Source organism: Poecilia reticulata, chromosome 2, assembly GCF_904066995.2.
Source record: "Poecilia reticulata chromosome 2, P_reticulata-male-v2, whole genome shotgun sequence".
Lineage (NCBI taxonomy): Eukaryota > Metazoa > Chordata > Actinopteri > Cyprinodontiformes > Poeciliidae > Poecilia > Poecilia reticulata.
Genome location: NC_088831.1, coordinates 7,698,858 through 7,987,215, shown reverse-complemented (window position 1 = coordinate 7,987,215; position 288,358 = coordinate 7,698,858). Strand labels below are relative to the sequence as shown.

Genomic DNA, 288,358 nt, shown 5'->3' with positions numbered 1-288,358 from the left:
TTTTTTTAAACAACCATTAGCATGAACGTTCAGATCACACATTATGGTAGCAGCAAGACTTTGCCCTCAGTTGCCTGCAAAGACGAGATTTAATTTTATGAAGCATGGCATGCTGTGGCACAACTCTCCATTATAATGGAAAATCTTTGCTTTCCTGTCAACAAGGAAAAGCAAAGTGACTAGTTGTATACAAGATTCATTTTTGCTCATATTGTTGCTATTACACACAAATTGGTGGTGAGTTTACAGACGGTGGGAAAAAAATAAAACTACTGCGTGGATCTTCCCTTGAAACTCCTCAGTTGGCGACCGAATTCACCTGCAGAGCAGTTTAGGCACGCATTGTTTCACACAGACAGTCGGTGGAATAATCTCGTCCAGTTTACAGTCACTCATTTAAGAGGCTCGTACGGGTTAATCACTTTAACCACGGTAGAACACTTTGATTGGCTTTTTCCAGTAACAAGTCTGTGTTTGAGACTCTGTGAGGTCTAGACGTTGACAAGCAGTGTTACAGATTCAGATACATGTACGATCTCAACTGGAGCGTCAGGTAAAGCTGGCCTGGAGCCGTCCAGAACCAACAAAGCGGTGAATCTGTAAATACATGCTTGTCAGAGAGTGAAAGCTTGTGCTTTTAATGTACTAATTTTGATTTGTACACACTTTGAACATTGATTTGTTGTCTTGATGATCGCAGTGCTGTCAGAGTTAAGTTTGTTTTTTTTGCGTTCACAACATTTCTTCGCTTAGCTTTCCGCTGCCTGACAATCAGGGAAATCCTCACTCAGCAACCCTTAAGCGAGCAAACATGACTCTAATCCTTAATGACTACTGTCTTGTTTCCTTACCAACCCGGTCTGTTTATGTAGCAGCAGCCATGGCAGAAGCCTTTTCATTAACCGTCTTTCCCGGGGCAGAAGGACTATTAACAATATCCCATTGTCCAGTCACAGCATAAGCAGAACAGGCGAAAAGACACCATGAGCTCGGGACTTCCAGTACAATGGTGGTACTATCACTCCAGGAGTGTGTAACTGTCATGGCATTTTTAAGGAGGAGAAAACACCATAAATGAAACTATATATCAGACTGTATAACTGCGCTCTGAGTCAATCTTCTGAACAAACTGTTTATATTGGGCTCTAAACTCTTAAGAACTTACTTAGAGTTTTTTTTTTTTTTTGCTTTTTTTTTGTTTAGAGCAAATTTATTGGTTATGACGCACGGCCTAGCACTAGTTGTGAAGTCATGCAGCTTCTTCGGAGCAGTGCACAACCCAGATTTATGTTACCACTTCGAACTGTACATTCTGTATGTTCTTCCCTGAGCAACAGAGAGGGTCTCTTTAAGGCGTCTCTAGAGCCTCTAGACTTGTCAGGACACACTTCAAAAGAAGGGGCTTTGAAGTTGTCCAGCATATGGGATGCTGGGATGAATGTTTTAATGTATTAGCTTCACGGCAAGCCAAACTGTCAGATTAGTTCCAGAAGCACCATATTTTGATGAACTATTTGGCTGTGCAATACAGAAGTTATAAAGACTTTGTTGTGGCAGACGAGCCATTTCAAGGCAAATGCTGACAGTGTGTTTTTTGCTGTCAGCACCGCCATTGTTAACTTTTCTTTAGATTTCTCTTCCAAGAATAAAACCTTCTCAGCTGTTAGAAGACAATAAGACAACAAAAATCTATTTATGGCCTTAAAGCATTTAATGCAATGAGGAAAAAAAAACAACCTGTCCAGCTAAAGTGATCATAAAGAGAGAGAAACTCTTTCAGTTTTAGAGTTGTTATACTTCAGGACATAATTAAAATTTAGTCTTTACCAGTTTTTAAAAGAAAATATTTGTTCCTTCTTCCAATTTGAAGAAATTTTGGAAAAACTTAAACCCACCTTCAGCAATTCTTTGACCACCCCTTACAATCTGTACTGATCTGACCTTGGGATGATTTAACGAAAATATCCACTACTGGAAAAATTTGTATTTGCTTTAAATTGTAATAGAATGATAGCGTTAAAATTGTTTGTAAAATGGCCTCATAACTCTTCTCATATTTACTGTGCAGCATCAATTGCTTCCATTTAGGCTGCTAATGTCTTAACTCTTTCCTCGTAAAAGGCGTTACACTTTCATTTGCAGCATCGAGGTCAAGAATGCACCTACTTTATTCTGCCAAATATTTAGAAATATTTTTGATATCATGTTGTATAAGATATAAGACATAGGGTGAACTTTCTGTTTTCCATCACCGTAGTTGGACTGAATCATAAAAATATTATCACTTAAAATTTGTCTCTGGTGAAAAGCCTGGCCTGACTGCTTATTTTAGCAACTACGAAGTGCTCTACACGATGGTACCGGTTTACTCTCCTTTCATTCAACACATCATATGTTCCAGTATCAGGTCCCCCGTCAATCAAGACATTTCCCGGTAATCAAAGCTTCAGTGTAACAGCTTCAAATCTCTAATAATTGACATGTGAGCCAGCGGCACTCCATTAAAAACAAGCCGAGGAGTCGATTCAGCTGCGCCTCCCCTCCCCACAAAAACCGCAAAATATAAAACAAGGCCTTAATACGAAGCACATGGAAGAGTGACATAAAACTTGAGCTGGCCGCGACACGGCTTCTCTCCTCATTCATACGTACACCACATCATAATCAAATCCCTGCTGAAAGTAACAATGCCTGCTTCCAAGTTCAACACTTGCTTACAAAGCACATGTTGACTCTGGCAGCAGAACTTTGTGGGTCAACTAGTGGCTCCGGTTAGTGGTGCACACACACATTCGTTGTGTTTTATCGGTAATTTATGAGCTGTTATGTAACGTCCCCTTTGTGTGTTTGGACCCACCTGTGGTGAGAAATCATACCTGGATCCATATAGATTCTCCCATTATGCACACACACAAATTCATCTGCAGGAATTCACTGACACATTCCTCACCCCTCATGTATTTTATTGTATTTTTGCTGAGATCTCCAGAGGCTAATATATCTGAAATTAAATTCCACTGGTTGATCTATCTAACAGCACCAACCTCCTTGTAAAGCCTCAGCCAAAAGGAGAATTTTTTTTTCGTTCTTTGCCATACATTTGTGGGTCTACAGGTGCCGACAATCCTCAGGCGTCCCTTGGCACTCGGAACAGCCGGGAAACGATTTTAAACCATGAGGCAGCGGAGATGGGCTTGACGTCTCCCTCAGTGACTGTTTGATATTACAGGTGAACTGGGACACCCAGTGGAGTTGAATGTCCACTTCTGACTCCAAAGGTCTGCCAGAGACTGTGACGTTATGAGTCACAAGAGACGTTTGCAAAAGGAAATAAAATCGGGATTTGTGGCATACATATCCAGGTGTACGAAAATGTCATTTCAGCTCCATAATTTCCACTCAAATTTGTACATTTGTCCCAATTTCCATCTCATTTTCCTTCTAATCATAAATATAATAGATTAAATTAAAACAGATTAAGATAACAAGGTGTAATGATGTCTGCGCCTGAGGATGGGAATGATCTCCGGAAATATAGGAAAACTGTGGTACCATATTGGTAAATGTTTACTGGGTTTCAACTACTTTTAAAAAAATTTCTAGGTTGGTTTTGCTGCAACCATAAATAACTGAAACGAAAACAAAGATATAAACTTTTGATGATTACAGCCTGACAGAGCAGCAAAACTTCCAGTTCAGCTTTTAACGCAAATCACAAACTACATTAGCATCAGAATCATCTTGATTGGTCAAGATTGTGTACACATAAAAGGAATTTGACTTCAATTTCAAACGCTTTCAAGTGTAGACAGTAAGTGTAAATATATAAACGTTAGAAGACGTAAACTAAAGGATGAAGAATTATTGATTTATATGACGAAAAACAGAAAGACAGGTTGCCGTAGTGCAAACATTCTTATCTTGTTTAACAACAGAGTAACATGTTCATTGTGTTAATCACCAAACCAGCAACATTTTTAACTTGTTGTTTGATGTATTGCATTACAAAAAGTTGATGGAAATGGCAAAATTGGGAATACCTTTCTCAGTTTTGAAAAACAAAAATTTTATGCTTGCTTGAAGTGGTTTTTGGCTTTGATTTAATCACTTGTGGTGTCTTTATTTGGTTCATCTAGTTTTGGGATTCCTAAAGTTGCATTCTGTTCTTCCAGCATCTTTAGTTGACTCTTTAAGACCAAGGTTACTGTCTAAATCATAATTATCTGACCTGTTTATTTACCATTTCCCTGCTCTTGCTGCTGGGATGTGTTTCTGTGTTCTTTAGATCTTATGTAGATTTTCTGTTTATTTTTCACTTTCCCTCAGCTTTTCCCCGTTTGGCTCACCACCCATTCGTGTTCAGTCCACTGATCAACCTGCCAGCATCATTTAGTTTCCATCATTGTTTGCTGATGTGTTGTGTGTTGTATGTCATATTCTGACAACTCTGCCACTGGTTGGTTAGAATTTCTGTGTAGTCTGGTAGCGTGAGAGCATCGTTTTCCTTAGATACCGTCTTTTCTTATGCCACCTCGTCATAATGGCTGCAAGCAGGCAGAGCAAGAAGGCTGCATTTGGTGAAAATGTATTTCCCGTGATTACAGACTTGACTTGGAACAAGAGAAACAATAAGATTATGATGTTTGTTCCCCAAAAGGTCATCTCACTGAAACAAAATGTACTTTTCCACAATTCAACAAAAACACTGCAACACAGGGTCAGAATTCAACAAATGGAGAACATTTTCAAAACATGCCTATCAACGTTTTCAGGCATGTGGTAAGACGCAAAAGCCTGTCAACATTTTTCAGTCTGAGGGATGAGCAAAGGCAGGAAACAAACACTGGTTAAGAAAATATAGTCCATTGGAAATGTTTTTAGCCAAAATAGGCTCTCTTTTTGTTGTTGTAGTTTTAAACTAGAGGTTAAGGTCAATATGTCCTCATACTCGACTGCTTAAAAGCTGTATGTCATTATTCTTGATTGGTATCATCTGTGAGGAGGCATTATAGGTTGTGTGGACCCTGCTAAAATGTCTTCTTCCTTCTGACATTGAATGCCAAAGCCAAACCTATCGTTGACCAAGCAAGTTGCGTAACAGAGGTATGCGAGCACATGTGCGTGCTTGTGCATGTGCGTGTGCGTGCGTGTGAATGGGGTAAGGCGGAGGCAGAAGCACACAATGTTCAGACCTGACTTGTGTGCTGCACAAATTTCGTGCAGCACACAAGTTTTGATGTTCATACCTTTTTCTCTCTCTCCATCTGAACTTGGCTGTCTCAGGTGCTTATTACTGGCATGGAAACAAACCAGATCTGATAGTATTTGCAGGTGGAGAGAGTAATCATCTGCACAATTTATGTGCTTGAGCAACAGTGTCTCATTGAGCCAGTGATAATCATCAAAACGTGCCTCATTGATTTTGAAGACCATGGTTAATGTGAAAAAGAAAAAAACAAAAAGACGTCGGGGTATTTGGAAATTGCCGTGGCGGACATTAAATTAATTCTGTCCGACATTAGGCCATTAGGTCAGCCTTAGTTTGTTGCCTCAGACATCATCAAGAATAAAAATCATTGAAAGGTTAGAGCTTTTCATGGACGATTTAATCCAAAGCTCTCAACACAATCTGGTCCAGAACTGGTTATGTGTTCAGTCTAAATGATCTCAGGAAAAGAGAACCACTTTCATGACAGTAAAAACCATGATTATAGGCTCAATATACCTTGCAAATACACCCAATCTCCCGAATACATCATGTCACTTCAGCTAACTGGAGAGCATCCTTCATTTTCCTCCTTTTGCTTCATTTATTTTGGAAAATGCAATATGTTTTCACTATAGATGTTTGGGACTTATTCTGGGTCACTGATCCAAACACTGTCGCTGGTCCAGAAAAGAAATTTACCCTGGTTTTGGATTCAATAAAGACAGTCTTGCATATTTCTAGGACAGAGATAAGAATCTGTCCTACAGAATGAGCTTACTGTGGCGTCTCTTGACTCTGATCTTTCTGGTTTGACCTACATTTTTGTTGCTTCTGCATGCATGGCAAAATGTAGCTCCAACACAGTGGCGCAACTACACATTATTTAGGTGTATGTGAAAACATAGATCGGTGTGCCCCCGTCAGAGTGGAACGTCAGGGTGAAGGAGCGACGCTCACTCCTCGCTCCCCCCCGAGGCGAAGATACATGAAGGGTAAAACTCGCTACATTAACCTCGTTATGTGCGCGAGGTTTAGGAACATAAGGCGCGCTGAAGTGTATGGGAAAACATCGGCGCGCCGCCCCCTCCAGACGGGGTTTTGGCGCCCCTTCTGGTGCTGCGCCCCTATGCGTTGCATACCCTGCATACCCACTTTTTGCGCCACTGCTCCAACATCAGACCCAATGAGGTTCTGATTTTGGATGAGCAGTTCAACCTGTGTTTGAGTCAGAAACCCACAAATCAAATGTTTTGAAATGCTCAAAACAATGTCCGAATTAGCAGCGCAGAGTGTGTAGCTCAACAGAAAAATAATTAAAGGAATAATTAAAGGTGTGTTTGTGTGCAGTGTAAACTCTGACAGAAGAAAATAGTTTTCTACATTTTGCTAAATAATCTCAAACCTCTCTGGGATTATGTGATAAGCCAACACAAAGAAGGGCAAACAAATTTTTTATGCATAAAAACGCCATGTGTACCCCGCCTCTCGCCCGGAACGTTAGCTGGAGATAGGCACCAGCAACCCTCGAGACCCCACTAAGGGACAAGGGTGTAAGAAAATGGATGGATGGATGGATGGAAAAACGGCATGTTAGATTTGTACTTTTAAAGCAGTTGCGATTGTTTCGTGATCTTTTTGCTAATTTAAATCAGCCTGCATGTGTAGGCTCCAGGATTTTCTTTCCTCCATTGACGTCCTTCTGATGTCATCAACCTGCCTCCGACTGTCCGTCTCCGCAGTCGTAGATATGATTATGTACCTTGGCAGGAATGGACCTCCTCGCATCATTGTGTTTATGAGCGCATGTGCATTTATGCATGGCAGCGTCTCCTGGTCGGAGGAGAGAACCGACTCATGGAACAGTTGACAGAAGACGTATATACCTTTTCCATAGAGAAAGGAAACAAAGGCAAACTCCAAATGACACACAGTTTCTTTTTTTTTTATGGTCCTTTTAATGTGACAGAAATCTCTCACAGCCAGTTGCTTTGATAGCTCCCAACATGTGCTGACTTGATTTGCATCTATCTCTCCTCTAGTTTCTCTCAATTACTCCTTTGCCAGTTGGGCAGAACTTTCTCTTCTTTTTCTTTTCTTCAGTTCTTACCTCGCCTAATTGCATTTCCTACAGCCTCTCCTTCCTCCCTCTTTCTCTCCGTCCAGGTAGGCTATGGAGGCCAGATGGAGGAGCAGAACGTTCCTTTGTCATTTCCAGAGATTGACTCCAAAAAAAGCATCTGCCTTGTTCAGCAACACAATTTCACTTCTTGTCTAGCAACAAGACAGGAACAGGCTAAAAGATCTCTAAAAGGCAGGACATAAGGCTGTGATCTACAGGAATTTCAGAAGAGACGAACAATAAAATCACTGACACCCCACCAGTCTGGAAAGGGTTACCATTTTTAAAGCTTTTAGGATTTCAGTGAACCAAGGCGAGAACTTTTCTTTTTGCTAATGGAAATAATACAACATAGCAATACACCCTTCCAGCAGTGATCAGCCATCTAAAGGCTCTCCACAGACACATTGGTGAGTTACTTAAATCATCATTTTATAAACTTTTTTTCAGCTTTATTTGAGTCTATTCTGTAGACTTTAAAGCAATCAGATGCCTTCTCTCTTCCCCTACATTTTAAAAGTAAAGGTTATCTACAATGTGCAATAAAACAGCATGTGTTAACTTTTGAACATGCTTATTCTGTTTTCTTCCATTTAGGCCTGGCAGGTTGAAGCATTACCAGCTGGTCCGCCTCCACTCGGCCCCTCCCCGCCCCCTGACAACTGGAGTCCACTGCCACAACTGGACCCCATCACCGGAGCGGGCTGACAGCCAGCCCGCCAGATGTGAGGCCCTCTCTGCGCTGTCTGTAATCCAAGCAGAAACAGAAATCTCAGGTACGCCGGCTTACACAGATAACAAAATACGTAGACGTATCGTTTATCACCAACGTACACTTAGCTGCCGTGTACTCTTCTTCTGGAGTGCACTGTAGCACACAGGAGGCGTGTTATGAGATGGTATGCAGACCTCTACGTCTTCCCTCCAAGCCAAAAAGTGACCTTGTTGTGGCCACAGATTCCCCTTGTGTAAAACAGCCTCCTTCAAGACCCTGCTATTAGCGGCTTTGTGGGCCAGAGTGGCGACATCTTAATGGCAGACAGACACAGAAGGGGCTACAGGACCGCTGCGCCCCCGTGCACTGAGAACACAGCTGACTGCAGGGCACGTAGATTCTTAAAGACGTACTCTGCCAGCAACCACCAACTTTGAGTGTTAGATGTTTTTACAGGAGGCTGTGCAAGGTTTTCTGACATGCATTGAGTAGAGCATGCCCACATTAATTATAAACACAAACCATGACTGTAACTCATGGATGTAATGAGGATCCAAAACAGGAAGACTTACAAAGAGAAGAATCTGTTCTGAATTAGAAATTTAAGGACATACTTTTCATTCTTTTCCTTTGGCGAGAAAACGAGAGCTCATATAAACACAAACCCTTGAGATTTTACAGTAATCGGCCAAAATCCAACAGAAAACGGGAGAATAAGTCCAGGACAAACTGTTTCTTCAGTTAAGTACGTCTCTATTATGATCAAAAAGTTCAATTGCTGTTCTTCAAACATGGGATATAGAGCGCATGCACCTTATGTCATAGAGCCTCTGGATTTATCTTTGCCTTCACAATGTTATATCATTGCCTTGTCTGGCATTTATGGTCCAGTTGTGCTTTAAGCTAGCTTTACTTACAACCATTGGTGGTTGTAGCCAGGAGCCACTGATACTTAGGACACTTACTGGTGCTAACACCCTTCATGCCGCTAAAGCTACATTCAGTTGCTACTGCCACTTTTCTTTTACCTCTATGTGCTCAAAAAATAGACCAATTTACTAATGACATCTATAATTACAATTATTTTCTTCACAAGGTATAAATGAGCATAAAAATAAATATATATAGCCTCTAAAACAGACTGTAAAGGCTTTAGTATTATTTGTGAATGCATTTATTTTATTAGACCTTGGCTCCAATTTAGCTACTGTGGATTCGCAAAATGGGGAATAAAATATTTCTTCCCTTGTACAATTGACAGCAGCCTGGACTTGGTTTTGTGAGGGGGCTCTTCTAAACTACTTTAGCAGGAATAGCAATAACTTCTGTGGCATTCAAGGTCAATCTGTTAAAACTGTAACAAGTAAAACAGATTCCTGAGGCCCTAAGAGGTTGATTTGTTGAACCAAAAGTCACAATTTCTATTATTTTTGAGAGCACTACCATCTCACTTTACGAGGTTGTCGAGCAGATTAAGTGAAAATGTTTAATGAAAATCAGTCATATGTCAACAAGCACAGAAATATCAGAATCTTAGCAAATGTGGGGCCAGTGCAACAGGTTAGCAGTCATTTGTATGAAGTTCGACTCATCATAAGTTTAAGTAATTTTTAGTATATTTCAAATGTCCTAACTTATTACTCAATATATATTAAACTGGTGAATCTAGTTAAAATTCTCATCACACATTTAGATGGATTTTTAATAACTTAAAATGCTGTTATGTCTCATTAATTACTAAAGATTTTAAGATAAAACAACATTTTGACGCATGAAGATCCAGTTTAATTAAGACTTTTGAAATTATCTATGTATGCTGCTATCCAAATTGTAAATATGGGCTTATTTGACACTACTTCAATGACAGTTTAGAAAAAAAAACTATAAAAGGTTTTTTGTGACTGTGAAATTATATTTATGTTTGTCTCCACCAACAGGCCAGTTTTGAAAACAATATTCCTGACCATAATGGGGTATATGCCACGGACTTCCGTTTTAGCACTTCCGCATTTTTATGCCACATAGAATGGTTCCGGTGCACAGGCAACAGTATGTTAACAGTGGCTCCTCAGTCGCTGCAAGACTATTAATGATGGTTATATAATTATTCAGACGTCCTGAAAAGCTCCAACAACAACAAAGGATTTAAGCTGGATGTGTCAAAACTTCACAATAACTTTGAAGGTAAGTTAATAAATCGTTTGTATTCATCATAATGCCTCACATGTCTGACGTAGCTAACAGGGACAAGCTTACAAAGGTGCTATGTAAATGTTAAGTGTTTTGATTATCTGTGCAGTGTGCAATCTACATATCTATGCTTTATAGATAGATATAGATTTATATCTATATAAACATATATAGATCTGTCTATATTGTGCCCAAGCTATCAGTCGAAGCTGAAGTTAGCTTTCAAATGTAGCATCTAATTTGGAAAATAGCTAAAGGGCAATTACTCTTAATTTTTCACTATCTTGAGCTTTTTGTATGTGTTGTACTTTAAAAACGACAACACCTAGACATTTCAAACCTAACTAGATTATTCTGTACTAACAGCAGAATAAATAAAACATTTGTGAAACCTTCTAATTGATTTGTGAAATTTGTAAAATGTCAATAGATTCCAGAACACATTAGATCCGAATTATTAATTTGGCATTATTATTTTAACTTTCCGTTTTCTTTCTTTTTTTTAATCTTTATTATAGTTGGAGCTGGACAGGAGTTCTGTTTGATGGCTTCCTGGAGGGAGAGATTGGCTGAGCTATTGTTGCCAACTTTTCTCCTGCTATTAATGTTTTTGCTTTTCTTTATATAAAGTATTTCTATCAGTTGCTCTTTTTCCGTTTTGTATACAGTATCTGTTTATACAGTGTTTTTTTATTTTTACCTTAATGCTTACCTGGTCAGTTGAGGTGGAAATGTACATCCTCTTGATTACTGACAAATGTCAGAACCACATGGACTGAGCTGGTTACATCAGATCAATCTGAATCTTTATTTCTCATTAAAATTACTTATTGTAATTTTAAGACATTGTTATAAAATTGCATCTTTATTCTGCTGTAACGATGACTTCATTCTTGCAATTAAAATTTCCTGTATCCTGACCGTAATGCTCCCTTATACAAATCACAGAACAGATGACTGAAATAAGGACATTTTTTGAAAGCATTTTCTGTGATTTTATTATAGAACTTGAGGGCGGGAGGAATCGATTAAAATCAAATCTGGTATGAAAAAAAATCTTGTAAATCATATCATCCAGCCTTATTCAGCATATTAAATTATATGACTAACTACATATTACTTAATATTCACATTTCTTTGCTGTTATAACCTAAATCTGTTACATTTTAACATCTCACTTGAATTCCTGATCTACATGCAAATACTTGATATAACGTAAACACTGAGAAAAGGGGAAAAAGTTTGTGAAATGTAGAGAATTACAAATGAGATTACATTTTATTGTAGGTACAAACAGGATAGCAAAATTAACAGTGAATATATAATATACTTCCTAGCAGCTAATCAGACATCAGACTTGTTTGCCTTTACTGGTTTTGAAAACTCGTCACTCTGGAGGAGATAAAGTCCGGCTCAGCCCCGTCCAGGATGACTGCAGTGTCAAGGTAGCCAACAAAGTCTGCAGGTAGATTTTTGCATATCTGGTGCTCCGGTTTCAAGATCATAGTTTAACCAAGTACTGTAAATAAAAAGTTAGTCCACGTTGTGATGATCCGGCAGACCGTGGACTGATGGATGCCGTCAGCTGGTCCAGGTGCTGGGATCCAATGGAAAGGTAATCGGCACAACAATCATGGCTCAGAAACACATCACGCGGTGTTACGATGCAAACCTGAAAAATTAAAAAAATTAAAAAAAACTAATAAGTGTCCATATTTAGCTGCACAACGAAATCAAAACTAATAAACCCTCAGCTCTTTTTGAGAGTTTTGCTAGAAAATAAATTGACAATATCTCAGGAGATTAAATGTTTAAGTGAAATAGTTCTGGTATCACAAAGAAACTGCAAAAAATGTTTCAGAGGTGTAACAACCCTAAAGTTACTGAGTAAGAGTGAACTGAAATATTTACTACTTAGAAAATGCATGTTAAAAAATCTGAATACTCTTTTGAAAGTGTGGAGCTGAAATTAATTTAAACTACTATCAGGCAAAGCACCGTGTTCGCCTAATATTTGTACCAACAGTAATACAAAAAATTATGCATATAAGAGGCATTAGTTTATAAAAGTTGAGGTAAACCTAAATTTACCATTTTATAAACAAAAGGCAGCAGGAGGATGTAACTTCATAGCCTCATTTTCTAAGCAGAATCTCAAAAAAAAAAAGAAGAGAAATTACGTTGTGTAATGCAAGAATAGATTATAGCAGCCAAGTCGAAAAATTCACTCTAACGTGGATTATAATTATGAAACAGTAAAAGTAGATATCATATTTTCGGGATTCGGGAAATACGTGATTTGTACCATTTGTTCTGTGGGATTCTTATGTGGCTCGGTGCCACTTAAACGGCTGTAAAGCTAAGGTTTTGGACCTTAATCTGACTGACTACTTGTGTGGTTGGATCGGGCTGAAGCGTTGCCGCTCTCGGCTGTTCTTAAATTACCGTGCTCGGTATCGGAGGGGCTCGTCGCTCCGACTGCATGTTAAATGTATTTTATATAATTGTCATATAAACAAAAGCTAAGGAGTTGCCTAAAAATAATTTCATACTCTGTATAACACAAACGCATCCACACACGTATTGAACCGAATCGCTGCTGCTGTTCTCAGCCTGTTCCCGTAGCAGTGGATTTTTGCATTATTTTCCTCCAAAAAATTATTACACTGAACGAAGCATGTACAGCTCCCTTTTAACCCCCTTCTTCGCATTTCTGACGCTGGATCTTCAATATCCTCAAGCTTTGAAATAGCAGGCAGCTACAAACCGGGTTTTAGCTGTAGTGGCTAAGTCTTGGCTACAGTCCGCGGTCGCCTTGATATCAGCAGGAAAATGAAAAAAACTAATCACTGGATGGTACCGGCTAATTACTGGACACAACGACACACCACAAAACTCGATTGTTGTACCAGTAGCTCACAGATATTTTAAGTTTTCCGTCTCAGATCTTGCAGCTTTGGCTAAAAACAATAGAAGCAAGCAGGACCCGGAACCAATCTATGTGGCATCAATTCAAACGGAAATACGTCACCACCTCTCGTGGCATATACCCCATTTGATCATGTGAGGGCCTCCCTCCACCACGAGTCCAGAACAACAGACCCGGTTGTCCAGATCTATAACGGTGACCATCCATCATTGAACCAAAGGCACTTCAATGTAAGTGGGCACTATCAGATAAACTTGCTAATAAGACTTATCTGAAGTGGTCTCTGGCTGGCAGCCAAACGCACTGCAGGAAGCAACAGACACTGAGGGGAGAGTTCAAGAACGCAAACAGATGCTCCGCCAAAAAAATCTCCTCCAACACACCAACGTTCTCCTCCATGCAAATCACATGAGAGCCACCGTTGACCCCAAATCTACACACTTACTTGACCTTCTGTGAAATCCCACACCCCTGTACATCTCCCATTTTCCTCATTTTCCACAGACCTTTTGTGTTCAGTCACAGGCCGCGAGTTTAAAATGTAAACAGTGTGGGCCATGGTGAGTCACAGAGCGCTCCACTGTGGGAGTAATTTGCCAACGTAGCAGCAGGATTCCACCAAGCGGTAGAGGGAAAGATAATGGCAATTTTGCAGCGAAACGTTTCTCTCAGAAATTCCAACTCTGGGATTTTCTTTATTTATTTGATTCAAATTAATGGCTTTGGATCTAAGGTAACCAGGGAGTCTGATATATAGTAATGTACAAGTTTCCATTGATGTGTTTATAGGAACACTAAATTTACTGAGAAGCCCAACAAACTATGTCAATAAGTCATAGTCGGTATATTCCAATAATTTCAAGGATGGTTGGTGGCAAACTTAACAGATGGATGCATTCAAATGTTTGATTAACGTCAAATATGTTAGATGGAAAAGTAGAAACAAAAGAGCATCTTGAACTGGGTGGCCTTTTGCTTTAACATCACCCTCCATTAGAAACAAGTCGGAGGACGTTGTGACTGTGTCACCAGGCCAACATCTCAAAGTCAGCTGGTGTTTGGCTCGGCACTCCCCAACACTGGCAAACCAAGCTCCAATGATGTCCAACTCACTGCAAGGAGCTAGAAGCTCCGCAGAAAATCAGAGATCGGGATGCTCTCATAATCAGAACTCCGTTACACTCTTTCAGTCCTCGCTAACTTCAGGGTTTTTTTTCTGTTTGTCTCCCCTCCTCTGTAGGCCAGAGACGGCACATTTAAAACCCATTAGCAGACCGTCTGCCAGCTGTACATCAGCAGAAAAACCATAAATTGTTTTATTGGATGAAGTTTCTGCAAAATGATGAGCTCAGCGTTACCGATTCCCGGTAGACCGCTCACTCATTGTGCGAGGGAAAAGCGTGCCTCTTGTCAAATATTCCCCAAAAAGTGCGTTATTTCCAATACTTTTGAAGTTTGCAGAATGTCACTCGTGAACTGGTATGCATGTCTCCAGATCTGTGTCAGTTGGCTTGAAGCTTTGAGAACATATGTGTTGATTCTGCTGTGCAAATATTTGGACTTCTTCTTAAAGGTTTTGCCACAAGGAATTGAATATTTCTCAACATAAATGTAACACTTTAAAAAAAAAGTTTGTCAATGCCACGTCTTGCCTTCTGTGCAGCAAATTGGTGATTTAGGGGATTTTAGCTGGACTTCTGTTGCACCATGTGGTCACACAGTGTCTATATCACAGTGACTCTTCATGAAGGGACTGCTTGTCTGACGTTGTTGACTCTGGTGCCCATCTTCAGCCCCCTGTAAATCTGCCCACTCCACCACCCGGTACACACCACCAACTCCAGGTCGCACGATCATGTGCTGTGCAAACACTTCCACCCCCCTCCAGTGAAGTTGCTAGGGTAACAAAGACCACAACCAGGTATCTGTCAGTCATTGACTCCTTTGGGTGTAAGGATCTCCACTTTTCTTTATTTTTTTAATTCAATAATGGATGAGCTATGGAAAGGGGAGACAGGGTTTCACAAACTCAAGATCGGAGGAATATGTGGGAGGAGGGGATTTTGGGAACGGGGCTCTCTTTGGAAAAAAAAACCCTCCCAGGTCTCACAGTTTCGTTGCTGATGTTTTCCCCCTCGTTGCCAGGGAAACGGGGATTCGAAAAAATAGGGAATCCCCCTACCTCTGTACGCCACCCTGCCATCACATATCCACTCCAAGATGGAGAAGGAGGGCTGTCAGACGATTGTGCAGGCTGCTGATATATACTGGAAGCATTTCTTCTGTTTTTCTCTTCCCAATGAAATTAGCAACGCTGTTATTTAAAAAGGCCCATTATAGAACGACTTAAGATGCCTAAAATCTACTAAACAAATTAGAGACAGAGTTTTTGGTCTCAACTTCCTCATTTCATTTGATCACTTTCAGTATTTTGTTGCATTCCACGAAATAAATAAGAGGAATGTCTTTGTTTTACTACTTTGCCATATCATCTCTGAAGAACTTGATGTTGTGGCAGTAAAAAAACGATTAATATCTGTAAGAGTTCACTGCTAAGTGCAGTGAGAATATGTTATTTATTTATATTTTATAGACGTGATTAATCGAAGAGTGGAAGAGAGAATCCAGAACCCTTGATAATCTTGTTAGATTATACAAGCAGGAACTGACAAAGATTATCAAAAGGCCAGCAAGTCTGGTGGGAGTCGTACCTTCACCATGTCTACTCTGCGCTGCAGCAATTCATCTAAAACCTACATGCTAAGCTGCCCTTATAAGGGGACGTGAAACATGTTTTTCATCAAGGATGATGGGTTCTTTTTAGAGCACATTCATACAACGCGATGGCTGTGGAAGCTTTTAGTGTATTTGCTAATATCTGAAGCAATGCTAGACGGTCTTATGTAGCGTAAATGGCCATCAGTGTAAGATTTAGGTGATCTCTTAAATCAAACTCTTTGGAGTAGTGTATCTAACTAATCTCACCCTTTTATAAGAGCCCATTTAAAAGTGAAGGGCTCCCTCTGCAAGACGAAGGCATCCTTTTAAGGTGTGTGGCTCCTTGAAAATAAAAACATTTCTGACAACGAGGTAACATGAATCAGCTGAGGTTTATGAGCCACTAACGTACAGTTTAAAGGAGAGCAGTTCGAAGAGATAAATAAGGATGTTATTCATCAATAAAGGACTTCATATCCTGCCCCATGTGTCCCCTCCACATTTCATAACTGTCCCGTACACACATAAACACACACACTGTCCTCACACTGCAGTCGCTTATATGACCTGGATGGATCGCCAGAGGACTGCGGCGGGGCCCGACGGATACCTGGGAGTGATAACACGACTATTGCATTCAGAACAAGATTCAAACTGTACTTGACAAAAGAGACACTGGAGAACGTGGTAATGGCTGGGAAAGGCTCTTCAAAGACTCTCATTACTGAGTTTAGGAGGGGAAAGAAGAGAAATGAGGAAAAAAAAATTCGCTAAGAGAAACCAGAAGCCAGGCAGATGGAGAGGCAAACACACGGATTGTGTCGCAATCTTACATAAGACGCCTAATACACAGCCGCTGAATTCAGACGACACGTAACGACTGAACGCTTGGTGCCAGAACGCAAAAGTAGACACACGAATGCAACCACATGTTTGAATCAGCTGGGGATCGCAGTGAGGCGCTGGACGTGTTGCCGGGGTCACTCGAGCAGAGGTCAACCGCAAGCCTACCAGCCTTCATGTCTGATTTGTCACACAGTTAGTCATAATCTCAGATGCTTAAAAGATTAATAAAAAGGCATCTGGGGACGTCAGAGAGATCATTTGGTGACGTGGAGCTGCGAGGCTGCAGTCAGTCAGTCAAAGCCTAATAGCAAACTGCTGGGGAGAAGGTTGATTTATAATTATGTTTTCTTAGTCTATGTTCCTAAGTCTGGCCTCAGTTAAAGCAAGTTTCCTGTTTGTGAGTGAACAAATTAAGCATTTAAACATAATTGTTTTGTTGTCTCGTTAGTGGCGTTTTTGCTGATTGCGCATACGAGAATAACATCGTACAGTTCACAAGGATGACAGGAAAACAGCCACAAGAGGACAGTGTGTAAAAGAACAAATGACTAATACAAAGTCGAGAACAGGCATCAGAAGTTTCATCCAAATCCACAGAGAGTCCAGATTAGCTTCTCGCATAAACACAAGGCTCTGCTCCAGAGAGGCCTTTTCCTAAACAGTGTGACGTTTCAAAAGCTCAGCTCTGCTAGTTGTCAATGGACGCGTCTAATAAAAAGCCTCATGATTACGTGGTGGAAATATGTTTCAACTTCCCCTCAATCTATACATTCATCTCAAGCTTTAGTCTGGCACAGGTTAGTAGTCTGGCAATATTGTTGTAATGTTCTTCATGCGGATAAAGAATGTGTCACTCTAGCTAAGGTCAGAGCACATACAGGTAGGTATTTCTTCAGGATCTTCTGTGTGATTCTGTTTAGTTTGCTTTTCCATTCCTGTTTAAAGAATGGATTGTGGGGTTCCCCAAGGTTTGTTGTTAGGTCCTTGTCCTTTTTATTTTACATCTTCCTTTTTAAGATGCAGTATTTCTTTTTAAAATACTTGTTGCTCATGTAATATTAAATTACACCAGCTTGATGGTTTTTCCACCTGTCTTTGTGTCTAAAACACTCCTGAATGGTCTCTCGGTTACAAAAAGAGGAGCATCTTTGAGTCTGTCCGCTTTTCCTAGAACAGCCATGGCTATAGAACAGGAAAGTGAGTAAAAACATGTGAGGCTCTTTGCTTTCCTGGCTTAAGCTTTTGGTGCACCCAATTAGCATAGAGAAAAATAAATAGTGCTCACTTTTTACTCACCTAACACTTGATCTGTATTCATTCATCACTAAACGCATGGTCGGTGTGGCTTAATTCAAGTGTTTGTTCATATTTTAGATTTCTTTCACTGGCGATTTGCTATGGTGTGCTTCAAACTGACTCCAAATCTGGTTTCTGGAATGTTGTTTTCTTGGTTCCCTTCAGTGCAGACATGGAAAAGGAGCCTTTCTCCCAAGTAATTACAATAGATTTAAATAAACCCCAGGATCTCAAAATCACCACAAAAACAAAACAGCATGAGATAAAAGCATCATTTACCAAATCATGGGAACATTTCAAACTAACTTTTATCATATTTGGGAATTGTAGTGATGACTGCTTCTGGCATCCCCCTGAGAACACACCATGAGAAATGACGCATCTTGGCGAACATTGAGGTAAATCACATCTCATATTGCACTTCAGCCTGTTCCCTCTAAACCTTCCTCTCACCGTCAGCTGGCTTGCGTCATCCCTATTATCTGAAATAGCCCAAGTGCTGAGGTTCTATGCGAAAGACTGGCAATAGCTGTTCTCTGAGGAACAGAGAGCCAAGGCACGCACAGAAACACTCAAAACTTTGAGTAATCTTTATGAGCACCGAGGCCGTTAATGCCAAAATAAGCAAATTACGCATCCCGCTAAGAGTCAGCTACGAGACACACACTGTACGCTACGTTATGCAATCTAGCAAAGACAGGAGGACGCTGTCACTCAAAATTAATGACTTAAATTTAATAAAGCTTTGTTTTTGCTACTAATGTATATCATTTGAAACAATAGCATCCCAGATTATTCACATCTATTTGTGAAGAAGCCAGTTGCTGTGAAGACTTTCACAGAAGGAAAAAAGAAAAGGAGTCTCATTTCTACTTAGCATGGCTGCTATGTTTTTCCACATTTACCTAAAAGTGTTTGACTTTTAACACCTTGTGTAAAGTATTTTGGTTCATTAAGTCTCTAACAAGCATAAAAGCTATTACCTTTAACAATTATAATGTCTTCCAATGTGTATCATGGAAGACATGATATACATGTCTTCCATGTTTGGTAAACTCTTGATCTTTCTTAAAAAGAAAAATAACCAATGCCTACTAAAAGCTGGATAGCTAGCTGCATACTAAACTTGATTCCGAATCGCAGACTTGATTGCACTAACTCGCAACACATTTTATCTCAAGGAACTTAAGGAGACAAACAGGCTGACTTAATTTCCTAGTAAAAAGAAATGCAATCAAGACCAGATTCTCATGTCATCACAGCATAGCCAGTTTCAAATTTAACACACAGAATCAATTATAATACAAAGCTGTCATTCGGCTGATCATTTAATGTCAGTAGTTAAAAACGTACCCGTCTAAACAAGCTCGACTGTTGACTTAACATAAATCTCTTATCATAAACAATCGTGTGGTGACAGTGGAAAGGAGACGCTCCATTTTAGAAGAAATCTCCAGAATCCGACACAGAAAAAAAAACAGAAGCACTAGGCCACAAGTACTTTCTGTTAGAATGAAAAATAGAGTGTGTATGTCTTAATATCTCCACCAATTGCTTTGTTTAGGAAAACAGAATGATAAAGTCAGGAGCAAATCTTGAATGCATCAATTCAGTGGTACTTTCTGCAAAACCTAACAAAAAGAAAGTTCACTGCAGCAATAGCTCCATCAGTGGTTCTGTTCAGGAAAAAGCAACTTAACTAAAAACAGAATCACAGAGTTAGTACTTTATATGCAAATGGAAAACAAATAGAGGATACTTAACAAAAGCCTTCGTTACATCAATGGATCTATGGTGGGAAGACACTGACACTGAGCCTGTAGTACTTACAATATAAAGCAAAAACTATTACAAACTGAAATGGAAAGTATTAAAATATTTTTCATGAGAATTTTCAACCTTATAACAGCATGACTGTAGGGGTAGCTAAGGATAACCTAAGCTATAATCACAAAAAGTCTTAAAAGTATAGATAGGGTGTCTTCTTCTACCCCCTTCTCACCTGTAATAGTAATAACGACACTGTCGTTAACATTGCCATTATTTTCCAAAAACAAATCATAAAAATCAGCCAGCTGCCTTCTCTCCCTTTTCCGTCCCCTTTGGTTTTCTTCAGCGGTATTTTACAACAGGTCGACGGGACCCGTCTTCAGACGCGGTCAGGCTCCGGCAGAAGGACGTGACAATGTCTATAAAGACTTCCCAGCACTGGAGGAGGCAGGGTGGCGCAGCGTTCAAAGTGCTCGCTTGTCAGTGTGGAATGTTTGGTGGGTGAGGCGAGTCCATTTGAAGTGTGTGAGAGACCAAGTAAAAATAGCTGCTGCCATCCATATAGGCGTGTCTGTTTTGACAGCAACGTGGTCTGGGGGTTTTTACGTGCATTGGCAGGACCTGCGGACCTCTCAGCCAGGTGTGCCAGCCTATCTGCCAGAGAGGAGCATGGGAAACATCTTAGATACAGATGGCACTTCCAGGCACAGATCTCCTGCTGGGCTTATTTATGAGTTTTGCTCACATCTGGCGATTGTCAGTAAAAACTAATGCGCATTTAGCTCGGAGTGATGTGTTTCTTTACTTTTTACCATTTGTTATCGGTTCGGCCTTTTATAGCTTAATGTCATGCAGTTTTGCACAAATATTTAAACACTTTCGTGTGACCATTTTTGCTTAGCACCAACAAATTTCATTGCCGAGTAAAGTTTGGCCTTTCGGGTTTCACGCAGATGCTATAAACTTTAAAGTGATCCAGCCATCCCATCTTCCTAGAAGAAGAGCAGCGCTGTTAGAAAAACAGCATCCTGGTGTTTAGGTAATGCTAAAGCAAAGAGGTCAACAGTTGACGCCGAGCCCCAACTGTTAACGGCTTATTTCAGGTTGAACCTCTTGTTGAAATGAATTGACTTTAGTTCATTCCTTACTAATAACCACACGTATTGTATTTCCACACCGGGTCATCAGTATGAACCTGCTCCGACAAGATCGCAGATAGGAATGCACGAATGATCCAATGAGACAATAAAGAAAAGAAATAAAAAGCTGTAGAAATAGTTAGCCGCTTTGCTTAAAAACAAACGGCTCGATTGGCAAATCTGGATTTACTTTGGACGCCAGCCGTTTGAGCAGCGCCAACTTTAGCACTTTGTCACGAGAATCACCAACATGGCTCTAAAAGAACACAAGCAGAAACTTTCCTCACCTGCTTCTTCTTTGTTTATGCTTAAACAGAGCTGTGTGTGTGCGTGTGCGTGTGCGTGTGCGTGTGCGTGTGCGTGTGCGTGTGTGTGTGTGTGTGTAGGTGTGTGTGTGTGTGTGTGTGTGCGTGCGTGTGGGGGTGTGTGTGTGCGTGCGTGTGTGTGTGTGTGTTTCAGGGAAAAAAGAGTTGAAAAGGTTAATGTATAACATGGCATTTCTGGGAAGACTTGAGCTTGGGGTGTAGTAGCAGAATGTAAAACACATGAACTTTCCATATTTGGTAACATTACAATATGTTGCTATTGATTTTAATATAACCATTCCTTTGTTACTGTGTGTTTAAGGTCATAGTCCAGCTGGGAGGTGAAGTATTTGTATTTGGCTTCAGGAGGCAATAGGTTGCACTATTCAGGGGTGTTGGAGTGAAGGAACATAAAAACAAATAAATGCTGTGAACACACACTCTTTTGCATCATGTCACATAAAATCTCACAAATGTTATCGTACAAAAGAAAATATGCTGGTAGAGGAAACCTGAGCTCCTACCATGAAAACATGGACACTCCTTCCACTTTGTGGAAGAAGACAACAAAGTTTTCTGTGGTTCAAGAGTAAAACTCTAGAGGAAGCGGACACTCGTGCTCCCGTTAGATCGCAGCACTGTGACAATGATGGAGAGATTTTAATCCCGGCAGTAGCTCGAGGCTCTGGGTTCTTATTTTTTACCTTTCCGACAATAAACGGGGATTTCACGCATCGGTGTCCTCCTGTTTTCATGCAGCGATGACTTCATCGTTAAGTCATAATTGTGGCTGCAAATGTACTCAAAGGGTGAGGCTCTGAAAGCTTCCAGTTAGCAGTCTAATCCCTGTGTGATTTGTGTGACCTCGCTCTAAATGGCAACTTTTTTTTTTTTTTATGAATGGCAGCATTTCGGCTTATCCTCATTTTCAAGAACTTGTCCAAGCACATCGCCTGCTTGGATCGTTTTTCGGATGCTCTCATACCTTAAACAGAAAGAGACTGTTTCCTTTAAGATCCCTCTGCCCCAGGCACACGTGTTCATGCACAGTTCTGCACACATGTTCAAAAGCAGAAACACGAATACCTGCAGAGACTGCGATAAGGCATTAAGAGATTATTTTCTGACTTCAGATACGACAGTAACATTGTAGTTTTGATCTGTATTTGTCTCATTATACAATTAAACTCTGCATTTAATATGCCAGCACACTGCACATGTCTGGGGGCTTTGATAATGAATCTCATAAATTGCCTCCTGCCTTTTTCAATAACATTTTGAGGTCTCCATAGTGACACTGTGCTCGCACATAGAGCTTACAGTCACACGTACTTTACAGGTAGCATGTTAAGTGCTGATCTATACCACCAGGAACTACCTCAGCACTTTCTGAGAGCCTCATCTCGATGTGAGATGCTGCCAAAGAAACATTAGCATTTACAAGCGAAGCGTGATGAAACATTCCTGGCGCATTTCGGCTAGATAGAGAAATGACGAAGCAGTGCAAAGGCCCGATGTTTAAAAGCGTCCACTAAAATGCTATCGTAAAACAAGAATGTATTCAAGTAAACTTAAATCTCTTTTAGCCTACACCCTCAAAGCCAAACCTGGAAAGAAGATCGAGCTAAGCCTGTGCGCCTCCTCTTCCATATGTCTAAAACCTCACAAAAAACACACTCCCTTTGCTCCAGAGGGTCAATTTATAGACTGTTACGAAAGTGAGTGTTGTCAGAGAAGAGTGCAGAGGTTAAGGTGTTGCACCCCTGGGGTTAGGAGCTGCTGGGAAATGGGATGGGCTGTACAGGAAACATCCTGCCTGTCGTGAATTGGAGAGGTGTTGCTCTCTCCATGGATACAGCAGTAAGCTGATATTAAAGTACTGAACAACTATGTGCCACATTTTGTCTGGAGACTAATTTGACCTTGGGCATCATGAAAAATCTGTACCATAATCATATTATTCAACCCAACCTTTTAATTTCCACATATTTGCTGATCTCGATCTCTAACTGAGTCAGTTGGTAAAACTGATATTTTAGATTTGAAAATCTAATCTAAAATAGATTAGATAAAACATAAATGATAAAACACGAAATGCTGTAAAACAGATCCCAAAAAAACTAGTGTCTAACCATGACCTCTCTGTCCGTTCTACCTTTTTACATTCAGTGCAACTTGATACTTAAATAACTTTAAACTTTCTGTCAGCTTTACTTTCTCTTTAACTGGACCTGTGAGCTCAGAGACAATCTGGATCAAGTTAGCTCCGACTTGTAGAACCCTTGCGACAAATATTTTTATGTTCTCAAAGTGGTCTGTCAACTTGGATGCATCTGGCAACAAAGTCGACAGGCCACATAAATAGCTTGTATTTATATGACACTTTGGCCATTTGGATTGTGTGTGTTGGATGTGTGTGGGACGAGGGTGATAGGTGTATGTGCAAATGTATCACCTGGTGGTGCAAAATTGTTGGAATGGTGAGAAAGCTTGAAACAAATAGACACGAACAGCGTGGTTATATACATTCGCTTATTGTTTGCCAGAACTTGGGTCAGAAAATGTCGGTGTCATTGTACAAAATGCATTAGTTTGCTGAAATTTTAGCCCATTTCTCAAGATAGAAGTAGAGTGGCTAAGTCAGATTTGAAAGCCACCATGCTCACACACATTTAGTAACTCTACTTTATTTAAAATTAGTTTGACAGTGAAAAAACCTCAAATCCAACTTCTTCATAAGCTGTGGAAAAAGCAAGGGGCTTGAAATACTGTACCTGAGAACAAACTGGTAAAGGGCGTGACTTCTAAACACATTAGGTAAATACATTTACACAGTAATTAACCAGAGCATGTCAAAACATAAGTGTGAAAAATGTCTGGCAATATGCTGTATTAATAAAGAACAAGCAGCTAAGGAGCATCAAGAGACGAGTCAGGAGATGAAAGGTGGAGCGAGGGAGAAAGAGAGGCCACACGTTCATCATTCCCTGCTTGTGTGATCACAGGGCCCCGCAGCAAAACCACAGAACAATGGCCCCTGTGTGTGAGCATAAATGTGTGTGCGTGCTATCTCTGATAAAGCGGCCTATTCTCTGACTCCTCTCTGCTTCTCCTCGTCTCCTCTCTCTTCTCATGCCCCCTTGTTGGTGCTCCTTCTTCCTACTCTTCTGTTCTCTTTGTCTCTGGTCCTCGGAGGCCTCTCCGGAGATGAAAGGGAGGGGAGATAAGGGCAGGTAAAGGAGTGCAGGAAGGGAAAAACTGCAGAGGGGAAAGTGATAAGAAGGGAAACAATAAAGGCTTTGATAGCATGTGAGCTGCTGTGTGCAGGAGTCTGTTGGTATATCTGTGGATGTAACTGTGCCTCATGTCTTATGGAGATGTATAATAGCCGAGGCTTTTTTATGCACAGTTTTGAGATGAAGCAGATTAGAGCTGTTGCCTTGCAGTAAGAAGGTTCTGGGTTCGATTCCCGGCATAGGTCTTTCTGTATGGAGTTTGCATGTTCTCCCTGCGCATGCGTGGGTTTTCTCCGGGTACTCCGGTTTCCTCCCACGGTCCAAAAACATGACTGTCAGGTTAATTGGCCTTTCCAAATTGCCCCTAGGTGTGAGTGTGTGGGCGCATGGTTGTTTGTCCTGTGTGTCTCTGTGTTGCCCTGCGACAGACTGGCGACCTGTCCAGGGTGTATCCTGCCTCTCGCCCCTGAACGTTAGCTGGAGATAGGCACCAGCACCTCCAGACCCCACTAAGGGACAAGGGTGTAAGAGGATGGATGGATGGATGGATGGATGGATGGATGGATGGATGGATGGATGGATGGATGGATGGATGGATGGATGGATGGATGGATGGATGGATGGATGGATGGATGGATGGATGGAGAAGTGAGCTGATTTGCAAACGGAAACTTTTTAGCATTTTTTCTTTCACGTTGCAACCACAAATGGTGAAGTATTTTATTGCGATTTGATTTGACAAACCAATACTTCAACACAAGTAGAGCATTTTTGTGAAGTAAAAGAACAAAATCTAACAGTTTTCTTTATATGTTGCAAATAAAAGTCTGAAAAGTGTGGAGGGCAATCATATTCAATCTTCCAGAACACTTTATTGAAACACATTCTGCTGCAATTCTTTTGGGGTATGTCTCCCAGCTTTACACATGGAAATAATGAAGTCAGTGCTCACACCTTTTTGCAAAGTAATTTAGTGATGTCTTATTATTCAGCCTTTTCACTCCAATATTTCTGTACAAAATACAGTGCAATGTCTTGCCTTAAGAAGCCTCTATTAAGAGACTGCCACAAGCTTTTTTGGGGAGACATTTAGCAGATTTATTTATTTTCCTATATACTAAATACAGTGAGTCTTGGAAAGCTGAACTGAGCATCATGCAATGAAGGTCTGTTTTATCAAGAAAAAAGAAACTTATCTGTGTGGATCTGAAGACGAATGGGGCCAAACCTGGAAGAAAAGTTGCTGGAATCTATAAAAGACTTGCAGCTAGTATAAAGGTTCACCTTTAAGCTGGACAATCCAGGTCTTGATGACCACTAAAAATTCTTTTGGATGTCTTCCAGACCATCGTGGAGTTTGAGATTGACCAGAGAACATAGTTATTCTGCCAGAAAAACAATTTTTGCCCTCTTTTTAGGCCTCTACTGATCTATTCTCTGAACGTTTTCACTATTTCTTTTGACTAAAATATGGTGTTATTTTAGTTAAACCTTTTTTTTTTGTTTATATATTCAATTTGTTTATCGGAAGAACCTGAATAAATTTAAATGTTGCCAATATTGAATGATTTTAGCTTCAATTTAACAAGAAAAGACCTCCAGCTGTAACTGCAGTTAAAGATAGATTTTTGGGGACAGAATAAATGTACCTGCCACACTTTTCAGATGTTTTATTTGAAATCATATATCATTTTCTCTCCACTTCGTAGTAAAAAAAAACTACTTTGTGTTACCCTATTCTGAAATTCCACTGCAAATATGACATGAAAAAATGACCAGTGCAAACTAAAATGAGATTTCTTGTTGACCTGTCATTTTCCTCCTTCTGTTCTTCTTATTAGCACTCTTCCATTGAAGCCAGCGATTACCTTGCTCAAAAAGAATCCCGTTAATACACACACACACACAGTAACTCACCTGTTTCTCCCATTTAAAGCTGAAGAAACCTCTCCTGTCCCTGCTGGGTGTGGTTTTTCAATCTGCCCCTCTTCCCTGGTTTTGTCATTAAAGCCTCACCCATAACTGCCCTCGTTTCAGACCCCCTTTCAAAAACTGAAAAATAAAAAATTCACCTGCCACCTTAGTGTGTTTGTGGACTTCTGTTTGCTTTGGCCTCAGAAGATGTGAGAAGATGCCGGACTTTCCCAGAAGGCTCTTTAAAATTTTATCTGATTCGAATACGAGTGAGAAGGTGTGATTGAGGAAGACAGCCAGGGATTCACAACGCAGCAGCCACTCGCCAAAAGTTTGGGGAAGAAAAAAATGAAGGAATTTTTCAACTAAACAAATGAATAGGGGGTCATAATGGGCTATGTATTCACATGCACACTCATCTAAGTTTTCTTTCACAAGAGAACTTAGATGATTAAAGCAAATGAAATAATATCACATCATTTCTCATATATTTTGAAAAACCTTGCTCTACATTGCCTATGAGTTCTATATAAAATCTCTATACCCTAAATAATGACAGCTGTGACCCAGAACCACAGCAAAGACACAGATGAGACTAAATTTACAAAGTTAAGTAAAGCAAGGCCTCAGGACTAAACCTACACCACCGACTGCCCTACTTTCCACAACAGAGATCCTTTTTGCCCCCTGCTGTTTGAGCAGCTACACAACCGTGTTCGTTTGCAGCATGTTGCAGTTCCGGCTTTGGCCTGCAGGAGGCAGATGACACTCATAGATGCGGTGTGAAGTCGGTGAGTTGTTTATGAAGGCTTCCCAGCAGGTGGCGCTGCAGAACCAGGTGTGAATTTTTTTTTTTGTCTTTCATAATTTAAACACTGAAACATCCTTTCACTCAGTTATCTCTAGAACTTAAATATCATAAAATAATGTCATTTATTTAATCAACACAGCAAAAGTATTACAGCCAAGGCATTAAAAGTTACATATGTGGTAGATATATAATAATTTTTTAACTTTAACTTATTTTTTACCACAGCAAAGCATTTATTACAATGGAAGCAAAAAATATGAGAATTTTTTTTAAAAAGGTATAAGAACTTCCTTTTGCAGACGTGAAAGAAGGTGTTTCGGTCAGATGACACCACAATGTAACGCTTTGCTTGCATGGAACACACTGTGCCATTGAACATCTCTCTGAGCTCACAATTACCACGGGGGACCACTGGTGGCAGCATTATGCAGGGAAGCTGGTTGGAGGTGATTGGAAGATGGTGATGGAGCTAAATACAAGGCAATCTGAGAAGAGCAAAAGTCTGAAACTCCATTCCCAGAAAACCAAGCCTTTTCAACCGAAATCAAACAACTACATCCTTGGTATAACTTAGAAATTGGTTGCACAACTTGTGGCCACAGAGGGCCAGATTAAAGATGGATGAGTAAATCAAGAGTCTTTCTTTTTCTTCCCCACTGCATACCTTAGCATTAGTGCTGATGAAGCCCCATCCATCAATCCATCTGCAGATTCTTCCTACCATCAGTCATGACTCGATACTTTGATACTTGAACTCCTCCGCCTGAGGCAGAGACTGACCTCTGACCTGTAGGGATCAATCTTTCTCTCTCTGGTTCTAAACAGGTAAATCCAAGATAAACAGTTGGCTTCAATGCAAGAGAAGAGGTGCTTCAATTCCTCAAAATCAAAATTAAAGTTTTCTTCATTTTTTGGACTAAAATTGCTCCATTTCTGACCCTTTTTTTTTTTACCATTCAACAAGGTGCAACAAAGGAGAAAAAACCTTTTCTGCTTTCTTCCTTTCTTTCTGTTCCCTGTCAGTCCCATCCTATCTACCGTTCCTGGTCATCGTCAGCCTGGCTAACTCAGACTTCCTGTATCAAGCTCCTCTGGTCCTCTCGTATCTTCTCAGACGTCTCCATTTCCTCCGAACTTGACCGTGCATTCGTTCTGCTTCTGCAAATCGACGCTCTGTTTAATTTCTCATTTTAACAACCACAGAAAGCGACACCCTAAAAGAATCATTTACAGCCGAGCTCAAAATATGAACTGTATTTTATTTATCTTGAAGTGGTAAATGTGATTAGTGACACGAAGGCTGAAAAATAAATCAGCCACTTACACTGAAAAACCTTCATGTCCTGCCATGACCTGTTGTTTGGGCTGCATAAGCAATTCTTGGCAGCAGTTCACATTTCTGTCCCAGTGCCTCATGTTGCTCCTGACAGACATAAATCCACTTGTGAAAAACAAAATAACACTTTCTCGCTCACCCTTGAGCAAGCAAGACAGAAACTTAGTTTTAGAAACAAAAATCCTTTGAAGTCCCAAATAAATTGGTTTATTGAGTGTTCCTTTTTGTTGTGTTGCTTCTCATAAGCCTAAGGACCAAATAAAAACAATAAAGAATAATTTTGGGGCTGATTTCTGTAGATTCAGGTTGCTTTTTTCAATGGGAAAAAGCTCACCAGGCTTTTTGTGAGGATGTTCAGCATAACCGCCATGATTATAAGCACCAGCTTCATTTCGTTTTAGTGGGATTTTATGTGATCAACCATCACAAAATTTTAAGGTGAATACTGAAATGCGAGTATTTTTGTTGAATGCACAAAATGAATGGATTAAAGTTATACCATTGATGTTGGCTGTCTTGAAAAAAAACAACAACTTTATTCTGCATTTGCCCTTCACTGCATTCACTGCAGTTATTGGGGCCTGCCTATAGCAATGTATAGGGAGAGCAGTGACTGCTTGCTAAGCAAGGCAGTCACTGCTCTCCCTATGCATTGCATGGTAGGCACCTATTATTCTACACCCAATAGAAAGTCTCTTTATTATTATTATTGGGGCTTGCCCATAGCATTAAATAGGGAAGAGCAGTGACTGCCTTGCAAAGCAGTTCATGTCAATGAACTGCAGCAAGGCAGTTCATTAACATTAGCACAAACATTAGCATTTCACTGCCCCCCACTAGTGCACTGCCTTGCACAGCAGGGCAGTGCACTAGCATTAGCCTTTTCCCTAAAAAACGTTTTACCTATTTTTCTTGCTTATTAGCCATGTTTAGTATATTGAATGGAATAAGTCAATGACAGACAACATGCTAGTGACAGCATTCACACTAACATTAGCACTTTGGCTAATTTTAGCTCATGGATTGATTTTAACATACTGAATGTTGAAAGTCCATGTTAGTTAAATTTATTGTGATTCTCCACACTTTATCAGGCCCCGGTTAAATTTCTTCAGGAATTTTCTAGTTTTCTAATAATAATCACCTGTTGTGTCATATAACGTTCATGTCATTCTGTAACCCCTTTGTTTCTTTCTTTCTCTTAGTGTAATCACTGACTCCTAGTCACTCAAGATACTGTATAAAAAGTACATATGCTTATGAGATTTGACTGTTTGTACAATAAAGTAGAAACAGCCAGGAGGTTGGAAAGTGAGCTGGCTTTGCTGTTGCATAGCAACATAGCATACATTACATTATTCCACTGAAGGAAAAGGTAGACGATGAAATTACTTTGAAGAGACCTACAGATGTCAGCAAAACTGAAACAAACGATAAACAAGTTCAACCACCGATAGAGAAAAAGAAAGTAAAGTTACCCAAAATGAATTCGATATGTAATCGAAGAATCCTGTATCTTTGTGATGGCAAGTTGGAGCCATCATTTAAAGACGACCTTAAAACACAACCAAAATTAAAACTGAAGCCAATTCTCACAAGCAAAGGGAAGCTTGAAATCCCACATTTTACACCAGCAGGCAGGAAGGTTTGTCCCACGGAAACAAAATTAGTGGGCAACCTGGCGGGAGTGTAGATGACAACGATAAAGCTCCCTTATTAGATGTTAGAGGCAAAAATATATATTATGTGGTGGGTCTGGATGGATGGATGGACAGTTCTAATCATGAAATAATAACGTCCCCATCGACTTTCTTTTGTTTTTCCATAATCATCATTTTCTGTTTTATTCAAATCAACTTTGATAACTCATTGATTAATAACTTGCATCCTTATGTGTACGGAACATTGTGTTTCTTTCGATGATACACTCTTTAAATGGGATGCATAGGTTTTCTCCGGGTGCTCTGGTTTTTCCTACCATTCAGGGAAAAACATTGGCTAATTGGTGTGTTTTAAATTTACCTTTCTCTCTCACTGACTGTTGGAGACGCTCTTTAAATGGACACACTCTAAACTAAATGCATAGGTTTTCTCCGGGTGCTCCGCTTTTTCCTACCTTTCGGGGAAAAAAGGTGATTAGGCGGTAACACTTTATTTTACGGGGTGTGAATGAGACCGTAAACATGAGGAAGTCTTCACGACACTTTAACTGTTGTCATAAAGTGTCATTCGGTAAATCATGACACTTTTAATACAAAGTTGACATTATTCAAAATGTCTTTGTTATGACAACTTGACATTAACCTAGAAATCATGATCAGACATAAATTTGTTATAAAAGTATTACCGATTAAACTTTAAAAATTATGTAGCTTTATGTGGTAATATTTTATTGCTCTGCCATTTTGGTTAGTATTACATTTCTTAATTTAATTGATCCTACAGTTTTACAGCAAGATGTCTACAAAGTATGGAAGCCCATTTCCACCACTCTGTAAAAAATAAAATAAATTATTTCATTATCATGAGATAATATCTCAAAATAATGAGATAGTATCTCATTGTAATGAGATATCTCATTATTTTAATGAGATACTATCTCATTATAGAGATACTATCTCAAAATAATGAGACACTATCTCATTATTTTAATGAGATAGTATCTCATTACTATCTCAATCGTCATTTTTATTTACTCTTTTCACTGATGAGAGTTTGCAAACTTACGTATGACTCTGTAAATTACCTGGAGCATCCAACATGCAAATCCTTCCAATATTCCTACAACGACAATATAGTTTTGAGGCAACTTTGACACTAACAGAGTTGACATTCAGCATTCGACACGTTATTGGACTCTTCTAGATCCTAATCATAGCAGCCTAAAGCAAGCGTCATACTGTAATGCTTTGCTTTTCTATGCCAGGGATGATCCAAGGAGTCAAACAGACTCTTCTTTGTTTGTTGTGAAGATGACCGAGGTGTTTCTATACCAAGCACACCAGTCAGGCCTTCAGCAGTTCATCAACATGACGCAGCGGTGCAGCGATCCACTTAAGGAGGTCAACAGCGTGACATCAGCCTGTGAGTGCCTATTATCTGTTGATGGTGACAGCAACGTCTCTCCCTTCCCAAGTTACCACTGACATAAGGGGAATCCCCATCATGCCGAATGCTGAACGAGCTACAAGCTGACATCAGGTTGAGAGAGGGAACAGAGAAGAAGAGAGACTCCCTTTGCGGTTGTTCACTGTGGCTGGTTTAGCTTTATGCTACAGTAGGGAAGGAGAGATTGCAAATGACCAACAATAGTTTAGAAATAGGTTGGTAACTGGGCAGGGACATATTCAAAGATCTCAATGGGGAATTCTTAGGAATTTGTTGTTCATACTTTGAGCTGACTGAAACAACTGGGGATTTGTCTAGGGTTTGAACCCATGACCTCTGACTAGATAAGCCTTCCCCACAGTTATCAGAACCCCTGTCACAAATGTGTGGAAAGCCTTAAATTAATTTAAATTGTAGATTATGAAAACATTAGAAAACCCAATATTTAATTTGCAGACATTTGTAGTCGAATCAAATTTCACTCAAAAGAAAAGTTCCCTGTGCCACACTCCTGGGCAGCCCTAAAAACTTTGTAACAATCCCCATTGTCTGTAGAGCAGTATTTAACCTTATCCTTTGACATGTTATGAGGTTGGAGCATGCAAAGGCTTTTGGCACATGTTCTTGTGGTGCAGAACCCAAATGCAGGCAGAATCATGGCGTAATTCAGCATTTATTGAAAGAAAGAAAATATTTAGTAAACTTGATAACCAAGCGACTGATTTCTGGGTTAGTATTCTCGTATTTCCTGTTTCAGTGCAGCACCAGCTGTCAGGGTCAGTGTTTTTCCCATTTTATTTTGTTAGTCTTTTTCTTTGTTTTTTGGGTTGAGTTTTATTTTTGTTGGAACACCGCCATTCCTCATGACATCCTTTAGATGTCGCCAGATGCAGAGCCCCTGGGAAGCTGCTGGGGCAAACCCGTTTACACACCTGCAGCTCGTTTGGAGGGCATGGACTGTGGATATAAGCAGCGGATGATCATCTTCTCATCACCTGAGTGTTTGCTTATCTCGGTAACAATCGTTCCAGAGAAAGGCCCTCTGTGATCTACTCTGTTCTAATTCCTTGTTGTCTTCCTCGTCAGATGATCCTGCCGTCTCCTCGTTGTTCCCGTGTGATCAGTCTTCCCCGGGTTCTGAGTGAGTCTGTTTCCCTGCTGTTATGGATTACGTACCTCCTGTGTCCTCCCTCGATGCTGCTGGTGTTACCAGTCAGACGCCACCCCTCGTGTGCTCACCTTTCCACTTCGTCGGTCCCTCTCCGGTGGATTCCCCATTCGGGACGTTCTGGGTCAGAAAACCCAAGCCCGAACCCAACCGGAGAAAGAATACAACTGGGCCAAAGTCGAAAGCTGCCCTTCCTGCCGTTAACAAACCTGTCTGCTCTCCAACAAAACCTAACCACCCAGCACTCTGCTCAAGTTTTTCTCATCTACAAACCAAGTTAGGAGTTTCCTGATTAATTCCTGGAAAGTACTTATCTTCCTATTCTAATCCTGTTTCTCCTGTTGGCAGTAAGACGACCCAGTCATCCATTCAAGTATCCATCCCCTTATCCCTTTCCCTGGCTTCAATAAACTAATCATTGTTCATTTATTCTGTCTCTTCTGGTTGTGTTCTTGCATGTGGGTTCAAAAATTGAATACCATCATGACACCAGCTTTCTGTTTATCACCCACCTACAGCTGGCTCTTGAAACTTTGGTGTTTATGCACCCTTATACACATGTTTTCTTGGCCTTTTGTGTTAAAATGTTTTAAGGTGTTGTGATTCACTTTAGGTGGGACTTATTTTCAAATTAAAAGCCATGCTCCGATCCTGGTTTCTAGGACCTTTACAAGAGAGCAATTCTTTCCAGTTAGCATGAGGCCTTTTTCCACATATTGGGCCTCTGCATCATGGAATATCGAGTGTTTGTTGCGAAAAAGTTCATTTAAGTCTCATTTGATCAACAAATGTTGTGCCATGTGAAGCATTTCCAAACTCTACATGTTTTATTTGATGATGGTAGGGGCAGAAAGCACTTTTCTGGGAAGGCTTCACAAACAACTGGTTGGAAAGAAGATTTAATGGTAGCTTTCTAGACTTGGCTAAAGAAAATGTGCCTCTGTGTCACTTTATATTTATACCCAACGGAAAGATAGTCATGCATTCCTAATTAAAGGTTTTCTAGACACTCTGATTTAAGGCTTCAATAAAACATACATTTAACTTTACATGCTTTTACCAGGGGGGTGTCAAAAAGTACAATGTTCTTCTGCTTCTGGAAAAAACATCAAAATCTGCTAGTCCACCAACGACAGATTTGACATCTCCGCATGCTATAAGTATAGAGGTGAACCACATCTTTTCAAGAGTTTCTGAAACATCCTGGCATGTGTGCGACATATGTGGCCATGCCAACAACTACACTTTCTCATACATGAGGCATGGCCCTCAGACATAAACATCCCCCCTCGTGCATACACACATCAACACATAAGCGGAAGAGGGCAATAGTGTGAGGACTGGGTTGACTTGGCATTGGGAGCAGCAGCTGTGCAAACAGGCCCCAAGTGATGTCAGAGCAGCAAGGGACTCTGGGTAGCAGGAACACTTTGAAGTGTTTGTGCTTTTATTGCCTTTCTGGGTGAAAGCGTCATACTCTAAGTCCATAAGTCCAGTGTGTGCGAGTCAGATGCAGTCCCACTAAATGCAAACATTTCTCGCAGGTTTCTTTGGTGAAAAGGGAGAAACAATGTAAGACAAGGTAAGACGAGATGTTTTCAGGTAAATTCCACAGATTGGGATCTTGCAGGCAGCTCTCGCGCACTGCAGGTGCATCGTTACAACCATCCCTTTCTTCTTTTTCACACTCCGTCATCTCTCCTCTCCAACCCTCCTTGTGCAGAGTGGAGGCTAGCAGGGGCACAATGCCAGAAGTGCCAAGTCATTCCAGCCGACGAGCTCAGAATGAAAGCTCATGAGGTCCAGGAAAGGAAATCTTTCGGCCATGTGAACGTGCGTTCACTGCGGTAAGACAGGTGGGAGACTTGAAGGAAGGAATCCAAACCCAGAGCTTACGTGTTCTCATGCTACTTATTTTACTTCAGGTGTGCAGCTTTCAGCGTATCTCAGACGGCGTTTACAGGAATCCGTCTGTTTCGAGGATAAACATTTCCTCTTAGACATGTGGTGCACTCATTGGATTTTCCACGTCATTGGCCGATATTAAGAAATCTTGGATTATTCCGCACCGAGAGGTTTATTCTGACTCATCTGGAAGCTGGTTGTTTACCCAAACTGGATCTTGTAAGATGTCATGTCTGGCCCAATCAAAACCTAGACACCTGACCGTGAGCCCAGAGAGGGTTCCTTTCAGATTTACATTTAGGTTTTGTGGAATCTTTCACATTTTATTGCATTACAACCACAAACATCAGCATATTCTATAGGAATTATGATTCTTTGTGTCAGGATTTTTTTTTTCAATTTTTTGGGATTTCCTTAAGGCATACAAAAAGGTAGGAAAAACATTTTGTAAAAAAAAAAAAAACTATTTTTAGGTGATTAATTGTAATTTTCTCCAAATTGAAAGTTGATACTTGACAAATACATCAGTAGTATTGTTCTTTAGGGGTTATCTGATGTCACAATATGTTTTTTTTACCTGCAAGAGTCGTCTACAGTAGAAGGAGGGACCGGGTCGGTTGGCATGCGTTTTTTGTCTGTTGGCCATATTGGATTTAACAAAAATAAATTTTTGCATTTGCAGCTGATGGCCAGTAGTTGATATTGTATTTTTTGATGCACTAGTGTCCACTTCAGTGGTTTGTGTGCATTTATAACATGAAAATTCACAAGAAGCACAAGAAAATGGCTTTTAGATTGCTGTCCTCTGTAGTGACCACTATGCATGAAAGTAATGTAAGTCTTTTGTGGTATGTTTCTACCAATTTTGCACATCTGCAGTCTAAGATTTGTGTAAATGTTTTATGTTTGATTGGATGAATCACCGCTGGACTTCAGTTTTCAGGTTTTGGTTTGGACTTTGACTTTTCCCTTCTGTATGTTATGCTCAGCTGTTGTAGAAAGTGAAGCTCTGACCAGGTATAAAAAAATTGCTTCTAACTAGTTTTTTTCTAGGTTTGCCCTGATGCTGCCCCCACCATGCTTCATGATGGGATTGGTGTGGAAAAACAGCAACTATTTGGATCTAAATGTGGGAGAAAGAAAGATATTTTGGGGAAAACAAAGTTAAATCGCGTCACTGAGAAGCACGTGTGGCTCTTTTGATGCGTTCAACTGACAAATTTATATATTGATATCATTTTTCTACACTTTGGTCACATGTTGCATTGCATAAAATCCATCACATCAAAGTTTGAGGCTGTAACATCACTAGAGGAATGTTTAGATGAAACGACATACATTTGAACCCACAAACCCGCAGGTTTGCACAATGTCATGAAAACTGATAGGATCAGTCGGATATTAAGTAGAATCAGTCTGACAGGACAAGATAGTGGAAAGGCGCTTTTTAAACCTAACAGGTTGAAAATAAGAGCCTGCCAAAGGAAGTCAAAGATGAAATATATTAAAATATATCAATGCAGACCACAGGCACAGTGGTTGATTCTGGAAATGGGCAGCATTCTTCCTGTAGACCACACACAGATCCTATTGATGTTTAACAGTGAAGTTTCTGCCTTTTCTAACTCACTCTGCTGACGCATTTTATTTGATAGAACATAATAGTTATCTGTTCCACTGCTTATCTGTCCTCTTGTCCTTCCTGCAAAAAATTCTTCCAACTGTCTTTCAGGACATCTTCCCTGCTCATCCTCCCTCCCTTTCACTCTTGCTTTCACAGTCACCTTTTCGGCTTTCCATCTCGTTTCTTCCTCATCTTCTATAAGTCTTTCACTCTTGAAGCCTTGTGTGTGCATCGGTAATACAGTGTGCTTTTCATGCATTGCAATGGAGTAATGTTCCCGGCAATAAAAAGGAGTAAAAAAAAAAAAAAAAAGAAAGTAAAACAAATTGCTTCTGCTGTGATTGAGTCTGCTGTCATCTCAAACTGTAGCTAGAAACATGTCACCTTAAGAAAACTCAGTTGACAGGTGGCAACAAATAAGTTAAAGTTATTTTGGCAGGATCTTTGGAATACGAATACGGAGAAGAGGCAATGTGGATACAGATTTATTCAAAAACACAAGGTTACACCTGCTTTTTAATAAACAGCCAGAGTAGCATAGCCTTGACACGTTGCATGTAGCAGCAAAACCCATCAGGATACGGTCTTGTTTTCTTATACATATTTGAAGCTTAAAATAAAAAAATATGTCAGTTGTGTCTTCTTAAAAACCAGGTGTCTGACATGACTTCTTAAAACAGTAGGGTCATACCAGGGCACACCTGGAATCTCACTAATATGTATAAAAGAGTAAAAAAAAACACACACAAAAAAAAAACAGAGAATCAGTTAATTGAGGATAAGTGCTGCTTTGTCCTCCACATTGTGCAGACAAAAATAATTAGAGCTCTTATCTCTGCTGGTACACAAAGTTCTCTGCCGGTTGTTCTTGATAAGGGAGAACCCCAAGTGTATTTGTCTGCAAGATTCATGCACCAGTTGACTTACCGGTGTGCCGTTTAAGACGCTCTTTCTAGTCTGAAGACACTTCTCAGACAGTCAGGGTCTCAGAAACTATTGAAAATCTGCTTTATATTCTTGGAAAGAAATGGAAAAGATAATCGTTGAAGATCTGGCAGAAGACACAAAAACATCCCTGTTGAAAAATAATAGAGCTTATCTATGATCGCACATGGTTGCTATTTGTCTCGCTGGTGCCTTGGACAGTAAAACAGTGATTGCAATCTAACCACGACATTTCTCATAGCTCCTCCTGGCCTTTATTGTCTGTCTTGGGTATTGACTCCTAATATAATCCCTTATTGCTTGGTCCTTTAATAACCTTCAGGATGATGTATAGAGGGGAGATAAATCATGACTTGTGTTTCTGTTTTGGGTTGTGGTTACCACAAATGGCTTGACAGTCATGCACAATCAGTTCGTCTGAGTCTCTCAACATTTGAAGTTTCTGCTGCGTAAGTAAGATTTCAAAGACAACGTGCTTGAAGTGGTCAGAGTTGTTTCTTGGTCAGGCTTCTGCAGGGAGTCGTTTATCAGATGCATATGGGGGGGAAAAAAAGAGCCACAGTTCGAGCTCTACATCCGTATTTTTTTGGCTCGTCTTGACTGTTGAGGATTGGTTTGGGAAGCGCAAGGGCAGCTGCGGTTTCAGTTGAAGCACTGCCGCTGTGGCTCGCCAAGAAGTGAGCTTTTAAGCTTTTAAAGTGTTTCATTTTAGTGTTTTGGAAACAGGAAGGGAAATTTTACTTGATTGCTATCTGGACTTAGTTGTTGGACTCGATCAGTAGCTGTGTTTACCCAAGAAGGTAGCTTTCTGCATCGATTCTCTCGTGCTCTGGGATCGTTAACAGCCCCAGTAAGAGGTTTATATGCACTCATTATGGGCATGAATGTGATAATTTTTGGCTTTTAACATATTTGAACTTTTTTTGTCTCAGGGTGGACTCTTTATGTAACAAACAACTTCATTGAAACTTTGAATTTATGGTGAATTTTCTCTAATCCACACAGGGTCAAAATTACATTTACAAGTTCAAGTACATACAACTCAATAAGCTGGAAAGAAACCTCCTGCTTTTTTGTAGTCGCATGAGGACCTGGAGTAAATCTAGCTGGATTCGAGGGCTCTTATTGGTGGAATTGTTAGATTTCATTGAATCTGACTGGTTGCCTGACAAAAAGCCACTTTGTTAGCACAGGGTTGACATTGTTGCTTCAACTGTCTAGCAGTTATTTTAAATAATCAGTTTTATATCTGCTTTGTGCAATGACTAGTACATTGACAACGAAATAGACACCACCACCACCGTGCTCAGCAGTTTTTGTTCTTAGGTTCTACAGCCTCAATCTCTCAAATATCACTGCGTTAGTTTGTGTTAGATTGTCGTTATTTCTACACACTTGGGTGTTTAGCGGTGCAGTAATCTCAGACCTTGAAATAGATGAAGCTGACTGATGTTGAGCTTCTGGGATTGTTTTCTGAGTCTTAGACCTATTAAAATTTTGGGCGGATCAAACAAAATATTAATCAGGAAAATTGAATATGGCTAGAAAATCTATCAAAATAAGTGTCAGGACTTTGTCACTGGTTATAAAAATGGTCTATATTTGCTAAATGACAGTAAATATCTGTACATGTTTACAGCATGATGCATTTATGAACAGAATATGTAAAAGATCTGAGATATTTTATATTTTTCAAAAGGTGATATAAATGCAGTTCCTCCTGCACACTTGCTTGCACATTGCTATAAAAAAAAGTTTTCCTTTTCACACATGTCTGCCAGACCATCATCAGATTCATGGGTCAGACCTGGGTTATGGTTTGTTTTGATGTTCAGCTTTCTGGGAATTCTGTCCTACGTTTTTTTTTTTCTCTCTTTCTCTGTAATTGCCATGTTTACTTGTCCAGGCTGGCTTACACTGCTTTGTGACTTACTGCTGAAATGACTTGCATCTTAGACAGGATTACAAGGTATTTTTGCCACCAAAACAAGCAGGCCGAAATTCCTGGAAGATTCACCTCCCTCCCCCTCTTTGTGAAAACATCTTAAATCATTAACGAATTGAAGGAATGGACTGGTCTTAACCCAATGAGCGCATCCTGATGTTCCAGTACACAGCTAAAAGGATAACATTTAAGGCTTCTGTTTTTGCAGGGTAGTGACAGGAGGAAGACTAATGGGTTGTTGTGAAAAAAAAAACACCTTTGAGTTGGATTATGTCATCAGGAAGTATATGGAAAGTATGCCTGGTGGTGGGTACAACTGGAAAGTCTGGGAGGCACTGTGTAAATGTGTCTGTGTTGGCTTTTTTTTCCTTCTATATAAAGTCAAAGATAAAAAAAAAATGCTCCCTTCAGGTTCTGGCTGTAGGTTGTTTGTCTTACAGAAGTCAAACACAGCAGAAACATAAAGATGTCTGTGTGTTTTCCCAGCTCTCCTCTTGTCCTTTTGTTCTCTGGAAAATAAAACATATTTTCCAGGGATCTTGAAAGTACACCAAAGGGTATTGGTTTTGGAAGCATCCCCTAACAAACGTCAGTCAAATATTTAGAAAGAGTATTTTTCTGCTCTTAAGGTCACAACCCACGTCTGATGCTGCACAAATCTTTCTTTGTTATTGATACTTATTAGAAGTCAAGTTTTGGGTTTCTGTTTGACTATTCCTGGCAAGAAATGAAACGCTTAAATGTTTCCTACAGGGCCGTCTTCAAGTAAAGTATGCTCTGAAGTGGACTTCTTTCAGGAAATAACCAGAGCCTCGCCCTGCCTTGTCTGCTCGCATTCGTTCAGAGATGAAAATACAGTAATAACAATGGAAATAAAGCTAGAAACGATTAAAGTTTAGCTTCAAATGATTACCTGACTGACTGAAACACAAATGAAAGAGGAAAAACCAAGACAGCAGTAACACAATGTAGCATTTGAAGTACAAAACAAGAATCTGTTTTGTTGTGAATTCTGGCATGATTTCCTCAGTCAAACTTATCACAATTAACCAATTAATTACAGTTAAATGTCCGTATTAGTGGTATTTTCCATGAGCTGACGTCAACATGGAGTTTATATTTACCCATCCACTTCCTCTGATGCATTTTAACAAAAGAATGCCAAGAAGATGAACAAGACTGAGACTTAGAGAAACCAGCTGTTGTGTGGATGGACCGGTGGAAAATATTTCCCCACCCCCAAATCTCTGACATGTCAATTAGGGAAAAGGGCACACAGTACTTAGGTTATCCCCTGGGTTTAATTCACATGGAAAAAGCAGTGCAATCTCCTACTACAACAGCAACGGTCCAAAACTACCATAAATCATTGCACTCCTGTCATGTTTTAGCTAAAATTGTTCTTTGTTCACACATTTACCTGTAATGGAGCCATATCGCCCTTAGGAAAACACAGATAACCTCTGGATTGCCACAACCTGGCATTCCAGTTGGTCTATTTAACTTGGCAGACCAAATAATTACAAAACCACATGTGACGGAGAACTCAGCAAGAGGCGGCATGTGCATGTTGAGGTGGCAAACGAGAAACGGGCTCCGGAGACAAACACATTCCGCCGCTTTAACCCTCGGCTCCGTATTTTGTCTACAAAGTGGCATATGTTTTGGTCGGCCCGCAAGCAAGTAAATATGCCAGCTCCAATATTCACCATGTTTCACCAGACCTGCTTTACACAGCGCTTTGGGATGCGAAGGAAGCAGCAGAAATTAGCCCTCGTGTGTATTGAGCTTGGCTGAATGTTAAATCGTGCCTTTAATAGACTTTAAAGTCCAGTTTCCTCTGTGTGTTTGCAGCTTTTTTCGGTCCCCCTCTGCTGCGACAATGGTCTCGGCGTCGATGTGCTGCGTCGTCACATTCCACAGACTCCAAACGCTACAGAGTGGGTTAGTAGGACAATGGTTTGTGAGTGTTTGTCTGGGTTTGTTTTGATCTGGGGCTTCACTGGTGACCTGGTATCCAGCAGGACCTGAGGAATGGATGACTGCACAGTTGGCAGGGCTTTTAATAGGGATCTGCTCATGGTTTGCTGCATGACAGGAAGCAGCAAAAATAGGCTAACGTGATTTAATGTGGCACAATAAAATGCCTGGATCTTACAAAAACCTTAATAAGTTATTTCAGAATGTTTTTTTCACATGATGCGACTTCCTGGAGAATTTAACTGAAACAACAACAAACCTGTTAGGACACAAATAGTGAAAAGGCAACGACCTGGCTGCGTAAGAGAGCAAACCCTTCACCAAATATGCTTTGAGTTAATTTCAGAATCCAGCTCTTTTTGGTTGAAGCTTTTCAGTATCCCACATCTTTTATGGCAAAATTTGGAAAGCTTTTGCTCATGTGACCTCGCTATTTCTCTCTCAATCCTATGCTCTGGTAAAGCAATTCCAAAATCATTATATTGTTGATATCTCTGCTTGGACTCAGAATATAAAATCTTTCTTCATCATTCTCAGCACAAATCCAACATGCTCACACCTTCCCACATTTATTTGGTACATGTTAAATATTTCCAGTTTGCTCAGCAACCTAAAAACAAGCTTTTTAAAATAAAAGTTACCTACTGCAACTTTAAGTGAGATTGCATTTTTCTTTAGTCCTCAGTTTTGCTTTGTATGACTTGAATTGGTCTTTATTGATAAGTTTGATTTAAATTTCCATTTGCCTAAAATTGATGGAAAATCTAAAAGCTTTCGTGCGATGCGCTAATTATTTTCCATGACTCTTATGTCTTGAGTAAGGCTCCTTGGTATTTGATTATCGAGCAGTGAGTCAGAGGATAAACCCACACCAACAACAGGCTGGGTTTTGAGGCTTTTTGGCTCTGGACACACATATTATTTCACAGCTTAAATTTCCACAAGACACATGTAATAAGATGTCATTCAAAAATAGAACAGCTGATGAAATAAGGGTTGAGGAAAATGCAGTTTCTGCCTGTGTAAAAAGGTAGCTTCTTTTTTAATTCAAGTAAATTCGAAATGCATGGTTGTGATGTGACAGAAATCAAAAGCATCCGTGTGCGAGGAACTGTGAATCCACGTTTCTTTTTTGGAAATCTGCAGCAGCAGTAATTTAACAGAAACTTTCATTAAATGGGGGGTAACATCCTGTCTTTTTGGAAACGATCATCCTGCTTTTACAGGGCTCTTCATGCAGCTGTTGACTGGAAAAAGAAAGCTGACATTTGAAAGAACATGACTCACCAATGCAACACATCCAAAATACACTGACAAAAGGAATAAAAAGTGGGACATTCAGAGTTTCAAAATAACTAAATAAAGAGGCACCTTTGTGCAAATCAGAGTATAATCCCATCCCTTCTAAATCTAGGAGCTGATTGGCTGTGAATCATTTGGAGGCAGGTTTCCAGATTTGCATAAAAGGCTTTACCTGAACAGGCAAGACTCCCTAGTAAGTAAAGACACATTTCATTACCAAAATGATTTGCTGCATTCTGTGGTTTGAGGAATCACGGCTCTCTGTCTGGCAATCCATTGGATGAGTTTAGGCTCTTGCTTTGTTTCAGACGTAGTTTAAAACTCCTCCCATAAGCTTTTTGCAGAGACTGCGAGGTGAGTTTTCTCGTCCAGCATCAGTGTCTTACCTCACAAAAGGATCTCCTGAAGGAATAAACAAAAAAATCCTATAAACCAAACACTAAACCTCCTGAAAAACTTTTGCCGGAGAGTTGGATCTGATACAGATGAAAGAGTGGCCTGGCTTCACATTGATTACATATGTTTAAAGGGGGAAAATGACTATAAGATGTATGTACAACATGCAAACCAAGCAGGTTTAGCCACTTGATGTGAACCACTGACCTCAATGAAAAGCCTTTGTTGCTATGCATTGATCTTGGAAGGGTTGAGGCCAAACCCAAACAATCTGAAGTCAATCAAGATTTTTCTTCTTGCCACCATTGGAATCCATCCATCCATCCATTTTATTTACACCCTTGTCCCTTAGTGGGGTCGGGAGGGTTGCTGGTGCCCATCTCCAGCTAACGTTCTGAGCGAGAGGCGGGGTCACCCTGGACAGGTCGCCAGTCTGTCGCAGGGCAACACAGAGACACACAGGACAAACAACCATGTACAAACACACTCACGCGCACACGCACACACACACACACACACACACACACACACACACCTAGAGACAATTTGGAGAGGCCAATTAACCTGACAGTCATATTTTTGGACTGTGGGAGGAAACCGGAGTACCCGGAAAAAACCCACTCATGAATCGAACCCAGAGCCTTCTTGCTGCAAGGCAACAGCTCTACCAACTGCGCCACTGTGCAGCCCCACCATTGGAATGACTTGTTAAATGTTCAAAACTGAAGAAGTATGGAGTGGACTATCTCACCTACCCCCGAGGTTAGGGGTCATTCTCTGACTGAAATGGAAGAGATGAACTACCTTGGTAACTTGATCGTGAGTGATGGTAGGATGGAGCAGGCGATGGATGGACAAATATTTCTGGTGCTGCTCTGGTATGTTGTGGTGAAGAAAGAGCTGACCCAAAAAGTAAATCTCTCAACATATGAGGGGGTATGAATTCACAGTGGCATACACAAATTTGGATTATTATCAGAAACCTTTTGCAAAAACCCCAATCAGGAATATTTTATTTTTCTTCCTGTTTCTTCTTAATCAAACAGCAGAGAAATGACGATCTCCATGGTCAGTAAATGGCGTGACTCATCTTTGCTTACATTTTTTTTAGAAGCTGTGTCAAATATTGTTATACAATCCTGCATCAGCTATTGTTCCAGTCGTGGGGAGCTAATGCTTAGCTAAACAGAGCGGTACAAACAGTAGACCGCTGACTGGCCGAAGACCGTTCTCACAGGAAAGTAACAACAACATTGTCATGGGAGAGCTGAAGCTGCCAGCAGACTAACAGGCTGTATTGTTCTATGAAAACAGAAGTTATAACTAACTATGAATTTGAGAGTGATCAATAAACGACCTATGAATTTGTGCTCTTAGATGTGAACCCTGCGTAAACAGAAGGATCTGTGTTTTGCCAAGGAAGCTTCCCAAGCTGCCACAATTACAAACGACTTATCACGCCAACATTTAGACTTAATTTACCTTAAAACCTTAACACTTGTTGAGTTGTGCAAAAGTATATAGGATGAACACCTGGAAGGAGGCTTTTCATTTGTGGTTTGTGGGATTATTTTACTGCTTCTTCTTACAAACGGTTGTTATTTCATCCAGGAAAGAGTTTCTTCTAACCCCGTTAGGAAATTTCCAGAAACATTGAACTTGACTGAACCACTTCAACTGGAGCAAACCTTACAATGGTCAGGCAGAAAATGTTTTTCCTTGACATGTCTCTCGGAAATAACAAATATCATATAGTGGTTGCTATTGAGTCTGGTAAATTCAGAGTATACTCAAGGGATGGCATGGATTATCCACACTGAAATAACTTTTAGAGATCAAAGTTAGCCAGTAGGTTTAGAGTTGAATCCAAAACAGAGATGCTGTGAATCCAAGCTTGATGTTTGAGATGATTCCCTGATCAGATATGTCTCCCAGAAAGGTTTGGCCTTCACTACTTACACAGATTGCCCTCTCATGTTAGCCAGCGGGAACAGTATTGCTCATTGTGTCTTGTGGTAAACAGATAAACTAAAACATGTCTGTTTATTCAAGTAATCATGCTGTAAACTTTCTGGCATAGCAGAATTTAATGAAGACATTTGATTGGTCTGAAGATTTCTCTTTCTGAACCCTTAATTATTCTTTCTTTACAATATAGTTCAATAAACCAAACCACAAAACAAACAATCCAGACAGCTAATGAGAGGGAAATGAACAAATGTGGCTCAGAGATACTGGATATATTCCCTACTCACTTTATTGCATCAAATTGTAGTAAAATACATTCCTGTCTGTAGTTGCAATAAGACTTGAAAAAGTACTTTTAGTGTGAATAACTTAGTGAGATTCATCCTGCTGCCTTCGATTTCTGTCTTTGGTCTTCTTCTTTATCTGTACCTAACATTTCATCCAGTGGGCAATTGCTTCATTAAATTTATTTTCACCGTCTCAGGATTGTATTGCCTTGTGCAAAGGGGGTAATAGGCAGCTAAACTTTTAAAAAATTGGAGATATTAGTCGATATGATTTATTCCCTCTGCCGACCAGTTAACAAAACAAGATTTTCAAATAAAACTTTGACTTTACTGCTTAATTATATTAAACGGTTTCTCGTGCCAGGCTAGTTTGCTGAACTCTGCTTTAGAATTGCTCTCCTGCTCCTCTTTTACTGGTCTGTTCTGGTCATCAGTAGGTCGGCCAAAACGCACGAGGAGAAAGACATTAAAACCTCCATCCAAGAACAGCTGGAGAACTGCAGACAAAACCTGAAAAAGCAGCGCATAAATGGAAAGACACACCTTGCAGCTGATATTTTAACAAGTACTTAATCTCCAATTTAGTTTTCTTTAAATCAAGAGGAAGGGCGACGATGAAGTGAGATAGTTGTGCTTAGTTCCAGTACAAATCATGTCAGAACCATTTTAGTTTTCCTTTCTATGATCCACATAATTTTGGTATCACCACTTGTTTTCACGGGTTTGTTTTTCAAGATGGAAACTTTCTGGTGAAGCAGAAACATAATGAATCTGAGCTTTTTTGAATCCTTGTCTCTCCAGAGTGGTCCTCTGCCCTCTTTCCCTCCTGGTTTAGATTTTATTTTTTCTTATTTCCCTCAATTTCAAAAATATTCATTTCCAGGAGCTTTGTAGCTGTTTAGAGGTCAGAGACTTGAAGGAATGCAAGTGGCTGGAAAATATGTGCACTTTGGAGATTCTTGGGCAACTTCCTCTCGTTGCTAAACTGCATCCTGCGAAATATGGGAAAAAATGATTTAGTGTTGCCAAAAATATACTGCATCATCTGCATTTTTAAAAATTTCTGATGATAACCATTTTTCAGAAAAAAACATCACATTGTGAAATATTAAAACCTTAAAAAGAAATTAATTTGAACATGAGATTATGGAAATTCAACAGGAAAGAGCTTAAATCAATAAATCTGTATGTTGAAGTAAAAAAAAAAAACGTGAAATTGTCTGAAAAAGTCCTTAAAAACTGAGACAAACAACAATTTAAAAGAGTATATTTCTTCTTCAGGAAGTGCAAAATCATTCATTTCTTGAAGAAAGCCAGAAAATGTCCGATTTGCAGGTTGCCATGGGTACAGTAAACACACAGAACAAAGTCCGATGACACAAAACTTAAACTTGTTGGCAACTAACACTGTATTTCACCCTGAAAATGCCATCTTCATGGTCAAACACAGTAGTGGCAGCATCATAGCATCGGCTAGCTTTTCTTATGCTGAGAACAGGAAACTAGTCCAAGATGCATTAACAAAATTAACTTTCACTTTTTGTCACACACATCCCTAAAACATGGAGATGTTTCTCCTTCTCCAAATTAACTCAGAAAGGCGGAATACAAATGCACACCACACTTTGCAGATTTTTATTTTTTAAGAAATTTCAGAACTTTGTTATTTTGGTCTTTTTTGGTCATCCAATCACATGAGAGGGCTGCACAATCATCCACAGGTTGAAATGCCTTTGAGTTCTTAGATTCTGCAAAAGTAAAAACTAAGAGTTTGTGCGCCACGTTTCCTTTCTGACCCCGACGTTCGTGACTAAACAGGGTTTAACCTTTATCCTTTGTCTTATCAGAAATCTAATCTGTTCTGCAAAAGGCTCACAGGTAAAGAGTTGGCCCCATTTTGGGGAACATTTCGGTCTCTTTCCCTTCAAGGCATGTACTTTGACAGCATTCCAGGGTAATTGGCGCTTACATAAAGCAATGTGTTAAGAAGTGACTGAAGAAATTTAAGCTCCAAATAGGAACTGTCCAATCAGCTTTTTTTTTTTTGAGACAACTTAGTGCAAGGAAAGTTACTTTGTTCAAACTTTCAACAGAAAACGTTTGCTGGAGATAAAGACATCCCCACCCATGCAGACGCTCAGGGTCAGACTTACTAAACACACCCTCAAATTACCACTTGGCTCAATGGGCAGGAAGTAGGTAAACCCACTTAATCTGACCGTTGCCATGGCAACAAACATTATAGCAGGGGTGGGGGGGGATGGGGCGGGGGGGTAATAAGAGAGTCCGAAGCCTGTCTAGTTAAATCGTCAAGCTCCAGGAGGTATGAACTGAATGTGTGTGGTTACAACTGCAAGTGGGCAGTGTGAGAAAACCAAGATCAGGAAAAGAAAAAAAAAAGCAGAAGGGAGGACTGAAGGAAGTAAAAAAACTGGAAAGCACCTGAAGTGTTAGTCAGGAGTGGAAGAAGAAGAGGAGGTGGAGGAGGGTGAGGGCACAGCTGCAATAACAGTCTCGCCGTCTAAGGGGGAGCAGCTAGACACAAACCTCTCAAATGCAAGTGCATGATTCACACGCACATCGTCTATTTGCTCCAAAAACGTCTCTTCTTGTGTCACATGATGCACGCGCTCCTTTATGAACACATGAATCAGCTCACGATTCCCTCCCCCCCTGACACGATGCGTTCAAAACATCCGTACATGTGATCGTACGCGTGTCAACACACATGCAACGGGTCAGCTAGTGCAGCCGGCCACAGGGCCCCACACCCCCCGCACCTGGCAGCCCCCGTGATCCGGCCTTGGCCTCCGTTCGTATCCTCCGGTGGTCTCGGCCTCCTGAAAGCACCTTAAGATCTTGTCTAGAAGTTGTTTTACGAGGCGTAACTGGACTCAGAGTGAAGGTGGCTGCTGAAGAAGCCATCGACAGACCGAGAGGCAGAGGCCAAGCTCGCTGTTTGCTTTGGTCACAGCAGTGCTGCACAAATAAACTGCAGCTTTGCAGCTGGAGTGTCGCTGTAATGTGAGGTTAACATGGTAGCAAGAAGACCAGCATACACATGTCAAACTTTTAATTGATAAAAAGATGTGGCAGATGGACTCTGATGTCTTCAAAGTTGTCCATAAGTTGTTGGGAGGAGTTTATATCTTTTCTTATATTAAAGAGGATCTATTGTGCAAAATTCACATTTTGCACATTTTTGTTCTTCCATTTACATCCTGATAGCTTCTGTTTTTTGGTGCTCGGACAATGAGTCATTCCAAAATCATTCTGCATCTAACGTCACAAACCGGCATGCACTTCCCCTCACCTAGCAACCCCAGCGAAGCCTGGCCCATCACCTAGCAACCCAAGTTGAACTCAGTTGGATTTGCTGCCGTATGTGCCGTACAATGGCTGCTGGAAAAGACAAGTGCTTTGATGTTGGCTTACCATCCAGAAACCACCAGCTGCATTCCTGTTGGTTGTGCTACTTCTGCTTTTCAAAGTTTGTATAATTGAGCATCTGTTTGCAGCCAATTTAATGTGTGAGTGTAAACGTTGAGTTGGGGGAGAAGAACTGAGCAGACTAAAATCTCCCGGTGGGTCCCTTCTTGGAACAGGCATTTGAACTTTTCTGTGGTTTCCTCTCTTTGACTTCAGAACCAAATTACCAGTACAAAACATTACCCAGCTGGTCGAGCTGGGTTTCATCTCCACCGCACTTGTTTGACGGCACAACAAAAATAAACTTGCTGGAACTTTATACATTAGATTTGAAAAGTAAAAACAAATCTCTGTTTCTGGCCTTCCAGTGATCTCCGGGCAGCCTGCATGAGTTATCATTTGTGGGGATCTCCCCAACACAGTAATCTAGAAATATTTACACCTTTCTAAACTGGTTTTGGAGAAAAATCCATTGCTTACTCATGTTCCAAGATGTCTCGTTCTAAAAAGTCATGTTTGCATTCAGACTGAATCCTGGAAAGATGCTCATTTATTGACGCAGTTTCGGGAAGAAAAAAATAGTGTGATTTTTTATTTTATTATTTTTTTGATTGTATTGGTTTGCATTTGTTTAGCACTTCTGATGTCATTCTGCTCAGTTCCTGTAAAACCGCAGCTCGGCATTCTGGGAATTCTCTTACTCACTTTGCAACTCATCATCTGTGCTATAAATATTTGTACATGGCTTACTGTTTGTAGGAAACCAGAGAAGCACCTAGCAACATCGCAGCAATGAGAAAATCCTATTTCTGCTTAAACAAGCTTCTAATAACTGGTTGAAATGTTGTATATCTGCAAGTTTAACTGTCTCCCCAAATTATTCCAGGAAGTTTTTGTTACTTATTAGTAGGGAAATGTTTACGAAAGGCCTGGAAGGACGTCATAAAATGCACTCTGGTTAGAATTAAGCCAATTGTAGCAGTTGTACTCTGGCAATGAGCTAAAAATATATGAAACTTGTCTGTTTTGTCACATTAAACAAACGTGACTGTTAAACACTGTTTGTTTGATAGATAAATTCACTGCATCAATCATCTGATCCACTTGATCCATACCTAATAATTAAGAAAAGTGGAGAAATCTTTGGAAGCATTTTCTGAAAGACCAGTGCACTCATAAAATCTGTTTTTACAAGACTTTAGAAAATTTACAATGATTGGAAGCATAAAACTGCAGAGGAATTAAGCTGAAACTGCTTGCAGACACAGCACTGCAAAAGCATGGTAGAGGAAGTATCATGGTCTGTGATTGCATAATTTTCAATTCAACAAGTTTCATTAAAAACTCTCCAAGAATAACGTTTTAGATGCAAATCAAATCAAAAACAAGCTAATTGGGGGGGGGGGCAGAACCACTAACTCTTCACACACTTGTTGCACCACAGCTGAGAACTCAAGGTGAGCAAAAGAAATAAAAAAATAAAAAAAGAAGAAGGCAGATAAGGATGAAAGAAGATTCAGGCGCTGAAAGGAAAACACTTTGGTGTGGTATGTTTATGAAATGCTGCTCGAGATCATAATCGTGAAAGCAGAATCCCACAGGAAGGGCCGTGTCGGCTGTCGGCAGGAGGAAAAGCTTCCTCTGCTGCCGTAACTCTGACCTCTGCTCCCACTGACTCTGTTCTGCATGTTCAGCAGATGTTTCCCACTGATGACTCACATAGATCTGAGTCCCAGCTGGCCTCAGATCAGTGGTTCAGTGTGGCAAACGGAGATCATACACAGACAAAATGTCAAACACGAAGACCAAGGAACACAGCAGACAAGTCAGAGACGGAGAAGTTTGAAGCAGCGTTATGTTATCAGGAAATACACCAAACTTTGAACATCTGAAGATGGACAAGCTGAGCAAGAATCTATAAAGCAGTTTAGAGGCCGACAATCACTCTGGAGGAGCTGCAAAGATAAACAAATCCAGGAAGTAATGAAAAGAAAGTCATAGTTAAAGGAAAACCTTTCGAGATTCTATCAATCACTGAACACAGCAAACTTTTTTTTCTTTGCCCTGTATGCCATTTTTTTCTGAGAAGGATGCTTGGCATACTTTCTTGCCAACAATTTCATGTGCGATGTTAAGTTCTGGACTATGGAAACTTTTATTATACTTTGTGCATCAGTAGGAAAGCTTCTGTGACCGTCTACTTCCCAGATATGGTCTGAAAACATGCAGAACATCATGGGAGTGAAGTTGATGCATAATCTGAGTGAGAACCACAAAGTAATATTTCACTTTCTTCATCAGTGGAGTCTTTGTTGCATTTTTTGTGCATTACATAAGAAAACCTTCCCCTCCTGTCTGGGTCTTTTTGAAGCTTTCTGTGAGTACTTTTAGGTTCTTGGTTAAACTTTCTGATTGTAACTTTGACTTCGGCTGGTTTATGATGAATTTGTTCTTTTTACCACAGGATTATGACCAAGTGGTTTTTACTGGAACATTCAGAAGTTGAGACACGCAACTGGAACTGTAGCAATTGTTAAGTTTTGCAACAGTAAGACTTCAGGGCTCAGGTCTACTTGCTTTTACCAGTAAGTACTTAATGTTCATTAGTTTGGTAATAAAAAAATAATAATTAATGAGCAAGCTAATATTGTGCAAAAGAGATGGGATCTAAATATTAACAGGTTTCTTGTGTTTTTATGCCTTCTGGTATTCATTACTTCATTTGTGGACTAATTTGCTTTGGTTTCTACATCATATTAAGAAATATGTCTATTGGGAATCATCACTTCCTTATTGTGAAAGATTCTCTGGTCAAATGACAATAAAAGTTGAAGTTTTAACCAGATGTTGGAAAGCTCAAGGGGAGCATAACTGGCTTTTTTATGTTTAGGTGTGTTATGAACAACATGAGTTTCCAACAAAAACAATTTCTGGAAAAAGAAAAAGGTTTAAAATGCTTTACAATTTGATATTTAAGTGGTAAAAAATCAGTGGGTTCACTGTGCAGCCGTGAGAGCACCCACTAATTAGCCGTGACTGATTAGTTTTTCAAGAACAATCTAAAACACGACTTAATCAGTTAATAAATAACTTTTTTTCCCCATTTCATATTGTTTCTGAACTGTTCGTGCTTTGGTAGAGCAGCGGTGCAATATGTGGATCTCAGAAGGTTTGGAGTCGATTTCGGCATCAGTTGACAAACTGAATGCCGCCAGGACGCTGAGACCAGCACGTCGTCCTCTGACTGGCTTAAAACGTTCGTAACTTTATTAAAGAACAACAACAACAAAAATCAACAAAACATGTTCAAATTAATGACCCAACAACAATAATAATCTCAGTAATTAATTGTTTCAACAAAGTGTTGTGCAATTCTGTGCGTTTCGGTTCCATTATCAAAATTACTAACAGAGCAGGAGTTTAAAATTAACTAATCAATCACCGCTGTGTTCATGGAGCGCTTAATAATAATCACAAAATAAATATCAAGCCTGAGAACCTAATATGGTAACGGACTGAATGTCATGTTTTTAATATAATCTCAGGTCGGCTTGTGGAGCACAGGAGGTTGCCATGGCAACGGGTGTGCTTAAATGACAAAGAGACAAAGAGTAAAAAGGTGCAAGTGGTTTAGAGTTGATCACCTGTTCGGGTTGTTTTACCTTTGTTTGCATTTGCTGTGGCTCATCACACCCGCTGTAGTTTCTGAACGTTCAATAAATGACAAACTTTGACTAATTACCTAGTTTTTTGTGAGTATACGTCATTTACAACAAACATCAAACATGGCAAATATGTTTCTTTAAGTATTTAACAAACAAATGGCGTCTACTATATATAATTTCACATATAATTATGTGAAATTAAATTGTCTAATATAAAAAATAGTTTGGTGCTGTCTGGCTCGGAGTCTGAGAGGCTTTTCCTTTATCAAACAATGTTTTTTGCCTCTTATTTAATGGAAATATTGATGTTGATGAGCTTTCTCTAAAATGATAACCTTTTTCAAACTTTATAGCTTCACTGTTGAAAATGAGAAGCTAACATTCACAAATGTTCAACATCTGGTTTGAGGTGATTCCTCTGGAATCTGTTGGAGGAAAAGTATCCCAACTTCAGAAGATGTGCTTTAACCAAACAGAGCTCTGTGGTTCCTCCTATCAGTCTGAGAGTCAGGGTGAGGAGGCGCCATGTTAGGAAGACGAAGTGGAAGCTGCAGGATCTTCAGAACAAACGGGTCATGATGCTAGGCTACTGATTATCCCTCTGTTTAATCAGCACAGAAACTCCAAAGCACACAAAGAAGCAATATGTATGACAAAAAAAATTATTTTATATATATATATATATATATATTATTTTATATATATATATATATATATATATATATATATATATATATATATATATATATATATATATATATATATATATATATATTTGTACTATGACAAAAAAAACAATTTGTCATAGTACCCCCAAGAATTTAAAACTACTTTCACCAATAGGTATATCTCTGATCATTTTACAAACTTGAGCCTGCTTAATTTCCCCCAGGATAAGAATCTCTTCATGAAAACTTCCTGCAACATTTCTGTCACTGTCATTCAGTTCAAACACTGTTTTGTGATCATTCGCCTTCCTCTGGGACAAAACTATATCTGTAGTTCCAATTAGAAGTAATTCCTTCCCTGAAGACATTTTCACATCGTTGTCATTAAGCACAAATGTCCCCACCCCATTCATCCAGTTCGTTTTCTGCCCATTCCTGTTTTAGGTCGCCCCAGCAGCATCTGCACATTAATTGGACAAAACGTAAGAAAGGCAAAGACTTTGAAGAGGAGGCAGATCTATTTGCAGTGGCTTTCCCAGGATAAAAATATTACCTACTTAGCAGACAGCAATTGCCTCCGTGGTGGGTGGGAAGGTTGTTAATTATGGTGTGGTTTACACTCTCTCGCTATGGAAAGATTTTGCAGGAATTTGGAGAGCAACCTAAACCCTCTTAACAAGCTTCTCTTTTAGATGAATAACAGGTGAAGAGGTCTTCCGGTCTTCCTTCCAATCTCTATTTGTCTTTCCTATATTAAATAGCTTTTCTTTGCCTTTCTCCCATGAAACTCCTGTAATAACAACACAGAGACTGGAAATTCAGTTCCTCTCATAAAAGTCTAATTGCTCCTCCTGGTACTTCCGTGGTACTCCACCCCCACCAAGCAGTCGATCACACTCCCATGTGAAACTGTGACACGACTGGGCCAGAAACATGTTCGAGATACTTTGGGCATGGCTGCTGGCACAGATGCTGGAAGCTATGAATTTCCACACAACACTGTTTCCAACTTTTGTGTATTTCTTTCTCACTTACTTTCGAAATACCAAGGTAATAATAATAATAAAAAAAGTCAATTCGCAGAGGTTTACAAGACTTGAAGTAGCAATAATGAACTTTACAGATCCAAAAAGTTGCACCATGTTGGCTTTCCATTCAAATGTGACATTTAGGCTGTCGATCCCAAAGGAATATCACTGACTTTAAAAAAAAATTAAAATTGGTTTGTTCCACATTCCTATGGTGTTAAAAATGCTTCCACTGCCATGGCTCCAAAAAGTAAGGCAAGCTTACAAAGCCGGCCTTATGCTGCGCCAACAACTACTAGAGCAAATTGGAACTTTTTCCACTGCATCAAATGTTGCAAAAACAAATAAGTACTGACTCCATGTGCAATTCATTAGATTCACCTGTTCAAATGCTGAACACAAATACAGAATCAGGCTCAGCAGTAAACTGAGATATTAAATGTTCAGATTTGCCACGTTAAGCTTAAAAAATGCAACTTCGGATTACTAGTTAGTCACAAAACTCAAATCATCTCATGTTGGTTTCTTGAACATGGATATAAGCACCCTGTACTGCAGTGACCTCCAAAGTCACCAGATTAGGTACAGATTAGGTAATTCTGCAGGCGAAAAGGGGGAACGTCTTGATCTAGCTAAACTCACCACTTCTAGAGTGGATAATTTGTGGATTATCACTAGTCATAAGCTCCAGATTGTCTGGAAGCAGCTTTGTAAAACTGCTTTAGACATACCATTGCTGCGCTACACTGGTCCCAGAACATCGTGGGTGTTCTGGGACTGCAAAAGCTCATCCTGTAAGGTCATTAATCCACGACTTGATGATGGAAATTCGAGGGAAAAGTAGTTTGCGTGTTCACGTTGGTTTGATGTATACATTTTTTGCCCACATTTTGTATAAAACTCATATCGAACCCACATTTATCACATTTGTATATATATGCTTACTGAAAAGACACAATTTAATTTAAGAGTTTTCTGTCTTTGTGAAAATGAAAATGGAAATATGTCTCATTGGCAGCAGTAATTCATAATGAACTCATTATTTTTTCTGTACAGTTAGAGAGAACTTAGAGTACCGTTTTTTTTCCCGAGAAACATGAGTGGGGGAAAAACTCAACAAATAACGCCACGGCCAACACCTAGCAGACGAGTTGAAGCCGTGGACCACACAGTTTGCACCCTGAGAAGCTGGGCTACAAGATCTATTAGCATAACAAACCACCGGGTGTAATTTCCCCCTCCGATGAGCCAGATTCGCACTGAATGAGAGAGAGAATGTCCTGTGAACGTCAGAATACTCTGAAAAAAGGTCTGGGACTTTTGCGCAGGTGATGGCTGCGCCGCATCAGAGTGACGGAAAGCAGGAAGCCGTTATCTTTTAATTGGCGAGAACATAAAGACTCAACCTTCATCCAAGAGTATCAGCTGTGTGAGCAGTACAGCGACTCATTCTTATCTCCAAGCCAAAGCTTTTTAAGTCAGATTCAGATTAGATGTCGTTTGGTAAAGTTACAACAATAAAAGAAAAAGGAAACGAAATGAAACAATGTTTTACAAAACAATAACTTAGCAAAAAAGGAATAGGCCAAAGCCATTATATAGCAGGGTGAGTCAAATTAATAAATGTGAAACATCTGACAAAATAGAAAAATCACCACAAGGGAAATATAGGGATAAAGACAAACACTTTTCAAACTTAACAGAGCACAATTTCAGGATGAAGATGACTTCAACACAAAACTGTAACATAAAAGTTGAAGAAAGAGTCATGATAGTACCGTTTGCTTTAGATGGAGGGATCAACACAAAGCAAAAAATTATCCCAGGACTGGGCAGGTGGAGCAGGTGTCAGAAAGACAGACCAGAAAAAATAAAGCGAGGTCAAGCGAGTGGCCTGAAGACGGTCGAGCAACCCAGAGGCTGACACAACGAGGCCCAGGGTTCACCAGGTTGACCCCGAGGTCAGCAGAGTCCCTGAAGGATGACCCTGAGACGAATGCTGACCTGAACACGACTAGAACCCAACTTCTGTCATATGCATTGCATTTTTCTTCTTCATCTGGGTATTATAGCCCAGCAGGAAAGTCAAACAAGATGAAGATGATTTAAAATCCATACTAGCATCTGTCGTGTCTGCTACAGTCATTATTAAGGTCAGCTGATCACCTCAACACACATTCTGCTCTCAAGACTTCCTCTTTACCTTTATACTAAGACTGGCAGGGATATGCACCCTGAACATTCCCACTCTTCCCCCCTCACTCTTCATCTGGTTTGAACCTCACGTTCAGGTCAGATGGTACCAGTGAGTAAATTAATGATGGCTATAAAGTGACCAATGAACTCACCAGGGTTCCTTAAACATACGATTGTTTTGCTATTCTTCTGTTATCGTCCATCATATACCGCTAGTGGGTGATGTGGGGGAAGATTTATTTCACAGAGTCTGGGAATGATTTGAATTTTCATTAGCGATATGGATTGTATGTTTTCAGCACATGTTTGAACGTTGACCGATGGGTGTATTTTTGCAATGCATCATGGGCCGTCAGCGTGCTTCCAACAGAAAAAGGCCCACAGGGCATTGTTCTGTAATTCCTAGAAAGGAAAATGTCTAACACATGGAAAGAACATGAGGCACTCCAGGACTTCCAACTTTATGGGAATATGTAGAAAGTACAGCTGCACTGGACAGAAGTTAGATAAATGAAGAAATAAATAAAAACAGACTGCATAATGTAGAATACCGAAAACAAAAAACTGGATCTGAAACTACTAACCACATTTCTTGTCCATGAAAACTCAACAAGTTAGGAATTTCTGCTCCTGTTTCCAAATTTTCCCCACATTTGGAAATAATGAGGATATTGTGTACTGTCATGTATTTTTTATGTTGTATCCTGTGTGGTGGTGTAATGTTTTGTCCCATGCTGTATGTTATTGTCTACTTGGTTGTTATTGTCTACTTGGTAATACGAGTAGAGAGTCTGGTCAGTGGAAAAGAATTTCTTCTTCTGCCTTCCCACAAAGATGACCTTTAGACATTTCATTCCTAACCTGTAGGGTTTGATTATAACCACCCAGCCTCTACTGCTGTAGCGCTTCAACTCTTTTGAGAAAGCTATTCACACAGATTACGTGTGCATTGATGAATGAATTTAGTTGGCCATTTCCAGAAACACATTGTGGAAGGTCACACACTGATGTTGGACAAGAATATGTTTGAGTTACTGTCATTGTCAATTGTTCCCACTAACAGTTGAATGTGGAATATCTTAATGGCAAAGAAACTTCAAGACAATTTTTACTGCATCACGTTGGAAATGAACCCCCCCGACCCCACTGAGGAACAAGGGTGAAAGAAAATGGATGGATGGATGGACGTTGGAAATGACTAAACCGTTCTTTATTGACAAAAGAATGACTCTCGATTCTGTAATGAGTGTTTGGGTCAGGGTTCTGGTTTTATTGGATCTCTTAGAGAACAGAGAAGTGGTTTGTGTCTTGCTGTTTGATTGGAAAACTAATATTGATGATTAAATAACTTAAAGTTGTTTTAGTGTTTGGGGAAGATTCTGATTCTAGTGTATTTGGAGGTCCATGAAGTGAAAAGAGGCTCTTTGTGAAAGTGACTCGTAAAGGTTAAAGTGCTGAACTTTGGTGACTTGTTGAGGGAACTCCTAGACATCCTTGCAGGCGACTCTAAAAGGATTGCTACTGCCACACAGGGTCAAAGTTCAGGCTGCTTGTATACAGGTTTGATTTGATGGATGTTTGCCAGGTGCTGCCAGGCTCAATGGATAATCCTATAGACAGACAGCAACACCCCATTATCATGACCCATTCTTTCACAAATGTTTTTTGGAAGCAGCCTGCGTATGCACAGGGGATGAAACACCTGTGGCCAGGGGAGTGTTTGGAAAACCCGAATGTAATGATTTGGATGGGTTAAACCAGTGGTCCCCAAACTACCGCCTGCAGGCCGGATCCGACCCACCTCCACATTTGGTCCGGTCCCCTGAACAACACCAGAGAGCATTTAGATTTTTTTTCATATACCGTATTTTCTGGTCTATAAGTCACTACTTTTTTCCTAAGCTTTGAACCATGTGGCTTATATGTGGATTTTTCTTCAACCACCAGGGGGCTCTTTAGCAGGAAGTGAATTATTGGAAGTCAAAATTGGAAAAAAAAAAAGAAGAAAGCGCCAATTAAAACAGAATTATTTTTTAATAGGGAATTGAAATTTGAGAATGTTGTTGATCAGTTAAAAAGCATTGAGGGAAAAAATATTTTTTTTTGTTTTTTTAAATAATACTGGGATCATTATGAGAATATGGGGTATAGATATTAGGATGCAGTAGTGCAACAATAATGGATGCAAGCTGCTGTTGAAATCTGAAGAAGAAAAAGAAAAAGAAGAAGGAAAAGAAGAAGAAAGAAGCGCCCATTTTTATTTAGCACATGTTAGTAACAGACACGAAGGATCAGCACTTTTACTGTTACAGTTACCGTTCGGAAACTACCGTAATCAGTTCAGTTAAATCTAAACTTGGCAACTTTTCTTTTTCAACCATAATAAATGTGATATTCAATTGACCTGTTATGACTCAAATTTTGGGTGTCCGCCCCCCTCTGCTGCTGCTGCATCACTGTGGAAAACCTGGAGCGGCAGAGATATCTGCGGCTTATAGCCCGGTGCGGCTTATATGTATAGGCTTACTGTTTAAAAAAATAATAAAAAAATCTTTGTGGTTGCGGCTAATAGTCCGGTGCGACTTATAGCCCGGAAAATACGGTATTTATTTAATAAATAGTGTTATTTCCTGGATTTTTTCTGTGAAGAACCCAGAGAGGGTTATTTGATTGTCCTTTCTGGAAAACAATACATTTTTACATTTAGGCACTCCTACAATCGTCACACTTTTTCTGTTACAAACTGACTCCGGCCCCCCACCAGAGAAGGGAAAAGTTATGTGACCCTCACAGGAAAAAGTTTGGGGACCCCTGAGTTAAACAAACAACACTGCTGTGAATAACTTCATCGCACCTTTTCATGTGCACAAACTTTGGGACCAGTTCAGTTATCCGCCATATTAGTGAATATCCATGTATTTGTGCAAATGGAAATATAATGAAACATAAAAAAAAAAACCTGCTCACAATTTTCCACATCCCCACCAGTGACGTGCGGTCAGGGGAGGCAGGTGAGGCCTATAAAGTACCTATTTTTCATTTAATTTAACCAAATATGATGTCTTTTTTTCTTCAAAATCTCTGGATTTTTGCATTTTCCCATTCAAATGCTCAGAAGTGAAGCCGGTGAGGCAGCAGCGAGCCGAGCCTCACCTATGATTGCGCAACCTCTCGCTAACTGCACTGGCTGCCACTCTATGAGAGCATGCGCCTCCTGTCTGTACGCCGCCAATGAAATGGCTAAAAAAACATTTAATGTATGAACTGATTTTCCATAATTATGTACAGTGTGCAGTGTTTTTATTGTCACCAACTGTGTGTGTGACGTGTTTCATGTGCTGAGGAGCGATCAGAAACGGCAGAGAACAGACTTGAGGTGAGGCAGGCAGTTCTCGTGCCTCATCACTGGGGGCGCTCATTATCCCAGATATTGTGACTCCATAACAGCAGAGTAAGAGACAGTAACAGCGAGTTAGCCATACAGTAGCTGCGCTGATACAGAGAACGAGAAAGACGTGGTTTTGAGTTGTACTTTAACGGTTTCTCCCTTTGCTGTTAAGCACAGCACAAAATTAATAATATCTGTATGTCTAAATTTGATTGAGATAACGGAATTATTCTGCAGCGGCGGTGCGGCTAAGCATCACATGTTAAAGAATAGTCTTTTTGTCCTCCAGCATTGTACGCATGCGCGAAATTTCCTTATGTGAACAATAACATGCAGGGGTCTAGATTTGTAAATCCAATTATAATTAAGTCTGTGCCTCACCAGCTATGAACCTCACCGCACGTCACTGATCCCCACGATGCTTTAGCACCAGCTCGGCGCTGGGTGTTTCAAAGGCATTCACCGAGCGTGAGATCATCCCAAACTCGCTGCGTTTTAAAGCAGCGGGACAAACTTCTAACACATATGGGGGCCGCAAGATTAATGCTGCGTCTGCAGAGCGTGGGTGCCTCATGGGATATGCAGAAGCAAAGGTCAATATTCCTCACCCACTTGATGTCAGATTCACATGCCAACTCATGCATATGGGTTAATTTTAATGTGCAGCTTCGGTGACCAATAAAGAGCTAAGAAGGAGTTTTTTGGGGGTTTTTCCAGGACAAATGGGCTGAATGCCAAAAGGAAACTCGCCCAATATTTGTTTTACTCAGATTTTCACAATCTGTTTAAAACTCCGTCCAAACCAGTTTGCTTTGTTCTTCTTTGCTTGTTGCTGTTAACTACGGTTGTCTCCTTAAACAAGCAGCCAAAGAAAAATAGTGTCACTCAGTCGGGATGCTGTCTGCTTAGCCCCAGCCGACCTGGAAAGATCAGAGTTCAGGCCTGAACGTCAGACACTGACAGAACCTGGAAGAGCGGACGGCAGGCAGCTTGCAGGCCTGGGTTAAGTCAACATTGGTTTTGACTGAAGCTAAGCTCCGCCTTCATAGCGTGTGTTGGTCGGGATTTATTTCAGCTTCGCTTTGGACCAATTTGTTCCAGCTGCTAAAATGAGGCGTTGCTGCCTGTCGGTGTCAGTTATGGTGGAAGACGAACAGGGATCTGACCTACAGAGCTGTGAAAAGTTATCACCTCCTTACAGATTTCTGGTGATTTTTATTTCTCCAGGACACTTTTCAGATTTTCTAAACAAAATGTGATGTCAGACAGAGATAATCTGATTGAATACAAAAGCCAGTTTAAAAATGATTATGTAAATTATGCAAGGACAAAAAATTACCTAATTAAATGGTTAGGTTTATCCCAGATCTAAAAAGTTGTACCTTTGTTTAGTCAGTCCACAGAATATTCTCCCAAGCATCTTAATTGTTATTAACTCAGGTCATTGTTGTGTGATATTTAAATTAGTTTGATGATAGGATGCTCCATAAAACCAAAACCAGTGGAAATCTAAACCCAGAACTCTACAGCATCTTGGAGCATGATGTACAAAACAATAATTTCTTTCCATCATTAATTGGATCCTTTGAGGATTCAAAATAACTCGGCCGTCAGAATCTAACGAGATAAACATTTCTGTCTTTCTGTCTCACACACCTGCTGGTTTTGGCTTTGTCCTGTGAGAGGCTGCCCATTAAACCAGATTGAATTACACACACTCCACACACACACATACTCACTCCTGCAAATTTCACTCATTACTCACTGTAGTATCATTTTCCGTTCTCACATTGGTCCTGGACGCAGAGACAAAGAGCGCGGAAAGGTTCTGTGCGAGTGCCAGAACTTTGCCTGTGAGAGAAAACTGACGTAATGGCATTAAAAGAACCGGTGTGGAACCAGGAAGTGGCCCGACTCTCGTTCTGATTCGCTGGTTTTAGAAGGATTTGGTTGCAGGGTGGCATCAGGACCAATGACTGAATCCAAGTGGACCATCAAGAAAGACATATAACACAGAAAGTTTGTACTTCTGGCATCACTTAATGGTTTTAGGCATGTTGTTGTAACAGTAGGCCATATTTCATGCCATATACCTTCCATGAGGTTAGCAGCTAGAGAAATGAGGGTAGGTCAGAGAATAAATCAATAAACGTTTGGACGACTTAAACTTTAAGTTGTGAAGTCTTAAAGAAGTCATGTCCTTTGAACCTTTTCGTTTTTTTCATGGAAAACAGGAGCTTGATGTTTTTCTCAAAATAGTGTGTAGCTGTGAAGAGAAAGGAAAATACATGCTAGCAAAAAAAAAACTGAAAAGTTTGGCATCCTTTTGAATTCAGCTTTACCTTCAATTAAAACTAAATCATAGTCTTCAGGAAGACTATGCCGTAATGTAGGGAAGGGAGCTTTTATTGAATCGTTTGTCAAGAAACTTTTTAATGATGCTACATTTCCAGACTCAAAAGGGCAGAACAGGAACCATCAGGTTTTTAATGTCATTCACTACTTTGTGTTTGTCTATTACATAAGGGTGAGGAAATACATCGAAGTTTGATTTTAAGAGGTGCTACATTTACGTTTTTGCAAGCTACGTCATTGTAAACATCGATGTAAACATCGAACAAAAGCAAACAAAACGTCTCGAAACGCATTCGCTTGTTTAGATTTAGACAACTTCTTCTTCTCATATTAAGGTCAGCTGAGTGCAAAGCCGCAGCAGTTCAGCAGGAAACCTGAGCTGTTTGTTTAAGGCTAATGCGATGCGGTTTGCATTTTATTCTGGATTGTGGGTGCAGCTAATGAAGACAGTGACAGCTCGTCCTACGCACGCGAGTGACTCATCCACATGCTGATTAAGGGATCTTCTCACGTAGGAGCCATCAGTGAAACGCAGGATCCTCCCTCCCACTCCACAGACCGCAGCTTGGTGTTTATCCAGCTGCCCGTTTGGGGTCTCGAAGACCTCTGCTCCTGTCCCGTCCACCTGATAGAAGCAGACAAAGAAAGGAGGAGGAAGGCTGTAATTTAATCCTTGCTCTGCCGTGTTGCTAATTTAAGAACACCATGAAAACCGAGGCTTCATCTAATCTCATTTCCAGACATTTGAAATAAGCAACATGTAAAAAAAAAAGAAAAAAGTATTAGGTTTGCATGTTTCTGTTCAGCTCTGCCAGCAAGGAAATAACATACAGTTCAGCGCGCTCTGGGACGCAGCGGGCGTTGAACCTCAGCTCACCCACATCGACGGGGATTCGACGGCCAGCAGACATATGGCTCGGCGGTTTGGAGCCGAAGCGAGCCGGAAACAATTGAGACTGAAATAAATAAATAAATTTAAAAAAACGAGGTCGAACTCAGTGACAGAGGTCACTAAAGAAGCAGGAGAATCACGTTCAGATAACTCTGCCTCCTCTTGACAAGGTTAAACATGCCGAGAGTGAAAAATCTCCCCAAATTAGACAAATCTAGCAAAGAAAAACAAAACGGTAACCAAGAAGATAATGCAAGTTGAGCCTAAGATGATGACTTTGGGGTTTGCGTGTCCACTGGGAGATCAAGTCAGAGTTCAGCTGCAGCAGGCAGGATGTGTGGACGGCTACTTTCCAAAGAATCCCCCAAACTCCTTCATCTGACATGACAGCGAGCGTTCAGCTGGCCGGCAGCCCTCCTATAAGTCTATCATAATGAGCAGGGGGTTAAATAGTTTAACTGGAACCACATAAAGTCCTTAAATGATTTATTTCTGTGGTTCATACAGAGGAGGTTCCCAGAATACAAACATTTAAGAGGGAAATTGTCCAGGTTTGTGACGGTTTTGCTGTTGAAGTTGTTTTCCCTGAGCTGTGAAATTCAACCAAAAACAACAAAATAGTGCCATAAGTATTTGCACCCATTTCACTTTATAAACATAAACCTAAACGAATTTATTAGAATTTATTAGGATTTCAAATCAATTTGTGTGTTTTTATGAAGCAGCAGGGTTGTATTTCTCTTTTTCTGCAACCAAAATTCTGATCTGAAGTCAGCATGATGCTGCCATCGCTGTGTTTATCTACAGGTTTAAGATTCCTTATGTGAGTTCTTTAGCTATTTAGTTCGGTAATACTTTATTTGAAGGGGTGTGCATAAGACTGACATGACACTGTCATAAACATGACATAACATCTGTCATGAACATAAAGAAGTCTTTATGAAGGTTTATGACAGTGGTCATGAAGTGTCATTCAGTAAATAATGACACTTTTAATGCAAAGTTGCTCAAAAAGTTGCATTAAAAGTCCATTAAAAGTGCCAACTTTACATGATTTTGTAAATTATGATAATTTAATGCAAAGTTGACGTTTTTAATGGACTTTCAATGCAACTTTTAGAGCAACTTTGCATTAAAAGTGTCATTATTTACTGAATGACACTTCATGACAGCAGTCATAAACATTCATAAAGACTTCTTTATGTTCATAACAGATGTTATGTCATGTTTATGACAGTGTCATGTCAGTCTTATGCACACCCCTTCAAATAAAGTGTTACCTTTAGTTCTGATTTGGATTGTTCTTCTATGTTCTGAACTTCTTCTGTGCTCTGTTTCTTTTTGGTTTCTATTCATTCTCATGTTCCGTTGGGTTCTGGTTAGTTGTCTGATGGACACTGTGTTCAACAGATCCTCATGTTTTCAGTTTCTTTCTCTCAACATCTCAAATTTGCTCCTCTCGCAGTCGACATTATTCCTGCTAATTACCACACCTGCACTAATTACTCCCCAGTACCTTTCTCTCCATCTATGGCTCCTGGTTTTCCTGAGTTTCTTAACTTTTTTGCATCCAGAGGTTTCTTTTCTTTTCCCCACCGCACACTGTTTTGGTTAGAGGCACCATGTGTACTTTTCTTTCCGCTTCACAATTATCTTCTACCTCCTGAACCAAACGTGAGAGTCGAGGGGATGTGAAGACCGCTGCAGGCCCTGAACTTTGAGAAGTATGCGGTGTATTTGCTTTGTAGGCATCAGAGACAAAAAAAGCCAAAAACATTCTCCTAGTAACACAAGCTAATCTCGGCATCAAACTGGAAACAGGTGAATGCCATTTCATTCCCCCTGAAGCTCATTTCAGAACACATTATGATAAAACAGAGACATGTTTGGACTGGATCTTTGCACGAAGATGTATCTTCACCAAGCTTCTTTTTACAAGTGAAAAACAGCTAAATGTCTGACAGATCTCTTGAAATAAACTTTTCTAAAGGGTAAAAATCTTTAACAAAACCTCTCATATTGGAGAGTTGTGCAAATTGTATGTATACATGTAATTCTATTAGGTATTGATGTCAAATACAATCACATTATACTGATGAAAACAAGATATCTTCTGATTATAACACATTACATCCCTACAGCCGTATGTCATATATCTATAGAGGCGACACGTCTTTGTTTAAGTTCCAGGCTTTTGTTATTGGGGGTGTGAAAGAGAAAGACGACAATAGATCATTTTAAGACTATTTAACTTGTACAATATAAATGAAGACCAAACTAATCTGTGAGGTGAAAAAGAATACTAAACTATAACTTCCTCTGATTCAATTTCAGCATCTTCTATAAATGTTTTGTGTTTTTCGAGGCCAAAACACACTATTTTGCCCTTCTCATGACTCTGGTCACTCATCTGGACTCTAATGCATAAGAATGCTTAATGCTTTTGCTTTTACCTTTTACCTAACGAAACTTAGACTGAACCCTAAAGCAGTGTCAGCAAATTCTCAATTGAGACCTTTCTTGTTTCCTTAGACTCTTTTGACTCCATGGGGCCAGCCAATGGACAGAGACACCCCACACTGAGTCTGAACTCCCTCACAGGCAAGAAAAATAGCCATTTTTTGCACTCTGAACACCAACTCTTTTCCCAGCCCACCGCGGGAATAATGCCTGCCGTCTGACATCACTCATGTAACACATTGAGACTGACAGCTCATCCCACAGGGTTAGTCTGGTGTTTCCACACACACATCATCTGGTGCCAGCCAGAGCCACAATATATAAACTGCATGTGTGTGTGTAAATATTTCTGTCGTCTTGTTTGTATGCGCAGTACGTTTTCTGGGGCCATTTATGCTTTCCATAAAGTAGAGAGTCGGGAAGGCCACCTGTTAGTAGAAAGGTCTTTGGTTCTGTGAGCAACAAGAGAATTAGACAGAAGAACCCAATTTACCGATCTTACACTATGCCACAGAGATCTTTAAGGAAATAATGTCAATTTTCTGCCTTTTATGCAATGCTTTGAGTGAGAATTGTTTGGATTTCTGCTTAAACATGACTAGAAGACATAAACTGAACAGGATGAGAGGCGTAAACAAACACACCAAATGGGAAACGGACTGAACTTGTGTAGCATGCCAGACTAACAAACCGATGTACACCACAAGTCACATGAACCGTTTTTAAGCTAAAACTCTTCAATATTCAAACACCAATGTGCACATCTGGGAAGCTTGAACTGAGTTGGAAACAGCTGTGTTTCCATTGACCATATAATTCGAATTGGGAAAACAAATTTGCTTATTGGAAACATCAATTTAGGCACTTTTTTTCACATCACCCTCATTACGTGATCAACAATCAGATGTTACTACTGCCGGAAAAGACAAAGAAGATGACAGGAAGTGATAGAAGGATGATGGTGCGAGAAATGGAAGACAATGGCTGAATGCTGATTGACTGATCATCCATGATGCATCTCTGGCCACATGTAACTCCCACATCCACCATATGTTCAATGCTGTAATCAGATATGCATGAATTTCAGTCACTGATTCGTGCATTTCCTTCCTTTATATATTTTAGTTCTGCAGAACAGATTAGGGCCAGAAAGTATTGAGGCAGCAGAAACAATCTGACATCTCTGATCTTCTTTTATTCTCATCTGTCTTCTATTTTCCATTTCCAAGCGCTATCACCAGCTCCTGCTGAAGGGAGATACAGTTACTGGCTTCAACTTTTTTTTATGTGTGAGCCAAGCCCCATGACTGTCTGCTCGGCTCAGGTCTCTGTTTTGTTTGGGACCAGGCAGTTGCAACAGACTGAATAAAGAACAAGGAGATATGGACCATATACAATGGATGTAGACACATCTGTGTTCTGCAGCTGAAATGTCAGAGGAATCATAAACGTAGCCGGTTTCACATTTAACTTGGATTTCTATCTAAGAATTTTGAATATCTCCAGCCAGCAAGCATGTAGGCTTCCACTGGATGTGCTGACAGAAATAGTTTTATGTCTACATGCTAAAACGAGTCAAGAAACTTGTAGGAATTAATCAACTTTCGTTAGCAGATGAAGATGTCAAGCCTTAAGGTGGAGTAAAAGAAAATGAAAACCAACAAACAAGGTAGTCCAAGAAACCTAAAATAACTCGACACCAGAAACATGTTGCATCGTGCCTGCAATCATGTTTGTAAATCTCCAGAGAGATTATCTTTCATCACCTCGCAGCTAATCAGAAATACACATTTGTTCAACATAAATCAGTCAAGTCCTGCTGACATGTGGGTACAGTTATGTCAGCCTAAAACTACATGAATGCACAGAAATGTTGCATTTAATATCAATTTGTTGCAGAGTTGTATGCATTGTGTGTCAAGGTTTCTTCTAGGGGTCGCTGCAGGAGTGTGGAGTGTAGAGGATACTTTGAAAGACTTTATGTTTCTTGTACATTCATGTGAAGTTTGTTGTCCAGCAATATCAAACTTGTTGCGAGTGCAAGTTGGACTCTTCCTGAGCTGTTTCTGACCCTGAGGGGTTAATAGACAGGATCTTAAGGTGCAGTTCTGGGGAGGAGGGCGTCTGGTTTTGCAACCTCAGGGTCACATCTTTGCCTTTTACCAGATGATGGAGTTCTGTTGAGGTCTTCAGACCATGACCTTCAGTGAATACTCCAGAGGTTTAAAGCTCTTACTCCCGAGGCAACTGGAAAATTCAATGTGCTCCCTCTAGGTCATGGGATCAGTTTCCACCTCTTGCCGGTGTCTTGTTCACCAGTGTTTGCAGGATGCAGCGGAAGATGGATAGACAAATTGGCGTTGCGCACCCAACTGTACCTACTGCCTTGGCGTAGAAGGCTATATCTGATTAATGATTAATGATAGGCCAACAATGGCAGCCAAGCAACCAGCACCAGAAACTGAGAGACCAGCTCTGGCAAATAAGAAAGACAACTCACTTTCACAGGCATTAACGAGGCTAGTGACTTAGCATGCAGAGGCTGGTCACACACTGTGTTGCCTATTTCCTCTGCCGGCCATTAGTACAGTGAGGCATATCATCAATCAGAACACATATACTGAAATAGCTACAATTGGGTGCGTAGTAGTCTTTATTTTGGCCCTAAAGCTGCACCATAGATTTGTGGCCTAGTTTGCAGTAATGCAGATAATTCTTCAAAAACTACAAAGTACATTCTTAATTAATGGAAACACAAAACACAACTGGTGGGATGAAAGCACTTTCTTTACTTCTATTAGTTCTTAGAATCAAAAAGTTTCAATTTGTACTTTAAACAGACGACAGCAACCATATTTTTTATTTTTTTACAATCTCCATTGTGAATGCTCAGTGTTACCCTCTGTTACACGGAAAATAAATATTGGGTTTCTCCAGCTGCAGGACTTCTGATTTCATGAAATTCCATCAGGTGGAGGTTCGGTATTGTACTGCCAGCCATGACTGAACTTTCACTTTCAACAATCTGTCAGGACACTCCCTGGTTGATGAGATTTCCTGCTGCTCGGGAATATTGTCAGGAATATTGAGATGGAAAAGAGTGGGTCAAAAGGATAAAGGCTGGAAGAACTACTATTGATGGGGGGAAAACATGGAACAACAGAGTTAATTCAAGTATGTGAGGATTTCAGATGCCTTTCCAGTTTTGTAAATAACACACATGTGCTTTGTGAAAGGATGTGGGCTCCAAAAACACATTCCTGACTCAGAACATTCAGACAGACATGGATGTCCCAAAAAAAACAGGAGGAAGGAATAGGAGAGGCGAGCAGGCAGGTCAAGAGTAAGTTGTGAAATAAGATGAGAATGAAACAGTAACTTGTTAATCAGGTTATCTGAAACGTTTACTTGAGCTGGTGTTTCCACAGAAAGGAATGCTATAATCTGGAGGTAAACTGTATCTGAATGTTATGCAATATCCACACCCTTTGGTGATGGATTTACCTCCCTGAAGAATCACATCTTGTTTTCTTCAGTCTTTCCACCTGATAGGATGGAAGAGAGAAAAACAATACTGTCCTCACCATTCCATTTGAAAAGAGTCATATTCAATGAAGTAACTTTCTTGTTTGCTTTTATAGATTTAAAAACAATTGTTATTGTGGTTCACAGTGATGTATTTCTCAGTTTGATGGGTAAAGCTTAACGTGTTTTTTATTATTATTTGAAGGACAGTTGCGCTAATCTTCACTTTGTGGGTCGTTATGGCGCTGAGAAAATCTCACATTTCCTTGTCTTGCTTCATTAAGATGACTGTTGGAATAACACCTCCACGTCATTTAGTAGCTCTAACTGCTGCACATTAAGACCTTTCCTTCCAGGGGGGAGCAGTTTCTAAGTGCTTCTTGTTAATAAAGTCCACAAATGTCTTCTGACATGTGTGAAGGTGGAGGAGACACTCCGCTGAAGTGCTGTGGTGTGTCAGAGCAGATAAAGACATGCGCACAGGGGCTTTACGGACAGAGTAAGACTGCTTGTTGATGTTAGATGTCTTACTGACACGAACCATGCAGCCGCTCACATGTCCTATTTGACCTTCATGTAACAAGACAGCAATTAAAGTTCTGGGTCACCTTTCTTGCTTCCAAGTAAGTTTTTATCCAAACAGCTACTCAGCAATACGACTAAAAAGATAACACTTAATAAAGCTCACGCTGGATATTCGATAAACCAATTGGGAGGGTTCTGTCAGGGTATTCTGGTAATTATGCTGCTATGCTGGCACACTGACGACTGCCACAGGGCGCTGACCCACTTCTCTGTTTACTGACTGCCCCATTTAGCCTTCTGACAATGATTTATCTGTGAGCAGAGTCTTTTTGTTTGGTGTGTCAGTGTGTCAGTGTGTCAGAGGCCACGCCGTGGGGCTGAGCGACACAGTTTGCCGATGGGTAGCAACTTCCTGTCATCAATCCATGGCTAACACAAAACTGGCCTTACGTGAAACGAAGTGACCTCTCCTACTGAGGAGACAGATAATTCAGACAGATTTTGTTCCAGCGGGATGTCGACCTGTAACCCCTTGGATCATTGACTGCAAGACCCAAACCCCAAACTTTTTTATGTTTGGTTTTTTTCCTGCTTCGTCTCAGTCGTTCTGGTGTTTTAAGCCTTCTGATCTCCGGTGGTTCAGAAACTTTGAGTCCTTGCTCCTTTTAAGATAATTGTTGGGTATTAAGTCTAAGCTGTAAAACCCACATAAAATGAACTTCTTTTTTTCAATTGATGGATTCATTTCCAATTTTAGATGTGGTGTGTAGAGTAGGATTAGCATTAGCCTCTGTTTTCAGGATCCTTTGTATGTTTCTTTACTTAATTAAATCATTGGTAAGTCGATATTAGCTTTTTTGACCATACTTACCAGTTCCCTATGATTTTTCCCATGTATTGCTGAGTGTATTAAATAAATTTTAATCCTGAAAGGTCTGTGAAAACCTTTAGATTCTTTTGTTTTTATTGAGATCACTGATTCCATTATCAGATTCACTGGATTAAAAAACATTCATCTAGCTCAACATAGCACATCTACCCAAGAAATGTAACTCAAATCTTGCAGAGTGCATAAAAGTTCAGGATTTAATTACATTTAACAAGCCCCAAAAGCTTTTCTGTCAGCATTGTGCTCAAACCAGAATACGAACGTCAAAGACGCAGAATGGACTTTTGACCCTCGAGTCCCGGAACAATCTTTTTAAGTGGAGAAGTCAAATCCCTTGAAGGAATCCCCTCTTAACACCAAATAAACGGTCAGGAGTGTGATAGGCTGATCCAGGCAAGAGAAATATCCCCTAATGTTTCAAAATATATTGAATTTCAACTGAGAGACAAGGACATAACATTGTGCTTGATTGAATTAGGATGTTTGTGTCTTACTACATGGTGTTTTAACCTTTATCAATAAGGAACCCAAACAGGGTGTGTTTGGTTGTTTCTGCTGTGCATTCAGAGGTATTACCGGGCCGGGAACATGATCCGGGAGACTGCTTTGCATTAGGGGCCATTAAGTTACGGATGATGAAAAACAGAGCCTCTGGACACTATCAGGGGGACTTCAGGGTGAACGAAGTGATAGAGGAATGAAAGGTCCGTGCAGAGTAAAAGAGTCTGCATCCTTAATGATACGCAGAAAAGGACACACTTTGTAGCTGTCAGCGCAAGAGCTTTACAGACTTTGATATTGGTTTAAAAAAAAGGAATTTCGTGACATTCTGAAGTCAATTTGGTGGAGCCCAACCAGTAAACTCTCCTTTCTATATTACTTAACACACCATTAAGAACTTATCCAAGCTCTTCAATGAGAAACAACATTAAAATGAAAAAGATCTCAGCGGATCAGCTAAACATTGGCTAAGCGCTAAGCTGTGAAGTTCAGGGTTCACCCTCAAAGCGAGGTAGAAAACCAGCCCTCGCGGTGAGGTCATGGTTCCTTCAAGGATGAGGACATGCTAACAGCTGCAGCCGCTGACCTTGTCCTCAGGCCCTGGCTCCGGCTGTGCTTACACCAATCCCACTGTGAGAACGTCGGCTTGGCACCTACTGCTGACATTGCCACACGCTATTGCAGTGAAAGAGGGAAAGTACTTGTAGGCTGGAGAACAAGAAAATGTGCTATTAACGGGTTATTGTGTTTGTGCATATACGGTGCTTTGCCAAAGTACTCAAACACCTTGGGTTTTTCAAGTTACAACCACAAAGCTGAAGGTATTATGCTGACATTTTGCTATAGAGGCCAACACAAAGCAGATTGGGGACAGATTTTAAAAAAATAAAAAAGTCTTAATACAAATTATCAATTGGGTTTCTGCCTCAACTCTGATTGGGCCATTGAAGCCTCTGGTTTCTCCATGTGCTACAAGTAGTTCAATAGTATAAATATCTGTTCAAGGCACCAAACCACTCAAGAAGTAGAAGCTACTGTGGAGGAAAAAAATATCAAAATCTCCCGACCTGTTCTTCCCCCAACTAGATTACCCAGAATTAGTCATTGTGGAAAACCCTTTCCCCCTCGCTGTGCATCTCTCCTTTCAACCCTGTCTGCCCTCGTAGGAACCTCCGAGTCAGCATTTCAGGAGATGCAAAAACAGACACAGGAACGCACAGCATCCAGATTGTCTGCAGATGTCCAATTGAAGAGAGACATAAATAGGGTAGCAATGGCAGACATGAGAATCACAGTGGGAAGCAGAGCTGTGTGCGTGGCTTGTTTCTTTCTCTGTAAACCGTGGAATATACACGGGCCCACTCAAATATTCTTTTTGTGCAGTGGAAGGACCACATGTTGCTTTACTACACAATTTTCTTTACTCTTCCGCTTGACAAAGATGAGTGACCCAAAGGAAGCAATGCCACCTTTTCTGAGAGCCATGGCCACAGGCGCAGAGGAGCTGACTTTTATCCTGGCCTCTTCACGCTCTGCTGAGAACCAGCTGGAGGTCATGGTGTGAAGACACAAAAAATAAAGAGGCTCCTAAATCAGATCCCCCACTCCTTTCCGTGACTCAACACAAACAGGATCTGAGATAAATGGCAGCCCTGGTGGATAGATGCTGAAGACCAGGTATAAAAAGTGTGGAGGACCTCCCTCCTAGGTCCTCCCCTATGTGGAGGACCTCCACACCACCAGGTGTGGAGGACCTAGGGGTCCTCCACTAGGTCCTCCTTTATGCCCCCACCCTTTATGCTGTTTGTGAGCATAAAGTTTGGATTCATTTTTGGATGAACTTGGTCTTCCAAAAGGAGTGACTACTCTTAATTCTCTATCTCTTGAATAGACTATCTTTACCTCACTTGGCCGCTCAGGAACTCAGTACCACTGAACTCACACTCACAGTACCAAGATGATATTATTTGGATCCTTGGGAGTTTTGCTATATCTTTCCCCCAACTTCTCTCTCTGTCCATTTCCTGTCTGACCGCTGTGTGTAAGGGTCACAGAAACCTCTAAAATAAAAATTCAACCTTAAATGTATCAAAGCAATTTATAGTTTCCACCTTTTGTCTATTACTATCACATGTGGTGCTTGTTTACAACGAACGCTGTAAAGCCACGGTCCAGAAGGATTCCTTGTTATAGTTGCAAAACAGAGCTTCTGCAGCTGAAAAAGTGAAAATCTAGTGATCTCTTAATCTGTTTTTACACCACATTACACACTCCAGCAGGGTACACTAAGCATCCAACATGTGAAGCAAGACATGATCCAACTAAGTCTTTGCTAGTCATTAAATAGACTTTTGTGTTTTACCTTTAGCCACTCTGATTAAAGAAGATCGTGGTGAAGAAGTATTTTTCTCCTAAACTGATCATTGTAACTTTCCGATTAGGCTGTCTTTCATTTTAAGCCTTTCCATATCAGAACATTTCCCGTTCCTTTAGCTGTAACTTGTCTCCGCAGACATTATATACAAGAAGTCTGTAATTTCTCTGTGGCTCCAGAGTTCACACTGGCTTTGTTCCTAGATAGTGCAGCAATTACTTTTCCTCCGCGGCTCTGTAGTTTAAAGCCAGACACTGAACTCTGGTCTGTGGTTCAGATCGGGATGAATGGGCCGGTGTGACAGGCTATCTCCAAGACCAGCCAGGTAAAATTGCAGGGAGACTCTGACAGATTGTATCTCAACGGGAGACAATGAACTCCACAAAAGCTCCACAGTCGAGTCCAGGATTGTTCTGCTTTGTCTTGCCCGGGTCCTACTAATTTCTAGTAAAAGTTATAGAATGTTTTTTTCTCTCTCTCTCTTAAAGACACACACCTTCAGATTTTGTCTCTGTTTTTAAAAGTTATTTTACAATAGTTCAGCCAGAAAAGGTGGACGAGTTCAAGCAACCGATTTCTTCACATCAGGCAACGTTTCAGTCAGTGGCATTGGCTGATATCCCACCTTTCACCCACATAGCACCTATTATCATGGTGAAACACCCTTTCACCCTTTTCATCCCCCTTAGTGGATTAAGCATTGTCAAACCGGAGAATGACAGATGCTGGCAGCACGTTACCGTGCTGCTTACATTTTCATTCCTCCGCCTGGAATATTTTCCAAAGGATTTGCACGTGAGGTATTCAAGCGAACGCTTAGATCATCTTTTGTTTGCAGAAGGTATCAGGCAGGAGGATTAATTTGCTGTAAGTCTGTTCAGGTTGGTACTTGCAGAAAGAGGAGAGGTTCAGGCCAATGTTTTAATTTGAAACGTGGAAAGCAGAAATCTCTGGTGTAAGAGAGAGACAATTGTTGAGAGGAGTTATCAGCATGCTAAACAGAGCAATCACATATGCAGTTTTATTGCTTGAATCTATATTTATTGTCCATATCTGACTAATATGCTTTGACATAGCTTTCAGCAGCACGCGATCGAGCCAGTAAATGTCAGCAAATCTGCTGGAAAAAAACAGGCGCGGAATCGAAAACCACATGGCGTTTGTTCCAAACGACGGCTGGATGAAGTCCAGAGCAGGAACCCGGTTAATGGGAACCGGATGTTTCCTGACAGCCGACGGAGCGAAAGAAAAGACAGAAGCCGATGAGGAACGATACGGGCTGAAGTCGTCCCTTCGTCTCTGACGAGACAAACAGAGAGGGGGAGACGGACAAGCTGCCAGCTGAGCGTCATATGGAAAGTATTTTGTCCCCTCCTTGACAGATGCAGAGGAGCTCTTGACTCTGATTTGCAGTAATTAAGAAGGAGCGAAATGGGCTTTTATATTGTTTTTATATTGTTTTTTTACATAGTTCAGTCTCATTTATGGCTGGCGGCACAGCTGCAATTGAAAATGATCAACAACTATAGCAAAAATGTGAGCACTCATTAAGTAAAATCTATAGAAAGAAGCCTGTGGGAGCACAGTGGTTTACCTATGGGTCCAAAATAGATCTTAATAACTAGTTGTTTTAGACGGAAACTAGAAATGTGAAAGTTCAACACATTCTTTGCAAGAGATTCCTCAGTTATTATGCGGGGGGGGTTTTTTGTTGTTGTTGGATTTTTCCTCCTTTTGAGTTTGTCACCATTGTTTTGCGATCCCAGCAGTAGTTATGGAGATTTTCAGCAAAGTGTGAAAACCAAAGGCCTCGTTCATGTCAGAGAGCGTTCATGTCCTGCAGCTAATTTGACACATTTTGAGGTGTAGTGTTCAATTTGAGATCATGTCATTTGGATGTTTGTCCCACAGCCAGGCCCGTGTGATTTCATACCAAAAGTGTTTCTGACAGCATCGATTTATAATTGTAAAAGGACAAGAGAAACATGGAAGTTATTATGCAGTTTTAATGAGTTACTTGAGTGTTCATTTGAGAGCCATAGACAATGTCCATTGGGCACAATTTGTGGCTGTTCTGTGAATTTTTTTGGGTAGTTTACAGGTATTTATTTCAAGTGTTTTCAGCATCAAATTGGCAATATGAGACAAATTGAAAGTTTTTCTAAGCATAAAAGTAGTTTTAAAAGCTACGTTTGACCTCTGATGACAGTTCTTTTGAAAGCAGGAAGTTGGATGACTGACCTTTTCACGGTAATGTGATGAACTCAGAAAACCGAAACAAAGATCATCTGTACGTCTCTTCGTTAGCCCCAGGGTTATGAAACAACTGGGTTAAGGCTGGTCAGATAGCTTGAGCATGGAGACAACAGCCAGACCACAGAGGTAGCTGTTTGTGAGCATAAAGTTTGTCAAGTAACACATTGCTTTCTTTTAGTGCACTTTTTACTTTTGTCCTTTACCTTCTGTTTCAGCTGAGGCATTTCTCCCAGAATCCTGCTCCTCACAGGATGATTTGCTAAATAAATATTTCCTTTATGAAATCAAATTTAAGTGGATTCTGCAACACCAGATATAATATTGTTACAACTTTCTGCAACTGTAAAAAAGCAACTCCATCAAATGCATGTATTTGTTTTTTAGTACATTTGAATACTCCTGTATGTAACAGAAATGGTACATAAATGTTATTTCTTACACAAACGTGCAAGCATGAAAACTGCTGACTTGACAATTGATCAGTGAACAGTCATTAAGAAGCGCCTCATTTTTTATCAAACTAGTGACTCATTTATAAAATCATATATTCCACTTCTACATCTGTTCTGTTAAAAACTATTCAGTGGTTGTGATGTACTGAATCCTTGTATCTTTTCGTTAAACATGACCATTAATGTTACAGCTGCTAAAAATCACATCTTTTCAGAAACGGTGAGCGTTTCTGGCTCTGACGGTTCTCTGATCTGTCCTTATGCATCACTCTCTCTGTATTCCCGAATCGCCATGAAAAGGCTGGAGGTTATTTTCCTCCACAGTAACTACTGAAGCCATCTGCACGGCCGTCGTCACTCTCATCATCTCGAACCAGAACAAACATTCTTGGCATGCAGGAGCCGACCAGCAGGCCAAACAAACCAAAGGCTCTGCAAAGTCTGCATTTCAGTGACAGCAGAAAACAAAACCAGAACCACATGGGAGTTTTTTCTGCTTTTTCTTCTTCTTCTGGGAACTTCAAAACACCTCCATTCTTGACTGTCATCTTTGCTGTGGAAAACCTCAGACATGCCTTTGGTAATCGATTGAATTGCCAGCTTGAGAGGGTCTATGGGTTTATTTTATTACAAATACTGTAATGTACATCATGCATGCCGTGTTGATACAAACTGTATTCAATTCTGACATCTGAGTTCACAGTGTCTGCAAAAATATCTACAGTGCCTTTCAAAACTATTTTGCACCTTGAACCTTTCTACATTTTGATGTGTTACAACCAAAAACTGACACAGATTAGTATATAAATGTAAAAGTTAAAAAAAAATTTTTAAATCCATACAAAAATCCACTTAAAATATGTGTCACTTTATGATAGAGTGGCAAGAAGAAAGCAATTGTTGAAAGATAGAAATAAGAAATCTTGTTTATTTTTAAAATATTCTGAATACTTTGGTCTACGTTGAAAGTGCATGTGGTCAAAAATTAACATCCCGAACTCATAGTGAGACATGGTGGTGGCCACATCATGATGAGGGGAATGCTTTTCTTATGCAAGGGCATTGAAGGAAGATGGATGGAGCTAAATCTGTTAGAGGCCACCATCACAAAGTGTATTCTTGTGGTTGAAGGGCCTAGTTGAAGTTCCTGCCAAGAGTCAATTCAGAATCTAATGTAAGTTTGAGATGTTTCCCATTTAGCTGGGTTGAACTTGAGCTATTTTGCACCAAAAAGGTTACAAATTTCAGTGTTTAAGTGTACAAAGGTGGAAAAGAAGAGACCTATCCCAAAATACTCGGAGCTCTAATTGCAGAGAAAGGCGGTTCTACTGATTTAAGGAGTTGAATACAAACATAGCTACACTTTTTATTTGGGGGAGAAAAAGTAAATGATTTATTTTACTTCCACTTCACAACTATCTGTTTCCTTGTGCTTGTGCATCACATCTAGTCCCAATTAGATATGTTAATGTTTTTGGTTGTAGTGTGACAAAACCTAAAGTACAAGGGGTTTGAAAACTATGCGATATATAAGACACTAGAAACAATGTAGTCAGCTCAGGATCTGTGTTCATTTCAAGTAAAAAAGGTAATCTTAGGATTTCTGAATCTGGGACTTGAGGCAGTAATTTCACATAAGATATTACTGCACTAAGCTGCATCTTAACACAGATTAAACACAATGTGGGTGTGTTGATATTGGCTCGGTGCACGAGTATTTGAAAGAGGAAGCCGCTCCTGTCGCCAAGGGTGACGAGTGATGCATACAGTTTGCTCGTTTCCATGCGAGACGCCTGAAGGATATCGCCGTTTGCTCCTAAGAGGACCCTTCAGCAGCTGAGGACCCTCCCTTCCAAGCTTTCCGCTTCCTCCCTCCATCACCCACTGGACCTCCACCCAGGCTTCAATAGGTCTGCCACCCTGGGAGGGGCAGCTCTTCCAGGGCAGGGCTCATTGGCTGTTCCCCTGTGGTTTTCTGTCATGGTTCTTCCTGTGAGAGCCGGCACAGTATCAGAAACGTCTGAGTGAGTTGAGTACATGAACATGTGTTGACATTGTTCACGAGAAAGTGGCAGTGAGGAAAAGAAGTTGATATACAACAGAGAAAACCTTGGATATTTGAGCGACTCTAATTATAAACTATTTTACATTTTTCTTCGGGTCAACCGGAGACCGAAGCATTGAAAGAGACACATTAAAGTTGCTGTGTGTAAACTTAAAACCGCAAATACATTTCCTTCAAGCTGGGGCAAACGTTCTGCACAGCTCGTTTCCTATCTTTGTCAGTTAATCAAGTGCGTCTGTTTTTCAGTAAACCAGCCACTCCGTCCTTTTTTCCATCGGCTTCCAGTCCAGTAATCTGCTGAGATCTACACCCAAAGACAGGCCGAGGTCAAAGTTTAAACACGCAGTCCTCATTTCACACGAAAAACTTCCATGGCCACAGAAACAACAGTAGGTGGTGCAGACTTAAAACAAATCCCGCTAACCAGCTTTGTCACTTGACAAGAGGACTGATGAACACGTGAAGGTTTCCCAATGGAAATCTTTGCATGACGGGAACTTCAAAGTTCTCACCCCCCGTCTAGTGATTGAGAACACTGTGGATCTGCACACGTCAAAAAAAAAATGTAGCTGTAATATCAAAAACATAACTAGGTGCACAATGTTCCTCTAAATCTACAAAAACATTAAAACTCCTTCACTTCTCATAAAATGTCGAGCTTTTCTTCTAAGTTGCTAACATCGATGAGTTAGTCTGATAACGTAGAGTCAGCATTCTGGTTTTATTTGTTTTAGCAACCATTAAATAGACAAACTTTTGCCTCTGACCTCTTCCAGCTGTTTTGAATCTGTTCAAAGGCAGCGCAGTAGAAAATGGTTTCCTAGCTTTGATTTAAAGGAACTCTTTGTTTCAGCAGTTTTGGAGTTTCCTGGAAGTTTATTTCAGATTTGTGGTCTATAATGTATTTTATGGAGTTGATGAGAATATAATGAAATCTCAAAATATGCTCCATATTTATACCGCACCGTATACAAAACCCTCTAAATCAGGGGTGTTGCATGCATTCCTACATTCCTGCTCCGACATACCTCAATGTAAATCTTGGAGCATCACGTGAATAAATCACTCCCACTTTCTCCAGGAGAAATAGTGCTCGGTTAGCATTTATGTTTCAGCGTGAAAATGTATAACTTTTCAAAGAGAGAATATGTGTAGGGATGTAGCTGGTTTTGAAGCTGTGTGATCTTTTCTCGAAAGACTCTAAAATCCAAAGAAACCTTCACTTTTGAACTAGTTTTGGACAAAGAATTGAGTTTATTAAACCCTACTAACCAAAATATTAGCAAAATTTCCTGTTTAGAGCAAGATGCCAAGTTTAATTTGTAGCAGCAAGCCTCTGGGGATGCTTATTCACCACTTCGCTTGAGCCCATTCTGCTTGACTTCAGTGTAAAAGAAGCCAGATCAAAAGCCAAAGAACATAGCCATAGAATATGTTGTTATACGCCTTTGAATCAGGGATTCACACACCGAGGAAGCACATTACAGTGCAGTGGGTCAGGAGCGTGTGTGTGGGCCTGAACTCCCGGCAGCTAAAAAATAAAGTCAACGGGTTGATGTGGTCTGGCCTGTCATGAACGTGCTGGAGGTTTGCACCGTCAGCTGTGCTTTCTCAGGGAACCTCTCATCTTCCTCCCCGGCTCCAGCTCCCCTCCTTCAACATCGTGTTTTCCCCCATGATTCTTAATCTCTTTCTCCTCTGCTTCGAAGTCGAGCTGCTTTCATCTTGGTCGCCTGATGTTTCAGATCTGCTCTTCTGTCGTCGCTCGAGAAATGTCAAGCAGAACAAATCGTTTGGAAACAACCTTCAGTGGTGCCTGACTCGACTTTTTGTACAAACTTCCAGCAAACATTTAATTTTTTTTATGAAAGACGACCCTCTTTTTTTCTCACCATCAGAGCTTAGATCCATCTACGTTGTTTTTCTTTTGGCGTGACTGACTCTTTTACTCTGGATAATGACATTTTTATCTATCTTTTTCTTTGTTCCGCATTTGAGTCACATGTTTCCACCAAACCATGTTCGTCTCTCTTTGGAACTGTATAATAGTCATACGTTAGTCTCATGTTCATTTGAAAGGACCTTCATGTGTCAGGAAACTGTACCTGATGCCTGAACCAGACATGTAGAAGTCCACAGATTTTTTTCTCCAATATTTTGTCAGATTTTAGAAAGGAACAAGTGTGTTTGAGTTGTTGCCTCAAAATACTGCTTTAGATGTGCCTTCATGAATGAATTTGTGAATTAGCATGTTAGAAGCTTACAATGTTTTCCTAAGTTATGAAAGTAATAAATATGGATACGCTCTTTCTTTGTGCATGTAACTTGGAAAAAAAATGGAATCAAAGGTTTGATCTACTACACGGATGTTTCATTGTCGTCATCTCTCAACGGACGGCATTTTCTCATGATGTCTGGACTCCACTGCATGCTGGCAGAGGTTGGTACAGGAAGTGTCTGCCCAGACCTGCCAGAAATTCACACCAGTTACTGTTTCCTGTCGCACATCCTCCCAGAGGAAAACATGGCGATTCGGGTCACAACTAGACTTGTCGACTGTAAAATAAAAGCTTATCAAAGGTTTGCAAACCTTCTGTTTGTCAAGAAAGTATTCAAACTTCAGAGGACGTGTCGCTCTGGATCAGTCTTATCTCTAGCTATTTATTTACTTATAATTAAAGCAGTATTTCTTTTCAGTGTTTCTCTTGGCCTCATATTCTTCATCATGTGACATTATTCCCCACCTGCAGCGCTCCTTAATGCTTTTTCAGCTTTGCAGCCAATTAAGGAGCATTTTTGTGGTGGCGTGCATCAACCGCCTCCTGCCATCGTCTGGCTTCATGTCTCCGTGTCTCACGTTTCGGGTTCAGGCAATGCGAGAGGCAGGGCAGAGTTTGCCTTTGCGGTTTTAGGTCAGGCGTTCATTCACACAACTCGACGGATTTTCTTACATCTCTTCATTTCTGCTTCTAGTCCTCTTAAGTTTCTCTGTCGGAGCGGCTGCGTGCTGCCACAAGTCGCTAAATAGTTTTTCAGCCAATTAAACGTTCAAAAGCAGCGACATGCACACACTTCATAAGAGATTTTTGCCACTTATTGAAGGCCATGATTACAAAATGTTAAGCTGGAATCGAAGGATTGACCAGTTGTCTTTCTGTATCATCTATTTAAGTGGAAAAGTATAACTTTACGACCAGCTAATCATAAACAGTGCTATTCTACTGCTGAAACCTCATCTGTTTTAAGGCAATCTGTAGTCCACAGACATATTTCTTTGTTTCGGTGGTATCCTCTCCAGCAGAAACAGCCGCTGCTGAATTTCATCCAGAAAAACAAAGATGAAAAAAAACTGATGATTCTGGATACCTCTAAGCCCCGTTTAATAGATTTCGGGTCACAGCCTCAAAGGGAGGAGAAGAATCCGGGTAAGATGCTGCCAAATATAAACTAAACTCTGGATTCCCGAAGCATTCCTGTTTTTTGGGGGGGGTTTTCTCCAACCTTGAGGAAGTTCCTTCACTCGTGCAGAAGAAACACTTCAGAGGACAGCTGGACTTTGTTGTGTCTTTGAGGTAGTTTATCACAGGAAGACGGGGTTGGAAACCCAGAGGGGCATTGGGGGCAATTGTTGCAGCAAACCATGAGACAAGTGTCATGTTTTATTTATTATATTGGGAAACGATTTATTCTCACTTCTAAATAGCTAAGAAGTTCATTAGAAATGACACAATGAACAATAAGACTCAAGAATAAGACCAGGAGTCCAAGTCCATTTTTAGGACACAAGTCTAAATCAAGTATGAATGTCCCCAACGTCAAAGGAACTTTAAAAAAAAAGCAATTTTAAATTGCATCAACAGCTAAAAACAAAAGTTTTGCTCAAACACGAAGCTTTCAAAATGTCAAGAAAACTTCCCATCTCATGCAATTTGAAATAGTTTGTTTTTTTCATGGAAGACGCCGTTATAAACTGAATCTTTGTGGAAACAGTGAATTTCAACCTCTGAATCACTGTAATAGCACACATATAAAGATATTTGTAATATTTCCAGTCCCTCCTCTTTACTTTCTCCTCAGCTTGAACCAATTATTGATGCATTACCTCCACACTGACTGATTACATCTCGCGGTTTCTAGGATTTGGTTTTTTAACGATTGGTGCGTTTGCCCCGGTGTTTTTATTGCTCTCTTGAGGTTTCATGGTGTGATTCTTAGCATGACTCGATCCACGGAGAATATGCCTCTTTCCTTTGTGATGCATGACACCATTTTTGCAACAAATAGTTTTCTAATGCAGTCGGCATGCGGAGGCTGACTGTTCTGTTACGTAGCTCTTTGCAGTCCTATTTCTGGCTCAGGTTAAGGTATAAGGGCAGGACCCACACAAAGGTCCTGTAATTACAGTCCCAGCTGAGGGGTTTGAGGTTTGGGGCCTTGATTACACTGAAAGCAGAGAACCCTCCCTTCTGTAAAATGTTTTCACCGGGTCCTGGTAACAACAACAACAACAAAAAATTAATTCTCAGAACTTTTGCAATACAAAGCAAGTAAAATATGCAAGAGATTAAATACACACAAAATCTGAAGAGTCAACTCTGCTCATGCCAAATATCCATAAATACTTGCTGCACTCTCTGACACCGACACCCATCCTTCTCCCCTCGGCTCCTCTTACGAACCTCGTATGTTTCCAGAGGAATGTTGATGCTGTGGAGTCGTGTTCTGGCAGCAAGGTTTGCTGTTGTTTTTTTTTTTTTCGTTTTTTTCACTTGCTTTTGTTTACAGCTCAGGAATCCAAAAGTGTCATTAAAGGAGGAAAACTTGGCAGTTCACAGGGAGCCTGACTTGTCGGATTCCTATCCTCCACCCCACTCTAATAAATAAGTTCTAGTTGAAAGGTGGCAGCTGTGATGAAGAAGTCTGTGTTCCAGCCATCAATAGCTTGTAATTATTTCACCGTTCAGCGAATCGCTACTAAGCCAGTTTACGCTTGTGAACTCATGATGGGGCGTTTACACCGTGTGGAAGCTAACTTGTCATGAAAACATTTTCATTCCAACATAAATTAGTCAAATCTTCTTTCGTAGAGGATGATCTATGTGTTATCATTTTAATCCCAACCAGTTTGCAGGTTTTGCACAGGAAGTGGTCGCAAGCTTCCCCAGTACAGCTGCCGCTGCAGGAAGTTAGTAAAAATAGCTGCTTAAAATGAAGCTATTACTTCAAAAGTTGTGGAATTGTTGGGATTTTATTACTTTTTGTTATGTAGGAATCATTTAGGCAGATCATTATTGTAAGAGTGTGCACAGGAATGGGAGCTTATGAATTATGATAGTGTGTGTTCATTTGTCTTCAGTTTTATTACTGGGTTTAGTAGGTTTATGGTTTTACAGTCCTATCTAGAATAAAATCAATCAGTTGAAAATCTAAAATACCTGTCTGCCATAGAGAGACGTGTAACGTTTTTTTTTTGTTTGTTGTTGATTTTGCTAATTTAATGTGGAACTGTTTGGAGCCTTCTTCCGTCCTGCTTTTGGCATAGAAAGTGTTTGAGCAAAGATTCGTGGAATTCATGTTCCGCTGTCTGTTGTTGGATTGGGCGTGGGTGCAATTACACCACAAATGACCGCATCATACTTTAATATCAGAAAAATTAAAGCTGACAGCCAAATGCCGGGGATTTAATTGTCCTTTTTTTTTATCTGCAGTTGGTTTTAAAAACTGAAAATACAACAGATTTATAGCCACCAGTGACACACTGGAGAGGAACGTCGATGAGTTCATGTCCATCCATCATGCAGTCTGTCATCATCAGCACCAATTACATTTTCATCGTTATACGCGATGGTTTTTAAAAAAAGAACTTTGCTAATAATATATCCCAGTGTCAAAACAAATATGGATTACATCAACTCAGATTTGGCAAGCTGGATTCCTTAAATCCATTGCTCTGAATATAATTAAAACAGGATGGCTCCCATTACGCTCTTTATTAGCAGACCACATGTTTACAGTTCCTTGACAAAAGAAGCTGCTTCATCTGCAAGCGGTTAAAAGCAAAGTCGAGCCAGAGCGGATTAACAAAAAAATATTTGTAAATTCAGGCCACAAAATCTATTTTGGAAATCAATCGGGGTGTTTTGAACAGGCTCCACCGCGGTTGTTGACAGTAAAAGATTTTATAGCTTTCTAATGCATCACGACTACAGTCTAGCTTTGCTCTATTTGCCGTTTTATTGGCCAACCCGAATTCTCCTCCTGACTTCCATCTCATGTCTGGCTCAGTGGCCAAAACCTTGTTCCAGATATGTTGTCTGTTCCTCCTTGTTAAAGCTCTGTGACCCAAAATAACACAGGAGGTGACTGGAGACTGGAACGGAGCAAACGACACAAACCCTGAATAACAGTGGCCCACAAATAGAGTTTTATGTACTTATAAATAATTGCAGGGAGCTCCTAATAAACGAAAATATGGTAATTACAAAATATTTTCTCTATCCATAACCTTGTTAAAAATGCAATTACATTGGCTTTACAGCAATAGCTTTTTATATTGGAATCTAGCGCAAGCACGAGTGTCACTGTGCAAGCAGATTAGAGCAATTATCTACAGCAGGTTATTCCTACAGCAGTACTTTTCGCAATATAGTGTCGTCATGTGAAAAATGTTGCTCAGATAAGAATCTGCATTGCATAAACCCCAACGCTGACCAGGAATGTCCCAACTAACTGGATGTCGAGACAGAATACCCAGACTACACAAGATAACTCTGAGGAAAGGTCACATGATGTGGTCAGACAGGAATGAGACTGAGATATTAGGAGGAGACCGCTGGAGAAAGCAGAGACACTAAAGTACGATTTGTATTTTAGTAGATTTGTTTCGCAGTGAATTTAAGATGGACGATCCGACATTTCACCGGAGTCCTGCTGGTCCACTTTACTGTGGTTTTGGGTCGACAAGTAGAAACCACCCTGCTAATTATGCGAGAAAGGCAGCATGAGAGAGAGGATGATGAGAAAATAAAACCGGGAAAGCATAATCATAGGACCACAACAATATGGGTGGAACTAAATCTGTCATAGTTCAAGTAACACAGAAAACAGAAAAAAAAAGTTTCTCTCGTGAATAAAAGCAAACCCTATTAAATTATATTTCTTTAACAATCGCTTGCTGCCTTAGCGAACAGTTTAGCTTGAGTTTTGCTTCTGTCTTACTAGGAAATCCGCTCAGGTGTAATAAACGACCTAATTCTGATTTGTCACAGCCACTCATCGACACTTGCTTCATTCTAACTAAAGAGTCCAAGAACAGCATGGCTCGTCCTCCCAGTGGGAACGATGATGGCCTTTTTCCAAGTACTTTCTGTTCTTTTGCTCCTTTTGTTTTTACACCTGATATTCCAGACGGGTAATAAACATGTGATGACATGATCACAGGCAATCAGTCAGATTATAAAGCTGCAGGAGGGGTTATCAAATCAACATGCCACAGTAGCATCAAATGAGAGCCTGGTAAATAACAGACATTAAACCATGCAGGCTAATGTGGAATATTACACTCAGATCTCATTAAGTCCAAGGATTAGTCGGCCTTCTAAACAATAGGTTGTAAACTTGGGCCTCATGCTATAACTGCACAAACTACAGCAATGCATAACTTACAACTTAAGTTGCTCAAAGTATCTTAAACAACTTGAGAACATCTTGAAGAATTATATTCCATTTGTCACAGAGAGAAAATTCTCAGCAGCTACTCTGAAGTAGCACTGAAGCTTCACCCAACCTGCTAGCAGCTGCTGAACGAGCCGCTGCCTCATAGCTGGGACCAGACAGACAGTATTTTCTGCTACCGTCCTGGGCAACTGCCCTTGTAGCCTGCCTACCTGACAGAATATGTATTTTAAAAGTAGGTGGTGTATTAAAGTGCTTTATGCACACATGTGTGTTTGCATTGAACCGAGAGTTGTAAAAAGTAACAGCCATAGAGGTCAAAGGCCTCCGCTTAGAATTACAAAGGTGCATTTCATTGAGCAATCGAGGTGATCACTTTCAACAGTTCAAATGCCTCTGAGAACGTCTGAATGACAGATCGGTATTGTCTCATGTCAATGGTAAATGCTGCATATAGAGTTTAAGACAAATAATGACTCGATGTATTTGCTGTAACTGCCTCGTACTTAGCTTAAACAAGGAGTGGAGAGTCTTTGCTTAGTCTCTACTTGAATGTTGTGTCAGGAATGACAATATTCCTGATATTAGGGGAAAGTAGAGTGACGCACCTGAGAACAAAAGGTTCCCAGGTGTGGCCCCATGCATGAGTTCCTGCATAAAGGATACATAGATACACCTGTGACTCAACAGAGACCAGGCTTATGGTGACTGTTTTTTATGCTAAATGTAAAATGTGAATTAATTAAACATCCCGAAGAGCAATTTATGTCTTGGGACTGAGTCGGAGCGTCACCCTCCAACAGAACGCAGTTTATAACAACACGTGCTGGAATGGCCCAAACTTAAATCCAATGGTTCACAGATGCTCTTCATCCTATTTGACGCCGCTTGAGCCATCAGGAAACAATAAGAAAATCAATATCTATATCCGACTGGTCTTCATGTGTAGCTGCAGAAAACGGTGTCTATTAAAAAAAAAAAAACAATCAGATTCTTCTTACTAAAAAATTTATAATTTACATTCGATTTTTTTGGTTGCACTTTTTCAGATCATCAAATATATTATTTTTTTCTCAGTTATGTGAACTTTTTGGTGTGCTTTGGATTATTTTGCTATTGCATAACTCGAGTGCAAAAACTCCTCCACAGGCGTGGATCTTCCCCTGTTAGCTCCGGCCAGATTCGTCTCCATTTGCAATTCCTCCCTGTTTTTTGGGGAGCAATAAGCCGGTTATTGTTACGGTACAATATTCATATTGCAAGTATGACATCGCAGTAATGAAAAGCACTCAGGTGATGTTTTAAGCAACCAAAAGAAAAGGCAATTTAAGATTTGAATTTCTTGGTCATGGATTAAAAAAAGCTTAGTGTCATCAAAGAGTCACCAAATTAGTCATTCTTTCTTTGTAACTAAACTGGAAGCTGCTTGAACTCTCCACTGAGTAATCACAAAAGCACCCCCCATAAAAAAATTAAAAAATTAAAATTAAAAATTAAATAAGTAAAAAAGTTGCGTCATCACACTGATGGTCTGTTTTGCCCCAGCAGCTCACCGGTCTAGAGCTCCTCCCCCACGACTACACCTGTCATGTCCCCGGACCAATTTCAGTCATTTCTCAGAACTTGAGGACAAGGTAAGCAAACACTTCTTTATTATCCAAAAGACAGCTTCAATTTGAACTTTAACCGTGTAGTAAAAGGAGTAGAACAGATGGACATTTGGAGCTTATTTATTCCTCCCACCTGATTTGTGTGGATGTTTTATTGCTGAGTTACCTGTATGTTTCCAGGCGGGGGGAGAGTACAAAGAGGACAGTGTCAGGTTACTGCAGGTGGAGGAAAGACATGTGTGCGCACATGTTTGTGTGTGAATGTGGCTTTTTATTACATACAAAATACTAAATAACGGATTAAATTACAAGATGATGATGCTGTTTTGGCTCTGGGTTGTGTGTGAGACCGGTGTACATATTCATGTAACTTTTGGAATATAATATTTAAAAAACAAAGTATAAAAACTTGCAAAGGTTTAATTAAGAGCACAGATTATGAGTTCCTGATCTAACACTGTAAACTAAAACTAATTATTTTGTAACCTGAGACTTGCATCACAACCCTGCTTATACAAAATGCTGAGTCATGCTAGGCAAGTTTAGGTCATGCCTGACCTAAACCTGTATTTCTACATTTCACACTCCCTTTTGTCTGACCATTAAAAGATAATACGTGTTAATCTGTGATATCTGCACTGATATTTACACATCATCTGCTATTTCTGTGGTTCTCTTTTCCCCATGGCTCCTTCACCACAGGAGGAACAGACCAGATTAGTAGCAGGAAAAAATAATCAATAATACAAGTCTTCAGATTACTTACTTTTTAACTTTTTTCACATTACAGTCAAAAACGAAATGCATTTTAATGTGAAATAGATGAAGAATAAATTAAATATATATGCAACACAGTGTGATTAAAAAACTAGCATTGAAAACTCAATCCTTACATGGACACGGTGGTGGCAGCATTATGCAGTCAGATTTTTTTGTTGTTGTTTTTCAGCAGGGACATTTGGCAGACTGGATAAGAAGATGGATAAGGCAATTAATTCTTAAGGCTTGAGAATCTGAAATAGATCCAAACAAAGTTTTAAAACTGCATAGTCAAAGTCCAAACCTGAATATAATAGAGTTTGTGGGATTTGCGTAATTATTAAGGCCACTTCACAATTACGAACAGCTTTGTGTTTCCATAAAACAACTGATAAAATACAGTAACTTGAGTTTGCATACATTAGGAAATCACTCTTTTGTAAACAGAAGGTTTTTTGAGCTCTACAGTATAACTTGTAATTGCTAAAACACTGTAATTAAAGGTAAAGCAGCCTTTAATTGACCTGCAGGCAGTCCCACTCACATGGCAACCACTGTGTTTTGCCAGCAACACGGCTACGTTCACCTAAAGACCTATTTCTCCCTGTTTGTGCTGCTGCAGACTGATGTCATGTCAGTCGCAGCATGCGTTTTATTTTCAGGCTGTGTTTAGCCGGAGGGACTTTGTAACGTCTGCCAAAGGTGACCACGGATGTTTCCATCGCTCTCAGGCGATTTAACCACATACGCTGAGGCAGCTTCTTGGATTTAGCTTCTTGCGTTCAGGAAGTGCCGCTTTCTGTCATCGCCGTGCGGGGGGACTGGCTCTCATTAAGCAGCCTCCCAGTTTTCCATGGGCCGCTGGCAGAAACATTAGAGAGTTTTGCCGGAGTCGGTGATGTGGGCCTGATGCCGTTTTCTGTGTTTATGAAACTGCTCTGTTTCATAATGTGCAAATGTAGTTGTAGCGGGCTGGCTGGGATGGTCGCATGAGTCACTTCCTCATTACTGAAACACAGTTGGGTTAGTTACCTACTGGAAGGGCTAAGGTCATATTTGTCGCAGTGAGCTGTCAGCATTATTCAAGCCAAGCCATTCATGTGGCTTATCTGCATGACGAGAAGTGTTGTCAACACTTTGGTTATCGACCTGTACAGTCAACACAGACTCAAGCTCATTTATGTGGAAGGGGCAATGCTGGTAGAGGATAACCAATCACAAGGGAAGAACAAGCTAGAGTTATTTCTTCTGCTTTTGCTTCTCAAATATTTCAGATCATCAAATTTTAAATATCAGATAAAGAAAAACAAAAAACTCAAGTTTAAAAAAATATATATATATTTCAATTTGTGAACCAGAAAGGAAGTGGTGAACCTTTCCTAGGAGGTCCAGCCTACCAAAATTACTCCAAGAGCAAACCCACAAATCAAATGTCTTCAGCTAAAATCAATGTGCAATGGGGCTGAATGAAAACAATTCTACAAAGTCATCATGTGTAAATACCAGATCATTAAATCTACAGTAGATCTTATCACTGGGACTCCATCTGCTGTGGCTGCAATGTAGTAATAAGTGAGGTGAGCCACTTTTGTGCCAATAATAGAACTTATGTTAAACTGCAGAAGAGTCACCTAAAGCCTTTTTGGGGATTTCATTATGGTAAAACCACATTTTCTGTGCTATTTCTCAGTCCTTTGTGGAGGTTTTGAACCAAACATAGATTGTTTTTGGTCCTTGGCCTAATGAAATGCATCACACAAACTCATCAAAGCACCACTAGTATCCAGGAGTGTTGTTTTTACTTTCTTTCTTGACAGTTTTTCCCCCTTACTGAATAAAAAATACACTTTGTATTTACTCGGGTTGTCTTTCACTGATCTGAAAACTGTATAATCTTATCCTTTTTGATCACATTTAAGTAAAGAAGTCCAGACCATTTTATCCTCAAGCTACTTTTTTTTCATACCTTTAATTCACTGATAGCAAAAACAGTTTGTTATCAGTGAAAGCAGAAGAAGGGCTCATTAGATGATGTTTTCAGATAATCCCTCCCTGCATTCCTCCTTGGCTCGACTGCAGCCCAGAGTGTGAAGGACTGGGAGCCTCAGGCAGATTAGATGGATTAATTACTGTACAGTTGACCTCCTGGATAAAGGCATGACTTCTACGCTCTCATCCAAACTCTGGTTGACACTGTAAAGCGTCGTTTGATGCATCTTCTACTCCAGCAAATCAAAGATGTGTAGCTTTCACAGTGTATACTGGAGTTTTATTTCCTGCTATTGCAAAGGAGGGAAACTGTTAATGTTGCTTCAGGGTCGAGTCCTCACAAGTCAACCCTCCAGGCTCTCACCAGTCCCATGATGTGATGATTTAGCCCCTTGACTTCAGGCTCAGTGATCAACAGGAATCCGGCTTTGTTTAGATCACTCAGGTCTGCCTGAGAGTCTGGTTTATAACAGGCTGAGGCTGGACGGGCAAAGGGAGAGAGACGGGGTCGGACCCACTTCTCTGTAAAATGATCAGGATGAGCAGGGTTTCAATTAATCCGGCTCATTAAGGCACCATCTCGAGGGTTTAGCGAGAATCCACAAACAGAGGTAAGTTCAACAGGAGGACAAGAGATAGTCTGTCAAATTTCAGCTTGGAACTGGTGTTTCATCGTCTCCAAGTGGCTTTATCTCATTTCAATCAAATTATTTGCTTCCACTTATGCATCTGTCTTCGCATTTTTTCCTAGAATGCTTTAGACTCAAGATTTTTAATTTCTAATCCATTACTTTGATTAGTTTCAGCAATAAGGATAAAGATGTTAGCTGAAATATGTACATACTATACTCACTCTCTTAACCTTGTTTAGTTGACTAGTTTCTGTGTCTTTTCTGTGAAGAAATTGTAATAAGGGGAAATGTTATGGCTTAAATCAAGCTAAGCTAATTGTCTGCTTACTTTAAGCCAGATTTTATCTCTTGTCAGAATGATCTTTGTACTTAATTTAAATCCCCTACTATTACTCTCTAATGTTTGGGACTGTAAAGCAGTCAGTGGTTGATATAATGTATCATAATATCATGTTTTATAAACTTTCAAATTGTCATTGTTTGCACTCTCAAATTTCTTTTCATATTACTTTCTTGCTGTATCAGATGGCCACTCTGCTCAGAAATGTTTTATATGTTCCTACTATGTGTTTCACACAGGAAGATTATTTGTGGCACACCGCCTCCAACCTCAGAAATCAATCAACTTTAATGTTGTTGCTGCCAAAAACATGCCAAAAGTTTATAAGATAGTGTTTGCAGTAACTACTAAGATAAGTTTGAGATGGCAACCATTAGCTTTACCCTGAAATAAACTGGATTTATTCCAAATTAAGAACATAGGAATTGTCTACAGCAGGTAAGACACTCCATGTTTAACCTTTTTTTAAAGTTCATATTCCTTTGACACATCACAACAACCGCTACAAATGGATACTATGGAGTATTTCTATAAATGGCTTGTGTGTAAGCTGCTAAAATGTTTACCTATTGAGGATTTGAGATGCAGACACAGGAAAGTCCAAGGAATTAGAGCTCTTAAGCTAACCACACCAGGAATTGTAAATAAGAGTTTGATTAAATAATCTTGTTAACGTTAGTGTGGTGTGGATTTTTTTCTTTGTGCTCGGTTCAGATCATTAAAAGATGGCAGTATAAGGATTTTATTTCGAAAGCAAATGATTAAATCTTAAAGTTTAGAGAAGCTATCCAACAATAAATCTTCTGCATGTATACAAATAGATTTAGCTTAATGTCAGCAAAGGAAGTAGGTGAGTGTCTCAACTATTGCTCTCAGTAAGAGTTTAATCTTTTGTTTTCAAGTTGTACAATTCCTGAACAAACAGATATTCATGCTGAACAATAGCTGGGAGCAAACACTCCCAACAGCTGCGTTTTCATCGTGAATCAGCAACTTTTACTTAATATGCATAATTAATATTAACATGAGTGAAATATTCAAAGAAAAGTACTGAAAGATTTTATTTGAAATAAAAAAAATACTCTTCTTGCAGCTGAAGGGATGTAGACACCATTCATATCTCAGTAATGGTCACCATTCTAAAATAATCTCACCTTTATTTGAGCCTGAACTCACTTTGCATGCTCGCTTGCGCCACATCCATGTAATTTCCTGTTCCCTGTAATGTTTGGCCATAGTAATCTGTTGCAGAGAGTGTGTTTGCATGGGCCTTGTTAGCTTGCAGCTGGCGGCCTGATTGGGTCACAGTGAGCCAGATGGAAGGTGTTGGGTATCTTGTCTGTAGCTGCTAAACCAGAAGACACAGCAAACTTGACACCTGCCTTTCAAACCATTCTCTGACCTCATACACACACTTTTATATTGCTCAATCACAACTAAAATATACCTTTTTTTATCTATATTATTTAATTTATGCATGTGGATCCTCTTCTGATTTGAACAGTACCTCACTACTGGGATAAATGGTGTGGAATTCAGTATTCTCATATTAAGGCTGTGTATCTTGATTTTGCCGTTATGTAACCATCTCCTTTTAGTCCTTGTTAATATTTAGGAGTCAACTAAATGTCTGGGAATGAAAGGTTAATGCAAAAAGTGCCTCAAAGCTGCCAGATAAATTTTAGCTTGAGCATTCAAAAACAAAGTCAAGTCTTAAGTTTCACTTTCAGGATCCAATCTGCTGAGATGAGTGAATATTTATCTTTTAATGTAGTGTGAGATTAACAGTGTTATTATTGGGACGTTGCTGAAATATTGCATCAATTCTGTTGCAGCAGCACACATCCGGTAGACATGGAACCATGGCAATGTTTCCTCCTATGACACTCAAACAAGCAGCAGTGCTTAACACGCACACTATAATGTATGGTGGAGGCTCTGGTACAGTGGGACCGTTTTCTCTTCCAAAGGCATCATATTTCAGTTTTCAGTGATTATTCTTGGGTTTTTCGGCAAGGTGAAAATCAAAATCCCAAAGAAACGATCAAGTCAGAACAGATTAACAACCGCAACTATTGCAAAACAGGGGAAAAAATACATTGCAGTCTAAATGAGGCTGTGGTCATGCGTATGCTCAATGTCTCTTACATGAACGTGACTTATTCTGCATCACTCTCTAAACCCGGAAGTAACAACGCTTCCTTTTTTACAAAGCGGCAGATTGCGAAGAGCAACAGAGTTTCTCAACACCTCTGACTGTATAACAGTGACCCAATATCCTTAGCACAACGCACCTATAAAACTATCCATAAAGCACTTCCAAAGTGTGCATGGCTGCATTTTGTCTGAGTTACAGGCCATGGCGGGGCCTTTACAGAGGCTTGTCAAGGCAGAACAACAGAGGCTGTATTAAAGGACTCGTGGTGCCAAGGGGTTATTTAACCCCCGGGAATTTAGGCATTTGTGTGTGGAGAGGCTGCATGTGGAGAGCACACTTGTAGTTGAGGAATTCATGTATTGTTGAGACGTTTTACCGCTTCCTGGCTCTTGACCTTTAACATCTTGGCTTCCTTTGTGCAAAGATTCCAACTAATGAACAATCCTGAAATAATCTGACATACATTTGTATTGCTAGTTAATTGCAGACTTGAGCAGTACGTGGAAGTTTCTTTCCACAGTGCAAAAGTCTGTTTTCTTTAGCTCAATTTAGGGCTTTAGTGTTGAAGTTTTTTGCTGTGAAGTTAGATTTTTTGTGGGGGGAATACAGCTTCACATTTGGCTATTTTGAGGTTCTTTCACATCTTAAAGTTTTGTGTGTAGAAGAATTTATATTTTTGTTCTTCTGCCTGTAAATTGTCTGCCTCTTTAAAATGTGGATCAAAATATGAGTTTAAGATCGGACATCCTGGTTTTATTGACCACCTTTGCTTGTACAATGTGACAGTTTTAGCAACATTCAGCTTATCTTTAACAAGTATCACCATAACCATAAAGATAACCTGCAAGCAGACAGAAATGTTTTAACTTTTGGTTTTAATTACTTCCTTAACTTTTCAAGTGGTGGTGTTCATGTCACAACTGATGTCCCTATTCAGTATGTGATACATGGTGTTTATTTGCATGGTGACTTTACCCATTTTGCATGAGCAAAAACAAAGTAAAATTTTTCAAATGCTGCGTTTAATATTATACAATTATTACAAATAAGTTGAAGGGTGTCTATTAATCCACATGAGTGTGGCTGAGTTCTCCATAGTGCAAACTCTTTTGGATAAAAATAGTTTGTGTTGGGTTGGAGACAGACTTGGAAAGTGTAACATCTTCTATTGCACTGCAAAACAATCTAAACACATAAATTATGAGTGCTGTAAGAACCAACAGCTCTTACAGTCAATATTAGCAAGATTATCGGAGCAGTGTCATGCTTTCCGTGTTTATGGATTGATAAAGTGGATTTAAGTCAGCCACCTGACTTAAATCCAATCTTTTAACAATGAAGAGTGATTTAAAAAGCAGAACTTCCTGGTCGCAAGCGCCATAAGGGCTAATAGTTTATCAAGGTTACGGTTCTCAGAAACCATGAAGACTATAATTAATTTCAGATTGCACAAACAAATGGGTTACTCTTTTCTTGAGATTGCTGTATTTTTCTCGAAACTGGAGCCCTGACATGCATGACTGCTCGTACGCACAGGTTACAGTACAAGCTCCTTTATTCTTGCCCGTGATTTATGCCGCAAATAATGTTGCCTAATATGTTCAAGCAATGGAATGTGATTTTCTGAATGAAGTCCATAGAGCAGACTGTTGGCAAGAGACTGCATTGTGTTACTGAAGCTATAAAGGCTCTGCTGATTGGGCACAGGTAATGACACAGTCCATTAAAATGCTTATAGCTGAAGTACACCAGCTCTACAGGATTAGGCCCAACCAAGATGCTGGAAAAACCTTCCAATGGGGCAGAAAACAAAAAATACTCTATCCACAGTGAAACCCTTATTGCCAATAATTTCAAAAGCTTGACAGCAATGTTTGTCACCAAGAGAGGCACAACCAGTTAGGTTGCCTTTACACATAGGGTCACAATAGTTTGAGTAATTTACCATTTAAGTTTTACCTGTTTTTGCTGAGGTGTCTGTTGAGTTTTGTACCCGAGCCATTTAGTCTGTGTTGCTCAAAAATTCAAGTAGAGCAGAACCAAAACCAACTTCAGTGTCTCCCAAATTATGAAAAAGTATTGTTTTTTTGTTTGTGTTTTTTTCAAATATACTAGCTAAGCTTCAGCTCCCTGAAACTGATTGTACGTATCTTTGTTGATTTGAGCTATTTGGTGTAGTGCTAAGCAAGCAATAGGCAGAAGTTGAAGCATTAAGACCCCGTCCCTCCTCGTTTGCATAATGAGCCAGAAATGCACACAGTAAAATAAAAATGGGTGACAAAAAATGTCAAAAGAACAAAAGGAAATAAAACACACTTGTGTTGAAAAATATATGAAAGTTTTAAAATAGAAAAAAAATTAGCATTTTAAAAACAGTACAATTTATATTGTGTACTTTAATATATAATTTGTTAGAACTAAACTGAAAAAATGTGGTAAATTAAATTAAAAACATGAGGCATATTTCTCTTTTTTAATTAATTGGTAGTTTTTAGTGTACTGATTAATTTATCGGACCCTTTATATATTTCTGCTTTTGTTTTTAATCATGTCAGTTTCGGTTCTCCATACAACGCACTGTAGCTATTCGGGAAGCCTTTGCTCGCTCCTGTTTGTTTATTATGCCACAAAATACGTCTTTTATGCGTTTTGCTTTCGTTTTATCACACTCCTGCCTGATTATACACAGAACAGGAAGGAGGACTCATATTAACAAGTAACATAGAGGGAAAATATCCCCTAGGGCAAGTTGCTGCGCAGGAAAGACTAGAGACAATAAAGACTAGAGACAAAGTCGTCGTCAAGGGCGGCATCTCTGAAGTTTTGAAACAATGAGAGGGTAGGGGGGAAAGAGCACTCAATACCCATGATGCCATGCGGTTCATTTTGTAACCTGTTTATATTGCCGGTCTTTCGAATAGACTCTTAAACATAGTCAAGAGTGTAAATTTGGTTCCTAGTCGCTGCTGAAGCCCATGCCCGGAATAGACCATTTCAGCGCGCACGCGGGGGGGTGGTCGAGGTGTGGAGAACCATCGGAAACGCAGAGGTAGGCGCTGTCATGTCCAGTTGTCTACATTTTGTCTTTTCATACCGCTTCCAGAGCGAAAACTAACGTGGAGGCTCTGCTGTCTATAGCGTGAGGCGGGATTTGGAGGAGCATCTCGAGCCTTAAACACGCCTCTGCTGCTCACTCCTGCACCGACACCGTTACATGACGTGTATTACTTATGATTTCATACTGTAGAGGTGGCAGGAACCTCGAATAACGCTCACAACCTCATTATTGTGTGTATTTGAGCGCAGTCCTGTAGATAGTGGAATTGGAGTTATGAAAGGTGGTTTGGACTTGTTACATCAGCGTTATTCGTAACGGAGTGACGAGGATGAAAAACGAACTGAGGTCACCGGAATATATGAAGGAGTTGCGCAAAAATCAGATTCTCAGTCCAGCATCCTTCAACAAACACTTGACTTTACAGATAAAAAGTGCCACAAGCAGTTTGAGAGGCTTTACATCAAATAAAGTGTCAAAAGCATGAAGAGCCCTTCAACTTCTTCACATTTTATGTTAGAAACGTAGCAAAAAGTAGTTCTGTTACAAAGAAAGCTATTGAAAGAAAATCTGTCAGCAGTGATGTAAGGGAATGAAAACGTGCAATAAAAAGCTTAAACTCTTGCTCCTTTGTTAAAAAAGTGAGTAAAAACAAACATAACACAGTAAAAACGCTGATTTATGTTTTCGCATCCACCTGAATAATATGTAGTTGCGCCCCTGTGTACAGTGAATATAGCAGTTACTACCTTAAACATACTGCCAGAGCTGCAATGGTGTGGTTTAGATCCAGGCATATCCATTTAATAAAATGGCCTAGTCAAAGTCCTATAGGCGTAATTCCAATTGAAGATCTGTCAATACTTGAACATTGATTTGACTGAGCTCTTTTGCCCAGAAGAATTGGCAAATATCTTAGTTTCCAAACGTCCAAAACTGCTTCTACAAAACTACAAAAGTATTGACTCACAGGGGACTGAATACAAATGCACACCACACTTTCCAGATTCTTATGTGTTAAAAAAAAAAAAAAAAAAAAAAGTAAACCATGTATGCTTTTCCCTCCGCCTCTGGTCTGCTGTATAAAATCAGAATAAAATAAAGTAGAATTGTGAAAATGTGAAAAGGTTCAACACAGTCTTGCCAATGATTATTTTGGCAAGATTCTGTAAGCTAAAAATTGCAAATGGAAAACCGGAAAAAGATAACAATGGAAGCATTAATAATACTAATGTATCACAATAATAAACAGAAAGAGTCGCAAATATTATTTAAAAAAATAGCTTTTCTTCAATTTAGGATTGAAATATGAGTAAAATGCATAAATAGAAGACTTTCTAAACAAAAATTAACATTCTTAAGCACAATGCTTGAAACATTTTCGTTTACAAAAGCAGCATTTATTCTTTGTAGTGCATGAGGAGCGGACAAATTTAGGCATTTGATGTCCTGCGGACGTCTGATAAAGGACACACACCCACAGCAGTTGTCCTTGGGACTCACGCAGCTCAGATAAGAAAAGCAGCAGAACCAACAGTAAGAAATCCTCCCGGCTTTTACTTTCTCTTGCTCAGTCGCTACAATGTGAGTTCTTCTGGCTCTTCTTGTTCCTTTACGTGTCGAAATGTTTCTTCTGACTGCTTCAGCTGCAAGATGTGCTCGTCTCCTGCTTATTTGTCTTGTTTTCTTCCCGCCACAGGGGTGTGTGTGTGTCCCTGCCAGAACCGGTGATGGCCGACCAGCCTCTCTCGCAGCCGGCCGACCAGCCGCTGACAAAGTTCCCCCACGCCGGCCTCCCCAGGAGGAAAGAAGCCCTGGGAGACGGCCTGCAGGCCCGGGGCCAGTGGGCGAGCAAGGCCGAGTTCCTCCTGGCGGTGGCCGGGCAAATCATCGGGCTGGGCAACGTTTGGAGGTTTCCCTACCTCTGCTATAAAAACGGAGGAGGTGAAGAGAAAAACGATTTTTTTCTTTTGTATTTTCCGGGTTTTTGTTGTTGTTGTTGTTTTCCAGATCTCTGTAACCTCTTGTTTGTGTGCAGGCGTGTTCTTTGTCCCCTACCTGCTGTTCCTGGTGCTGTGTGGCGTCCCCCTGTTCCTCCTGGAGACCTCACTGGGGCAGTTCACCAGCCTGGGAGGGGTCAGCGCCTGGAGGACCATTTGCCCCTTATTTGGAGGTGATCTTATTTTTAAGTCATCAGTAATCTATTTGCATGTACTGTTTGTGTTTGGAATGAAAAGTGTTTTTTTTTTGTTGTTGCATAAATTACTGCATTAATGCAGCGTAGCATGGAGGCGATCAGTCAGGTTGCTTCAATAACAGCTGTCAACTCATCTGCATTTATCTGTTTTGCTTTTGCACCTTTTCCTACCACACTTTTTCCTTCCACTAAGCTTTCAGTTACTGTGGTCAAATACAGCAATCTGTGTAACTTTTGTACAGCAGTCTTCCATCCATCCATCCATCCATCCATTTTCTTGCACCCTTGTCCCTTAGTGGGGTCGGGAGGGTTGCTGGTGCCTATCTCCAGCTATCGTTTCTGGCGAGAGGCAGGGTACACCCTGGACAGGTCGCCAGTCTGTCACAGGGCTACAGCAGTCTTACTAATACCAATTTTTTTATGTTTCTTTTTGGATTTGTTTGATATTCTGCTATCCCGTCAATCAGGATATCGGCCCCTCGCAAGAGTGAAATCAAATAAATCCCTTTTAAGCTATTAAAATGGATTTAAAATCTCATTTAACTCTTCCATGCATTTTATTTTGCTGCTGCAGCTTCTCTTCTTTTGGGCTATCGGTCCCTCAGAAGCTCTAGACGATATAAAACAAACTTATCTGAGCAGGAAATTGGGGGATAAAAAAATAAATCCTCGGCTGTATGGGAACGTCTAGCTCCACTTTGCAAACACAGGGGAGGGAAGAGGATGATAACCTTGACTTTAGGCACAGATTCGGAAGAGTTCAAACACAAAGAGACCTTTTAGAACACTGGACCCTGTTTTTGTGTGTTAGAGAAAAGACAAATACAAATGCATGCTGATCTTTCAGATTTTTATTTGTACAGAACATAAATCCAAGCTATTTTGTGTTGGGTTATTGTTTAAAAATATGTTTGTTTTGTCCTTTGTGTGCTTTTTGCACCTCAGAGAGAAAATTGCAAACTTTGCTTTGCCTTATGCCAATTCCCAGGACAAAGAGATTTGTTCTTGTCCGCGTGCGTTTCTCTCTGGTCCGCACTTTTCAGTAGCAGATTAAAGGACTGAATTTCATTAGCAGACTCAACAAACAAGCTCTTTATCCAGACAAAACAGCCTTCTGTCCGAAACCCACTCAAGACCATCAGATCCATCATTCTTAATGAAGATACACGGGGTGTGGGCTGCAAGCTTGAGAGCTGCAGTAAAAAAAAAAAATTTAAAAAAAGATGCTTTCATCTGAAACCCAAGTGACTTGGAAGTGATGTAAGCTTCCCGTCGTGTCCCTGCAGGTCTCGGCTACGCCAGCCAGGTGATGATCCTACACGGCTGCGTCTACTACATCGTCATCCTGGCCTGGGCCCTCTTCTACCTGTTCTACAGCTTCCAGGCCGAGCTGCCGTGGTCGCACTGCAACAACACGTGGAACACGGGTCGGTGACGGCGTCGCAACCTGCCGGTGAAGCGGTTTTGTAGAAATTTTAAAGGTGGGCGTGTTGGTACTTTTGCAGACGCGTGCTTCTTGTTCGATAAATACAACCAGACTGCCAACATGAGCAGCCTGCCTGTGAATGCCACCTCACCGGTCATGGAGTTCTGGGAGTAAGTGTAGAAAAGCCGGCATGCTGTTTACAGGTATAGTCGGATTAATGTCATCTTCATGCATGTGTTTGTGTGCGTGTGTGTGTGTGTGTGTGTGTGTGTGTGCGTGTGCGTGTGTGTGCGTGTGTGTGCGTGTGTGTATGTGTGTGCGCGCGCGTGCGTGCGTGCGTGTGTGTGTGTGTGTGTTCCAGACGGGAAGTGCTCCGCCTGTCGGGATCTTTAGATGAGCTGGGTCCGGTCAGCTGGAAGCTGGCTCTGTGTCTGGCCGTCGTCTGGCTCGTCTGCTACTTTTGTGTCTGGAAGGGCGTGAAGTCCACCGGAAAGGTCAGCAGTAATCTGATAACATTGTTTTGCACTTACAGCTCTCATAAATGCATTTGTTCATTAAATGATTGCACCGAAGTTGAAATGTAACGGAGTTAAAACCGAAAGGATTCACAGTTCACTACCCCGGTACAAACTGTTTGTTCATTTATCGGCCTCTTATGAAACAAAGTATATCCATTTGAAATCAGATATTTATATCTTCTTTATAAAACAACACATGGTTTTTATTCACACCAGCTGCACTTCTGTTGACCATAAATTTGTGCATATTGGAGTAACGGAAAATAAATTTACCTAATCGAAACACGTCAATTATCAAAATCAGTGTAGTCCATAGAACTGCGATAGAAACACTTTTTCAATTAACAAAAGTGTTGCGTCCACGAGGAAAATGTGAGACCATCAGAAAACAGAAACACTGAAGCAAAAGGCAGAAGCATAACAATAACTCAAAATATAAGAGTAAATCTTCCAGGAAGTGCGTGAGCCGTGACGAATGTTTTGTGGCATCTTTACGCTTTCTGTAAGCTGTTGGTTTTCTCTGCCAAGCCGGAACGCTCACATTTAGTCGGACACAATTACACCTAGTACCCCAACGCTCTCTAATTACTGGGTCAATCATCTTCTACTCCAATTAAGCCTGGGAACCAGCCTCCAAACCCGAACTCAGCCAGCACATTATTTTCAGCACACATTGCTCAGGAGTCCTCTCAAAATGTTGTTTTGCTTTTGTCCTATTGAATACTTTAATTTAATTTTCTATACCTATTCCAGCTGAAGAAGTGAATAAAGACGGGTTTATGTAGCGTTTGCGTGTCTTTCAGGTGGTGTACCTGACGGCCACCTTCCCATACATCATGCTGTTTGTGCTGCTGGTGCGCGGCGCCACGCTGCCTGGAGCCACCCAGGGCATCATTTACTACCTCAAACCCAACATCACCCGCCTGGCTGACCCTCAGGTGCACAAACACCCCTCATATTGTACAGATTTCAAAGAAATTGTATTTAATTCTATCCTTTCATTCCCTCTTCTTCTTTTACTCTCTAGGTATGGATGGATGCTGGTACCCAGATATTTTTCTCTTATGGAATCTGCTTGGGAAGTCTCACAGCCCTGGGCAGCTACAACAAATACAACAATGACTGCTATAAGTGAGACTCACACACACACACGCTCACGCACATACACACACTGAAATGTAAGATGTTAGCTCCCACCGGTCAGATGGCTTCCAGAAGGAATGGCAGGAATGGGCAGAGAAAACACTCCGACACAGCCACACCTCAAAGAAAATCCCTCACTGCCATGTTTCCCACAGTCTCTCGTTCCCACACACACACACACACACTCAGCCCTGAGCGCCTCCACAGTCTCCAAATCCATCTCTTGTTTTGCAAAACTGAATTTTTTCTGTGCTCAATCATGGGGCGTTGCATCATGTTCCTTGTTTGTTTCCAGGGACTCCTTCATGCTGTGCCTCCTGAACAGCAGCACCAGCTTCCTGGCCGGTTTTGCCATCTTCTCGGTTCTGGGCTTCATGGCTGAAGAGCAAGGCGTTGACATAGGCGCCGTGGCTCAGTCAGGTGAACGCCGGCTTTCAGAGGCACCAAGTCTTTTAACATGTCGTCGTCTGATCTTTTTGAACTCTGAAGAATCTCTGCGGACATTTTGCATCGTCATCTTATTTAGTTGAATCCAAATAGGCAGAATTAAGCAAAATGAACTCTTAAAAACTAATGCTTCTTTTTTTTATGCAGTATTTATTTTAATAAAAATAACTAACACTTCATTCAAAGCATGCAGCAAAAGTTAACCCTTTTTGTTTGCTTGTTTTAGGTTTTTTTTTCTTTTTTTTATACATAAAAGCAATGAAATGTGCTGAATTTCAAAGGATTAAAAATCCTAAAATATAAATAATATTTGAATATTTCAAAGTGATGTAGTTTGAAAGGACTGACTTGTTTTATATTGAACAAAATATTAATGTGTAGCAAATTTTGGGAGATTTTCTCTTTTTAGGACGTTATTTGTGAGGATTTATTTTTTAATCTGACAATGCAAAAATAAAGTCAATATTTCTTACAATTAATTATACATTTAAGGGCTTAATAACAATAATCAAATGTTTTTATCGAAATGATTTTAGTAATTTATAGAATGTTGATAAAAAGCGGAGCTGTGTGAAAGTACTCACACTTTAAGGGTTAAAATCCCAAAAATATTATTTATATCGATCAGTATTTAAGAATAGGTTTAGGAAGTTGACTTGTGCTGAAACTGAAAACAATAAATACATTCTTTGGAGCATCATTTGCAAAACTGACATAATTTCCTAATGATTTCAAGTGTGGTTTATTTACCTTCTGATGTTTAAGAAGACTGATGTGTTTCAAGTGGGAAGAAAATCTACATATACACAGCATTATAAACCTATTAATTAGAGGTGTGCCGATTGATAGGTCACCGATCATAATCGGCCGATTTTCGTGAAAAAGTGCATGGTCGATGATCGCCGATCACAGTCTCTCGTTGCCGATCACACAAACCGATCACCTGCATCTCATTTCGCAGCCTGCCTGTGCAGCTGGTCTCCTCTTTCCTTCACACTGCGCAAACGCGCAGCAACAAATCCTTAGCGATGTGGAACTATAACGCGCTGAGTCAATGGGGACGTTTGCGTGTTGCAGCGGAAAATTGAAGCACGTCAAAATGCATCAACACAATGAAGCTAATACAACATAAAAACAATGCCATACTTGACGGAGTTTGGCTACATCGAGGCTCACTGCAGTAAAAAAAGGCATATGGAGGATCAGATAGCAGGTAAAGCAGCGCACAGCTACAAACACTCACCCGGATTAGCATGACGGTCAGAAAGCTAAACAAATAACCCACAAAATTATTTAAGTCTTCGAGCTGCGATGTAAGACGCTGGTTCTGCTCTCGCTGTTGAACCGCTGCTCCGCGCTACAGGTAGTAATATTTCACATACGGAGCGCCGCTTCTGCTCCACCTGGTAGTGACTCTCACACCGAACCTGCTTAAAGCTGCAGCATCTAACTTAAAAAAATAAATGTTACATACGTATTAAAACTTTCGCTGTCCTAACATGAGACAGATAATCTCTAAAAAAATAATCGATGTCCTCCCTGCTCTGTAAAATTACTCTGCTCAGTCAGAAACAGCCTCTCAGAACTAGCAGTAATCAGCTAGCCGCCATGCTACCAGGAAATTTTCATTCAGTAACTCTGGATTGTTTATTGTAATGGATCCTGTATTTGCCTTTGAATGTTAAGTTTTATACTTGAATTTTTTTGGCAATGTTGAGAGGTTTTATTTTGGCTCTTTGCATTATTTAGCCTCTTCAGAGCCTTCATATGTTTTCAGTCAGTTAAAGATAGTATTACAGATAGCAGTGCAATTTGCAGAATGCCTGTTTTGTTTAGTTTTCTTCTTGGAAAAAATTATTAAAAACAAGTTTTTGTCTAAATTAAGGTGAATTCATGGTTCCTTTTTCCACATAATGTAACCAGTAGTGTTTATGATAAAAAAAAAAAATAATTATGTGATCGGTATCGGCAGGAAAAAACCTGATCGGCACATCTCTACTATTAATGGTTAAAATTGCAACAGTGATAATAAAAACAGCTGTGTTGATGCCTTTCTATCGTGTGTTGTGACAGGACCCGGTCTTGCCTTCATCGCCTACCCGAGAGCCGTCGCCTTGATGCCCGTTCCTCAGCTCTGGGCCGTCTGCTTCTTCCTCATGATCATCATGCTGGGTCTCGACACGCAGGTAGGCACTCTCTTCTTTCGTATTGTAATGTGACGTCAGCGGAGTGTGTATCTGTCAGCTCACACACGCAAACATTTTCCTCTCCTCCTGGATCCAGTTTGTGAGCCTGGAGGCTCTCATGACTTCGGTGACGGACCTGTACCCCCACGTGATCCGGCGCGGATACCGCAGAGAACTGCTGCTGCTGTTTGTGTGCATCGTGTGCTTCCTGATTGGGCTGGTCATGGTCACGCCGGTGAGTTTTATGCGACTGCGGTGTCATGTGACCTCAATGAGTTTATTGAAATTCATTCATGATGACTCTGCAAAGTCATTTTCTATAAAAAGTCTGATTTCTGTAAAATGAGAGCTACAAAAACAAGACACCCAGGCTTTTTCTGAGTCGTTTTTTTCCATGACATGGAACTAAGGAGTCTTGTTGTTGTTTTTCTCTCTGTCCTCTCCATATGTTTCCACCTCGGACAGGGTGGTCTCTATGTGTTCCAGATCTATGACCACTTCTCCTGCAGTGGAGCCAGCTTGCTGCTTCTCTCCATCTTCCAGTCTCTGGCCATCGGCTGGGTCTACGGTATGAATCCAGCTCTTCTGCACCACTTGTAACATTCAAGTCACGTAGAAGTCGGTGAGGGTATCAATGTTACCTTTTTGGCCGACATTGTATGATGCAAAATTACCCCATGTCTCCCTGAACACAACATTTTCATGCTGAAGCATGGTGGTGGCGGCATCATGGAGTGAGAGACAGGAAAAAAATTTAAAATACAGCCAGAAATGCTATGAAGTGCTGGTGTCCTAGTCAAAGTCCAAGACTTCTATTGGGAATTCTTGAAAAACTCTGTAGCTGAACTTGGGTAAAAATGCTAGGGTCAGGGTTTTTGCTAAAAAAGTCTTGAATTCATGTATCTAAAATTAAGGCGTCAAAATGTCTTACATATTTAAAAAAAGTGAGTTGGCCTTTAAAATTTTAATCTTAAATTTTGGGGCTATTTCAACTCTATTCTGTGTAGTTAATTTTTTTCGTGGAACTTTTATATCTGGCCAAAGTTTGAAACATCTTCATTGTTTTCTGTTTCTGTTGAGGCTAACGCTAACTAGCTGCTAGCATACACTTGCTAGCTAGCTAGCATTTTTGCATCTATGACGGGTAAGTTTAGATTTATCGCCAGATGACTGGATGACATCCGTCTGTGCCTCTAGCTCGTTTCTGTTGCCAACCCTTTGATGCTACGTTCATTATGTGCAAAAAAGCTGAGCACTGCTTCTATTTAAAATATGCTGATTTTTTTGTAAATTTCTGTCATGATGTAGATGTAAAATTTCAAAAAACCTCAAGTTTGAGTTGGTGAAACCTGCAGAAACTGAGTGTCTAAACATGCAAAGCTGCAGACTCGCATCCAAAATATTTATCCTCCATGTGTACACTACACTTTTCAGGTTTTCATAATGTTGAAAACTGTGTCATTTTCCTTCATCTGCTCCTTTGTGTTGTGTCCCTTAAAATCTCAGGGGTGTAAATACAACCGCAGTGCTCTATAAATAAGGAGTCATTTATTTAATAACTTTTTTCCATACTGAGCTGTTTTTCCTCCTCCACTTCATTTTTTTCTTATCTTATTTAATGCATCTATTCCTCTCTTATTTAACTTTTATAAATTTTCCCCCGTCCCAGTTAAATTTCTGTCAGAATTAGATTAAAATGCTTTCATTGATGAATGTGGTCGGCTCTGATAGAAGCTGTCCACCTCCTCTCCTCCTCCTACATTCCACTTCCAGTCAGGAGTCGGTGTATTAATCTGGCTGCAGTCTTCCTCTGCTGTCAGGAGGCTGGCTCCTGGCCAGATCCCCCCGTCTGTCTGTCTCCTCCGGGTCCTAAATCTGCCCCTGGGCTCCTCTCAGGCTCAAGCCAGCGGCTCAGAGAGCCTCTATCTCGGGCAGAAATTGGCCTGCTAAAGCGGCACGAGACGCCGTCGACTTAAACGAGAGATGGGAGGAAGTTGTATGTTCACAATTAGCTCAGCCCAGTTAATGTTCAGCATTTAACTTTACAGCTGTTGGAGGAAAGCGATGAATTGTTGTTGCGGGGGATCAGAAAAAGGCCGAATCGGTTCACGTTGTGTTTTTCTGTTTGGGTACGAAGCCAGACAGGTTTTATCGCTCTCCCAGCAGTTGAGTCGGCAGTTTTTGGGTAACACAGCGGTCAGGACTCTCAGCTCGTTTACAGCTGTGGGAATCTACTGTTTTTAATTACTCTACTTAACATATAGTCAAGGAGTGCATTGGTTTGAACAGGTGACACCATAGCAAGAATAAAAAGGTTCAACTGCAGAATAAACTCTTTTTTTTCCTCATGTCTTTTTCTTACTTTCTCTGCCGCCACATAAGACAGCAGAATCTAAACTCTTTTTGTCGTTACCTTGTTCTTGTTCGTCAGGAGCCGAGCGTTTCAGTGGCAACATCAGAGATATGACGGGCTACAGCCCCCTGCCTGTCTTCCAGCTGTGCTGGAAGTACCTGACTCCGGCCGTGTGCACTGTGAGTAACCTCTGCCTGTTGGCAAACCGGACCAAAAACCTCAGTCAGAACCTTGAAGGTCCACCAAAATATCTGGACCTCTATGTGGTAGACAAAAAAGGAAAAACTCTCTTTATGCAGAAAATTATGATGAGGAGGCTGAAATAAGGTATGCAACAGCAACAATTTGTGGCTTATTTGTGGCTTGAGCAGTATTCCTCGTCTTTCCAATTTCATTTTTATAGATTTCCAGCCTGGAAAACTGGGGGAATGGAAAGCTTTGTGCATTACCAGACTCTATTTCTCATCTGGCTGTGCAAAATATATAATTTTTCCATCTTTTAAACACTCCTCCTTATGTCCATCAGTCCAATCATCCATTCAAACATTTATCCATACATTCATTGAACCATCCAGTCAACCATTTCTCCCATCAAAACATTCCATTGTCAGTCTGTGTCCAAACATTCATCTAGTCATAGGTTAGGTATTTAAAGTTTTGCCTCTCCAAAAATATCTTCAATAAATTCAGTCTTCTTTAGTATTTCTACTTAAAATGGGGAAATTAATTGAAATTAAAGACTGGAAAACGTTTGAATTTGGACATTAACACCCTGCTTGAAGCCAGGTTGACCCGTTTCCATACGGTTCTCCGTTATCTGGACGGCCTCCACTGCATCGCAGATCAGTGCCAAGTTTACTACATTCCTCCAGTAGTTGCTGTCAGGGGGGAAAAAAAGTCATTATTCAAGGTAGTTGGGCGCAGACTTGTAAAAATGGGAAAAATCCCGCCTGACTGCTGCCGTCTGTTGTTGTGGAAGCGGCTGAGGAGCAGCGCTGCTTTGCATTCCAACGAAGGAATCCATCTGTTGTTGTTGGAGGTTTGTCTGGAGATTGAGCGTGATCTCATTGTCCAACTGCATCATGGAAGGTTTTTTAGCACATTACCAAGGACAGGTACGGGCGTCCTTCAGCCTTTACTGAACGACTCCAATAAGTCTTTATTCCACTTTGAGCATGTTCCACAATCTTTCTACAAGAGTCATACAGTTATTTACCTTCCACATAACTGAATTGTTCTCTGACAATCCACAATGAACAAAGTTTAGTTGTTAAATTTTTTTCCCATTATGTGTCTTCGCAGGCTGCAAGCTGAGCCAGACTTTAGAAAGTGCTTACAGGGGCAGTAGTCCAGGGCGTCAATTTGTTGGGGGGGCGCCACAGATTTTTATTTTTTTTAAATATTTTTTAAATGAATGCATATTTTTATGACATTGTACATTATAGAAGTACAGTTCATACCTAATTAACTTCCCAGATGCTACTCTATCCACCATGAAGAGATCAAAACTAGCATTAGCTGTTAGCATAATGTTAAACCGTTTTAGCTGCAGGGCATATTTACGACTTCTGCTGTGTTTTTCCACCAGATTACAACAGTAATGCCTTTTTAAAACTTTTATCAGCTGTTAGATGTAGCTTAGCATACTAGCTTGACATTTATTGATTCTAACCAGAAAACAAAGCACAAGTTAAAGTGCTTGAGAAACATTTTTTGTTTCCTCGCATGGGCGTGGAATAGTTTGCATTAAGATGCATCTAAAAAATTAAAAAATATCCACAGCTTTTTTTTTTTTGCTACACGCAAGAGCCACATATTGATGTTATTTGATGTAATTTTACATTTTTAGTTCTTATCTTTTAACCCTTTCTTCAACAATTCATCAGAGTCGTGTCCCTCCATCTTCTTTCAGGCTACCTTTATTTTCTCCCTGGTGCGTTGGTCTCCGCTGAGCCTGGGGAAAGGACTGGTGGCTCCGGTCTGGGCCACCACGCTCGGCTGGATCCTGACCCTCTCCTCGGTCTCCCTGCTCCCCATCTGGGCCGTGTATGCGTTGGTCACCACTCCAGGAACCCTGCCGCAGGTGACTTTTCTCGACGGCGACTCAAAACTTCACAGGAAAGATGGAATTTGTATCTTTCTAACCAGAACTTTTCCCCACTCCTTAGCGCTTCCATCGCCTTTGCACCCCCGCCGAGAAGTCGTCTATGGCCTTCCAGCACCTCTCCACCAACGGCTCGGCGCTGACCTACAGCCCCGTGCTGCCTCTCAGCGGGACGCCGAAGCAGCAAATCGTAGAACTCCTCCCAGAAAAGAAGACATGACGATAACGAACGCTTCGTGGCGCTGTACGCTGGCTCAGCCAATCAAGTGTGCCGAAACAGAACAGCTGATCACAACAGAAGACTTTATTTCAAAAAACGTTAAAGGAGAAATGTTATAATTTACCAAAGAAACTTCGGAGTCAACAGTTTGTAAGAATTATCAGAGCGTCTGACCCTAACTGGGATAAAACTTGATTGGCCGTTCAGATCAGCCACGGTTCCTGTTCCTGCCCACCAGAGCTGGACTTTTCCATACAAAAACAGCACACACTCCTGAATCTTAACCGTTTTTGTCTCCGTACTTGCTATTAAACGTTTTCATCTAATTTTACAGTTCAGTCACTGTACTTGAGGACCATGTAACAACAACAACAACCCCTAGAGACGTTCCCTTTGTTTGGCAGCAACACACAGTCCTCAGCTACACTATACTCTCTATGAGAGACTCAGAGAGTGTTAGCATGTCTGCTGAAATGACTCCATGAGTCAGACATGTGATGTCAGATGATTTATCTGGAGATTTCTTAAATTTCTCATCCAAACCAAGTGGAGTTGCGTCCACTAAATGCCACTTTTGCCGCCGAGCTCTTAAGCTTGCTGCGAACACCTGAACGACAACCGATCTGACTGAAACATGCACTAGTTTGCGTTAGTGTTGCGTTTGCAATATTTCTTCAGAAACGCCCACTAAAAGACAATCTTTTAGTGGGCTTCTCCAGAGTAGAAACTTTAGCACATTTGTTTCAACTGTTGTAAGCAATAATTAATAGAACATAAGCTGGGCTATGTAGTCATATTGATTAAAAATGAAAACAAGGATGGCTGAAATGCTTTCCTGATTATTCACTAGATTAAAATGAACAATTAGTCAAACAGGTCAATATTTCAAATTGAAAAGCCGCTAAAAGGATATGTCGTAATAGAGTATGTCTTCTTTGAAGGTCTCTGCAAACCTCGTTTAAATTAGTTTTTAAAAAACTGCTGCTGCTTCAAAGAACAAAAAAAATAACTATACAATATTTTTTAATGTCTTCACCAAATGTTTAAGTTTTTTTTGTTATGATTGTTTCTTTTTGAGATGTTTGCCTGTATTGTTCGGTGTTTCAGTGATATCAGGTAAATAAGGAGACTTAAAATAGTAATTGTAAAGATGAAGGGGGCGAAGGGAAGGAATAAAGTTACAGCTTGAACATGCCTATAATTATTAGCATTAAATTTCCAAGAGTGAAGTTTGCACAGTTTACAATCCTCAAGAGTAAACTTTAAAATGTTTTTTTTATAAGATATTCTCTGGAGCTAAAATATTTGAAGAGATTTGGTTCTTTTATTTTCAGTTTTATGGTTTTTACAAAAATTTCAATTGAAATTTGAAAAAAAAGAAAAAAAACTAATGTTGCGTGAACAGTGCAAAAATTGAAGCTAAGTTCATCTCAAGCTAATCTCAAAAAATTTTATAGTTTTTTATACTTTGCTGAAGTAATAATGAATAATGAATGAAGAATGTTTTCCTGTTAAATTATATTGCATACATTTGTGAGAATGTTCCACTTTCTCTCTTAAAAATTCACACTTAAATTCCTATAAATTCTGAAAACATACTATTGTGTATTTTTTTTAACAGTCATCTTCTAACCCTTCAAAGTCAACATCAGCATAAGACTTTTTATTATTATTAATGGCAGTGTCTCTCAACAGTGTGACAAAAAAAATTAAACCATTAGAAATCATTTTATAACTATGCACACAAACTTCAAATTGATCCTACTCAATTTAACTGGCAAAACAAATCTGGTAAAGGGAAAATACAAAAACTAATATTTTTTTCCACCAGGTTGCATAAGTTGTGCACACTCTGAAAATATTAAAACTTTGTAGAAGCAAATTTTGATTCAGTTTCAGATTCTAAATATATCAAATTATGCTACATACATCTGGACTCTGGTTCAGTTATTCCAAACTGCTAGTATGGTGTTTTTCTCTGGTGATGTGCTTGAGTTTTTTTGTGCCAAACCTTACGTTTAGATTCATGCTTAAAACTTTGATGTCATTTTGACCCTTTGTGATGTTTCTGAAAACAGCTAAAAGGTTGAAAATGTCAGAAACATCTTTTCTACAACTCCTAGAACACAAAAGCTGCTTCAAGAAGGTGCACATTTATCCACCGAGGCTATTTCAGCTTTTATTTTTTATATACGTTTCCCTTCATTAGATTTGTCCCCCTTTAACTGTTCAGGATATATAACACATCATAAATTGAAAATGTTTGAAATACACAGAAATTCAACAGCGTTGTGTACACTTTTGAGAGACACCGTATGTGACAGAATGAGAACATAAACATGAATTACTGAAACTATTTCATATTTCTATTGAAACTCTTTCATATTTTTGTTCTGTACTTTAATGTCTGCCCTGATACAAACAGCAAGTTGGGTTTTTTTGTTGTTGATGTCATTTCTCATGTAAACGTACTGTATGTAGGTTTGCACAGTCAGACGTGCTTTAATAATTCACTATGGGTCTCCAGATCAGCTTCCTGTACTGTAAGTCTGGGACAAATTGTACTGTACACTAGGATCGCTTGTTTACATCTCTGAAATCGAGTGGAGTAGACGCACTTCATGACCGGGTGTGATGTTTTGAACATGTAATCAAACTTAGAAAAAGCTGTTTTTATAACCAAATTTTTATGTGCGTTAAGCCTTTGCATCGACTCATCCACTTGTTATCATCTGTGTTTACAGCTGTGCCTCTTTTCTTTTCTTCTGAATCAATATATGCACTGATTGTGTAGAAAAGGGTCCATTGTGTCTGTTTGTTTCCGGACAAGTGTCAAGCTGCTTTAAAAGTGGATGTGCAGGTGTTGAGGCATGATGTACTTGTGGTCCCAGTCACACCGTCGCCACGGCGACAGATGTAAAAGACGCCTGGAGCGCACCTTGCAAACCGAGACTCTTCATACTGATGGGAATTGTTCATTTGGGCGTCAGCGACGGGATGGAGAGGAAGCAGTGCGTGTGGGCAGAGGAAGCGGAGGGTGTCATGGAGACCAGAGACGAAGCGGACAGCGGCAGCTTCAAGCCGACAGACCCGGCGGTTACATAAACGGCTCAGCCTGTCAATTAGCCGTATTGGATTCCCTCTCTGCTCAGTCGCCGCGGAAGTGGGCCGGTCCCTTTGCGCACGTGGCTCGGCACGTTCACGCACACATACCCAACTTGTTTTGGTTTGCAACATCATAGTGCAGCCAGCTTCCCACGTGTGACTCTGATGATTTTTGTGTGTGTGTGTGGATAAACGGGGGTGGTTTACGTCCATATGGATGCCTTGGCATAGATGCATCTCCCTTTTCAGATGATGGGAGGATTAGCGTGAGATTCAAAGAGGAGAGAGGCGGAGAGAACCAAAGCCGTGTGTTGTGTCAGAGGGGCTTTGAAAAGATGCTCTGGGATAGTCAATTTCTGCTCAAGCTCGGTGCCACTTAGTTTGCAGCTGCATCGTTTTTCATCACAGCTTGAGAAGCACAGCCTGCCTCCTTCCAGAGGTACGACACCTCCAGTGAGCTTAGGGGCGTCTCACCGCCTCAGATGGTGCACTTGGCAGTCTGGTGTAAAGGAGAAGCAGTCTGTGGGAGGGGGAGGGATGTGGTTGAAAGAAAAAGGAGATGGGCAGTGGGGGTGGGAGATACATTGCATAACAGGAGGGTGATATGGGCACCAAGTTCAACTTGATATTGGATCCATCTCAGTGTCTATCATCAGAAGAACAGCAAGGATTTTATAACATAAGGTCATGAACTGAAGTGCCTCCATCACTTGACCCCCCACCCCCTATCTCCATATGAAGTTCTTACGGGAAGGTTCTAAGGGAAAAATAGAGACTGGCTTGTGTTTTACAGAATGTGGATTAATGAGGACAGCCAAGACTTTTCCACCACCCTCCCACTCCCTTCTCCATCCTCACTGCCCACACTGCCGATCAGTCATCCAGAATGCTTCGGATTAAGAGCTTAGAGGACAGCCGACACGGCCTCTCACCCCTTGACGTAGCAACTTTGAAATGTAAGATCACATATCAAATTCCGCATCAAATGATTGATTGGGGAAGGATCGGGGGCTCATAATGCCCGGTTACCTCTGTTGAGGTAACAGTCTGTAAGACGACCCTAATTATAGAGACAAGTGGGCTTTGCACACTTTCAATGTATTTGAAGTATCTGTACTGCTCAAAAACCTTTGACATTTTCTCTTGCATGTCAAAGAAAACGTCTTTGCCATGCAAAGACGTGTCAAAGACGTGTCTGCATGACGTGAATAAACAAGTTGTTTATTGAAACAACTTGTTTATTGTTTCAATAAACAAGTTTCAATAAACTTGTTTAAAACTTGTTTTATTGAAGCTGTACCTTTTTAAACCTTGGTATACCTTAGTAGGGGTACTTTGGTGTGTTCTTGTGCCTTGTTGATCAAGACCAAAAGAAAAGGTTCCCAAAGGAACGTATTTCTCTTTGGGTGGTTGAGCCTTAAGGCCTTGGCATGCCCCTGTCTTTCCTCTTGCACATTAGGGTTCACTGAGTCTTGGAAGACCTTTGGTACAGTGTTATTTGAGTCTCACAGGCTTTGTGATTAAACAAACTGGGATGTATATGTTATGCCTAACAAATGGGGGAGGAGGTTCCTTGAATGAAGCAACCAGAGATGCTGCCAATCCAGTTTTTAAAGAGTTGCTGAAGGAAGGTGTTTTTGGTATCTGAATATTCTTAGGATATGTTTCACTTGAAGAAAAAGCTGAGGCAGATCCAGAACCTGTTGGATAGACCAGTGTTTCCCAACCCTGGTTCTCAAGGCACCCTTCCTACATAATTTAGAGGTTTCCCTGCTTTAATGTTCCTGATTCAGCTGATTGCGGTTCAACAAACGCCTGTTAATCAGTCATCAATTGAAATCAGCTGGGCTGAAGGAAGGAAATACCTAAAACATGCAGGGCAGTGTGCCTTGAGGACCAGGTTTGGGAAACACCGGGATAGACTATACATCCTTTCTGATCTGAAAACATCTTAGCATCCCCCAGAATAAGTTACAGGGTATCACTGGGGAAGTATCTGGGTTTCCTCCCTGGATCCCTGACCCCTGCCACTTGATCTCAGATAAGTGAAAGACAATAGGTGGATAGAAGTTCTGTGCCATCCTTGTGGCGAACACTGAAAAATAAAAACTTTTTTTTTGACTCAGCAGCTGAGCATGAAACTTTAAAAACGCGCCTTCTCTGCCAGCAACCCTCTGGGAGGATGTTTGTGCATGACTTCAACGGTGACTTCAGTTCTGACGAACTTCTGCGCGACGTCCCACGGGGGCAGCTGGGGAACTCCAATAAATAATCACGACAGCTCCAGACCCAGACACACACACCTGCAGAGTCATTTTCTCCCCCAACTAGAGTCATGCAGCACATAGTGTATGCAAACTCACAGCTTTTACACAACCACACAATGAAACGTCTGGCATGGAAATAGTGAACTCCATGACTTTCTTCTTTGGGAATGGCCATAAATAATCTATTTCCCTCGTCATTTGTTGAAACTCTCCAAACTAAGTTGGACTTCAATTATTAAAGGATTCAAAGTGGAAAAGTAGCATGCTGGTGTTTAATGGAGGGATTGCAGAAGTTGATGCAGGTCCTGCTGGTGCTGATGTTTACATCCCAGCTGCAAGAGCAACAATGTGGAATTTAGTGCTTTTGCAAACACAACACTCCAAAGTAGGCATTGTTCAGGTTTCTCTCCTCCACCACTTGATTCTACTCTGATTTGAAGAAGAGAGGGAGACGGAGAGAACAGGAGGTGGGGGTGGAGGAGTGGTGATTGAGCGCAAAAGGGGGCAGGACTTTTCTTCCCCGGGTCCTATTAAGAGCAAACTTTGTGTTTTTGTTCTCCCAAGTTCAGCTCAGTCCTCTTCCAAGCTGCGCAGAGTTCCTTTCCATCGCCCTGTTTCCCTCTCCTTTTCCCACTTCTTCTTCAATGGTTTTGTTTTCTCGCCTATTGGTCACTGCCGTGCGCCTTGTGCACTGGGGATCCGGACACGGAGAGAGGAGGAGGATGCGCTTTACGCATGGACAACAGCAGCCACCTAAAGTTGTCCCTTTCAGCCACGGCAGGGATGTATTAGCGGAGATCTAAATGTTTTTCGGGTTGGAGTGAAAAATGCCGCGGCTCCTTGGCGCTCTGACCGGGAGCATGCTCTGGTTTCGGCTGCTGCTGCAACTGCTGTGCGTCGTGGAGTTTGGAGCCGGGGTGTCTACCTTCCAGGGGTTCTATCTTCCACCTGCGAGCGGCTCGCTGCACACACCTGCCCGGAGGACGGACGGGGTGGTGCGGACCATCGATCGGATTTACAACGGTGGAGGGAAGGTGGGCTACCTGGTGTACCTGGATGGGAGGCGCTTTCAGCTGGACATGGAGCGGGATGAGTCGGTGCTGTCGCATCACTTCAGCCCCCAGTATGCGCTCGCGATGACGGGACAGAGTCCCGCGCCTCTGCAGCGGGAGTGCGCGTACCGCGGGACGGTGAACTCCAACCCGGAGTCTCTCGCCGTCCTCAGCCTCTGCGGCGGAGGTCTGGAGGGTTTCTTCGCCGTCAACCACTCGCGCTACACCGTCACTCCCATCATCCGGGCGAAGGGACACGAGCACGACACGCGCGCCCTGCACGACCGGGATGCGGAGAGCGCGCTCCACGTGTTCACGCGCGAGAGCTTCAGCTTCGAGGCTCTGAGCGAGGGACGCGAGAGCTGCGGCACGCGCGACGGGAAGCGAGGGCGTAGGGATGCGGCACAAAGACGGCGGCACCGAGGTCACGAGAAGGGGAGACGGGACGGAGAAGAGGGGCACGGCGCGCGAGGGAGGACATGGTGGAGCCGCCTCGTCAAAGAGCCCGGCGCGCGGCGCAAGAGGTCGGTGTCCCGTGCCAGGCACGTGGAGCTGCTCCTGGTGGCGGACGACTCCATGACCAAGAAGTACGGCAGAGACTTGAACCACTACTTGCTCACACTGGCATCCATCGCGTCCAAGCTGTACGGACACGCCAGCATCGAGAACCCCATCCGGCTATCCGTGGTGAAGGTCATCACGGTGTCGGAGAAAGAGAAGGGCCTGGAGGTGACCAAGAACGCGGCGGCGACGCTCAAGAGCTTCTGCAAGTGGCAGAACCAGCAGAACCCGCTAGACGACGACCACCAGCATCACCACGACGCAGCCATCCTCTTCACCAGGCAGGTAAACAAACTCCGCCCGCCCCGCGCCTTTTACGCACGACCACCTGTTTGTTCCACTTTGGGAGGAGAAGCTTTGCGCCATCGTGTGATGACAACTGCGTGAAACGGCATCACCGTTCCGTCAAAAGGTCAATAATTAAATAAAGGAACCCACCAAGTAGAACTATGGAGGTCCAACAGTTCCACAATGTCATTAAAAAACACATAAATTGAATTGGAAACAAATACAATAAAATGCGGAAACAGAAAGTCAGTAAATGTTAAGCGGTCGTGTGCAGCAACATATAAATGTGTTGCTTAAGCTTAGCCTTCAGCAGGTAACCGGCTTCTTAGATTCACTGCAGTTATTATTCTAAACAGTAGATGTCAATGGAGAGGAAAATGGATTCACTTTGTCATTTACTCTCCTAATTGGCAAGCTGCTGATGGTAAGTTACAAAAATTGTGATGTTTATGACCATTTCTCCACAGACAGAAGAAACCTTGGGTGAAACAGAATGGCATGAAGTGACATCGGTTGTTTTTATATTGACAGTTTGCCTGATGTCAGTGGGACTGATTTATTATAAGCCTAGTGACTTATAATAAATAACATTGGCAACTACATGTATGGAAACACAATCATGCCACAATTGAATTCAAATTACTTAATGAGTTAGGAAACACAACCACCCACAATTTGCTGAAATCCACAAATATTAGCTAACATAGCTAACACGCTTCCTTATTTTTGCTCTTGGGGACATCCAATCAAAATTAATGTTGCACCTGGATTGTGCCTAAGTATTTCAGGTTTTCATGCTGCATTTTCTCTCGAAAGCTGTGATAGTCTTTATTTACTGAGAATAAGTTTCACAGAAAAAACTGAAAATAGGTGAATTCCTGAATACTGAACCCCAAAATAGGTGGCGGTCCACTATAATTGGTCAGAAGTTGGGCTAACTAATCAGATATTAGGGTCTATTTCATGAGTCGTCATAGTAGCTAAATATATTTCAATGTGCACTGCAGCACGGAAACATTTAAAGAAATAAACATGAAATGATCCTGTATGATTTTAAAATATAATGGGATAAAACTACACCTGAAGAATTTCAAATGTAGGCATTGAATTGAGTATGTAATGCGTTATTAGCACATTTAAGCAACTATGTCCAACTTTGTTTAAATTATGATGTATATGAATCACTTTTCAATGATTTGTGATACTTCTTGCCCTTGTATACATTTCCTCCCCACATCTCCTTTTTGCTGAATTGTACATATGCAACGCTAAAAACGTAAAAAAAAAAATAAAAAAAAACACTATTTCCTGCGCCTGGTGTTTTTCTAGGCGAGCTCCTCTGTCTCCATCCTCCCCCTCCCAGTCCCCTGACAGCCTCGGAGTATGCGTAATCTAAGGCGCGCTCACACCACCGCCGAACATTCTTTCCTGGATAGATTCTTCCAATCAGCTGCTGGTTGCATTACAGAAATACTTCCAACACTTCCGCTGAAACTCGATTGTGTTTACTCGTCGTCGCATGGTCTCTTACTCACCCGCCCCATTCCTCCCAATTCTGTCTCTCATCACTCCAGCTTGGACATATTTTCCCCCGCTGCTTTTTGCAGTGTCTGTCAGCTGAGTTCAGGAGTTACAGACTGGAGGAGCTGTCAGAAAAACAAACACTTCCTCCTGCCTTGAGGCCGTACAGTTACGGAGACCACACTCGCATAACCCTTCTTTCACCATCCTTTTCTCTACCCTCCTCCCTTCAGCCATCGTTTAACTGCCAGGTCCAAAAGCCACAGGGCAGCAGCAAATCTGCAGGCATTCTTCATCTCTCCGGGTGTGGCTTCATGGTGGTTAACTCTGGTTTACTTGTCAGAATGCTCGCCTTGGACTGTGGTGTGTCCAAGCCATGTCATATAGCAAAAGAAGCTGGTGTTGCCTTGGCTTCCCTGAACTCGTGCCTAGCTGTCACAGCCGTGCTTTGGCAAGGCAGCTGGTAGTGCATTCCAGAGGTCAGCCGGCTGGCATGCATGGCACAGTTTCTGCATGCCGAGCACCTCGTGGCTCCTCAGTAAGCCTATTGCCACTACACCTGTGTGAGGGTTAACAAGAGAGCCAAAGGAGAGAGAGGTGGAATCGTCGGATGTTTGGTTTTGGGAGTCCACAAAAACGGCAATCCAGACACCAGTAATCAAAGTGGGCAGGAAACTCTCATAAAGTTTGACAGGAAAGGCAGTGAACTGTACTTTTTCTCCTTCAAGCTAATGCAGCCTTGATCTTATGTAAATAGTAATGACTAAATTTACCTACCAATTCAAATAAACTCAAACTGTTTTATTGAACAAGGCCAAGAGTTTCTTGTACGCCAATGGCTTCAACAGTCACCAGATCTCCATCCAACAGAGCGCCTTTTCGATTCGGTGGAATGGGAGTTTATAGGCATTTGAGAAACCTGCAGAGTTGTTGGGAGGAAAGAAAACCCTAAGGGATGTTTCCGATACCTTTTTGGAGGAATTCAGGCAATTCTGAAGTCAGAAAGCGGATCTCAGCCCAGTATTAGCAATAAATAGTTAGTTTGTTTATATCTGTTGAAGTCCTGTGGGGGGGGGGAACAACTTTTAAATCCTGTCATCTTGTAAAAGAAACCCTTAATGCTTTGCCTTTGAGGCAAACTCACTTTAACCTTTAAACTCTTTGGCTTTTAAAAGGCTATTATCTGGATCAGTTCTGGTTACTTTGTCAGCCATTTCAACAAGTAGAAAGGCATGCCAAGCAGCTCCTGAGGAATAAGTGAAAGCGGTGTTTTAAAGCTGCATTCCTTTGCAATTCACTTGTCTGCAGTGATTTGTTTCCACCCATATTTCTGTATTGTCATTAAACTGTGATGGAAAGTTGTAAAATATGTCCGTGTTAGCCACATTCCTCTCAGGAGCCACACTCTCACAAGTTTGCCACACCAAAATTCACTTTTTTGTCAGGAGAGCAGAAGAGATCAGAAAACGTTTGGAGTCGCAGAAAACCGTTTACACCCATTAGTGTTTCCACTGACAGAGTGCCAGCCGGCAAAAAAAAACATAATTTGCTTCCTGTTTTCCAGCATTTCAGTTGGAAAATAGGGCAAGTTTGATGTATTTAAAATAGAAATGTGTGTTAAGGATTTTCAAGGGAAAATGACCTGAACGGAAATGGGGAAACAACATTTTAGAATGTCGAAGGTATGAAATAAGCTAGTGTAAAGTAAGTTCTTTTATACGAAAATCTGGAGCAGCTCTCAAATAGGCTCTAATTTTCTGCTCTGAAGTGGATCCTATCTTGACCGTGGAGTCAGACCAGGCCTTTGTTCCCACATTGGCAGGCCACAAGTGGCACAGGGTCGGAGGGAACACGCCTCTTTGTGGCTGCGTCTAATTACTCCAAGACCCACTACTCCCAGAGAGCTGACCCGTACGACAGTGTCACCCAGTTCCACTCATACCAGCACCGAAACAAGACAACGGGTACATTGAGGACGTTGGAGACATGCTAGAGAGTGTTTCTGTGTAAGTGGGAACATTAAATGTTACACATGGTTGGACTGCTTTGAGCTTGTATGGCAGACAAAGCCCCACATTTGTCTTGTTACTACTACAAACCCTTAAAGTGTTTGTATGGATTTTGAGGATTTTTTGTGAGCCAGGGATTGGCATTTTGGCCATTCCTCATTGCAAAATAGCTCAAGCTTGACCAGATTGGACCAGAGAGCATCTGGGAACATACATTTTCTGGTTTTGCCATAAATGCTTCGTAAGATTTGGTCACTTATCCTAGCTGTTTTGGTGTCATCCTGCTGGAAGACGAACCTACACAACTCCCTTTATTCTGTACAGTTTAATCAAACGCGATATGAAGAAAAAACCAATCATTTAAGTCACAGTAACTTTAGCTTTTGTGTGATTTGAAGAGATGAAACTATAAACTATGTTGATAAAGACACCATCAGTACCAGTCCAATGTCTTCCCCTTCCACGCTGTTGTCATGTCCAGTCTCCTCCCTGTGTGTCTGTACATTGCAGTGTACATTTCCCAGCCTTCTGCCCCCGTCGTAGTCAGTCCCTCTGTTTGTTTTAAATGCTCTTGAGATTTCACACATGCTTTACTTCGTCTGGCACATGTCGACGTCCCGCAGACGCCTCCTGGATCCCCAGCCTGCACTCTTTGGCTGTCAACAATATGCAACTGGTCAGAGACCTTGATTTGTCCTGGAACAACAAATAGTCCTCAAACTGAAATGCATAAGTGAGATGTACCCCACTCCTGTTCACAATCAAGGGTGAAAATTTCCTTTGAGTGCCAACTTTTGGCAAGTTCATGTGTTCATACAAAGAAAGGAAGAAAAATGCCTTCAACATGGACTCTGACTTCAACTATTCACGACTATTTACGTGATTCGGGTTATTGAAGAGTCATGATTCCTATATGTTGATTCAAATTACTACATTTTCCCGTGGCTAACTTAAACCCCTCCAAAAAGAGGCGCCAACAACTTATCGTCTTTGTCTGATACGTGCTTTGAGAATTTAAATGTGACAAAAACCATATCAGGAAAAATTTGTAAGCATTCTACATAAGCCAATGTTTCCACGTGTGGAACTTCACATACTAAAGCTAGCATCACTTGGATGCGCTCTGTTTAAACTCTTTCTAGAAAGCCATAGATAAACTGTGGTGTTCCTAGTTAGCGTTAATGTCATTATGCTAACAAGCACATAACACCAATGCTATACAAATATCAATTATTTTGTTGTGGATTAAAAAACATTTAGGAAAATGCTAAATATGCTAAACATTACGCTAGCAAGGGCTTTCTAAATACCATATCATTGTTTTAAACCATTACATTAGCATGCTTGGTGGCGGTATGGACTGAGATAAAACCACCAAGTATATCAATCCTTCTGTTTTGGCTTAAAAAATAATTTAAGCCAGGTTTTGTTTTTGTTAAGAGGCAACTTTAACTTTTAAATCTGGTGTCACATAAATTGAAACAGAATTTTATTAATTTTATGTTAAATTTGGACCAAATAAGACAATACAACTGAATATGAAAATTCATATTCAGTTGTATTGAGTTGTATCAGGCTGTATCTTCATAGGGTTTGCTGGAATCACTTGGCAGTGGATAGTAGAGTGAGCTATACCCTCTGTGTGCGTGGGTGCGTGCGTGCGTGTGTGTGTGTGGGGGGGTGTGCGTGCGTGTGTGCGTCTGGCTCAGTTTGCCTAACACCAGCGCTGGCTTAGATTTCAAGTGGTCTCATACCTCACACACACAAGCACAGCTGGGATCGAGGCCCTGACCTTTTTGAGCCAGTGTCCCACCTGTTCCCATGTTGTTTCTGCCAATATTACTGTAACCCCTTGTTCTCTCTGTTCTTTGCTTTAATTTCCGGCACCACTCCGTCTTTTCTCCCTCTACCCCCGGCGTCTGATACCTGAACTTATTTTTGTTTCTCTCTCACCCTCCCTCTTTTCTTTTCTTTTTTTCTTCCTTCAGAGCCCTCAGGATAAAAAAGCAAGTCTCTGCCTAGTCTTGGCAGAGGAGGGAATTAGACAAGCTGACATGTGGTTTGAGGTTAATTCAGGTATTATTCACATGTCGCTATTTAGCAGGAGATCCCCAATTTTTTTTTTGCCCGCACGTTTCCTTTTACATCGTTTCACCAGCGTAGATCCAGGTGTGCCTGAAACCGATCCAGAGAGGGGATGGACGAGTGAATAAAAAGAAATCGAGAAGAAGACGTTTGGCAAACGGGAAAAGAGAAGCGGTAAAACTTTTCTCGACATCCACCCACTTTCTGGTCAAAGTGCAGCAGCTCTTCATGCCTGTCTGCGCACAGACAAGTCCGGAGGAACTTCTGCTCCCATTCAGCTCTCGGCAGCCGTCTATGCAGTCAGAATCAGCCTTTGTTTGCTCCTCATGTATCCAGCAGTCCGCTGGCAGAAGCTTCCTGTTCGCTTTAATGAGCGTGTATGGGTTGAGAGCATCAGCAATTTAGCATTCTCTGTGTTATTTGTAAGAATGCACCCGTCCACTTAAATGTAGTTATCACAAGTGGTGTGTTTGAGTGTGTGTGTGTGTGTTTCTGTGTCCCACCCAGTCAGTCATGTGTGAGAGTGCAAAACACAAGGGAGTTTGTTCCAAACGGATCGGACCGGAACGGGTAAACACCCTCCCCACAGAGCCTCTCACACACGACCCAGCAGGCCTGTCAGCACCGCTTTACATGACGATTCATCTTCTCCCCAGGACGTGTGTGTGCGTTTATGTTCTAATGTTCACTCATACAGACTTTTGTCTTCATGCATCCAGGCACGTCCCTAGTCTAAATGTACACTTCGAACTTGTTATGTGTGTGCGTGCGTTCGCAGACACTCGATTAGTAAATTGATCTCTGCTCTCAGTGAGGTCAGGTCGTCCAGTCCGAGGCCTCGTCTGCGTGGACATGTGTGGGAATAAAAGCAGGAATCGATTTCTCGCTTCGAGGCACATGGAGGGAAACTGGCGTTGAAGTCCCCTCTACAACATCGGCACTTAGTGAAGCTGGTTATTGAGGGGGTGACAGAAAGTTGACTCCTCGGTAGGGGAAGCACACTTTAAAGGGACGGGATTTATGGGAACTCAGGAAACAGGCTTGTAGTTTACAATAGCAACGTTTGTTTTCCAAAATCGCAAGATTTCTGCAAAGAAGAAGCCAAGAACAGAAGTTTAAACTTTCCTAAAAGGGACGTTGCGTTTTATAAGGGATCAGTGTTTTTACACAGTGGCCGCAAAGCACAAGAGTAGTGATGGAAAAGTCACTTAAAGTGAATATTTCTATGGTAATTTAGTCAGTAAACGGGAGAGAAGTCAGGAGGCATTAGAGATCTAACAAACTGGCACCCTGTGCTGAGATTTAAAAGCAATGTGATGTAAGCAGAATCAGCCTTTAGATTTACCACAGTGTTTGATGATTACTTGAGTCGAAACTTCAGTTCAAACCAGCATTCAGATTGGCACACACTCTGATGTGCATCAGCAAAATATCTCTCAACAACTGTGTAAATCAGCAGGTAAATAGACATTCATAAACCAGTAGTCAGTAGACGACTTGGCCTTGTGACATTCAGATATCAAGATGACTGATCAAACTGAGTCATTTCTGCAGGTCTCACTTTTCTACACATAAGGAATGCTTAGAGGAATTGTTGTTTTAACACAATGAGTGGATATTTGTACTGACAGTTGTCATAAATGGCAAAAATCCCTGGAACAGAAACATTTTCTGACCTGATCAATTTCATGCTCATAAACAACGCCTGAAATTTCCCATTGTGAGTTCTTGCCTTTCACTCATGCTATCTGTTATAGCCATAGCAGGAGAATGCCCACTCCATCCTTTACCTAAGTCACTGCTAACTGGTACACACTCCTTTAACATATTCACATTAAATAATGTCAGTTTTTTTGTGTCATCATCATCCATCCGCTCACTTCCTGTTTTTAGTACACTAACACTTTTCTCTCATCCAAATGTTTTTGAGAAGTCTAATTGTGATTTCATCGTTTCACAAATAGCAATTCCACGTGTTATGCTGCTATTTCCCACTTAAGCATTGATTTAGATGTGCATCGCTTCCTTTGTCCAGGACCTGTGTGGCCACCACTCCTGCGACACCCTGGGCATGGCGGACGTCGGCACAATCTGCTCTCCGGAGAGAAGCTGCGCCGTCATCGAGGATGACGGCCTTCACGCCGCATTCACCGTCGCTCACGAGATAGGTAAGCACAAAAACATGAAGGACGAGCGGGATCACGCTGGGGCACGCGAATGCATCTGTCAGCGCTTCTCTTCTGGCGGCTCGAAATCACGTTATGCACTCCACAGCGCGAGCGCTCGCTGGTGTTTTCTTTTCGGATTCTTTCTGCGCCGTGCACTGGCGTATTCAAGACACGACCTGACATTCCTCACATTGCTGGAATTAAGTGGCACACGGTTTGATGTGGAAGGGAAAACATCTCACCGCGACGCTGCCAACCCGTATTGGAATGTTGGGGTTATTGTTATTACCACGAACACTTTTAGGAGTTTTATTTCTATTTAGTCAGATCAAAGATATTTTTGGCCAGCTTCCAGCATCCTGTCATCTGCAGTAGGATATTTATTCGAAGTTGTACATCGTGTAGCTCACTCCGTATCGTCTCTATCTGGGAATTCAGGTCACCTGCTGGGATTGTCCCACGATGATTCGAAGTTCTGCGAGGAGCGCTTTGGGGTCAACAGCCACAAGCAGCTCATGTCGTCCATTCTCACCTCCATCGACGCCTCCAAGCCCTGGAGCCGCTGCACCTCGTCCACCATCACCGACTTCTTCGACGACGGGAACGGTGAGTCGGGAGGAAAGCGCAGGAGGAGAACAACACACCACAATCCGCGATCATGTCAGTTCCGATCAGAACCTCTGAGAGCTGCAACGTCAATCAGCAGACATTATTAGCATTTCTATAAACCTTCTTAGCGAGTGTAGCTGCGGTGCAGCCAGAGATGAAAAGTGATTAATGCTTCACATTCCAGTTTCATCCAGCAGCTTCATGACAGCCGTAAAGAATCGCCGCTGACACTTTGCACTGCAGTTTCAGGGCTTTTGGCATAATTCAAGCACCTACACTATAATTTCAGGCTTGGCAGTATCTGCTGCTGCAGCTGCAGGGGCTTTTATTGAGTCTAAAGTATCACAGGCCAAGTTTATTAGGATTATGCAGGCAGAGATCTGTAAATTACCATAATGCAGAGCAAAAAAACACAAAATTACACTAAGTATTTTTTTTGTCTAGTTTCTAGTGCACATATCTCAGCACACTTGAAAAAAGTCATTTTTCTGCAAGATCTAAGAGGTTGTTTAAGTCGATAATTCATTAATGTTGATGGAAAAGTTGAATAAAATTTTCCAGTTATGATTGAAATACTGCAACTGCTTTTTTATTTACTTAAAACAAGCTCCTATATCTTCCTGAAAAACTGCTTGTAAGTTAGTTTTGTCTTATTAAAATGTGCTAAGATATTTGCACAGAAAACTTGACCAAAAATACTTAAAATTTTGTGTTTTTGAAGAGTTTAAAGCTTCGGTTTGCTGCATATTTTATGCAGGGTTTTAAAGCTTTTCTACACAATGCCCGAGTAGACTGAAATATATCACTAACTGTCCAGAATCTTTCATTTATTTCTAATTTATTTTTTTTTGCTACGCCCCTACAGCCGAGTGTCTCTTGGACTTACCTCGTCAGCCCCTCCTCGGCCCGGAGGAGCTCCCGGGCCAAAGCTACGACGCCGTCCGACAGTGCCGCCTGGCCTTCGGCCTCGAGTACACTGTCTGCCCGGGCATGGACGTGTGCTCTCGCCTGTGGTGCGCCGTGATCCGCCAGGGACAGATGGTGTGTCTGACCAAGAAGCTCCCAGCGGTGGAGGGGACGCCGTGCGGGAAGGGGCGCATCTGCCTGCAGGGAAAGTGTGTGGACAAAACCCGAAAGAAGCACTATTCGGTGAGGGGGAAGCGAAAAAGAAACGCGGTCGAAAATAGGTTTCTTTTAATAGCTCACCTTTCCACATTTGTCAGTAGGAGTCAAATTGCTGCTGGAATACCAATAAACACAGATAAACACACAGTACTGAGAGGCTCTGCTAGGGGATAGAGATTCTTTGTCTGCCTTCACTGTGCGTCCGCCTTATTTATGTGACTTCAACTCTGGCCTTGTTCATAAACATCAAAATAAAATTTAACTGTAGGGACACCAAATCTGTTCCTGGCAGGCTGTCAGGAGGGAAAGAAAAGATTGTGGTAGTCAGAAGGGATTAAGATGTTTAGAAAAGGGATGAAAGGAACGTTTCTTTTATGTTTTTTCTGTCACATGATGTATGACGAGCGTAATTTGATCCTTGGCAGACAGCTGCATGTGTGGATGCAGCCCAAGTGGTGACTGGCTTCTTCTCGGTCGCCTCCTACAAGCATAAACCCCACTCCCAGCGTTCAGATTCTTTAATCCAGCTATATTTCATTTTGTGTGCGCCTTTGTCATGGAAATAAGTGTCTTAACTGCAGCAAAATTTATTCAAAGTGTTTACTCAGGATGACTGGATACAAACTTACGTCACAATTTTCTGATTTTTAGTTAAAACCTATCGCGTTCCTTCAACTTTTGCTGTTGCGATTTTTTTGCTGGTCTATAAGATGAAATCCCATTAAAAATACACAGAAGTTTTGTTATAGGGAGACAAAATGTCAAAAGTTAAAGGGATAGTAATTTTTTTGCAAGGTGATGCAAAAAAATATGGAAAAGCCTATTTAGAAAAGAGCTGATGAAGCGCTAAATATTACTCATCCGCTACTCACTTATGACTCATAAACAAGTGGAAATAAGAGGAGAATTTGATTCTGGCAATCCTCTGGCGGACGATGTGTCAGTCACCAGACGTTGGTTATCATCACATGATGGCAGACTCCTTGTAAGACTCCAGTGAAGGATACATTTCTACTTATCACAGATCTCCCGCCAGCTTTCCCTTTGGCTGACAGCATCCAACATTTCTTAGAAGCACTAACTTGTTCTCCTTCGTCTGCTTCATTTTTTCCTGTCTTCCCCTCGTTTGGCTTCCCAGACGTCCAACCACGGCAGCTGGAGTTCTTGGGGCGCTTGGGGTGCATGCTCCAGGACCTGCGGGGGCGGAGTGCAGTTTGCCCAGCGCCTGTGCAACAACCCGGCACCGCGAAACAATGGCCGCTACTGCATCGGAAAGAGAGCCATCTATCGGACTTGCAACGTCTTCCCGCCGTGCCCACCCTCAAGTGAGCAAATCAGCGCAGGAAAGACTTGAGAAACTGAAAGAGGTCAGGTGGTTAACACGAGCGTTTTGTTTCTGCAGGTAAGAGTTTCCGTCAAGAACAGTGTGAAGTTCGCAACGGCCCCCAGACGGATCCCAAAGGGGTGAAGACCTTTGTCGAGTGGGTGCCGAAGTACGCAGGGGTTCTCCCTAAGGATGTGTGTAAACTGACATGCAGAGCAAAAGGGACGGGCTACTATGTGGTGTTCTCTCAGCGGGTAAGTAAGCTACACAGCTAGGGCTGATAAAATACATTGATTAATCGTGATTAATTGAAATAACCATCACCCAATTAAGTTTTTTCAGCTTTATGTTGATGTAAGAAGTATTTTTTATTTTAGCTGCAGAAGCGTCTTTGCAACAAATGATCAACCGTTCACTTAAGGAATGGTGTTATTGAATTCTAGGCGATGAAATGTTTATTTTCTCATTCAAAAAAGGAACTGAAACATTTGTTTATTTACATATTGAACTTTTAATACAACATAAATAATAAGATTAAATGAAAAAACTGTAAAAATGCCAAGTTTTTTTCATTCGATTAATCAATTAATGGTCCAAATACCGTATTTTCTGCACTATAATGCCCACCAGATTATAAGGCACACCTTCAAAGAATGGCCTATTTTAAAACTTTTTTCATATATAAGGCGCACCGCATTATAAGGTGCATAGAATAGACGCTATTCTAGCGTCCCGTATTGAACCTATACGGGACGCTATTTGTTCTGTACAAACGTGTTATTACACATCCACAAACGTGGATGTGTAATAATAAAGAAGTGGTCCCCGAGTACTTGATATAGTAGGCTGCCCCAGTCATTGTTTCCCTCACGGTGTTGATGTTGCGATATTGTGCCCAACTGCTTTCTGGATAACACAGACCAACCGACACGCTGCCGCCGCAGACTCTGTCTCTCTTCCCCCGACCCCCCGGCTTTAAATGTATAGGGGCTGGCCCCTTGGTAACCCTAGTCGAAGAACCCCGGATGAATATCTAAAGCCACTTTGTTGACATAATGAATGTCAACAAAACAGTCCGACTAGGGTCGGCGAGGAGAGCCTTCCGCGACTGGGCCGGGGCGTGGCCAGACGATGGTCACCCTTCTCCGTTCGCGCACAGCGTGTTCGTGGAGAACGTGGTCCTAAATGACCTGCAGAGGTCGGTAGGTAGATAGGTCAGTCAAACTTTATCAACAAACCAGCGTTCTGACAACTATCCCAGCATGCACCGTGCGCTTCTTCTTCTACGGGTGAAAATGAAGTCGGCGGCTGCTTACCGTAGTTGCTAGACCTGTTGTGGCTCAATATTGGTCCATATAAAAGGCGCACCGGATTAAAAGGCGCACTGTCGGCTTTTGAGGAAATTGAAGGTTTTTACGTGCGCCTTATAGTGCAGAAAATACGGTAATCAATAGAATAATCAAATAAGCGTTTAGTTGCAGTTCTATGCCCAGCTGTTGCATAACGAAAGGGACGATAATGTTGATGTCATGGCTTTCTGCATTCAGGTGGCAGATGGGACCGAGTGTCGTCCTCACAGCAGTTCGGTGTGCGTGAAAGGGAAATGCATTCGAACGGGCTGCGACGGCATCATTGGCTCCAAGCTCCAGTTCGACAAATGCGGTATATGTGGAGGTGACAGCATGGGATGCATACGGGTCGTTGGGAATTTCACCAAAAAGAGGTGAGACTTGGAGAGACAATCCTGCCGACTTGGATTTGTTATTGACTTGCTCGGTCTCTTCGGTTACAGCCAGTCATGTTATATCCTCTGACTTTTCTCCTGACAAACAGCAAAGGCTACACTGACATCGTGAAGATCCCTGCTGGATCCACGCACATCAAGGTCCGTCAGCACATGGCCAAGGACCAAACCCGCTTCACCGCCTACCTCGCCCTGCGGCGACCTGGCAGCGAGTACCTCCTGAACGGCAAGTTTATGATCTCCACCTCGGAGACCATCATCCCGCTCAACGGTTCTTTGCTCAACTATAGCGGGTGGACTCATCACGACGAGTGGCTCCACAGCATGGGCCCTGGGGCTCTCAAAGAAGCTTTGGTGGTCCAGATTCTAGCCACAGATTCGAAAAAGCCCCTCGACATCCGTTATAGCTACTACATGCCGAGGTGGACAGCCCCGCAGCAGCATCCGAACTCCAAGTTGACCCCTTTGCAGAGCACCACCACAACGTCTACCACAACGCGGTCCACCACGGTTAGCACCACTACCATCTCCTCTACGCCCGCTGCTTTACTGCTAAGGCCAACTACAGCTTCTGTTTCTTCAACCCCTCTTCCAGGTCCCAAGTGGGTAACGGGACCTTGGATGACTTGCTCCAGGACTTGTGATACCGGCTGGCAGAGCCGGACGGTACAGTGCAAGGACCAGGATGGCAAGCTGTCCAAGGGCTGCGTTCTGAGCGCCCGACCCTCTGCCTTCAAACACTGTGTGGTGAAGAAATGCTGAAGCAGCCAGAAAGGACAGATGTGGAGAGACGTTTTAGTCTACAGATCTAAAGAGATCTGAAGTGTTGGATGTAGGGACTGGATCTGGAGTCTTAAAGGGGGTTTGTGAATGTTGGTGGAGAAAAAGCCAGGATCAGACACTAGGAGACTGGAAAAATGTACAAATGAACTATATTTGACGTAGGAATGACCTGGAATCCTTCTAGCTATGCAGAACATGAGCTAAACAGAGAGGTTTCAACCCGGCAAAGCCCTGGCATAGCTAAGGACTCGAGTTGCATGTAGTTTCCACATGGACAATAACTGGTTGTCTTTACTTTACCCCCCAAACCCTCGAGGTTTAGTGAGTCTTGTCTTATGGCATGAGTGTCTTTTTATGCTTCCAAGTGCTGTTGTCAGTCAGCTCACACTGCTTTGTCTCTTGTCCTGAGTTTGTCCGAGACGATAGCCCCAACAGTGGGAAGCACTCGACATTCCTTCCCTCTCAGCTCGGATTCCGAATTACTGAATATTTCTTAATTTATAATCTGCTGGAAGAATGATTGAAAACACTCTCACTGGATAATCATCCGTCTTTGTGGCAAGCTGTGGCTAAGCAATAACTACGCCACTAATTATAGATGACTTGCTATTAATGGGGGTTTCCTATCTTCTGATTGTTCGCCTAAATACAGTTCTGGCAGTCATACTTTAGAACTCCAACAAGAAAAAGACATTCTCATGAACACACACAAGCCAAACAGAGGCAGATCACCACAATCCTGGTGTTTGCTTACACACATTAAGGTGGCAGTCCAAAAGCATCAGTGGTTAAAGTACCCCACTTCACACGTACTCACCGAATTACCTCCAACTACCTCCATTAACAGCAGTAAGCCAATTTCAGCGTTGCTCATTTACTTTTCTTGTGACATCCAGTCTCGGTGGAAAGTGTTTTCGGACGCCATCAGGTACATCTCCTAAATGTTTCCCCCTCCTCTTTGAAAGTGGGTTGAAGGTTCAGAAGTAAAGACAGAAGTATCGGTCCTACTAATCATCACTGAAAAACGACACGGCGGTAGCTAGCAGCTAGCATGTCCGCTAATGTTGTATCTTGATTGTTTTGAATGGCCTTCAATCATTTCCTGAGCTTTCTTTCATGGAAACTGGATTTTGTTGTTATTTTTTTGTGCGTTTATCAGGTTAACGGAAAACTGATACGACAATGTGTGCCCTGGAAACTTGCAAAGACAAGGAAAAAAGATGATAATGTAGCCTTTTAGCAGAGTCTATATTTTTTTTACAACTACACTAGCTTCATCAGCGCAGATTGTTTAAACTCTCTGCTGTTTCATACCTTTTCATTTTGTCATCTTTACATGCTAACTTGTTTTGATAGAAAAAAGGAGCAACTCCCTCAGGATAGTTTGTGGCCACAACTTAGGGATGTTTTGTTCCCCGCTTTGACAACTGGTGATTTACGGTCATTTTCCAAAGACTACTTTATAGGATGTTGTATCTAACTTAGAGTATTTCTATTTTTATTTAATCTGTTATAAACACAACAAATGAAAAATACATTAAATCCCCAGGAAACAACATATAATAACAATAAATTATATATTATATTGGAGCTTTTTAGTGATTATCTTTATATGAAAACACTTAACAAACAAATCATTTTTACAAACAAAGTTAAATAATATATTATGCAATGAAAAAAACATCAAACTGATTGTAAACCATACTGTTTGTCTGACATCATACAGCTGTGGAATTTGAAAACTTTTTTTATTTTCCTTAATGCTTTTATTTTTGCTTTGGTTTAGTTTTCTGTTTACTTTCTCCCATTTCACTTTTTAATGCTACACTAAGCTAACAGGGTGTGACCTCGGGACACAGTATTTGACCATAGTATCACTCGTCTCAGCTACTTCTGAAAAAATAATAAATTTTATAAAGTGTATTTTTGAACTATTGCTTTAAGAAAATAAAATATATTGATAGTAGGACAATATGCTCTCTATATCAAAGAAGAGGAATATCCTCTTCTGTAATTTAGGTGAACCAACTCCTGACAATCCTCAACATATCTGTGTGACATTATTACCTTTATTCTGGTAATTCAGGAAGAGATGCGTCCACTTGTTTTCAAGACAACATTTAGTACCAGGAAAGCGTATTTGTCTCCATGCAGATGTCTTCTGGTTTTGTTCTATTGTCACACAAATTTGAATGTTAACCAAAAGGTCATTTTTGTGTAAAGTTCTGGTATAATGTGCTGTTTTTTCTTTAGATTTTTCAACCTACTTCATGTTGTCTCAGTTCTACAGATTCTGCACTTCTCTGGTCTGGGTTATTGTCATTATGTTAACAGCACCTGTCGGACATCACGAAGTAGGCGTAAAGATCTTCCAGATCCTTTTGGAGTTCACTTTGATGATCTTTGTCTAACATTAAGACTTGTTCATGTCAGCAAACACAGAAGAAACCTGCAAGGTGACGAAAACCTTTTCAAAGCACTGTACTATTATGAAACCTTTCATTTGTGTAAGAAAAAGAAAATAACAATATTCCTGTCAACATTACCTCAGCTCTCATGTTGAACAAGGCAGATTAAAGTAAACTGACTATATTCTGGACTTAGACATCTTCCTGTCATTGCGCTACATCCATTGAGCAACCATGCAACCAACAGGAGTGAAATATTTCGAACGAGACCCAGGGTCAGCTTGCAACCGAAAGGCCTCACACTTTGACAAAGTACATGTTTGTACAATAAATAGGTTGTTTCCATACATTTAAGTATTAAAGCATATAGATATATTTAGCAGAAATGTACACACACATGCAGTAAAAAAAAAGAAAAAAAATCTGACAGTTACATCTTTGTTAGTATTTTTGACTGACAACACAACACTAATCCTCCAGTCGGGGACGCCTGTTGCAGACCGCCAGAAACACAGCACTGAACTTGTAATTTATTGTTTGTACAACTGCTCTGTGTGAATAAAGAAACAATGAGATGAGTTTTATTTATTATAGTAATTTTGTATCAAATTACTATTTAACTTTAGGAATATGACTGTGCTGAAACAATCCTATGTAAGAATATAGTGTTTTCTTTTCTAGCCATCCACATGAATATATGTATATAAAATCTATATATTTAAACACCTTTGTGTCCGTGTCATTTAACACTGGCTTACAAGCTAACGACTGTGGATGTGGTTTTTATGAGCTGCTGCCATTTCTCATCCTCTGAAGTGGTCCCATAAAGGTGGAAATTAAAAAAACATGGGCAATTTAACTTACATGTAACTCATACGATTTGAGGTTTCCCCAAAGAGTTGAGGACATAAAGGATCTCCTGTAGCAGCCTGTATTACATTAACTCTGAAAAGCCTCTGACTGAAGACAGTGTCAAAATCAGTGTGATGGATGAACTCTCCCTGTCCTTTAAGCAATCTCAACCACACACCTAAAATATATTAAGGAAATATAAAATTATTGTGTGTAAAAAATCAGCAGAAACTAGTACTCACTTAAATATTTTTTTCAATATTTAAAATTAAATAAAATTTTGTTTAAGACCAATTACTACAGTTTGTCTAAAACTCTGTAAATTAGCATTCACCGGCAAAACTGTTCAAGAGTTTGCATGAAACTAAACAAGGCCAGCTTAGATAGGTAAATGAAGTCAGTATTGGGAGGATTTTATTCAAATTCAGACCTTAATCCTACTTTTAATTACTAGTTGTTTTCTCCAGCACACCTGATGCAGCCAATCAGGGGCTTCTTTTGCTACACAGGTATTCTTGAGACAGAACACCTCAGTTATAAGAAATATGGTTAGGTCAAGGTGATTTGCAAAAATGTCCAGGAAGGAGGTCATTATTTTGCACATAGAGTGGAAAATGGAACTTAAAGTACTTTAGCAGAGGCCCTCAGTGTTGCGAAGTTTAGACATGTAAAGTTAAATGAATGTGGCAAAAAGCTAAGCTATCAGGCACTGCTCCTAAAATCCTAACGTGGCTCGTGGTTAAAAAAAACAAACTCAATTGGATGCAGATCTGAAGCAAGACTTTGGTGATAGCAGCTGCTGATGAGCTCCATACCTGAACTCCAAGACCCACACTGGAGGAAAGGTCAGCCACAATTACAAATAAGAGCTTTGGGGATTTCCGAGGGGTCTGTAACATTCAAAGTGTCATTGTGGGTTCCTGGACAATAAACCTCTCCAGAAATGTGGCTATTTTCTACAAAATTGGCCTGAGATGACTTAGATCCTTTCACATGCATGATTAAAAAATAAAAAAAAAAGCAAAAAATAAAATTCTAATTCTATACATCAAAGATGTTTGTTTTATCTGATAAACTATAAACAAGTACAAAGGAAATTGGTATTTGAAAAGCACAGTAACGGAAACTACATGGATAGACTGCCCCCACGTGGTCAGTCCGTCGTAAATAAAGAGTTTTAATAGAGATACACAGGCGCCACCTGTTGGTCAAACCTCAGAAACGTCATGAAAAGCATCTACAAGCGTAGTGAGGGCTTTCCAAAGGGGTTTCTGCCATCTAGTGGAAGATTACTGAATGTACACTGTGTCTCATTTTAGAGCAGAGGCCTTTAAGGTGGACTGTTGAGATCTTGCCTTGAACTTCATCAGTGATTTCTGTTTTGTGTGTCAAAGTGGGAAATTCTGGCTGTCATATAAGCATCGAAGTTCAATCTGTTTATTAAACCTTCTAAATATTTGCATGTGTGATACGCAGAAAGACATTTTTAGCTATTTATTCCATTTAAAATATGGATTCATTTTTAGTTATTTTATTTAAATAGGTTTGCGTGAGTAAAAAAAAAATATTTTGGAACATCTCTTCTTTTCTGGCTGTTTCGTTAGAAACCCAAGCTTAAACTCTTCCTGTCTGTTGTAGAGGTTGGAGAGGTAAGAGCGGGCGGGGGATGACACAAGGAAGGCGGGGGGGTTCGCCTCATTTCTCTGGAGCGCGGATCCATCCCGGTGGAGAAGCCGCTCCACCTTAAGACCTCAGCGGCCCCGTTGCGCTCCCTCTCCCCGCGGAGCGGAGCTGCTGGAAGCCGGTCAGGGCGCACCGCAGCCGGCTTGGCACGATGAAGGTGACTATGGTTCGGGAAGACCCGGCCAGACACTGTCTGTCACTTCAGCTTAGATTTACAAAAAATAATAATAATAATAAATTGCTGAGATATAAATGTCAGGATAGTTTACTCTAACCCGTTAAAACAAATCCAGAAGTTGAATTAAATTCAAATATGTCAGAAATAGGTATTGTGTGTAACTCTAAAAGAAGAAGAAGAAGAAAAGATTCCCCGTCCTCCGCAGTGATTGATTGTCATGGCAGCGCTCCAGGTCGCTGGTGCGTTTTCCTTGCGCACGGGTTTGGCCCCTTCTCCCAAATCAAAGAGCGCTTAGGAAAGGGGGTGGTCCAGCTGGGATGCAATAAATAGGAGGGACCGGCTCCTCATCTGACTGCAAGACAGGAGAACAGACCAGACCCTTTTATTCCCGAACTCAAAACCAGAACCAGAAACATCTGGAAGGGGGAAAAGGAGCGAGAGAGAGAAAGCGATCTGTTGGAATTTACTGCTGTTCTCCAGGACTTTTCTTCTAAGAGTCAAGCCTGCTCGTAACTTTAATTGCACTGGAATTCGTGGGGGGGTTTTTTGGTTTTGTTTTGTGGAAACTCATAGTGGAAATAAAGCCTATTTAAAGGATTTTGCTGATTGTCACTGTAGAGACTTTATTATTATTATTTTTTAAATAAATCCTACAATATCCACTTGTTGGATTTCACGGCTGCATGATGTGGTTTCCACGCGTTTCTATTGGTTTAATCGTCCTTCTGTGCGTCGGCGCAGTCCGCTGCGCCTGGGAGGAGAGCACCGTGGTGCCGGTCAGATTGGACCAGTCGGAGAGCGCAAACGAACCATGGCGGACTCTCTCCGCGGAGGAGGAGGAGAAGGAAGCGCAGACCAGGCTGTACCGCTTAGACGTTTTTGGGAAGCAGTTGGTCTTGCAGCTGGAGCCCGATCAGACTTTCCTGGCGCCGGGGTTCGTCTTCCACGTCGTGGGGAGCCCAGAGTCCGCACCGGTCCAGGAAGCCGAGGGCGCCGCCGAGCCGGGCTGCTTCTTCTCAGGCACTGTAAACGGAGAGAAGCGCTCCGCCGCCGCGCTCAACCTGTGCCACGGACTCACTGGAGGATTCTACTTCCAGGGGGAGGAGTACTTCATCCAGCCGCTGAACTCCAGCGAGCTCCTCCCGGGGAGAGAGGAGGAGGGTGCGCACATGGTCCGCAGGAGAAGCCGCGCGGCTTTGGCTGAGGAAGGCAGCTCCAAGTGTGGGGTCAGCGAGGACGAGGAGAGGGTGCCAAGGAATCTGGAACAGGAGGCCAGTCACGGAGCCCCTAACGCGGACCAGACAGGTAATAATTGGAACCTAATATGGAGTGCATTTTACGCACTATTACTCATTTGTTTTGTTAGAGTGAAAGTAATACCGCAACAGAGAAGAAAAGACCACTAACGTTTTCTTCAGATTGTGTAATATAATAAAGCAAAAACTAATTTTTATGTTAAAACATTTTTTTTGATGATTTGCTGTGCCGATATTGTGCAGCATGTGGCACAGACTCATCCGTCTGTCAGTTTACAGGCGAGGAGATAGTATGGAATGCCAAAAGTGCCAAAATGTCAATTAAGAGAAATTTTAAAATATAACAAAATTTGAAACAAATATATTTAATTGAAGTATCTTTTCTTCCTATAAAGTGAATATTTTTTTCAAAAACAAATACCAAGTCCATAATTTTAAAGTCATAATTATTTCATTATCCATTAAAATATGTTGTGAAAGATAGTGAGAGAAAACGTAGTGCCTCCTCTGTTGCTTAGACGTATAGTCTGATTGGTTAACTTGGAGCTCTATGGGGAGGCAGTGAAGGCAGGAGGAGGAGTAGCACAGAAAAGGGGAGGGAAGGTGGAGGTTGGGTGCAGCCGGGCCAACAGAGCCGAAACGTGTGAACTCGCCCCCTGGTACAACTCGCACCATCCGAGTTTATTTTCCTGAAAGGATTTTCTCCCCTTTCTCACTAGCATAATTTTTCCGCACTAAAAGGTCATTTTAGACCGCCAAGAAGGAGGAGCCATCGGTGGTGTGAGGTGTGAGTCACAGAAGGCTGATTATTAAAGAAAAAAAGATCTTGAAAACATACTTTTTCAACTTGTACAACAGTTTCTAAAAGTCTGTCGGACTCAATCAATCATTGAAAATGATTTTTCTTTTCATCATATGACCATTTAGTCTGATCTCTCCTGTGTCTCCCCTCAGCCAACCGGAGAACCAGGCGCTTTGTTTCCACCCCACGATACTTGGAGATCATGCTGGTGGCTGACCAGTCCATGGCCGAGTTCCATGGCGCGGGGCTCAAACCGTACCTTCTTACCATCATGGCAGTGGCGTCCCGCCTGTACCACCATCCCAGCATCCACAACTCCATCAGTCTGGCTGTGGTGAAGCTACTGGTGGTTTACGAAGAGGAGCGAGGCCCTCAGGTGTCGACCAATGCTGCTATGACCCTTCGCAACTTCTGTCAGTGGCAGAGGCAGCACAACCCTCCAAGTGACCGCCACCCGGAGCACTACGACACAGCCATACTCTTCACCAGAATGGTAAGTTTAATTAGAGACGATTAAAGGGGAGAAGAAATAACCTGTAGTCTTCACATCAACATTAATGTTCCCTTGTCTCCCTCTTTAGGATCTCTGTGGTGCCCATTCTTGTGATACTTTGGGAATGGCAGATGTTGGCACGGTGTGTGACCCTGAGAGAAGCTGCTCCATCATTGAGGATGATGGGCTGCAGGCAGCGTTTACAGTGGCTCATGAACTGGGTGAGTGAATAATGAAAAAAAACCTTTCAAACATTATATAGTGATGTCCACATTCATAATACAGGTGCTAACAGTCTAAATTAATATATTTCTCTTAGGCCATGTCTTCAACATGCCTCATGATGACGCCCAGCTTTGTTCAGGGGTCAATGGTGCCCACTGGAGCTCCCACATGATGGCTTCCACCCTGTCCAATCTGGACCAGCGGCAGCCATGGTCTCCCTGCTCTGCCCTCATGATCACCAGCTTTCTGGACAATGGCCACGGTCAGTGCTTGCTGGATAAGCCAGTCAAGGCTCAGCTGCTCCCTCAGCCTCTGCCAGGAACAGTGTACACCGCTGATCATCAGTGTCGCCTCACTTTTGGGGAGGACTCCCAGCACTGCCCAGACTTAAGCACCACGTGTGCAGCTCTGTGGTGCACTGTGACCACATCCAATGGTTGGGTGGTGTGCCAGACCAAGAACTTCCCCTGGGCTGATGGGACATCTTGTGGGCACGAGAGTTACTGCCTGGCTGGACGATGTCTCAATAAGACTCAGGCTGCTGAACATCAGGTAAGACAAAATGCTCCTCATAGCTTTTTGCTTTGTTGAATATGTCAACCGAGTCTGGCCTTCTCTGAATGTTCTGCTGTATATTCCTTCTAGACTCCGGTTAATGGTGGCTGGGGCATGTGGGGTCCCTGGGGTGATTGTTCTCGAACCTGCGGAGGCGGGGTGCAGTATTCTTTCCGTTCTTGTGACAATCCCTTACCGAAGAATGGTGGGAAGTACTGTGAAGGCAAGAGGATCCAGTATCGCTCTTGCAACACTGAAGTCTGCCCAGACACCAATGGTAAGAGACTTGGACTGCCACAGAACCTTAAATGACTGAAGTGGCTTAGTTGTCAGGGAAGAAGTAAATCTGATCTTTGTGCTTCTGCTACTCAGGCTTGTCGTTTCGTGAGGAACAGTGTCTGGCTCACAATGATATGTCGGCTCAAGTGTCACTGGGTTCAAGCGACGGTGTTGAGTGGGTGCCCAAGTATGCTGGAGTTTCACCAAAAGACCGCTGCAAACTGGTGTGTCGGGCTAAGGGGACTGGATACTTTTTCGTCCTCAAACCTAAGGTAAACTAATAATACAAGGTTATGTTATCATTTGTCCCAAGTGTCATATTCACTAAGATTTTTGTTATAAGACAAACTTCTTATCCCTTTGCTGATCCCAGGTGGCTGATGGAACACCCTGCAGCCCAGATTCCACCTCAGTTTGCGTCCAAGGACAGTGTGTCAAGGCTGGGTGTGATCGTATCATTGGCTCTAACCGGCGCTTTGATAAGTGTGGTGTTTGTGGTGGAGACGGATCTTCCTGCAAGAAAGTGTCAGGCTCTCTGGACCGTTCCAGGTAAGAAAATACCAGATCTTCAAGGCGTTAAATCTTAACTTTATACCAGTATTACAAATTTATCAAAGTGTTTTTAATCTCTAAGTTTTGCCTCTATCTATCTCTGTTCCAGGCCTGGCTATCAGGATGTTGTAACTATTCCCGCTGGTGCCACCCACCTGGACGTTAAACAGCGCTCTCCAGGCAACGGCCGTCAAGATAACAGCTATCTGGCAGTGCGCCGACAGGATAAGACATATCTGTTAAACGGCGATTATAAACTAATGACCATGGAGACTGATATCACCCTCCAAGGGGCATTGTTGAGATACAGTGGTTCTTCTGCCAGCCTAGAGCGTCTGCGAAGCTTTGCCCCACTTCCAGAGTCCATCACCATCCAGGTGTTGTCTGTAGGCGAAGCCCCAAGACCACGAGTTAAGTACAGCTACTTTGCCCCTAGACCCAACGACGCTGCTTCCGCCTCTAGCAACAATGGAGGCCGCCGCCCGTCAATTAATGCTATCCGGGAGTTTGGTGGAGCCGAGTGGACCCTAAGGGAATGGGGACCATGTTCTCAGACATGTGGCGGAGGTCTGCAACAAAGAGAAGTTGTATGCTTGGACCCGCAGGGACGTACATCAAGAGACTGCCCTGAGGAGCTTCGACCTTTGGTCTCACGGGCCTGCGCCTCCCAGCCGTGTCCCTCCTGGCTTCCAGGCCAATGGTCAGAATGCTCCAAGACCTGCGGTCGGGGCTTCCGCAAACGTCCGCTGCGCTGCATTGGGCATGATGGACAGACGTTAACCCTTGACAACTGTGACCCCAAAGACCGTCCGCGGCCCCTGCTGGAAATGTGCAATCAGAAGGCCTGCTAATGACTGCATCTATCATCTTAACTCCTTCTGTTCTGCTACAAAAAGACAGATGTTCCCTGCATCACTTTTCCCTTGGACAATCTGAAGAGGTTGATGAATGTTTACAACCAGAGCTACACATAAGTTCACAACTGTTGTGACTGTGACTACCAATATTTACCCATTCCCTCTCTCCATCCAAGGGCCGAATATTTAACAAACGTGGCAGTGGCAAAGGCTGACCACATCTTTACTCCTGTCCTGTCAGCAGTGGCACATCTTACCTTAGTTTAGCAGGAAAGAGCATGCTGCTACCACGCTCGGTGTGTTAGCATGAGAGTGTTTGTGTGTCAAAATATTTGTATGCATTTATATAATGTTTGTCCAAGCTGGGCTGGACAAACCAATAAGATGTAGTGTAGGGGATGCAGAGGGGGTGCTAATATTATGTATATAAAGAAGAATTGCTCATCTACTTGCTCACCCCATCAGGTATGGAAAACAAGATAGCTCATAGTGTTTATGTTCAAACCTATGTTCACATTTATTTATCAGAAACCTGAAGCACTTCAATTTTGTCTTTTTTTGTTGTTTTTTTGGCACATCATGTTACCCAGTTTCTCAAAATGCCTCAGAACTGTCTTTTAGCCATATCTTGCCTTCATGTACACAATGATGAGGGGAGCTCAAAAGACCAAAGAGGAGAGCGTGAATGTATGGGAGTGTGTGTGTGTGCGTGTGTGTGTACGTGTCTGTTTGGAGACTTAAAGAGGGACTTGTCTCCTGCTACTACTTCATAAGGAAGTCTCTCTTGCCTTCTGCGAAGGCTTTGTGTTTCATTTGTTCCTTTTTTTTGTATAGAATATACAAACATTATTTATTTTTGTACAGCCTGTTAAATATAATCATTTGCCTTTTTTTTTAAATACTATTTTTTATTGTAACTAAGATTACAGAAGGATGTAGACTATATAGAGTATTTATACGGTTTTATAAATATATATATTTGGTCCTAGATTCATGAATAAAGCATCACTTTGACTTGTTCAAGAGTGGTTTGTCTTGGGTCATGTTTGGGCTATCTCAAGAACACCATCTGATAAATGAAATGCTTTCCCAGCCCAGTTTCAAGTCATTACGACGCTATTTTCAGAAGCCTGTTCTTGTAAAAATGTGATTCTTAAAGGTCTGTGATCACTAAATAAATTAATATTCACTTCACGGAGTGCAAAGGAGCTTAAATATTCTCTCTAAGATTAATTAAAAATAGTCCTTTGTCGCAGATCCTACTTATTATCTCATAGAGGGCGGGGCTTAGCAGATTGCAGCTGGCACACACCTGCTTCTCATCAAGCTCATCAGGAGGGCCAAAGGCCTTCAGTTCCTGAGTGTTAACCCCATGTCACAGTAGTTAGAAGCACATTTGACTGTCCATGGCTTATTTATTTACTCAATGTCACTTCCGTGCCCCAGCAGGTCCTCTAATTAGGTCAAGCTTCCCACCACCTACATGTCCTCCCTATAATGGTTGGTTTCAAAGCGGGCGCCTCTCCCTGTGGCTCAATCAACCTTTCCCACATGGATCTCCAACCACTCCAAAACCACCAGAGCCTCTCCCAAGAGTTTATAAGAATCTGCAAACCAGTGATAACGTTTCCTTTAGAATCTTTTAATATTCTGAAGGAATATTAAAACCCTTTTGTCCTGTTTTTTCCTTTCTTTGAACTTTGAACCTAGCAAACAAGGATGCTGAGAAGCAACATCTCGTAAGCTTAATGACAGAGGAATATCTGCACATTTTTCAGTGGGATATCTTCTTTTAATATATAGCCTATATATATTATATATATATATATATATTATTTTTCATTTTGATTTTTGCACGTCATTTTTCTGTACGCCACTAGAGGGCAACAATAAGCTGTTGATTCCTTCCTGAATCTTATGACCTACACCTTGGTAGGCATGAAGTGCGTCTCAGTAAAAAAAAAAAAAAAAATGAAACTTACACTTTACACAATTTTTTTCAAAAGATTAACATAACTTTTCAGTTTTTATAGTATGGTCTAGTTATGTGAAACTCTACCGTCTTGAGATGAATCAGAGTTCAGTCAAGAGTCAGAGGACATGAATCCAGGTTCCTTGAAGTACAGAGTGAAGGTTCCAGTTTCTCAGGGTTTTTGTTGCAATGTCATCTGGTGTTGGTCCCCTGTGATTCCTGAAGTTCACAGTCAATGTAACTATTTTACCAGGAAATTTTCAAGCACTTTCTGCTGATAAGCTATAGAGATATCTTCATTTTTCATCAGGACTTGGCACCTATCCAGCACTACCTAATATACAAAAACTTCTAACGTATTGAGATGATGGTATTTTAATGTTTTCTATTACGTATTGACTGGACTGTTAAAGTAATCACTTACCTCGCAGCTTTTATCTGATATTAGAGCTCTGGGGATTTTTCCATCTCCCTCACGGCGCTGGATCACAATGAGGCCTGGGCTGATTGTGAGATTGCTCTGAATTACGTCACCCCTCCTGACGTAAAACAAACCTTGAGACACACGTCGACTCAACAAGCTGACATCAACCTAAGTGAACTGGAACCTTTTGAGAAAGTGACCTACCTTCCCTCCGCATCCAAATTGCTTTAATCAAAGTAGGAGTTATTTTCAATTCAGCAATCAAGCGGTCCCCGAGTCTCATGGCTGCTCTGCACCAGCAATTTTCTGGAGCAAAACCATGTGAAACGCATTATAAAAAAGAAGAGAGGGGGGGAAAATAACTACTCTGTGATTTATTTCGATATGGTGCTCTTTAATTTTGATTGCACCCATACTCTGCTTAAAAATTGTTTGGTAAATTTCCCCACTTGCAAGCATCTCTCCTGCTAGTGGATATTAGAGTCACTGGAAGCCGGAGCCCACATTGAACTTCCTGTGGCTCTATATGGAAGACCGTCTTCCGCTCTGCCACACAAAGAATATCATTATCCTCTAATTAATGGTGCTTATGAAGATCGGCCATCATCATCCTAATCTGTGATGTAGCATAATGTGTCACTGAGTGTGTCAGACTTAACATGTTTTTTTCTGTGTCGAAGTATTCATCGCCACTAGAAAGTAGATTTTCACTACATATTTCATTACATTAATGGACATACTTTGTAATAGTTAGGTCTGGTTTCTTTTAAATATCCACACAAAATGAACAAGTGGGACAAAGTTAATTTTGAATCATCTTGAATTAGCATGTAGCGACAGTGGACTGTCACTTGCATTGTCGATAGTTCAATATACAAAATGTTTAGCCTGCTAAGACCTTCTTCTATATTATTCTAGGTTGAAAAAGACTGTTTTAAAAAAAGGTTGGGAAAATTACATTTGTGAAAATTCAGAAAAAAAAGCATTCCTGAAGGCTTTCTTGGCGTTAGAACCCTCTTATGTGATTAGACTTCTGTTCAAATCTGTGCAGAATTATCCCATTCTTATTATGGAGGACTTAAAGACCAGATCGGGTTTAATTTTACCACAGGTAGACTCCAATCAGAATCTCAAGTATCACAGGGAAATAAATTCAACTGAGTTCAACTTGATTGTTATCTCAAAAAGGTGTGAATGCGTACCTACCTCTTGTTATTTAAAAGTTCACTACAGCAATGATTGCAAAACACACTTTCGCTTTGTAATTATGGGTCATTTTCTGTTTCTTTATAGAAAAGCAAGACCAATTCATTGAACTGTAGAGTATAAGTCAGTATACCAAAATCCGCATTTAGCCATGTAACAAAATGTGAAAAAATTTGAGCCTTGTGAAAACCTTTTTTTTTAAGGCAATGATAGAAAATGTCGCTTTTTTTAGTGCTTGAACTGAAAATGCTGCCTGCTGAGTTGTACCTGCTTGTTTTTACATGTCTCTCGCAGCACTTTATTACAACTTGAAAGCAACATCTGGAAGGCATTATGAATCATCGCTGCTCCACGTGGGTGGCATTTCCGAGAGCTAAATTACCCTCATCCTTTTGCCACCCCATGGTTTTGCCTGTAAAAGTTTTGTTTAAATTAGAGAAAATGTGATAAACTTTTCTCACCTAAACGTGAATGCACCGTGGCCTCCAGCTTATAAGGTGAAATATTCCCTTTTTTTTCTTTTTTTTTAATGCACAGTGATTTGTAAAATTATATAGCAGGATGCTTTGGATTGCTTTTTATTCCCCTTTTAAGGAACTCATCATTTTTACAACTGTTTTTTTTTTTTTTTTTTGGGAGTTTACTTCTGTTGTCTTTTTATCTTAAACAGTTAAAGATGGGGAAAAAACATCCACAAACAAAAGGTAATGGTAACACTCTGAACCCAATACACCCTCTGTGAAAAATGGTGCTGGCAGCATTATGTTGTAAGGAATGCTTTTAGTGCATTGTGTCCAAATTGTAAACGCCAAAACCCAGAAATTTAAGCTATAACCACAAAAATGCTAGCACTGAAGCATTTAGATGAATCCTGGTTAATGAATATGAAACTTCCTGTAACAAACTGTATTATATTGAACTTTTTTTAAAGGTTTTATCGGCTCTAGTGGCCTTTATTTGATAGTTAGTTGACAGGAAAGTGGGTAATGAGAGAAGGGGAAGACACACAGCAAAGGTCGTCAGGCTGGGAATCAAACGTCGAGTACTGATACCTCCATACTGTGCTTAACCCCTACGCCACCACAGCATACCCTGGAAAATATTTTATTTTTATTGTATTGTCCTAAAACGTGAGTACATCTACTTCAACAAGCCTGATTTTCCCCCCTCAAGAGGACCGCACAAAAGCAACCAGAGAGCCGTAAATGGCCCCGCGAGCCGCACTTTAGGAGATAAGTGCGAACTTAACGAGAGGGGTAAAGCTGGATGTCGTGCAGTCGTGTTGTGATTGAACGGGCCATTGTGTGGCCTTGGGTTGGTTACAATTTGATTCTGCTTTTATCTCGCCACATGTCGTGATGTGGAAGCGCGTCCACGCACGCAGGTGTGCACGTGCAAAGAAACACACCGGTTTCCTTTTGGTATATCAAGGAGTAAACTGTCACGAGGGAAAAGAGGGGACGAAACGGATGTCTTCAAAATAAAAGCACCAAAAAGGGAAACGACCCGCTGGGATACGTATTTGTACTTGTTAGCTTCAATAATTTATCTGAACTAGCTAGTATAAAATAGCATCAAAATATGCACAGACTCAATTGTAATTTTATAAATTTTTTCCCTTGTTATATCTAAAATAAAAACATAAAAATCACCATTGAAGGGGAAAAAGGTCTTGTTTCTCAGACTGTAAGGTCACCAACTGATGGTGGAAAGTACACATTTTTATTATTAACTATAGCAAGTTGTCCAAATTCAGATTATCTTAATGGCAGATTTAAAAAAAGAAATGAATCCCTTTCAAATGTTAACACTTAATGACTTTTTTCCTCAACTGTAATTTTATGGATAATTTGGCCTACTTCATGATGTCAGATAGGTTCTATTAAATATTTTTTATTCTGAATTCTGTGGTGGAGGGGCTGGATGATGTTAGCGAAACTTCATCCAAAAATCAGGCTAAATAAAGTGAATTTCCAGTTTTCCAAAAAGTAGCAAATCTAGCTACAGCCAGCAAGTAAGCACCAGATTGGTTTGGAAAGCTTTTTCTCCCTTTCCGTATATACTCAGGTTATATTAAACATTTAGGTGTGGGAATTGAAGCAAAAAATAAAAACGTGAGAAAAACATTTGCCTCACACGTCTTCTATTTTACTTTGAAACCCATAACCGGAAGAAGTTTCTCTCCTTGTCTCTGACTTCCCTCCTGCTTCTCCGCGGTGTAAACTCAGCAGGGGGACAGTGAGCAAACGGTGGGAGGAAAGGAGGGGGATAAAACCCTTCAGTCTGCCGGAGGTGTGGGGACGGAAAAGGCGTCCACACGTGGGGCCAGAACAAACCAGGAGCCTCGATTCACAAAGAGGAAGAGAAGTAAGAGGGAGAAAAAAAAAAATCCAAACTTTGACTAAACTGCTCGAGTGAAACATGCCAAATGTGTTACTTCTTTGAGAGAAGACAAGCGGTTTTGTCCCTATCAACTACTGTCAGCTAGTTAGAAAACAGGACTGCTCACAGCGGGAGGAGATCATGGAAAACCTCTGGAGGAGATGGAGAACGGAGGCGCTTAAATTTCTGAGGAACTCTCTGCTGCTTGGTTTATTCACTGGTAAGTCTAACTTTTAAGTCCATTTTTTTGTGACGATTTTTGCCGCTTCAGTCATTTATTAGGTCCTTCTTGGCGTTTTAATTAATCATCTAAACTCATAAACATCCCTGCTGGGATAAGAAGGAGGGATATTTTCAACAGAGTGGCACCTTCAAAACTGCAGGAAACTTGAGCTCTGGTGTGTTCAGAGGACAAGCTGATGGTGTGGAGAGAGGGAGAGAAAGCAGCAGGCGGGGATAGAGAGGAGGGGAATGAGGGACATGGTGCCCCCATTGTCTCCCAGCGTGTGGAGAGACAGGAGCCAGGACCTCATAGTGGACCACCCAGACTGATGTCCCCAGGAGTCTGCCAGTGGGAAGCGTTTAGGAAGTGTGAGTCACCAACATGAACAGCTTGGAGGAAATCAGAATAACCTTCCTATGATTTAAAAACTTTTAAAAACTGTGACTCATCATAAATAGGCATTTGATTTCCTCCTTAGACCCCCGCTGCCCCCCAAAAAAGAAAATCTGCTTCCTTTCTATTAGTTTTTCCCACCTGTGTTTGAACTTCTCGCTTTTGAAACATGCATATTTGCCTCCAGGCACGCATCATTCCAGCTTGAGTGATTGCTGAGACAAAGCAGATCCCTGAGCAAAGACGTGTGTACACACACACACACACACACACACACACACACACACACACACAGACAGACGGGTGTGCTGCTTGTTTTCTGCACAGCGACATTCATCCAAGTTCCATGAAGTGAACCGTACAACCTTTCAACTTCTTGGCATTTTAGATCATTAGATATGCGTATCTAGATCCATGCCCACAGCATGATGCTGCCCCCACCATGGATTAGAGATGAGCACATGACTAGTTATGCCTATTCTCCCTCCTGAGCTGTAATGTCTCCAGCTCCTCCAAAGTTACCATGGTAATTTTTGGCTTGGTTTAAAGGGCCAGTCCTGCAATTCTGAATCAGACTTCACCAAAAAAAATTTTTTTTTTCTTTTTATATCTAACACTGCTGCAGTAGTGTGTATTTTCCTAATGCTTTTCTGCTTCGTCCTCCACTTTATGTCAAGTTTTGCCTACAGTTCTTTTATTTTTCTCCAGGCTTTGAGCTCGTGAAATATCAGAGGAAAGGGTAAATCTTGTGCCCAACTGTGCTCCACATCCACTCCTGATGTCATCATTAGATATGTGTGTCACAGATTAGATTGTCGGCCCCATCCGGCACGCCAGCCTACGGCTTTTTATTCAGCAGGTGGGCTACGTGGGCCGCTTTCGCTGCCTCGTTCCCAGAAAAAAAAAAAAGCAATTCATATCCAGGAGATTGTAATTGTTGCTGGGTTTTTTTTTCTTTTCCTGTGGACAATTTTGTATTATTTGAACAATTTTTAGTGAGTATGTAATGGGTTCTGCTCAGTATAAACAACCTGCTGAATCAAGCAACGCAAAGATCATGACTCAACTCTATGGAAATAGCCCTAGGCTTTCAAAAGGGGAAGATTTGTACATTTATTTGTATTTGCAGTTTGAGGATTTAGGAGGGATTTAAAAGGAGGACAGCAACAATGATGGGGCTTTGTGCGGTGGTCTCCATCCAGTGTAACCGCCGTCTGTCCTCATCCACCGTCACTATTATGTTGAGTTGTGCTTTTTTTTTTTTATTTACGCGTGAGAAGAGGGTGCTAATAAGAACCCCACGGCCGTGTGTTTGCAGGTGGTAGCGAGGCGCACTGTGAAGGCTGCATAGAGTACTGCTGTGAAGGCTCGCCACCTTTCTGCTGCTCCTACTACGCCTACGTCGGGGACGTCCTCTCGTAAGTAAACGCGCTGAAGAAATGTTGCTAAAGGACAAGTTTGTCTTTTTGAAAACTCATTGGTTTTCTTGCTCTTCTTTTTGGTAGAAGTTTTCAATGAAATGTAACTTACTTTAAAGTCTGTAAAGTGCAGGTAGGACACCTAGTTGAGGTGGCTATTTAAGTTACCCAGGCTTTAACAGCCTCGATTGCCAGGAAACCTCTTATATGTCTGTGCATTGAATAATTTGTGCTTTTAGCCTTTCCTGGACACTCCAAAATGTAAAGTAGGTGCAAACTGTTTCTTCATGCAGCGTAACTGGTCAGAAATTGGGTTTGATTTAAAAAGAAAAAAAAGAAAGAAAGAAATATTGCAATTCAGACACTTTGGATTGTGGTTGGAAGATTCAAATGAGGGGAGACCAACTGTTATACAATTGGAGGAAAAGAGGACAGACTTGGCTGACTAACTACAAACCTGCTAATGAGCCCTTTCCTATTTTTCCCCGAGTGCCAATTCGCAGACTCCTCTGCAGCCAGCGCACATGTTCTTGTCGCACGATCTGCGCACACCTCACAGCTGAGTTGGATCAGATGAGGCGGCACATCTCCATGGCAGCACTGGAGAAGTGATGGCAGAGAGGAGAGAGCGTTGATGAAAAGCCCTCGCACGTCTGGATAGCTCATTGCGTTCGTTGTGTGTGTGTATATGTGTGTGTGTGTTCCAGAGGCACCGCCATCTCCGGCATAGTGTTCGGCGTGGTGTTTCTGATGGGGGCGGTGGCGGCCCTGTTCCTGTGCGTGTGCATGTGCATGAAGAACGGACGTGGAGCGCGGGTCGGAGTTTTCAGCACCTCCTACATCAACACTGTTACCCAGGGTTACCCAGGTGGGTCGCCGTGTTTGACCGAAAGACTCCTGCACCACACCGTAAACCTCTTTTGAAGCCTGGTTGTTTGGTAAAAAGTGGCACTTTTATGATGTTCTAGTACTTTTTTTAAAGGTTAATTTATTACCAAACAAGTAGTTAAATGTTTATTACCTGAAAAAGGGGTGTAATTATGAAAACCAAGAGTTTGATGTTTACTATTATTGAACAAATATAACAAAGTCCTGTGGCTAAGCAACTTTTACTAGATTTTTTAAAAGTATTTTTCAATTATTTTAAGAATAGAAAATCACTGTGCAAACTGTAGAATATCACTTTAAAGTCTTTTAAAAATGCTTCAGGCTTTAACTCAAAGTAAAAAAGAAACAAACTAGTAAAACATAAAACCTTCTTTACACTATCATAACTCATGTTCACTTTTATTTCCTCTACCTGTCACACGATTTCAAACTTTTTGTGTTTAGTTCTTGAGTTGGGCACCACATTTTGCTTGTGCACCTTTTTGCTACCATACTTTTTCCTTCCACTGAACTTTCCACTGATATGCTTGGACACATCTCTTGGGGAAGGCATTTCTGAAATAATAATAAAAAAAGCCTTTAATGTTCTTGTATAACATTCTACTTCTCAGAGAAACTGAAGTTTGAGTTTTTTGTCAGCTACAATCATCCATACAGGCAGAAATAAGTGCCTTGTACTTGTGCTGTGTTTTAATTTCTGGAATAAATTAGCTTTTTTAATATATTCCAATGTATTAAAATACAGCAGCATGTAGAGTTATACATGAACTTGCTTCTAACTTTACCAGCTGTCTACAGAGGTGGAAATGTGAAGCAGACAAAGAGTTTAAGGAGTTTTCCTGGAAAAATTGCCTTTTAAAGATTTACAGCAAAATTGTTGATGTAAATTTTCTTGACTCAGTTTCCCCCTACATTCATTAAAGTCTGTTGCTTAAAGGTAGAAGTTTTTTCTCTCTCTTTTTTTTTTTTTAATAAATGCATACTATGGTGCACCAGAGCCGATGTTCTGTGACACTCCTCAGCCTTTGTGTTGCTATTTTCTCTCCTCTTCCTCATCATTTATTCACAGTGTTTCATTCACAGCTGTGTTTCCCCTTCATGCGACAGCAGGGGTGAAAGTAGTTAAATTCCAGTTGCAATATGGAATAATTGGTTGAATACAATAGAGATGAGAATTTCTAGGCGCAGCCGAGGTGTTGAGGGGATCCGTTTTGGTGGCCTTTGGATCGCATCTCTGCTTTTTGCGGATGATGTGGTCCTGTTGGCTTCATCGGAACGTGATCTGCAGCTCTCGCTGGAGCGGTTCGCGGCCGAGTGTGAAGCGGCCGGGATGAGGCTCAGTGCCTCCAAATCCGAGGCCATGGTCTTGAGCCGGAAAAGGGTAGAGTGCCTTCTCCGGGTCAGGGGGGTCGTCCTGCCTCAAGTGGAGGAGTTTAAGTATCTGGGGATCTTGTTCACGAATGAGGGAAGAAGGGAGCGGGAGATCGACAGGCGGATTGGGGCAGCGTCTGCCGTGAAGCGGGCGCTGTACCGGTCCGTGGTGGTGAAGAGAGAGCTGAGCCAAAAAGCGAAGCTCTCGATTTACCGGTCGATCTACGTTCCCACCCTCATCTATGGTCATGAGCTTTGGGTCATAACCGAAAGAACGAGGTCACGGGTACAAGAGGCCGAAATGGGCTTCCTCCGCAGGGTGGCTGGGCTCTCCCTTAGAGATAGGGTGAGAAGCTTGGTCATCCGGGAGGGACTCAGAGTAGAGCCGCTGCTCCTCCACGTCGAGAGGAGCCAGTTGAGGTGGCTCGGGCATCTGGTCAGGATGCCTCCTGGACGCCTCCCTGTTGAGGTGTTCCGGGCACATCCCACCGGGAGGAGGCCTCGGGGAAAACCCAGGACACGCTGGGCCTGGTCTCTGGGCCAGCCCAGAGACCAGGCCAGCCCAGAGACCTGGGATTCCCCCGCCTTGGGATTCCCCCGGAGGAGCTGGAAGAAGTGGCTGGGGAGAGGGAAGTCTGGGCCTCCCTTCTGAAGCTGCTGCCCCTGCAACCCGACCCCGGATAAGCGGAAGAAAATGGATGGATGGATGGATGGATGGATGGACAATAGAGATGAAATATAATGAGAAACATTAATGAGATAGCATCTCATAATGAGATACTATCTCATTATTTTTGAGATAATTTATGTTATTTTTTTACAGAGTGGTGGAAATTGGCTTCTATACTTTGTAGACATCTTGCTGTAAAACTTTAGGATCAATTAAATTAAGAAATGTAATGCTAACCAAAATGGCAGAGCAATAAAATATTACCACATAAAGCTACAAAATTTTTAAAGTTTAATCGTAATACTTTTATAACAAATTTATGTCCGATCTAGGTTAATGTGAAGTTTTCATAACAAAGACATTTTGAATAATGTCAACTTTATTAAAAGTGTTATGATTTACCAAATGACACTATGACAACAGTTAGTGTCGTGAAGTCTTCCTCATGTTTATGACAGTGTTATGACGGTCTTATTCACACCCCGTCAAATAAAGTGTTACCGCCTAATCACTTTTTTCCCCCGATTTATAGGAAAAACCAGAGCACCCGGAGAAAACCTATGCATCCCATTTAAAGAGTGTATCGTCGAAAGAATCAATGTTCCGTACACATAAGGATGCAAGTTATTAATCAATGAGTTAATAAAGTTGATTTGATTAAAATCAACTTTATTAACTCATTGATTAATAATTGAGTTATTAAACAATGAGTAATTGATTAATCAATGAGTAATTGATTAATCAATGAGTTATTAATCTAAGTAATAACCATAAATGATAACCATCATTTATGGTTATCATTTCCATAACCATAAATGATGGTTATGGAAAAACAAAAGAAAGTCGATGGGGATGTTATTTCATTTAGCAGCACCTCAGAATATATTTTTGCCTCTAACGTCTAATGAGGGAACTTTGTTGTTCTCATCTACACTCCCGCCAAGTTGCAAACTAATTTTTCTCTGATCTGTTTCCGGGATACAAACCTTCCTGCCTGCTGGTGCAAAATGCGAGATTTCAGACTTCACCTTCCTTGTGGGAATTGGCTTCAGTTTTAATTTTGGCTGTGTTTTGAGGTCATTAAATGTTGGCTCCAACTTGCCGTCACGAAGATATAGGATTCTTCGATTACATATCGAATTCGTTTTGGGTAACTGGACTTTCTTTTTCTCTATCGGTGTTTGAACCTGTTTATCGATGGTTTCTGTTTCAGTTTTGCTGACATCTGTAGGTCTCTTCAAAGTAATTTCATGGTCCACCTTTTCCTCTTTGTTCTCTAAGGACTCCTTCAATCGCTCGTGTTCCATTTTTTCATTGATGTATAATTGTGTCACCTCATGCACTTTGTTGGTGGCTTCTTTAAGTTGATTTTGATCCCTCTTGCTGTTTTCGGTTAGTGCCTTTATATGATAATTTAAGGCTTTAATTTCTGTCTTTAGGTCCCTCCAATCAGATTCTGTGTGGGCTAAAGCTTTTTTCTCAGAGAGAGCCTCTCTTTGTTGTTGGAAGGCTAAGAGCCTGGAGGTCTCAGCCTGCTGCTCCTTGAGTTTTCTCATCTCTTGTTCTTTTCTTGTCAGACGTTCTTTTAATGTCCTGGTTTGGTTTTTTTCCAAAGCTAATGCGCTTGAAGATAAATCGGCCCTTGCTCTAAATTCTTGTTTGGTTCTATCCATAGCTTCCTCCAGTGGGGTTTTCGGAAGCTTCTTCTCAAGAATTTTGTTTTCCTTCTCTGCCTCTTTCAACTGCTTTTCTAGAGCGTTTACCTTGGCCTCGAGAAGTCTGTACCTGTCCTTTTCTCTCAAAATCTCCTGATTCTTTATGCCGATCTCATCAATCTTTCGGGACAGTTCGAACTCAAGTTTCTTCACTTGGCTTTGATGTTTTTCAGCCTTCACTTTGTATGTATTGATTTCCGACACAATTTGCCACTTTTCTGCCTCAACCTTCTCAACCTGCAGTTTTGACTCCCTCTCAAGGTTTTTTAAAGAGGATTGAAGATCTTTGACCTTAATTTGGTACTGTTTGACCTCAGACAACAGCTGAGTCCTGTGGGAACTTCGGGTCTCTACCTCGTTTTTTAACTTTGGGATTTTCAGATTTTCCAGGTATTTGTTCTGCTTGAGAGACCAGTTTAGCTCTTTAGTGAGTGAATCAACTTTATCATTTAAAACCTCAATTTGTTCACGAGCTTTTTCCAAATCATCCTGCATTATGGAGTCCTTAATCAGTATCGCAGTTTTTTCCTTGAGCCTTTGTAAAAAATCCACAACCAAGGCAGCCAATTCATCCCTACTCATTTGGTTAATTTGGGACAGTGTTAATGAATCGGTGTTCATTGGCGACATTTTGATTGTCCGACTGATGTATCAGAAAAGCTATGAAACGATGCAAAGTTAAATCCAATATGGAAAAACCAACCAACTTCAAATTTGATTCAGATGCAGGACATTCAAGGCATCTGTTTCTTATGACATCACAACACTTTGACATCATCAAATTCCATCAGTGGAATAATGTAATTTTTGCTATGTTGCTAGGCAACAGCAAAGCCAGCTCACTTTCCAACCTCTTGGCTGTTTTTACTTTATTGTACAAACAGTCTAAGGAGTTTAAAATTAACTAATCAATCACCGCTGTGTTCAGGGAGCTTATTAATAATCGCAAAATAAATATCAAGCCTGCAAACCTAATATCTTAACGGACTGAATGTTATGTTTTTAACGTAATCTAATTTTAAACTCCTGCTCTGCTAGTTATTTTGATAATGAAACTGAAACGCACAGAATTGCACAACACCTTGCTGAAAATAATTACTGAGATTATTATTGTTGTTGGGTCATTAATTTGAATGTTTTTTATTTTTTTTTTTGTTCTTTAATAAAGTTACGAACGTTTTAAGCCAGTCTTAGGAGGATGTGCTGGTCTCAGCATCCTGGCAGCGTTTAGTTTGTCACCAAGCCGAGATCGACTCACAAATCTTCTGAGATCACATTGCACCGCTGCTCTAGCAAAGCACTAACAGTTCAGAAACAATATGAAATGGGGAAAAAAGTTATTAACTGATTAAGTCGTGTCTTAGATTGTTCTTGAAAACTAATCAGTCATGGCTAGTGGGTGCTCTCACGGCTGCACAGTGGACCCATTGATTTTTTTACAGCTGACAGTAGCTCCTCTCTCATGCAGGTACTGCGTACCCCCTCTAAATCTTTTAGGGGTACACAGTACCCTACTGTACCCCCCTACTTTCACCCCTGTGCAACAGTAGCTGAGATGCTTTTGCGCTGCCCTACGGCGCCGATCGTGTTTCACGAAGGCACCGCTTGACCTGATGAAGTATGAATGACTATGCAGCGTGTGCAGGAACACACGATGGAAGTCATTGTGTTTTGACCTGGTGGTGTTGGTTCCCTGGTTCAGTCGCTCAAAGATCGCAGCATGAGCATCTTAAAGCTGCTGTTTGACACCATAAGAAGAGGCAAGGCAGGTTTGTTTCTAGAGTATTTATACACAGGGATTTAGAGGAAAGTAAAGGAAGAGGGATTAAAAGAACACATAATGCATAAACAAAATCTTTAACATTTATTTACTAGTAAATGTTAAAATGCATTTCTAAACTAGATGCTCACCTATGATGACAAATACAAAAGAAATCTCATTTTTAATGTTAAAACTAGAGTAAAGATATGTTTTTATGATTTTCAAATTGAAACTGGAATCTGACCTATGATCTTTTGAGTCTAGTGGATTTTTAAACACTTTTTTTAATATCTTTAATCTTGCATTTTGGTGGTCAAGGACAAAAACAGTCCCATAAATATTCAGTTTTTCGTGGTAAAGTCTGGACTTTATCATTGTGATTATAAATAAAAATTTTTCTCACAATAAGATTTTTATTTTTCTTATTTTCACTTATTTCGATGGGAGACCGGCTCAACAAAAACTTCCCATCCACTTCTTTCAAAGTGCAATTCTGCAATCCCACCACTAGATGATGCAAGAGTTTCATTAAAAATTTTGTGGGCCTGATTCATGTCAAACTTTGAGGAAATCTCAATCTAAATCATGTAGTTTTAACTTTGGGTGTTTTTTTTTTATTGTTCTATAACCCAGGTCCTCCGCCTCCTTACAGCTACGACTATGAGATGTACCCACCATCATTACGACCCCCACCCTACACCCCAGCCCAGCCTCAACAAGCCAACTACTCTCCGCCACCTCCTTACCCCGGCTTCACCCGCAAGTGAGTTCTTGCCATGCAGATCGCACGCTGGCTGGACCATAAATGGACACTCATCGCGGTCGCTCTTCGGGTTCACCAAACGAAAATTGTCAGAATACCCCTCCCGCCCCCCAACTCTGCTCCCTCTGCCCCCTAACGCTCAGCTTTACTGCACTGCCGCTGCTTTGAAGCAGAACCACTGGTGGGAATAGAACCATTTGAGAGAAAATGTGGGTCAGGATTGGAAACGCACACATGCCTCATCACGTCTGTAAGACTTAACTTGTTGGCAGCTTAACTGTTCTGACCTGTACTCTCTGCCCCCGTTTGTGCACATCAAAGGTACTGGCTACACTTTGATGAAAGTGAAGACCATGTTTTTTTCTTTTTTCCACATCATCACGAGTGGAAAGGAATTGTCAGCGATAAACTGCGGACAACTTCTTGTTTTTTGTTTTTTTTCATTCTTAGAGCTATTTTGCTCCACTTTTATTTGAAACGATGATTATTTTTTTTATTATATCAGATCTGGACCTGCTTTGTATTAAACTGAAAGACTTGACTTAATCCATTATGATATAAATGCTGACTTTAAACCATAGGCAGCTCAAAACTGGATTGTTGTAATATACTGACTTTTTTTTTTTTTTTTTTTGCCGCATTTTAAATAATGCGGGGTATTAATATGTTGGGGGAATTTTTTTAAAACTCAAAGTGACTTCACTGTGACTTGAACTGTGAATTGATGGGACTTCATCATTATAAATATCAGGTCAATAACTGTTTCTCTACTGTGTCAGTGCCTGTGTTGTAAATTAAATATATGTTTTTGAATACAGATGCAAAATCCAGTCTCAAGTTATTCACCTAAATGTACTACCCAGTGGTGTGTTTTTGCCTTATTCCCATGTAGACTGACATTAAAGACAGTTGAGTAATGAAGTATTGGTTTCCCTCATGCCTATAAAATAAACAGATAGAATCTGAGAGGAAAAAACGCATCGGCTTTTGATCTTATGGGAAAAGAATAAATACTTAATGTCTCTCTCTTGGCTGCTTCAGCTCAAACAGCAGCTCTGCGATTGAGAAGGTTGTTAGTTCTGGTTTAGTTTTTAAATGTGCAGCCACTTCCTCTCTTTAGAGCCTTAAAAGGGGGAAAAATATCACCAAAATGTACAAAGACGGCAAACAAATTGACTGATGTTTGCCGTCAGATGTGCAGCAAACATACTTGGAGAGTCAGTACTTGGATACATTTTAAACCCCAAATATATGTTCACTTTTAAAGAGATCTTTTCTTTGCCTTATGTGATGTCACAGGAGGCACTAAAGATTTTCTTTTTTTGCTGGAGGGTGCATCATGACTGTATAACAATTACAACACAATAGCTAAGCAAAAAGGGAAAAACTCCATTACAATATGTTTTGTATGTGGTAAATCTCGAGTCAATTGTGTTGACACGATTGATGAGTAGTACCTTCAAGATATGAATAAAACATTTATTTTAGTGTGAAAATAAAAAAAGGTTGAAACAGAGAATTCTTTTCTGTGGGTATGTACACGAATAAAATGGGAAAACAGGAGGGTTAGAGTGATAATATTGTGAGCATGGGAGGCTGAGTTAATCCCAGCCGGCTGCGGTCAGGTGATCCGACTCCGAGCAGCTGTGCAGCTTCAGGATCGCTCACCATCAGACAGCGGGAGTCACCGGCGGAGAGAACACCGACTCATACGCTACACTAGTTAGGAGACAAACGCTGCCTTCAGGAGCGTTGCTTTCACGAAACGACATGGGAGACCGAGTGGCTTTACTGCTGCTCGCTGTGGTGGCCTCGGCCATGGCTGTGGAGGTAAGGAATACTGGTTTTAAACAGCTACATTGGAGTATTTTTTCCTCCCCGAGCATATTGTTTTGCTGCCATCTCAGTCAAGCTAACACGAGTTAGCTAAGGATGAGACCGGAAGCGGAATGGTTGTGCCTTTTAAAATTAAAGCTGAATGTGTTTGGAAGTGAAACGGTAAAGTTGATTACACTTAATCTCGGATTCACCAGGACATCTGATATGGTTATGGAATTAAATATAGCCTGTTCTTCATGTACTCTAGTGTTGTACGGTTTTCTTAAACAATATCTATTGATTTATGGTGAAGGTTTAGCCGGAAGCGTGGAACATTTTTGCTTGGTGGGTTTTTAAGGATGTCGAAAGTGGAAAATTCAGGGGAATTTCACCATGCGTGGCTATAATTGGTATTCATAAAGAAACGTTATATAACATAAAATATAAATCAGCATTGTGTCGTTTTGCGACGTTTTTACCCGTTAACGTCGTACCGTTAAGCCCCCGTTCCGTCTGTGTTACAGCGGAAAATAAGCTCCCCACTTTGTTGTTTTTGTGCTTTAAGCAGTTCCCTTACATTTCTGTGATTTAAAATGATACAAACGAGTTGTCTATGCTACAATCATTAACACAGAGAACATAAAAAGACATGTTGAGGACATAAAATCTACCTTTTCGGCTCATTGGACTGAATATCCATAGCGGATAAAACGCGTATTGTCTCATTTTTTTCATATCCCGAGGGTTCATATTTTTAGTGGGTGTGTTTGTAGTTATGGAAGCAAGTTTATGTCTAGTTGTCCCCTTTTGAAGCCCTTTCGTGTGATTCTGTTCTGATTTAAAGAGGCGAGGTCGTAAAAAGGACGGTTAATTTGGGAAACAAACATTACTGACGCCCCTCGTCACATTTCAGTTACACGGTTAGAGAATGGAGAGGTAAGATGGCGGCGGTGCACTGCACCATTTATGGAGGGTCGGGAAGCTGGGAAGCCAACAGGAGAGTTCAACATCACGTTCCCTTTCATTCACGCCTTTCTCTCCCATTATTTTTAAGTGTATTAAATTTGAAGTTACATTTAACAATGTAGCGTATTTTTCCCACAGACTTGTTTCTAAATAAATCACTGCTTATGCATTTTTCCCCCCAAACATTTTGGTATATGTGCGTGTTTATACCCTTAAATAAATGTTAATTTCTTCCATGTCGTTCACATGTGAGAGGAAATATAACTGTTTGACCCAACATATTTTATTAAAGTTAAAATTATTTCAGTAGGCCTACACACTCCTGGTTATTGAATCGGTTATTAAAAGAGTAGGCTAAACCTATTTCAATTTTTTTTCTGAATAGCAAACTTAATTTTTAAAAGTCTATACATATTTTATAGCTCAAACAAGGACAGCAATTACTGTTCCTTAAAACCACAATTATATTCTTTTTCAATGTATAGTAAATGATTGAAATTAAGACACAAGCTGTTTACAGATTTTGCTGGAACCTGCACCTTGTGTGGAAGCAATTATGGTTATAGTCTTAACAACTGTAAGTAGGAAGGATCTATAATAATGCTCCTTTGTGCTCATAGGATACAGCAATCTGTCACTGAAGAAGCTATACAGTTCGGCAACTGCTTCATGCATTTTTTAAAAATTATTTAAATGTTTAATGTACAGCTAGTCGGTTAAATATTTTTGTAATTCAGCACAGTTTTTAAGAATAAACAATCAGTTATAGCTATGAATATGAACTTAAAATCAACAAATTTCGTAAGTACTTTTTGTATTTTTGACAGCAGCCGATGTTTAGTGCTCATCTGATATTTTAGGGCGACTTCTACTGATCATAGAAAGTTGGCATAACGCCTTGTCGAACTTCCACCTAAAATATGCGTAGCTTCATCATTTATTTATTACAAGACATTGCAGCTGCAATTGCCCATTTGGTTGCAGAACCTCCACTTTTTCATAACCATAAGTGCATAGTGCGATAATGAATTTGTAATTGTGGTTCAGTGGCAGCCAGAGTTCACCGTTGTCTGTGATCATGTCTGGTTGTTACCATTAATGGTTTATAGCTGGAAGAAAATTTGTAGGAATGCTAATTGACCTTCGATATGTCTGTAGGACTAGTCTGAATTGAATGTCTATTTCTGTAAATAAATCTTTTTTTTTTTTTTGCACAGTTCCTTAAAAAGTAATTTGTCAGTCAGAGCAATATAAAGCTGAATTAAACTGCATAAACTAATACGTGTATTTTTCATTTAATGTCTTGTACACTTGTTGCAGTTCTTTTTCTTTTTTTTTTTCCATTTTGACCCATGTTTGACTGAAGTGAAATTGGGACACTAATCTACTGTTTCCCTCCTCCCAGGCTTCAGTGGGTTTGGCATGAGTAGGATTCATCTTTTGCTTTGTTCTTAGTACATTTCTGAGGTCATTGCAGATGGACGGAGCTTTCTGAAATCCAGTATTTACATTCACAACTTCAAAGGCAGCAGCCAGGCAGTCTGATTAGCTGCTCAAATACCGAGAATTAATTTGAACAAGATTCAGTCTGAGTTGAAAGGACGTGTTGCAAGTTGTCGGGGCTTGATTCTTGCCTTGGTGATTGGGCCGCCCAAACACGCACACCAACACCCTCCGCTAAACACACAACTGAAGGAAGCAGCTTTTCCTGCACAGGGAGACTGTGCTGCGAAGCGTGGGAGCTTGATGCCAGCCTTTGTGTTTTTGTAAGGGTTTGGAAAATGCCTCTTGGATGGGTGCACAGTCTGTCTGTTTGTGTATGTACTGCAGTCTTTCAGCCTGGGGCGGACCAGCCTTCTCCTCTTATTAGAAGGCCCTAATGCCATTATGGCTGCTGGCGCTGCCCGTGTTTCCCACTCTGGCACCTTCTCTGCTGCTCACGCTGCAGTTTCAGGTCTAAGGAGGAATCCGCTTGACACCAACGTGTCTCGTTATAGCTGCTGAAATTTTTTGCTTGCCAGCGTGTTTGCTTGAAATATATCTTTAAAGAAAACCTTTTGACTGCTTTTAGGGATTGAGTTTGAACTTTGCTTATGATCCAGTACTCTTTTTAGAATGAAACGCAATACCCAGTGCTAATGTGATCTCACACAAATGGGTAAAATTTCCTGGTAAGCATAGAGAAGCTCTTTGTTTTCTCAAGGATTAGTTCTCAAAGAGTAAACTGTAATGTCTAGAATTAAAATCTTTTGATTAGTGCCAACAATTTCTTACCTTTGTTTGTATCCTTATTGTGGGCTTTATGGAATCCTTTCCGGTTCTGAAATGTGGCTGTTTTTTTTTACCGCCTAAGAGGAGACTCTCCAGTAGCAATCAGTGTTGCAATAAATCTGACAAGGCCTCTGACTCGAGAGAGTCACTACATTCCACAGTAGTGTGGTTTATAGAGGAGAATATTCAGCTATGTTCCTGAGAAGAATTGCTAATCTACCTCATTTGCTTTTGCTGCTTCTCTTTAAATTTCTCAATCTTTACAGTTAGAAAAAAAACCCCATGAGTAGCATGTTTTAAAATGTAAAGATTTATTTTGTGTGTGTGTATTGAATTAATCTCTAATGAGGGAAAGAATTAGGAAGATAACTTGAGGAAACGGTGGCCAATATTTTAATATTTTTCTTTGGATTAGAAAAAAAATTTGCTTCATAAATTGTTGCTTCGTTGATTGCTTCCCTTTTTTTTAAGTGTCCTACTTTCAGTTGATTGTGCAACAGAAAAATGAAAACATGAAATAATTGTTGCTGATGCAGTTATTATATTTGATCGTCACTGATTGGTTTAACATGGGAATATGTTTTGATCTTGGCTCTGAAACAACCTTGTTATGTCAGTATGCGCCATATGGTCAGGTTGGACAAATGTTGCTCTCCCTGCAGGATCCCTGTCATCTGTGCCATTTTTAAACTGTGTGCTCTGCTCTGTTGGCTGGCATGAACATGGTGTTTAGCTATTTGAAGATGGCAGATTTATTTCCTTGAACCAGTGTCGTAGGGCCCAATGGAATAATTTTTTTTCCTTTATTGTTTTTCTACTTGTATAAAAAAAAAGAACATGGTGGAAAAATGACTCCAGTATCCAACAGCAACGTGAATTTTTTGCGGTTATTTTCCCATATTCATTATTTTTGACTGGTTTGGTCGCTTGATATCGAACACATATTTCTCCTGTCCACCTGTCACCACGCCCTTACCTTGGGACCATTTTGTTCCCTTTTTGACAACTAAAGATTTTAAGTGTTTTTCTGTGACCATTGTTTTCTGTAAAAACGTTTGTCCACTCAGATTAATTCCGGTTTGATAAGGTATTACAATGTTTCGTACTTAATTAGAGCGGATTGGCGATCAAGACCTTGATAAACGAAAATGGTTGTACAAGCATCATAATTATTGAGAGAAATGAACTGATGTGCAATGGGTAGGCATTGGAAACAAAACGGCAGTGTGTGAAGATGAAAGCAAATTGACGCTTAGTCATTGAGAGCCTTTAAAATCAGGTTTGGATTTTAAAGGCTCTTTTAAAGTGTGTTTCAGCTTCCTGCTCCACGAAGCACATGACTGTCAGAAAGGTCAGGCATCCCAAACCTATCCTCTGGTGCCACATTTTGGCTAACCCTTTAGTCAGCCTTGGTCCGAATGCATCCCTCGTTTCTATTGTCATGGTAACCAGGACGAGGCAGACGAGCCTGCGTTCCTATAGATCTGTCCATCTGTAATGTCTGCTCCTTGGTTACGAGTCTCATCGGCGTGAGTCGACTTTGTTTGCGGGGGGGTTGTGGTCTCCCCATTTTGAAAGCATGCTAGGAATTCAGCAGTGCTGATTTTGCTGGTTTCAGGCCAGCTGGTGACTCAAAGACCTGTTTTGTGCTCTGTCACATGCTCTCTGAATGAAGTGGAGAATAAACACTAGAGTTAATTTGATAATAGAAAAGGTTTTAGTTCGTCTGATTTTGCTCATTAGGCTACTATTTATATTTTGATGCTGCGGTAGTTTTTAATTGCTGGCTTTTTCAATCATCTCTTAGTTTGCAGAGATGGATTTTAAATTCCGATGCTGAGGTTTACTTCCACTTTATAAAGGTCAAACATCTACTTTCTTCCTCGGAAGTCTTCTCCACTTCCTCTTCGGATGCTTGATGAAATCCCCTCGGGCCAGAAGCGCTCATCGTCATGCAGCGGTTGTTTCCATCTGCACATATCGGGAGTTTACCGTGAAGTCTCTCTCTTTTTTTCCTTCACAGCTGCTGAGCAAGCAGCTCTCGGTTCACAATCAGAGCAATAAGTCGAGAACCAAGCCCGCCTGACCCGTGCAGACGCAGAATACATCCAGCCTTCAGCGTATCATCAAGGACACACGCGTTATTCACTCACAAAGCCTTCGTCTGAAAGCGTTTACCTCCCTCTGCTCACCGAGGCATCAAATCCGCAGCCACCGCCGTCAGAGCGCCATTGTGTCGCGCGTTGCAGGAACAGATGACTTATTCTCCGTGTAACCGACCTTCTATTCAGATCCAAGGCTAGTAAAGTCATGTTGAAAACGTGGATTTGATTTAAAGCTGTTGGTGTGTAATGGAAGGTGGTTTATGTCTTAATGAGACTAATTCGCAATAATTGCAGCTACCCGCATTGCTGTGCTATAGGAATGTGGTCATTATTATTAATCAGACATGATTATAGTGTGTATGTGGTGAATTGAGTACCCACACAATTTCTTGCATTAAAATGTAAGCAGCAAGGTTTTTTTTTTTTGTTTCCTGAAAAAAGTAGAAAAATGAAACGCTAAGTTTTCAATACGAACAGCCATTTTTGCCCATATAAAATTAGTCAAGAGCTGCAAAAACATGTCACAATCATCCTTTTTATGAATATTTCTTTAAAAATATTTTTTTTTCGTGAAATCACGATTATTTTGTTGTTTTTTTTATTAGGATTTATAAAAAAGGAAGAGTCTTTCAAAAAAAATGGGAACAATTATCTTTTTGTACATTAAGTCCTCCCAATATTCATAGGAAATTTGAGCTTAAAATAGTTATTTGGTATAAGATTGTGGGAAACGACAGAGGCATTTCAACTCTGTTCACAGCTAAATAACAATAAATGATAGAGAAAATCCTCGTTGCATTTGAATACTTTTGTTGAAGAAATTCTATACAGACAAAACTGTTAAAAACTTCTAAAAATACAATGTAAATGTAGAAATATTGCTAATCTGCAGCTTTTTGTTTTAACTAGAGCCGCAGGTTGAACACCCCTTGGTTGAGACCTACGACTCACAGGGCAAAGGTCAAAGAAGGCATGTTTTTTTTAGTTTTTTTTTAAGGTCGGATCTTATGCGACACTTGCTTCTGAAGCTAAAGATGTTCGAAGGCAAAAGGTTAAGAATATAAAAAATTAAATATTGTTTCAACTTGATTCATAATGAAAAATATATACATTTCTTAATTTGTTAAATCCTGATTTTGAATTGTCGTTTTAATTCGATTGAAATCAGAACTACCTTCACATCTCCAGCTTAAACCATAAACAGTTTCTCACTCTGAGTTTTATTAAGACATTAGATCTTTTTTAATAAGCATACGTAGACTTTTTCAAGACCTCACTTCTTATTTCTCTTAAGTATTCACTCGAGTGTGTGTTCCTTTGCTAGCAGAAGTGATGTAATCTTTGTGTGCTTCTCCTCCCTTTTCTCCACTCATCCCAGGTTTGCAGTGTTGCTATAGCACCGTGGCCTTCCCCAGGTGACTGGACTATAATTAGGCCGCTCCGTTTTAGTTCTTGTTACTTTTCTCACCCTTTTCTCCTCCTCATCATATTCCTTCAAAATCAATGTTTTCCTACATAGAAATTCTCATCTGTGTAAACAAATAATGGTCACTTTAAATTTTAAGATCAGATGAATGGTAATCTTCTCAGCTGAAATACTTAATATTTAGAAAATTATAATTGTAAAAGGTGAGACATGTTTTTAAAGGTTGAGTTTTATTTATCTGAGCTGTTCAGATTAGCACAAGAAGGTGGAATTGGGAATCTTGACTGTGTCCTACAGTTTGTAGATCCATTTCCTGTTTGGTTTTCCGGATGGAGGCGGACATCCGCCCTTTGTGCTACAAATAGAAATGATGAAAAACAAATCAAGTGTGTGTGTGTGCCTGGATTGTTAGAGGAAGTTATTGTGTGTGGAAAATCCCTCATAGAAAGGTCTCGATTGAACCAATCTAACCTAGATGATTTGGCTATTCATGGGAAAGCAATTTTATGGTTGTGAATTATGATATTTATTTAGTTCTTATACAAGTGAAAGGTAAAGAGCAGTGGTGGGCACACTTCTGCTAATACGCTAAAAGTAGACTTCATTTAGCGCTTTTGCTAGCTTTTTTAAAAATATTTTGGCCTCTAGTGCCCTTTATTTGATAGTTAATTGACAGGAAAGTGGGTAATGAGAGAAGGGGGAAGACATGCAGCTAAGGTCGCCAAGGCCGGGAATTGAACCTGCGACAGCTGCGTCGAGGACTAAGGTCTCCAAATGTGGGTTGTGCTTAACCCCTGCGCCACCACAGCACACCCAGCGCTTTTGCTAACTTGTCCCATTATCTAATCTGTGTTGAAGATTTGGCGATCATTTATTTATGCTCTTTATTTTGAAGTGGGTGAAGACTGTATATTCCACAGTTTCATTTATTTTCCTCGGTTCTCACTTGTTTTTTTTTTCCCCCTATACTTTGGTGCAGTGCTTTAGTAGAACAAATTTTTTAGCTAGTGGTGTCTACCACTAGCTAAAGAGTGTATGTGTATTTAGAGTGTCTTGTTCTATACACAGGGCATATATATGTACACATAGAGCAAACCATTACATTTTAAAATGAACAGTAAAAAGATTAAACAAATCATGGTCGTTGCCTACAATTAGCCTTTAAAAAGTCTGTATATTGATTATTGAATAAACTTTGCAAAAACATTTTGGGCCAAAAGGTACCTCAAATGGTAAAGTGTGAAAAAGTGATAACTGCGGTATCCTTGAAGTAATTTTGCGTTCGATAACGAATTGGTACTGATTTACTTGGCAGAATGATTCAACTATTGCACTTAACCTTCATTTAAGGCCTGTAAAACCGAGCATGACATCCGTAAACACAGCCAACCCAGATCCGTCTCCAAAGCAAACTACCCACATGATGAAATTGTCTCCCAGGTGAGATGGATAATGGTGTTGGCTCAGGTTGTTAACGCTGATGACTGTGGGAGGTTATAACAGGCAGGTCCCTGGAGAGGAAGGTGTGTCCATACCGAGTATAATTAAGGACACCAAAAGAGAGTCCCTCTTCGTTTTTTGTCTAGACGTTTTTAGATGTCCAGTAGTTCCAAATGTGATTCTTTACACACTTCTAATCAGATTTGAACAGATTGGCCTAAGACGCTTATTCCACTGGAATCCCTCAGGATAAAGCTTAATCGCATTAAATATAAATGGAGATCATTCTTCAGTTGAACTTTGATGAAAACTTTTGAAGACGAGGAGCGGAATATGAAGAGAAGCAATCAGGAGCTGTTGAGGAAACCTTTCATCATATCTGTTTGACCTGCTAAAGACTGAATAAGTGGCGAGATCAATACGTCTCGCAGATGGTTTGGGAAATATTGATTTAAAGAAACGCCTGGCTAGTCATGGTGCAATCTGCGTGTCTTGATCTGAAATTTCTTGGTAAAAGTAGAATCGTATTTTTGTATTCCCACTAAATATTTATGATAAATCTTTTTCTCTCAACATCTAGTCTGTAACTAAAATGTCCAGCCTACAGTGAGGATCAGGGACATCATCTGAAAAATCCACCCACAAAATTAGCTTCCCAAGTATCACACACACATTTGATAGTGGTCCAGTTAAAGATGGAGGGTTCTGAGCAACAGCCTAAAGTATTTATGTGAATTTTGTGGTTTTGTCCTGTCCATTGAGACCCCACTTGTCCTAATTAACTCTGCTGTCAAGCATCCTCTCAAGGAAAGTCAACAAATTAGCAAAGTGACGCATCATCAGCCGCCTGACCGCCAGTCCTGCTAACGCCATAAACGATTAATAACTCAAAAAAACAAAAAAAAAAGCAAAGTAGTCGTGCTACACCCCATAACAACCCTGTCCCATCATGACTGCTCAATGTATACCAGAGGGATCCGTCTTCTGTCTGCTCTGTACACTGATTGTGCATCAGAGTCACGTCCCGTTGTTGACAATACCGCCTCGTCTCATTGACAGTCGGCCCTGACGCGTCGGCCGCTGATTTCTATAAAAGACGTGTGGGCCACAGAGAAATTTGTGTGTCAGGTTTGTGCTCTCCGGGGAGTCTAGCCAGTGGAACGAGCACTACTTAAAGACACCCCACCCACACACACTCCGTTTATCCGTCCCTCCAGCCACCATCACCCCTACCCGGCTCCCCACAGCAGTCCTGGGCCACTCAGATAAGACTATGCAATTAATAGCGCTGCAGGACCAGCGCCCATCGGGGACACTTCAAAGATTGCACAAGGATACATTAAACAGTTTTGCCAGTCTTGCTTGACTGTGAAGGGGTATGTAAAAATAGATTTATTTGCCTTTGGCTTGCTTGTGTTGTAATATTTCTTTATTTCTGACACCCCCCATTTAGACATAACGGGCAATAAACCCGTCTCTTTTTCTTTTTTTTTCGAGGTGCTGATCGCATCACTGACTGCAGTCATAAGCGTTGTCACTTGCACAAGGCAGCACATGTTATGCAAGGCTTCAGGCAATGACTTTCAGATGGGAATATTTGGACAATTAGCATAAAGAGGAGGAGGAGGAATGACGAGGCAGGAAGTTGCATTCATCACATTAAATTGTACTTCTTGTTAGTCGATGAGCAGAGTGTCATGTAATCGGCGTTGAGGTCGTAAGCACCCAGGACAACTAAAAACAACAAAGACTTGGTGTTCCAGCTGGTGCATGACATCATGTTCCATGTATTTAAGACTCATTTGAGGAGGATTTGGGTCATGAATCCTGACAGTGATCCACAATGTGATTGAAGTCACTCCTTCTAATGAAATTGCAGAGATATTTCATGCACCGAGCGTGGCGTTCTCATTATAAAGCCGCGCGGACGAAAGCACTCCAGCAAATTGCACAAGCAGATCTCACTTTAATCAGTTTATTAAGATAAACTTGATTGCTGTTGTTTTGCATGATTCGATTGTTGCTTCGGGGTTTTCTTTTATTTGGTGTATAAATAAATCTTACAAAATTTTGATTTAGCTACAGTTTTGTGTTGCTGTGTAGTTTAATGAGGCTATCGGCTGTACAGTGCCTTGAAAACATTTTCACACGATTGTATGATTGGGGATGCTTTCCTTTAACCCTAAACCTACAATCAGAGCTAGCGTAGAAAGCATTTTAAGTGCCGGTGGCCTCGTCATAGTCCAGACCAAAATCCAACCAGGTCTGCCTCAAAACCTGGCAAACCCATGTTCATTGAGCTATTTTGATCAAAAATGTCTTCCCAGTATCCAATACGTCCCCTGATAAGAATAATGGAAATGTCAGCAAGCTGGAATGTATTATTTTTGCGTGGTCTGTATTTTGTATCTGAGGTTTATTTACACCATCTTCATGAGGTCATTGTCTCTCACCATTGGCCTTCTATGCCCTGATTCATTCCGAGTCAAGTAATGTGACGGGTATCATGCCAGATTGGGAGCGAGCTGGGATATTTCTCCTGAGCTGACTGCTGTCCTAATCCACAGTGCCCAGATTACTGCTCCCTTCTCTGCAGGACGGCCGACTGTCAGGCTGGCAGACTTTGAGCCAGAGCTGAGATAAGATAACGACAGGAGGGGGGGGGGGGGTGGTTGGATGTGGCCGGTGTCTTGGTTTATGACACACAAAGCTTTGCTGCTGATGTGGTTTGGCATTTGTCTGCCTGTCATCAGAGTCCATCTGTTCTTCATTGATTTGCCTCAAGATCCAAACAATCAAGTTCTCACCCTGCTATTATCTTTGAGTTTTTCAAAATGCTACCAGAACCTTCGAATAAGTGGATCAAAGTAGTTTTTTAAAAAATTTTTATGCAGACATGTTTTTATATTCTGATGACAGAACTCTCTGCTTTGAAAAGTCGCCGACCTCATTCCTGACCCCAAAGGCTTATTGTCCACCTCATCTGTTCTCCAATCTCTCCCCGTCTCTTGCTATTGTGGCCATTGTTCTCTCTCGTGCGCTCTACTCTTGTCTTTTTTTGCCCATCGTACCCGGCCTGTGATTTATAGGCTTGCGGCTGAGGCTTGACCGCTTTACCATCCCCTTGCTTCTCCTCGCCTCCTTTGACAGAAGAGAGGTCAAGAGGCAAAGGGCCAGAAGATGCTGATCGGCGAGGATTCGATTTGCCATCCAAATGAGGATGACCAAGAATTTTAATGTCGGCAAGCAGCTTGTCGTGTACTGATTTACCTACATGTACCTGAGAGCAGAGACAAAGTTTTATCTACTAGGCCAGGTGTGTCAAGCCCTCGTAATGAGGTCAAAATAAAACCGTGGACCCTTCGGACTATCTTAATTAACTGCTCTCTATTTTTATGTCTTGTTTTTTTAAGGCACCAGTTTGGCTTTTCTTATCAATGAGTAAAACGTAGTGTGTATCTGTTAGCGTCACAACCTCACAGATGGTGGTGTGGAAACATAGCGACAGACTTCCAAATAATCCTGTGGTGGTGCAGATGGCTCCGTGTCAAGAGTAATGGCCGCCGGTGTTAAGTTATCGTTTGTGTGAACAGAGGAGGGTTGGGGCCAATGGGGGATTTTACACCCTAGTGTGTGTTTTGTGAGGGATTTTCTTCAGCATGCAGCGTATGTTGACCTATAGCTGTAATATAAACTCTAAAGGCGCACCCTTGATCTACAGTAGGCCGGTATATCTGTGTCTAACGGCTCTAAATGAATGAATTGTGTGTAATGTCGGGATTATATTATAGTGAAGATCAGTCTTCACAGGTTTTCATGTTATTTCCTTCAATAGTTCTTGGTACAGTATATTACGTGTAATACAAAAACAAAAAAAATAAGGGGTTAGATTTTAAGATGCTTCAAGCAACTTTTGTTTGCTGGATTTGCACGATTATGGAAGCAGTTGGCATTTAGATCGTGTATTCAAATCTATGCTTTCCAAAAGGTGGCCCACATTTCAAAAACCAGCGTTTCTGTGACAGATGTAAGTAGCAGTTGCCTGTTCTTTCTGCTTTTCCCTCATTCTGCTCACGGTAACTATCATCTCAAGGCGGTTTGAGACAAACATCTAATTTATACACAAGCGTAAAATCAAATTAATTTAATCGTATAGACAGATTCAAATTGTAGCTTTCCATCTAAGAAAAGCAAAAATGCTTGTTATGCTGATGGTCTTGTGTTGTGGCACAGTGTCGATATATTCATGAACTGTTCTCACTTTTTGGAAGACGGGGCCGAAGAAAAACATTTATTCTGTGAAATGGCTTCAAAACAGTTGAGGTCCAATCAATTTGTTGTTTCTGAGCAATAAAATTGATATTGACCATCTTCCCAGCTCTCCGCTCATTGCCTTACCGTACTACGCAGTTGCTTTGCACAGTGCAGATGCCGTTTTCTTTAGCATTCGTTCCGCGTTTGTGTACCTGACCAGCTCTCTGTTCTGCTTTGCTCATTTTGTTTGGTCGCAATCTGGCGAATGGAGAACATCTCCCGAGAGCGCTGTCACCCTCGGATGATGCCGGCTGTGTAAATACGACGTGTGTAAAAGCAGTACAATGAAGTTAATCTCCACACTGATACACCAGGTACATTGCTGCTGGATCGATTCAAGCATTTGAGTTTTTCTTTTCTTTTCTTTTTTTTTTTTTTTTTAATTGAATCCAAATCGACCAGCTATTCTCTCGGCGAAGGGGACTCTATGTTCATGGCTGCTGGGAGAGAATCAAGTCTGCAGGGGAAAATATGCTATCCATCTCACAAAACAACATTTGTTTGCCTGCCAGGGCCTTCAAACCATTAACAAGATTAGGGAGCATACAATGGCAACAGTCCCTCTCCTTCCTCCCTCTGTCTCCGTCTCTTTTTTCTCCCCCCCTCCCATACTCCCTCCCATTTTGTTCTAGCTCATTTGACAGTACAATGCAGACATTCAGCGATTTGTCTGCACCTCCTCTCTGAGGAGAATCTGCACAAAACCTTTTTTTCCTTGTAGGCAGACTGTTGTAGCTCGAACAACCAGAGGTACAAATCATCACACAGAGATGTAAACCAACAGAGAAACAACTACAGTCGTGCCAAAGGTGGGGTTTTTGTCCTCCAGAGACGATTCCTCAGACCAAAACTGACCAAAAAGTTAAAATTTTTGTGAGCAATCTTTGCTTTTCATTTTCAAACTTCACTGCCAAACGGAAAATGCAGTGAAGAAAAAAAAAAACACAAACTCCATGATGATCCTTTATCTTCCATTCCTCGCATCATCATTCCTTTCCTTTCCCCATATGAAGATTTTAATCCCATTACAGTCACGTTTTTAGATACCTGCACTCATTCGGTTCCGCACAAGACTTTAGATCTCATGACGTTTTCTCTGTACGCTCTTCCTCAGGTTCCCGCGGACGTTTCCATGGGTCTGCTGGCCGAGCCCCAGGTGGCCATGTTTTGCGGTAAACTCAACATGCACATCAACGTGCAGAGTGGCAAGTGGGAGCCCGACCCCTCCGGCAGGAAGAGCTGCATCGGTACCAAAGAGGGCATCTTGGGGTACTGCCAGGAGGTAAGTTGTCTCTGAGAGTTTACAGTAGCTCTTCAGGAGAAATTTTGTTTTTCTTGTCGATGAGTAAAAATAATTTTTTTATAAGCTATCGGTGCAATTATTTTGTGATTTCACTTCATTTATCAAGATATCATGCAAGTGGTCCAGTTACAAAGACTCTAATTTAGTCATCACTTCACCATGATTGAACTGATCCTAGTAGGTCAGTTCAGTCAAGGTGTTTTATACCACAGCGATGTCTGTTTAATCTAAATTGGTAAAAAGTGTTCCAAGAAGCCAAGGTGATTGGGCAGGATGGAGTTTGATTTAAATAAAAAAGAAAAAGCAAACATGAGGCAAGAAATAGTTTCTTTGTTCATAAAGTTTGTGGCCACAACATCAGCAGAGTCGTCGAGCACAACAATGTTGATTCATCAGTGGCTTTGTCCAAGGAAGAGACAGCTGACCTCCAAAATACTGAACTGATATTACTCTCTATGGGAATGAGAATAATGCAGTCGTCAATGGCTTTGTGGAAGAAAGAAACACAACTAAAGAACCCAGAGAACTTCCTGTTGGAATGGAAAACAGTGCCCCCACTGCTAACGGCAACAATGGCCTCAACCATTGCTTTATTGAAGAAAAATCTAGAGAACCCAGGAGCGGGACGCAGCTAAGCGCAACTCCGGCCTTTTAGATTACTTATTAAACAGAAAACAAGAATGTCTTCTAGGAAAAAGACGTCGCTAAAGACAAATTCTGTAATAGTTGATGACATCAATGGCTTTGTCTGAGAAGGAGACTAGACTAAACACAAACTGTTTGCCACGAGTTCTTTTAATAGACAGAACAACAAGCTGGACTCCGTTGATGCTGTGACAGACGGGAACACTGAGCCAAGAGAAGTTTCTGTTGAAGAGCGAGAATGAGGTCAATGCCTGCAGCAGCTCTGTTAATGATTCCATCCACAAGAAAGTTACAGCTCAACACAAAATCACTGAGCCATTTTAGTTTGCTTTATTTGGTGAGTTTTAAAGCAACTTTACCAAACTGAAATAAAATCAAAACTATTGTGAAGAAAGCATGTACCGCACTATAAGGCGCACCTAAAAACCTTCAATTTCCTCAAAAGCCAACAGTGCGCCTTATAATCCAGTGCGACTTGTATATGGACCAATATTGAGCCACAACAGGTCTAGCAACTACGGTAAGCCGCCGCCGACTTCATTTTTGCCCGTAGAAGAAGTGTGCGGTGCATGCTGGGATAGTTGTCAGAACGCTGGTTTGTTAATAAAGTTTGACTGACCTAGAGAGACAGAGACTGCGACGGCAGCGTGTCTGTTGGTCTGTGTTACCCAGAAAGCAGTTGGGCACAATATCGCAACACCAACACCGTGAGTGAAACAATGACTGGGGCAGACTACTATATAAAGTACTCGGGGACCACTTCTTTATTTTTACACATCCACATTTGTAGAGTACGGAACAAATCGCGTGGCAACCCAAACTGTAGCGTCTATTCTATGCGCCTTATAATCAATTCCGCCTTATAGTGCGGAAAATACGGTACTTTTGTTGGTGTAAAAATAATAGAAAGACACAAAAAGTGTTTGTTCAGGGTTTGTACAGATGTTGAAATCCTGAAATGATTGAATTTTAGTGAGGTATTTCTAAAGTGCTTGATTTCTGTTAAATTAGTGTTTTGTTCTTGGACCAATCAGCTGTACAGGGTGTGTGTGTGAAAGAGACATGTCAAAACCTAGTTTTTGTTATATTTTAGTATTTTTTAGTCTCTGCTGTGGAACGCAGAATACCATCACCAGACATGATTTATAACAGTGATCATTTATATCATATAGTAGGGTATTGAAACTGTTTTTGTTAGTCCATTTGTATTGTTTTCTTCTCAAAATTGTGGTACTGCAAAAGTTTGAAAACTTGCATTGAAAATGCTTGAATTTTACTTTGTGAAAATGAACAAACCCTGCTCTTTAGAAAGATTACACCTTCTGGAAACTGATTATTAGATTTTTTTTTGGTGTTTGTTTTTCTTGCCAACAAAATCCCAAATTTCTCTGGATGACATGGTTGCCAAAATACGTCTAATTACAAGCTGACTTTTGCTGGGAAAATAAAGTTACATGGATATAAGCAGCTTGTTGGTTGGGCAAAGGGAGGGAAACCAAACAAGGAATCTCAACATAATACAGCGTAGATCTATACACTATAAACCACAGATCTAGTATGTTGCATTGCTCTGGAGAAAGATGGGAAAATTACCCCATCTTTAAATCATCTGTAATGTTGTCTACAGGTGTATCCAGAACTCCAAATCACCAACGTGGTGGAAGCCAACCAGCCAGTCAGCATCCAGAACTGGTGCAAGAAGGGACGCAACCAGTGCCGCAGCCATGTGCACATAGTGGTTCCCTATCGCTGCCTGGGTAAATCCACCATGTTTTGGTTTTCAAAAGTGCCCGTTTTTTTTTTTTTTTACTATTTGAGGGGGGGGTTTCCGTACGGTTTCTGAGTCTGTTCTGTTTGCAGTGGGAGAATTTGTGAGCGACGCCCTGCTGGTTCCTGACAAGTGCAAATTCCTGCACCAGGAGCGGATGGATAAATGCGAGAGCCACCTGCACTGGCACACCGTAGCCAAGGAGGTGAGGACGTGTTCCTTTTTATTTTTCACCGCTTCTCTTTGACGTATTTCTCATCGTTTCTGACTCGCTCCGTGTAGAACTGTGGAGACCGCACCATGAATCTCCACGACTATGGGATGCTGCTACCCTGCGGGATCGACCGCTTCAGAGGAGTGGAGTTTGTCTGCTGCCCCAGTGAGGCGGAGCGGGGCACAGACAGCGTAGAGCAGGATGCCGACGATTCTGACGTCTGGTGGGGCGGCGTGGAGACGGACTACACCGACAACAGGTGGGCACAGATAAGGGGCGAGGCTGCTGGGAATAGTGCAGTGATGCATCAGAAAGTGCCTCGTTCAGGTGTAGCATTTCCACAAGGACGATTATTATATCCTTGAAAGGAAACAGCTGCCATGACCCTCCTTCACGTCCTCAGTTATTCTTCCTCAAATCATTTGACAAATGTTTGCCAGGCTTCAAACACAATTTGTGTTGAGTGTTCTTTCCTTCCTTCCTTCCTTCTTTAGATTCTTCTTTCTTCCTGTTCAACTTCCTTTCCATTCACCTTCTTTCCTCCTTCTTTCACCTTCTTCATTCCTTCCTCCCATCCTTCTTTTCTTCATTCGTTTCTACCTCCTTTCTCTCCTATTTCCTTTTGTCCAGATTCCTTGTTCAGTATCCACCACATACTGACGATGAACTTGAGTATTAGAATACAGCAGCAGGGAACAGGGATTTCTGGGAAGTGGACTTGGTGAAAGTGTGTAGCTGTTTTTAGGATCAGTGTGTGTGTGAACATGGTCTTCTCTCTGTCCTTTGCCTTCCTCCTTCATGCCCTCGTGTCTCTCAGCATGGTGCGAGAGCCGGAGCCAGCAGAGCAGCAAGAGGAAACCAAACCATCTGTGGTGGAGGAGGATGAGGACGAGCCGGAGGAGGAGGGTGACGACGACGAAGAGGAGGAGGAGGATGACGATGATCAGCTGGACAACGACCAGGACGGAGATGGAGAGGAGGACGAGGAGGCGGTGGATGAGGAGGACGAGGAGGATGATGACGACGACATCATCGACGCGCTTGACGACGCCGACGAGCCCACCACTAACGTCGCCATGACAACCACCACCACCACAACCACGGAGTCTGTGGAGGAAGTTGTCAAAGGTAAGAGGGGGTGTAAACTTTTTAAAATCACAAACCCATCCGTTGTGTTCAGGCCCACGCTTTTTCTCCACCATATTTTCTGTACAATTGGCATTTTTTGCCTAAATGATAAGTGTGTGTATGTGTGTGTGTGTATGTGTCCTCCAAGATGTGTGCTGGGCCAATGCTGAGACTGGCCCATGCCGGGCCATGCTGCCCCGCTGGTACTTTGACCGCCAGGAGGGCCGCTGTGTTCAGTTTATCTACGGCGGCTGCGGAGGCAACAGGAATAACTTTGATTCAGAGGAGTACTGCCTGGCTGTCTGCAGCAGCGTCAGTAAGTCCTGCCCACGGCAGCGAGCCAGCCTTAACCAGCCAATCAGATCTCTCTCTATAACTCCCCGGTTTCCTCCTTGGTGTGTGTGTTATTTTTTTGCCTCCAGACGTATATTCCTGTCTAACGTGTAATTATTCCTCTATATTCCAAGCTTATTTTTCCCCCCTCTACTTTCCCTCCTCTATTTTACTTTCTGACACCAGTGTGAATGTTGCTACATGGGCAGTTCTTTTCAAGTCAGTGTTTGAACATTTCCGCTTAGTTTAGCAGTGACCAAGTCCAGACTGTGGAGGGATGGAAACATATTTGCAGTGGAGATAAAAACTCTGCACACTCTTGTTAAACTTTCTGCTTTATAGAAGTTTTCCAAATCCACCAGATTATCTCTTATCCACGTCACTTTTCAGATTTTTTGTCAGATTTTTGTCAGACTCCTGGGTGAAGCATTCCGTTCCACATGAACAAAAACATAATAATTACATTGAAGGTGTACATTTCATAGAATATTGTTCTAGAGGGCAAAAGGTATTTAGAAAAAACTCTGATTTTGTCACAACTGTGATTAAAATGATCCCCTCATATCCTAATATGTCGTTATATAAAAACAAACTGTAATAGGCGACATTATTACTAGAATGACCTCCTTATTCTAAAATAAATATTTACAATGCAACGGTTGAAAAATTTAAAACCTCCAGCGGTCGTCGTTTAACCTCCGTTTTTCTCATAACAGCGGCTTTTACAATGCGCCCGTCTCCTGTATATTAGCTCAGCGTCGATATGAGCTGTGAAATAACCCGGGCTGACATTATTTTCACAATAAGCCACGCTTCAGCGCCCGTCGTCCTTTATGTGCGTGACATGTTGCAGGCTGGGCTGCTGGTTCCTCTGGTTTATTCATTCACTTCACAATTCAATTTTGTTTGTGTAAAATGAGTCGGAATCCAAACCTGCGCTCGACTTGCTAAACGCCGCATTAGCATGTGTGATAAATCGACAGATTTTATTCTTCAACGCACATAAATCGGTTAAAGTAAGCGCCATGTCTGTGTTTGTTGGCAGTGGTTTTGTGTGTTGGTCCAGGTTATGGAAGATGTTTTAAAAGCACTCATTTGCTCAACATTTTAAGTTTAAACTATAAACTTTCAAAGTGTTTCATTGAGATTCAATGTGATACATAATTGATGCAATGTTTTTCTAAGATTATTATTATTTATTTTTTTTACAAAAGTTTAAACAATTAACTTTGTCAACTTTCAAGTCTACATTTAGCTCCACTCTGTCCCAATACAAATCATCAACATATTCATATTTATGTTTCTGTAAAGCGTTTGAAGCTGAGAAGCGCTGGGGGCAGCAAGACACGTCCCCCTGGTGTTTTTTGTGCAGTCACGCGCTTGTTAGACGTGACCGATTTCACATGATGTGCGACCTTCACGCCTGTGCTGGTGTGCCGCTTCGAAAGCGCACTTGATGGATGATCAACTTTTCTCTGATTAAACTTTAACGCCGTGACGCCGTCCGATTTACTCCCAGATGAATTCCTGACAGAAGTTTCGCCAGGAAAGCTCCAACATGGTCTGGGTGAAGTTATGTAATTGTAAGAGGTTTTGTCTCTTTCCTGCAATGCATTATGGGTCATCTGATGCATTTACTCACTGTTTGAAGGTCCTGGCTTCCAGCTACACAATTGTTTTCTTCCTTTCTCTGCTTTCACTAACCTCATTAACCCTTTTCTGGACGTTGTGATCCCGTTCCCGTCGCTCTCTGAAACATCTCCTCACCACTGGGATTTCTTATCCTCTCTTTCTCCTTTTTTTTTAAAATCGTGTCGCAGTTCCCACGGCAAAGCCCAGCTCCCCCGACGCGGTGGACCACTACCTGGAGACGCCCGCCGACGAGAACGAGCACGCCCACTTCCAGAAGGCAAAGGAGAGTCTGGAAGCGAAGCACCGCGAGAGGATGTCCCAGGCAAGACAGAAACCGACTGACGCATTTCTGCTTCAATCTCACCTGGAGACAGCTCCAGTTTGTAAAACAGCATTCTGTAGAGAAGCTGATGTTCTTTAAATGTAGTTATAACAACAAATCTGGATTTTCAGGGGTTTTTTCATGGAGTAATTGCACTGAATTGAACAGAATGACACTAAAAGCACCAATAATCTTCTTTTGGATCTATTTTCTGGTAAATAGGTTGGAAACCATATGTTTTTTTTCTGCATCATTTTTTGCAGGGAAAAAAAAAGTTTTAAACCACAAAAACTGAAATAAATTTGTCAAAAAATACAAGTTGTGGGGTTCTGTGGTGGTGCAGGGGCAGGGCACGGCCCATTCATTGAGGCCTCAGTCCTCATGCCGGTGGTCACAGGCTCGATTCTCGGCCTGGTGACATTTGCCACATGTCTTCCCCCTCTCTCATAACCCTGTCAAACTACTTTCAAATAAAGGCCACTAGAGCCAACAAAACCTTTTAAAAAATAAAATAAAATACAAGTTGCCTTTTCCAAATGTGATGTAACATTAGCGACTCTAGGCGAGTTCTATTTGGCTTCCATAAATCCACTGTGATGTTTTCAACTCATTTTTTAAAACATGGGTTGAAAAGGACAGAGAACTCTACACTTCGTCTTTGAAAAGCAGCAATATGTGAAGTGATGTTCTGCCGGGACCGGGCGAAAATAAAAATCAGCTCGCCAGACTTAATAAATGTTTTCCTTCCTGTGTTTTTACGCTCAGGTGATGAGGGAGTGGGAGGAGGCCGAGAGGGAAGCCAAGAATCTTCCACGTGCCGACAAGAAGGCTGTGATTCATGTAAGACCAGCGTGGAAGCACACACCGAAACACCACCCATGTTTTTTGTTTTTGTCGTTTTTCGGTACTGATGGGGATTTTTGTGTCGCTGCAGCGTTTCCAGGAGAAGGTGGAGGCTCTGGAGCAGGAGGCGGCCAGCGAGCGCCAGCAGCTGGTGGAGACCCACATGGCCCGGGTGGAGGCTCTGCTCAACGACCGGCGCCGCCTGGCTCTGGAGAGCTACCTGACGGCTCTGCAGCAGGACCCACCCAGGGTGAGCGGCGCCGACTGTTGCTCCGTTTCGGAGGATTTCACATCAAAACCTCTCCACTGATGTTTTCGTTTGAATATTCCCTGCCACATGAATAATTCTCGCCGCCTCATTGTCTTTCACAGCCCCGTCACGTCTTCAGCCTGCTGAAGAAGTATGTCCGCGCCGAGCAGAAGGACAGGCAGCACACCCTCAAACACTTTGAACACGTCCGCATGGTGGACCCCAAAAAGGCAGCTCAGATCAGACCTCAGGTACAGATGCACTGCTTCCTTCTGCCTTAAAAAGTCTGAAATTCATCTGTCTAAAATTTAAGCCATTGAAATATCTTAAATTCACTTTAAAAAGTACATTGTTAATCATAGGTCTTAAATTTTGTCTTTACTGGAGAATTTAATCTATATTTAGTTTTTATTTTCTTGGGACTTTTCTGTCAGGCAAAAGTTTGCGTCGCATTCAGACATCTCCATTGCTTGTGACTCGAGACAGTTGAGGCTACAGCTAACTGTTAACATAGACCAGCTACCCTAGCAAGAGCAGCTAGCTAGCAAGAGTTTAACAGTGGTGGTCAACTGAGTATTTTTGCTAGCTAGCTAACAAGGGTGTGTTAGCTAAGATATTTTAGCTTGCTAGCTACAATACTTGGTACTTATTTTAGGTTGCTGCATAAGTGCTACCTAGCTAATTAATTAGTGGATAAGTACAAATTTATCATGAGTTAGCTGGACGAACTTTGTACATTTCTCTGGAGATACTAGTCCTAAACTGGTTTTAAATCATAATAGACTTAAAGTCTTAAATTTGAGTTGGTTAAACCTGCAGAAACTCTGTTGTGTTTTAGTTGTATTTTAAAATGGAAATCCTCTCGTTTCTCACAGTCTTGTCTGTACTTTTGTGCTACAGGTGCTGACTCATCTGCGTGTTATTGAGGAACGTATGAACCAGTCTCTGGGCCTTCTCTACAAAGTCCCTGGTGTCGCCGACGACATCCAAGACCAAGTTGGTACGTTTTTACTCCCACAGCATCCTGCTGCCATCTCCGTGTGTCACCAGGCGGGGGGATTGTGAGTTCTTCTACATGAACCATGTTGTAGTTTTTTGGTTTCCTTGAGGTTGTTCTGTCATAACGTCCAGTCGAAATAAACATTTAGTAGCAAATAAACTTTTTTAAGGCATTGTAAATCCAGAAAAAGTTTCATAGCCACCAAAATTTTTGGATTTGGCTGCTTCAGCAGAAATAAACACAAATGTTTTAATCATTGCAAACCATTTCTTGCAGCTTTGGATATAAATCTCTTATGCTCTTTGTGGCTGCTGACCCAAATGGGAGGCGGATACTGTGAAAAGCTCAATGCCTTGATTAAATAACAGATTAAATGCTCTGAATTCCAGTCCGCAGAATTTTTTCTTTTTTTTTTCCTTTCTCCTCCCCCTCCCGATAAGGACATTGGAGCCGTTTGGCCTAATTCTTCTGTTCAGACTCAAATGAAACTGTTTGCTGGGAAGATAAATCCTCTCCCTCTCACCGCTGCAGTCGCAAGGTTTCTATGGGCGTCATGCAACCATCGGCGTGTCTGTCACATTCTGCAGAGTTCACCAAAGATGAAACGAATACCATTTAAAAAGTCTGCCCGTGTGTTTTGGAATAAATGACAAACAGAGCACCAATTAGACATGTTTATTTTTGCAGAGCTCCTGCAGAGGGAGCAGGCCGAGATGGCCCAGCAGCTGGCCAACCTGCAGACCGACTCCAGGGTGAGCTACGGGAACGACGCCCTGATGCCCGACCAGGAATTCGACCAGACTGACCCGCTGCCCCAGGAGGACGTCCTGGGAGGAGTCGGCTTCATCCACCCCGAGAGCTTCAACCAGCAGAACACAGAGAACCAAGGTGCTTATTTAAAAAAAAATAGTTATTGGGTTAAAAAACATGAGCTCAGTTATTGTTGCAGTTTAAAACATGGATTTTCTGGTAAAGATGAGCAAGACTAAATATATGTTATTGCCGAAACGAAAACAAGGTGACATAAACAAAATCACAGATGCCCAAAAACAATCTCTCGTTATTTTGTATGTTACTTTCAAGCTAAAGCCCATCCTTCAATGTTTTTCTAATTAACTTTGCAGCCACCAAATAGAAGTGATCTTATATTTCTGTTCAACTTTCCACCTTAAAGTCATATATGTTGGGCATTAATTTCCCCAAACAACCTTTAAGTTGCTTCGACTCCTTTTAACTGTAGTTTCTAGTTTCCCCCAAAAGGGGGCGTGGCTGTTTGTGGGAGAAGATTCTAGGTTTTTTGCACATTTTTACCAGTGAGACCAATAATGTTGGCACCAGTCATTTGTCCAAACACACACAGATAGGACTTATCGTGTGTTCCTGCACCCTCTGGTGGTAATAAGAGCCTTTTTATATCTACACAGTTGCTATTTATAAAACCGAACTCGAATCAAAAAACTGATTTAATTATAGATGTAGTCTAATGGGGTCTAGTTTCTCTGCTCCACCAGGACAAAGAGCAGCACCACTTCTTAATAAGAGACCTTTGAAAAGGTTAATTAACCTGCCAGCCGTCTTTTATGAGTAAATGTTTCTGTGTTCATAGTTGGGGAAAATAGCTTCAGTAATGGGTTGGAACTCAAAATAAATTAAAAATGTCATAGATCGTACCGTTTCTTCCTACTAGTGACCGAAGTCAAGATGGACGCTGTCCCCGAGATGCGAATGGAGACCGAGGACAGACAGAGCACCGAATATGAAGTCCACCACCAGAAACTGGTAAAGCTCATCTCCACCTTGTCCGACTGGTAAACTCTCAAGGTCGTCACCATGGAGACGAATAGGTGACCGTAATAATGCATGCGTCACACTTTCTCCGTCGGCCTCTGATGGGAGGGAGGTCTGCCGGCGGCGTTTTTTCCCGCTCTGCCCCGAAGCCGCTCCACTAAAGATTATAGGAGCATTTCTGCTCTCCATCTTTAATCTCCTCAATCCATTCTCTGCCCAAATCCACGCACCTCTCTCCTCTCACCTAACGGCTGTAATCCCATAATCCCTGCATGTTATTAACGCCGCATTCCATGCGTGCACCAGGAGCATCCCGGCCGAAGTCACTTTTTATTAGATTATCTATCATTTATTGGTTTCTGTTAGATTTTTCTCATAAAGCTAGGTCTTTAAAGAAAACAAGAACAGTTTTCTTTCTTCCTGGAGACATACTGAAAATAATAGAGCGCTGTAATCCTGTTTTGTTGTTGCCGAATGCATGTAGTGCATAGTGTGGGAGTCATCTGGCCGCCGCAGGAAGGAAATGAATTTCCCATCCCAAGTTGTCCAACTCCGCAGCACAATTTCACCCTAATGTCCAGAGATGTAATGACAAAACATCAGACCGCAAATAACCCGCTCGGCTCATTTAACTCCACTCTTGAATTTGCGACCTGACCACCTTTTTGTCCTTGACCTCCCGCAGGTCTTTTTCGCCGAGGACGTCAGCTCCAACAAGGGCGCCATAATCGGGCTCATGGTGGGAGGCGTGGTCATAGCAACGGTGATCGTCATCACCCTGGTGATGCTGAGGAAGAAGCAGTACACTTCCATCCACCACGGAGTCATTGAGGTGAGAAACGGCGGTGTGTGTGTGTGTGTGTGTGTGTGTGTGTGTGTGTGTGTGTGTGTGTGTGTGTAGCATTACAAGTAAAACGTCAATGTATTTTTGTCCAATAACGCAAAATAAGGCAGGTTGTAGTCATGTAGTTGTAATCTGATGATGATAGTAATGGAAAATATAGAATCTGGTTTGTAAACAGTTCCGATGTAAACTGGAAAAGCCTGGAAAAAAAAAAAGCAAATTCGGTATAACTCCAGAAGAATAAAAGGCGATTTTTTATTTTTTAACATCTCGAAACACAACACTTGAACTCAAATTAATGTAGCGTATTTTCTTTGCTTATTTTGGCTGTTTACTTCTTTTACCAGCAGGTTTCACATTGGTTTCAATTCCAAAACAAAATCCCTGAAAGTCCATTCTTTGATTCCAAACGGTCATCAAACCGTCTGGATTTGGATAATCCCATCCAGATTCTTCCAAGTATTTTAGATTTTCATCAATCTAAATCTGACCCAATTTATTAAAAAAAACAAAAAAACACTTTGAAACAGCCCTTTATCACTTCAGAAACCTTTTTTTTAAAATGGGGAAACGTTGAAAAGCAAACGGATTAACGCCTCTGCTACATTTAATTTTCTGGTTTCATGTTTCTAATTGGCCGCATTCATCTTTCCTGAAATTCCATTAGCACTTCGATTTAAAATACGAATCACCAATTTTGTTTTTGTTCATTTGTCTTTGAGACGAGTGGCTCCGAAATGATGGAGCGTGTCAGTTTTCTCTCCCATATGGACCTCCACCACATGACGTGTGTAACCTCCGCCCCTCTTGGCTGCCCTCCAGGTGGATGCTGCCGTCACCCCCGAGGAGCGTCACCTGTCCAAGATGCAGCAGAACGGCTACGAGAACCCCACCTACAAGTTCTTTGAGCAGATGCAGAACTGAGGCGACAAATGGAAAAAAGAGAATTTAATAAACACACACACACTCATAAACATACTATCACCTCCTCCCTCCGCCTCTCCTCCTGTGTCAAACCACTTCCTTCACTTTACTGCAGCAAGACGCCTTTTTCTCTTTCTTTTTTGTTTAATTAAATTAAATTGTAGAAGTTGCTGCGTCTGGGCCGTAAGCGGGGGGTAAAAAAAAAAAAAAAAAGACAAAAAAAAAAGCACACTTTCTCAGTTTAGTTTCGGGTCGGCACGTCTCTAAAAACAAAATGATTACATCCTCCTGGAGAACAAGTGAGTGTCCCCCTCTCTTTCCTGTCTCCTCCCTCCATCCTTTCTCTTCTCCTTCCACGCAACAGCTGGGCTGTGTGAAGCCGCTCCGGGCTCCGAAGGGGCAACACGGCGACCACGGCTGTAGTAAATGTTGGAGCTGTTTTTACTTTGTCGTTTCCACTTTTCTTTTTTTCAAAAAAGATCGAAAACTGTAAAAAAAAAAAAAAACAAAAACAAAAAAGTAAACTGATGTAAAGTCATTTTTTTTTAAATTGCGTGTAATGTTGCTGAAGTAATAATGCTGAAGTCTTAGCTGTTTATGTAGTGTGCATGACAACAGGATTTGGAGTAAGAGAAAAAAAAAGAAAACAAAACCGGATCTTGACGCTGCTCTCTGGAGATCCTTCCTCACTCATAGATTGTCATTCTAGCAAGATTGTACATTTAGTATCCAATCATGATCACGTGACAGCCAAACGAGAACGGAAAATGTCTAGAAACCTAGAGGAACGGGCTCTGCTTTTTTCATATCATGTGCTTTTAGTTTTTGCTCTTTTCTTAAATTTTATTATTATTTTTTTATGTTAAAAATTCTGAGCTCTTCCTGTTCCTGAGGCTGGAGGGCGAGGAGGAGATTCATCTCTGTAAATTTTCACCCATCGAAGTATGTCACTCCTTGCGTATACCGGCGTTCTGAACGCTGCAAAAACAAAACCCTACTAAGGATTTTTGCTCTTTTTTCTTCTAATTTAGTACACATGAAATGAGAAAACTAAATTACAAGTAAGTTTCTGCAAGAAGTGAGTTTAATTCAATTAAATCTGGCAGATGGTTCCATTTATAACTAGTACTTTATCAATATTTAGGTATGAATCACTTAAAATAAGCTCCTATGTCATGCTGAAAAGTTACTCCTAAGTTAGTTTTTTTTAGAAATTAGAGCAAAAATACTTGAGATTTTGTGTTTTTTGCAGTGGAGTTACTCTTGATCGTGTTCTCGTTCTTGTTTGTGTGACAGTCGGGAGAAGCAGGTTGGGATGGTTTCCACGGTTCCTACACAGTCAGGATGGAAAGGTATCTTTATTTCCACACCTTAACCCTTTCTGCAATCCTCCCAGTTTCTCTGGGGTTTTTTTGTTTTTTTTGCAGATGCAATATTTTCCACTCACCCACTGTTGGATATTTATCATAGAGTTCTGGTGAACTTGAGTATTTTATATTTTTTAAAGTGGAAACAATACTGGGGAGTCTGGAAATTACTATGAAATTGGTGTAGGAACCCTTTCAGTCACGTTTTCCTCCATTTGTAAGCCAATGCCGTCTCATTATTCCTTTAGTTTTGCTTCAGGAGTGCTGAGAGGTAGAAAAGGAGGAGGAGAGGAAATGACTTGCAGTTTCGGATGGATAACCAGCCAGTCAGGCACTCTGTGTATATAATGGATTTTTCACTTCCCGCTGCACCTCCCCTCCCTTCCTCGCCTTTTCTTTTTCCTCCCGGTGTTGCTGCTCACCTCTCTGCCATCAGCTCAGACTCTGACACACAGACACATACAGTAGATGTTTTCACCGCAGAGAACCAACAGCCAAGTTGGAGGTGAGCGTAAAGTACATGGAACCTCTCACACTTATTCATAGATCCCATAACGAATGAAGCAACTGAGTGAAATGTATATTTTAGGGATGCTGCTGGGTGAGTTTGTTGTTTCAGAGGGTGCGCCATAGAGTAGTAGAAGAAGAAGCAGGATTTTCTTTTTTTTCTGTGCAGTATATGTTTGTTTTTTGTTTTGTTTTGTTTTTTCCACTGTGTAATATTGTGCAGGCCATTTGCATCGACTGGGAAAATGCTTTCTACACTGTATTCCATAATAAAGTTTTGAATGTACATAAAAAAAAAAATCAAAATGGTGTCTCGTCTTTTATTTATTTAAATATCAAAACAAAGCAACTGTAAGGAAAACTAAATATTTTAACATTTTTCAAAAGAAGGTGGCATGCATGATCTTATTCCAATTGTAAATTAGGATGGACTTTAAAGAAACGCATGTGGAATGGCCCAATCAAAGTCCACCGACTTTTTAGGTTTGAATTTGGCTGTTGCCTAACGCTGCCATTAACTGCAGCTACGTCCGTATAACCTGTGGACTTTTAAATGGATGTCCACAGATAATTTTTACTGAGCTTGGGCCAGTTTGTGAATACAAAAGCATGCCACACTTTTCAGATTTTTCAAATTCGAAAGGAAATATCTTTGCATTACGCGTTGGTCTGTCTCAAACTCCAGTAAATGCGCTGAAGTTCAAGAGGTTTGAATTGTTTTGCAGCTATTTTTATTAAAATGTACTTATGAATCCGGCTTTACAACAAAATCAAGGTAAAAATATATGTATGTTCTAATGCAAAATGTATGTATGGCTATGTATTATTTGATATATAAATTGTCTTTAAAAATTTATTTTAATCACTTCCGAACCTTCTGTTTATATCAATAAAAGTCATCTGAAGATGCTTAACGCTGCCAATAGGGGGCAGTATTGATACCTAAACCCAATTTTCTTCCCACAATCCACCGCGGTCCTCCACATTTGTTTGAGTGTCAAGCCCAAGGTGAGTTGTTCTTTGGAAGATCAAACTACTATTAAAATATGTATGATTTCATCTGGTATTGAATTGTTTACGTTCTGTGTTCACTTAATTAAGGGTTGTAGCGGTACAATTAACAGCTGCACGTCTGAAAGTACATTAAAAATAAGTGTTTAGAAGGCGTTCGCTTTAGCATTTTTAGCATGTTTAGCTTTAACTGCGAGGCCTTTTTTTAATTAAACGTTTGTTACTTGAAGAGAAGAATTTGTAAGTCAGATATTGTTGGTTGAGTGGTTGGAGATATTTAAAATGATACAGGTCACCGAGTTTTTAGGCTTGAATTTGCCGTAGCTAGCTGGTGCTAACACTGCCGTTAGCTGCAGCTACTTCCATATAATCACTGCCTGATTTTAAACTCCTCCGGTCGCTATTTACTCTTTTTCTGTTTCACTGGCCAGATATTAATTTCCTTTTTATTGTATTCTTTTATTGCATTGTTTAAAGGTGATGGAAAATGTCTTCAGCTTTAATAAAGATGTTAATTGTGAAGCAGTAGCAGGCATTGTAAGGTCACCGTGGGCTCTAAAGTGAGTCTATTTGCTGCTTTTTTAAATGCAATTTACTGATTTATACATTTTTTAAAAATTCCAGTCGTCGAAGGGCGGCGTAACGCAACTTTTAGATGTCTTTTTGCTTCCGCACACCTGACCTCAATATCAGCTAATTAGCAGAGCTGGACTACATTGCAGGAAAGCAGTTTAGTCATTTAATGTTGGTGTTTAGGGCTCTGACCTTCGAAGTCGACAATTTCAGATCACTGCTTTACATGTTGGCAGTTTTCTCAAATATTACAAACTGGCTTTAAGAAGGCACGTTTATTTAACTTGCAAGCAACATAAATTGTTCATGTTTGAACGTGGGCAGTGACGATGTGCAAATTGGTACCACTCACTTTATTCAGATTATTACAGTTCAGCAAAAACCCGTTAAGCCTTAAATTTGTATTCTTTTTATTAAGTACTACTGTTAGTTTTAACTTGCCCTTTTACCCTTAGATTTGCAATGTATTAGCTAGTTTATTTGATTTCCAAGTTCTCAAACACAACGATTCAGGTTTTGTTCTCCACATTTTTGCTTCAGCTGTGTGATTTGAGTCGTCTGTTTCCTCCAGATGTCGCTGCATCGGCTGTTCCAGTTGTCCTCTCTGCTACGCTCCGCCGTGAGCCTCACCCTGCGCAGGAACATCGGCATCTCTGCGGTGGTCTTCAACAAAGCCAAGGACCTCGACCCCATCCAGAAGCTCTTCCTGGACAAGATCCGGGACTACAGCGGCAAGAGCCAGTCAGTCAATTTGAGTTTTTCTTCTGTTCTTGTTCACCCCAAGCACTCAGTGGTAGCATGAGGAGCTGTAAGTTGAGCTCATGTAACGGCGTCCCGTTGCCTCGGCTCCCCCCAGGACCTCCGGCGGTGTTGTGGACGCGGGACCCGAGTTCCAGAAGAACATGTCCGAAGAAGTAGCCAAACTGCAGAGGCTATACGGAGGAGGAGACCTCAACAAGTTTCCAGACTTCAAATTCTCTGGTTGGTTCTCCTTTTTTTGTTATTTTCTATATAAATGTAGAGTTTATAAATCAGTCCCAGAGTCTAGGATGTCTGCGTATCTTCCTGAAGGACAGACCAACCCAGACAGAGCAGCGCAGTTCGTGGTTATTTATGAAATGGCTAAAGTATGGAAGTTTAAGTCAAAGTTCCTCCACCAAGAAGCCTTGATTTATTCCTCTGATTAACTAAAGTGCTTTATTGTGTCCCTGGAGGGCAAATATGGAGCAGCCAGCAGTTTATCCCCACAATTAATTTCAGCTAATAAAAATAGCAGCAGTCTTGGTGAGATGAGGGAGCGAGTTCTTTATGACGTGGCTTTTTTTTTTCCTTTGCTTAGACGCTGTTTCACACTTTCCCTTTCATGAATATTTATGCCTCTGAAGAGACGCGCTGTCATTTTTCTTCTTTGTCCGCGTCTAAAAATAGCAAAGATGGTGACAGAGAGGAAGATGACTTGTGGTGGATTCAGATCCAGGAGGCTTTTTTTCTCTCTCTCTCAGCTTCAGGCTTACATTGTTGCCTTTTAGAATCAGTTTGACAGTTTGTGCTGTAGCTGGTGTTTAATGCCTTTTTTTCTTTTTAACCCTACAGAGGCAAAATTTGACGAAGTCGCCAAGTGAAGGACGTCCATGTTGTAAATCTCCTACATGTCTCAAGTGTGTCGTATTTAATAAAAGAGAGTGGAGGGAAAATGAGGATCTGGATTTTATTTGACGTGAGTTGTTCAAATGGTAAATAATTTTGGGACCCATCAAAAACCTGCGGATATTTTTTTTCAGATCACAATATCAGAAATAAATGTTATTTTGAAATGTTTAGCCACAGAGTTTGGTGTTTTTATTGGTTTTATGTTACAAATAAAAAAGTAAAAGGTGTGACATTCCCCCTGAATCAGTTTATTCTCTTAATTCCACCTTATTTTTTTGCAAAACCAACTTTGGAAAGTCTGAACATCAGATTTCATTTGGCTTTACATCTGGACTTTGACTAGGCCATTCTAATTCTCACATTTCTTGTGATCTAAATTATCTCAGTGTAGCTCTGGCTGTATGTTTATGGTTGCTCCGTTCAGGATTTACACACTGTTTAAATATTAAACCAAGGCATAATGCTGCCGCTTCCATGGGGACGTTGTGTTTTTAACACGTTCACATTGTTCTTAGGTCGTCGTTTTGTTCACAGAATAGCTGAATTCAAGCTGAGACTAAATCACACACAGGTGCTTTATGTAAGAATTTGCTATATGCAACATTTCAGATTTGAAACAATCTATTTCCCTTAGACTTCACTGTTACCCGTTGCTTTATGTTAGTATATCTCAGACATTTGTGTGACAAAAAGGGGAGAAAAAAAAGTAAATTCCTGGTGTGAAACCCAGAAATGTGAATGCAAAGTCTTGGACACATTCTAAATGTTTTGTGTTGGATCCCGGTTTTATTTCATGACCTGATCCTAGATATTTACTTCTAATTTCCCTCTCAGTGTATGGATTACGTCTCGGTCTCAATTTGTAGTGAAATGTAGTTATTATTATCTGAAACTGACTGAATTACAGTGAGCCGAATGTCTGGTGACCTAGATAGAAATTGGCTGTCACTCTGAATTAGTCTTGAGTGCCACATTATGACAAGGTCAGGGATGCATTTAAAGTCTCTCCAGGATGACTGTTTGAAGCCGAAAATAGCAGCGGAAATGCTGTTTTTATTCGGCCCGCTGCTTAAAATTTTAGGCCGGCGCTGCCACGCTTTGAGATCGATCTCAGGAGGCTCCAGATAAAAAGCACGAGCAGGTCCGGCGCTCATCTAGAGTCACTTGAAAGATTCATGTATAGTTTTGCTCTCTGAGCCTCTGGTGCTCTTTATTATTTACGCCTCTGGGAACGTACAGAAAAATGAAGACGATAGAAAAGGATAGTTAATAGAAAAAAAAACTTTTATTGATTCATTCAAATAAAACTGTATAGTCATCCACACGTCATTCGATAAACAGTGGCACGAGAATATATATATATAAAGACAGAAAAGTAAGGCAAGTTTGTTTACAAAAAAGCGTGATCCCGAGATCGATATGACTGTGAAATTAAAAAGGCACAAGGTTTACTGTAGATAATTTATGTATACATTTATCAAAGACCATGCAGGCACATCAGGACGGAAGGGGGGTTGGTCTCAAGTTGAACGAGTCAAACTTATTCCTCCTGGTTTTTACTAAGATCGTGATATGGGGATTTTAATGATGTTTGGGCCTGAGACAGAAGACAAAATACTGACAGGAGGTAATCTGTATTTAAGTCTGAGTTGTCTGGAAACAACTGAAATAATTCAGTATGGCTTCAGAAGATTCCCCTTAGATTCAGTTTCTAAAACGGAAATAAAAGTCACTTGAATTAAACATCAGTCTTTGGTTTAAAAAAAAAAAAAAAAAGTAAAGTCAAGAGGGTCACTTTCTAGATGTGACCAGCAGGGGGCGGCAGAGTACCACGGCGCTGCTTTGAGTCCCGTAAGAGCAGAGGATTTCGATGGGCAAAAAGTGAGCAGCACAAAAAGCAAGATGTAATCAAAGATTAAAATCAAAACAAAGCGAGGATCGAGTTTGGTGTTTGCTGGAAGATCAAAAGCGGGAAAAGAGATTTGAATCCTTCGTTGGCACCTCATCACAGGAGGGGGGGGGATTTATTGTCCATCGAAGGAAAGCCATCTTCTCTTCTCAGAGCATGAACGATTGAGTATGTTTGAAATCCTGGGGCTGACGAGGGACAGAAGCAAAATAATTTATGTCTGGGTGATCAGAATCTAAAGAAGAGCAGCGGTAGACGGGGAGGACACTTACTTCTTGGGGTGGGGGGACGTAGTTGACGTTGGACCTGAAAGACAAAGCCAACGTGAGGACAGCAGACAGCTGCGTTCTGACTCATACTACACATACATCGTACAACCACTGAGCGAAAGGCACCTCTGAGTCAAGATTTAACGGAGCACAGCGAAGAGCGCAACAGATAAAATGCACAAGCTGCTATTTTGTACCTCCAAACAAACCCTTCTCTGTTTTTAACGCATCTTTTATGATAATTGAGTAGTTTTATTTAATCATAAAAATGATCCAACTTTACATACAAGTTAAGTTTTCAGTTAAATCTATTGGTATTTACAAAACTTCTGGAGAAACCGCCTGTTTTCAGCCATAATGGCACAGAGGTGAAAGTTTTTAACTTATTCAGATATGTGGTCATTTTTATCTCTAATAGCAACGCACATGGAGAGTCTGAGCTGAAGTAGAATAAAACATAATCAGGAAATTACGGACAAATGTCGTTTTAAATGTGGCTTTCCGCTCCAGGTAAGATACTGACCACCTACAGCTCTCACACACACACACACACACACTGCCCTGTTTTAAACAAAGATGTCTATTCTCTTGTCAATCTGTCACATTCACTGCACACTTTAACTTTAATGAAGCAGGTAAATTTTTTAGTAGACTCATTAACATTTCTACCTGGCTTCATAAATATTCCATTTGTTATTTAATAATGTTCAGATGCCAAAGTTGATGTGATGAATTATTCAGATTTGGTGATTGTTTAGACGTGAGGGAGTCTGGTTTTACATTTTTTTTTTTCCCAAAAATATTTTTATTGAGATTTTTAATTTTGTAAATACAATCATGTAACTATCTGAACACGTTTCCTTTGTGGTTATTACATGACTAATTATTCTTCTCAACTCAGAGAAGTGAGAACAAGGACAGAAAAAAAAAGAAGACATAGGAGAGAAAACAAAACAAATCAAACAAAAACAGCTTCTCAAAAACAGGGGTATTCAAGCAGATTACAAACTGGTTACATGTAAATACACATCTATACAACATGGCACACTGCAGGTTCCGGTAAATCAAAACTCGAACAGTCCTTCTGACAAGTCTAAGTTCTTAATAAAATTAATGAAAGGCCCCCAAATCCTCTCAAAGAGATGCTGTTTGGATTTCCTAATATATGTTATTCTTTCTAGTGGTAAATTAGATGCCATCTGTTTTAACCACTGCATGGCATTAGGTCTGCTGATATTTTTCCAAGCCATAGCAATACATTTTTTTGCAACTAGTGAGCTTATATCTATAAAGGTACATTCCACTTTACTAAAGTTATGCTTCTCAGGGTATAAAGCCAACAAGAACAATTTGGGATCTAGTGAAATTTGTTTTAAGAGAATTTTTTCAATTGTATCTTTCACCTCTGCCCAAAATGCATTGATTTGTCTGCATTCCCACATACAGTGTATTAAAGTCCCTTTAGAATTACACTTTACACAAAAATCTGGTATGTTGTTATTGTATTTATTTAAATGCACGGGTGTAACATAAACGCGCATTAGCCATTTGAATTGTAGAATTCTAAGACGGCTGTTTATGGACATTGTATGAGTTTTAACACAAGCCCTTTCCCAATCCTGTTCACTGATATTTGATGATAAGTCTAAATTCCAGTTTATAAGCTTATTTTTTGAATTCTCTAATGAGTTAGAGATCAGCATATTGTAAAAGTCTGAAATTATGCCCTTTCTTGTTTTAATCCGAGTCATTAATTTTTCAAGAAGTGTAAGGGGAGGCTTGTTAAGATTATTGTAATTTGCTTTAACAAAGCTTCTCAGTTGGAGGAATTTAAAATAATGCTTTTTATCTATCTTGAATTTGGTTTGTAACTCTCCAAATGACAAAAATACATCAGAATTTGATGAGTAAAGGTCGCCAATACTTTTTAAGCCTTGCGATGCCCAAAGTTTGAATGTTCCATCTGCCCTACCTGGAGCAAACAGCTGATTACCCCATATTGGACTAAACTGGGACATGCCGTTTGGCTCCGCGAGGTATTTTCTAACATCCTGCCAGATTTTAATCATGTTTTTCAGAATGGGATTTGCAGCATGTTTCTGTAACTTCTTTAAATTGTCAGAGTATAAGAATAATGGAAGATCCAAACTTAAGTTATGGGACTCCATTTCTACCCAGTGAGGATTATCTTTATCCGCAAAATAGAACATGATAGTTCTTAGTTGTGTGGCCCAATAATAAAGTTTGAAGTTGGGGCATTTTAACCCCCCTCTATCAAATGGCAAATAAAGCAAAGAGAGGCGTAGCCTTGACCTTCCATTGTTCCACATAAAGCCCAAAATAGTTTTTTTCAGCCAAGTGAATAATTCGGGAGGAGGCGGCAGAGGGATGCTTTGAAAGAGGTATAATAGCTTTGGTAGTATACTCATTTTCAGGACATTAACTCTTCCCAATATGGAAATAGGCAGGGATGTCCAGTTGCTAATTGAGGGAGTTATTGTTTTCATTAGGCGCTCGTAATTGGATTTGACCACTTGCTGTAGTACTGGGAAAATCTGAACACCCAAGTATTCAAAATGTTCCACTACTTTAAATTGTTTAACTTCTCTGATGGGATTAGTCCTTTCAACTACATTTAATACCAGAATAGAAGATTTTGCATTATTTATTTTGTAACCTGAGATTCTCCCGAATTCCTGGATCACTTCCATCACCACTGGAATTGACTTTTTCAGATCTGATAGAAATAAAATTACGTCGTCAGCAAATAGAGAAATTTTGTGCTCTGTGGGGCCCATTGTTATCCCGGAGATTTGTGGATGTAGGCGAATGGCTGATGCCAATGGCTCAATTGCCAGAGTGAATAGTAAAGGAGAGAGAGGGCATCCCTGACGACAACCTTTCCTAATTTGAATCGCCCTTGAAAATATTTTGTTTGATACCATTTCTGCAGTTGGATTATTATATAATATTTTAACCCATTTAATAAAGTTACTTCCACAATTTAACCTTTCCAATATGTTAAAAAGATAGGGCCATTCGACCCTATCAAAAGCCTTCTCCGCGTCCAGTGAGAGAAGAGCTGTATCATTAGCGTTTTTTTTACACCAAGTAATATTCAGGACCCTTCGAATATTGTGGTATCCTTGCCTCCCAACTATAAACCCATTTTGATCTTTATTTATTATGTCTGGTAGAATTCTTTGCAACCGTATTGCTAGTAGTTTACAGATGATTTTGAGATCAGAATTGAGTAAACTAATGGGTCTCAGGTTTTCACACTTATTTGGGGGCTTACCCAGTTTTGGCAGCAGAATAATTAGAGCCTGATTCAAAGAGGGAGGCAGGGTGCCTTTTTTAAATGACTCCATAAACATATCTAGAAGGGGTGAGAGCAATTTATCCTTAAATTTTTTATACAGGTCGATGGGGATTCCATCCGGTCCAGCTTGTTTGCCAGATCTCATTCCTTCAATGGCCCGTGCTAATTCTTCTTTATTTATTTCTATGTTTAAGTCTACTGTACAATCATCTGCAATGACAGGGATATGTAGTCGACTCAAAAACTTATCTGATTCCACTTGGTCTAGATTTCCTTGAGTATCGTATAGTTTCTGATAATACTCTTTAAAAGCATTATTAATATCTCTTGGATCTATTAGAGTTTTATCCTGTGTTTCAATTGATGTGATTGATGTTGTTCCTTCAAGCTTTTTAATCTGCCAAGCTAGAAGTTTTCCAGCTTTGTCCCCTTGTTCGTAAAAGTTTTGTTTCAATCTTAAGAGGCTGGATGCTGCTCTGAAACTGGACATTTTGTCATATTCTGCTCTGAGGATCAGCAGTTGTTTTTTCAACTCAGTATCATTTGTTTGAAAAACCCTCTCTTGTATGTCCTTAATTTTATTTTCCAGATGCTGCCTTTTAGTCTTGGCTTCCTTTGACTTCTTGCCTGTATAGCTTATAATATGACCTCTAATAAATGCTTTAAAGGCATCCCATCTGGTGGATGCTGTTGTTTGATTTGTGTTCAATTGAAAGAACTCATCAATTTGTAGCCCAATATATTTAACAAAATCCTCATCCTGCAACCATTTATGCTGAAAGCGCCATCTAGGGGGGTCTCTAGTGAGATTTTCATCACAGTAGCTCAGACAACATGGCGCGTGATCTGAGATCACTATGCTGTCATACATACAGTTTTGAATTTTAGATATTAGTTCTGTTGAGATTAAAAAATAGTCTATTCGGGAGTAGGTCTGAAATGTTGCTGAATAACATGAGTAGGTTCTAGTTTGTTGATGAAGTTCCCTAAAGATGTCTACCAGTCTAAGAGCTTTCATAAACATCTGTATAGTTGTTCTACAATTACCATGTGTCAGATCTGACCCTGTGGATCTATCCATTTCTGGAATAAGGGTGCAATTAAAATCCCCTGCGATCACCAAGCGCCCCTGTAGTGATGAAAGTAAGAGGAACAAGTCTCGAAAAAACCCCGAGTCATTTGTGTTAGGACCATAGACATTAACCAGGTTAATTTTTTCCAATAGTAAGGAGCCCTGGACTATCAAATATCTACCCTTCTTATCTTTGATAACATTGTTTACAAGAAATGGGACAGATTCATGTACAAGAGTCATAACTCCTCTTGCTCTAGAAGAAAATGCTGAAGTGAATTCCCTACCCCGCCACCTCCTCCTGACCCGGCTCTCATCCTCTTCCATAAGATGTGTCTCCTGCAGAAATACTATTCTGGAATCCAAATCATACAATCTATTAATGACTTGTTTAACCTTCTTTAGGCGTTGTAGGCCCCTGCAGTTCCATGTAATCATTTTAAGATTTAAAGCTTTCGACATGTATAATTAACCAAATTACCGGAAATGGAGAGAAAAAAACAGTATACCCCATACGAACATGAACATGTGAGAAGCTTAAACATCAAAATAAAACGTACAACATATCCCCTAAACCCGAACTTCCACACCACGACCGACCTCCTAGGGTCTCCCTCCCCCCTCTGTACACCTCCCGTTATCGCGTGTGACCGACCCACACGCAGTGAGGAGCAGTCTAACCACTCAATAACCAAAACTAAAGTTTTTTCTACCGATGCTGTTCACTATGTAAAACATTTTAACCTTCCACATGTTTGCACACGGGTTTGAACTTATTGTTCACATCGACCAGCATGTGCTTATTCTTGGCATGTCTAAGCAGAACTAAATGTGTCCATAATAGTCCATTTCTGTTCCACTATCCATAAAACTAACCGAACTAGGCGACAGTAAGGCCAAACAAATTCACAAAATGTTAATTTAAGAACCGTATGGGTGTTCAGCCCTTTGTTACCTCCCCGTCGGTTTTCTTCTGGAGCTTCTTTAGAAACTCGCGTGCATCCGCCGCTGTTTTAAAAGCATGAGTTCGGTCCTGATGAGTTACCAGCAGCGTGGCTGGGTGAGCCACCCCGTGGCGCAATCCCAGTTTGCGCAGCTCCGTTCGTATCGGGTCGAACTGCTTCCGAAGCTGAAGCAGACCCGCCGCGGCGTCTGGGTAGAACCGGACTTGCTGATTCTGGTAGCGAATGTCAGAATTAGCCTTTGATGCAAGGGCAATAAGCTGTTTATCCTTGTAGCTGAGAAATCTCATTATTAAAGTGCGGGGCGTGGCGGTGTTGTCCCTCCGGGGTCCAATTCGATGCGCTCTTTCCACGGTCACCGCTCCAACACCGAGGGTCTCCGGCAGCCACTTTTCCAGGAACTCGCATGCATTTTGTCCTTCAGCTCCCTCCGGCAGGTTGACCAGCCTCAGGTTGTTTTGTCTCGACCTGGACTCCAGATCCAAAACTTTATCTTCCAGGTCTTTCTTCCTGGCCTCTAGCGTTTCCACCTTAGCTCGTAGCGTTTCTATCTCATTCTCCGCATCAGAAATACGTGTTTCGGCTTCTGTAATTCGCTGAGCACAGTCATTTATCACTTTGCGTAGGTTTTACATTTTGACCCCAAGCTAAGGTTTCTCCTTGAACATTGGACTGAAATGAGAACGGAGGTTATTTTTCTTATTACGGGATGTTCCTGCCTCTTCCGTGTGTCCAATACGTGGCAAGCTTTCAGGACCAAGAGGAAACAAAGAAACGACTCCAACAGTAAAAGAAATCAGCTTAGCGGCAAGTAATTAACACCTTATCTCGTTAGTTTAATCCAAACAAAACGGCCGTGGCCACGATTTATTTCCCCAGTGGAGAGACGGAGAGGGGAGGGCGGGGGGGGACGTTTCTCGGCCGCGTTCAGCCGTTTCCTGGAGTCAGTGCCGGTAATGAGATTTAAACTCTTCTGGCTGTAAGTTCGTCCTCGTGTTTCACTCACGTGTCGTCCGCTCTGTGTAGCGTTTGGCTGCTGATGTGGGCCGCGCCGTGACACTGGGAGATCCAGAACGACCTGCGGGGGTATCAGGTTGGCGGCTTTAACCAGAGCGGGCTCATGTTGCACTGCACACCATGCGGGAGTTCGGAGGCAAGTCGCTCGCAGAAAGGTGCAGGGATGCAGGTTCACGCACCCCGTCGCGTTCGAACAACTACGATCTCTAGCATTTTTGAATCTAAAGATTGCAGCCTACAGGTGATGAAAACCCAACACTCAGTTTCTCTGAAAGCCATAACACTGCATCTTTTGCATGTATTTGTGCAGAAGTGTGGCAAAGAGCCTGTTTGCCTCTCTTCTTTTAACCAAAAAAAAGTTTTCCTTTCACTAAACTTCCCATTAATCCCCCTTCCATACTGTAGTTTGTGATCAGCCAGTTACATTTTTTTTTCTTTTAAATCTGAGAAAGTGAACTTGGAAGTTTTCAGTCGCCGAAAACCAAAACCGTTACAACGCATTCTTGCAAGTGAGATCATTTATTAGTAAGACAATTTAACTAGTTAGGAGTAGGTAGGATGAGAGCATGTTAAGAAGCAGATAGTTAAATAAGAAAAAGAAGAATCAGTTAATAGTGTTATGAGATGTAAATTCATTCAGATTAGTAATAGTTAGCTCTGTATCTGTATCGCTCTGACTGCTGTTGAGCTCAGGTAAGACATTTACCGTTTATAATTACTCCACAAAACCACTCTTAATCCTATTGAGTTAATGGAAACAGGAAGTCTCCTTTGTAGTTAAGTGGATATATTTCCTCATCTAAAGGATGTCGCAAACTTGGACTATCTGCAGGTGTGATGCTCGGAGTCACTAGAACAGATTGGATCCTGCAGCTGAACTCATTCAGATCATCTCGGTGTGTTTTTGCAGTAAAGACGACCACAAAGCTTTTCTTTTTTTTTGTTTACTTTTGCACCACTGTTCTTTCTGCCCTTTGGATGTCCACGTCGCCACGAGTAACTGCGTGCGTGTCGGCCGCTCACAGCGCGATATTCCACCGATGTAATCCCGAGATAACAATAGAGACGGATTAAATCAAACAAAGACGAATACAGTTTGACCTTTTCGTAGACAGATAATGACATCAGTTTTCCTGTGCAGATAGCTCCCGGTTGGACTTAGCAGCATAATACTTTGACATCGCGAAAGCCTTGATGTAAACACTCCTAAAGCGTTTAGTTGTCAAAGACGACGGATAAGCTGGATATTTTACTTCTCCAGTCCTGTTTCATAATTTTTTTAAATTTTTAATGGAAAAAAAGTTGATTTAACCAGGGTTTATTTCTGTCCTCTTCAGGTTTTCCACACAGGAAGTGCGTTGATGTTGCACGGCCTCCATGATATCACGCAAATTTGATCTTTGCAGTCTTTAGATACCTTCTTTTTCCTCGAAGAGATTTTGTAGATCAAGCACAATGATTCCTTGCCTCAGAGTTAAATTAGATTTTTCTTTGAAGATGTTTTGAAAGTAATTATTAGGCTTGCGGAGCATTAATACTTTAATCTGTATCTGATATGCAGGGACGAAAGTTGACATCTTCTACAAAACGGTTTCTGTGGCGCTACAATAATGAGCAATTCAGACTGAAAGTGAATAATTTATAAGCGTATGTCTGTCCCAGCACCGACTCCATCTTCGGCATCCAGGACCCACTGATTTGGCAGGACAATTATTAATAATTTAAAAAGTACATGAACGCCAAAATCATTACTGACCAACCACAAAAAGGTCACAGAACCAGATCTGAAAACATCAGAACAATGTCTACAAATTGAAGCAGTGCCAAAAAAGCATTTGCAAATCTGCAAATGAATATATATTTTTTTAAAAGTTGTGGTTGAAAGTATTTAGACATCATAGTGTAGCTTTAAGAAATTTAAGTGAGATCATGTTAATAAAAATGTCACATCCTGCCTTTTTTTTTTTTTTTTCCGTTTGAAATCTGTTGGGTCTGAGGATTCAGTTTCTGTAAACATATTTAACCACCAGAGGAAAAGGGAGACAAATGTGCTGTAGATTGTTTGGTAGAGATGCTTTTTAATCCTGCAGAAATTGAAGGGAGATTATCCCCATTTCTGTACTGAAACATATGTTCTCAATTTTTTTAGATGTAATTTTCAAAAGAGTATTAAAAACGGTAAAACAGCGGTCGCATTGAAGTATCATGGATATATGATTTCTTTCCTTTTGCTTCCTGTTTGCTTACAGAATGAGGAAAAAGATGTCCTCTGAGATTTTCTTCAAATACAAGAAGTAAATAGTAAAATAATTTTTTTTTTTGGTATGCCAGACTTTGAGGTGATTGTATGAGAAAAGTTCTTACCTCCCTCTGTGTCCTTCTAGACGGGTCGTATCCACGGTAAAATAAAAAGAATTACCAATCAACATCATGTTAATAAATACAAAACTTTTCTCTGCTGTTGGCGAAAGACACCTACGAGTCAACAAGCCGTTGCGATGCAGCAGCATCCCACCGCAGCCGCACACCACCAGCAGCAGGAAGACCACCACCACGGCCCCCAGGATGACGGTGATGTTCACGTCCTCTGCAAAACCAGAGAGACTTGAATTTCAATGGGGGGTGAAGCAGCCGGAGGCCGTTACAGAACAGCCTTACCTATGATCATGTGCTTGGCCTCACACATTTGGGGCGAGCCCACCCCGTTGGACGCCAGGCAGCTGTAGCGACCGCTGTCCTCTTTGGTGACCGCCTTGAACTCCTGCAGAAAAGCAAAACTTCAACGAGAAATCTAGAATATTAACTACCTGGCAAAACTATGTATCACAGCCACAATGGATTTCATGTCAAGTCATGTTTGAATCTAGTTTGTCCGGCACATTTTAGTCAAAAAATAGTCAAATGAAAGTAAGGCGGTTCTATAAAGTACTGACTGAATTTGAACACATTTACAATCCTGCATACGACAAACCATCTTTAACCTCCGTTTAATAAGATACGGCTCTGAAGGAGACAGTCATGAACGCTCGGGCTGCCTTCTGTTTCTCCCTCTAATCTGCATGCCGCCTCACCAGTATTCCCGTGTGGGAGTTGATTAGATAGGTCGCGTTGGCGTGACGGGGCTTGCTGATTGGCTTGTTGTCCTTGAACCAGGAGTACGTGGCGGGCGGGACGCTCTGTTGGTCCCGACAGCGCAGCTGGACCGCCGAGCCCGTGACGGCCGAGGCGGGGACTTCGCACGTGGGGGTCTGCGGGGGCACTGGGTGACGACCAAGTGAGAAAGAGTGAGCCAGAACTTTGGGTTCATCCAAAAAAAAAAAAAAAAAAAAACGGTTTACGTTTCTTCCTTACCCAAGACGCTGAGGGTCACGTTGGTCTCGCCCAGGCTGACAGTGTCCAGGGACGCGCTGATCTCGCAGCGGTACTCTCCGGCGTCCTCCTGGGTCACTCTGTGCAGGGTCACCGTCGCCCCGTCGATGGTCGCTCTGCCTTCAAAGGGACCTGGGAGGAAAGTCGGAAGGTCTTGAGTGGCTGAGAGCGTCGCAGGCGCTGGAGAAAAGACTTACCGAGTTTATTTTTTTTATTTTCCCCCACAGTGGCAAATTCAGCTGCAGTCAACTTACTCAGAGCTGGTTATAAACTAAAAACAAGTGAAGTGAAATTGAACTGAAGGGATGTTTTCTCTGTGAATCCCAACTAAAGTGTAATCATCCAACTAAAATGGTAAATCTAAAGTGACAAGGCTGCAGTTATATAGAGGTTATGAAACGGGAGGATTTGGCCACAGTGGGACCAAACTGCCTGGGACTAGGAGTCAGATAAAGTGACTAAAAAAATTAAATAATTGTGTCAAACTGGTGTCAAACATTTGTGCTGCTATCATTTTAAAATTTTTTATAAATGTTTACAGAGGTCATTAGAGGTCAAGAGTCCACAGTTACCGAAATCATGCTGATTTGATGGCAGTCAACTTTAATGACCTCTAAACGTTGATCTTCCATCTACCAGCCATCAGGTTTTAGCATTCAGAGCCGAAGCTCAGATAAACACGCTTCTTCTGCTCTTTAAAACACACAAGTGAGGGAATAACAAGCTGGTTCTTTATGAGGGAAGAAATTGTCGCAGCTACCATCAAGCACCACAAAAGGAAAATGCCTCTCTGCCTGGTTTTATCGTCCCAGAGGAAAAAAAAAAACCTGCGTCCTTAACGAAGCAAGAGCCACAACTGGCTAATTAACCGGTGGAGGCAGCAGCTGGTCATTAACGGGCCTGGTGGAAACTTAATGTTCATTACAATTCAGCCTCAAAGCTGAGAGGTTAAACTTCCACCACACCACTGACATTCATCAGTCGGCTGCATCTTAACGAATTAGAGTCTGAAACTTTGATGATTAAATCAGCTTATCTGACGTATGGATGGGATCAAAACAAACCTCTGAAGCGTCCGTCGAAGTAGACGAAGGAGACTTCTTTTGCCTTCTTCTTCCACTCGATGCGCGGGTTCGGGTCTCTCTCCGTGTGGAACAGGCACGAGAGCTCTGCGTCTGAAAGGCGGGAGAGCGCGACCAATCAGGGGCCTCCTCCACCGAGGCAAAGGATCAGTAGCATTTTAATGGCCCGATCTATTTATAGCCACCCGTTTGCTGTCGCGAAGAAAGCGGACAGAGGCGTTTTCTTCCGCTTGTATCCCCCCCGCCCCCCCTGTCCTCACCTGAGAACTCCTCCACCTCCACCTTAGGTCTGTTGGTCGACACGGTTACGGGAACTGAGGGGGAACCTGGAGGAAGAACACAAAAGAGAACATTCACACGAAGTGGGTGATATTTTTGATGAAACTAAGGCAAAGGACACAAAGTGGCATCGTGACTCTGATGAGCAGGTTTCTGAGGATGATGAGCAACTTAAGGAAGCTGCTACAAAGGTAATCAGAATAAGCCACGGGGTCATGAGGTTCATTATGAGAAGGTTGTGACATTAAAACATGTTTTTATTTGTTCGTGCCATCGTCTCTGAAGGCCTAGAGGTATTTTCAGAGCAACAGTCTCCTGAACTAAAATGAAGACCTGAAATTTCAACAATGTCAGACAATCTGAAACACTAAACTGACCAAAAGAACTGAACTGTGACTGGACATCAGATTGAACTCGTTGGAATGACTGTCAGTGATGTTGAATGTTTTCCACTGGCGGGCGGTAAAAGAGGTGACCACACCAGTCGGTCACTGGTGGATCATGTGTGATTAGAGGCGTGAAGCTGGAACCCTGCTGATTCTTAAAAAGTGGTTCAACTGTGATTTTCCTAAAAGCACAATATCATCTGTGCACAACGATAAAAGACCAAAGGGCAATTTTACCCTGGTGAGTAACGGAGGCTTTTTCCGACCATTGTTCTTTCAAATGACAAATCTAAATTTATAAATAAGCAAGAGGCCTTTATTCAGTGGACCAGTTTCCTGTTAGTCTATGACTTCCTGAGCTGGTTCCACTGCTGCACTGCTAAACGTGCAAAGTCGCAGAGGGCTTCCCACTAAGTTCGTAACTTAGTTACTAAGTTAGTAGTTCTGTTAAGCCGCCTCAAGTTAAAGCATGTCGGACCGAGGGGGAAAGAGACCTTCAAGAGGGAACGATGCACAAAATTAGGAGCCAGGCCGATGAGCTGCTCCACATTTATGAAAGACGTTCACAGGCTTTAAGATCCAACTGGCAGATAAGGTTTTTGACTGTGTACACTTGGAACGGCAGCTGTTATCTGCTGTTTTATTGCACTCTTCCAACCTTTTGGCTCAGCTTTCCCTGCTTTCTTTAGCATCGCCTCTCTGTGTGCAAGCAGCCTATTGTTCCCCAGCTTTGGCGCAGAACAGAAAGAAAGGGACTGGGATCTCGCAGGTTCAAGTCCTGGGAGCAGGCTGGTGTAGGAAGAGGAAGCCAGTTCTCCTGACAACTTTATCTATATGAAGGTTATTCAGCTCTTAAGCTTCCCTTCAGTTTTCTGATGGTCTTAATAGACAAAGTAGACAACTATCAGTTTGGTTGGTGCAGTCAGTACATGCTGCGCTTTGAATCTGGTGATTGTGAGTTCAAACCTCAAACATGGCAACCTCCAAATGCAGTGTGTGTGAAAATGTCTAGATGTGCTAGTAGATGTGCTAGGGTCAGGTGGAGACAGGATGCCAGGGGAGAGCTAGAATTTTTTTACTTTAATTTTCTTTCTAAACCGTCAATGTAGATTGCCAGCGGTTTTAAGAGACAAACAGGGAACTGCTCAGCACGTTGGTTGGCACAGTTGGTAAAGAAGCCAGAAAGGACGTGTGTTTTGTCAACTGCTGGCACCATTGACAGCAGAAATGATAAATTTGCTATGAAACACTTCCAAAGTGTGGAAGTTAATGCAGTCTACAGGTTATGGCATCAGACGTCAAGTATGGAGGATATGGGTCCAAATCTTGGTAGGAAAACATAGTGTATACCTCTTGTCAGCCTCTCTCAGTCAATATTGACATCTGTAAAGATAAATGTGCCATGAGAAACTTCTGAAGCGTGGAAGATTAGGTGGTCTACAGGTTAAGGCATCAGCCTTCAAGTATAAAGGACAAGGGCTCAAATCATTTTCATTTTCTCGGTTTTCATGCAAAAAAAACAAGAAAATTAAAAATCGGCATTATCAGCAGAAAAATTTGAAATCGGTGCCAGCAGTTGACAAAACACACGTTCTTTCTGGCTTCTTTACCAACTGTGCCAACCAACGTGCTGAGCAGTTCCCTGTTTGTCTCTTAAAACTGCTGGCAATCTACATTGACAATTTAGAAAGAAAATTAAATTAAAAAAATTCTGGGGAACAATAGGCTGCTTGCACACAGAGAGGCGATGCTAAAGAAAGCAGGGAAAGCTGAGCCAAAAGGTTGGAAGAGTGCAATAAAACAGCAGATAACAGCTGCCGTTCCAAGTGTACACAGTCAAAAACCTTATCTGCCAGTTGGATCTTAAAGCCTGTGAACGTCTTTCATAAATGTGGAGCAGCTCATCGGCCTGGCTCCTAATTTTGTGCATCGTTCCCTCTTGATGGTCTCTTTCCCCCTCGGTCCGACATGCTTTAACTTGAGGCGGCTTAACGGGATTATTGTAACTTTGGCCGGCGTACCTCGACACCCTCGGGGAAGTGCGATCTCGGCAAAGGAGGGACGAGACGAGGAGGAAAGATGCAATCAGATTAAAAGGGGACAAGAATGAACGATCAAGGAGAGATGAGCGTCCCTAAGAATAGAATACAAATGGAGTGAAGGAGAGCGAGTCGCACTGAGTGGAGGAAGGAAGGGAGGCGGAGGGGGGACAGGGGACTTAAGACCTGCAGGAGCATGAATAAAAGAGCGAGTGGGACTGAGGGTTAAAGAAATGGTCTCTGACAGGAGGAAGGAGAAATGGGAGAAAGTCTTGTTGTACAATGTGAGAGCAGGCCTGGTGCCACCTTTGAGGAGTGTGTCTGAAAAAACAGAAACATAGCAGGGATGACTAAATGCCTGCACAAGACACGGTTGGAGAACCAGGAAGAAAAGAGGACCCGCTTCGAATGACGACGACCTTTACAACCTCGATTTAACCGTGAAGGTGTTGACCGACCGCTTCTCTTGGCTGCAGAGGAATCTGTCCGTTATTTGGTCTTGTTCAGTGAACTTGACATCAAGCGATCACATTTCAGATGTAATCTATATTTGACCTTTGTAAATATCATTAGAGAATCAGATCCAATCGGGAGCATCCTGTCAGGGAGGGGCCACTGTTTGCATCCTAAACGACCCACGAAAAACCAAGGTGAGTTCAGGAAACAGGAAAAGAGACAGATACCCGCTAAGCCCAGTGTCTTTTGTCACCTTGGATCAAACGAGATTCTTCCGACGAGAATGAGTCGGAAAGTTGTTTTCAGCCGATCTTGATAAGTTATGCATGTGCGTCACAGCAGGAGGTCCCTGGCGGTTTACTGATATAGCATCAAACAGGGGCCTCTGTGGTAATTAAAAAACGCTCCTGCACTGTGAGCGCGTGGCATTAGCGTGAACCAAACACGGCGACGGCTTATGAGCTCAGAGGGACAGCCGCGTCTTGGCCGGGCAGAAAATAGAAGGACGGCACACTCCGGGCTTGGCTCGGCTCTCGGACTCTCGTTACGAGAGTCCGTACAGGGTGTTACGAAGACCAGGCTGGGCGCTGGCAGGCCTGAGTCGGGGTCTGAAGCGTGGCGCGGTAATAATTATGGCACTTATTCAAATGAACAGGGAACAGATGAGAGAGGGAGGGAGACGGACCCAAAGGAAGCACCCTGTCTGGCTGCACGATGGAGATAAAGTGGATGGCACGAGTTTTAAGGCTGCAGAGAAAAACAGGACGTGAACTCTAAGCATTCCCGCATGTGTGTGTGTGTGTGTGTGTGTGTGTGTGAGAGTGTGTGTGTATGCTTCTGAACAAAGGCCGACTGTGTGAGCTGAACGCAGGGAGCAACAGCTGTCTCAGGCAGGCACACCATGTGTGGGAGACAGAGATTGATATTTGGGATGGTGGCTCTCTCGCTACAGGGACACGCCCAGTTCTTTCTCGGTTTCGGCAGAAGAAGAGGCCGAAAACCTACAGCTCTGAACTCTGTGGCCTGACAGGTGGCGAAATGTCACCGACACAGAGTAAAAGTGTGCATCACTCACTCGCGCTTGTCTCCTCGCATCAGTCAAAGCATTTCCTCCTCCCTGGACGTCACCACGGTTTCTCAAACAGGATAATCAGGAGGGACTCTGATTATCCTCTATGTTTAAAATTAAATGTTTTTTTTTTTTTTTTTTTGTAATCTCCGCCTGCCTTGTTCAAACCTTCCTGTCTCCGGGAAGTGTCTGAGGAAAGTCGGTAGTTGGAAGTAGCTTTTCACTGACCTCACGCAAACATCTGCCCCTTCTCTTGCCAACACCTTCACATGGCGAGACGCCAGTACAAGTTCAGGGCCAAACCTCTAGGAGCCCAGCCCAGGCGCTCCGATAAAACAACACAGTTATAACTAAAATATCTGCCTAGATTTTAAAGAAACAATCTAGTTGTGTATCTTAGCTTCACTAACTAATGCACACTGACGATAAAAACACAGACGGGCAATAAAATACAGGTTTTTACTTCAGGATTTTACAGGTTTTTATAAGGCACGTCAAAGAACAAACTGCTACTTTCGCTAGGGTTGATGACATCACATGAGGGACAATAATCAAGCCAATCAGCTGGGTTTAGTAGGCAGCTTTAAAATAAATAAATAAAGTACTAGAGGTAAGATTGAGTCGAGACGTTGCCTGTTGGAGTCCGACTCCGTTATAGATGCTGTCGTGGATAACGAGGTTGAAACAGAACTTAAGGTGTTCGAAAAGAAAATTCTGCGTCCATCTGGCTGGTTTCCATGGATATTCTCCATCTCCACCCTTAAAATGTATGACTTTAAAGTCTCAGCCTACTCTACTCCAAGTCAACTCAACAACTGGCGACGATTGAGTGAATGAATGCACAGAAGGATTGGGCTCATCTTACCGATTATTTTGACAGCTGTAAATGTGCGAACCGTACAGAATAAACACAACCGCCTTTTAGGGAGATTTTAAACAAATTTTAAAAAAGACTAACAAGTAAACGTACTGAAAAGAAGTCTGATCGGTCAATGTGCCTTTTGTGATGTCACCAGAGGCGTGTCCACCGGAAAGCTTCGTTTTTAAAAGGAAAGTATTTTAAATACATTTGCAGCAGAACAACAACAAAAATCTGACCATGACATGTTAGACAGGTCACAAACTGTATCGAAAAGTGAGTTTGATTGATTTTCCACAAAAAAGTCTAGCCGGAAGCTTTAAAAATAGGATCCTAACCCCCAAAGCGTTAAACTAATTGGCTAAGTGTTTGTCTTAATCCAGCCAATGAAACCATCATAAACAACAGGATCGGTTCGGCTGCCGACAGAGCAAGCGCTCCCTTTAGATGTACACTTTTGGATTCCACTTACATTGCATGAGTAAAATAACAATAGGAAGATACAAGGACGTCCCCTCCATTGTCGTCCACAACTCTGGCTGAGTCTCGTCTTCCGCGGACGGCGCGGGGGACGCAGATCGCGGAGCCTCGGCGTTCTTCTCACACTTGTTCACAACTCTCCGATCATTCATCCAGCATCCAGGGAATAAACTGCCGTCCAGACCTGGGGGGACGGGGGGAGGATAGGGAGGGAGGAAGGGGCAGGAGAAGGCGACCGGACTGCCCCGGCGAGGAGCTGCTTTTACAGCGGGGAGAGCGGGGCGCAGCGTGCCGGCGGCGGAGGCGTCGGGCAGGGAATGGCGAGCATCGGTCACCGTCTCGGATGCGAATCGATGTCCCGTTTTTTTTTTTCTTCCCTTCTTTCTTTCTCGTGCCGTGCTGTTTCGGCGCTGATTGAGATTGAGGTGGAGATGAGAGAGGAGAGAGCACGAGATAGAGAGAGAGAGAGAGAGAGAGAGAGAGAGAGAGAGAGAGAGAGAGAGAGAGAGAGAGAGAGAGAGAGAGAGAGCGAGAGAGAGAGAGAGAGAGAGAGAGAGAGAGAGAGAGAGAGAGAGAGAGAGAGAGAGAGAGAGAGAGAGAGAGAGAGAGAGAGAGAGAGAGAGAGAGAGAGAGAGAGAGAGAGAGAGAGAGAGAGAGAGAGAGAGAGAGAGAGAGAGAGAGCGGCGGAGCGCTTAGAGCGCAGCGCCGTGTCCAAAGACGCGCACTGCACCGACGGCTGCTCCATCCTCACGCATGAACTTGATGTTGGTAAATGTTGGATAAAAATAGTCTACTCATTCAACTCCAATTTGCACAACTGTCGTATTTTTGATCAGTTGAAAAAAAAAACACATAAAAGGAATCCACAAAAAAAAAAAAAACAGAAAAAACGATCCCTTGACGTTTTTCACCACATTACAGCCACAAACTTCAATGTTATTGATTGGAATTTTACAAAGTAGAAAATAAATACCAGAAAAACTGAACACACATTCCTAACAGTGGTACATAGTGATGGCAGCATCATGCTCTGGGAAGGTTTTTCTTCAACAAGGCCAGGGAAATGTCTCACTCTGCAAGAAGTCCAGCTTCTGGTTGTGCAAAGCAGGTAAACAAACCCAGAATACCTGCAGCTACTGTGGGTAGCTAAATGCAATTATCAAGAAGCATTTATGTAAAAAAAGGAATATAAAAAACATGCTTTTTCTCCATCATTTTGTGTTGGCCAGCTGCATTATCAAATACATAGCTGATAACAGATTTTAAGATATCCGACTTAAAATCGGAAAGATCCATAAATATCTCGGCTTTAATGTCAATTCAAAATATCTCACGATGGGCAGGGACTGAAAGAGGAGCAAAAGCAAATGAGGTGGATTAGCACTAATGATGAGTAAAGATGACCCCTCCTCCCCCCTCAAAAAATGTACGGTTTAGTAAAGGCTTCCAGGGGTAATCAATGGTCAACCAGCCATTAATTTATATCAATTTTGTTAATGTTGGGGGAAATGCAGGCTGATCTGTGATGACCGCTGGAAACTTTGTGAAAATCTTTCTGATTGCACCGGCATAAACGAAACCGGCCACGCAGACGTTTGACACCAACTACATGGCCTTTACTCCGGCCTGATGGCGTCATCCAGGACATGCTGCTGTGGGATATTGTTGCCAGGAAACCGAGTCTTAAATCAGAGGTGTAATCAGATTTGTTGCAAGACTGACTGCTGCTGGAGATTCACAAAGATTCTTAGAAGATACGAGTTACTGCAAAATTTAATTGCCTTTTGGGATACATAACGCATCTTTGAATTAAATTCAGTTTTAGGAACGCTTGTCACTTTATATTCAGTGTAAAAAGTTACGTCTTAATACTGTTCAAATTAAAGTTTCTCCTTTCTATGATACAGTAAAACAGAGAAACTTCACTATTAATAAACAGAATATGAGATGGAGAGTAAACAATCAAGGCCAGTTAGAAAATGTTTCTCTTCTCTGCTGCAACTTCAGCTTACTTTGTGTCTTCTCCTAAATGTTTCTCTCTTTCGCTCACGCGGATCGCTTTCTGATGGCGTGATGTCGATCCGCAGAGGTCACCGTCCAAACTCGTAAAAACCTCCTACACACACACACACACACACACACACAGTGTAACCAGAAGAAAACACAATATGAAGCTAAACTAAAACCTGCTGCTGCTAAACTCGCTCTTTAACATAAAAAAAACAAAGGACTTTATAATTTCATATCTGAATGAGTGAATTATTGTGGAGGCATTCAAGCTCCTCAGCTGGTGCAGGCGCTGGATTAAAGTGTGCAGCACATGTCCCGGGGTGTGTCTCTCAGTGGGGTGTTGGATCAGGGACGCCTGATTGGCGCCAACAGCTGCAGCGAGCGTTTCTGATGGGAGTTCTGTGGAGTCAGACGATTAGTTTTTCGTGCAGATTTAGAAGAAGTGGAATTTCCCCAAAGATGACGCACCTCGTGGGTCCAATTCATCACGGCACTTCTGGCGAAAACAAGTCAAAAGACACCAGCTTAGGTGCTCCGGTTAAACTCGGAGGGTCAGGAGCCACCTGTTTGACCACTGATACACACAGCAGCTGCTGGTACACACACGCACACACACACACACTGCCCTTGTTGCAAAAAGACACATGTCACTTTATCTATTTTGGCTCATTTGTTTACAGCTGCAAGGATCACAAAAACGAAACAGATTTGTGGCTAATTTTGCGCATTTATTGAACAAATGATACACGGTTGAGGGTCTGAATGGGGTGGAAGACGGTCACTGAGCCGAGTCAGGAGAGGGGGGTGGAGTCGATTCTTGTTTCGCTCCTGCTTCTACCTGCAGAAGTGAAAGAAGAAAAAGAAAGAAAAGAAAAAGAACAAGGATGCGTCATTTATTCACAAAGGTGTACAAATGGCAAAACGTTCAAGGCGCGGGGTCGTGATGCCGGTTTGCGGCGTGGGCGGCGGCGTTTGGAGCGCCAGCTGGAGGCAGACGGGAGATGCGCCTCCCTGCTGCCTGCAACCGGCTGACGCAGCGCATCCGCCCACGCCTTCTGCTGCTTTCCAGCCGTCCCTGCCTTGTTCTGTGCGCCGGTGGACGACACGTCCAGACTTCAAGCCTCCAAAATACAACAACAACATTGACAACTGCACAGCCCTGAGATAAACACAAGACGATGTTGTGTGCAGCAGAACAGAAGAAGATTTGTCCTCCTGATTCACTGGAGTGTGTCTGTTTCTTTAAAAACTAACTAAAGCAGATAGAGATGCACCGATCCGATGTCAATATCTGAATCGGTCCCCATAGTGAAAAAAAAAAGATAGATGTAGTATCGATGACAAATGTGCCAGATCCAAATAGTCAGATCTATGCAGAGTAATTCTACACTTTATGCTCAATGAAGTCGTGCTTTATCGTTTATTTTACATTTTATTGGAATTCCTAATTTTGTTTTCTGAACAATTTGAAAAAAGTTTTGCTGCAGTGTTTTTTTTTACACATGTAACCAAAGTCGTCAAAGAAAAACTGGTGTTTTTTGTCAGTTTCAGTTTTAAAGTTGTGTTGTTTTCACACGTTTGACCAAGCTTATGAAGCTACTGGTGTGTTTAAATTGCACTGGAGTAAAACTGGCAAATAAAATTGCAATTCAGTACATTTATGTCTGTTTTTCAAAAATAAATAAATAAATAAATAAGTGAACTCGGGACAGTTTTCTGTATCGGTTGATACTGAATCTCGGATATCGGTATCGAAAGTGGAAAAAAAAATGGATCGGTGCATCTCTAAAAGCAGATGTGTTGTTTTTTTTTTTTTTGTGAATGGCAACGAAAAATAGCTTCCTGTCAGAGCCGACATTTTAAAAGTCTCTGCAGCTTTTGGCAAGTCACATTAAAAACACCAAAAAATGTGAAAAACAAACCCCAGCATTAGAGACAGAGAAAATGCAGCGTAACAAATCACCTGCTTTAACAAGATGAACTCTTCTCTCTCTATCAACACATAAACAGAACTGCACAAATTGATCTCAACACTTTTGCTGAAGGGTGGGACTGGAAAGTCTCTGCTGATATTTTTTCTACAAACTGCTGCAAATATTCAGAGCACAGAAGTACTAGATTAAAAAAACCCAAAAAACAAACAGCTGTTTTTTGAGAAAAACTGTGGAAATGTAGATTTCTAGCTGGATAGTCAGTGTAGCTTCTGTCTTTTTTCTGTTCTCCATTTCTACTACGTTAGTGAAAAAGCTGTTTTATCTGCAAACATCAGACTTAAAGCAAGCGTGAAACTTACAATTTAGCCCAAAATTATTCATATCTCTCTCAAATATAAATTTAAAATCCATTTATTCAACCAAAATATCTCTAAATATTTATTTCTGCTTTGGAAATTATTTTACCATCAATGTTGCACTTGTTATTCCTTCATTATTACAGCAATCAAACCTTTTTTACCCATCAGTCTTTAAATGATATCACTATTTTTGGGGAATTTAGAGGTAAAAATTGAAGTATGATTTGCCACTAAACTATAAATCACATCATATACTGGAATAAACGTCCTTGGCAGAAGTTTCCAACTAACTGGTGGCGTATCTGCTTTGCCACCATATGGGATCCAGAGGACAATCAGGACGCTGCCCTCTGCACACACACACATCCCACACACACACTGAGAGCTGCATCTATTAGACTCAGGTGTTAAAAACACAGCAGACTACAAAAAAGGAAGAGCAAACTGTCCTGCAGCCGCTCAGGCTGCGCTGATAGAAGTCTTATTTCAGGAAAATGTAGGCCACACAGCACACAATGTCATCAGCTGCCAAGTTAAGACTTTCTATAAACGAACACCTTTTTTTTTTACCCCTTTAAATTACGCAATCACTGGTGCCAGCAAAAAAATGTTTTGCCAACATGGATCCTAAATTAACTCAGCCTACTTTACATTTGCAGAATCCTGTGCTGCAGGGCGGCCGAGGCGTTCATCACGTAGAAATGAGACTTTTTCCAGACCTGAATTAATGATTCGCACTCAATTTTAAAATATAGAATACTAAACCGGACCAGAAGCTTAGGATGGAAATTCCTACAGTAGGAAAAGCTTTAAATACAAAAGAAAAACAAAGTGTGAAGAAAGAAGAAAGAACATAAGGAAGAAACTTAGAACTCAAGGAAGACGAAAGGAAGGAAGAGTTTAAAGAAATAAAGGAAGGAAAAATCTAAAGGAAGAAGTCAAAGAAGGAGACAAGTCTAGAAGTGAGGAAGGAATTGACCTGAGGATGGTAGGATACAAGTGCAGCAGGGGATAAATGTTTTTCTATGCTCTTATTTATTTTAAATTCTTGTCCAGACCTGGAAAACGATGAAATCAAATGACATAATGTTTGATCCTTTTCCCGGCTGCGTAGGGAAACAGAGCAGATTGTCCTCTGCGTCGTCTCCAAATCTCCGCCCCATTTGCAGCTCTGAACTTGGAGAGGTTTAAAAATACTTCTTCCCTTGGATCTCCAGTTAGCGCCAGTGTTTTTGATGCTGCGCTCGCACCGGCAGGATGGGACCTGCTGTTTCCGAAAGATTACAGCCCACCATGCATCTCTGCTTTTTTTTCTTTTCTTTTTTTTGCCAGCATTAGAATGAAGGCAATAAAAATAGCAGTGGTAAATCCTAACCTCTGGCTGCAGCTAGGGAAGCTGGCAAAAACGTGAAGCAGGCAGTTTGTTTGGACACCCGTCCAATAAGCCCTGAAACGCTGAGGGGCTCCTGTCAGCTGGCTGCGCGAGGTAGAGAACCGAAATGTCTGCTGTCCTTACCAGCTTCTCTGCCCGCTCCCTCAGCCTCCTCCAGACCGTGTGATGAGCCTGCAGAAAGGAAGAGGAAACGTGACATGATGCGGGCACATGTGCACAAACACGGAGCACACATCCCTGCGTCTGCAGCTGAGGCGCGTTGCTGTGGAAACTTGCGACTCATTGCAAATTAACCACAGGGTTTCTTTTTTCTTGATGTATCTTAACAGAATATTTCTTCATGTTTCTTTATATGCTTGTTTATATTTGCAAACAAACACGACACGCATCTCAATCAGGAAAACCCTATAAATGGAAGCACATTACCATAATAAAAGGTAATGAACAAAAACTGATTTTAAGTGATTAAAACAAAGAAACAAAGTGTAATGAATAAAATGTAGCGCAACACAGAACTAGGACTCACTCTTTTTATTTCTTTTACCGTTTTTACTGTGTTTGAAAACAACAAAAAACACCTAATTTTACAAACTGAACCATATAAAAATGAAAAATTTTGTTTTCCTGACAAAGAATCATAAGAAGAAGCTTATTAAAAGCTAAAAATGTTCATCTGTTTTTTTGTGCCGCTTCAGGAGTGATTAACGGAGGGACTGAACAGTAAAGGGATGAAGAAGGAAGAAAGAACTGATGATGACTAGATGGACGGGTGGAGGGACGGATGAAGAAAAGGTAGCTGACAATGGAAAGAAAGAGGGAAGGATGGAATGAAGGTAGAAAGAAGGACATAAGGTCATAGGAGAAGTAGGATAAGAGGTGGGAAGAAGGAAGGACAGATGGACGAGAACAACGGAGACAACATAGAGTTAGAAACCAAAGGAAGGGAAGGAAGTCAGCTAGAAATCCACTTTTAAAATTAATGCTACAAAGTAACTAACAGCAGAATCAAATTTCAATCAGATCATGCAAGCTTTGCTTTAATTCTATTTCTTTTTGCATCTAATCATAAAGAAACAGAATTAAGCAGAAAAAGTGTCGCAGAACCATGGAAAGAACAACAACAGGTTTCCTGTAAAAACAGGAAGGGAGTGAAGTTACCAGGCTACATATTTATGAAAAATAGAGACTATTCCTCATTTCCATGTATGAAAGATTTACAGAAAAGACCCAACACAAAAGACATGCATTAACGTTGATTTCTCTTGTAAAGAATGGACAAAGGTAACTTTGGTTTCAAATAATTTGAATAATGGACAATTCCTGTTTTCTCTTCAGAAGACCACTTATATTAAATCCAAATATATTACGATGAGTATAACTAATGAGTTGTGGTTACCAAAAAATTACAAATGAGTGTTAAATCAGAGGAGCTGAGAGTCCTCTGATTTAACGTAAATCAACGTTGCAAAAGAGGAACTGACTGGAGGTTTTCTGGAAGGCCTCAGGACATAATGTCTCCAAGGCAAAGGTGGATTTCAGATCATCTACTCAAGCAGGCGGCCAATGAAACAAGCCTGGCAACAACGCTAGCCAATGCAAGCACCTCCATCGGGTGGAAAAACCCTATAAAAGGCGAACACAAAAGAGGAAACTTTGGTTGTTTTCTAGAGGGAAATTCAAGTCAAGATCCTGATGGACAAAAAGCCCTGCTGCTGTTTGTTTCTCCAGACCAGGAAAACACTGAACTGCACATGTTTCCAGACTGGTGAGGAAGAATGTGACTGCAGCTGAAGCTGCTGATGCTGAGCAGGCTACTGGGGGGAAAAAAAACTAAACTGCTGAACCAGTTCAGTTCAACAGAGCAGTGCAGAGGAAAACATTTACACATCACTGATAAAATGGTTCATGTTGTAGTTTTTACAACGTTTTGGTTTATCCTCCGCAACACTGAGCTGCAGCTACACCAATAGAAAAGAGAAGATCTAATCCAGTTTAGATCTCTTTCCTTCATCTTATCTTGAATGCATCCATTTAATGTGGGACACAAAGCTCATTCTAATACATTAAATACAGTAGGCAAACAGCACCCCCTGCTGGCAAAAGAGGGAACAGGATTTTAAATATCAGTAAACTGGACCAAAAACAATATTTTTTTTCTATGGCCAATAATAATTAAATGAAATTCTTTCAATAATAATAATAATAATAATAATAATAAACTTCCATTAACAGGACAGTAAATAAGTTATAATTTATTTACTAAAAAATTAAAAAATATAAATAATAGAGATGTGCCGATCGATCGGCCACCGATCATAATCGGACGATTTCCGTGAAAAAAGTGTATGATCGGTGATCGGTGATCGCCAATCACGGTCTCTTGTTGCCGATCACACAAACCGATCACCTGCATCTCATTTCGCAGCCTGCCTGTGCAGCTGGTCTCCTCTTTCCTTCACACTGCGCAAACGCGCAGCAACAAATCCTGTAAGCGATGTGGAACTATAATGTGTGTTATAGTGAATGGGGACGTTTGCGTGTTGCGGCGGAAAATTGAAGCACGTGGGGTGAAGCAGGTCAAAATGCATCAGCACGACGAATCCAATATGGCATCAAAACAATGACATACTTGACGGAGTTTGGCTACATCGAGGCTCACTGCAGTAAAAAAAGACATATGGAGGATCAGATAGCAGGTAAAGCAGCGCACAGCTACAAACACTCACCCGGATTAGCATGACGGTGAGAAAGCTAAACAAATAACCTGCAAAATTATTTAAGTCTTCGAGCTTCGATGTTCTGTTCTCGCTGTTGAACCGCTGCTCCGCGCTACAGGTAGTAATATTTCACAGACGGAGCGCCGCTTCTGCTCCACCTGGTAGTGACTCTCACACCGAACCTCTGCTTAAAGCTGCAGCATCTAACTAAAAAACATACATTTTACATTTGTATTAAAACTTTCGCTGTCCTAACATGAGACAGATAATGTATCGATGATCGGCCCTCATGGGTGATTGGAATCGGAATCGGCAGGAAAAAACCTGATCGGCACATCTCTAATAAATAAATAAAATAAAATAAATAAGATCCATAAAATGAACCAAATTTAATTTTGTTTTAATTTCACATATTCACTATATTCATTTAAATTAGTGAGATAGTAAATAATTCATAATCACATCTAATATTTATTTATATTTAAAAACTTCAAAATTAGGTGCAGTTAATGTAATTAAAAGCTTAAAAGGGCCAGAAATTTGCTGGGCTTAGCTCGGCCTACCTGTAGCTGCAGAGGGAGAGAGAGGCCCTGCGTTCTGCGGTGGTGACCCCAGGGACCCTGACCCAGGCTGTGCATAGCCGTCACCTCATACTGGGAGCACAGGCCTGTTCTGGCCACTAGAGGGCCCCCACTCAGCAGCACATGATCACCGCATCTAAAGGAAATACAGACAGATGGTCAAATTGAGGAAAAATAAATAACCAAGTAAATAAATAAATAAATATTAATAATATTCACCTATAGAGCATGACTGTGCCTTTAGGACTTTCTGATGCTTTCTGTTCTACTTCCTCCTGTTTACACCTGAGACACAGAATGATAAAAAGTGAGAAAACACACTTTTGTTTTTTGTTGCGAGTTGGACATGTTCAAGTCAGTCTGGACCTGCTATGTGAGAAAACCTCCAGCGCCACAGAGGGCGCCACCTCCAGAGGCTCCCAGGCCAGGTTCTGATGGATCAGCTGCTGGGCCCCGCGGGTCAGAGAGCGCAGAGACTCCTGCGAGCAAACACAACACACAAACTCCTTAAGCCTTGCTTTTCTGCAATGTGAACTCAAACGGTACCAAGTTTCACAGAAACAGACAGGAAACTTGTTTCTGATTCAAAACGGTTCAGTTCTGATCTGGGTTACTCTGGGTTACCGGCGATGGAGTCCAGGAGTCCAGCTGAGGGTCGAGGACGACGTCACAGCAGAACGCCCCTGAAGTCACTGCAGGAAGTTACGGAAAAGAACCAAATGTGAATAATCTGAACCATAAAAAAATATTTTTTAATACAGAAAGGTCTTTTTTTTTTAATGAAAAGGATGAGACTGTTCACTGCAAAAACACAAAAACTCATTATGTATTTTTGGAACAGTTTGCAACGCAAACATATTAGCACACTTGAAATAAGACAAAACTAACTTAGAAGTAACTTTTTCGCAAGATATAAGAGCTTGCTTCACGTCAATAATTCCAAACTCTAAGTTAGTTTTGTCTTATTTCTAGTGTCTTAAAATATTTGCTCTAGAAACTAGACCAAAACACTTGCTAGGATTTTGTATTTTTGCAGTATTGTTCTTGCTTATTGGGTTATGTGTTCACAACTCAAGGCAGCACCTTTTTCTCCTCCCCAAATTGCTTTCCTTCCACTAAACTTTCCAGGAACGTTCATGCAAAAGAAGCAGCTTGTTTAGTAACGACCAATTGTATTCTCCTTATGAAAACTGTCAATCATTGTCTGTGGGTCTTCCTCTACCTGGGATCTCCGGTGTGCTGAGAAGCTCCACGGTGTAGTCATCCTTAAACGCCGTCTCCAGAACCTGTCCAAGCAGAGCGGAGCAGGAACGCCAGTAAGCCTGAAAGGCAGAGAGACACATTAATAACTTTCCCAAACTGACTTCCAACCCTGAAATAATTTTTTTTGCTGTTTTTGTTGTTACCTCGTTGAGGAGAGTCGGGTTGCCGTCATTGAACGTGAGCAGAGTGAGGGTGCAGGAGTCGGTGAGCGGCTGGTGGAGGGGCCACAGCTCTCCGTCCACAAGCGCTAGCGCCGAGTTGTTCACATGATACTCAGTCAGATCTGAGGGAACCGCATACATATTTAAGCCCAGGTCGTTTCCCCTTTAGCTTCAGAGTCTGGCGTCTCCTGCTATACGTACGTCTGGCGCAGCTCAGCGGAGTGGACATGCCTTTGTTCATGATCAGGAGTGTGCCGTCCAGGCCCGGCCCCCTTAGGGACACCTCGATCTTCTCGATGCGCGGGTACAGAGCTCTCTGCCTTTCCTGCTCTCTGGAGAACACGGCGTTACGGCGACTGTGTATCTCTGTGGGTGACGGACGCAGAGCTGCTGCAGCGGATGAAAACCCTGAGTGGAACAAGATGGAGGAGAGGATTTAAACAGAAAGACAGAAGATGAGGAAGTTTCAATTAAATAAATGAAATTGTTTTTTTTTTGTTTTTTTATCTGGACTTTACCTAGGCTGTTTTAACACTTCAGGAGGTTTTCATTTCCTCCTGATGCTGTTTTATTGTAGATTTGCTGCTATGTTTGGAATCATTGTCCCTTCACCTGTTCAATGTCTTCACCTCTTGAATACCTACATTAGAATACCTATATTAAATGTTCTGTTATTGTCTGTTTGCGTATATTTATATGCAATATATGCAAAACATTTACAAAAATTTGTACAAAAATAAACAGTAATTTAAAGATTTAAAAAAATTAAATAAAGGAACCTAATTATTAAAACAATTAGATTGGAAAGGACATGAAAAATTAAATAATTGTGATAAATTAATACTGTTGAAAATAATTAATTTAAATTTTTGACGCGTTGTATAATCCAGTAAGTTGGGATAATTCTTATTTATTTTTTGGATACAATATTTAGCACATTAATAACTTTACTATGCCTTTTTTATTCCTACATTTAATGACAACTTTGTCCTCCACAGAACCGACGACTTTAATGAGATAACATCTCTTATTTCATAGGAAATACTGTTTGTCAACAGTGGCTTTTGTGTTCTGTATTAGGCAAATATTTCTATAATTCTTTCATATTTACAATTTATCATTATCAAACCTTTAAAGCTAGTGTTCAACATGCTGTCATGCTAACAGCTACTTACGTCTCCTGAAAACTTGGCACGCGGTCCTTGTCGCCATTGTTCCGTGTATTAATACAATTAATAGAGAAAACAGCTAAAAATACAAACTGTAGAACAGTAAAGAAAGAAAAAAGAAAATTCTAGCTAAAGAAGCACTTATAGTTGAAGGACGCCATGCATAAGTAGTGTGCACCACTTATTGATGTCCGCTGAGTAACGGAAACTGAACGTTCCGCGTGAAAGAGGAACTAAACTGCAATTCTACTTACTGACACCAGGTGTCACTGTTGGTACCAAAACATTAACGTCTTAATAATTGATTAATAAAATGACAAAGCACCATCATTATTTCTGTTTAGTTTCAGTTTTATTTATAAGACACCCTCATCTGATTGGATGTTGCCGTTTTGACCTGGAACCCTGTAATAGTCTCTAAAGGGATGCAGATGCATTCTATAAAGTTTAATTGGAGGTTTTACAGCCAGAATCAGCAGTAGGTGTTGGATTAATGGCAGACAGAGAAGGAGAGGCATTATAAAGCAACCCCAAAACATAAAAGAATATTTTGTTTCAGACCAAAAGGGCAACAGAAAACCTTCTTACCTTTGTAGTGATTACAGAAAACAATCCTTCAGCAATGAAACACGTGAGACGCTTGTGCATAAAGTTTTATTTTTGTTGAAAATAAGTGTTTCTGACATCAAACCACTAACATTTCTGATGTGACCTAGACAGACAAGCTACACGCCGACACTTCTGCTTCCCTTATACACATACCATAACATCTGCATCATCCGTAGTGTGAAAAGACGAGTACCCGAAGGTTTCAACGACACGTTTGACTGACTGATACTGCCTCTTTGGACGAGACTGATTGTACTCAGTGTCAGTGTGACAGCACAGCTTCATGCACACGTCATCCACAGTAGGTCAGCATTTAGGATCTTCTGCACGAGCTTCCCCCAAAAGGTGCAGTTCTCTTTTTAAAAGACATTCTTGCATCTTTTCATTCATTCTTGGTTAGGTTAGGCGGGTCCGGCTGTGAAATGAACTCATCACAGTGGTGTTACTTATCTTTTAAATTGGTGAAATGTCTTGCACTGCCTGATATGTCCTGAAAAGTGAAAAAAAAAACTAAACAAACAAAAACAAACGCAAAAGGAGGAAGAGAGGTCAGTAGAAACCACTGAGCACACTGCCATAACTGCTTTAACCTATGGCTGCTTTCCCAAATTAGCATTTAGCGCTACAATCCTCGTTGTTGATGGCTTTGGCACCGCGGTGCTTTAGGGAAACCCCAGAATTTCACTCCAAATGAATCAACCAGGCGCTGATGGAGACGCTGGAGGTTGAGTGCTGCTTAGTTGTTCAAGTGGAAATCCAGTTTTCATCTGAGAGGCAATGAATGCTTGAATCGAACTCACCCCGAACTGCTTCAGAGAGCATTTTCCTACATTGTCCCACAATGCTTTCCAAGAGCGTAGGCTGAAACTTGTAGAAATATCGGATATTTCCTGCAGCTCTCCATTTTAAAACCATCTAACATGAATACATTTGCACGCTAATGACTACTCTAGCCCTCCCCTGTCCATCACCCCCTCCTTCAGGCTGCTACTGAATGCTACAGGCAGGGCAGCAGGTCTCCCTCCGGTCGGGCAGAGGGCAGAAGTCCATCTGCCTGACGATCTCGGCGAACAGCTCGTCCACCATCGTCTTGCTTTTGGCCGACGTCTCCATGAAGGGGCAGCCCCAGTCCTCGGCCAGCGCCTGGCCCTCGCTGGGGGACACCTCCCTCTCGTCCTCCAGGTCCACCTTGTTACCCACCAGCACCACCGGCACCTGCTGGTACCTGCAGAGGAGACAAAAGGCGGCGACTCGTTTAACTTTGTGACATTTTGTGAAGAAGAAGCTGGGAAGAAGAGGCTTTACAAAGCTGTGGTGGAGTTTTGTAAAATTACAAACTCTTCCGTTTTTGGCAGTGAACTGACAGATTTCTTCTGTTTTTTGGCTGACGAATTACAGAACGCTTCTCGTCAGACTTGCATGTTTAAGTTGTGTAAAGAAATTTGAATACAAGAGTTTTTGACAGCATTCCAACGGAATTTCTGACCCACTCTTTTTTGCAGAATTGTTTTAATTCACCCTTGTTGGAAGGTCTTCAATCCTGAATAGTTTATTTAAGATCACGTCACAGCATCACAGCAAGATTTAAGCCCAGACTTTGAGTAGGCCATTCCAAAAGCTTCCTTTATTTGCAACATACAGAGATGAATTTGTAACTATTTTTTATTGTAATCACAAAAGCTTTAATTATGCTTAAATATTTTTACTGATTAAATAAGTAATACCTTCAATCTCTTTAATTAGCTAAATGCGTGATTAAATCTCTCCTAGAGTAGATAATTGGAATCGATTCATCCTTCAGGCTTAATTTTCATAAATTAGTGAGATGGATAATCTACATATATCAATATAGTTTTACATATCTGCAGCTTCGCTGGCCTACATGCTGCTTCTGCACGACGCTGAAACAACAAGACTGTTGAATAATGAACACCGGAGCTCCATGCAGCTTCAGTCCCCCAGTCGGCTCCCCTGCCGTCTGATAACAGTAGGAGGCTGCAAATGAATATCTGTCAGGATAAATAACAGCTGTTTCGGGTGGAAAACACTGCTGCTATATTTATTTCTGCATGAATTACATAACATCCGTCCACTTCCTGTTTAAAATCACAAAAAAACTCTCCAAACCGAGCTGGGAAAGTTTCAGAGGATCAAAAAGCTTCAGTGGCTGATGATCTCTCTCAGCCATCAATACAAGCTGAACAGAGTAATGGAATAAGTTGCTGAATAATTGAGTAAAGATAATGTGCTGCTCTAAAATGGGGTGACATGAACATTAGCTTTCGAAAAAACCATTTTCCGCTCTGTGCGCGTATGATGTACATTAACAGTTCGTTTTACAGGAGGAAGGAGGAGACGTAACAGAATATGAAGATCTGGTTCTGCAGTTTTGTTTGTCTCCAAATGTCGTTGGACAGGGATTGAAGTCTGGTAGAAAAATTTAAAATCAAGTCAGTTTTTGTCTTTTTTTTCCTTTAATGTAATGTTTGGAAGTTATCCAGTCAACTAGAGTTTAACTATCCCACATCATTACACCTCTGCCTCCGTACTATAGCATAAAGTCATCCAGCTGAAGGTATCGCCATCTTCCCGATTTTGCACCAAGATGTTAGCTGCATCTTTAAATCATGTAAGGAACCTTAAGAATTTGACTTTGATTCGGTATGGGCAAAAAAACTGGAACAGGAAGAAAGCAAACAAGGAAGAAATAAAAACAAGAGAAGAAGGAATTAAGTAGAGAAGGACACAAGGTCAGAAGAGAGGTAGGATAAACAGTGGGAAGAAAGAAAGGAGAGAAAGAAGGAAGAAAATTATCTAAGGATGTAAGGATACAAGAAAGAAAAGATGGTCACAGGCAAGGAAGGAAGAAAAGGAGGAAACAAAAGAAAAAGTATAACATGAAGGAAGAAAATAAGGAAGGAAAGAAAAACTTTAAGCTCAATCCTAAAGTTGAGCGTATGTTGGATCTTCTAGGTCATTTTCCGTCTTCGTCAGGGTCATAAATTCAGTTTAATTTCTTCAATAAATTCAACTGATGTGTTTCAAAATTGAGGAGGCTCATAAATCATGGTCAAATTATGATTTGAATAAATTCTGGAGATTTTTACATCTGCAGAGGGTCTCAGACCCTTTATACTAATATATTTGTTTAATACACTACAATAAAGTCTATTCATAAAATTTTATTTCAAGCACAACCCCCGCAATGTTTCTCTTCTCAAATAACAGCAGAATGTCAATTACAGTAGGTATATTTTCTCACAACAGGCAATGGCACACACCAGATAATAGCTTCCACCATCAATCACTTCTAAGTGCTTTCAAGCCTGGCTTATTGATCTGCTGGCGCTATTGAGAAATTCGGCTCTTATCTACAAATTGGTGGCCTGTTGCCACGGCGCTCTGCTGGGAAAAAGAGCTGAGGTGTGGAAAAGAACTGGCAAACATCTCACTGGCCCAAACAAGGGGCGGCGAGCCGGAGGAAATTAGTTTGTAGGACACACAAGGCGGCTGCCCCGCAAATGTTAAAGCTGCAGGCGACGCCGACCGAGAATTCCACGTGAAAAAACAGCAACCAGCTGGAAAAAGTGCATCAGTTGAGGCTTGAACGCTGAAGACTTCCCTGGAGCTTGACATTTACCCCCGCTGTCCAGCACACACACACACACGCACACACACACACACACACACACACACACACACAGGCAGCAGCTGACCTCAGCAGGGCAAGCATCTCGCGTCGGCCTGTTTGCTTGGAAAGCCCAAGTCTAGAGGGCGTGAGGTGTGAACATAGAGAGCAACGTTCAGACAAATGCAATCTGACAGGCTTGCAGGAGAAACTCTATATATAACTACAAAGACACAGGGAGAGCCGGTTTCTCCTGGCCCGGGTGGGGCGGCAGGGGGGCAAAGTAGGAATGGGTTGTATTGGGATTGTTTGTTGTAGCATCCTAGCTCCTGCTTCTTCCTCACCAGATGATGCGAAGCTGCCTAACGCAGCATGAAGAAGCCCCGTACCGCAGGGATCGGCGCACTACTGCTCCGCGTCGTGTATTATTGAATAATACATCAGTTGGTACTCGAGATTAAGCACCGGAGTCCATCACGGTTTCCAAAATTACGCCGGCCAACATGTCAATCCGGAGCACAGCTGAGTGCTAAGATATGAGCATCTGAAACGAAAACGGAAGAGGAGATTTGGAGAGCAGATGCATATTTCAAATACGATCCCTTGAGTTTAAAGAAAATGACAAAAGGAAGCAGATGAACTCTTAACATGGACTAAATTAATGCAAGTGAGCTGAACTCAAAGTCAAAGAAACTACAAACCCAGGAGAAAAGATTAACGCCGAGCTAAGAAAACGAAGTCCGTGTGCGCAAAGAACAAAACACAACAATAAACCAGGAAGTAAACACAAAACCATTCTAATAATGAATGCACAGTTCCAGCTGAAGTTTCTTTACCATTTGATAAACTCCATGTTAATGTTTGTAATGGTAGGACAGAAAAGATTTCGCTACCAGTGTGAATCTATTTTTCTTATATTCCCTACTAAACAAATTAGGTCACATCATACTTTTATTACATAAAAGCTAAAAAAAAAATAAAAAAAAAAGAGATACCAATTTAAAATTGCTTGGAAACAAAACTGAAATTGACAGCGTCCAGTTTTTTGCTGCCCTCAAGTGGCCAAAAAGAGGCATTTAAATGTCGGGGGAGCGACGCAGCTCAATTAGCATATGCTTGGCTGGAACTCCTGGAGGTATGAATATGGGAGGGAGAGAAGCTAATTAGATTAAAAGACAAACAGACAGCAGGAGGTGAGCTACAGAATCAGATGTCTGTTGTGATGAAACGTTTTCAGAACAATACTTTATGTTTTCAACTTAGGTTCCTGCAGCCCTCATCCTCTAGCTCAGATTCAGAACAGTCTTGGGTTTTTAAGAAGCTGCATCCTCACCAAGCGCCAGGAATGTCAAACAACTTTAACAAGCTACACGAAAAACAGCTTACTGCCATGTGCTCTGGAGGGTGTTATTTCAGCTGCTGATGGAAAAATACAAATATGCAACGCTCCAACACACAACAAATGCATCTTTATAACTAAAAAAAAACAAAAAAACAAACGTTGGCTCTAGTTTTTCCATTTATCCCCCCTGGCTGCATCACATTTATTGGGCTACCTGCTGTGCTAAATATCTGCAGTGACTTCACTAACTCATTTTCACAAGCCCCCACAGAGAGGGCCAGAGGGGGGCGGGGGGGGAGGAGGGGCAAAAACACACGCAAACAGCAAATCAAGTCAGACATCTTCGACGCGAGGCCCCGCAGCCATCTCCGTTCTCTCCGCATCTGTTCTTCATTCACTGTCGGCGGAGTTATGGTGTGCAACAACACCGCCTTGTATCCGAAACAATCGCAGCCTCTGTAGCGCCAAACTCTGCGTCAACTCCCAAAGGGTGTTACTGCCGGAGAACAAAGCTTCTGTAACACCCATGCTGCAGCGCGCGAGAGGCATGAAGGAGAAGTAAGGGGAGAATAAATATCAGACTGTGAATATTCCTGCAATAAACCAAGATACCTCACTTTGAAGCATTTCGACTCAACGAGTCAATTCGGGTCATCTGTACGATAGCAGCAGAGACACTAAACTTTGTACAGGAGTTCACAGACAGAAGCTTAAAAGGTTCGTTTGGGTTTTTGGAACTGGTGAGGCAAGGCAAGTTTATCTGTATTGCAGCAGTCATGCAGTAGGTCATTCAAAATGCTCTGGAGAAAAACATAAAGAAAATATATTGAAAGAATCAAATTGAAGGAAAACTTTAAACACAATAACTGGGAAAAACCTTAAAATACTCATTTAAAAATAATTTTAAAAAACTAAAACAAGATCAACTGATGTAATTTGTAATCTTTATTAAGGTGATATTTTCAGTTTTCTGCTCATCCCGTTTTCAGGAAGCAGACTGTAGCGCAAGGCATTCTGGGTAAATATAACCAAAACAAGCACATGTGTCTAGAGCTGGCCGGAGAAACATCTCGTGGTCCTACAACCATAGACATAATATAAGAATAGACGCCTCATGGACCGCTCTCGCCTATGCGGTGTATTCCACGAGAGGTGGTGACGTATTTCCGTTTGAATTTATGCCACATAGATTGGTTCCGGGTCCTGCTCCTATTGTTTTTACCCAAAGCTGCAAGATCTGTACCATGAAAAAGACGCAAAACTTAAAATATCTGTGAGCTACTGGTACAACAATCGAGTTTTGTGGTGTGCCGTTGTGTCCAGTAATTAGCCGGTACCATCCAGTGCTTAGTTTTTTTTTCATTTTCCTGCTGATATCAAGGCAACAGCGGACTGTAGCCAAGACTTAGCCACTACAGCTAACACCCGGTTTGTAGCTGCCTGCTATTTCAAAGCTTGAGGATATTGAAGATCCAGCGTCAGAAATGGGAAGACGGAGGTTAAAAGGGAGCTGTACGTGCTTCGTTCACTGGAATCATTTGTTGGAGGCAAATAATGCAGGAGGAAATCCACTGCTATGGGAACAGGCTGAGAACAGAGGCAGCGATTCGGCACAAGGTAAGTCAATACCTGTGTTGATGTTTGCGTTTGTGTTATACGGAGTATGAAATTGTTTTTAGGCAACTCCTTAGCTTTGTTTTATGTGACAATTATATAAAATACATTTAACAAGCAGTCGAAGCGATACCGAGCAGGTAATTTAAGAACAACCGAGAGCAGCAACGCTTCAGCCCGAACTAGTCAATCAGATTAAGGTCCAAAACCTTCTCTTTACAGCGGTTTAAGTGGCACCGACCCACATAAAAAACCCACAGAACAAATGGTAGAAATCACGTATTTCCCGAATCCTGAAAATATGACATCTACCTTTGCTGTTTCATAATTATAATCCACGTTAGAATGAATTTTTCCACTTGGCTGATATAATGTTCTTGCGTTACACAACATAATTTCTCTTTTTTTTCCCTCTGAGATTCTGCTTAGAAAATGAGGTTATGACTGCATTTTTTTTTTAATATGGTAAATTTAGGTTTGCCTCGACTTTTATAAACTAAAGCCTCTTATATGCATCATTTTTTGTATTACTGTTGGTGCAGGTATTAAGCGAACACTGTGCTTTGCCTGCTAGTAGTTTAAATTAATTTCAGCAGCACACTTTCAAAAGAGTATTCAGATTTTAACATGCATTTTCTAAGTAGTATTTTAGTTCTCTCTTACTCAGTAACTTCAGTGTTGTTACAACTCTGAAACTTTTCTTTTTTTTTCAGTTTCTTTGTGATACCAGAACTATTTCACTTACACATTTAATTTCCTGAGATATTGTCAATTTATTTTCAAGCAAAACTCTCAAAAAGAGCTGAGGATTTATTAGTTTTGATTACGTTGTGCAGCTAAAAATGGACACTTACTAGTTTTTTTTCTTTTTAATTTTTCAGGTTTGCATCGTAACACTTCATGATGTTTTTCTGAGCCATGATTGTTGTGCCGATTACCTTTCCACTGAATCCAAGCACCTGGACCAGCTGACGGCATCCATCAGTCCACGGTCTGCCGGATCATCACAACGTGGACTAACTTTTTATTTACAGTACTTGGTTAAACTATGATCTTGAAACCGGAGCACCAGATAAGCAAAAATCTACCTGCAGACTTTGTTGGCTACCTTGACACTGCAGTCATCCTGGACGGGGCTGAGCCGGACTTTATCTCCTCCAGAGTGACGAGTTTTCAAAACCAGTAAAGGCAAACAAGTCTGATGTCTGATTAGCTGCTAGGAAGTATATTATATATTCACTGTTCATTTTGCTATCCTGTTTGTACCTACAATAAAATGTAATCTCATTTGTAATTCTCTACATTTCACAAACTTTTTCCCCTTTTCTCAGTGTTTACGTTATATCAAGTATTTGCATGTAGATCAGGAATTCAAGTGAGATGTTAAAATGCAACACATTTAGGTTATACCAGCAAAGAAATGTGAATATTAAGTAATATGTAGTTAGTCATATAATTTAATATGCTGAATAAGGCTGGATGATACAAGACTATTTTTCATACCAGATTTGATTTTAATCGATTCCTCCTGCCCTCAATTTCTATAATAAAATCACTGAAAATATTTTCAAAAAGTGCCTTTATTTCAGTCATCTGTTCTGTGATTTGTATAAGGGAGCATTACGGTCAGGATACAGGAAATTTTAATTGCAAGAATGCAGTCATTACAGCAGAATAAAGATGCAATTTTATAACAATGTTTTAAAATTACAATAAGTCGTTTTAATGAGAAATAAAGATTCAGATTGATCTGATGTAACCAGCTCAGTCCATGTGGTTCTGACATTTGTCAGTAATCAAGAGGATGTACATTTCCACCTCAACTGACCAGGTAAGCATTAAGGTAAAAATAAAAAAATACTGTATAAACAAATACTGTATACAAAACGGAAAAAGAGCAACTGATAGAAATACTTTATATAAAGAAAAGCAAAAACATTAATAGCAGGAGAAAAGTTGGCAACAATAGCTCAGCCAATCTCTCCCTCCAGGAAGCCATCAAACAGAACTCCTGTCCAGCTCCAACTATAATAAAGATTAAAAAAAAGAAAAAATGGAAAGTTAAAATAATAATGCCAAATTAATAATTCAGATCTAATGCGTTCTGGAATCTATTATTGACATTTTACAAATTTCACAAATTAATAAGAAGGTTTCACAAATGTTTTATTTATTCTGCTGTTAGTACAGAATAATCTAGTTAGGTTTGAAATGTCTAGGTGTTGTCGTTTTTAAAGTACAACACATACAAAAAGCTGAAGATAGCAAAAAATTAAGTGTAATCACTCTTTAGCTATTTTCCAAATTAGATGCTACATTCGAAAGCTAACTTCAGCTTCGACTGATAGCTTGGGCACAATATAGACAGATCTATATATGTTTACGTAGATATATATCTATAAAGCATAGATATGTAGATTGCACGATGCACAGATAATTAAAAACGCTTAACATTTACATAGCACCTTTGTAAGCTTGTCCCTGTTAGCTACGTCAGACATATGAGGCATTATGATGAATACAAACGATTTATTAACTTACCTTCAAAGTTATTGTGAAGTTTGACACATCCAGCTTAAATCCTTTGTTGTTGTTGGAGCTTTTCAGGACGTCTGAATAATTATATAAGCATCATTAATAGTCTTGCAGCGACTGAGGAGCCACTGTTAACATACTGTTGCCTGTGCACCGGAACCATTCTATGTGGCATAAAAATGCGGAAGTGCTAAAACGGAAGTCCGTGGCATATACGTCGCTGACGAGATTTAGGGCGGCCATCTTGGAGCGGTCCTCCACTCCACTCATGTGTTGTGTTTAGCAGGCACAATGACTTATCAGCGCATTTAATCGATCATAACACGCTTTTTTGTTACTGGAAACCATATTCAAACATCTATCTAAGCTACATTTATAAACAATTGTTTTTTAAGTATGTTTTTAATACATAGTTCAGCATATTTAAATATGCTTAGTGGCTATAACAATAAAATAAGAATGGAATATTCTGATATTGATGTATGAAGAGCATATTACAAAGCACACAGCCGTTCATAATTTATTTCATAAATTATTTAGTAATATCAATACATATTAATATAACTATACAAACACAAATAAATGATTTAATAATGACACAAATAAATAATGATTAATACTGAATAATATATATTGGTTACATGTTTATATATATGTATGCATCTACATACATATATATAGATATGTATATGTTTTTCAGCCGACGTGTTCTAGCTTCAGAGTGATTCAGCAGCTGAGATTGAGTCCAAAATTCGATGTGAGATTCATCCATGCTGCAGTGAATCCGTCTCTCTTTAAAGATATCTCCCAATTCTTCCTCACATCGGGTCTTTATGAAACCTTCAAAACAAAAACGGAAGATTTGGGATGAATCTTACTTTTGACAGAGTGAAAGACTTGCATATAAATAATAGTCTTTACCACCTGTGTAAACTTTGCTGGTGAATGTTATAACATAATATAAGTTTTATAATACATGTTACATTGTTTCATTTCTAATGTATGCTCTTGTGTCAGATAATCTAAGTCAATGTTAGAGAATAATTTAATTTTTTAGATTTACGGAATCTCAGTTAGCCTTCATAGCGGGGCTGAACCCGGTATTACACCAAGCATTGTAGCTAATATTAGCTGGTATCTCGCCGGTGGACATAAATACAGTAAAGTAATATTCTAATCACAAAACATACACAATAATATGTTCATCTTACTTGTGAAATGTTGTTTGTGGAGCCCTCACATCTATAGTCCATCGATCCGAACAACAATATCCCTCAGTACTGAGGCATCTTCTGCTGTTTTGGTTGAGCAAAGTAGGAGGGACGACCGCTCCAAGATGGCCACCGTATTTCCTGCGCCGGAGCAGCCAATGCGGGGTCTACTCTTATATTATGTCTATGCCTACAACCACTAAAATCATTTTTGTTTATATTTCATGAAGAAGAAAGTTGCGCTCAGTCTTCTTCAGAAGGCTTAGTGTCGTTTCCTTCTGTAGTTTTTGGTGCAGCGCCACCACAGGCGAGTGAGAGAACAGACTGCATCTGCTGAAAATATAACAAATATTGCAATTTTGGCCCTCAATTGAACAAAATCTAACAGACACCATTAAATGCCCTAACAACAATCAGAAAATAGGTCAGGCTGCTGTCAGTTGGAGCCAATTCAAGCACTTAGTATTCTGAGGTGAGTAAGTCTTTATCAGGGCACATGTGTAGCATACATGGCACTAACAAGATTCAGGACTCATGCCACACATTTTTTGACCTGAGTCAGTCTTGTTTAGCTAGATATTAAATTAAGCCTCCAATAGTGCCAGAGGCGTATGTTGACTGTTAACCTTATGTAATGGTAATATTCTTTCAAAAATAAAAGCGCAGATGCACCAATCTTAAATATTTATGACATTTTCCAGCTATGGTAGTTCACTATTTTTACTTCCTTCTCTTTAGAGAATGCATCCATTAGGTTGCATTACCGACTCACCAATTGTTTGAGTCACTCAGAATACTCTTAGGCACAATATGGTTTTTAAATTCCTCATGCTGACTGAAAAAAAACTACAAAATTTCATTTTCTTCCTCTGAATCCAGATAAAATCAAAACATTTCTTTAAAATGTAACTCTGTAATCACCCAGAGATCCAGGAATATTCCCTTACTCTCACCCTAACCAATGTCAAATGATTTTCTTTGAACTGATCTTTATAATATTGCTTATAAGTGATTAAAAATTCACTTATACTTTGGGTCTACCTAAACTGTACCCCGCTTTCTCCAACCAAGGAGTCCCAGGCGCCATGGACGTTCACCGTTTCCTCTCATTTGGCATCTGGGAGTACAGTCTCTGTTTTCCAGCTCCCTAGTGGCGACTAGTGGTGATTGTCATCTAAATGTAGGAAATTGGAGATAGACATCAAAGCATGTTTGTAGCCCTGAGGGGTTACAAGATAAGTCGAAGAGGTTGCAATATAATTAACAAGGAGGGGGCTTTGTTTTTGTTATTTAGTCACAAGCGTTGGACCGCCAAAGGCATTTTGGGTCCTTGTTTTGTTTCCCTATTCTGGATTAGAACAACACAAAGAGTACCTTCAGCTTCCAAAGACGTGTGAAATGACGAGCTGGGTTAAAAGACTTCAGCAAACATGCTGCAGTAAATACATTAAATACAATGAGTGGCTAAGAGGCGGCTGCTTAAACAACTCTCTCTGCCCTGACTGCAAACACTAAAAGCCTCTGGTCAAGAAAATTGCTTCGTACCTACACCAAAGTGCCCTCAGGGACCACAGTTTTAGCCTCTCCACCCTATTCCTACTCAGCATAGCGTGACGCTCACCTCCTGCTATTAGACACAGCATCAGTGCAGCGTGAAAACGCGGCTCTAGTGCTTTGAACACGCTCTCTCCTCGTGGGGCGAGGGACAGTAAAACCTCGACATGCCAAGGAGGCGATCGGCTTGCTGGGAAGACCACACCCGGTTGTTGTTTTCACACATAAACGTCTTCCATAAAGCCTTTAGATCGGATGCTGTGCTTGTGCACCGCAGGAGTCTGCAGGAGCTTACCTTTTCTTGCCCACGTTTCCCTCTGCATATGCTTTCTCGTTCATGTGGCTAACTAATGGAGGCCTGATGTCTTCTTGGCTTTCTCGCAACACAATCCCATTAAGTTCTAGTGAGTGGGCACACATCTCTGTGTGGTGTTTGTTGTTACTGCTGCTGGCTCAGCAACAAGTTTGGAGGGAGGGGAGATAGCTAATGGAGACCAGGAGCTAACATTGTTGTGTGAATGTAGTTGTGCATGTGGCGATCATAAAACACAGATGAGACGGTGGAACGATGCATCATGTGCCTTGAATTGCTGTAGACACAAAAATAACTGTCTTTACTGTGAATAATTGTGAAGTTTTTACCAATAAAATCTATTATTCTGAAGATTAATCAGATTTTAAAAAAAAGGTAATTTCTGCTGATTTTTCATTTAACCACGCAAGCTTATTTGATACAATATTAAAAATACATTAAAATATGCAAATACACAAATATTTCCGTTACCTTTTCTAAATGAGAACATAAACATTCAGATAATTTAGCGATCTTTTAGTGAACGCTTGATCATTTGCGGCAAAGGATGCATGTACAACTAAAAAAAAGTTTCTAACATCAACATGTGAAAAACTCAGGCATTTCTGCTTCACCTAACACAGGGGTGTCAAACTCCAGTCCTGAAGGGCCGCTGTCCTGCAGTTTTTAGATGTGCCACAGGTACAAAACACCTGAATCAAATGGCTTAATTACCTCCTCAGTTCTCCAGAGCCTTGCTAATGACTTAATTATTCTATTCAGGTGTGGTGCAGCAGAGGCACTTCTAAAAGTTGCAGGACACCGGCCCTCGAGGACTGGAGTTTGACACCCCTGACCTAACATCAACGTCAGCGAAGAATTAATCTGTCGACAATCTATTTGGATGAACAGATTAATAATTGGATTGCAAAAGGTGCTTAATTAGAGTTTGTTTTCTTTCTTTTTTCTTTTTATTTTACAGAATTTGAACCAGGTGAAGCTAAAACCTCCACTTGAGACAAATACTTTTTTTTAATCTTAATTGCAAAATGTTTATATATTGTACAGTTTCGGTTTAATTACTGCTCCAAATATATCGTCCTGTCATCAAGTGGCCTTTAACACTAGTTAACGATTAATCGGTTACTAAATTAGTTGACAATTATTTCAATGACTCGATTAATTGTGATTAATTGTTTTAGTTGTTTAGATGTGAAAATGTTTTCCCGAGTCTGATTACGCCTGAGGCCTTTTCCTTATCCCAGATTCTGCAGCAGAGTGAAACTCAGGTAGAAACCTGGTGGCTCTTGTTTAGGGGTGGCAGCTGACTGGAGGCTGCTGTGCTCCATCGTTATATTATTCATGTCTGTGGAGTTCCCTCATGCATTCGCCTCTGCTGTGCATCGTCATCCTGCTTACACTCAGGTCATCCGGTTCACTCCAGGAGCCGAGCTGAACCCCTGGAAACGGGAATGTTACGCCACAACATTTTTAGTCAAATTCCAACGGCGTTGGGTCTTGACGTCAATATCAAACCCCTAAAAAAACGAAATCATCTGGTCAACACATTTTGAGAGAGGAGCCATAAATTAAAAGAGGGTCAGGGCCAAGAATTTACAACTACATCACTGCTGAAAAAGGGAATGGATTGAGGATTTTCTTTTTTTTTTTTTTTCACGGAGATGACCTCAGTCGACAGTCTGAGTCATGGTCCGAGCAGATCAAAGCTGTTCGGAGTTAAATCAAGTGTGCGAGACGCCGGAGAAGAATCTGGGACACTTCGGATGGTTGTTGTAAGACAGGTGAGCTGCAGCTGGGCTCTTATGGGGGAAACCAGTTGAAGTTTTTCCACGGACGACTCGGGGGGAAGAAGAAGAGAAGGAAGATGAAAGGATGGGTCTTGGTTTTATTCGGGGAACAAAAGGGTTCTAAGTATTTTCTGATGTGATATTTTTTAGCTGGTGCATTTAAAGCACATAAAACCAACGGTAATACTTCCCCTACACACATCAGTGGTAGTGTTTTTGTTTAAATAGCTTGTGCTGCCTCACACGCAACCAAAAACACACACCCACTTTTCATGACACAACTTACTAAAAACAGCACTGATCTCACATTGATTGACTTAAAGAGAACATTTTTACACGTCTCATTTTAAAAGGGTGCCAATAAAGATGCTACCTTTTTGTTTTCCAGAATACAAACTTCATAAATCCATCACTGGATTATTTCATTTACGAACAATCCAGTTGACATCTGACTAGTTGTAAATATCTACAATTTTAAACAGTTCAAAACAAAACCGTCCATTTGTTTAGATACAAATTATATCACATATCGTTAAAGGTGCAACTGATGATGTTTTATTTAATAAAATATATAAATAAATGAATAGAATTTTTACCCCAAGCTCCTTGTGGCTTCCCCTAGGCCATGCCGCCCTGGGCAGTCAGCCATTTCGCCTTCATCCATTATCAAGCACATATTTTATATCAACTTTACGTGTATTTGGAATGCATGCAGCTGGACAGGGTCTCACCTCTTGACCCTGATGATCTGGTCCCTCATGGGCTTGATGTCCTGAAAACTTTGCTGGTTCACCAGACTGTAGACCAGGATGAAGCCCTGGCCGTTTCTGATGTAAAGGTCCCTCATGGAGGCGAACTGCTCGGTCCCCGCCGTGTCCAGGATCTCCAGCACCGACGGAGAAGAGTCCACCTCGATCTCCTTCCTGTAGAAATCTTCAATGGTCGGGTCGTACTTCTCTATGAACGTCCCGGTGACGAACTGGACCGTCAGCGCGGACTTGCCCACCCCGCCGCTGCCCAGCACCACCACCTTGTACTCCCGCATCGCCTACCGCTCCTCTGGAGTCAAACCCGGCGTGCAGAGGAGAAAGAAGAAACGCATCCCCTCGCACAGGAGCCTGCAGCCAGCCTCCGGAAGACGAGATGCTCCCCACAGCTACACAGGAATGGATGCTGGAGCAGCCTCTCTACTGAGATATTCCCACGCTACCTCGAAGGGACACCATTCCAGAGGCATCCATAATGCAATAAGGCGGCAGTGGGGTAAAAATAAGAGCGGCTATTATTAGAAACATCTAGACGGCTCATTTTTTTTAATGCGCCGACAAAAGAGAGGCAGTGCTACATTTCCCTGCACCGCGGGGTTCGGCGGAGTTAAAGGCAACGAACAGATGTAGCCTTAAGACGACAGTGGAGCTGGGAATCCACGCCTCCGGAGTCGGCGCATCCTCTGGATGCGACCATTTCCTGGAAGATATGGAGGGCGATTAGTGCCACTGTTTAACAGGGAGGGAGGAGGGGCAATTCTGAAATAACGCCACACATTTGATTTATACCTTAAAATTATACATTAACAACAGCAATCTTTAATTTAATTACTGAGCAGTTTTTATTGTTTTTTAAGCTGTTGCTATGTGGCGACGGTATGGTATGAGAGAGATAATCAGTGAAATTTTTTTTAGATCTTTTTCCTTCTCCCAGTGCTAACTAGAAACAACCAATCAGAGGCAGGCCATAGTGCTGTCAATCACAATCTCCTGTGGCGCTGCTCATCCCCCCTTCAGATTCTGTTGTAAATACTCAGGCTTGTTAGCATAGCCACCGATGAATGGTTTCCCGGTAACGGTAAGTTGTTTCTCCACCATTTAGCAGCTACATGAGATTTATTGACAGCGCTAAAACCCACCTCCTGGCTCTACCGATATACACTACCGATTTCGGTCTTCATTACCTTAACCATGTCTCTGAGCGGCGAACGCCTTGTACTTAGTGCAACTTAGAGGAGAACAAGTTGATGGTGTCTTCACTTTTGATTCCTCTCAAGTCCTCAACACATTGCTTGGAACCCTGTTGACTCTTTGCAACAGAACATTAGATACAGAGCACACAAGTGGAAATTTTATGACTGGGCCAAGAAATATCTAAAAGTAGGTGAACTTCTGTAAAATCTCAGTAAATGTCGTTGTCTTTAACGACAGAGTGAAAGTGACAATTAGTATTATTACACTCCTTTATTTTAGTTGCAACTTGAAATTTTTTTTAATATTGGAGTTTATTCAAGATTATTGAAGGTTATTGCTGAGGTAAACAAAAAGTGCTGCAAATGTATAAAACATTATTTTTACAAATTAATTAGTAAACCCTCATAGAAAATCTATTTTTGTTTTTATTTTGCTCTACTAAACTCAAAGGAAATGACCCCAAAATAAAAAGAAATTATGCAAAAATCTTACTTGTACCAGGCTTTGGCTTCTTCATGTCTTAAAATATGTTATAAAAACATAACTGATTAACTCTCAGCCATTCCAAAATCCATGCAGTTCTGAATCCACTCAATGCCCAACGTTTATTTTTTATGGCGGTGGGAGTTTGGGTCCAACTGTGGCGTTTCAGGGAAAATGGCAGAACAAACAGATTCCAGAGAAAAGACATCTGAACCCTGCTGGTTTCATATGTTTCTAGTTTTCTTTAAAAACATATTTTTATTAAACGTATAAAACTCACACAAACACGCACACACACACAGGCCAAAACAAAGATAATTTCATTTTCTTTATTTCTTTCTCTCAATAGATTTTACACTATCTCGCTGGAACCAAAGAAACAACTGACTATATAAACATAAAATAGCACAAAATATATGCAAAATAATACATTTAAAAGAATTACATTAAAACTATGAATCCAATGAGGGTCTTACTGCCAGTTTAACTGTGTAAAGGAGACTGCAACCCTCCGGTCTCTACTGTAGTGCCCTCTGCTGTCATAAGCTGTGAATTACATGCTCAAGATGTTCCATTGTAAGGCAATGGGACCCAACATGGCTACTACGGACTCCGGGAGACCAGTTCGGTTTGCAGTGCTCCCAGTTGGCTTCATGACGCACACATTAAAACCTTTAAGGAAAATTAAAACGACCTCGGAAATAAAGAATCACATTTGAAATGAAACTCCGGAAGGGATTTGAGAAGTGAGACCATTCGAGTCGTTTTTAATAAATTTCAGAAGAGCTCTTAAAAACATAAAACCTCAAGCACGATGGACTCAAGATAAGGCAAAGTGTTTGGATAAGCTGAGTCTGCTCAGTTGACCAACTGCTCAGAAAGTGCTTATATTTCTCCTTTTTTTTATCTCCCCCGTTCTGTTTTTTTTTAAACCATCAATGACAGCAAACCTTACGCCTCAAAGGGATCCCATACACAAGGTTGCTGCAGACATATTTTCTTCTCTTGTTTCTCTTTAAAAACATTCAGTATGTTATCGTTTAGTAAGTAATGAAAAATATTTTCCCATGCAACAATATGTTGAATTAATTACTGATGCCTTTGAAGTCTAAAGGAAGTGGAAAAACAAACAAACAAAAAAAAAGTGCAATCCTAAAATATACGGATAAATACGCCTCAAATAAAACGTCTCAGTGCGGAACTTAAAGGTCCTTTGTCAGGGGAGGAGTTTTACATCTGAACTTAATAATTTATAGAATATTTAGTTCTTACATATATATATTCATATTTATATGTAATCTATATAACATTGATGATTTTAAATCTAGAAGTGTTACAGTCAGTATAGAGGCTGTTATTTGCTAGTGAAAATATCAGGTCACTGTCATATTCTCGTTGAATAAGAAATGTTCATATCTTCTTTATAATCTACCTTGTGTACAGTGTTCTAGCAAAAACAAACAAAAAAAGAACAAAAATCAACTTAATGTCATTTACAAAAATACCAAACTTTAGTAACTGCAACATTTGGTTGCCACCGCAACAACTTAATATTGTTATGAAATACTATCATACTAGAGTGAAAAGTACATCTTTTTCAAAATTTTCTTTGCATTTTTTTTCCTTTCACTTTTTTCGTTGGTAAAACGTCATCTATACAATAAACTTTGTCCTCCCACCCTCCTCAGTAACACAAGCAACTCTAGTACTACGCTGTGATCTTTTTTCCAAAATTTTTTTTTCTTTTTAACCTCGATGAGAGGGCGAGAATGATCCAGAAATGTTTCCAGTTCCGTCGCTGGGGGAGAGCTTTTCAAGCCTCCCCCCCGCCGCAGTGTGACTCCTCATCTGCCGACTCGATGGAGGGCTTGGCCTTTTTAAAAAAAAATTAAAATCAACAACAAAAAAAAACAACAACGATCTGTGCAGAAACGCTGCACAGCTCAATAAATTACATTCATCTCAAAACAGGATAGTTTACAACATCATTTCTGAGTAAAATCTCACCTAGAGTGACGCAAGATAAATTACAACAAAATAGGACAATTTACCGCCTTTCACAAAAGGGTGTGTAGCAACCGATAAGGTAATAATGACCAGCAGCGCAACAAATACCATTTTAAATGTTATGAAAGAGTAATGGAACAAAATGTTAAGTTTGTGGGCCATTAATGTGACATTTTGCTAATAGCATAATTAGTTCTCACGCTATTAGCATAGCATTAACTTCTGTAGACCCAATTGTTCCCTTTTAGCCACTTTTCATTTTTTTAATTGCTGATATTTTTGTCTCTGATATGGAATTTTCCGAATAGAAACAGTTTGAATGAATGTTAAAAATCTCCACCTTAAAAAGTTAAAAGTTACATCCTTACCCAAATTGGTTCCCATTTCATCTTATGTTAATTGTATATTTAAATGGCAATCTACTTTATTTAGAATTTTTTGCCACAAAAAGCGAATTCCTTATACATATTTTAAAAATTTAAGGGGTTATTATAATTTTTATTTTCTTGGAAATACATATTCAGCCACTAGTTGGCAGCACAACAGATAAAGGGGTCTAAATGGAACCTATTTGTTGTACTTTGTTGTGCTATTGCATAGAAATAAATTATTGCAACACAAAATAGTCTAGTTAAAACCTTCACATCCCCCAAATCATTCCATTCTGCACTACACAATTTATATTATTTTTTATTTTTTTTAATTTAATGAGAACAATGTAAGAAATCGTTGAAAATGAATGCTTCGTAAGTCTGATTAGAGTCAAACTTAGCACTTATATAATTTTTATAGCAATTTTTTTCTGTAGAGAACCTTTTAGGTGTCAAGAATCCTACGTTGGGAGTTTTTTTGGGGGGCGGCAATACCTGCATAAACAGGACTGTAATTATCACAAATAAAGTCAATTTTTCCCAGTGGCTTTGTTATTCACTTATAAAGACTTATGCTGGATGACATAAGGTGTCATGTTAGGTTATTGGCTCAAATGCTTCACAACAATATTATATTTAAAATGACCTAAATCCGGTTATTGGCCATTATTACATCATTGTTGCTACGGTGTACATACAGGTCACAATGTGCATGAAAACAAACCGTTTCGATTGTGGATTGTCAGTGTTGATCAAGCACCATGAGATTACATCAGAATTTTTGATCAAATGGAGAAAAACTTCCAAGAAAAAAAAAAGAAATCAAACCCAAATGAGATTTTTCTTGTCTTGGCCTTGAAAAACGAACACTTGTTACAGGAGGCGGAGGGTCAAACACACCTTGATAGTAGACACAACACAACTTCTTTAAATAAGTCTGAATACATTTTTCTAGAACCGTGAATAGAAACTGTCAAAATAACAGACACTTTACATACATTACACAGTTTACAATACGTTGTTTTTCTCACTCACTTTCCTCATGTAAACTACTGAAACCGATGTAAGAAACGACGGATACACCGTGAAACGTCACCAAACATTCTACAAAGCTAGTTTTGATTTGTCGATCCTTGAAATTCTCTCCTTGCAGTGAAGTCACTTGTGATGTAAAATGAGCCGTTGCCGGGGAAGTTGTCCCCCAACCCTCACCCCGACCGGCAACGCGAAGTGTAATGTCTTTCCCCGAAAAGAGTCCGTATGGATTTAACAGCCGGTGGGGGTTTTTATGCGACTCTTAGTGATCCAGATCCTGGATACTTTATGTGTCGTCGATGAGCTTCTTTTAAAATTTTTTTTTTTTGAGGCACTTCTACAAGTTTTCTAAAATGGAAACAGGATTATCGGTGATAGTAGGGTTGGACAGGACAACCGACGGTCACAGATAGCCCTCCAGTTCAAAGTTCAAGTCATCTTTTTGCTTGACGAGTGTCGTCAAATGCACCGTTTTCTTTGTTTGTTTTTTTTTTTTGTTTTTTTTTTTCAAACTTTTTTTTGTTGTTGTTTGTTTTTATGTTTAGATTTAGCACTTAAGTCCCTCACGTGTCCCCCGGTTAAAAAAAAAACAACACAAAAAAAAAAACAGAAAAAAGAAAAATCTCATTTACCAGGCCTGGAGTTGCAAGTCCTCGCTTACAGTCGCAGTCTGCCGGCAGACCATCAATTTCCTGACAACGACACACACACAGTCGCACGTACACACACAAAAGGCTTGGTATGACTGAAGCTAACCCCTCCAGCTTCTGTCGAGCCCTTGGCGCAGGCCCGAGCCTCGTCAAGCTTCTCCAGTCCGGACTGCATTGCGAACAAGCTGAACTCACGGCAAATAAAGGGCGAGCGGGTCGACTCTGCAGCGACGGGGGCGATGGCAAAAATGAAAACGGAAAGAGCGCGGGGCGCTCTCGTGGCGACAGATGTTTCCGGGCAGAAAATGTTGGGCGTCTGGGGCAGGCTATCGTTTGAAACAGCGAAGGGGACATGAAGGTGTGGCTGTCAGGGTGAAGGTGCTCTGAAGTTCTAAAATAAATATCCAAGAGTTGATATTCTACTGTATCTATAGTATGTCTGTACGATACATAAGAATATTTGTGACTTTTTCATGTTCATATTCTGTTTTCTAGCAATACATACAGTATTTTATATATATATGTGGATATATATATATAATATATATGTGTGTATATCTTTTATTTTCTATGTGAATGTGTGTGTGTGTTACAGCGGCTCTGCAGTTCTGGTGGTTAAATTGAAGTGTTACACTCTTAGCATGCAGGTTGCTGGACCTCTAAGGGAGAGGCAAGGTAGTATTTACAGAGGGGCTGTTTTGGGCTTCCTAGTGCAGCTTCATGACACTCCGTTTCCCTGGTGATGCTCACTTCAGGATGATCTGCAAGCCAGAGACACAAAAATAACAAAGGAAGAGACCGCTTTAGTTTACATCGAAAAGTTCACGAGCTACAAAAGAAATCAAATTTCTACTTTAAATATTCTTCTTTTGTTTTAACTGCTTCCATATCACAACTCCTACGGTAGATGTGGTCAAGTTTTGATAGATAGCCGGCAGTCCAACTCTTATGCTTCAACATAAGAATAGTTGAGGTATCGTCAGTTACAACTTCATTAGATGAAGCAAACTATACATTTGAATAAAATTCTAATAAAATATATTGAAGTTGGTGCAAAATGGGGTGTGAATACATTTCGAAAGGCTAAAATAACCGACCTGCAACACTTTGGGGGGGGACAAACAAACAAGGGAAGACAGACAAAGATGAGGGAATCTTTGAAGGGGGTAAAGGTAGAGGAGCTGCAGGCTGCAGTCATGTTGGTGACCCAGGCAGAAAGCCAGTGCAGAACAAAGCCCTGCATGGTTCCCCTTAGTAGACAGCATTCAGCCAGCAGGATGGAAGCCACTGATCCCATCACACACAACATAAGGACGGCACAGTGTGTGTGACGAGAACACTCCACAGCGCAGAAGGAAGCCGTTAAAAAAATAAAAAAATAAAGTAGAAGCAGCAACAAAGTGGCTCGACACAGATGATGGTTTAGTTAATCGTTAAACAATCTCTATGTGTAGTGAAAATAGTCCGCCACTAGAGGGTGCTGCACCTCCAGAAAGCTCCTACAGCAGTGACGTTACCAGAGACACAGCAGTGGTAGCACATGGTTAATATTATGCTCAGACATGGAGGGATGTGATTGGCTCCTTCACGTCGTGTCATGTTAACAGTTGGTCGTGAGTTGACCAGACTCTGAACCTGTCGCGCTGTCTGCAACTATCTGACGTGTTTGCAGTAGTTACATTCAGCCTCAATTGTTCATTTTTCAAAGCATTTAAATCTTAAATATTTTCTGGCCTGAATGAGACGAGGAAGAAACCACCCAGATACTAAAAGGAGATTCAATCCAGCTGCGTTAGGGCTGTCAGGCAGTGAAAACGAATAAAAACCAGTCAAGGTTCTGGATTCGATAAAAACACATGGCTGAGACTGGAGTAAACAAGGTGAGGACTGTATGCAGCGCAGCTGATGATGATGGGGATGATGATGATGTGCGCCCCTAACTGCTGGGTGGGAGGCAAACGGAGGCAGACAGCGAAGGGCTGACGTCACCCCTTTTTTCCAGCTCCTTGTCCCACATGCATCTTTAAAGAGTGGCTCTGCTTCCTGCTGCTACTGCTGCTGCATGCCAATTACAGGAAGAGACGGTGACTCACAGGAAGTGCGCGGCAGCCAGCCTATAAGGAGCAATACGACGCTGGGTAATGGGTCTGTGATTGATGATGTTGATGGAGAAACGGACAACACATTTCTGTTTGTTTTTGAAAGCAAAATGTTGGTCCGTTCTCATCAGATGGGATAAAGGCACTATTGTTAATTATTTGATTGTCAAAGATGGTTTTCTAAAACTTAGAAGGGGTGGGGGGGACTCGAAGAAAAGATAAAAAATTTTAAAAAGATCCTGGCTGTTGCTGTTTAACATGTGGAGCACGTTGCTGTGTGTCCTCAAAGCACCTCTGCTTGGATCCAGCAGTAAATGACTGCCAGCTGTGTGAGCGAGGCCGGGGCGCTGCCACCGTTCCTGAAATTTCCAGGTTTAAAAAATGGGGCCGCACGTGTTTCACCCCAGCGGTCGGAGCTGTTTGTCTTTTCAGGAGGGCCGATGCTTGATCAGAGGCCATTTTTTTTTAGACGGCTTTTCTGGTTATATTTTCCCTGGAACTGTTTTCTCATGATTTACCTCTCGCGTCAACCTTACATTCAGGAAAAACAAAGAAGCGTAATGAGTTCATTTAAAGTTGATTGAGTTTATCTATCGACTGACGATTGAGATGCTCCCATTTAAAAAGAGGAACAAAAATACTGAATTTTCTCTTTTATCAAGAGGGTTGAGCATCTTTCCTTAACATACAAAGATAATTTCATAATATTTTGAATTTAAAAAAACAGTCACGAGATTTTAACATTATTTTTGTCAGCTACATTGTAGTGACTGAATAAACAGAAAATTGTGGTTTTCTCACGTTGTTTTTGTTTGGACCATTTCTCATTCCCGTTTTCATATGCCCCGCCATCTTTGTTTCTGTATCAACTGCCTCTGCTTAAAGATGACCACCGGAAAAAGGTCAAAGCGGATATTATTAGTTAACTGATTGGAACTCATTTTAATCTAATAGTTCATTTGAATCATAAGTGGAAAGAGATATTTAGATACAATGTATAGAAATATGTTGTTTCAACTGTGGCTACTACTAAAAGCAAGCCACAGGAATGTTTTCGTGCGCGTTTGCTCGAATGTCTGTGTCTGCGTCGCACACAAGCGGTACAGATGACGTCCCAGCTGCGGATGGAAGAGGCCTCATCGTTTCAGACAACAAGAAAAGTGGAAAATAAAACATGCAAAACAAAACCAGGAAGTGGTGCAACATAACACAAGTACTACTTGCAAATGTGGGAGCTCTGAAGAAGTGCTTTTCATTAGGAGCGCCTTGTGGACTTTACCGGAAAAAAGAGGCGCTACTCAGGTAGCGTCCCTCTGCTTTTAAGCTGTGTGGAAAACACCCACTCACCGGCTTTCACCCTGTGCAGCCGCATGGATGACTGGAGTATGGCTAAAGCTGCAGGTTTTGTTGCAGCTCACTATCAGGAGGCAGTACTTATTCAGAGCTCCAGGGACTGATGAAAGAAAGCTTTAAAAGGAGCAAACCTGATTGGCTGGTGCTGTTGCTGCGTAGGGGACACTTGTGGCAGGAGTTGTTGCTGCAGAGACAGTAGCAGGCGTAGCACTGTACATCATTGGGACTTTGTTTTTGAGGAGGAAGGGGGAGGAAGGAGGGGAAGGAAGGGGCAGCAATGAACAGGTAGGTGGAGCATTATGGCAACCATGGCAACAGTCGTGGCGCGTGTGTCGACGGCAACGTTTTGTCGATGGCGGTGGAGGAGGGAGAGGGAGAGAGAGAGAGAAAGAGAGAGAGAGAGAGAGAAAGAGCCAGCGAGCCATCGTTAGGGTTACACCGGCAGATGGCATGCAACCATTCACAATGCAAAGCCAGGAGGACAGAAAGAGAGGAAGAGAAGGACAGCATGAGAGGATAAAAAACAAACAAAAACAAAAAAAAAACAAGAGGAGAGAAGCTGATTACAATCACAAGTAAGGAAATTTATATGGAAAAAAAATCAGTTTTATGTCTTTCCCAGAGAAGTTAACAACAAGACGCATATTTTGATGCAAATTTAAACCAGTTGGCCTGACCAAGTGAACAGCAGGAAGACGCCACATGGCTACTGTCAAGAATATGCAATTCTGTCAAAACATGGTAAAAGTTCTTATTTATAGTCAGCGCCTTGCAATTAATATTCAACTTTTTCACATTTCATCACATTCCAACGCCAAATTGGGATTTAATGCAGACCAACCCACAGTAGGGCTTAACTGCGAGGCTCTAGAGGTGCGAATACTTTTGCAAGGCGCTGTAGCTCCGACTGCGTTTCCAGTTCTGTGGAATCTTTCTGGGAAACTGATTTAAATTTCCTGGTTAACACGGCACAGCAAAACGGAAGTCATATTATAGCTCAGGAGTCAGCACTTTAATCGTAAACAAAAACAGTCGTTAGCAACAGAGTCAGTCGGTGGGGAAATAAGAGCTTGGAGCTGCAGCTCCTTCAGGTATGCAAACTTAGCTTCAAAAAATATCCAGAAATGCTTCAGAAAATATCTTAAGAGACTATTCATCTCACCTGTAAGGGCTGCAGACCCCCCCCCCATAAATCAGCCTAAATGCATGTGTGTGTGTGTGTGTGTGTGTGAGTGAGTGAGAGAAAGAGAGAGCAGCGTCAGGACCTACCAAGACTGCTAGCAGGGGTCATGCACAACACTGACCCTGTTGTGTTTAAGCAGAGAATGACACAGAGACAGAGAGAGAGAGAGACAGAGAGAGAAGGGAAGAAATGGGTTAATTGAGGAGGAGAACAACAAAGTTAGACAAGACAAAAACAAAAAGCATCAGTCAGCTCAGATGCTACCGTTACAGCCGTGACGCCAGCTAATAATGGAAGCAGTCAACAAAAGCAAGCAGTGGCGTTCTTCGCTCGGAGCTCTGCATTAGTGGGCGGAGCTGCAGCTAAACCCAGGCTGGAGGACACCAACCAGGAGCGGCGCAGAGTTTAACATCTGGCAAGGCGCTACGAACGCGTGCAAAGTTCAGCTTAGGTTCAGCTCGTTCTGCTTTTCTGTTTCTGCAGTAATTAACAGTAAACTTTTGCAGGATCCCCCCATGGCAACTGAACACTGCGACTGAATCGGCTTGCTTAACCGAGGGGCGGGTCGTCTCAACGGAATGCGGAGATGGAAATTTCAGGTCAAATGAGGGGAAGGAAAAGTAAAACTAAAAAACTAAAGGGGGGAGCAAAACGGCAGCATCATGCAGAGCAAAAAGCGCAGCTTTCCGTCCAGTTCTGGATTAAACTGAGATACTTTTCACACAGTTTCAGATCTTCTGAATTTTATTTTATTTTTTCTAGATTTTGGACAAAACCCCCACCTATACAAAAGCTTAAACATTTATTGTTGCACTGAATTAAAGCTTAAAAATATAAGATCCCTAGGGGTTAGATTATGTATACTGCTTTGCAAAAATCTTTTTTTTTTTTTTTACATTCTGTGTTGTTAGAGCTAAATACTTCAACATGTCTTATTAGGGAGTTAATGTAATAGACATTGTGCAAGAGAAGTTTTCTTTCAGCTCTTCTTTCTTGCCGCTCTTCCATAAAAACTAATGTTTTTCCTATCTGAGCTGTGGACAAAATAATTTCACAAAAAAGATGACTTCTGTTTTGTGTTGGCTTACCAACAAAACAAAAATGTAGAGAGAAAACAGGGTGAGGAATAATTTTGCAAGTTGTAAAGATTTTAGTATCTTATCAGGGTTGGAATAAAAAGGAAAACCTCAACTAATTTGGAAAAAAATTCCGACAAAATGGAGCCTAAAACATGGCACTTAATCACGTTTTATAGACAGGAAGTGAATCAGAACTGCTCCACACGACAACAAACAGACTTCCTTTGCAGCCGTGAAGCCCCCAAAAGATGGGTTTGTGATTAATCTGATCGCCAAGACCTGTCTGCACCTGTGTGCCACGTGCATGAAGTGATCAACCTTACCTGTGGGAAAGAAAGCGGGCTGCTGGAGCTGTGCGTTGGCCAGCGCCTGCTGGTAGTGCAAAACACTGGGGTTGAACAGAGAAGTGGCTCCGTTGCTCTTCTCAAGTGCTGGTCTCTTTGGTAGCGGCTGGAGGACGCCGTGGGGGAACGCCTTGACACACACACGCAAACAGAAGCACAAGATTTGAGCTCCGCTCACTCGAATAGACACTAGAATTATTGCAAAAGTGTTATTTTTCTCTATGCACGGCACAAAAAAGAAAACCAGAAAAGAACGGCAAGAAATGGAAACACATTAAAGAAAGCTGGAATTATTTTAGCTTTACGTTCGTTGCTACAAAAACACAATCTAGAAATGCCACAGGTAAGGTCTACACATTAAAAAAAAAGTGTCTTACTGGGTTTCACAACAACAAAAGAGCCAAATTAAATTCTGTGAGTGGCTACAAGTACAATTAAAGAAGCTACATGCAAAGCAAAAGGTGAAAGGTCCAAGTACCAGGTCTACAGTTGCCTCGAGGGGTCGCTTCATTGCTTTGGCAGTCGACTGAGTCTTTAATTAGCAGGCAGCGAGCACATGATGGCAGTGGGCCAATGGGAGTCAAGCGTATTAACATACAGGTAACAGCAAGCAGAGGTGCATCATGGGGGACAGCATTGCATTGTGGATAGGTGAGAAGGAAAAAAACAAAAACAAAAATAATCTGAATGCCAGTATACCACATACAAAACAATAGGCATGCACATAAACAAAAAAATTGCTTTCATTTAACTGTAAAGAAACATAGCTACTATATTAATTAGTACAAAAGCAAAAAAATAAAAAAATTTAAAAAAGCAAAATAAGGCAGCTTTAATATTAGATCCTACGACTAACACAGCTGTTTATCTATTTGATATCGACATGGGCGGGCAAATTGTAGATAAGAGATTAGCGCAATTGTAACAGTTCTGACCAAAACGAGAGAAAAAAAAGAAAAAGCTCAACGTTTGGAAAAAAGTGACACAAGTTGGAGTTTAATAACAGAATGTGGAGCTCTGTTTATTCCAAATGTTTACGTGGGGTAAAAATTTTGGCATTAATATGAATAAATGCTGACTAATTTACCTGAATGCTGCGCAAAAACCCCCAAAACAAAACACATGAATATGACGCTCCATGCACAAGCCTCTTGCTTGATGTATGTGGAATTTTTTTTCCCTCACTTGTGCAACTGTTTCTCGTGGTTAACAAACAATGCATTGCTGATGCGCTGCGGTGTTAACAGACTTCAAAACACTGGTTAGTTCAAATGAAAGATGGTCTATTGATTGAAAAGTGACATGAAAAGCAAAGATGGCTGCGCTTGACTTGCAATGAGGAAGGAGGTCACAGCATGGCAAACAACATATAACGTGGCACAAAAACAAACAAACAAACAAACAAAAAAAAAAACGACTCACTGCAACTGCGTCGGTCGGAGTGCGATATTATCTAGTGGACACGTTTGGGAGTTGGAGGTACTGATCTTTCCCTATTTTTAGCAGCGCATCTGCGCAGGTTTTATGGATCTGCTGCGATAAAAGTGCCGCAGCTCAGGCGGAGGAGGGCTCAAAGACAATTGGATTAAAGATGCTGACTCTGCAACTTGTCCAGAGGTTAACCCTCTTCACCTCTAGCGCAGGTCGGAACAGCTGAAGGTAGTTTGGGAATTGGGTCATAAAGATGATAAACTGAAGCCGCATATACAGCGACTGCGAAGCAGTGGGGGGAACAGAAACACGCTTTTCTTTTACTGCTACAGCCGCAAACTTCAGCGTATTTTATCGGAGCTTTATACGATCGACACCAAGTGGAAGAAAAATGACGATTTCCGTAGTTTTTTAGACTAAAAAAAAACATCCAAAAACTGAGGATTTCAGTTATTTTCTGCCTTCCTGAGTCACTACTTTGTGGAGCCTCCATCAATCTAGAGACTGAAATCCTTTCAGATTTTAATTTGCATTGAAATCTGGAAAGAAAATGTACTGAAGATCTGATGTTTTTCTGTTGAGAAGTCGAACCTCCAGTCTCGTCACAAGACAACCTCCACAGCATGACGCTGCCACTAACGTGTTTCACTAAAGGTATGGAACAGTTTTTTTTTTGTAGTTGTCGTCTTTCTAGAAACACTATGACGCCATGTAAGGGTCATTGTAGGTAGAAAAAAAGGAGGTGTAAATTTCTGCCAAACACCTAAAAAAAATTCAGAAGTTTTCTAGAAACAAAAAACAAGTAAATATGTGAGCTCCAAAAGACAAAAATGTACCCACAAAAAAACCACAAGTATTGAAATTATTATCAGAATTTTTCCAGAAAATAACTAGGATATTTCTGAATTTGAAAAGTCACATTTTTTTTACAATCTGAAGCTCAGAAAATTTCCAAAAGTTGAACATGTTCAAGCTTTTCCATTTTTTTCTACATAATTTCTGAGATTAATCTCAAAATTTCAGAAATCTACTCCTTCGTTTTTTTACACCAACTATGGCCCCAATACGCTAATAGTACACGCCGTGTATCACTTTTCTTCCGCTTTAAAATAAGCGTGTTAATGTAAAGCTAAAAGGTGTCTACCGAAGTGTTTAAATACGGCTTTCTGTCTTCTACCAGCTTGTAAAGGAAAGAGAAGGACAGCAAGCAGCGATGGAGTCAGCCAATGAGAGCTGCAGTGTGCGCAAGACGTAAAGCATGCCCATGACACGGAGGAAAAGAAAATCAGTCAGTCAGCACACTGGCGCAGTACAAGGTGTGCAGGTGCAGCAGCCAGTGGACCAATCAAAAGAAGCAACTCGATGCCTTGGGGAAGCCGGGGAACGAACAAAACTGTACACCGTGCTCAAGAGTATTAACATCCTCATCTCCCTTCTCTCCCCCGATCAGAAGCGGATGACTCAACCTAACGGAGGGTAAAACTCCCGCCACGTCATGCTACATCCACCCCTGATTCAATTTGCAACCGATCTGCAGAGAGCCGCACTTATCACCGAGAGCAGCAAAGTGGGATGGGGGGGGGTTGAGCCGACGCATTGTCTCCGTGCGAACCAAGGGCATTGGGAAATAAAAGGAGGCTGCAGTGAAATAATAACAGATTGTTCTTGTGGCGTCAACGCTGATCTGTTTAGGTCTCGCTAAACCCCGTTTGTCGCATCCAGCCGCCCCTCTTCGGGATGACTATTGTCGGTGAATTGTTCTCTAGAGTCCACTAGAATCAATCAGCAGAGGACAGTAATAAAGCAGGGCTCCACATTGCATGTTGAGGGGGATCTGTTACAGTAAGCGAGAGGTGTTTGGAATCTTTCTAAGTCAAAATTATTTGGAATGATGAGTTTATTCGCAAATGGTGAAAACTTTCAGAAAAAACTATTTTTACAGTGCGTCACTAAAAGTTATAAAGCTAGAAAAAGGAGACCTAAGCGTATTGATTAAAAGCATCACTGAAAAAAGGTAAAAGTGTGCGTTTCCTGCTCTGTCTGAGGTAAAAGTGGGTGGCCAGCAGGGCGGCGCTCTCACCATGGCTGCAGCCGTGGCTGCAGCTTGTGCAGCCACGGCCGTCTGGTTGGCCTGGTGCTGGGCTGCCTTGATCTTGGCCTGCAGGTGGGCCGGGGGGTGGAAGTACTTGCACTTCTCACGGGAGCAGCGGCTCTTGATGTAGTCCATGCACACGGTGACCGTGTTGTCGCTGGTGTCGATCATGGGGCTGTCGCTCGGGTGGGCGAAGCGGCAGTCCGTCTCGCCGCGGGCGCAGTTGCCCCGCTGGAACTCACGGCAGACCTGGCATTACAGGGAAACGAAAACAAGACGATTAAAAGTCACTGTCGCTATAATTTTTTTTTTAAACATTTATTGCATTGAATTTTAAACTGTGCCATTTTTTGTTTTGCATCTGTAACCAATTCCACTTTTTCAGGTTTGTCTGTTGGCGCCTAAGCGTGGTGCGTTTACTGACCAGTAAAAGATCTGAGTTTTGTGCTTTAAATAATACAATTCCAGACACCAGGTTGCTAAGAGACATCTTGTGCAAAACAGTTTCTTTTTATACTTAAAAAAAAAGTTAAGAATGAAACAATCAAAAGCCTCAAATAGCATCTAAATCCAAAGCAACTCGGAATGAAAAGTTTTAACGAGTCAAGCATCAAAAACATAAAGTGCAGTTTGCAATCCAAGTAGAATTTTTTTTTCTGCCGCAATGACAAAATACATAAAAACACAAGATCAAACATGTCAGACATGTTCCTTAAATCAAGCGGAGCTGCTAAACCTGCTTCAATTAAAACACATATACGAATGTTAAACACACTCGTATTTACACATAAAGTACGCCTACGTGTTTTTTGCGCAAAAAAAGTTGCACATACATGAGCGTGGTTTGTCGGCTTGTGTGTAGGAGGAGTGCACACGTGTCTCAGAGGGATACGGCTTAATTAAAGCCAGCTCCATTCAGTTGCTAAGTGATGGCACTCCTGCTGAAAAACACATACAGGCACACGCCCACGCGTCACCTTCAGGTCTTAGGTAGATTAATGTTTATCTTGATAAATATGGTGCAGAAAAAGAAAAGAAAAAAAAAAAACGTTCTCCTCATGGATTCTTTCACAATCCCAGTTATTCTCCACAGTTGTTTGCCAAGAGGGCAGATGGAGACATTCGGAGTTGGTTTTCGGCGTCCCAGTTCGACTGCGGCTGTCTAGCAAACTACCACTTTGACTGGAGTTAATTCCAGTTCGTATCACTATAAATTATCATTCCTCATTTTCACATCGTGACTCTGAAAGAAGTCGAATTATTCAAAGAAACGTATGCTCAAGAATGCTGGAGTTTGTACTAACTTAAGCACCGACTTGTTTAGCAACAACAACAACAAAAAAAAACAAAAAACATTTTGTTCGGGTCACCTCCAGTTTGTCGGCACGCAGGAGTTTCTGGTTGGAGGAGGAACCTCCCGTCACTGACACGGGTGGGCTGCCGGGGACGATGACGGGAGTGCTGGGCAGGATGTCTGTGGGGACCAGGCCCATGCTGTGGGACATCGGGGTCAGGTAAGGCGTGTAGCTCAAGCCCGCGCTGGATCCAAGGCCCTGGCTGACCGGAAACGTCTGCTGAAGACGGAGACAAGATCAGAGGTTTCTCTTTGCAGTGTTTGAGTAAAATGCAAAGGCGCTGAAGAATGATGAGAAGAACGATGAGAAGAAAGAGAGAAAAGAGACGAGGAGAAAGCTGGAACCTGATATTTACTCTACAGAAAAGAAGATCGAACCCCTTTGTTTTTTTGTTTCTTTTTTTTACTGTCTGACATTAAGCAGGTCAAAAATGATTTCTTGTTTGCCAAATGTCAGAATAATGAGCGAGATTTTGCTAATTACTTATATTGATGCCGTGGCTTTCTAAGCTTCTCATAGGGTAATTCGCAACAACCATGATTTTAAACAAGAACTTCTTTCTAGGCAGAGGGGGGAGGAATGGCAATAAATCTGCCAAAATATTAAGAAATGTTAAAAGTTTATTCTGATATAATGTGCTTCAGTGAAAAATATCAGGTGCAGCTGTACAGATCTGTGGTTGAGGAAGATGAGAGGAAAAGCCGGGGGGAGGGAGGGGGGATTGATGACGGGTAGAAAGACGGCGGGGGTAAAGGAGAGGGGTATGTTTCAAAGAGGACGCAGTAAGAGCGGAAAGTGAGAAAAAAGGTTGCTTTTTTTTTTAGTTTTTTTTCAACCTCTGTGCATCCTGGAAAGATTTTGCTGAGCAGGCATGTTCTGTTTTAGTCACGCCTGGGTGTACACAGATGCAGCTGAACACATCCACACCTGGCAGAGCAGCTCCCAGCGTTACAGCAACAATATTTCTAATGGCTTTTGAGCCTGACAGCAGGAGTCAGGGTGTGTCATTCTTTCTTTCTTTTTCACCCCCCCTGCACTGACCACGGGCTGCATGGTTGTTCCAGGGATCATGAACTGCATCTGCTGAGCCAACATGGCGGCTGCCGTCTTCTGCTGGATCAGGTTGTTCCGGCCATTAATCTCCAGCTGGGTCTTCAGGTGAGCCGGTGGGTGGAGGTATTTGCAGTTCTCTCGCGTGCAGCGTCCCTGAGAATTAAGAACACGCAAAAAAAAAAAAAGAGAAAGAAAAGTTGGAAAGATTTTCAAAACAGAACCTAAAACGTTACGCAAATGGCGAGCGTGAAAAGATCACAAGAAGCAACTTTGTGTCAATCCTGCGGAACAGAACCTTCTGGTCTCTGTAAAGAAGTTTTTTTTTTCTCATTTTAAAAGATGAAAAAAAAAAAAGCGCTTGATTTGCCAGCTTGTTATTTCTGCTTGGTGTTGGTCGCGCTTTCATCACAAACACGCCGCCCACCAAGTCGTCGGGGTGGACGGGGAAAAACGAGGACGGCAAAGAAGGACGAAGGATGGAGCTCTTGTTCTCGTCAATCTCGGAAACTCATCTGAAAGTCAGACAGATGTGGTCGCATGGAGGGTCGGCCTCACCGAAATCCCGCCGGACAAACACAATTAGTCTGCCAAAGCAGAGGCCAGTGGCTAACACATGACGATCCACCACCACGAGGGAGCTAAATGCAAGAATGAGAGAGGCTGACCTGAGGGAAGATGGGAAGGAAATCTGGGTGCAGGCACGCAGAGTGGACTGATATGGATTAGACACAAGACAGAGCGGGAGAGGACACGACATGGCAGGCATGACTCGGCTAATGTGAAAGAGGGAAAAGGGAAGCGGAGATAAATTAGAATCAGTGTAGCATGAGGAGGTCTGCTGCTCTGACTAAATGGCTCTTAACTCCGTGACACAGAGCAGCCTCAGCACCGTGTCCCAATTAGCAACATCCCCTCTCATCGCAATCCCGCTAATTTCCTCTTATGAGGAAATATGACAGGCCTGCCCAGTGTCAATGCTCTGATCGGTAATGACTGAGTTTAATTTCTCGCGTGCGTGTGTGTGTCCTGAACGCGTCACACAAAACAAGAGGACACAAAAGAAGTTCTCGCAATTTATTTATTTACCTGATAATCACCAAAATAGGACGTTTTGTGATTCATGCCATATGTAGATTTAGGTCTGGGCTTTGACTAGGCCATAAATAAACTATAATACAAACATTCGGCAGCTACCTTTCCGATCCAGCTCAGCGCTTGTTCCGGCGAAATCGAATGTATTTGGAGCCGCAAAACGCACAGAAAAAGATAACATGTTTTTTATTACAATTTTTGCTCATGTTGAGAAAATTGGTTTTAATTTTTAAATTGAAGATGCTTTGTTTTTATTTTCCACAGCTGTATTCCAGTTGAAATTCAGCTTCAAATTCTATATCTAGGTCGTAAAAACAAAGAAAAACATTTAAAAAAACATTATAAATACACTTTATTTAATGGAACAATCCTTATTTATGCAAAAATGGTGTCAAGAAAGAAATGTGTATAAATAGAGAAGGGAAATTAAATGTCATGAAGGCAGGAAGTGCTCCAGTAGCAGTCAGTCTTCCAGTTAACCTGAAGAAGCCTCCGACTGACTTTTGCAGCCTCACAGGTTTTCCTTCAGGATGTCACTATTAGCACATTAATTTTCCATTCAACCAATAGAGTTCAAATCAGACTCTAGTCACACCGCTCTAGTCAGGTCGTAGTAATTAGGGTTATATTAAAATGCAAATCACAGTTCTGTGGGACAACTCCAACTGGCGTTACAGATGCATCCCATGGGAGTTTGACGCAAAATGAACAGCAGAATAATATGGATTATTTCTGTTCACATTTGGTAGCTCAGTAGTGCTGCGACAGGGATTCTGTGCTGATGCTCAACCTGCTCCAGAGCTTTGTTCTCTCCTCTACGATACGTGGGCAGACAAACAGAAAAAATACTTTTAATCAAGCACGGCTCTAGGTATAATCCTGTTTCGCAGTGCAAACAGCCAACGCTCTCCAAGTCTCTTCGAGGGGAGAAGTAATAAAAAAACGGCCTTTCTTGTGCTGCAGGAGCGATATTAAAAGCAGCCCGCAGAGCCTCAAACACCGTCGGCAACGTTACAGCAGCTTTTCACTTAAAAGGTCAGAACGTTAATGTTTCTACACCTTTGTGACCTATGAACTCTGCTGTAATGATGCTGAGGCAGCCTCAACAACCAGATGTAAGAGCTGCAGTGAGCCACAGATGCGCCCGCGCTCCTCCTTCATGCCTCGCACACACACACAATCACACCTTCCCACACACGCACATACTAAATCCCTAGCAAGTCTCACACACACAATCATAGGCATGTGTGCGCACAGAAATCCGGAGCGTCTGCTCAGACTTCTTCAAAACAGAGGAATAAAGTCACCCATTTAACCCGGCAACTGAACGCAAAAAAAGAAGTAATAATTGGAGCCTCATGATTTGCACCGTGAAATGATGCGGTGGCCTTGTGCATCAGTGGGCACCAGGAAGAAAGCGTAGGCCGGCGCGAGCGTGCGGAGAAGGGGGGTGAGGGGGGGCGCGTGGGAGGGTGTGAGAAAGGGGAGCCGGTGCCGGGTGCTGAAGCTGCGCTCTGGACGTCATCCCAGACCGAGGCTGCGGGGAAGCACGCCGTCGCCATGGCGCCCTGCAGAGATCAAAACAAACCCAAGACCCTCCCGATGAACTTAGGTAGACTCAGAAGGAAGGCAGCCACTCTTCTCTTTTGGCCTGTATTCTGTTCGTTTGCAGCCAGAGCAGGAGAGAAGAGAGATGCTTCATGGAATTGCTCATCGTTTGAAGCGATGAAGTAAAACTGCGGTGAAGAGACTTGGGAGAGTGGTTCAAATCTCACTAAGTGCAGGTTTTTTTGTTTTTTTTTTACCGGAAAACCACCTCGACTTCAAGCATGTGGTTTGACAGCCATCTCAAACTGCTCCGGTCTTTGCAGAAATTTCTATTGTTCCTCTCCTCCTTTGTCTCAGTGGCTGCCACTGTACTAATAATCTTAAAGTTATATTATGAAAATCTGTGAATGGAGAAAAGCGTTGAGCTTCACTGCGTTTTATTTGGTTGTCGTCAAGTCAAAGGTTAAGATGAAAAAAGAAAAAAACTGACAAATATGGATAATCTTCAGGTTGGATGTGTTTGTCAATAAAATATTATAAAGAGAAAGCGCTCAAGTTTTTCTTAGTTAATACCGTTTGTAAAGCTGTTTAACACACTGATCCAACTATCATGTTCATACATCAAACATATTCCTCTTTGGATGTAATTAAGTGAAATGTGTAAGAAAAGAAACAATACTCTAAATAAGGAATTTGCATATCAAATTCATTCTTAAATTGGCTAATAAAGTCATAATTAGAGAGCAAGCGTGCCTATATGAAATCAGCAAATTGCCCTAAAACCTTCTAATTTCAGGAAATGAAGCACTATTTATGTATTATTACACAATCTGCCGCAGTTATTTTGTTTTCAAAGGATTTTTAGCATACTGCCCAAATAACCTATTACTATAGTAACGTATTGCCAGAAAGCGATTATATTATTGGCCCAAAAACCTCATTACATTTTTGGCCAGTTATTATGTTATTGGCTTTAATACGTTTAAAATGGATCAAATTATTAAGCCACGGGCTGTTATTACATTATTGGTTGCTACAGGGCGTAACTACGTTCAGATAAGCCCAAAAATGACTTGTTGCTATGGAGATTTATGATCACAAGATGCAATATGGTGGAGATTTTTTAAAAGGTCTATTAGCATCATCTTCACTGTGCAGGCTTGCTGGATTATACTTCAAATCTTTTTAAACCTAACTGTCGAAGTCAGTCAGTCAGTCAGTCAGTTCTCCACTCTTTTCCACTTTAAAGAGTGTTACGGTTTATTCACTCCCCAGGGAAACAAGTCATGGATTACTGATTTTAAATAAATCTAAATAATTACTCTAAAATTGATTAAGTTACTAAAATTTGCAGGGTGTCATCATACAAATCAAATATAAGTACAGACATATTTAATAAATCTGAATATTATTGAACAGTCAATTTATTTTAGGAACTTTATCACTAGTGAAACCCATCATAGAAATTTAATTACAAACTTATGAATAATTAAAAACCTTTACTTCTGTATAGTTATTTTCCAATTACATGACTGAAAACGTAACATTTAAAATATGAAAAATTGTCTCACCCCAATAAAAACTAATAATAATTTTAAAAAAAAGTGGGCTTAATGATAATCCTAAATTGCTTAACGGTACTTTTAATCGGGCGCATATTCTAATTTCCTGAATAAGAGTAATTTAGAACTTTTATTGACGTTTAAAATGGTAGCAGGCATTTTATGATGAACTGCATAAATGAACACAGTGAAGAAAATCTAGGTTATGCAGGCACAGATATAAGTTGAAACTCAAATGATAAATCTGCAAAACCACAAACAAACTATACAGCTATATTAAAAACCACCATAAACCCGTTCACGGTGCGCTCTGTCTTCAAGCAGCCGTTTATGAAAAGAACGGCTGAGAACACCTCAGCGGTTCACGCAGACGCCTTAGGTGTAGTCATAGCTACAAGGTGAAATTACACCTTTTCACCGAGGGCCTGCTCACGCGGCTGCTTATTATCGTAGACATCACGGTGTCTCCCACGTGTGCGGACGCAATGATCCATGTTTTGGGATGGGTTAATAACTGCTGTGATTTAGATTGGATAATCACCCCCTTGCATGGCGGGGAGAAACAAACGTCAAGGAGGGAGTGATCAGAGATAAACGATCAGGTGCTTCCTGACAGGGAAAGCTGCTCACAACATCTAGCTCAGTTATCATTTAGAAAATCAACTCGTACACACAACTGTGCTTATTTTTAGAACTTAAGAAAGTGACTTGTTTAATCTTTAAAGGAGGAATAAAATCTTGACAACATTTCTGCTACTGCCTGGTCCTTCACTAGTGTGTTCAAACACTGAATTTCTTAATAACCAGAATTCACTTTAATATACAACGACAGATCTTTGTTGTCGGCTACTGCGGCGATTGAGATTTCACCAATGCACAGATGGGGGCACAGAAAAGAAAACAAACAAGGCAAACATTTATCATAGCAAACACGCTGCCGTGGGGAGACAAAAAAAAAACTGTGATGAGGGAAGAGAGGGACATTATATCTCCTCAAACATGACAGAGATATCACAGTATTTAACTGAGCGGACTGTGATGTTTGGATTTATTTTAGCTCCAGTTGGGAGAAAACCTGAAAGGGAATGAATGATGGTGCCACCACCATGTTTCACTGTGGAGATGCCGTGTTCAGAGTGCTAGTTTTCCACAGCACAAAAGGTTCATCTGACAAGCGCACCTGGTCAGTTATGTCTTTCCATAGTAAAAAAATGTTTAGCTCTAAGTAAACATGTTCAGACAGACATTTTCAAGGCATCAGTAGGTTTCAGCAAGATAAATTTAAGACTTTGTAATGCCACGAAGAATGACATTTCAGACTAAAATTTAAGATCCTGCTGTATTACAATCAAAAATACCAAAACTTGTGAAATTTTGTGCTTGTACACATAGAAGTGGACTTGACGCGACAAAGTTGAAAAATGTTCAGCTTTCATTGGGTTTCATCCCAAGTGCCAGTGACTTTTGCCTGTCGCTGCTGTTTGTCGTTCCCTGTTTGTTGACAGTTAGGTAGTTAGGTAGGTAGCTAGCAAGCAATGGTTTTATTGTTAGCTATTTAGCAGAAGCCTGCCTTGAGTGGCAGAACGCAATGAGGGGAAAAAGTGCCAACTCAAATTGTTTTAAGAATTTGAGACATTTTAAGGCCTTAATTTTAGACACAGAAATTTAAGACTTTATGGATGCACAGACGCCCTGAACCCTGCATCTACTAAAAGAAGCAAAGAAATGTTTTCAGGCTGATTCCATGTCCATCTGCTTGTCTTTCAGCGGGATTCCTCAACAACTACCCAGCTGCGTTCAGGGAAGCTCATTGGAGAGGTGGAACATAGCCATATCTCTCACTAGAAGGCCTTTGCGCGACCCCCTGCCATCTCCTTCATCGGTGAATGGTCAGAGCGATGGCCGTTGTGTGTCTGTGGGTGGCGCAGACACAGAGGTCCAGTCTTCCACCCTGCTCTGAAGAATAGCGCTTCAGTTGTGGGCCTCTCCCTTCACCACTGTAACATTTGCATTTTCCTCCCTCAATGGGTGCTTTATTTTAAGGTCTGCCCAAGACAGAAAGAGAGGCCGCCTATAGGCCGCTGCCGACCAAGGAGCTGTAAAAGTCCTCGTAAACGTGACTGGGAACGCCTCCGCGTTGCACCGCTGTGCTTCTAGTAGGACTTAATAAGAAGGCTGGTGTCCTGGTGCGTTTCCAAGATGGATATGCATAAAAGGAGCAATTGCTTTCTTTCCCTCATCAACACTTCAACCTAAGAAACAATATCGACGCATTACGAAACACCTAGGGAATCTGCAACGTGTGCGTGTGTGCATTTAATTCCACAGTACGCCTTCGGTTTATTCCTTTAGCTATGCATATCTTAAGTCCTGGTGTCTTAACAGTGATGACTTGATCAATGAGAGTCTGTCTGGCATTATTGGCAAGATGCTGTCCAGAAAGGACGATCCCAAAGAAAGAGCTTAGAAACAAGCAGGGTCAGCAGTAAAAAGAGAGCCTTTTCCTAGTTAAAAACGACAGAGCAACGTTTTCTGTAAGGGAGCAGTACCTGCAGACAAAAACACACTGAAATCAGCCAAAGTGACTGGTTTTCAGGCGGCACTGTGACGCCGCCGCAGATGCACAAGGCCACGATACCTTTATGTGCAAACGGAAGGCCTCTGTGAGGAGCTGACGCAAACCTTTCTGACATGAAACCTTTGAAAAGTGTAATCTCCTTCCAGCTTAGCCAAAGAACCTCCTGTATTCCTTCCTTTCGAATCTCCTCACATCTCGGTCGTCTCGGTGTACTTCAGTGCCTGTCTCTGTAGTGTGCCATTTATGTCTACCCTGCAGGTCAGTTGCCATGTTAAAAAATAGCACAAAAACCTGTTTCACGCTGTTCTGTTTTGTGCTTGATGTTTTGCTTACAGATGTTTGTATGAGTGGCTATAAATATCCACACAGAAGCTCTTCCAGCTATACAGACACAAAGGAGATCCAGGTTCCAGGTGTTGGTGACTTACATTTACAATTCTCACACAGAAAACAGTTGCTGCTGGATTGCCTATTTTACACCTTTTCATCCCGTCTCCCGTTTGGTTCTTAGTATCTGTGCACTAATCTTGTCATGTCCAAATCTGAAGCAACATTAGGGCTCCTTTATGTTTTTCATACTTTTAAGTTCCTAGAGTTCTTAAGAGTTAAGGCGGTGGTCAGGTTTTAAAAATGGGAGGAAATAAGGAAGATGGTTGGACAGATGGATGTATGGATGCATAGATGGATGGCAATTAAATGAAATGATAAACGCGAACGAACGGACGCCAATTAAATGGATGGACGGATGTTTGTCCCTGACCATCACTTGTTCTTGATGGTCATACCCTTCTCCTGTCCTGGCTCAATTTATTCAAAGGCTCTCCACAGACACCAACCGGTGCTTATGGGATGCCCTGTGGCTGCTCACCTGGAAACCACTTTGAAGCAGGCCTCCCATCCATGGGACGCCAGCACTTCTGTGCTCAGAAGACCGAAAAAGGTCCCGGTTAAGTAGCGTGGCCCTGGGTGCACATGGACAGGGATCTGCTTCATCCTCCAAGACAGAGAGCGCCTCCTCTTGAGGATCTTGTTTTGTTTTTGCCTGGCTCTAATGGATTGGTTTGAACTAATGGGTCCGTTCGAAGCGCTGCTGCCCCAGGACTGCAGGAAACACTGAAAATCCATTTTGAAATGATAGCCGAAAGCTTTTTGCTTACATTTCGACTGGTAATGGAGATCAAAGATCAATGTTGAGCACTGGGTAAGCGCTAGTCATTTAAATGTAAAAAACAAAGCTGCTGTAAAAGCCCAGCACCAGGTTCATTTCAGCTTTAATTATGCCATACGCAGGTACGTCTGCTTGCCGATGAGACTACACTGCTATTAAAAATATTAAGAAAGGACACAAACATAACAATATCACACAGCGGACCTGGTACAATTGAAACTGCATTTCCTTTGACCCACACTTAAAGCAGACACATAAGACGCTGCATCAGCAGTAATTAAGTGCCTTTGTTTCACCAGTTGTAATCCCGCAGATGAAGGAGTGGCGCTGCTGCTGACACGCCTGAGATTACCCACGGATTAAAAAAAAAAAAAAGGAGACAGAGACAGTAGGGTGAGATTGAGGCGTGATAAACTATATTGCAATGTTTCTTCTTGTTTGTCCTTGGATATCACTACATCTTTCCTCACTGAAAGCAAACACACCTCACAAGCTGAGGTGTGTACAAAGTACCTGAAGCAGCAAAATCTCCACCATCTTTAACGTTTTGCCCGCCGTTTCTCTGATCGCGTTGTTTTTTTCCCAGTAAGTCTGTGCGGTAATGTCTCAGAATAGCAGCAGAGAGGGGTGTGCATCAGCTGAAGATCACATGCCTGTGTTATCATCATGCAGCACCGGCTCTCTTGGAGCTTGTGATCAGCTAACTCAGGTCAGGCACTTACTGAATTCCAAGTGATACTTCAAAGAACGGTGCTAAATGGGATGAAAACAGGCTTGAGACTAAGATTTCTGCTGAATGTTGGGTGATTTAACAACCATTCCAGGTTTAACGCTTATACCAAGCGCTACGGTTTAGAATTTTGTCCATCAACTGATTTTTTATTTTACTGAAAAACATTCTGGAAAAACAGAATGTAGCTGCTGGTTGAGGTACTGCAGTGTATCTGCAGGTTTCAGCAAGTCAAACGTAAGGCTTTACGGCCTTTTTGTATAAAACGTGAAGCGTTTTATTCCCTATATTTATAGGAAGCTATAAATATAGCGGATGGTTGGGACTGGCAGCAGAAGTGAGCCAGTTGCAAAAACAAATATCGCCCAGCCAACTGGATATACGCACCAATGATTGTCCCAAAATGGTAGCTAGATGGCTAACTAGCAAGTGTATATTAGCAGCTACTTCCTGCGCACCTTCAGTCAGTCACTTTTAAAAAAGAAGGGAAAAAAAACTACATACAAGTCGAATAGTACTGCCACAACATCAGACCTGTAATTAGCATGTTAAAGACCAACTTAGATTATTTTTTAATTAACTTAAGACAATTTAAAGCCTTCAAGTTAGTGATTTTCACCTAGTGGCAATTGGCAATTCAATTTTTCCATAACAGTACAACGCCAGCTCTGAATCTCTGCGTTTCTTTTGAGCGATGACCCCGTTGTGAGGCACCTGCTAATCCAGCCGGACGCCGGAGTCCTGCTTGAGTTAATCTGATCATCCGTCACCTGCTGAGACATGAAACCCACCCTCTAGACTTATTTAATCTCCACATACAAGCAGGCATCAATGCATGGAGAGTCACCCTCTAGCTAGAATTTCCAGGGTTAGATTACGATACTGCAGTGAAAGCTTATTATTGTTAAGTTTTAGGGGATTTTTTACGCATTTTTTCTTGGGGTGCCAACAAATTTGCCTGCATCCGGAAACTTAAAATGAGATGATTGTCTTACTTTCCCACACCTTTACATCTCTCTGCAAGTTCTGCAGTTTACAGGCAATGTCAAACTGGTGAAAGAGTCCACGGAAGTAGGTTAGATGGCGTTGATGGCCCACTTTGGAAAGAACTGTGTCGCATCTCCCAAGAGGGACGCAGCAGAAAGGTCTCTCTTCAATTCCCTCGTTTTTTACATTTACAAACAGATTTCAAACACTCCTTAATGAACAAAGCTGAAACTAAATAAAACTGCTCGAATGACTAGTAGCGAGCAAACAATTTGGGACAACGCGCAAATGGAGAGGTCCGCGCTACACCTCGACGGTATCGACAGCATGTCTAAGCGTGTTGAAGAGTTGTGTAAATCCATACAACAGATAAAAGAAGATAATGAGATGGAAGGGAGAGAACAGATCTATTCATCAAAGCCTCTTTCTAACACACTCAGCAGATAGGAGCAGAAATGTTGCATGGCTGCTTACTCTCCAGTTTTGAGATTAAAGCTTTGGTTGCTGGCAGAAAAAAAAAAAGTTGAGATGTACAGTTTTTTTTTTTTCTCCTTACAGTCTTCAAGAGTCCGGTTACTAGTGTAATAATTTTAAATCACACTAATATTTGTGTTAGAAGTGTTTGATATTGCTGGACTTGATGCTCTCTGCGTCTATTTGATTAGCAACGAATTGTTAGCAAAAATAATCTGAGTAAGCGCAAATGAGGCCAAGTTGGTTTGAATAGCTTTTCTTCTTTGTTGAATAAAATCATCATATGGGAACTGTAATTTCTATTTACTTTGATTATCTTTGATGTTATAATGTATGACAAATCAGGAAAAGAACCACATAGAGGAAATATACATTTTTCACGCCGTTGTGACTATAACAACTTGATTTTCATCTAGAAAACCAAAGGGGAATAAGCCTCAGCGCCGCCTATACGGGTGTGTTGTTTGTCGGCGGCGATGATGAGGCCTCTGAGACGTCTGCTAACTCCTCTGGGCTGAAGAGGCTCTAATCCCAAATGAAAACGATGAAAACAGGCTTCATATGACTGAGAAAAAAAAAAATTGAGGAAGCTGCACAAGTTGCTTCTGCTTGATAAAATAAAGTTGAGATCAATAAACGAGGGCATACTGGTTCGGTTTTAACAACTCTTGAATGTTGCCTCGTTTTTTTCCCCCACATCCTCACGTCGCACCTTCATTTTCTCGCTCGCCGTGACTCCAGCGTACGCTGCGGTGGTGCCCGCTGCCAATTAGTGTCCTCCACCTGTCACTGTGGGTCACCAGTGCAGGCATCTGCTGGGTGTGAAACCGGCCATCTCACTTTCATCAGTGAACTTTAGACACTGCTGCCCTCTCTCTCTCTCTCTCTCCGCTCACACAAACACAAGCTCTTGCTGTACTGGCCTGAAGTTGACCTTGATGGTATGGTCACCATGTCAAGTGGTCAGAAAGAGGGAGGAAAGGGTTGCATATGATATCCTCTAGCTCAAACAGTGCATAACTGTCTAACTCAGTGTTTCTCAACCCTGGTCCTCACCGCCCCCCTGCTCTGCGTGTTTTAGATGTGCCTCTATTCCAGAACAGCTGATTCAAATGATTGCATGACTATCAAGTACTGCAGAAGCCTGTTAATCACCCAGAGATACAATTCAGGTGTGTGGCAGAAGGGAAACACCTAAAACAAGCAGGACAGGGGGGCAGTGAGGACCAGGGTTGAGAAACGTTGGTCTAACCCTACATTAACCCTTGTAAATAACTGTACAGTCCAAGCCCCATTGTTTGATATCAGATATCAAACAATGGTTTACAGTAACCGAGTTACGATAACTCAACTACAACAACTCCTATATCTGGATTTCGATTGGGAAAGCCAAAGTCTTCTTACCAACACTGATCTCATCATCCAGTACGGCTGGAATGAGTGTAAAACACAACCGTTGCTGCAGGAATGATGATGACGTTTAAAACACCCCACCAAATACTGAATACAAGCAAACCTTTTGAGTTTGCAATTCTTTAGGAATCGACTTGATCGCAATATGTTCTGGTGCTCTACCATACAACTTCAGCTGCTAGAAGCTGGCAGGCAGCTGAATACGATGGCTAAAGAACTCCGATCGTCAAGGACCGATGTCCTGCAGCTTTTAGACATGTCCTTGATCTTGGTTTATTATCCTGTTTGTGTGTGTTTTCAGCTGCTGTTTATCACTAATATCACAATGTCAATGTCTCATCAAGTCAAGATGGGTTAAGAGGGGAATTTATTATGCAGACGACGCAACGGTTTTTTAAAAATCCCTGCAAACACATGTCCTCACAGGGGACCAGGAAGTCACGCCAGGCCTGGATTGTGACACAGACCAGCAGTCATTTAGACAAAGAAAGAACCAGAAACCCATTGTTCTGCAGGTCCCCTAAAGATTTCTGCATATTTGTTGCCTCATTAGATGAGGCCAATTAGGAAGATCTCTGTCTCATTAAAAAGGTTTGGCCCCTGGGAGACAGCCAGGCTTGTCTGTCTAGCTGTTTGTAGCTCCCAAGGTGAGAGTGTGCATCCGTTTCGACTTGACAGGGACTGCATGGAAACTGGTTAGCATGTTTAGGAGCGAGTTCCATCATTTTTCTAATAAGAAAGTCATTAAGGAAGCCCGGAGGACGCAATCAATACATGTCTTTGCGCCCAAATGTTTAATTTAGATCAGGCTAAACACCATATCTCTTAATACATTAGCAATGTAGCTAACATATTGTGGCAAGCATCGGTGACCTTTTTAGATGCCACTACTGACTTCCTGAGCAATGTATGCATTTGAAAGGATGTAAGATGAGACAAGGCCGCATAGGCAAGCAAATAAATGCCTCTCTCAGAAAACCTGAGTCCGTCTCTAAGTGATGATCAAAAAGATGCATCAATAATTAATGAGACCACTACTGAAAGGTCAAGAGCACAGCGAGTCTCCTGCCTGACTCGCGATAGATCTGCCTTCAGCTTTGCTGCAGAGGCGCTCGCAAACAGCAGCAACTACTGCAGCAGCACTAAGGCAGTTTGAGTCCAGCTGGCTTTGAAATCAAATGTGAGGAAAGAATTGATTCTGCAGCACTGATTTAGGCTGCCGTTTTCTACGCGGAGGGGAGGGAGTGAAGGGTGGCGGAGAATCGAGCACTTTATCAGCACTGTGGGCAGCAGAGAGAGTGATGGAAAACGAGGATGACTCAGAGCTAGTGGGTGGACTTAGACCAGGTGAGACATTGGTACAGCAGATGGGCAGTTTTTCAGTTCTCGGGCTTTCCATTGTGTGTCAGGCGGCTCATAGGGCGAAGAGCAATAAAAATTGATTCTATTGTGGAAGAAAGTCATGGTGGGGAAAAAAAAATTACGAAGGGTTTTTATTTTGTAACTTTCCATAATGAAATTAAGAAATTCCATAATTGTAATGAGGTAATAAAACAAAACAAAAAAAATTCCTAAAAAAAGATTTTTATCTTACAGAAATAACATCTGCTAACTTGAACTGTTCCCTCGTGAGTGATTTTTATTTTCAGACTTGGAATATGTTTAAATGAAATTCCAGACCCTTAAAAGTTAAGTAAATGTTGCCTATAAATGGATTTCCAATTACTTAGTAAATAGAAAACAGATTGTAGAGATAAACAATGTTGTATCTCACTTACGTTAAATAAACTGTGGAGTACTGGTAGATGAATTATGACTTAAAAAAAAATAAAATATAATGTTCTCAATGTATATTGAAATAGATTGACTCAGTAGAGTACTGTATTATTGCAAAGATAATGTACCTGTTTTTCTTTGCTATTATTTTTGCCTGTTTTGTGTTTAAAGGTGCCTCTGTATGAATGGTTGACGCTTACTTGCTTATGATATATTGAACTGACTTTTGAGAGAAGGAGCAGACTAAGATTTTTTTTTAATTCAAAACTTTTGTTTATATCAACATGTGACATATTCATATTAAACTGTAAATGAATTAAAATAAATAAATAAAAGGTTGGTTTTATTTCCAATTTCTGTTTGGCTTTGGTCGCTAACCCGCACGAATACCGAGAGTCCACTGCAGCCTCACATTAGGATCAAGTCGGAGGGAACGCCAGCGATCACCGCGCCGCATGCATTCCCCTCCACATGTTTGCTCTGCCCAGGGTGTGGCCCCGTTTGAGAGGATTACACATAGGAATGCAGGCGAGCCCATCTTTTTAAAACAAGAGGCCATGGGCGTAAAGTTCATGTCCAACAGAGCGTCTGCAAGGTTCCAAACGACGCCGGTGCGTGCGCGGATGGTGGGGGTTCCTACAGTTCAAGTCGGAGGATTCGCTGAGCAAATTTGGCAGCAATTAGCTTCAGGGTTTCCTTACGACTTCTGTCTGAACAAGTTTATCTGGATTAACATTTGCAGTTTGTGTAGGTACGCCTTGAGTAAACAGTTTGTGACAAGTAGATTAGAAATATTAAACCACCATAAAGCCCTCTGTGTTTTATGGATCTGAATCAACCACCTAATCTTCAATTAATGGTCTGTTTTGTTTTTAAAAAAAAGTTGCACTTTCAAGCTATTACAAATCATTTTCAAATATTATTTCTAATCTATATAGTTGCTTTAATTATAAGCTGTCAAAAATATGTGTGTGTGTATATATATATATAGAAAGTCTCGCTGCTAAAATGGGTGAATTGGAGCAGAGAGGAGATAAGAATCAACAAAAGGCTAATGTCTACTGCACAGTCGATGTGACATCACCACATGACCGGCGTGATTGCATTTACTCCATTAAGGTAGGCATTCTCGCTCATTTCCTGCAGCCCCCACTTCCACTCTGCCCACAGCGACCACTCTGTCACGGTTGCCATGGCCACCTCGCAACAAGTACAGAAGAGCCTAAAGGGACAGGGGCTGTCAGGAGATATCCACGCAGGTATTTTTGAAGGAGCAAAGGGCAAAACATATCAAATTGTTTGAGTGCAAAACAATTCATTTTGCCTTTTTTTTCCCACGCAGCAGCCATAAATCTTAGTGTAATTAATTAAATTTTATATGATACCAACAGAAGGGAACACATGTATGAAGTGTAAGGTAAATATTGCATGGTAGCCAACATTATCAAAACAAAAAATCTGAAAAGTGTGGTGTGTTTTTGTGCTAAATACCCTTTTTTGTTGAACTATTAGCTGTTCTGTTTTCAAGTAAGGTGAGACGGGATTTTTTTTTCCAGGGTTGTTTAATTAAAGGGGACTGACACTTTTCAAACAGTCTGCCCTTTCCCTTCTACTTCACAATAATGCCCTACTTTATATTGGCCTGTCACATAAATTCCCATAGGAGGCACTGAAGGTTGCGATTGAAGGAATAATAACAAAGTGCTATTATGTTAAAGGGCATTTCAAAGCCCTGTTTTTGATCAGTCTGTTAATATAAATTGCTCAAATGTGTGTCAAGTGTCCCAAAATACTCACATAACTAAATACACTGGACAAAAATGGTGATACAAAGGGCCTCAATGCCAAGTGGGAAATCTAAGAGACTTCACCTAGCTTAACATGGCTACTTGAATGTATTTTTTAAAAAGCTGACAAAAGTAGCACAAGATTTGCTTTTTCTAAAAACCTCCCAAACATATGGTGCAGAAATGCTGAGACCTGTGCGACAGCATCATTCTGCATGCAAGGCAACCAAACTGAAAATGCAAAGCAGAGGTATGAAATTTTTCAAACGACCGTTTATCTCCTCAAACCCACCCTTTCTCTCAGATGCGTCTCAGATGATTTTACTGTCATGAACTCTATATGGTTGAATTACAGTCTCAAAAGTAACACACACCAGGTCTAAACTAGAGCAACTTTTTCTCAGTTTCCAGAAGACGTCTAGTTTATATAAAATCAATAGTAATTTACGGACACATTCAAGTCATAAAAGTAAAGACGTTTTACATCAAAGCATACCTGTGTGAGAAGATAAATGTTGTGCTTTGGCAATGTTCGAGTTGAGAAAAAGCAGTAGGAGTGTTAGACAAAGTCCCATTGTGGTCACAAGAGAGATTTTAGCAAATTAGCCTGAAAACAACAAATGCCTCATTCACTTGGCGTGCTTTCCTGTCGTCGCGAGACAAGAGTAACACCTTTTAGTCGACTACTTTCTTGAGAGTTACCTTTCATTCCGCTTCTTCTTTGAGTGGCCCTGTAATCTGTGGCCAAGTTATGGCTGGCGGCTCACAACCCCGCCACGATAACACGATCGGATGAGAAGACCCGGCAAGATGATATGGGCGTAATGGGATGAAAATCAGTCCCGCGTTGAGAGAAACACATTTCCTAATGCATAATAAGGATTTCACTCTCTCAGGTGTCATGGGGAGACTCTTTGTGACTGAAGGGACAAGCTGGGGGTAAAATCCTGCTGTACAAAAAAAAAAAAAAAACAGGAGGCTATTTTTTTTTATGATGGGGAGCAAGAGAACATAACAAAAAAATGAGAAAGAAAGAAAAAAAGGGACTTCTTCAGGCAGAGTAACAATTTCTAAGTTGGGTCCTAACCATCATCTCCAAAAAACTTCTTTCCTTCCATCAGGGTGGGCATAAGATCTGCTTGATGCAACAACAAATTGGTCCTGATCCGAGTCAGATATGGGCTCGTTAAGCTACAACAGCGTAAAGGCTTGCATGAAAAGGAACGCCGCAAGCGACGCCTTAAATGAGCCTCACTCTGTTAAAGTCACAGCCAAAAAGGCAGCTGGCTGCACCAATTAAAGCAGCTTTTTAAAAATGTGTTATAAAGAAAAAAAAAACAAAAAACAGACTGACCATGATGACTTCTGATGACGAGGGTTTTTAAACGCGTTACAATCAAAATAAAGTTTTAAGATTTTCATCTAATCTGAACTAAGCACTCCACATGTTTACATTTATAATGGTAGGACAGAAAAGAAGGCATTTTCCAAGCATCCCTCTTTGCTCTATCTGCAGATACAAAGCAAAAAGCAAAGGTATAACGTGTGAAGCTCGACACACATCTGTTTTAACTGATTGTAATGAACATGGGATGAACACGGTCCTGACATGGGTTTTTATACGTTTCGGTCGACAGTATCTTCGACAGAAATTCCACTATCTGCCTTTTTAATGTGTAAGCTGCAGCTTCAGAAGACAAGATAAAAACTCCTCACTGGTCTAGTGTGCTGCTCTAGTTTCTTCTGCTATTTATCACTGTCACATCTGCAGCAGAGAGAAGGAAAAAAATAACAGCCTCCTCTTAGATACAGCATGTCGCGCCTACTGTGAAGAAGCCTTGCTACAATTTAAGGGATATTCAAGTATTTGGCGTTAAATTTTGGACATACTACCTGTTAAAGAAGCATCACTAGTGGAATAAATAAAGACTGCACCTGGAGTGTGCCACTTCAATCGCTAAAAACCGTTTCCCAGCAGCCTCTGGTGCTTTTATGTCTTCCCACCGGTTGTAAACATCGTGACAGCTGACACGGATCCGAGAATAGACGCCCTGGAGCGACTCGAGGCGATCAGATGTTGGCCTGGGAGCGCGGATGATGGACAAGGCAGGGTGACATTAGAAAAACTTTTTGTATGAAAAAGAAAATAAAGACGCAGCCGTCGCTGGTGGCACTGAACGTGTCAACAGGCCTCTGTGGCCTTTTGCTTCATAGGTCAGAGCAGTCTGCTAACTGAGTACAGCAGGGAGACCCGACACACATGCTAATTTGAGCAGACGTCCTATATTGACCGACCAGGGGAAGCCATAAACTGTAATGTTTTATGTCACTTGTGTAGTTTTTTTTTTTTTTAGGTCACTGGGCCTCAAACTTTTATCTACAACACATGACGTGGTTATTTACAAGTTTGTGTCTGTGTGAATACATACCTTTAGCGAGTCAAAGCAGGCGATCACTCTCCCGTTCTCCACCTGGCAGCTTTTGGGTGGGTGGGCGAATTTGCATTCCTCGTCACTGCGCGAACACGTCCCTCGCTGAAACTGTCGGCACACTTCCAGGGTCAGCCATTTTGTGTCCCGTATCGAGGCTATGTTTAGAGCCATGTCGAAGGGGGTCTGATGGCCACGGGGCTGGAGGAAGGAGAGGGAGCCGCTCGGTTCGGGAAGGAGGAGGTGCCTCGACAAAGAGCTCCGGGTTAAAAACACGTGAAATCAAAAGTAAAACCAGTGGAACATGCAGCTAAAAATACTCTGCCTCAGGTCAGCGGAAGTGCCTTGTCCTTGAGGACAAAATAAAAAAAAAAGACAGGAAATCTGGTGGAGAAACCTGAGCATGGGATGAACAACTGTGTTGTGAAAGTTTGTCAGTCAAGCACATTCATCAATCATCATCAATCAGTAAATCTCAAGAGCAGACCTCTGGCGAGGCAGAGAGGTCATGCTTGTCTTAGTCACACCACTGTCCCCAAAATGTCCTTTTTATGAGTAATGACCTCTTTTGAAGGGGGTGGGTTGGGTGGGTGTTTGGGGAGCAAAGGTGGCCCTATTTTCAGGTACAATGGCACATTTTAGGACAGCACAAAGGTGTGGAGCTCTTCCCTTCGAAGCGCCTTTAAGCTTTGGCACCCTGGCCAGCGGCGAAGAGGTTCGGCATCAGCTTTAACTCGCACAAAAAGCGCAGACGAGGACAAACCAGGTGGGATTTGAAGCTGTGACCGGCAGAGACCACAGAGGAATATCCGGAGCTCTTCGGACCAAGTCTTCAAGTAGGGATGTTAACTCAAAAGGCACTTTCTGTCTGATCTGAAACAGAAAAAAAAATAGAGAAGAACATTTTTTTTGTGTGAAATTCCAATAAAAGTTTGTGGTTGTGACAAAATCTAGAAAGGTTCAAGTAGTTCAAGGCGATAAAAAAAAAGGCAGCTGCGCTATTTGGCTGAGTATATAGAGACTGGAAGTCCAAAGTCTTTCCAACATAGTCCCTACCAAAAACAGGAAATGGAGAAAAGCCCTTTGTGTTGTAAGACGAGAGCAAACAGTCCGAGTGGAGATGGAAAAGGAGCTGTGGGGTCTAGCCTGGCCCGTAGAGCCACACATGGTGCGACCAATAGAAAAGTGCAGCACTGCACTATTCTGGGCGGCCGTCCAGCAGCCACAGAGAGAGACTGAGACAGATGCATATGCCACTGCCAGACATGATTATGACGCTGCCCAGTGTCACACAACATTCACTAGCCTCTCCTCTCTCTCCGTTCATATTAGGGACCGCCTCGCTGACATCAGCCTGTCGGTTCACATTCGTTCGGGGGTATGTCGGTACGAGCTCCCTTCCTTGTCTTTCCTTGTCTTGCAAAGGGACCGCTCCGCATGTCTCAATGTCATGCAGTGAGAGAGAGGGGACGATTGATAAAGCAACAATCTGAGGAAGTGACCTTTCGCTCGGGAGAATGAAATCCATTACTAGGCTACTGAGCAGGGAGCGCGTTTCTGGGCACATCTGGAAATGTTTTGCTTGGAGAGGGGGAGGATGCTCCAAACTGGAGGAGGGTTGTAAAAAAAAAAAAAAAGCCTAGAGCTCTGGTTAAAAGATTATTATTTTACTATTCCATGTGTAAAAAAAGAATGAATGGAAAACGGAGTTTTGGCCCGAACATCTGGCATGTAGGCCAGCATCTTAAATTATTGAGAGCAACAAGCTAAGACTTGTCCTAGAGTTTACAAAGGTTTTGCATTTCTTCAGAAATATGCCCCTTAATCATTATAGAAGTAGAAGGGGCAGAAATAAAAATCGCCTTGGGGGTTAAAGAGCAGCTTCCTCCTTCAAATCACAAACCAAATGCAGCCACAAGCCGATAAATCCAAAACCATCGTCTTAGCTAATCATATTGTCCCACTTTAGTGCTGATAATGTGAAATGAGATCAGAAGCTTCCTTTGCCCGATCGTACTGACGCCCGGGCTCTGCTCTCTAAGGCGGGATTTAATTTCACATCACCCCCCCAGGGAGCCAACCAATCGCTGCAGAAAGAGACAGTCAGGTAAGAATCATGTCAGATCTGACCTTTAGCAATTAATCCCTTCTTATTTTTAGAAGCCATAAGATGTCGGCCATGAAGCTAACCTAATTTGTCACCCATGTGAGGAAGCGACGGCGCCCGTTGTCTGTTAAGTGACTAGCCTGAAATGATGGTGCATAAAACACCAGTGCGTTGCTTTTTACACGTTTGATTTGGACAGAAAAAAAACGGGGAGGGGGTGGCTTACTAAACGAGTTCTGACACACTGTGTCAGTAAGGGTCTGTCGGGGTCGCCTGAAGGGGCTCAACGAGCAACAATGAAAGATATTCAAAACAAACGGGATCGGCTAAAGATAAAAAGGTCCCTTATAAGGGTGGTAGTAAGATAAAGAACACATGCAGGAACATGACCACATATCTGTGGGCAGACTGATGACATTTACTCTATGTTTTTACAGTATAGAAAGGAAGTTTACGACGAGTTTCCCACCAGTGGGACTGCCTCCAACGAGAGCAACCGACCCTCCCTTTACATGTCGTTTTATGATTGAGATGAAATTATCATAGAAGATACCACCGGGAGCAAAAGTCCTGAACAATCGACCTCTCAGAATCATTGGGTGTTTTAACACCTGATAATCCAGTAGACTCGGTTCAATTGGGGACCGAAATTGCAACGTTTGTTACGTTTTCAGTTTGCTTTCACACTGCACTACGTCAAAGGTACCAAACACTTTGAAAAACGTGTTCACCTCCGACCTTACCTGTGGCGGCGCTGTACCAAAGAACCACAGGAGGAATGATATGAGAACTTCTAAAGACGACCGGAATACAAAACAAAGTTGGAATGTCATCAGATGTTTTGCGGTTGTAGGATTTCTCTTTGGTAAAAGGCCATGAGACATTTCGCCAGAGTTCGCTTGAATTGAACAGAGTTCAAGGTCAGAAGAAGGTAATTCTTTGGATGGAGGACACTAAAGCTGACTTCTTGTCAGGACAAAGCTAATGAATAAAAAGACAAAGGAATGGTCAGCTGATGGGGTAAAACTACACCTATCTATTCATTAAGAGTATGTCATATTTCTATGCGACACTTCATCCATCAGAAAATCCGTAATAGACTCTGAGCCATTGCAGAAAAGGAAATTGCAAAGTTGTGTTTGCATTTTACAGATATAAACCCTGTGAGGTATAATAAACCGCCCAGTGGACACTGGAACAGTGTGAGCAGTGTTAACAGAAATAGGCAGCAGAAAGTGAAACCTAAAGAGCTGGAGGTAGAAGCAGATTCTGTGCATCCTGTACCAAAATGGCCAGACAGGATGACCCAACGAACCCGGATGGAGATGTGAAGAAAAGCACCGCAGTACTAGACTTTGTGGATTACCGACGCTTGCTAAGACCAGCTGCCAGGGGCATTATCTTGGTCAGTCTGCTTAATTGAATGAGAGTCAGCGAGACTGGGGTGTCTCTAGTGAAAGTCATTGGCTTGACCTCTGAAAAGCAAGCATGTAACCCATTAGTCTGCTATCTGTGCCGGGTGGTTTATCTTTGTAGCTCGTGTTTGCTCAGCAGGGACGATAAGCTACCCGTTTTTAACGCCCATATGAACTTGAAAACAATGAAAAAAAAAATCCTAAAGATTGTGAGAGAAAAGATTATGAGCGACTGCATTTCCATTTATTACCATTTTACACATTTCATTTATTACCATTTTACACTGGCAAACGGTAGATGTTCAGTCATTTGCATGGCCAAGAGGAACAAGTGGACAATGTTTTCCATAAAGAGGGGTACTAAATGCAGAAAGGTAAAGTGAAAATGTTTCATTTCCCGAAGCTTATGAAATGCCTTTGGTCTAAGCTAAGAATCCTTAAGTTCTATTCTATCAAGTACCATTAGGTATAATGATGGGTGAGGGAGATCAGCACAGTCTATACCAGGACTAAGCTATGAGCATTTTCCAGAGTCAGCAGGAAGGTGAGCCCCATATCATAATAGCCTTAGCTAAACAAGGGTGACCCACATAGTCTATACCTCTGATATAGGACGATCTGTTTGGATTTGTTGTAAAATGCACTTTAATTAAGAAAAGGCGAGAGAATTTTTGCTTATTTGACTGCCTGCACTCTGTTAATAGATTTGTTTTCCCTAAGCATTCTTGTCTGCTCTCTGCTAAGTCGAAGGGACTCAGGCAAGTCATCATCTAATTATAGAGCAGTCGTCTGCCTGAGATGAATTGTGCTTCTCAGATAAATATGATGATTAAAAGGGTTTCCAAGGTAATTAATGGTAAAAACTGGATAAATACCACACTTAGCTTTACAGTTCTAAGCCCGGCTGACGTGTTTGCTTTAAAAACAACAAATACTTGAAATGAAGTCACTTGAAATCCCCCCTTTTTCCTCATGCGTAAGTCGTCTGAAGATAAAATTCACTTGAGATTTAATCTCAAGGTGGGGCACGTTTCTGATTTAGCCCGTCTACTTTCAACAGGAAGGGCCGGGACCGTTGTTCCATTTTAGAAAACACCCACTTCCCCTTGATCTGCGGCCAGGCGCATGACACTGCTCTGGCCTTTTCCACGTAGGGCGGCGATGTCCAATTCGCCACGCTCGGCTTTGGGTCGAGAAAGCGAAATTTGGACAGTTTCGGTTCCAGATCTGTCCAAAGAACTTTGTCCGGAAGAACTTTGTAAAAACTCTAGATTTGACTAGCTTTTCTGTGACACACTTGAAAAAGTGGAGTTCCTGACATTTGGACTGAGAAAGAGGCAAGTCAACTGCTGTGATAATGCCCGTTCCCCCAGGAGTTGAAAGAAAAAGTCTATGTTGGGAGACTGGAAAGCCTCAGAGCTCCTATGGATTTTTCCCTCTCTTCCTACATTTTTCTTTTCTTGTTTTACGTCTCACACCCTCTCTCTCACACAGATAAAACATTCCCTCAAGTCCCTCCCCACCCAGACTGGTATGCAGCACACTGCAGCAAAAGTCCTAAAAAAAAAATCTATTTAAAAAAAAAAAAAAAAAAAAGCCCAGACTGTATGACAAGTCATTCCCACCTCGGTTTATCCGTTTCCTGGAGCGCCGCTGTGTGCTTCTGTCTTAGTCCCAAACACAGGAGGCACCCGTTGGCTCCAGTGCGGTTCTCCCTTCAGCCCCAGCGAGAGGAGTTAATGACCATGTGAGCTGTTGTCATTCCTCGCGAGCCGCCGAGCACCGCAGCCAGAGGTCCATGCCTAGACAGGGATTTTCTCTCTCAGCGTCTCTCTCTCAGCCGCAGAGCAAAGCGAGCGAGGCAGGCGGGCGGGCAGGAAGCAAAAGAGTGTCTACTCAAACTATTTGGCTGTAACACTTCCAGCCAACATCCCACCTCCTCCTCCACCCCCCCATCCAGACACACACCCCTAAAGCCAGCCCCTTCCTGCACACCAGCCTGTAGCTGGGTCCTGCCCCCGAACAGCCCCAGCCAATAACACACAGCATTGCTCTGAATCCCAGCTTTCGCCGCCTCCTGATTGGAGGAGCGCAATCCGACTGATGGGACAAATTCTGTGCTTACAGTCAAAACCCCTGAATGCTGATTTCTCACAAGGTATTTCCCCAATTTCACGCACCGCTTAACGTCACGAATTCAGATCCCGGAGAGCGCGGCGTTGTTTAAATTTGACGCGCGATCTGATTAGAGGAGCGGGCCGCGGTCGGGTGTGTGAGGGGGAGCAGGGAGGAAAACAAGCAGTAATCAAAGTGTTGCGCAGCCGCATAGTGGAGATCAGCAGTGTCCTTGTCTGCGTTCTATCGCCGCATTTAACACCATCCCCCCAGGAAACCGGAGCACTACACCTGCACCCTCCCTCCCACCTCTCTCCTCCACCTCCTCCTCTCAGCATCCGTCCTCCAAACTCATCCTCCATCCCAGCATCCCTCGCTTCCTCCTCCACTTAAGCACCTTTCTCTCGCCCTCCCCGTGGCTTCTCTCCATCCCTCACCTTGCACGTTTCCCCTGCAGTTCTGCGAGCTATCTCCCAAACTCTATTTCAGTCCAATTCTTTAGTTTACTGGACTGGAAAATTACTACTGTTATTGCTTGGGAAACATAAAAATAATAATAGATGTCATAATAATAATGTATTGCAGTGTTTTTTTTCTTCCCCTCTCCCCTTCCAAGCCAGGCTGATGACATGCTGCCCGGCGATCACATGGGCCATGAAACCGGAGCGTCACAGAACTGATGAGTCAGAAATCCTGCTTCATGACTTTTCGATCCAGATTCAATAGAACAGCTGTACAGTCTGACTCTCTCCCTCTCTCTCTCTCACTCTGTTTCTCTATGTCCAGCTTCCTGGCTCACATAAAGGTTGTTGGTGACGCGGCATCAGTCGCAGCCAGGCGACCAATAAACGTATTTACTGTCCGATTTTTTTTTATTTTATATATAAACTTTTACATGTTTTTATATTTTGCAAGCAGAAAATATCGAAAGGACAAATTGTTTTCAACATTTTTCAACGAGTTAATGCTTTGTAGAGCCATCATCAAATAAAGTCATAATGTTACAAGAATACAGTCAAAATTATACGAGAATAAAGTTAATGTTACAACAAAAAAAGGTGGAATATTAGGAGAATGAAATTTATGAAAACTCCAAAACAAAACAAAAAAAATTATCCAAGCTTTTATCTCATTAAAATGACTCTTTTTCTCATCTTAATTTTAAGACACTGTTCTGGTAAAATTGTGTCTTGATTTTGCTAATATAATGACTATATTTCACACAAACATGCGTTCAAGATTATCTAAAATGTTAGCTTTATGCTATGTATTAGCATTTTGAACGATTCAGTTTCATTCACTTCCCATCACTCAGTTATGCATACGTGTTGACCTGTCACATTAAATCTGAATTACATTAGAGTTTGTGTTTGTGACGACATAAACGTGAAAAAAAAGTATTGAAAGCTCACTGGAACAGAAAAAGCGTCAACGTCTGGTGACGGCGGCATAAACGTCAGCGCACCTGTAGGGAGATGGGACACACGATCTCTCTGCTATTGCACGAAGCATTACGACGAGGGCGGGGAACGCCATCTTTGGTCAAGAGCAAAGTGTCAACTTACAACAACAGCGAGAGACATGCAAGCACAGTTGCAAGATTTAAAAGAGGAGGAGTTAGGATGCTGGTAAAAAAAATAAATAAATAAACCTTCAACTATAGCTTATCTAGAAGCAAAACAGTTTTTCCGACTGCAGATCCCGGATGTGTCCAACAGGAAAACAAACAAAAGCCTGGCAGACAAACAAGCTCAGCTACTTCCTTCCCTCGTGGAGTCCCCTCCCCTCCTATTATCCCTGTCCTTTTTGACCCCAAACAGCTTGGCACACTCACAACAAACTGCGTTTCTAGGAAAAAAAAAAGAATTGTTTATATCAAAAAAAGACTGACAGGTAAAAACTGTGTGTCGACAGTCCAACGTGACACGAGAGGGAAAAGGGAAAAAAGCAGGGCTCAGAAATAGGGCGGCGAAGACAGATCAATGAAAAGGCAGCTGTCTTTTTCTATTATTAGGCATAATCAAATAACAAGCAGTAAAGGGGTGTGCTTCCTTTAGTCTGATCAGTCCGTCTTAAAACGACGCACATAGCTGACGGCGCAGCTATTTATATCCAATTTCTAGTCTTGCTTTTTAACAATGGAAGGTTATGTCCTTCTCAAACATACTAAGGTCAGATTTTAATCATTTGTATTTATTGGCATAAAACAGAAAGCTCACTGCGTTTTGGCCCAATTGTACAAGATACCGACCTTGAAAAGATTTCATACTGCAGTGACCTTCTGGATGATTGCAGATGGCAGAATTAAAAAAAATGTGATGAGTCAAAAACCCAATAAATGTTAAACGTATCATTTTAAATAAACACACATATACGGGATATATATAAAGAATATATATATAAATATCTTACACACAACCAGTGGAAGTTTTTGATATGTGCAAAACGACACACCGCCCAGGGCAGTACAACCTTGGGGGGCAGCAAATACCTTTGACAAAAAATTTATCTGTTGTTTTCTGCAGCTTTTTTGCACATTCAGTCAGACAGTGAAGAGTTAGTTTTTTTAAAGTCTAATTTCAAACCCAGGAGATGTACAGTATATGTATGTCAAGTGGCTAGGGATAACCTAACCCTGTCGGACGTAACCTAAAAATAACATTTTTGTTCACAAAACTCACTGCACAAAACTCCACTGCAGAAGAAAAAGCCAGTCTAAAGCTCGTCTAAAGCTCTCTGTCAAAAATTTTGACAATTCATTGAAATATTAAGAGGATATTGATTTGATAGAAAAAAACCCAACATGAACTATTTGGATATAATTTCACATATCATGTTTAAAAGGAGAAATGGTGCAGCACACTTCTTTATCAGCCTGATTTTTTTTTAAAGACAGGTTCTGTTCTGGTACATCTGCATTGTTGTGCAAAAAGAAGCATCTTCTTCATGAGACTGTTATGCTTCAGTCAGAGGCTTCAACACAGCTGTAATGCGGGCTGCTACAAGAGACAATTTGATCCGACAGTCATCAGCATTTCAACAACTCTCTGAACTTCGATAATGATAATTTCCCGCTGGGATTTTTTTTAAAGGTCTTTTTCAGTCAAATTGAACTGAATAAATCCTTGAATAATTATTGCAGATGTTTGCCAGAGAAGAGGAAAAGAATGAAAGCAAGGGAATCTATGGTGTACTAACATGCGAAAGTTAATTTAAAATTTCAATTACTAAGTAATTATAAAGTCATAAGAGCAACAACGACGACGACGCAACAAAACATCTGTTTACAATGGGCCATTTTTTTTCTTATTATTTTCAGCAGCTCTCTGCTTCTGTGTAGTTATTTCTCGGTCTTTGAGCCACAAACAAGACCTAAAACCTGAATTATTACTAATATTTCACAACCCCCCGAAGTCCTGACAGGGGTTACATTCACTAACACGCCATTACGTGTGCATAAAATGAATACCTAAAGGATGCTAACGCTACCTGCTAAGCTAGCTACCTGCAGCCTACCTGATGTCGAGACCTGTCACATCCAGCTGCTCTTCAGCCCGCCGCCAACGGCTGGTCAACGACTGGATACCCGCAGCACGGCACGACAGGGCAGTCACGGTCTTCAACTGGCACTTTTCTCCGACCCTTTTCCCCCTTGCAAACTTTTTTTGCTCCTCTTCTTAAAAAAAAAACAAATATCACAGCGGCGCCTTTGACCCGCTACATGCTAGCTCGCTAACTACTTTTAAAGGTTGAAAGCAACAAGCGATTTTGACAGTTCGAGGTAAGGTCGACTTCTCCGTCTCTGTGGAGAGGTAATTGTGAATATACAAACATAATGATTGAATTTATCAGTTTTTTAAATTATCCAAGCTTTAAGAATTGGAACACTTTTAATGCAAAGCACATATTTCGTATTTGCAGCTACTGTACAGAAATATAATTAGTTTTGAAGAAGACATCCCCCCCACCAAAGTGAACGTGGTACGGTCCAAAGAAATCAAGGAAAGTGAAGGGAAGGGAAGGGGCTCCTGTTACTAGGAGACAGCAGTGAATAGCTCTGGGGGAAAGATGGGCCCAGTGATTTATGAACCAGCGTCGGTGTGCTTGTCAAAATAGCCTGTTATCATAAAGTGAAAACACCTGGTAAAATATAATTACCATTTATTCTGTTATAAGATAAATTACTAATTCGATTCAAAAATACTTTACAAATCCCAGAGGGAAAATAAACATTGCTGTTGCTGCCTTAGATTATACAATCATTTTTCAGTGAATTGTTGTAGAGATGCTGATTGCTGCAGGCAGATCTCCTGTAGCAGTCAATATTACAGCAATTCTGATGGAGCCTCTGACTGACCTGACCAGAGGTGGTCTAACTAACTAGTGACTAGTTAGATTTGCTTAGTTACATTGACTTTATTAAGTTTTAGGGAAAAATATACTCAGAGTAGTTTACTCCACTATGCTTTTTACTTTTACTTGAGTAATCTTAATATGAAGCATCGCTATTCTTTGAGTAAACACATGTCTACTGCAAGTATTAGTTTTATATTTGCAAAAGAGTTTTCTTCTACTTGAATTTATTATTTTGCAAATATGTTATTTATTACAGCTACTCCAAACGTACGTAGGTGTTTTACAAAATACTTTTTTACCCTAATATCTTAGACGGCTACTTTTTACCTTCAATTGAATAAAAATAAGTCGAGGTAGTGCTAGTCTTACCCGAGTACATTTAGATGACAAGAGTCTGAATTTGTGTTGGAAGTCTGAAGTGAACAGGGCGAATAGGAATGGTGAGAGTACAGTTCCTTGTGTTGCTCCTGACCACCTGGTTTGATAGACAATCCTTTAGTCTTATAAATTGCGGTCTATGTCAGGTAGTCATTGATCCAGGCTAATGTTGTCCCCTCGTGTATTTTAGAGTTTCTGACAAAGCAAATCAGTTTAAATTGTACTAAATGCACTGGGGAAATCAAAGAACTGCCTATACTTTGTCCAGATGACATTGGTTTTGTAGAAGCAGGTGTATGACAGCCTCTTCAACTCCAACTCCACGGTGATAAGCAAACCGCAAGGGGGTCCCGATATGTGCTTGCTTGCTTACTCTGGTGGGTCAAGAGGAGTCTCTCCAGAACTCACTGACGACGTATGAGTGAGTTTTCTTTGGTACCAGAACAAGACTGGATGTCTTCCACATCACTGGGACTTTCTTTAGTACTTCTCAACTCTTTCTTCGCTACGGCCAACACCAACAATGACACAAAAAAAAGACCTCCTTTCTCTTACTTTGCAACTTTAAAATCTGCCTGGTTTGTCAGCGCCACTTGATGCTTCACAGAGGAGCGTGGCATTTCGCGGCCTAATTGCGTGCAGCCAGAGTGCTCTAGTCGCGTCGTGACACACAAGAGACCGTTGTCGCCGAGGAGGACGACAAGTCAACGAGGCGCAAGTCACAAATATCCCCGGAATGAGCGGAGAGGCACAAATTTAGCCCCACTGACGGCTGCCCACGCCATGTGCTGCCTATTGAGCACAGAAACAATGAGCACAGCCATGGTGGACCGCTCTGTCAGGGCCAAGGCCAGCCTCACAGGAATGCTATCGGGAATAGCGGCATTACAGCCTGTCAGGATGCAAATATCTGAAAGCATCTGGACTTGCAGCTTGTTAGTTTCGTTTGAAAAATATCGTGTTGGGTCTCTACAGCACTGCCGTGGAGGCGAAACAGCGTTTCCTAAGACATCAGTGATTATGAAAAAACTGCTAACATAGGTCAAGCTCAGCCCCAACCCTCAAGACCTAATGTATTGATCTAGTTGCAGAGGAGGCATTTGCAAAAAAAAAAATAACATGCTGCTGCCGGCATACTTTTTTTTTTTAAAGTCCCTGAACGCCCACTCACTTGCAAACAAATGCACAGCATGCACAAAGCTATCATGCATAAGTACGTGTGAAATAGGGGCGGAAACAACAACAACCATTAATTACTGCAAAATACAGTTTCAGTCTCAATAAAAACAAAACAGAATATCTATTTAAGCACAACGCATCCAAAAAAATTAAAAAGAGAGGAGAAGAAGAAGAAGCAAAGCAGGCATCTCTGTTTGCGTGGTGCTCATTAATGTGTTTGGACTCTAGATCAGATGCAGTAGCGGTCTACGCCGTGAACCTCGGGATCAGATGAGGAGGCGTCAGGCGGAAAAACAGCCACGGAGTCGGCAGGACTCCTTGTGCTAGTTTCTCTCAAATGGAGAGTGAAAAAGCAGCGCAGTAAGGAAGAGTTTACCCCCGCTGGCAGAAGACGGTAAACAGACACCCTATGCAGGCAAATGTGTGGCCCGTGAGCACAATCAAAGCACCAAAGGTTCTGATTCTGGGGTTCCTTTTTTTTTGTTTATTTTTTTTGGCTCCATGCATGATCACTAACATACAAAGTGGAAAACGCTCTCTCCCCAAGGGCAGTATTGATTTTAAAATCCCTGAACGTTTAATCGGCGCACACCTGATTATGAAAGCTTTTAACCCAAATGCTTAATACAGCAGAGTTTTAATGGAAAGAGCTTATGGCTGACATAAAGCTCCATTAAAAAAAAAGGAGGGTGTGTTGAGTGTGCGTGTGTGAGCAAAACTCTACCCGGGTTTAGTCCATTTGACTGATTGTTGGGAGATCACCTGGGCATTTTACTGCCCCCACTGCGCACTTTTGATGGACATTTCACTAATCACAGGTACTGAGTAATGACTGATTGAAGGTGCCTCGACTATCATTAAACAAAATTATTCCTAAATGCTTTCACACACCAACACACCAAGAAACACACCAAGAAGAGCCACGTCGAGGGCGGACGGCGTGTGCGCATCAGCATAAATCACTTGCTGCTGCAGAATGCAGGAGAGCAAACAGCAAGTCAGGCGCTTTCAAATGCTGCAAGTGAGTTATTGTCCTGGGTGTTTCATAAAAACGGAAGTTGAGGTTGCTAAAAGATGCCTATTAGAGGTTCATTCTGAATGCTTAAAGTGACAAAATATGACTGCAAATGATGATTTGTGTGTTTCTGTCCTCATTTGAATGATTTGTTGCTTCGTTATTGTGGTTAAGTGAACTTAAACTATGAAATACGGCACACTGTACACCACACATTGGCACCTGCTGCCAAAAATGTGTAGAAACCCTTAAATAAATCCAGATTTTATTGCAGCAGCATGATCTCACACTAAAAAAAATGCTTTCAGTGTGAAAAGTAATAGCTTTTTAACAAAAATAACCAGTTATTATCTTCCCTATAAATTCCCATCAAATTCATATAATGCCAGTGTAATATCATTTTACTCTTCTGAATTGACTTGGGAATTTCACCTACTTCTCAGGGCATCTTAAATAAAAGATCTGATGGCTTCTGCCAGCATTGACACATCCCTCTTTACAAATTTGTTTGAGTTAGTTCAGACATTTACTTTGACGCCAGTGCCACAACAGATGGCTGCAGGGAAAACAGTCCTCTCGTCCGCAGAAGGACGGACGATGTGCAGCATATTGCTGCTCGCACAGCAGGACCTTGGCTCCTTCAGGAAACAGCTTGTCGTTTCCCTTCTTGTAATTTGTGATTTAGGAGCCAGAACAGCAAAAAAGAGACAATCATCTCTTGACAGTCAGAAAGATTACAAAATGGGTTAAAGTCTGGATTAAAGGAGCAGCACCACGAAGGCTGCTCTGAGCTGGGACGTGCTCAACTTTTAGATCTTATTTCATGAAAACACTGTCGTCCCCACCAGGCTTACACCGGTTTATCCAAATAATTAAAACGTTACCATAAACACCTATTTTTGAGTGCTAATACCGTCTTCCTGCTCCCGTCAAGCAGAAGATATAAGGTTCCAAACACTAACAAGAAATCATTCGTAACATCTCTAAACTCCATAAAATGAGAGGATGTTGAAGTTGTTTTAAAAGTTCTTTTTTTGTGTGTGTGTTGTACATCCTCCATATTGCCACCTGGACCTAAAGTGTTCCTTTAGTTAAATTAATTTAACAATAAAGGGTTTTTTATTCTTTTTTTTCTTTAGTGATCCACTTCCTTGTTTGATTTGGCCATGTATTTTCAATCATAACCCTGCTGATGACTTGTTTACGTTTAGTTTTCATCTTTTAACTTGCAACAATTCTACCTTTGCACATTGTTGCAAGTTAAACTGACCAGGTATAAAGTCAATCATTTTGGCTCAAGTAAAACTCAGTGACCTTTATGACTTGCGGCCACATCTGGGTTTGACTGAATTCAGCCAGAGCACGCAGGTTAAGATGCTCCTTGTTCAACTCTGCCGCCTTGTGTTTAGATATATTATTTATTTTATTAATTTTTTTTTTTTTTTTTTTTACAAATTTAAGATGCCACCCCACAATGGAGCGAATTCAATAACCGGCCGTGGCATTTCCGAGAAGAAAACATATTGGCAGTAATTGTGAGAGATGAAAATCTCGAAAATGTCAGGAGAAATGCCATATTACCATGACAACCCGGCAATTGTCTTGTCAAGGTTGCGGCGCGTGGAACGCGGCGACGGAAAGAGACCCCGACTGTTACTCTCCATCAAGGGTGATTGCGATGAATTGTCTATTTTCTGCCAGCTGTTTGTTTCACCGCTGAAATTGAATTGACCTGTTCCCTGAAAATTGCTCAACCAAAAATAAAACCAAATCAATGGGAAGGCATTACCGTCCTCCTCCCACTACGAAACTCCCAAAGAGCTTCCAAATACAGTAGAGGAATTTATATTATTCATGAGCTTCAGGTTCACACAAGGCCATGAAGTCGACCCAGACTCCTTAATGGCCGATCCGCCCTTCATCGCAGCCAAACTGGCCCCGTCACTCCTACTTGGCAGCCACTTAGCTCAAAGGATTGAGACTCCTTTGAAATATTCAATAATGCATTAAAGATCACAGAGAAGTTAGCTAATTACGCACACTCACGCACACGTTTGCACACGCTCTGTCTTTTCTCTGAACTCTCGTTAAAAACAAAGTGGAGTTGGTGGGGCGGAGAGCAGCAATTAGGTTTTCTTCTCACTGAAAAGCCACAAATGGCGTTGAGTCATCGGTGGACGGAGAAGGAATGAAAGTTTTGGAAACTGTCTTGGACGGAGTGGTGTTTAATCTGCATGCGATTCGATCAAAACTGGACCACCGTAGATTCGAGCTGTTCTGCCGAATGTAAAATGGTGAAGACCGACCTCACGCTAGCGCCCATCAGTTTCCACGCCAACACCGCCTCAGCGAGGAATTGTGCTATTTTCGAATGTCTTTTCTATGGAAAGTCCTCCTGGCTGAATCTGTATATGGACCATCGACTAGTATTTCAGCTTTTGCACTATCAATTTTTTTCTGATATGTAACTCCCAAATTTTAAAATCTAAAAAATTTGACAGAAAATGCAGTGTGGGCAGCTGAAATACTTCATTACAATGTTACGTGACATGCTATTTGTTGGTGTTTTCAAAGCAGCCAATCCAGAAAGGCCATTCATTTTCCTTGACACTAATTAGTTAACAAAGATACTGCAGTTGATTTTTTTCCCATAGAAAGTAATTCTTTCTATGCCATTGACACAGCAGTTGTTTTTACTAACTATGTGTAATGTTCTTGTGTTTCTTTTACGTACAAAGTTCTCCTGGTGCAGGTATTTTAATGTCTATCTACGGTTCTCTCCCATGCTGGTTGTGTAGATTTCTTCGTGTTTTAATAATAGTACAACTTCTACCACAAATTAGACTTAAAACAACTTTGATAAAAGTTATCAGAGCAAGACATTTTTCATATTTACTTTTTTTTTTTTGCACTGGCCCAGAGTCAAACAGACACTTTGAACGTTGAGTTCTGCACTAAATGAGTCAAGTATTGAACCGTTTCCCTTGTAATCACTAATTTCCAAGTGGCTCTGCATCCAGTATCAGTCAAAGCCTATACTTCCAGTGCGCCAATTATTACATTACTGTAACCATGGTGATTTATTTGCTGTGTGATTTGCAGTGAAAATGTATTTATGGGTGAGAGTGGGCAGCGGTTCAGTGAATATGTGTGTGTGTGTGTGTGCGTGCGTGTGTGTATGTGTGTGTGTCTCGTTATGAGTGTTTGTTCACAAATACAGTGCCAGGGGGCTGGATCAGTTATACGTTCCCAACACATGTTTGCTCACAGACACTTGACCTGACCCCCTGAGCTGAAGGCACAGTTCAGCTCAACTTCAATCCGGTTACACAACAGATGCCCACGCTCAATATTGAATATGCTCTCAGGTACAAATATGGCTGCTATTTCTAATTACGTGATATAAAGCTGGAGGGAACGGTGGTTCTGTCAATAATGAATGTATTATCTTTTATTAAAACAAACAGGCAGATATTAAAAACCAACCGTGAGCGTCTTGAGTGGCAGTGCAAAAGCGATGGCTCGCTGAAGCTAATAATAGTTGGACTGCACCATCTAGTGGACGTGATGTAGAATGCATTCATTCATCCTCAAGTTTTTGAATATTTAAGAGGGAAAATCTACTTGAAATTACATTCGAAAACTATTTTCAAATCAAATTGCCTGCAGACATTTTAGAAATTGAATCATGTGTATTTATTCTTTAAAATTTTCAGACACTAAGTTGAGTCATTCTGGTGTACAATGTAATGGAAACAGAAAATGTGTTGAGTTTTATCCCTAACGTTCTTTTGGAGTGCGCATGAAGATAAATTTGGATATTAAGGAATATTTTTATAATTATGTGACCTTTATTTCAGTTAAAAGTTCACTTTACTGTGTCTGGTTGAGATAAATAACTTCTTATCTTCACATTAGTATACGATCTTCAAAGTTGCACATTTTAGTGCAACTTTTTGATGGAACATCAAACTAATATTAAGAAAAACCTGGCATATTTATATGGTTTGTAGGAACACCTTTACCCCCTTTCTTTTTACAATGTAGCTGACAATTGCGACGCTGAAATAGATTATAATAAATTCACTTTTTCTTTCTTTTGCTTCATCAGTATTAATCCTATTTTTATGAGCCTTATTTGCTTTAATAAAATGAATAAAAAGGTAAAACTGCATAATTTTTCTTCCACATGTTGACTTCACGTTCCTTTGTGATGATCTGTCACATAATTCCAGTAAAATACAATAGAGCTTCAGGTTTAAATGTAACAACAACAACAAAAAAAAGCCTGATGTTGAGATTTTCTTTAGCTGCAGGTGGCAATGTTGCTCTTCTCCTGAGAGCCTCTTTTACGGGATCTCTTCTCGCTTCCTTTGTTCTTTCGACGAACAGAAAGAAGCGCCAGAATAGAAAGTTCATTGAAGAACACGTCATCAAAGACGAGTTTTATTATTTATTACAAATCGGCCTCGCCCTGCGCAGAAAGCAAATCACGTTAACACAATAAAAGTCAGCTGTGATAAAGTCAGTAATAAAGTGGCTGAAAGTGTTAACAAGTGTCAAAGCAAAAGAAAATAAATGGCTAATGAAGATATGATTTAGTATGGAAGCCCGTTTCCGCCACTCTGATAAAAAAAAAAAATCCCATTATAATGAGATATTATATGAAGATATTATCTTACTATACGGAGATACTGTCTCATAATGATATATATTTATACTTTTTTATCAGAGTGGCAAAAATGGGCCTCCATAATTTCGAGTGAGAAACTGTCTCAAAGAGTGATTAAAAAAGCTGGAAAATCCTGTTTTTCTGTTTCCCAACCTGGAAAACTCTGCAGCGTGAAAAGATATAGGCGTCTGCGCCGGAGATAAGCAGGAATGACGGATCATGTATGGATGATGAAGGCGGGACGCACGAGTCTCACGCACATGGAGGGGAAATGACTCTCCGGGGAGGATGGATCTGAGAGGAAAAAAAACAGGAATCTGTCTCCGTATGAGGCTAAAGCGAACCAAAATAGAGGCGCTGACAGCTTCCTCCATCCCACACCCGTTGGGAGCGTTTATCCCGTTTTGCTTTGTGAGATAAGAGGGGGATTTATTTATTCAGGTTGATAGCTGCGGGCACACTTTGAATGATAAAGGAGGTGTGTGTTGGATGTTGCGTGTGTTTTTGCCACTTTGGGTGTGCCAGTCAGGATTAAAGGTCATGGTCTGCAGGACAAATGAGGGAGTATTAGAATCTATAACTGAGAACTGAGTTTCTCGGGATTCTTGTCTCTTTTGCGTGGCGTGTGTTCCTGTTTCGTGCCGTTGAGCGCGCCATCATTAACGCGCAACGAAACAAGTCCACATCTAACAATAAGGCATGAATATTTTTGATCCATTGTCTGATTTAAAAACAAAAAAAAAACATATAAAGTCGGGAATTGGCGGAAAAGGAACCTTTTGTTGTGGTTGTCCCCCTGGTGCTTCAACGGAAGGTGTTGGGTTCACTACTGGACGAGTTTGATGTTATTTCAGTCAGAAAAAGGACATCTGTTTCTCCATACCTCACATCTGTGTTAACTTCCCTGATGCAAATACTTCCCGGAATGGTGATTTATTTATTTTTTTTAATGCTTTTGTGTTTCCTTTCTTTTCTTTTTTTTTAGCTCTTCTGATTGTGGGCGTTTGGGTCAGACAGGTTCCGGATGGTGATGTTGGCACGTTTGAAGGAGGCGATCGCTTCCAACAAACACTTCATGTTCATTTTGTGACCTTGCTTTTGGATCACCGTATCTCAGAGGAGAAAAGTCTTCAGGCAGCATAAGCTGAAGTTTGAGAAAGGAGGAGACAAGGTTTCTGTAAACAGATTTAGCTCTAAATGGCCATGGCCAAAGATGTTTCTGAATTTTTTTTATTTCTTTAAAAAAAAGCTTGGAATTGAACATGTCTAACACGTTTCAGAAAAAACTTCCCTACCTTTCACCCAAAGAAAAGCAGGGAAGATGTGCTGGTCATCTTCTACTTGGGCAGAAGTAGAAGATGACCAGCACACCTTCCCTGCTTTTCTTTGGGTGAAAGGTAGGGAAGTTTTTTCTGAAACGTGTTAGACATTTTCAATTCCGAGCTTTTTTTTTAAAGAAATTTTAAAAATTCAGAAACATCTTTGGCCATGGCCATTTAGAGCTAAATCTGTTTTACAGAAACCTTGTCTCCTCCTTTCTCAAACTTCAGCTTATGTTGCCTGAAGACAAATCACTATTTATTGTTGTACAATCATATTTTCAGATGATGCTACTGTCGTCTGTACTGGAGGAAACATCTGGCAACTTTTAGAGAAGGTGATGATAGAAACTTAAAGACAAGACAAAATGTATGATTTTTGGAAACTGCAATAAACAGGAAAACAACATCATAAAAGAAGAATTGACAGTGATGATTTGAAACAAATCCATAACATGAAATTTCTACATGCTACAGTGGATGACAAATTTTGCTACCAACCACAGATTTGTCCAGTGAAATCAAAACTAGCAAAGAGTGTTGCAGGTTTGAGGAGAAAAATATGTTATTGCCTACAAATAACTATTTATTGTTGTACACTATACAAGTTAATGTTTGGAGGTCTTAAGTAATATGAACACAACAAACTTGAAGCCACTGGGCACAATACAAAGTGAAAACTTTGTATTGTGAATAGATTGAAATAGATTTTTCTTTTTAAAGGGGGAGTGAGGTGGACATGGTATGAAAAGTGGTTAGAATTTGTCACTATTACAGAAAAAAGTGTTGTGTACACTTTGTATCGTATTCTTAGTATAGAAATATGGAGTATGGAAAGCCAAAATTAAATAAATAAACAAATAAAGCAGCACTTGGCATTTTTATTCCAATTTATATTTATTCATTTATACATTTATTTATTTATTCTTGGATTTATTTCTGAAATGTCTTTACTTCTCAGTTAACCTTTTCCAATTTTCCATTTTCATTTATCCTCGTCCAATTTTCCAAAAAAGAATAAATGAAAATGGAAAATTGAAAAAGGATAAATGAAAACTGAAAATTGAAAAAGGATAAATGAAAACTGAAAATTTGAAAAGGATAAATGAAAATGGAAAATTGGAAAAGGATGAATGAAAATGGGAAATTGAAAATTTGGAAAAGACTAACTGATAATGGAAAATTGCAAAAGGATAAATTAACATGAAAAATTGGAAAAGGATAAATGTATAAGAAAAATAAGGAAATTAAAAAAGGACAGGCAGAAATAAATCTGGGAATAAATAAACATATAAGTGAATAAATATAAATGAAATAAAGATCGCAATTACTCCTTTATTTATTTTTGTATTTATTTATTTCGTGATTTATTTATTTAATTTTGGCTGAAATGGCTTCAGTTTCCTATTGTTTTCTTTGGTAAATAGAAACCGGAGTACCCGGAAAAAACCCCACACATGCTGTGACTTATTATATTTGCCATGCATCCAGGAATGATGGAATTTTACAATCAAGCTATGAATGTGAATTTTGTGTTCTATTCTTAAATTGTGATTTTGGTGTTGTTGTTTGTTTCTGTAAGTAATTGTGACAAATTCTAACCACTTTGTATACCACGACCACCTCACTCCCCCTTTAAAAAGAAAAATCTATTTCAATCATTTAGAAAACACCTTTCCTTTTAATTTTTTTATTTTTTTTCACCACAGGGAATTTTGCTTTCTGCTTTGTTACCAGCAGCTGATTGCTAGCGACGTTTTCCACTTCCCTCTTTTTCTCTTCTCCTGCTCTTTGGACTCCCTCAGCCCTCTCCAGTTTCTCTGTTACTAATGTCTCCTCTGTTTTACATTTTTGCTGCGCATTCCTCCTGATGGTCTTCCTTGTGTTATGCTTTTTCATATGGTCAGCAAATGACTCTTTGAGTCTCTGGTGCTCCCTCTTGAGTTTCTGCAAGGCGAGCTC

At 41.2% G+C, this 288,358-nt stretch overlaps 10 protein-coding genes and 3 long non-coding RNA genes across 30 annotated transcripts; 7 read left to right on the top strand and 6 right to left on the bottom strand.

Annotated features, from left to right (window-relative positions):
* Positions 1-95,823: 95,823 nt before the first annotated feature.
* Positions 95,824-111,443, top strand: LOC103475771 (sodium- and chloride-dependent GABA transporter 2-like). Its single transcript, XM_008427637.3, has 15 exons — positions 95,824-96,040; positions 97,746-97,990; positions 98,085-98,219; positions 99,530-99,670; positions 99,749-99,839; positions 100,031-100,163; positions 100,991-101,125; positions 101,215-101,318; positions 101,626-101,750; positions 103,851-103,963; positions 104,061-104,198; positions 104,429-104,531; positions 106,395-106,495; positions 108,229-108,399; positions 108,485-111,443. The coding sequence occupies exons 1-15, from the start codon at positions 95,967-95,969 to the stop codon at positions 108,638-108,640; spliced, it is 1,965 nt and encodes a 654-aa protein (XP_008425859.1). The 5' UTR covers positions 95,824-95,966; the 3' UTR covers positions 108,641-111,443.
* Positions 99,080-125,308, bottom strand: LOC145555226 (uncharacterized). Of its 2 annotated transcripts, XR_014091331.1 has the most exons (3): positions 125,192-125,308; positions 124,140-124,383; positions 99,080-99,647 (listed from the first exon to the last, which is right to left on the bottom strand). It is a non-coding gene; the product is annotated as an uncharacterized LOC145555226 (long non-coding RNA). The 2 variants fall into 2 exon arrangements; XR_014091330.1 differs by lacking the exon at positions 99,080-99,647 and having other exon boundaries at positions 123,990-124,383.
* Positions 114,538-132,414, top strand: adamts5 (ADAM metallopeptidase with thrombospondin type 1 motif, 5 (aggrecanase-2)). Of its 2 annotated transcripts, XM_008427664.3 has the most exons (9): positions 114,538-115,910; positions 123,564-123,696; positions 124,135-124,302; positions 125,171-125,454; positions 126,569-126,755; positions 126,833-127,008; positions 128,302-128,477; positions 128,588-129,008; positions 129,094-129,246. In XM_008427664.3, exons 1-9 carry the CDS (start codon positions 114,840-114,842, stop codon positions 129,106-129,108), a joined length of 2,631 nt encoding a protein of 876 aa, XP_008425886.1. In that variant the 5' UTR covers positions 114,538-114,839; the 3' UTR covers positions 129,109-129,246. The 2 variants fall into 2 exon arrangements, with proteins under 2 accessions (XP_008425886.1, XP_008425879.2); XM_008427657.3 differs by having other exon boundaries at positions 128,588-132,414.
* A 2,326-nt stretch (positions 132,415-134,740) lies between these two features.
* On the top strand, positions 134,741-140,615 carry adamts1 (ADAM metallopeptidase with thrombospondin type 1 motif, 1). Its single transcript, XM_008427626.3, has 8 exons — positions 134,741-135,707; positions 136,613-136,953; positions 137,042-137,174; positions 137,273-137,730; positions 137,824-138,010; positions 138,106-138,284; positions 138,386-138,561; positions 138,674-140,615. The coding sequence occupies exons 1-8, from the start codon at positions 135,086-135,088 to the stop codon at positions 139,413-139,415; spliced, it is 2,838 nt and encodes a 945-aa protein (XP_008425848.2). The 5' UTR covers positions 134,741-135,085; the 3' UTR covers positions 139,416-140,615.
* Positions 140,616-144,901: 4,286 nt separating this feature from the next.
* cyyr1 (cysteine/tyrosine-rich 1) lies at positions 144,902-155,425 on the top strand. Its single transcript, XM_008427612.2, has 4 exons — positions 144,902-145,625; positions 147,340-147,439; positions 148,147-148,307; positions 154,479-155,425. The coding sequence occupies exons 1-4, from the start codon at positions 145,547-145,549 to the stop codon at positions 154,610-154,612; spliced, it is 474 nt and encodes a 157-aa protein (XP_008425834.1). The 5' UTR covers positions 144,902-145,546; the 3' UTR covers positions 154,613-155,425.
* Positions 155,426-156,265: 840 nt separating this feature from the next.
* appa (amyloid beta (A4) precursor protein a) lies at positions 156,266-184,122 on the top strand. Of its 3 annotated transcripts, none has more exons than XM_081616640.1 (16): positions 156,266-156,438; positions 170,063-170,230; positions 172,524-172,653; positions 172,757-172,869; positions 172,947-173,137; positions 173,696-174,006; positions 174,155-174,322; positions 176,160-176,293; positions 177,059-177,133; positions 177,228-177,386; positions 177,509-177,637; positions 178,287-178,386; positions 179,074-179,274; positions 180,074-180,165; positions 180,860-181,006; positions 181,841-184,122. In XM_081616640.1, exons 1-16 carry the CDS (start codon positions 156,379-156,381, stop codon positions 181,940-181,942), a joined length of 2,280 nt encoding a protein of 759 aa, XP_081472766.1. In that variant the 5' UTR covers positions 156,266-156,378; the 3' UTR covers positions 181,943-184,122. The 3 variants fall into 3 exon arrangements, with proteins under 3 accessions (XP_081472766.1, XP_081472772.1, XP_081472769.1); XM_081616643.1 differs by lacking the exon at positions 156,266-156,438 and adding an exon at positions 158,169-158,193; XM_081616646.1 differs by lacking the exon at positions 174,155-174,322.
* A 557-nt stretch (positions 184,123-184,679) lies between these two features.
* Positions 184,680-187,220, top strand: atp5pf (ATP synthase peripheral stalk subunit F6). Its single transcript, XM_008427566.2, has 4 exons — positions 184,680-184,824; positions 185,972-186,141; positions 186,257-186,381; positions 186,994-187,220. Exons 2-4 carry the CDS (start codon positions 185,972-185,974, stop codon positions 187,020-187,022), a joined length of 324 nt encoding a protein of 107 aa, XP_008425788.1. The 5' UTR covers positions 184,680-184,824; the 3' UTR covers positions 187,023-187,220.
* Positions 187,221-188,316: 1,096 nt separating this feature from the next.
* On the bottom strand, positions 188,317-206,239 carry jam2a (junctional adhesion molecule 2a). Of its 2 annotated transcripts, XM_081616693.1 has the most exons (11): positions 205,613-206,239; positions 200,313-200,378; positions 200,035-200,145; positions 198,953-199,102; positions 198,673-198,860; positions 198,260-198,362; positions 198,081-198,188; positions 197,966-197,981; positions 195,591-195,662; positions 189,232-189,265; positions 188,317-189,147 (listed from the first exon to the last, which is right to left on the bottom strand). In XM_081616693.1, the coding sequence occupies exons 1-11, from the start codon at positions 205,770-205,772 to the stop codon at positions 189,109-189,111; spliced, it is 1,047 nt and encodes a 348-aa protein (XP_081472819.1). In that variant the 5' UTR covers positions 205,773-206,239; the 3' UTR covers positions 188,317-189,108. The 2 variants fall into 2 exon arrangements, with proteins under 2 accessions (XP_081472819.1, XP_008425769.1); XM_008427547.3 differs by lacking the exon at positions 195,591-195,662 and having other exon boundaries at positions 205,613-206,235.
* A 2,098-nt stretch (positions 206,240-208,337) lies between these two features.
* On the bottom strand, positions 208,338-217,415 carry mrpl39 (mitochondrial ribosomal protein L39). Its single transcript, XM_081616699.1, has 10 exons — positions 217,214-217,415; positions 216,240-216,446; positions 216,021-216,160; positions 215,837-215,936; positions 215,239-215,306; positions 214,981-215,093; positions 214,834-214,899; positions 214,597-214,750; positions 211,440-211,487; positions 208,338-208,468 (listed from the first exon to the last, which is right to left on the bottom strand). Exons 1-10 carry the CDS (start codon positions 217,248-217,250, stop codon positions 208,409-208,411), a joined length of 993 nt encoding a protein of 330 aa, XP_081472825.1. The 5' UTR covers positions 217,251-217,415; the 3' UTR covers positions 208,338-208,408.
* Positions 217,416-217,842: 427 nt separating this feature from the next.
* On the bottom strand, positions 217,843-234,465 carry LOC103475698 (ras-related protein Rap-2a-like). The gene is made up of 2 exons (XM_008427504.3): positions 232,532-234,465; positions 217,843-219,041 (listed from the first exon to the last, which is right to left on the bottom strand). Exons 1-2 carry the CDS (start codon positions 232,843-232,845, stop codon positions 218,804-218,806), a joined length of 552 nt encoding a protein of 183 aa, XP_008425726.1. The 5' UTR covers positions 232,846-234,465; the 3' UTR covers positions 217,843-218,803.
* LOC145555212 (uncharacterized) lies at positions 222,029-225,694 on the top strand. Its single transcript, XR_014091306.1, has 2 exons — positions 222,029-224,403; positions 225,282-225,694. It is a non-coding gene; the product is annotated as an uncharacterized LOC145555212 (long non-coding RNA).
* LOC145555210 (uncharacterized) lies at positions 227,980-232,525 on the bottom strand. Its single transcript, XR_014091304.1, has 2 exons — positions 230,850-232,525; positions 227,980-230,627 (listed from the first exon to the last, which is right to left on the bottom strand). It is a non-coding gene; the product is annotated as an uncharacterized LOC145555210 (long non-coding RNA).
* Positions 234,466-234,559: 94 nt separating the features above from the next.
* Positions 234,560-277,262, bottom strand: LOC103475686 (muscleblind-like protein 2a). 13 transcript variants are annotated; one of them, XM_081616652.1, is made up of 10 exons: positions 276,994-277,262; positions 272,988-273,164; positions 267,841-268,713; positions 250,285-250,449; positions 249,259-249,462; positions 247,877-248,137; positions 244,844-244,897; positions 244,345-244,495; positions 243,029-243,064; positions 234,560-239,068 (listed from the first exon to the last, which is right to left on the bottom strand). In XM_081616652.1, the coding sequence occupies exons 3-10, from the start codon at positions 268,012-268,014 to the stop codon at positions 238,944-238,946; spliced, it is 1,170 nt and encodes a 389-aa protein (XP_081472778.1). In that variant the 5' UTR covers positions 268,015-268,713; positions 272,988-273,164; positions 276,994-277,262; the 3' UTR covers positions 234,560-238,943. The 13 variants fall into 13 exon arrangements, with proteins under 13 accessions (XP_081472778.1, XP_081472800.1, XP_081472782.1 ...); XM_081616674.1 differs by lacking the exon at positions 276,994-277,262 and adding an exon at positions 241,891-241,943 and having other exon boundaries at positions 272,988-274,231; XM_081616656.1 differs by lacking the exon at positions 276,994-277,262 and adding an exon at positions 241,891-241,985 and having other exon boundaries at positions 272,988-274,227.
* Between the last annotated feature and the right edge of the window lie 11,096 nt (positions 277,263-288,358).

Coding starts and splice junctions, on each gene's coding strand:
- LOC103475771 (XM_008427637.3), top strand. CDS start 95,967: ATGCCCGGAATAGACCATTTCAGCGCGCACGCGGGGGGGTGGTCGAGG. Junction 99,840..100,030: donor CCGGTCATGGAGTTCTGGGA/GTAAGTGTAGAA, acceptor TGTGTGTTCCAG/ACGGGAAGTGCTCCGCCTGT. Junction 104,199..104,428: donor GGCTGGTCATGGTCACGCCG/GTGAGTTTTATG, acceptor CACCTCGGACAG/GGTGGTCTCTATGTGTTCCA.
- adamts5 (XM_008427657.3), top strand. CDS start 114,840: ATGCCGCGGCTCCTTGGCGCTCTGACCGGGAGCATGCTCTGGTTTCGG. Junction 115,911..123,563: donor CCATCCTCTTCACCAGGCAG/GTAAACAAACTC, acceptor TCCTTTGTCCAG/GACCTGTGTGGCCACCACTC. Junction 127,009..128,301: donor ATGTGGTGTTCTCTCAGCGG/GTAAGTAAGCTA, acceptor TTCTGCATTCAG/GTGGCAGATGGGACCGAGTG.
- adamts1 (XM_008427626.3), top strand. CDS start 135,086: ATGATGTGGTTTCCACGCGTTTCTATTGGTTTAATCGTCCTTCTGTGC. Junction 135,708..136,612: donor CCCTAACGCGGACCAGACAG/GTAATAATTGGA, acceptor GTCTCCCCTCAG/CCAACCGGAGAACCAGGCGC. Junction 137,175..137,272: donor TACAGTGGCTCATGAACTGG/GTGAGTGAATAA, acceptor TATTTCTCTTAG/GCCATGTCTTCAACATGCCT.
- cyyr1 (XM_008427612.2), top strand. CDS start 145,547: ATGGAAAACCTCTGGAGGAGATGGAGAACGGAGGCGCTTAAATTTCTG. Junction 145,626..147,339: donor GCTGCTTGGTTTATTCACTG/GTAAGTCTAACT, acceptor GTGTGTTTGCAG/GTGGTAGCGAGGCGCACTGT. Junction 148,308..154,478: donor TGTTACCCAGGGTTACCCAG/GTGGGTCGCCGT, acceptor TCTATAACCCAG/GTCCTCCGCCTCCTTACAGC.
- appa (XM_081616640.1), top strand. CDS start 156,379: ATGGGAGACCGAGTGGCTTTACTGCTGCTCGCTGTGGTGGCCTCGGCC. Junction 174,007..174,154: donor TGTGGAGGAAGTTGTCAAAG/GTAAGAGGGGGT, acceptor GTGTCCTCCAAG/ATGTGTGCTGGGCCAATGCT. Junction 177,638..178,286: donor CAGCTCAGATCAGACCTCAG/GTACAGATGCAC, acceptor TTTGTGCTACAG/GTGCTGACTCATCTGCGTGT.
- atp5pf (XM_008427566.2), top strand. CDS start 185,972: ATGTCGCTGCATCGGCTGTTCCAGTTGTCCTCTCTGCTACGCTCCGCC. Junction 186,142..186,256: donor GACTACAGCGGCAAGAGCCA/GTCAGTCAATTT, acceptor GGCTCCCCCCAG/GACCTCCGGCGGTGTTGTGG. Junction 186,382..186,993: donor TCCAGACTTCAAATTCTCTG/GTTGGTTCTCCT, acceptor TTAACCCTACAG/AGGCAAAATTTGACGAAGTC.
- jam2a (XM_081616693.1), bottom strand. CDS start 205,772: ATGAATGATCGGAGAGTTGTGAACAAGTGTGAGAAGAACGCCGAGGCT. Junction 199,103..200,034: donor CTTCGACGGACGCTTCAGAG/GTTTGTTTTGAT, acceptor CTTTCCTCCCAG/GTCCCTTTGAAGGCAGAGCG. Junction 189,148..189,231: donor ACGTCCCCCCACCCCAAGAA/GTAAGTGTCCTC, acceptor GTCCCTCGTCAG/CCCCAGGATTTCAAACATAC.
- mrpl39 (XM_081616699.1), bottom strand. CDS start 217,250: ATGGCGACAAGGACCGCGTGCCAAGTTTTCAGGAGAC. Junction 216,447..217,213: donor GTGCCAAGTTTTCAGGAGAC/GTAAGTAGCTGT, acceptor TGTTCCACTCAG/GGTTTTCATCCGCTGCAGCA. Junction 214,751..214,833: donor GGCACAGTCATGCTCTATAG/GTGAATATTATT, acceptor TATTTCCTTTAG/ATGCGGTGATCATGTGCTGC.
- LOC103475698 (XM_008427504.3), bottom strand. CDS start 232,845: ATGCGGGAGTACAAGGTGGTGGTGCTGGGCAGCGGCGGGGTGGGCAAG. Junction 219,042..232,531: donor CAGATCATCAGGGTCAAGAG/GTGAGACCCTGT, acceptor TCTCCTCTGCAG/GTACCAGCAGGTGCCGGTGG.
- LOC103475686 (XM_081616652.1), bottom strand. CDS start 268,014: ATGGCTCTAAACATAGCCTCGATACGGGACACAAAATGGCTGACCCTG. Junction 244,496..244,843: donor TCGAGGCAACTGTAGACCTG/GTACTTGGACCT, acceptor GTGTGTGTCAAG/GCGTTCCCCCACGGCGTCCT. Junction 243,065..244,344: donor GCCCGCTTTCTTTCCCACAG/GTAAGGTTGATC, acceptor TAAACACAACAG/GGTCAGTGTTGTGCATGACC.